Source organism: Psittacula echo (assembly GCF_963264785.1).
Source record: "Psittacula echo genome assembly, chromosome: 4".
NCBI classification, from domain to species: domain Eukaryota; kingdom Metazoa; phylum Chordata; class Aves; order Psittaciformes; family Psittacidae; genus Psittacula; species Psittacula echo.
The window spans coordinates 14,462,514-14,750,871 of record NC_137738.1 but is presented as its reverse complement, the minus strand read 5'-3'; the positions used below and the strand labels follow the sequence as shown (position 1 = coordinate 14,750,871).

General features: G+C 38.0%; 2 protein-coding genes across 4 annotated transcripts; one reads left to right on the top strand and one right to left on the bottom strand.

Annotated features, from left to right (window-relative positions):
* Positions 1 to 71,439: 71,439 nt before the first annotated feature.
* On the bottom strand, positions 71,440 to 190,964 carry GPATCH2 (G-patch domain containing 2; the record flags this gene model as incomplete). Of its 3 annotated transcripts, XM_080615357.1 has the most annotated exons (11): positions 71,440 to 71,764; positions 83,756 to 83,838; positions 100,187 to 100,257; positions 102,344 to 102,383; positions 103,054 to 103,071; positions 104,604 to 104,668; positions 162,978 to 163,057; positions 164,147 to 164,329; positions 176,289 to 176,350; positions 180,396 to 181,109; positions 190,909 to 190,964. In XM_080615357.1, 11 exons carry the CDS (start codon positions 190,962 to 190,964, stop codon positions 71,595 to 71,597), a joined length of 1,542 nt encoding a protein of 513 aa, XP_080471483.1. In that variant the 3' UTR covers positions 71,440 to 71,594. The 3 variants fall into 3 exon arrangements, with proteins under 3 accessions (XP_080471483.1, XP_080471484.1, XP_080471485.1); XM_080615358.1 differs by lacking the exon at positions 103,054 to 103,071; XM_080615359.1 differs by lacking the exon at positions 103,054 to 103,071 and having other exon boundaries at positions 100,187 to 100,251.
* A 410-nt stretch (positions 190,965 to 191,374) lies between these two features.
* SPATA17 (spermatogenesis associated 17) lies at positions 191,375 to 271,119 on the top strand (the record flags this gene model as incomplete). Its single annotated transcript, XM_080616018.1, is given in 11 exon segments — positions 191,375 to 191,401; positions 191,403 to 191,482; positions 193,433 to 193,522; positions 195,189 to 195,270; positions 201,337 to 201,387; positions 207,935 to 208,038; positions 223,947 to 224,070; positions 240,494 to 240,697; positions 245,335 to 245,486; positions 253,761 to 253,896; positions 271,039 to 271,119. Coding segments are annotated over 11 exon segments (1,131 nt in total).
* Positions 271,120 to 288,358: the final 17,239 nt, after the last annotated feature.

The window sequence follows — 288,358 nt, the reverse complement described above, 5'->3', positions numbered from 1 at the left end:
GTTATTTCCTCATAAAAGGCTATGAGGTTGGTCAAGCATGACTTCCCCTTGGTAAAGCCATGTTGACTGCCCCTCATAACCCTCTTATCCTTGACATGCCTTAAGATGGCATCAAGGATAAGGTGTTCCATCACTTTCCCAGGGATGGAGGTGAGGCTGACCGGTCTATAGTTACCCGGGTCCTCCTTCTTGCCCTTTTTGAAGACTGGAGTGACATTTGCTTTCCTCCAGTCCTCAGGCACCTCTCCCGTTTCCCAAGACTTGGTAAAGATGATGGAGAGTGGTCTAGCAATGACTTCCGCCAGTTCCCTCAGCACCCGCGGGTGCATCCCATCTGGACCCATGGATTTATGGATGTCCAGATTGGTCAACTGGTCTCTAACCCATTCCTCATCGACTAAGGCAAACTGCTCCAGTGACCTGACTTCATCTGAGGTCTCAGGAGTACAGGGCTCTTCAGGACTGCCTCCGGCAGAGTAGACTGAGACAAAGAAGGCATTCAATAACTCTGCCATCTCAGTATCTTCTGTCACCAGGGCACCCATCCCATTCACCAGTGGGCCAACCTTGCCTCTGGTGTTAGTTTTATCAGCTATGTATTTGAAAAAGCTCTTTCTGTTGTCCTTGACCCCTCTGGCCAGATTTAATTCTAAGGAGGCCTTAGCCATCCTAGCTGCCTTCCTACATCCTCTAGCAGCAGCCTGATATTCCTCCCAAGTGGCCAGCCCCTCCTTCCATGACCTATAAACTCTCCTCTTCCACTTGAGCATACCCAGCAGTTCCTTATTCAGCCACGCAGGTCTCCTGGCCCTCTTCCTTGACTTCCTACATGTCGGGATGCTCTGCTCTTGAGCTTGGAATAAGCAATTCTTGAATGTCAACCATCTTGGGCCCCTTTACCTTCAAGCAGCCTTGCCCATGGGATTTCCCCTAGCAATTGCTTGAAAAGGCCAAAGTTTGCCCTGCTAAAGTCCAGGGTTGCAATTCTACTTGCTATTGTACTGGTCCTAGCACACAAGATCCTGAATTCCACCATCTCGTGGTCGCTGCAACCAAGGCAGCCCTCAACCTTTACTGCTTCGACCAGACCCTCCTTGTTAGTGAGGATGAGATCCAGCAGCGCTCCTCTCCTGGTTGGCTGATCCACCATTTGGATGAGGAAGTTATCATCCATACACTGGAGGAACCTCCTGGACTGTGGCTGGGTTGCTGAGTATCCTTCCAGCAAATATCAGGGAAATTAAAATCCCCCACGACGACCACGTCCTGTGACTGTGAGGCCACTCTCAGCTGCCTGTAGAAGGCCTCGTCAACTTCCTCACCCTGATCTGGTGGCCTGTAAGAGACACCCACAACAGTATCACCCCTGCCAGCCTGCCCCTTAATTCTCACCCACAGACTCTCAACTCGCTCGTCCCCTGTCCCTGGACAGAGCTCAGTACATTGTAGCTGCTCTCGCACATAAAGAGCAACCCCACCACCCCGCCTGGCTGGCCTGTCTTTCCTGAAAAGGACATAGCCCTCCATGACTATATTCCAGTCATGTGAGCTGTCCCACCACGTCTCTGTAATTGCCACCAGATCATAATCTCCTGACTTAACACAGGTCTCCAACTCCTCCTGCTTATTTCCCATGCTGCAGGCATTGGTGTACAGGCATTTCAAGGAGGGAGCTGAGCTCACCAATTTCACCCTAGGATTATAGGAGGCCTCCCAGTCTTCATCAATCCTAGAGTGCTGCCCCACTGGGGCAAGCCCAGTTACAACCCCATGCCCCTTCGAATCTATTTTAAAGCTCTCCAAATGAGCCCTGCTAATTCATGCCCCAGCATCCTTTTGCCTCTGCGAGTTAAACCTTTCCCACGTGCCATCATCCGGACTGGAGCCTTATAAAACCAGCTGTTATCAAAGAACCCAAAGCCCTGCCTAAAGCACCAGTCTCGTAGCCAATTGTTTATGGACTGAATTTTCCCATTCCATCCCACATCATCACCGGCAGTAGAAACTGCATGGCTGACTTGCCGACTGGCTTAAACCACGACAAGAAGAAACATGAATTCCTGGCAGCTGGCAATGTGGGGTGTTTTTATGGAGGAATAACAAATCAAATAAACTCCCCTTTTAAGCCCCAGTTCAGACTAGAAGATATTCACAAGCTTTGCATGAAACGTAAGGGTCCATAGTCTATCAAATCTACAGATGAATCAGAGGCTTGGCAAGCTGCTGCCATTTAGTTATTTCACTTGTATATGTGTTTATAGACAGGTTAGATCATCACAGCTGATAGTTTGATGGACCCTTGACTGACTCATCTCAATAGGAGACTTCTTTGCACATACAATCCCACCCCAACACACACACACTTTCTTTTAAATAATATTCCTGACATTTGAACATCTACTTTTTCAAAGATTGTTTGTATCTTTTTCCACTGAAAGACAAATGTTCTTGACCGTAAGAACTTGTACCAGAGGAAAGTTTCTGATCTTCCTTAAAAATACATTTTCTCCCGTAAATTTCTCCCATTACACCCATTTCTAACAGTTATAGTAATTTTAAAATATATGATTGCCATTTCTTGATATGGTCACCCATTTTAATGGGGTTTTTCCTCCCTTTTCCCCATAAGATAAAGGTTTTCTGCGTTCCCAGAATCTTTGAGTGTTTTTTCAACTTGTATTATTTCTGTTTTATGCTGTTCCTACTGAAGCATACAAATACCCAGCAGAACAAAACAGAATAATTATTCACAAATGGGTATCAAAGTATTACAGGACCTGATTCCCAATTTGAATGGAATTAGATGCAGTTGCTGAACAGGCTGTTGTGCTCAGAAATCTCTTTAGCCACTCCTTTCAAGTCTGACAGAGATTGTGAATCAGAGCCCTCAGCAGCAGCAGTTCACAGACAGGGATGTTTGTGTAAACTGAAATCAATAATGATTTAAACTGAGGTACCAGGCCCTCAACTCTGGGCATGCCACCCAGTCAGTTGCCATGACAGAGGAGGTAGGAATCAGTGGAAGAGGAACATCTGACCCCATCTCTCTATGAATCATCAGACCTCTTGAGCACCCTTGGACATCTGTCTCTTCCTGAGCTGCTCCAATGTAAACATTGTAAAATTAAACCTGAAAGGACCTGCAGCATATTTAAATCAGTTCTACATCTTGAAAATAACCCCAAACAATAAACAAGGCTCCCAAACCCCCAAAACCCAACAAACCCCCTACCCAGCAAATTTCAACCTATGAAATTGTACTTTTGTTCTAAGGAGACTGCTTCTTGTGCACATGACATCTCCAATAGTTTGTGACTGTTCATAGAAAATTAGGATTAGGAAGTGTGACTCAAAGTTCTGAAAATATTATCCTGGAAGTACATTATATTAAAGATTTATGTGTTCAATTTTGATGTCTGAGAGGCTGCTTTAAACAGCTTTAAATAGGCTAACTTGAAATAAAATGCCTTTTAATGCTTTAATTGCTACAAATACAAAGTTTAATAATAATACAAGGATTGTTAGTAGGGTGGAAAACTGGTGAATTTATACTTGAGATGTGTTACCACTCTTTTCCATGCTGGAAGTATACTTTACACACAAATATGCTTAAAACCTACTGTAATCTGCTGAACTTGTCACTTCAGCAATTGTCTTTCTCATCTTGTAGTTGTGGAGACAGATGAAAGAGAATCCAATTGTTCTAGGAACTTTTTCCTCACAATTGTAGACCCTCTCCCCAACACAAATGTCCAAAACCATAGGATTTGGTGAAAGCAACCATCAGAACAGCCGCTGGCCTAAAGGAAACCTGGAGTTTTGAGATAAGGGTGAAGGAGTTACTTCTTTCTACAGCATTGGAAAATAAAATGCAGAATCTTAAACAAAAGGTCAAATTAATCTTTTTTTCATATGCCTGTCAAAAACATAATTCAGTATCAACAAAGTCAGATTCAAATTTTCCATGAAGTCTTATTACACATCTGTGGGTGTGACTTTCAACACAATTCTGCACAGTGCAAAGCACATTGTAACTATTGCAGACCTGATTCTGAGGTCACATGGAGGCAATCCATCATTTATTCCACTGGACTTGTTAGAATTACAGCGAGACAAATGGGCTTATCGGAATTACAGCCTTTTAGCTTCAATAAATAAAAGATATCTTCAAATCGGTAAGCGCTTTCCTATTACTTAATCTTTCATTTTTATTTCCCCCAAAATTTTACCCAAACTGAAATTAAAGCACTGTGGCTGAAACAGAGAGGTTCATGAGTCCATAAAAGGCACAAGACTAATGTTCTCTACGTGATGGCAAATTACACTTCTTTGTGAGCATTACAATACTTTTACAAGAGTTGCTATGTAGAAAGAAAATACTGATGATCATTTAACACAGTAAGAATTCACTTAAATGAACTGCCAGAAGAACAGAACTCTTAAAATAATTGATTTTTTCCCCCACATCAGATGAAAAATGCGTAACACTGTACAATGAAAGTCAGCTTGAGCAAAAGTCATTTTCTGTCCATTAAAAGAAACATAAAAGACATCAGGGTACTTAATTAAAAGTCTTAGGACTGATTTGCACACCATAAATTTAGAAAACACACACAAATTTCAGTAAAATATCTTAATTAATGCTTTGCCAAATATATTGGGCCTCCCAAATATTTTATAAGTGTAGAAAATTTACATCCCCTATGCTTAGAATACCACCATCTCTAAAACTTAAATTCATAACAGTTGCTGCCTCAGTGTTTCTGCCAGCATGCTGATGCCTTACATTTGCTGAATGCACAGAGTGATTTGGAAATGACAGATATCTCATGACAGGCAATACCAGCAGACAGCCTTTCAAAAAAATCTATAGTGACCTCACCTCCATCCAACACCTATTGACAGTTGTCACTCAAACTGTGATATCACATAAACACTTTCCGATCTGCAGCTTAAGTTTCCACAGTAGGGCAAAATCCTGTTAACTTCTGACCCACCTCTCAGACATCCTTTCAGTTGTGTTTGTGTTTGCAAACTGCTGACAGGTTTTTCGAGGCAGACCATGTACGGCTTGTGCAACACCCACACTTCCTGCCCTCCAAGCTTCTCTTCTGAAAAACTTCTTGCTAATTAAAGGTAAAGAAATTTGCATCTCAAAAAGGTGCAGAGTAACCTAGAGAGAAAAAAAAAACAACAACCCACCAAACTAGAATATGATTTGAATGTGTTCTACCCAGGACATTTTTCCCTGTCACCCATGTCATTTCATTTCAATACCATGGGTTGCTCCAAAATGCTCTGATGAAATAATGATGAACCACTAAGGCACACTGTAGATATCACCCACATTAGAGAGAGGAGGAAGCATAAGCTCATCTATGATAGGAAACTTAGGACCTCCATAGGCAGCTGGGAATGAAGAATTCTCAGCATCATGAAAAGAATGATTTATAGCTGCAGCAAAGAAAAAAATGTCCAGATATCATAGCTGTTGATATAAATGTGTAATGAGGGCTTTTAGAAACATGGAGTGTAGATGCATGTTTATAACCACATCTACCTGCTTCTATGCAAAACTTCTGGCCATTTATAACAAACTAAGGAAAGGTGTACTTCAATCTCTGTCAACCATTTAAAGTATTTAAAGAAATAGTATCAGTTTCTCTCTCCAACACTTCAACAGCAACTGCTTAAATTGTTGCTTAAGGCTCAATATTTCATAAAATCTACTGATAACAGAGACAGGGTTATACTCTAAGACTATAAATGCCTTAATCTAGCCTTCCTTATATATCTTCTCCACCCTGAAAGAGTACATCTTACTTCACTGAGATGGGTCTCTTGGACTGCATACAAAGTATACATCTGGATGAGTAATTTCTTTGCCTTTTGCTCCCCAACCTAAATTGTGGATGCATTTCCTAGCTACATTTGGATTCTGAGACTAAATACCAGTACAGAGGCACAACAAGAAACTTCAGCCAGGTTTCTCAAATAAACAGAAACTTAGTTTTGTAACTGAACTTTTATAATGCTTCTAATTCACAAGCACTGAGAAATAAGATCTGGTCTTTATGAAACTGCAGTAGATATGGATCTAGAATGAAAGGCTGTCCTATGAAATTAGAAAGAGTTTGGGGATATGGATTTATTCTTAAGGATATATTCCTTCCTGGAAGGTGCCATTTGTCACACCCTGGATTTTGCTGTCCATCAGGATATAGGTGAAAAAAATAAAAACAAAACAAAACCAACTGCTTCATAGCTCAAGGAATTTACTTGAGAGGCATTTTTATACAATACAGAAAGAAGTCACTATCCATTAACAGAGAATAAAAGGGCCAGTAAAATCCATATTAGTGTACAGTGGCAGGCTGCACACCACCACATTTCTTGAAGAAGCACTGTTGCAGGGTGTGCTGTGTCACCACTAAAAATATCACACACTTTTGGCCTGCCTATTTTGATGCAAGGATGCAAAATGTTTTTTGATGGTCGCAGGGCTAGAGAAAGACATAACAGCAACTTCTGAACATTTATGTGTGTTTAGTTCATGCATTCATTTACTTTGGTTTACTGTCAGGTTTGAAATTGCATTATAAAGATGTCAAACAATTTCTTTCAAGGCTCTGGCCTTGAAATTGATACCACATGGCCAGACTGCTGTGTTCACACTGAGACTTGTGGACTTCATCATGGCTCTGGGCAGAGCGTCATCAGTTTCATAGAATCATAGAATAGTTAGGGTTGGAAAGGACCTTAAGATCTGCCAGTTCCAACCCCCCTGCCATAGGCAGGGACACCTCACACTAAACCATGCCACCCAAGGCCTCATCCAACCTGGCCTTGAACACCGCCAAGGATGGAGCACTCACAGCCTCCCTGGACAACCCATTCCAGTGCCTCACCACCCTCTCAGTAAAGAATTTCTTCCTTATATCCAATCTAAATTTCCACTCTTTAAGTTTTAACCCGTTACCCCTTGTCCTGTCACTACAGTCCCTGATGAAGAGTCCATCCCCAGCATCCTTGTAGGCCCCCTTCAGATACTGGAAGGCTGCTATGAGGTCTTCATGCAGCCTTCTCTTCTCCAGGCTGAACAGCCCCAACTTTCTCAGCCTATCTTCATACGGGAGGTGCTCCAGTCCCCTGATCATCTTTGTGGCCCTCCTCTGGACTTGTTCCAACAGTTCCATGTCCTTTTTATGTTGAGGACACCAGAACTGCACACAATACTCCAAGTGAGGTCTCACGAGAGCAGAGTAGAGGGGCCGGATCACCTCCTTTGACCTGCTGGTCACGCTCCTCTTGATGCAGCCCAGGATACAGTTGGCTTTCTGGGGTTACGAGCGAACACTGAAGCCGGCTCATGTTCATTTTCTCATAGACCAACACCCCCAAGTCCTTCTCTGCAGGGCTGCTCTGAATCTCTTCTCTGCCCAACCTGTAGCTGTGCCTGGGATTGCTCTGACCCAGGTGTAGGACCTTGCACTTGGCATGGTTAAACTTCATAAGGTTGGCATCAGCCCACCTCACAAGCGTGTCAAGGTCCCTCTGGATGGCATCCCTTCCCTCCGGCATATCAACCGAACCACACAGCTTGGTGTCATCGGCAAACTTGCTGAGGGCGCACTCAATCCCACTGTCCATGTCACCGACAAAGATGTTGAACAAGACCGGTCCCAACACCGATCCCTGAGGGACACCACTCGTTACCGGTCTCCAGCCCGACATCGAGCCATTGACCACAACTCTTTGCGTGCGGCCATCCAGCCAGCTCTTTATCCACCGAGTGGTCCACCTATCAAATTGATGTCTCTTCAATTTAGAGACACGGATGAAGTGCAGGACAGTGTCAAACGCTTTGCACAAGTCCAGGTAGATGACGTCAACTGCTCTGCCCCGTCCATCAGTTCCGTAGCCCCATCATAGAAGGCCACCAAATTGGTCAGGCAGGATTTCCCCTCAGTGAAGCCATGCTGGCTGTCACCAAGCACCTTGACATTTTTCATGTGCCTTAGCATGCCTTCCAGGAGAATCTGCTTCAAGATTTTGCCAGGCATGAAGGTGAGACTGACTGGTCTGTAGTTCCCTGGGTCATCCATTTTCCCCTTCTGGAAAATGGGGGTTATATTTCCCTTTTTCCAATCATCGGGAACTTCACCTGACTGCCATGATTTTTCAAATATGATGGCCAGTGACTTAGCAACTTCATTCACCAGCTCCTTCAGGACCCACAGATGGATTTCGTCAGGTCCCATGGACTTGCGTATGTTTTGGTTGTTAAGATGGTCTCAAACCAGATCCTCTCCTACAGTGGGCCTAGGGTCTTCATTCTTACAGTCCCTGCGTTCGCCTTCCAAGACTTGGGTGGTGTGATCAGAGCCTTTGCCAGTGAAGACCGAGGCAAAGGAGTCATTAAGAACCTCAGCCTTCTCCAAATCCTGGGTAGCCAGTTCTCCTAATATCTTACGGAGGGGGCCTACATTGTCCCTAGTCTGTCTTTTATTCACTACGTACCTATAGAATCCCTTCCTGCTATCCCTCACATCCCTAGCCAAGTTTAATTCTAACTGGGCCTTAGCTTTCCTAACCTGGTCCCTAGCTTCCTGGACAACATCCCTGTATTCTTCCCAGGCCACCTGTCCCTGCTTCCACCTTCTGTAAGCTTCTTTTTTCCTTTGAATTTTCCTGAGCAGCTCCTTATCCATCCAAGGAGGTCTCCTGGCCCTCCTGCTGCACTTCCTTCTAGTTGGGATGCAACACTCTTGAGCTTGTAGCAGGTGATCCTTGAATAACAATCAACAGTCTTGGGCCCCCCTGCCCTCTAGGGCTATATCCCATGGAACCTTACTAAGCAGGTTCCTGAAGAGGTCAAAGTGTGCTCTCTTGAAGTCCAGGGCAGTGAGCTTGCTGCACGCTCTTCTCACTGTCCTGAGGATCTTGAATTCGACCATCTCATGATCGCTGCATCCAAAGCTGCCCTGGAGTGTCACATTTTCAACCAGCCCTTCCCTGTTGGTGAGCACGAGGTCAAGCATGGCACCTCTCCTTTTCAGCTCCTCTATTACTTGCAGAAGGAAGTTTTCTTCCACACAATCGAGGAACCGCCTGGATTGCTTGTGCCGGGCCGTACCTTCACTCCAACAGATGTCAGGGTGGTTGAAGTCTCCCATGAGAACAAGGGCCTGTGAGCGTGAGGCTGTTCCTGTCTGTCTATAGAGCACTTCATCCACAGATTCCTCTTGATCAGGTGGTCTGTAACAGATCCCCACAGTAATGTCTCCCATCGCTGTCCTCCCTTTAACCCTGACCCCCAAACTCTCTGTCGACTGCTCACCTGTCCCCAGACAGAGTTCCATACTCTCCAGCCTATCCCTAACATAAATAGCAACTCCCCCTCCCCACCTGCCAGGCCTGTCTTTTCTAAAGAGCCTGTAACCTTCCATTCCAACACTCCAGTCGTAGGAGCCATCCCACCATGTTTCTGTGATGCCTACTATATCATATCCCCGTAGATGTGCACACATCTCTAATTCCTCTTGTTTGTTCCCCATGCTACAGGTGTTTGTATAGAGGTATCTGAGCTGAGTTCTAAATGAAGCCGGCTCATTGGCTGGAGCAGCTGGAATATCTCTACATTGCTCCGAGCATTTATTATAGGTGCTGGCAACTGACTGGGTGTGTTGGGATGGAACGATGCCCCCCTCCCCCAACACATCCAGTTTAAAGCAACCTTGACCAGCCTGGCAAGCCTCCGACCAAAACCACCCTTCCCCTTCTTTGTCAGATCAGCTCTACCAGCCCCCAGTAGACCTGGCCTACAAACTTGGGTCCCGTGTTCAAGACACCCAAACCCCTGACTATGGCACCACCCTTCTAACCATTTATTAACCTGGCCAATCCTCCTAGCTTTTTTAGGGTCCTCCCCTGTATCCTGGAGAATTGACGAAAAGACAATCTGAGCTCCAGAGCCCCTAACCACCTCTCCCAGGGATCTGTAGTCCTTCTTTATGTTCTCCAGGCTACTGCTATCAACATCACTAGCACCCACATGGACCACTAGAAGTGGGTAATAATCTGTGGGCCTTACTAGAGCAGGCAGCCTCTCTGCAACATCCCTGATCCGTGCCCCTGGAAGGCAACACACATCCCTTGAGACTGGGTCAGGCCGACAGATGAGTGCTTCTGTCCCTTTCAAAGTAGAGTCCATTACCACTGTGACCCACCTCTTTTTCCTGGCAGCACCAGTAGTGATCTTCTTTACCAGTGCACCAGCCGGTTGTTTCTGGAGCGAGTGCGCTTCCTCCTTAGCCCCCTGCAGGACAGCAAAGCGGTTCTGGGTGGGTACAACAGGTTTAGGAGGAAGCCCCTTGCTTTTAATTGTCCTCTTCCTCCTTTTTTTTGCTGTGGTTTTTTTTTTTTGTTGTTGTTACTATTTCCCAGCTTCCTGGGTTGACAGCCTCCTCCTCTCCTCCATGAGCTACAGTGGATGCTTGAGGACCCTGCACAGTTTGGGCCTGGAGCAAGCAGTCCTGCTTCCTCTCAGCTTCCCTGACATCTTGCAGTCTATTGACAGCATCCCGCAGCTCAGCCACCTGCTGCAGGAGGACCTGCACCAGGGAGCACCGAGTGCAGCCCTGCCCATTGGGCACCGTTCCCTCACGAGACCAGTGCAGGCACTCTCTACACTCCGAGCATTGCACTGCAGCCTCCCCTCTCATCAGCTCTGTCTGGGTGCCTACGCTGGCCACCGCCGGGGCAGCCAGAGCAGAGCTCCCAGAGCGGGCCCTGGTCGATGAGTGCTCACCAACCCTCTCATCCTCCCCCGCAGACTGCCTCGAGGCGCTCCCAGGGGCAGGTTTTTAACCAATCAGGGCTGGTGCCGTCCCTCCTGGCTCCGCCCCCTGTGAGTCAGCTGCTCGCGTCAGCTGAGCTGCCGGCTCCTGAGCAAGTCCTGTCGAGGACTGGAGGCTCCTTCGGTGGCTCTGGCTGCTCTGAGTTGAGGCTCCTGGACGCTGATCTCCCCCCCGCTCCGGTGCTGAAGGCGTCCTCTCTCGAGCTACTCACCTCAGCAATTCCTGATACACTGCAAGATCTGAGCTGAAGTTCACTGACATCATGAAGAGGTTCCATTAAATAAAATGCATGCAAGATTAAGAATACCTTAGAAAGAGGGAGAACAGCTGCACAATGAGATTGTCACAATATTCACTGACCCATTACTGAGGATCACACCTGACCTTGGGCCACCACCCGCTGCTGTCCCCAGACCTACGCAGTTCTTTCTTCTCCTTCCACCCACTGGGACTCCTGCAGCTAGAAGTGAGTAATTTGTGCCAGTGCATTGCTGTTTTATTGCATATATTCATGTGTGGTGGGGGACCAAGATCATCTGAACTCCTTTCACTTGTGAACTTTTACATCCATTGCGCCAGGCTGGTTTGCACTCCCCTAAATTTGCTGATCTGAGATGCAAGTACTTGTGTGACTGGAAACACCAGCCCATCGAATTGCAATGGTCCTTAAAGGTTTAACAAGAAAAATAAGCTTGGCATTTATCTATTTTAAGGGTACTCTGGAGATCTGTGCTGGTTGATCCTGAGATGTTGATGCTGAGCCATTAAAGAAATAAAATATATGGCTCTAATGACAAACCTGCTTCATACACTGGCTGTTGGCCCAACATGGCCAATCTATCTCTGGATTCTCTGGGGCATCTTCCCAAAATACGCAGAGAAAGCAAGGATAGAACCAAGGTTGTCTAGTGCTGTTTTGTGTAAAGGAGGGTCTCTCTTACCAGTGTGCGCATAGTGTCTTTCTGGCACAAAATTATATTTGTTTCATTCATTTATTAAGAGAACTACAGGCAGTAATGGACGGATGCAGAAAAGATAATTTCTAATTTCCCTTATACATACACACCCTTTTATTTTTATATATATATATAAAAAGGAAACCACACACATCTCTAAATATATATAAAACCAATATAAAATATGGGACATTTTCCAGGGGAATCACCACATCCTGAGCTATTAATCACAAGGAAGTAGAAGCCAACTGAAGAGAGACATGGAACATATCCTATTCCTATTTTCCCTTCCCACACAGTCTGGTGTTGTTAATGGAACTTTCTTAATTTAGTGATGATTACAGATGCAAAGCTGACAATGTATAAAAATAAAAATTAGGAAGCAAACAGTAATGTTTCAGTTGGTACCAACATCAAATGGTGCCTTTAGCATCTGATTTGTGATCTGAGAGGACTACCTCTGCTGGGAGAGGCATTCACAGTTGTCTTTGAAAGTAGGATTAAGATTCCCACTATCAGGGAACTTATCTGCTAAAAGTAAATTAAGAACAGATGTAGCTCCTTCCTCAGTATTGCAGGGAGCCAGACAGGAAATTAGGGGGATACGGTGACGTTAGGCCAGATGCTGCGTGACTTCACAATCCTCTTACTCAGTTTTATATGGCAGGGACACGTTTGTGGGAATTAAAGACCTAACATCTTGGTATGTCTAGCAGAAAGAAAGTGAGGGTGTAAATGACTGATGTTTTCTAATGTATTATTGTTAGTATACACCAGGGAGACAAAAGAGTTACTTATGCTGGAGGACTGTGTTCATGCATTAAGAAACGAGTGTTGGGCCAAAAATAAATTCAGCCTAGAAACTGGAACTAAGTTTCTGAGACTCAGAGATCCAGGAGTTCCAAACTGTCTTCCAGTGACAGGGCAAGTGTCTCATTTTTTTTCACCTCAGGTTTATTATATTTTTAAACAGAACAATACAAAATAAGTGCCTACAACAGTACAGGCACTGCTTCAGAAGCCAAGAGCTTTCTTCTAGCTCTATATCCCTTTAAAGGGAGAAGAAGGAAGAGTGTAAAATAGTGCATGGGTATAACTTGCCACAAGGAAACATGATTCTTGTTAAATGGCTTGACAAGAATATTGTGGTTTGGGAGACAGAAGGGCAGCAAAGGGAAGGGCTGTCGAGGGTCACATTGCTTTGCAGTCCAGGGCATGTGGTGGCCTCAAGCTTTATGAACACTTACTACCATGGGGTCTATTATCTGCCAGGCACCACTGAAGCCTGAATTATTGTATTTCAATAAAACCTGCAGCTTTGGTACTTAACCTGATAACTAGATTGTTGCGTCCCCTTCCCACATTGAATTGGCATCAGCAAAGAAATGGAAAGCAAGATAGCTACCCCTATCCTCCCCCCTCAGTAGAGACACACATATATAGCAGCACTATGCTCAGACAGGCCAGGGACAGAATAAGTTCAACTGGTGATGAATGCTGCCTAAAAATGCATGGCCACAAACCACAGCAATCCCTAGGCTAGATGCAAAGCATAAAATGCAGCCTGAGTGTAGTTACAGTGGAAACGTAATATTAGCAGCAAGGGAGAGGTGAATTAACGGACAACCAAGAAATTAAAAGACCCCCAAACAAACTAAAAAATAATTTAACCCCCCCCAACTTTCCTTACAAACTAACAACGTGTTCTAAAAACCTAGAGAAAAAGGAGAAAAAACCGACCCCAAACCACGCCACTTACAAATGCCTCTGTGGCTGTAAACTCATTACTCATTTATATACAGAGTGAAAAATATTAAGATAAATGATGCTATTTACTGGCATGATGCACCTAACATCAAAACAGATGTGTATTTTTAATGTTGGCTGCATTAAACACATTATCCAACTTTCAAAATACAGTAAGTGATTTATGTTAGAGGTTGAATATGCCCAAGCAGCGACTAGAAACATAATAGGAAAAAAAAACCTCAACAAAACCAACAACAGAGCAGATCAGCGCAGCTAAGAGACAAAGTCAGTAATAAAGCTCAGATTTAAGCACAAAACTGGAAGCCAAAGAGTAAATAAATCCTTGCTTTTGGGTATCTTATGCAAAATAAGTTTGTGTTTGTAACTATTAGCAATGTTTTCCAGGATTTAATTGTAGTCCTGCTACTCAGAGATACAAACATCTTTGTCATCCAAGGAAAAGAACATGTTTACAGTGTTTGTCAGAGGATCCAACACAAGAGCATATTTTCTGAACAATGCATCAGCCAAGATTTCTGGAACTGAGCAGAGGGTTTTTCAACCTTAGATTTTTCCATATTAAAACCAAAGCAAAATAACCATTCTCTCATAACATGTCCGAAAGGAGACACGTTTCTCCCAGGACCAGGGCAAGCAAAGAAGACAGCAAGGCTTTTTTAAAAAGGCTTCCTTAAATCTGACTACTAGATAAAGAGAAAAAAAATCTCCATTCTGCTTACCTTAATAACCCTGTCAAAATAAAGGCTTGTCACAGCTCAATTAAGATGTTCTAGTCATAAGAGGTTATCTGTGGTGTGATGGCTCACTCTGAAGAGACTACAGGACCGCTTTGATTAGAAAGCTTACCTGCTTGCAGCAGGGCAGCTCCACCCTGGATGTCTCAATTTGATCAAAGGGCTTTTCCTTCCTGAAACTAGAGTTGGACTGGTGAAAGACAGCTCAATAAGGCTGAGTACTACTTTTGTACAACTTAGAAGAAGAGTCCTGATTGCTTCCTCATGAGCGTGTTTATGTAGGCTCCCCATTGTCCCTTTCAGCCCATTTCTCACACTAAAGCATGAGGGGAAAAGCAAACAAACAAAATTATTCTAGCTACCCTCCCTTCAGATTTTGAAAGGTGATTTTATGACTGTCCCTTCTAACTGTAAACAGCTGGAGGGCAATCAGATGTGAGACTGTTGGAGATCACATGAAACCTTTGGTGGTTATACAGGATCAAGGAAGTCTGAGATAAACTTACAGGGCACAAGGCTGGCTAAAGACAAGACTAGCTCATGCTATTTGTGGATGCTACAGCTCAGTGTCTGTTGAACGGAATCATTTAGGTTGGAAAAGAGCTTTCACAGAGCATCATGTCCAACTGTAAATCTAGCATTGCCAAGTCCACCACTAAACCATGTTCCTAAGTGCCACATCTACATAGCTTCTAAATACTTCAAGGTATGGTGACTCAACCACTTCCCTGGGCAGCCTGTTCCAATGCTTGATAATCCTTTCAGTAGGGGAAATTTTTCTATAGGTGTAGAAGAACATATTCCATTTCTACAGCCAGATTAAATAGCTGCCATTCACTCCACTGGGGTCAGCAGAGACAATGTGTTGTTAAAATGTATTAACATCCAGCTTAATCCTTAAAATCCAAATATATATAAACCCCTTTTGTCTTGTAACATTTAAAACTCATTCTTTTGTCTTAAACATCAGGCTGGGAGTTACATTGCTACAGACAGACCTTGAGGTCACCAGAGGCATTCTTTGCAGGGTATTCTGAAATTTTGTTGATGAGGGGGAGAAAATCCCAGCAAGTCCCTAAAATTAGCTGACAGCAATCAGAAAACACTGTAAGAAGCACCCTTTAAGAAGGCCTTCGAAAACCTGTCTATTATTCCTTAATATTTGGGCCAGGTCTTGTAGAGCAGATGAAGCCCTGAAGAATTTACTTTCCATGCAGGAAGATTTGTCAGACTTCTAATTCAAATCCTTTACGTTGCCAAGCAGAGTGAGCCAGGTCATGCAGAAATCTGTAACAGATGATCTAGATGTAACATGCTGCTTAGAGAATTTTGTGTACAACTGGCTTTTTACTTGTTCTGTGCTAAGTTTCATTCTTTTGCAATTTAGAAACTGACAATAAGCTTTTAAAACTGATTCATTCTTCCATCCTTCCCCATAATATTAACGAACAAGTTTTCCTCATTTCAGATTCCACCTCCTATATGTCAGTGAAGAGAATGAGACTACGTATGTCCCTGCATAAATCTGTTTAAGTTCACAAAATATTCACTAAAAACATAAAATGTGAAGGACAAATCAGTGCTAACACTGAATGAATGTCTTACTGCATTTGAGATGTTGACTATTGTAAACTTTTGATGGTCTTATTCAGAATATTTACTTCTACTAAAATATTTCTGTGTGTGTTATGGAAGAAAACCCAACATTTAAGCAGTCACACCTCAGAGAGGAATACGGTGAAGCATGGAAAACTTCCATCTTTGCAGCTGCTACTAGCTGACATAGCAGTAAGGCAGATTGCTGTGAGGACAGTGGTACATCTGCTTCCCTGTTTATGGCAATGAACCAGACTTTGTCTATAGTTCCAATTCCTTGTGCTGCTCATGTAGTGCAAAGGGATGCTAATATGGCCACAAATACCTCATAAGGAATTAATACTTTAGAGGGGAAAAAAAATAAATCAGCACTCACCTAAGCACAACAGACTTGAGTTCCCTTCAAGTGGCTCCTTCCCCTGTTCCTATTATGTGATGAAGGGTGAATTTTGGAAATAGTGGTGCACTGCAACAACCATCCACAATGGTCTATTCCAAAATTACAGTTTAGCACAATTTCGTTATTACTGTTATCCACAGAAGGGAGTGAAATACCTTTAAAATGGCTCTCAAGGATATATCTTGCACGCGGAAACATTTTAACCCCAAAGCTTTGAAAAGGAAAAAGACAAAACCTTTGATCTTCATAATTTGCTATGGCCTGAGCTTACAGCTCAGGGTAGAAACATTGGCCTCTGATATCTTCAGAGCCTGAGATGGCTGCATGCCAAGCAAGACCTCTGCAGTCCAAGCATAAGGACAGCTCTAAATAACACTGGCTACCAACAGCCCAAAGGGCAGCAGTGCAAGAACTAAAAATGAAGTCGGGCAAGCAGTAACATTGCCACACATCCTATTTTGGCAGCAAAGAGAGGTGTTGATTTTGAGAGTGCCATCTCCAAGTTGTCTCTTGAAATAATATAATCCTCTTTTTTCCTGCTGCACCAGTTTTAAGGTCGCTTCGGTCTTCTGAGGCAGCATAAAGCTGCTGTAGCTCCATAGGGAGCTCCTCTTAGAGCAAAGTCTGACTGTCTGAGATGTTGTAGAAAGGAACATGCATCTCAGTAACCCTCTGAAAGTGCAGTATACACAAATAATCTTTGTGCCTGCAATTCTCTTCTGACCTGGATGCTAAGGCAATTTTTAATGAGGATCTGGCTCTGAGGGCATGTTTCCATGAAACGCTTACAATCTTCCTTTCCAGTGCCCACAATAATACCTACGTGCACACAAATAATAAAGTCCCGTGTACAAATATGCAGAGCCACATGCCAGTTCTTCAGCTTTCAAGTCCTTCATAGGGCTCCAACAGAGAAGCATTGAAGAGAGGCAGGAGGGGAGCTAAGATGCTTTCATCCAGTGCAAGAAGCACAGAAGAGCATATTGCAACACTTTGTCAGGCTGGATCTTTACTCTGGCACTGAAGAGAGAGCTATAGACTGACAGAAAGTGTTTATTACCCAGGCAGCAAGAAGGCAACAGTGAAAGGATCAAGGCCTGTTAAAGCAGGATACAGCTGTCCCCAGAGAACTTGATCCTGGCCAACAGGCTTTGGCAAAGAACAGTTCACATGCTATAGCTGTGCTTTTCTGTGGATGATTGCCTAAATCCCAGCTTAAAGTAGTTAATTGCTCTGCTCCCCCTCACATGATATCTCAGGCTGACAAGTGTAGGAGAGAGCAATGGAAAAGTAACTAAAAGTTAGGTTTTATCTATGTTTTGAAACTCCTATTCTGCTTTCACTATGAAAAGGAATATATAGGGGAATGGATGGACATCACCTCTTTGTTTCCTTAAGGTTCAAGTAAGATTTTGGGAGATGATGGGAGGAGAAAAGAGCATGCTGGCATGAGGAAGAGAGAACTGCAAAGCATTCTTACATCCTAAAATAAAGGTGTCTAATGAGAATAAGAAGAGTACCAAGAAATCATGCAACATTTAAACAAATAAATGTCATTCACTGCCTTCTCAAAAACTGGCATTATTCTTGAGAAGAAATGAGTAATAACAAATAATTAAGGTAATGCTACAAGGTTTTTATTACAAGAAAAACAGAAAGATAGAATGTTTCTATGCAGGAAAATACAACATTGAGAAAAATGAATGTTTGTCTCTTGGGGGAATGCAAAACATGAATAAAGAGAATCAAGAAATGGAAGTGTCCACGTCGACAAAATGGACCATTATAGGGATAAAGCTAACTGGAAGGGTCCAAAAGGCAACTGACTCTGTGCAGCTCAGTCACTTATTGGTGCAAAGTCTTTGTGACCAGAAAGCCCTTTGGCATTGATGATTCTACTGGGCAGTGATAGTGACATCAAGTGGATACATTAGTGAATTAAACAACTGGGTTACTCTGATAAAGGAGGTACTGTATTTTAGTATGATTTATCTGGAAAGTGCTTTATGCCATAAGACAGATTGAAAAGTGACCTGCCCTTTAAGGGGCTTTTTGTGTTCATGTGTACTGCATCCCTTCCCTGCTTCTTCATATGGACAGTAGCTCCCACTTTATTCATTTGAAAAGGGGAATGAAGGAATTTTCCAAAGAGACTGAGAGTGAAAAAATTAGGAGCTTCATCCTTCCTGATACAAATAGCAACAGTTCATGAATGCAGAATTAGTTCAGGAAAACTCAGATGCATAAAGTATGGCTGCCCCAGGCTGTTTTAACTTCTTCACAACAATGCTGTAGTAGCTATTTAGTTACCCAGTAATGCCAAGCAACTGCTGATGACTTCATTATCCACAGAGTATGCATGCATGCACACCAAACAAGTCCACTGCAAGTGTACTCACATCATTAAATTTAAAGTAAGGGTCCAACGCATTTTTAAACCACATTGGAACCCTTTAGTGACAAGACTTTTTCTTCCCTATGTGGGTGAAAATATTCAAACGCAAAACATTTGGCATAGCTTTAGTCTAAGAAAAAAAAACACGTCATTTTCACTCCCAAAGTGGTGGCAGGGGCTTTTTTATCTTCATCTGCCAACACCCCTCTTTCAACTATATACTCCCATGTGACCAATACTCCTGCTTCAGCGTAAGTGCCTGCCACTCACTGGGACTTCTCTTTATTAGGATATTTTATTAGAGGGTTTGTACTGCTTACTCAGCACTGCTGGAGTAATGCTTTGCAAGTGAAATCAACAACAATGGTCAAGAGTGTAGTGGACTTTGTGGAATACTCACACTCTCTTTTAGGAGTTAAAACCAGGCTTGTGTTTTGTCTTCACTTTTCATCACTGCAAGGAAGAACTAGGTGTTTTAAACTGAGATTAGCTGGTGACACAACCTTTGATGATATGTCCAAATAAAAGGTAGCCCAGAAGTCAGTAAAACTTCTCTTTGGACAGTCTCCATCACCTATAGCTTACCACCACACAGACCGTGTGTAAGGATCACTTTGAGCTAAGTGAATGCAAGTCTTGCATTAGAGGAAGGTTTCCTTATGTTGCCCCCATGGGAGGTGTGGCAGTGTGGAGCGGCACTGCTGAGCATCAGATTCCTCCAGGTATTAAACAAACCTCTCTAGGGATTCTTGCCATGCTCAGGTTTTATAGGGGATTGTGGGTGATGTCCACTATCTCTATCTAATACCTACTAGAGTCATCATTAGGACAAGGTTAGTTCTTTTGCACATACTAAAGGGGTTTAGGACTTTCTTCTTATGCTGAATCTTTTCTCCCTAGTGTCTCCAAGGTACAAAGCAAGCTCCCCTTGGAAACTCACTGGAAAAAAGGTTTTCCTCACTTGCCCCATGCAATGAGGGTGGTTCCCAGCTTTGCTGCCTTTTCGGATGAGAGCACATAAAAAAGGAGATGAAAGCATCAAAGAAGGTAGGCTCTTCCCTCTTGTTTTGTTCAGGGCCATGACAGCTCTTTCCCTCAGCTTTTATCCTCAGAAACAGCATTCCCTTAGACTGTACATCTGCTGTAAAAGAATAAATGGCTTTGCCTGTCTCTATTGAGCGCCTCACTTTACATCCTGTCTTCTCAGGTGCCTGGGTTGATCATCACAGAGGTGCCCAGCCTTTGCTGAAGCAAAGTGACTATGCTGAAAATCAAGAGCTAAGCATAGTAATACCCTCTGTGTGCTTCAGCTTCCAAGAGCAATCATCTTTCATTCTTCAATAAATGCCAAGAGGAAATGAAAACCATATTTTCTTAAATAAATCCTTTATAGCTTATTGTGACTGTAACTTTGCTGCAGATGCAGGGGTGAAAATGGGAGTTAATTTACTTCATCACTTCAGCAAAATTTTAGGAGAAGCTTATAGTACCTTATATCTTACTGTAACCAGTACATTGTAAAGCGATTATTTTTGAAAGGATATGGAGAAGAATAGCATGCCAATACTGCGGTAAGTAAACCTGAGATTACCTTCTGAGCATTTAAGGTTTCTGAAAAAGAAAAAATGAAAAAAAAAAGAGAAATTCTCTATTTCCTTTTGTAGAACTGTAAACCATTTGCTTGAATCCTTTAAAGACTGCTGCTAACTTTACCCAATTCAAATCTAGATGGACCAGCTTTCTTTCATTCTAATATACTCAGGCAAGGAAAATGTTGAAAAGCCAAAACACTTATATAGCTTTAGTATAACTGAAGAATAATTAGTATGTAGGTAAATACTAATTCTAAAAGTGTGCTAATGCAATGTAAACTTGCATGAGATCTGCATTTTGTAGTACAGATTTCATGTCAATGTCAAAGAAAGAATAATACCTAACATTTAGAGTTTGTGATGTTGTCACTAGGGGGAAAGGATTTCATTGCATGTCTACAGGGATTGTCTTATCAGGCCATTTGGATGCAAGATTGTGATGGCAAAACTGTTCCACTGTATGTCTAGACCCTATGACTATTGCATTACAATGCTGTTAGGGTGCTGGGGCAGAAAGATTTTACTACAATCATTCTGAAGCTAATATGTCCACACAGGATGATCTTAGTGCAGCTTGTTTTCCCAATATTAAAAAATTCCAAACAAACAGATAAAAAGAACCAAAAATCCAAAAGCAATATTGAAGGCTGTTAATTTAAACCATATTGAAGGCTTAGGAAGAGTACTCCACTTTAGTAAGGCACGCATAAGCTCAGACTCTTCCATATTATTATAGCACCAGTTGGTTAGGGAGACAATGGGATGGAATACGATGCATACAGTTTGAATGGAGAATCCTAATTTGCAAGATATTCTAAATCTTCTGGTTTTGAGATATTTTGACATTTGAACTTAGGTAGCTCTACTATTTCTAGAGCTCCTGGAGGGAATATCATACAGAGTCTCGAAATCTTTCTCAGATGTCAAATGTTAAATCGTTTCTATTAGCTGCTTTAAGGCTCTATTGATATAAGAGTTAAAGTTGACTGGTAGGGTCACAAACCCTTTCAGAATATCTAATACAATTGTATTTACATTTTTAAAGATAAAAAATATGAAGTCAAAGTATGTATCATCCCTGCCTTAAAGCCTTAACTCTGCCCCCAAACTTAAGAGCAGTACAGCTAATGGGAATGTGTATGTATGCTGCAGCCACGGCACGTGTTTGACATGCCATCCCCTTGGCAACCCCTTGTCTCATTTATCTTCTTGAATGCTCAGCTAACCTTCTCTATGTTATAGGCAGCTGCTCTGATTGGCACAGATGTTAATTAAACTAGGTAGTAACAGTACACACACTGAAAAAAAAGATGGCCCTTGGAGCTAAACAAGATCCTAGTCCCCGCCATCCCACTGCTGTGCTCATTTATGTGCACTGTGCAAGGAGTGAAGCAAAATAATCTTATTCATGTTCCCGAGATACGTAACAGCCTGTAACATACCTGATGATGGCAGAAGCAGCAACAGGGCAAGCATCAACTGGTAGCAATAGGTAGGAAACGGAGGGTACAGGATAGTGGGAGGCATGGATGAAACACTGCTGATCACTCATCCTGACCTAAATTCAGTCTCTGTTTTCTCTGCATATGGTTAGCAATTTTCTTTTTCCTCATTTGAGCACTGCATCCTCTGATGTTCCATGTTGCCAAGTTGAGTATTTTTCAGGGTGAAATATGGCATGAGGATGAAGACGGAATTAAAACTACAAGAGATAGATTAATATGTACTTCAAATCTATTGTTTCTTCTTAAACTTTGCAACTGATATTCTGGAAGGGTTTAAAGTATTTCTCTCCTAGAACTTTTCCCAGTAACTTTCCCTGTTGATAAAGAAAATCACAGCTATAAAGCCGTCAAAACTGTGAGAAAGGCAAACAGGAAGTTTCCTCTGTTAATCCCATTGCCATTCTATTGTAACCTCCATTCATAGAATGCTGCAAAGGGCAGTGCTGATACACAAAGCTAGTTAGACATAGTACTATTTAAAGCCATATGCTTCAACACCAGTAAATTCCTGTCCCTTGCTCTAACTTGTAGTCACTGGTCTTCCTGCACCTATTTAAATGGGTCTCTTCACTGGACCACCTTGCATCCAGCTGTGTTGCAGATACAACCTGAACCTTGAACTTTGAAAAATCACAGGAAGTCAATGAAGATTGGATATTAAATAACAGTGATCAAAACCATGTTATATCAATTTTGGATCCATCACTAAACTTCAAACATTCATGGCAAAGAGAAAAGAAAAAAATTATTCTTGGATGTCACCTATTGCTTTGAGGATGCCATGAGAATTCCTCCCTAAAACAGTTCATTGGACCATTTTTACTTCAGATCTGAATAAGCACAAAGATTTTTTGGAACTGAGAAAATCTGTGGATTGTGCATTTCAATAAAAATGGTTTGCTGTGAGAGAGGGAATATATTTGATATCATTTTCACAAACTGTTTTAGAATCACTGCATTCCAGATAAGATTAAAAGTAAGACCAGAAATTGGTGTATTGTTGATGCTTAAACAGGTACTCCAAGTCTGAGAGTGTCTGGAGCAGACCTGTCTGCAATCAAAGCTGTATACTGCTTTGTGACAAATGAACAGAGATTCTCTGTACTCATAGGTAAGAAATTACCAGCTGACAATTCTGCAGCTGCCAGTCAGCCTTCCTTCTCATCAGTCCTCGCACTCAGTTCTGCAGGGCACCATAGCTCCAAAAATGCTGTTCCCATGATGTGCAACCTGAATATTTAAGGCTGTTAAAGGTCTCAGAGGATGTTGCCAGGCTCAAGTTATTACTACTCCCCACAGCCAACATGCTGCTTAAGAACTTTATGCTCTGTTTGTCTTAATCCTGCTTGCTGGTGCAGTTAGATGTGGTGTGCTTCCCCTTTCCTTCTCCTACCAGTTGTAATCTCAAATGCATCAGAATATGACCCAGTTTTATTGAAATGGTGCACTGTTTGCTGCACACATTGGAGGTAGGAAGCTCCTCTAAGCTCCCTGTCTTTTTGAATCCTAGGAATCATGTGGTTAGTTTCAGACATCCTGTGCCAAGCTCTTACGAACTGAACTTCTGTCAAAGTAGAGATACACTACTGCCATCACAGTAGTCAAAGTTAATTTTTGGTTCTGTATGCCACTGGAGTCTGCTCTTGAAGTACAAACATTATATAGGTAGAAATGAATATCATATTCTTCTATTTTGAAACATTAATTAAAAAAGAAGCGTTCTACCCACCTGAAACACCATTTTGCCAAGACATTTCTGATCAATAACCTTGCTCCTGTTCTATTACTGTTTAGTGTATTATTGTACACTTTCTGTAGCTGGTGAAACTGTTCAGTTTAATTTCATGGTTTCATATTATGCAAACAGAATGCAGAAGAAAAAGTAAAGACACTATGTAAGAGGTGAAGAAAACACCAAAGCGCAGTCTGTACATATCAGAACTTCATAATAAATAAATTTCAGCTCCACTGGTAAAGAGCTTAAATCACTTATCTCTATTTAGTTGCCAGAAAAATCTCAATATTCTTCTATTAAGTATTATATACACATATATTTTATGTTATTTTCCTGAGTGGGTTCCAAAACCAGACCATCAGCTCTAAGAAATACTTGTTAATACCTCCATCATATGACAGCATTTGGTTGAAATATTTGCCTGCTATATAGTTCAGAGTACCTTTTTTCCAGGCAACAGCTAAAAATTTTACTACAGTATTAAGGAATTTTAATCATTGTTAAAAGGTTCCCTAATGACTATAATAAAGGACAATATTTTATTGATGTCAGGAACTAGCAGTTGACTTATGCGGTAGTACTTTTGAATCTTTAGGATTGCTGTGTTCTTCTACATCTTTGCTTCAATCCTTAGAGAAAAACCTCTTGATGAATCTCAGCTGTGACTTCATAGGTTTACTAACAGTGCTGAAGTAGTTGGTGCTGAAGTTAGTCAATGAAGTGCTCTCTTTCCAGTGCATGTTCAATTTTTAATGTTCATCTTCATTTACATTTGAACAGCTCTCTATGAAGCTATTCAGTGGTTCTCCTAGGCTGGCAATCCAAAGTCTCATTGTTCATTCTGCAGTTATTTTTCCAAATCATCAGCAGAAGGTCCAAAATACGATTCGCAGGTAAAGAAGACATTCCAGGCTTGAATGCCCAGTCCATTTGATTGACTTCTACTTTGGCAACAAATTCAAGAATCACTTTGTTGCCATCTGATGCTCTTTCCTTAGTATCTGCAGAAGTGCCTAAGATGATCTACCAGGACATCCTGGAAGACTACAAGGAGAAAGGTAGAAAGTCTTTGAAAAACTGCAAAAAGATAGAATCAAATAAGCTATTTATTCCTGAATACACCCGCACCATACAGAAGTGAGGTGTGGCTGGGTTCTTCTATATTTACATTTCTGATTTACTTTATGACCTTGGCCAAGTTGTTCATCCTTTTTGTGCCTTTGCTTCTGTATCTGCATTGTGGAAATAATACATTTTCTGTTTTACATGGTTCTTCTGAGGCTTATTTAGTGTTACTAAGACACTATGCTTCACAAAATAGTCAAATTATTATAACAAATATGGCAATCCAGAATGACCATTGAAAATAACAAATTCAGAACTTGTTCTTATATCAGTTCTTATTTCTGCCCCCACAGTCGTAGCCATCTATCTGGTAGAAAAAGATCTTGAAGAGTTGTATTATCAGTGAAAGGCAGAACTATCAAAGCCCCAGGGCTTCTCTGGCCTCTAAATGCTATTGCAAGAACATAAAGGTGAAACAGATGCACGGCTGTAGCAACCCTCATTAACTGCACAAGAGGGAATTAACAGTTAGGGAGAACGTCTAATGCATTCACTGGCTTCCTTTGCTGGGCTGGTTGTAGCACAGCAGAGCACAGCCCACTTAAAATCACACTACCCTCTCATGATACTCCTTGCAGAATGCTGAAATCCCCTTAGTTTTGATTACTTCACTGCTTCCCCTGGTCGAAACCATGTTTGGAGCACATGGAAGGCAAAAGATGGAAAGGATGGTAGGCATGAAGGTTTCCTACACAGACATCCAGCGGTTCCTTGTGGTTTATTAGTGGACCTCCCAAGTCCTTGCAGAGATTAGGAGACTGCAAATTAACAGGAGCAATTAATTAATCACATGTAAGCTGCTGGACTCAGTCTGGGGAAATGAAGAGGACAACAACCCACAAGGTCAGAATCTTGCCTTAATGAGCCTTTCTGGCCTCAGATCCTGTGGCTATTCAATTAGGCATAAGACCTCATTGTGCGCCAATAGTCCTTTTGCTGCGGCCTCCTGTGCCATAGCTTGGCCTTGCCAAGCCACAGACCTTGCCCTGGAAGTCCTTCGTTAAACGTCAGGCAGTTGGGCTGCTCTGGATCTCAGCCCTGAAATGAGGGCAAGCGACAGCCCAGCACAACTGCAGCCACTCTTCACTTTCGTCTTGCCTTTGAGGGTATTTTGTTTTGTCATCTTAAATTACAATAAAATTGCAGGCAGATGGGTAAACCCAAAGGCCCGTGTTGTTCTTTGCTGGCTTCTGCCATTCGTAGAGTTTTCTCTGATTGAATCTCGTATACACATTAAAAAAATGCTTAAACACTGTAACGGTCAACTGAAGAGGGGGAACTTTTTGTTTAAATAAACCCAACTATTTTCTTTTATATCGATTTGCTTTTTAACCCGCCTCACAAACCTCATTTCTTTTTAAGTGATTAATTTTCCATGCAAAGATGCTAACACCAGGACAGTGTGAAAAACAAGTATCAGAAAAGAGCAAGCAAAAGGGAATGTGTCACATACTGACTACAGGGAAACAGTGCAAAACATCTAATCACAGCAGTGCCAGGAAACTTGAACCTGTCCAAAATGATCCAGTGCTCTCAATGTTTAATTGCTGTTGATGGCTGCTGGTCAGTCATGCATGACAATGTGTGTGTCACGCTGTTTCCTGCCTATGTTCATTCCTGTCAGCCTTCACTCCAGGTGACGAGTTCTGCTTCTCTGACCAGGGGATAGAAAGAGAGGAAAAAACACATAAGAAACGAGCCCTCACAGACACAAAGCAACACGTACCCAAATAACCCAAGTCACAGGAACAGAGCACCAAAAAGGGACAGGAAAGGTCCAGCTTTTATCACAACCTCTCTACCCTTCCTTATTTATGCTTTAAAAAAAAGACAGAAAGTGTAGCATCTGCGACCGACAGTATTCCAACTGGCAAGACTCAAGTCTCCTGTTTGGTTGATTATATGTTTGAACACATGCTCGGGGCTGCATGGAGCAATTTGAATTACAATCGGGTAGCAATGAACATTATCGTTTTGGGTGAACTGGAGCTTTAAAAACCTCTTCCTTGAGCTAATAAGAAAGAGATAGTGGGAAATGTAGGAGACATGACTTAAAAGGTTTAGAAATTATGTAACAGCTTTCCAGCTTTTCATAAAGTGACTGTTTAATGGTTTATGTATCTGGGCCCAGATTCAGCAAAGCACTTAAACATGCATTTCACTTTAAGTATGTGAATGATCTCATCCTTATTCAGCAAAATACTTAAAGAAATGCTTAATTTTAAGCCTGTGCTTAGCTGCTTTGTTGTTTTGGGTCCTCATCACACTTTTCAGCATCCTGGTATACGTCTGTAATATAATTAGAAGGAGTACTCCTCTTTTACCTCCCCCACCACCGTCATCTTTTCAAAACAAAGATTGTAATTCCACCATTGTTTAATTTCACTCTGCTTTGGGCAAAACTGATGCCTGAGAGTCAATACATTGCTGAAGCATCCAGGATGTATCTGTCCATTCACGTTCCACTTCAGATCCATCTGTGGCCTAAGTCAAGGGGAGTCCTGCCACTGTCTTCAGCAAGACCCAGCTTGGGTGCTCAGTCAGTACAGTGGTCTGAATCTGTTGCAGCAATACATAAACCGAGCTGTGCAAGAATGGAAAAGCCAGGGCAAGGGAGAGATTTTTCTGCAACAAAAGCACAGTAACAAGGCTTTAGCTGCTTCAAAACTGGTCTGAGTTTAGCTGCAGTCAGGATGCTTTGAGGAAGGAACTACAGCATCCTTTCTGGACCACCACATTTTAAGCAAATAGCATATGATATTAGTTTGTTTTGATGATGTAATTGTTTATGGTAATTTTGTTATTCTGTCTGTGTACTGCTTTCATTCATCTAAGTTGGAAGTGAAGGTAGAATACAAAGCAGGGAAAAGAGGTTGTTCCACACGATGTTTCTGGCTCATTTGAAGATGTTCCTGTTGCAATTGCCACCCTTTCCCCTCTCCATATCCATACACACCAGTGAGAATCAGGAAGGCAGTTCAGTTTCATTGATGATAAAGATTATGAAAAGAATAATGTTTGAGCAGTAATATGTAGGTACACATTGAGATATATTGCCTGGGAGGGTCACTTTATCTTTCCTGAATTGGCTTCTGTTAGCTTTAATGTTTGGAGCAACCTGACGTCTTAACAACACTGCAAAGAGTCTGCGGGTTTTAAAATTATTATTGCTACTACTACTGAAGAGATGATGTAGACTAAAAGAGTAATAGGTGCACGAGAAAGAATAACTCTACTCAATTTATGTTATTCAACATGTGCTCATTTTTTTTTTTGCCACAGATTGAAAAGTAGTAGCAAAATAACTCTATAAAGAAGTCCTGTGGTACAGTCAAGTATCACATTATCTATGCTTGGAAGTCAAGGGAAAAAACTACTATTTAATACCTTGCTCTTTTTAGGCATATACTGTTATAAAAAAGAAGTCACCAAAACTCATGAGAACTGCAATATGAGTAAGACAAATGTGCTCACAAGGGCTGACAAGCTCATTGCTAGCATGGAAACATATCATGGAAGTTTAGTCCATGAAGTTCAGGTTTTGAATGCATTATGGATTCTGAAGAATAGTTCAGACCAAAATGCTATACAAGCTGGCACTGAAGAACTTTGTCACACATACATCCTTTTCTTTCTCTTCCACCAGGATATTGATGATTTTAAGCATTATAACAGCATTGTTCCTAGTTATGGTGATTTTTAGAAAACAGGGACTTTGAAAAGAAGAATTTGGCCCTGAATAAGATAGCCAAAAAAGCTCATGCAAAATTAATAAGCAGTCTTTCTTTCATTTTAAATGTAAACAAAGCCCAAATGCTGGAATAAATACATTTGGTATACAGACAGAACTGTCATAAACCAGCCATGCGTATCCATATCTTTTGCAACCATTAGCCATACACTGTATTGAATATAATGTTTCCTAAGATCACCGGTGGCCTCAGTATTAATCTGAATTCTGTGATTCTACTGTCAAGTTTAAATTACAGATCTGCTCACAAACTGATTAGAAAAGGCACCGCCCTATTCTGTGCTTTGCCCTTCTTGATTTCCTATTTTTTTACCCCCAAAAATGCTGTTTGCTCTTGCAAAAGACTGATCTTTATGATGTGGCAATGTGCCAGATTTATTTTTGGGAAGTGTTGGGGAAAAAACCAAGGAAATATCTTCATCTACTCCATAATTCTAACGTAAAGTGGATGTTTGATGTTATATATTTATAACAACTACATTCCACATTTATTTATTTATATATATATTATGTGAAGGATGAAAGCTTAATTCTCTTAATACCAGGGGGCAAGTATAATCTGTCCAGAGGAAAGCACAGTACGGCCAGATGAAATGATAGCTCTCCCACACTGCTCTGTCATTGCAACTAAGACCTGACATGAAAGCCTTAAGGGTGTGGTAAAAAGGTCTGCCCTCCAGCGTCCTGAACGGAAACTTCAGCATCCTTGCTTATTCATTTTTGGTATAAAAACTGACAGATGTGTCAAAGGTGTGGGAGTTTTGTGAATAAGTAATAAGTCCTGACAAGCTGGACCTTATCATTCCCTTCAGCCTAAGGTGAGGAAGGAGCCTGGGGTAATAGTGGAGGCAACTGAAAAGCCCTAGATGGGACTTGTGGGATGGCTCGCCTCATTCATCTGTGCTCTTGCTGGTACAAAATGGATCTGATGACAAATTTGATCAAGTTCATGCCTGGTGTAATTTCAGAGAGGTCAGTGGTGTTACACGAGGGAAAGCATCGGTCCCTGGTGTTTATTTAGGGAAGACGACAGAGGCTTTGGAATAAGAGCAGTGCACTGAGCCATAAACTTCCTTACCCTCAGCAGAGAGCTACAGATGCTTCACAAGAAGGACAGTGTTTATCAGAATAATGTGCGAGTACTTTGTCAAAACCCATGCTTCAGCATGGCACACAGAGGCAGGAAGGTGCAATCAGTGCACTCAGCCACTTTGACCCTTAGATGCCTTGCTTAACACTGCCAGATCCACCTGAAATCTCTTTCAAAAAAACCCCCAAAACCAAGATTCTTGTCTTTGCAAATAGATATCTGGGTCATATAACAGGAGATTTACATTCAAGTGGAAGAAAAGAAGATTGTAATATATTTATATGTGAAGCAAAGGGTTTGCCTTTCTGCCGGGATAGCAAAGCTTATATCTGAAATACACATACTTGCAAAGATCACCAGCGCAATGGGAAACATGCTTGCAATATTTTGTAAAGCAGGAATTCCACATGGAAGGAGGCATAGCTGAATGAGAACACAGAAATAGTTTATTTTTACCAGTAAATACTCATGCCATCAGTAGATGATTTTCATAAGAAGCTTTCATCAGAAGGAAATAAACCAATATGGAAATGGCAACAGCTGAGACACTTAAGAACATGATTAGCTCTCAAACTTGAAAAAAATAAAACCCAATCCTGTTTGGGAAATGATAATGCTATTTAATAGATTCACTTATCTATATATTTTTCCTACTCAGATATGCAATCAGCCAGGGAAATCTGAAATAACATTCCAGATAATGGGGAAAAGATAAAAAGATCAGGTTAAAATAATGTTATTACATGCAACCTATGTAGGCCAAAGAGACAAAGGAGGAGAGAAAAGTGTATGGTGTAAGCTGTGTGCTGTGCAACGGTGTTGACTCTGCAGGTGATGGATAGAAGGAAGACACACCTCAGGGACAGAGGAAAACTGGGCTGTGTGGAAAGCAAATATTGCAGAAGAGTGAGGGGTGTCTGCAGGAATGGCATGGCAATGAAGCACATCTGTGGAAGAAGTCAGGTGAAGGTCAGAGGCACAAGCCAGGCATCATAGGGAAAATTACAAAGCTTATTTTCCTGAATGCAGGAAAGCTGGAAATGGGGCCTGGCAAGGGTATGGAGATGCAGACTAGATGTGATGGGGCACAGAGATCTGACATACCCCTCGATTTGGCCAGACAAGTGCTGGCACACAGGTTTGGGCTGGGAGTCACAGTTTTTTCCACATTTTCCAGACTAGTTCTAACTACTGCCCCCTTCTTTACTTGTTAAAATGCTTCAGTGCTGTCTTCCCTCAGTTTTCTTTTTCCTCCTAAGGCCTGAAATGCAATGCCTGCTATGAACACTGTCTTCTTTTGACATTTTCACTCCCTGATAATGCTGCTAGCTAGCCTTGAATTTTAAAGAGTGGCAATGCATGCACATACTCAAGCACTCTGAGGCTGTCATTCTCATCAAACATCTGGAAGTCTGTTTGCAGAGTGCTGCCACCAAATGCTACTGCTCATCCAGGCAGAATTGTGCTTCCCCTACAGGGTAAGCTAGAGGAGCTCAAGAGCAGATTTACAGCTGTTGATGTGGCAGCACTGAAGTCTCACACTGCAGCTCAGAGCTCCTTATTTACGGCTTTAGCCCTCAGAGGAGTTTGCGTAGAGTTTTGTGGACATCCAAAACCTTCTTGCAGCCTGAAGAGTCCTTCCTGTTCCTTTTATTTCTAACTTCTTTACTATGCAGCCCCTCATAACTCGGGCCAAACACAGATGGTCATAATTCCCTCATTAGACTCTGAAGACAGCACCAGCCTTGGTACTGAGACCTTGCTTTGTGAAGCACCACAAGATTTCATCTTTTCAGGCCAGGGGAAGAAGAGATGGAGGATCAGACTTCAAAGCACTTAAGTACCTAAATTCCATGCTCTCTCTTTAGAACCCCCTGGCCTGAAGTAAATTCTGTCTACTTCAGGCAGAACACATGAAACTGGTAATAAAGATTGTCTTATCTTAGCTCAGACCATAAGAATAAGTCCTGTTCCCCCGTCCTTCTTCCCCCACCTAAAAAAATCACCAGGGAAATGGTTGAATAGTGAGTAAGAGGCATTAAGGCTGTGACATAAACGAATAAGGAAAGATATGAGTAGAGAAGAGAAAGAAATGGACTTTATTCAGTCCAAAAAGATGTTTCTATTAGCTTCTGGATAGTAAATGGAAAAGCAGAGAAAGAGCAATGGGAAATTAACTGCATCAAGGCAAGGTAACAGCAAGCCACCTGCAGAGGCAGAGAAGAACAGTAAATGAAAAGGAAAAAGCCATTCCTGAACTTCCCACATGCAAACCCCAGACATGGCTGTTACCTTCTTAGCCAAAATTGTTGAACCTAAAATGTACATCCTGACTAAGACGTTTGCATGAGAGTGTGCAGATCAGAAACACCTGACTTCCAAAAGATTTTCCCCAAAGGGAGTAGAGCTTGCACACCAGGACACAGGGAGGCATTTGATAGCACAGCATGGAAGAGGGAACTGACTATTCTGTCCCTATTAGGACAGCTGGAAGTTACAGTAAATGGGCTATTGAGAACAATGGGTTGGAGCCAATGGAAAGGAAACTTCCAAACATTTCAATTTAAAGGTCTCTCAGCTATAGAAAATTATTGCCGTGGGGCTTTGTTTCAGGTCAGAGCACTGGAGAAAGTGTGTTTAGAAAGTATGACAGTCCATTTAACAAGCATTCCTCAGCCATAGGCACAGATTCCTTCATCAAATGCTTGGTTGTGTGTGCGTGTAAACTTCATCCAACTTGTAGGAAAAACACTACTAAAAGGTGAAGACTTTTTAGTGACGTTTGAATGGAAAAGCTCCACACAAGCATCTTCTCATAGGAAAAAATGTTCGAAATGAGGAGTGTCTAATAACTGCTGTGCAGTTACTAAATGGCAGCAGTTACTGCCATGTTTCAGGGCAGTTTTTCTGACACCCTATTGAGAAATACACTGCTTTCAGTCTTGATGATGGAATAAATGAAACACAGTACATTAACAGGATTATCTTAACTGCTGAACAGCTAGAATACAATGAGGAATTTAGACTTTTTTTTTCCCCTAAAAATATTTATAAACTGCTTTAGTACTCCAGTTACACTTTTCAAGAAAAACCACGAACAAAACCAGCCACCCAAATAATCCTAAACAAGTTGAAAAAGCACAGAATACATCAATATCTTGTTTGAATTTGGACAGTCCCACGGTCTGCCTTAGGAATCAGCATATAAACAAAAGAAGGCTAAAGCTGTAATTTTTGTGAGGCTCAAGAAAAAATGCAGCCCTGAAAACTGTTTGCTATGGTTCCCTTGAACAGAGGCATCATTTCATAGGAAGGCTGGATAACTCATTGCAGAAGCAGAGAACCATTGGCTTAGAGAAAGGGTCCCCCTGTATTTGTGATGTACTTAATCTATCTGAAAGGGTCCAAAGTAAAACTCAAGAAAAAGAGGCAAAGGGCAATGTTGTTACATTTTGCTTTTCCAACTTTTCTATCACTGCTTGTTTGCACCCTTACAAAGAGGAGGAGTAAGGTCTAAGAATAGTGAGCTAAGAGTTCATTGGCAGATTTAGCACTTGTTAAGTTTACATCCGTTGTACTGCATCATCCTGCATTTTATGCCTTGCTTTTTAATCTTTTGTGTCCCTGCCCATAGCAGGGGGTTGGAACTGGATAATCTTAAGGTCCTTTCCAACCCAAACCATTCTACGGTTCTATGATTCTAATATCACGTACATCCTGTCATGTATGTCCTGCCTCAGGTTTCACACGTGTGTCATTGTACCTGGAGATTCAAGGTAGAGGCCTAGGTGTCAAAGCTCCTTCTCCTTTTAAGCTCAAGAATGAATCACTTTGGATACTTGATTACCCAAGAGCAGAGAGACTTATACGGGAATTAGCTGCCGTCAGCAGATGATCGGCTTATTCTACAAGTCTTATAATTTTATCTTGCTCGGAAAGAATAGGATTTAGGGGGAGCCTAATCATTCCTGGTTTATAATTGTGAGAGTAGGCTATCTCAGCTGACAGGAGCACTGTTCATAAAGAGGTTTGAAGACTACCTGCAGCAGCTTAGGCTTTTGAACACAGAAGAACAGCAGTTTTGAGATACTAAAGAATCAATGGTTTATTTCAATATTTCATATATCAAATATGTCCTATTGTAATGTGTGACTGTAGCATGTATGAAGTATAACACTACTGGGAAAATAGGTAATGAAGACTTATCAGCACACTGGTTTGGAGGTACAGCAGCCAGCGGTGATGAAGAAAGTTTGGTTAGGAATAATAGATCAAATCTGCAAATATAGGAAATAGTCAACAGAAATTTTGAGCAAGAAAAAACTCATTTATATCTCTAAATAAGTCTTTGCAGAGTAAACAAAATAGGGTGGTGAATGGCTTCATTCCCAAAGTGAAACAGATACGCACTAACCCACCTTTTAGACATTCCTTAGAGGCAGAGGTCTAGTGGGTACTAGGGCATGAATAGTAGATTAGAAACATCTTTATTTGCATCTTTCAGCAGTCTTATTGCAAATTATTCAGTTGTTTCTCTGTTACCTGGAGAACATAAAAAGTCTCATTCATTCCTTATGAAAAGGATTTCACACAGCCTACAGACAGTGGTGATTTGGGTCTATTACATCCTGCATGGTCAGCTATCTGCTACCTTCTGTTTCGGGATCCTCCCATGTAATCACAAAATGATTCATGTGCCAAAACCTCATCTTCATCAGGACCAGGTGCAGATTCACCACTTGCAGGTTAGAATTCTCTGCTCCTCTTCTCTTTTTGATTTTTTTCTCCCTAGAATGACATTTTATGAGGATTCCACCATTTGTAATCTCTGCTTTTTTCCCAGCTTAACCATCCTCATTATTTTCACGTGTTTACGTGCTAAGGTGGTCACAGCTGATCCAGTTTTTATTATATTTGCATTTCTTTTATCGCACACTCTTCATCTACTTTGAACGAAGACATCAAGTTAAAAAAAATCAAAGAAGTGACAAAAAGGAGGAAAAGATTGAATGCAACAAGATTTTACTTTTAAACAGTTTTGTTCTAATTTCAGCTTGCCCAACAGTTTTATTTTTTGGTACGTAAAAGAAGTGTCCTTCATACTGATTTAATGAAAACAGTCATTTTGCTGAGGGTGTGAGTATGTATCATCCAGTCAGAATCTGAATATGCCCAGCTGAGGGTTTTTTTGAGCTCAATATGCCCTCTGGTTTGTTTCCTATGGTTTTAAAAATTACAACAACTAAATCTGTTGCTTTTTGCAATTCAAACTTTTTTTTTTTTTTTTCATAGCCAAGTCGTTTGTTTCGGCTTTAAGTTACCTCTCTTAAGGCATTTCTCTGAAGGTATTCTTTTTCTCCCTTTTCAGCCTGTACCCATACCTATTCACCCAATATATCATACAAACTGGTTTGCTTTGAACCTCCTCTTTTGTCAGCCACAATACTGTGGAAGGCACTGATTTGTAGACTTGGAACAGTGGAGACAATGCATGCCTGGGTCACTAGTAATTAAGGAATGTCAATGGTCAAGAAGGAGAAAATTCAGCTCAAGCCAAACTGAAGCACTTAGATATTTTACTGCTGCATCCTTTTAGGCCTCTCTCAGCTTATAAATATTAATTTAAAGAATACCAACAAGGACAGTAAACGGATTTAGGCATAAAACTTCCTGTCAGCAGTGATTTGTGCCCAGGAAAAGGAGAGCTGGATAGAGAAAGCCTGCTTCACTATGGTTATGATAAACAGTGAAAGACCACCATCAAAATGAAAAGTAGTAGTCTTTTGTATTGTGATCTTCTATCCTAATGGGCATCATACTGGTACTGTGTTGTTCTCTTTCATAAGCACGATTAACTCACTAACGGAAAGGTCTGGGGAGGATCAACACTGGCAGTGGGCTCTGCACAGTCAGCATCATGGGAAGGGAACTTTCACATCAGTGGCGCTTTGTAGTGGACTCTGTAATGGAAGAAGAAGACAAGAGGTCATCCCTTTGCCTCCTAATGCCCAACCTGAAATCCGAAAAGAAGTCAGAAGGACCTGTGGGAGTGCCTTTAAACTGTGGCTACATTAATAACCTTCTCCTGGCCTCCTTTTGGTAACAGTGCTGGATACATTCACTCCAAACTATAATCTATTTCATTCTTTGACAGTAGAATAAATTTTGTTTCTTCATTTCTCTAAATGACCGGTAAGTGATGCATACTAAACATAACATTTTAAATTAATTCAACTTAAAACTTTATGCATACGTAAGTAATCAAGCCCAGATATAGACATTCATGTTTTCTACAAGTTTAGTCATGGTCTCTGTAATAGACACTTGGCTCATTCTCTGTCTCTGTATCTAGATCCACAAGCAAACATGCACCCCGTAACTGACAGCTATATATAATGTTTGACCAATTTATTTAACGCCACACTCCATTTACTGCTAGAACCACAGTGGATGTTGTAACATGGTACCATATCCTTTTAGTTTGCCTTGTTTATCTCAGGCTGCAGCTTTAATATTTTAAGATGGTCAATTTAAAGATATCATCTTCTCTGTGAATGTCTACATTTCTAATGGTCTCAGTAAGCCATGATGATTATTTAGACCTTGGGCAGAAGTTGTGCACAAAATGTCTGTCCCTCTTTTGGATAAAAGATCTTTCTATGAAGCGCCTTCCTCCTACAAAAGCTGGTATCTACCACTCTTCGGTTTGTTATCAAGGCTGGACTCATGGAAGATCACTGGGGAGAAAGTACTGCTTGTGAAAACCTTTCAAGTGAAGGGTAGGAGGCAGAGGGAAAGGGAACATATATGTGGGGAAATACCCTTATGAAAAAATGCTGAAAGAGCTATGCTTTGTCGGTGGAATTAACATGAAGCAGAGGCCCTTAGAGAGGATTATTCTGAAAAGAAATGAAAAATACATAAAACTTTGTTTAATTTATGGAATTTATAGGCTTCTGACCAGTAAGTATAAAGTTATGTTCCCCTGGTCCTCACTATCACTCATGTATTACTTGTCAGTAGATGTGGTGCACTCAGAACATAACAGCTATGGTAATATTTCTGTTCCCACTGCAGCTTTACTACACCCATGAAACTCTGTAATCTTTAAATTCCCTCACTGTTAACATCTGCTGAAACATTATTGGTCCCAGCATAGCCAAGCTGCTCTGAAATGACATTTAGCAGAGTAGTTAATGTTAACAGTATAATTCTAGAAGCAACCATGTTTTAAAAAGCCTTTATAAGTGATGCGGTGGCTTGTGCTTCCCTTTGCTTTCACTCCTTCCCTGCTTCTCTGCTGTCTTGTCATCATCTCACGTGCAGGCCAGAATTCATGTTTGAGCAGCATTTTGTCTTCTGTTTTGAATAAAACATTGTAATTTTTCCTTCTGAAACATTTTTTTGTCCTAATTACAACATCAAATTTTAAAAGTTCAAGGGGTTGAAGTTGGGAATTGATAAAGCTTTAATAAAATTAATATCTTCTATCACCCATGTAGGCTGTTTTTCATGACATAACATATAAGCATGATAAATTGGTTGCAATTATTAATGACGATACCTCAGTATATTCATTTGCAGTTCATGAGTTCAGAGCTTTGCTTTTATAAGGAGATGTTGGGAATTTAACTTAATCCCTGAATGTTGTAAACATGTAAATATTACACCAAAAATTAAAATGCAAACACAGGATGGTATCTACAATTGTGCTATGGATTTTTTAGTGCTTTATAATGTTATACACTTTAAAATATGTATGTATGGCTACATAATGCCATAATAAAGCTTTACTCACAGATACTCAGCAAAATAACCACGCTTCTTAGAAAAAACACCCCTACATGTGTTTTTCTAAGAAAATTAAGCTGAAAACTTCCTCTTTTATTCCAGTGAATGAAAAAAACCCCACCATTTGGCACTTACCCCTTCAGCTAGCAGTGCTCTCTTGAAAAGCAGCCTTGAAACACATACATTCTAGTACTGAAAGATTACTATTGCTTTGTTGCTATTAGTTTCTGTAAGTTGTGTATTTAAAATATTACCCTAAACTGAAAAACTATGTTAATTAAAAAAATTATTGAGAATTTCTGTTCATAAAATAATGAAAGATGTGTTTTGCAACTTTGAGGAATTATTGTTGTATTACCTCACTTTGCACAAGGATAGATAGACTGCTAAATCTGTTAAATTTAACTGGTTTCTGATTCATGAACAGCAGTAAATGACATCTGTGCCAGGCTGCCAGATGGTAGTCAGCATTTGTGCATCGATACTCTGATTTTCTCTTCTCACGTCCCATCTAGCCTCCGTTAGTATTTGCCGCTTAAGTGGTGGTGTCCATCCTGAGATCGTTTAATGTAGGGTAAAGCTATGCCAGTGAAAGAATTTCCCAGGAACACCTTGCAGGTTTTTAATGCTATTCCAGGAAAACAGTGCTATATTAAAGACAATTTATTAAATATTCCCCAGTCTGGTTTTATACTTCTATCTCTGCTAGATACACATTTTTTAAGAGTAATAATTTTTGTTACTGTTTTATTGTTCAAAATGTAATAGGATGTCTTTTCAGCAAAAGAAAAAAACTATGATTTCTGTTGTGGTTTAAGCCCAGGCTGTAAATTAGAACCACGCAGTCTACTTCCCCCCTTACACCTTTCTTCCCCCTGCTCCTGGAGGGATGGGGAGGAGAACCGAAAGAATGCAACTCCCACGGGTTGAGATAAGAACAGTTTAATAACTAAGGTATAACACAAATCACTACTGCTACCACCAATAATAATAATAAAGGAAATAACAAGGGAAGAGAATGCAACATCTCACCACCTGCCGACCGATAACTCCCCCACCCAGCAGTGATCCAGCCCTTCCAGGGACTCTCAGTTTACATCCTGGGCATGACGTGCTATGGTATGGAATACCTCTTTGGCTAGTTTGGGTCAGGTGTCCTGTCCCTGCTTCCTCCTGGCTTCCCCTCCTCCCTGGCAGAGCATGAGACTCACAAAGTCCTTGGTCAGAGTAAACATTACTTAACAACAACTAAAAACATCGGTGTTATCAGTATTATCCCCAGGCCGAAAGTCAAAACCACAGCGCTGCACCAGCTACTAAGAAGGAGAAAAACTGACTGCTACTGCTGAACCCAGGACATTTCTTCACAACTACTAAAGCAGGCATAGAATCATAGAAAGGTTTAGGTTAGAACCTTAAAGCTAGGACCTTAAAGCTCATCCAGTTCCACCCTGACACGGGCAAGGACACCTCACACTAGAGCAGGTTGCCCAAACCTGGCCTTGAACACTGCCAGGGATGGTGCAGCCACAGCTTCTCTGGGCACCCTCTGTCAGTGCCTCACCACCCTCACAGGGAAGAACTTCCTAGTGTCTAATCTAAATCTCTCCTTTTACAGTTATAAGCCATTACCCTTTGTCCTGTCACTACTTGTTCTCCTATTTCAGCATGACGCTATTTGAAGCAATGTGAAATAATTTCTTTTGAAACTTTCATTACAGAAGCTGACACAAAACCGGGTAGAAAAAGCCATTTCAATGCAACCATTTGGAAATTTCCTCTTCCCTCATCTGGAAACCTGTAAAAGCCACGGAATTTTTGAAGAAGGACCAGTGCTGGCTAATTAACTTCTCACATTCTTGTTTTAATTAAAACAGAACCTGGGGACCAGGCCATTTTGGCTGGAAAGTTGCTTTTGGAAAACTAAAATTCAGTGGAAAATCAGTTGTGTTTAGTTCACGCCAGCTCTGGGTACGAATCAGGATTCCACTGTTGCTGAATTGCACTCAAATAACAAAGCATGATATAAAAAATACCATATTTTAAATCTTACTACTTTTGTCACAAATACACCATTGGAATACTTGTCTCAGACTCAACACTGAGGTATAACTAGTCTGGGACCTTTTTAGAGGAATCCATATGGCTTGTAGGTCAAATACCAGCTGAATTGGTTGCACGGTATCAGTAAGGGTGGTGACATTTTCTGTATTGTACTGCATAATAGTTCTCTCTTTCCCGATGTGTTTAAAAAGCCCTACAGAAGTAACTCTGAGCCAGCTCTGGAGATAATTGGCACTTGCTGAGGTACATCCTACTTGCGTCATTTCCAACCCTAACTATTCTATGACTCTATGATTCTATAGTACTAAACCAGGTACTTAGCGTACAGAGCATGTTCGTGCTTCGTGCTTGTTTTCAAAGTGCTATACAAACATTTGTTGATTCCATTACTTAGGGATTATAATAATTATGACTTTATTTTTATATTATTATGACCTTATTTTTATATAATTATGACCTTTATAATAATTAATGATCAATACACGTAAAATATTCTTTTATTTATTTTACATATAAACTTGAATATTTTAAGAACCAGTACTCACATGAGCTGCCTTTCCAAAAGGGAACAGCAGTCTTCTTAAGTCCTGAAAGTCATTCCCCACCAGATAGACCACTTCAGATGTGTCATCTCTCCTGTTGCATTGCTCCATCACAGCATGGCCTGAATGAGGGACAGACAGCTCCCCGGCTCATTATTATGATTGTCCATACTGCATAGTGCCAGAGCTAAATCTAACTAGTTTATATATTGGAAGCAGCATAACAGTGCTAGTAAACTATGGTAAAACTATGTTATATCTACATTTCAGACTGTAAGGATTGAATTAAGGTTGTATAAACTATAAATCACAGATGGATCTTGGAGTCCTGAATCTAAATAACAATGGCCCTCTTTTAAGTAATGCATAAGACTAAAATAATAATAGAATATAAAATTATACAATAAATATACAATCCAATATACAATAAATATTTCATAACCTATAAAACATATACAAATATAAAATGAAAGGTAAAAATCCAGGCCTTTGTGGGCAGAGGAGGAAAGCAAGCAGTAATTGAGCTGTACATCTGTATGGTTTCCCCAAGCTTGACTGTCTCATCCTCTTCCCATACAGACTGTCCTTTTCGCTATCCTTCCCTTCTCTGCTTCTGATTCCTTCTCTCAGTCCCATTGTCCTCACATAACCAGGTCCAGCACTATGTCCTCTTCCTTCCCACCCCTAAAGAGCCTTGAAGCAAATGTGTCATAAATTCAGAGATAGCTCTTTGCTTACTGATTAGATCTACTGGATTTCCTACTCCATGCTCTTTCTGGATAACAGGTTTGGAGCAGATGACTTTTTTACCTAAAATACAGAGGAAGATGAGGTGTTTAATGCTGAATTAGATTATATTCTGGCAGCCACAAACTTAGAAGTTATACACTGCACTGCCTAACTAGCACTGTCTCTAGTTCCTGGTCCAAACCATATATTTTCCTCTAATTGGATTAAATTACTGTTAATTATTTGGAGATTATATGTATATATAATTTCAACCTCAAAGAAAATATGTAAATATGTGACATGGTGCATTTCAGAACACCTGTAATTTTGAGGGACTTCTTACACCTGGAGAATCTAATTACGAGGAAGGCAACAAGCGCATTCTGAAAGGCAATAGTCAACAACACTGCCATATCTACTGGAGAGCACTACAACACTGAACTGACACTATCCGCCTTGATAAGACCTAAATCATCATCACTGAGGTTTGAATTCACAGGCTATGTTCACGTGTAGGCATTTTAGTAAGAGTTTCATTTCTCTGCATTTGGAGACATAGGAACTTAGCACTGCCTCCGGTCAAATCCCTCTACCCCCTAAAAACCCCAAACCAAGTGCTCCCTCATCCCTTTTCTTCCTCCTTTCAAAACAGCTTCTTAAACCTCTCCACAGTTTAAATCAGTGTAGGGAAGGAAGAACAGAAAAAAACCTCTCAAATCCAACCAGTTGCATTTGCTCTAATTACCCTACTATTCCCATCAGTCAGATCTTACCACTCCGTGACTGACAAGCACTATACCTCTCATACAAACATGGCAGGAATAGAAGAGTCCCAGATCTATACCATGTCCAGCAGCAATTCAGCCACGTATCCTTCCAAACGTTCTGCCCTTGTGCTGATCAGCAGCGAGGATTTAAGGCTGAGGAGCTGATGCTCTGGGGTGGTGATGCTGCAGTTAAACCTGGTGTTATCCTGATGCTCCTCCTGCAGCTCTGTGAATGAAAAGTGCAGCTGGAGGAGCGCTGGTATTTACAAATTACAGCTCACTGTACTTATACACTTCAGAGAAGGAGTAATATGTAATACCAGTGTAATGCCATTATTATGATAATGATGATTAACACACAGCCCTAAGCAACGCTAGTCGAAATGTTGAGCTCCACTGCAACTTTTGCTGTCACAAAACTGATTCACAAAGAAGCGTAGGATTTCCTTACATGGATTTTAGAATGAAACATGGAAAACCAATGCTTTGACACCTAATTAAAGTCTTTTTGAACATGGTGTTGCAATGCAACAAAATGAAAGCCAGCTTCAGCTACATGTAATGGCACGCAGTAATAAATAGATAAATAAAGGTAAAATTGAAATGCAGTTTTTAAATTAACCTGAGACAGCATTTTATTTAGGGATGGATGATACTTTTCTTGAAAGGTGTCCTGTGTCCTTCTTTCAAAGCACTATCATTAAAGAAATCTCTAGCCAGGCTCAAGTACTTCCAAGCTCTTCATACTGCTCCTGACTTTTACACAAAAGGGTGACATGGGAGGTTAAGGTTTGTTCCACAACTTGCAGTATGTGTTCACATAGGATTTAGTATCAAATCATGTGTGATGGTTTGCTGTACTAGCAAAATAAAAATAGCATTTTCTGTATTATTGGTATGCAACAGTAGTAAAATAAGAGTACCGAATGATAACTTGATTTTAAAGAGTCAATTAAATTGAGATTTAGCTGTGAAACTGATGTGCTCAATGACAAGATTTTACAGAGGGCATGGACCACCTGTGACAGACCCAGTTTTTCCTTCCTTAGTTTTAGCTTCCTAGTGCAGAATTTATTTGGCAAACTGCTTGGATTTCTAGCTTTGCTTCTTCAACACAAGTCCAAAGCTGCTTGAAAGTCTTACCTAGAAACCTAGAAATGTCTTTCAAAATTAGCAACAAAGCTAAGTAGTCTGGGGTGGTGATTTACCTTTATGGCACTTGAAGATTCCTTTACCCTTCCTGAGCGGTGGAAAGGTAGGTCAGCAAAAATGAGAATCAGGCTTTAGGACAATGTTATTTATAAAACAATGTAAATGCAAAAAAAGATATATAAAAATGGTAGAAAAACAGTATTTATGTCCATATCCAGCTGTCATTGTCTTCTTATGTCACAAAAGCTGTTTCTTTTCTGAATAGGTTTCACAGTATAGTAAAAACTGTATTTTTTAAAAGAACTGTTTTACACAAAAGTTGAATTAAAACTTGTAATAGGATTAAGACATTCCTGGGTATGTTTTAGTGGTCCATTATTACATGCCTCTGGTGACTGAATGCGTGAGGCTACGCATCTATGGGATGTATTAATGAACCTCTGAACCATGCCCTGTCCTGTGTTAATGTTGTATTACAATGGTACACTACCTGGGAAGCCTCAGAAGTAGCTTCCAAAACAACCAAAAGAATGCTTTTAATCTTTGGAAAATATTATGATTAATTGCCTGTGTCTGTTGCGTTGTTCAGATATTCAATAAATACCAAAAAAGTACTAAAACTAGTGAACTCTGTAACACCCATAGAAAATGATCTGGTTTTAAATATAATGCACCCTGAATCACATCAGGCCCCACATATATACACAGAATGATGAATCCTTGCCTTGAAGAGCTTATAGGTAAATATGGTACAGCTTAACAAAAGTTATAAATGAAGACATTCAATGAGAGATGCCTACATCTACTATCTTCCTTCTCCATTTTTATCTTTCATTCTAACCTGTGTTTATTTTATCTAATGTGACCTTTTTTTATTATTTCATAATGAGGATTTTGGAATACGAGACGTCATGAGCCTTGATTATCTTCAGCAGAATGCTCTAGATCCTCATTAGCAAGAACTTCAGGTATTTTTAACTCACAAGGGCCTTTCAAGAAGTCTTATGCACGGATAAGCCACTTAAGAAAAATACTTGAGTGTATACTAAAATGTATTCGCATTCTTCAAAGCATTAAAGTTCCTCCCTGAGCTTAAATTCCATTGAGCTCCAGTAGAAGTTACACATTCCTAAAGATAAGCACACGCGTAAGCTTCATGCTGGAAGGAGATGCACTGACAGTGAGGAGCCAGAGCTGTCTGTAAAGTTGCCTTTTCCATGGTGCCATGTGATGCTACGAGTTAAAGTTGTGGGAAAAACAATTTGGTCACAAGCATGGAAGGAAGATGTTTTTAAATGACACCTTAATAGGAGCAAAAAAATATGAGTATTTCACATGCTTAAAAGTTGTTACTTCATGTGGCATCTCTTCTTTTGACAACTAAAAATATAATTGAGGAGAAAATTAACAATTACTGCACAGATTTATGTTCCTCCTCTCCTGCCTTTTGTGACTATGGTATTTTATTTCAATGAAAAGCCTCTTAATAAGACATATTAAACATCTGAATAAAATTAATTGCTTGTTTAAAATACATAAAATACACCTTGCAAGGCAGATGAGTAAATACTTACGAAGGCAGACTTCTTTTTTAGTCCTTTACTGGCAGATTATACAACTTCAGTGAACTGTAACAAAGTGGAGGTCCTTACATTTCTTCTAGAGTTGTCCTACTCTGATTCTGTGTTTTACCTGTAAGGTTTCAGTATTAAAGACAATGAGACAAATCAAGATGGGGTAACTTTGAGAAGTTGCGCTTTACTCGAACTGAGTTCGTCCCAAGTGATGAAAGGGAAACGTAAAGTTGCCTGATACACACAGAATCATAGAATAGTTAGCGTTGGAAAGGACCTTAAGATACAGAAGGTCTAATGAAGCCTCTTGGTAATGAATTGACTTCCTGATTAGTAAACAGTATCCTTTTCTTCCAATTCGGCAAACGCACGAGCTGTGGTGCTTTGGTACTATGCTCACTCTATTCAATAGATGTCTGCCTGCTGCCTCCACTAGCGTTTGAATTGCCCAGCAGATGAGGAGAAGCCTGGTCTGTCTTTAGATACTCAGCAGGCTGCACCCTGAAACATCCTCTGTCAAACCTACACAGTAAACATGTCTCTTCTCTGTGTTACTTGGAAAACCACTGTGTCTGTTGGGATGCTCTGGGACAGATGATTTTCCAAGCACAATTAGTAGCCTGAAAAACAAACATTTCACCCAGACTCCAAATGTTAACGAAAACCAGACAGACAAAATTCCCAGGATCCATGTTCTGGCATTTCTCACACAGTGAATTAGACATACTGCAACCCAGACAGAGTTTTAACTTTTCAAGCACTCCGATATGTCACAATCTGGACTGCATTTGCCCTTTCACATGCTGGGTGGACGCGGGTCCGTATTCACAAGGACCAAGACAGAAAGTCTCTACCTTTCCTGGCAGCAGTTTCATGGAAAGGGTGCAACTATTCAGAAAACTCCTCAGACCCATGGAACAGCCCCTTAGCTCTTGATTGTGATCCCAGTTTGTAAGCGGACGGATGTACACCTGAACACCCATTAGCTGAACAGCAGGAGTGCTAGTAGCCTCAGGTAAATTATTCATTTATCTGAAGATTGGTCAGGGTCTTGTGATCTGGCTAACCATTAAAATAAAGGAGCAGTGATGTTGAATCTAGCGATGTGATAAGCTTTCTTGCTGTAAATAGAATCCAAACATTAAGGAAACTTTACCTATAAATTAAACTGTAAGCCAAGAATGAAAACAAAATGTGTAGTTGGAGTCTTTGCTGCAGAGTTATGAAATGGTGATACAGAATCATGATAAACTTACCTCCAAACCAGTACTGATGAGATAATTCAAAGGAACATAAGTAATTACAGGGATATCCCAAGACCAATAGGAAGAAATACAGATAGAGAAAATGAAAGATGCCAAGAAAAACTTCCTGCCGTTGAAAATGCACTAAGCTTTCAGTCTGTCTCTCAGGGGAACAGCAAGGCCCATCACTTGAAATGTTTAACACTAGACTGGAGAAATCACTGGAAGAATATACTACAGGGAACAACTTGTTATTGGCAGAAAGATGGACTGAATGCTGTAAAAGGGATTTTCTCTCTCTAATGTTTACTTTTTATGGTAGTCATTTATGTTTTTCCTTCATTACATGTAAAGGAAAATCTATAAAAGTTATTTGCTTTAGCACAGCATATTTAATTTCTTGAGTGCAATGTATTTGGTGCACTCTAGCAAGCTTTAACTGTACTTCTAGATTTCCTCATGCACTTTTCCACATACATTGGTTCTTTTCAGTAAAAAAGGTAAAATCTTCACAGCACTAGTGAATATTACCTCTTCTGAAGCCTTCTTAGCATGTTTCCTTGCAAAACACAAAGGAAAAATCATCTAAACACCCCAGATTTGGATTTGGTTTAGGAGAGGGAGAAAATGATGTCAGAGGTTTAAAGGGAGAAGTAAACCAGCAGAGCACAAATGAAACATTCGGAACATGAGAAAAGGAAGGAGGAAGACACTTAGATTTGGGAAGGTGGGAATTGCACACATATACTATGGGAGATGGCTTGCAGCTCCTTGGAAATCACCTAGAGCCAAGCAGAGTGGCAGGCATTGCTGAACAGCACCAGGTAATGTGAATCTCTGCTTTGGCAATTCCAGTTTCCCATATCCCTTAGTGATGAACTGCATCAGAGAACATCATTGCTATAAGTACAGGAAAAATCAAAGAGGAAAAAAGTAAAACTATACCTGGTGATGGCTCCTTATTTCCCTAGTGTAGAGTAGCCAGTGGAGTTAAAATGTTGAGTGTTACCAAATGAAAGCAAACAAATAAAACCCCTTCTTATTTTTGTGTGTAAAACCCAGGTACATTCATTGCTCCCAAACTCTTTTCCTCAGAGCAGCAAAATCAAAATACCAACTCCAAATGTTAAATAAAAGCATGACACTGAATATGCTAAAGGTTATTTCTCCCCATCACCCTCTTCCACCTATCTCTCTTAATTGCAGGAGCCCAGGCTGGCTTTACAGCAGCAGTGCTACCAGGGGGATGAGTGGAGAACAGTGGTGCTGGGTTACCCCTCTGGGGACATGGCCACAACACAGCCAAAAGGCATCTATTTGACCATGGAGAGAAGCGGAACGAGGAATGGTTTCCAAAGACACAGGCCTCTCATCTTTGGCAAGCAGCTTGAGTCTCCCTGCCTGGCTGCTGAGCAAAGGGTATGATTAATGAAAAGATGTCAGAACGATAATCCTCACTATCAGAAAACAGGGGACAGGATTTTCTTTTATTGCCTTGGCAAACTGGGGGGTGGTGCGAAGAGTGAGAAGAGAACAAGAGAGCAAAAAGGAAACAAGGAAAAGGTTTTGAAGGGAGAAAATGGTAATTATATCCATATATCTATACATATATATATAAAAAAGACAACCTCCCCTTTGCCCACCCTCTTTAATGTTTCTCTGGTGGAGTAATAAGATACCTTCAGCGTTATAAATAGCAGCACAGATGTTGACAGAAAAATGCTCCCTTAATTACCATACAAACTGCTTTACTTGAGTGAACCGTTTAAAGCGGCCTCCAAAGGAAGTTCACTCAAGCAATTCCACAGATTACAGCTAATGAACAATATTTCCTCGCTCCTATTTAGTGCTCATTAAAATGTAAAAGCCTTTCATTTTCAACAGGCATACAATAAATAATTCCTCCCTCTCCTGCCTGGGAGCAGCCAGGATGGGAGCAGGGAAGGAAGAGACTGGTGGAGGGAGGGGGCTGCTGCAGGAGGCAAGTAAGTGGGTTGGAGAACAGTGGCAAATTCATTCTAGTCCCTGGGAGCTGCTGCTGGCTCTTGTGAAAGGTGGTCTGTGTCTGGAGCTGGGCAGGTAGGTCTGGAGTTGAGCAGAGAGCTCATCCTGCCCCAACTGAACAGCAATGGGAATCAGCCCCAGCAGATCCACTGCAGGCTGAGAGGAGGCATGGATTGCACCCATGCTCCCATAAAAGCAACGCAGATAACTGGGAGAGGACAACAGATGAAAATGTTGTGACAAAACCCCAGCTCAGGCTGGGGTTTGCTTGGACCCTGTTTAAAATCTATCACCAGCTTCAACCTTGCGACTACCTGTTGCACAGCATCCTTTTTGTTCTTGTTTATAGTCTTACCAAGTTGAACAGGATATTTGGAGTGCTGAGATTTGCTTTGCTCTTTAGCTACTGAGATGGAGCATCTTACAGTGCCAGCCACACAAACTGTACATTGCTGAACGAGCAAAGTACTGGGAGGCTGAAGACTAGAGGGGTCTGTGTATATAAGAGTTGCCACAAGATGAAAGAGCCCATGAGTAACTATTCCCCCATTACCAACTTAATTTACACAATAAAATTTTACAGATGAGGTAAATCATGAACCAAAACCACAGCGAGGAAAAAACCCCCAAAAGAATCAAAGTCTGCAAATGTGAAATTATTATTTTAAGTAGAATTCTAGTAGAGTGGATGACACACAGAGGTACCCACTGGATTCAAGTTAGTCACTGCGCCTGCCTGCTCACAGATACAGGGCACACAGAAACAATCTCCCCCAGTTTACCTCTTTAAGTTCTCTTCTAAGCCAAACCATTAGGTGATTCTATGATTGCATAGGTGTCTTGGTTTAACTCCAGCTGGTGACTCAGTGTCAGCAGCTGCTCGCTCACCCCTCACTTCCCATACCCCTGAGCGGGATGGGGAGGAAAATCAATGTAAAACCTGTGGGTTGAGATAAGAATAGTGTCATAACTGAAGTACAATGTAATAGTAATAATAGTAATAATGATAAGAGAAATAACAAGGGGAGAGAATATAAAACTAAAGGGGAAAGGGAAAACAATAGCCAACAGTGATACACAATACAATTGCTCATCACTCACTGACCAATACCTAGCTCACTGCTGAGCAGCAATCAGTCCCTCAAGGCCAACTCCCCCCAGTTTCTATACTGAGCATGATGTGCTGTGGTATGGAATACCCTTTTGGATAGTTTGGGTCAGGTATCCTGTCTCTGCTTCCCGTGACCCTCCTCACTGCAGAGCATGAGACACTGAAAAGTATTTGATCAGAGTAAGCACTACTGCGCAACAACTAAAACATTGGTGTGTTATCAGCATTGTTCTCAAACTAAAGCCAAAACCCAGTTCTGAACCAGCTACTAGGAAGAAAATTAACTGTGTCCCAGCCAAAAACAGGACAATAGGAATTGGTAAAGAAGCAAAAGATCTAAAGTATACAGGTACCTGTTAGAAAACTGCAGGAAAGAAAACCTATTTCACCCTCGCTAAAGATGAATGGGTAAACCAGCACATTAATGAAACACAACACTGATGTTAAACTGGGGTTTGCAGTAGAATATAGCTGGAAGGATACAGAAACAGACTTTAACAAGCTGGAATTATAGATGGAAGCATGACTCTTGCTTCCTTCTGTGGCTGAAGTGAGGGTCTTCACCACCCCTTCCTGTCTTCTTCCTAGTCCACTGCAGAAGCCATGGTCCTCTCTGCCCCTGTAGCCAAGCCACGAGCTAGTTGTTCTATCCAAGCTGATGTATTCCTGGGGGAGGGGTTCTGTATCTCAACTTTGGCAGGGACTGCCTGGGCAAAATCCCTGATATTAGACTCCCTGAATGGAGGGAACAACCCGAGGAGGATAAAACCCTTCAGAGCTTCCTCCTGTCTTTAATTTCAAGGCTTAAAAAATTGACAAGTGTATTTCCTGCAGTGATGCTGGTGTACCCTATACCTGAGCCATAAATAAGACCGTAGTTGTATTCAGTAATCAAAAAGAAAGTGGGGAACTAAGATCTTATATTGACCTAAGTCTCAGACTTAGATAAACTTGTCAGGAATATCACTTTGTGGTGATTTTATCTTTGTTAAACTTGTGTATGGGGAAAGGGCTATTCTCACAGCTCACCGGAGCCACTGTGTCCAGACGAAACCCACTTGCTGCACTGCCACAATGCCACCCTCTTGCAGTAAAATAAAACCTTGGCTCATGGATGCAATGACATTTCTACATCAGGATAATAAGCATGACAATGTGTAGTTATTTGTAATTAATAACTGCAAAAGGAGCACAAAGGAACTATAAACCAGATCCTAGTCCTACCCATGTCCCATTTGCTTTCAGAAGAGGTGATGCCCCACTCTTACTGTGGTCCCACTGACCAGAATGTGCTAGGGTTTGTGAAGCCCTCACAGCTCTAATAAAGAAGGAAGTTTACAGCTCTGCAGTATTATTGATGCTTTCAACACTCTCTGCTTGGCTTTTAACTAAGGTAATTTGAAAACGGTCTTCAACACCCATCTCATTTGCTTTTTTATACTTGCCAATTTAGTGTTGTATTCACAGTGATTAATTAGTTTGTGGTGAAGGTTTATTAGGTAATCTTTGTGTCAAGCAAAAATCACAGAGTTTTCTGAGCAAAGAACTCCCAGAGATTTTATGAAGATAAGGAACTGATGTTCTTACCTTTGTGTATAAGAAGTAGGAGCTTAGCCTCAACATGTGACCATGCGCAGAAGACTTTAAAGCATGCTTTTTAATTTACCTTGGAATTACTTGGTCAGCCACAAAAGCAGTTTGATTCTCTCAGATATTATTTCTGTTTTAATAAGAATATAGAAATCCCTTTAACTGCTCTGCCTACAGCCCATGTTTACTGTCTGATGAACCTGTAGGGCTATTCTAAAAGATCAAGCAGTACACTTCAACAAAGATAAGATTTCTGGTTTTACCCCTTTCTTTATGCATGGATTGGTAACATCCCTTTAAGGGAGAGATGAAAGATTACATCAAATTTACTATTTCTAATCATGGAGAAACAGCAGCATTTTGTGTAAGAAGTAAAGACAGATTATCATCTGCCTGCTCTCTTTACACATGTTTTTACTGGCCTTTTATATTGTTCCCAGCATTGTGTGAGAATTTCCTGCAATCTGCACTGCACTGTTCTATTCATGAGCTTTCCTGTTGATGGACATACCTCAAAAAAGGCAGAAAATAGCAAGATTCTTCTTTTCCTTTTCAGATAGGTCACTTACCTAATCTACATGAACTTGGTGTTTTCCAGAAGATCTTGAACCTCACTGTGAAAAATATAGTGAAGGTAAATGGCTTTCTTGACCAGAAAAGGTATTATATTGAAGAGGCTGGGATGAGGGCTTGAAGATATTAGCTGATTAAATTACACACTACGTAAATGTACGTCATATTATGATTTTTATGGTATTAAGGTAACATGTAAAAAGATATAGATTAATACTAAAAATGTGACCAGCTTGCCACTTTTCAGAGCCATTACTGTTTAAATTACATAATGTAAAATCGTATATACCACTGTGAGAGTAAGTAGTAAGTTAACTGGACTCCTTCCTCCATCACCTCCTTAAGAAAGCTGTGGGTTATTTCTGTCACTCAGAAGTGATGAACAGGCAGCAGCAAAACCAAGCGATAAATTCAGACGAAATTATGCAGATGTACCATTCTTTCCCCTAGTTCAATTCAGGAGTTCTTTTCCTGGGCTTTGGGATTACAGATCTGGAGCTGGAACAGAAGATAAAGGACACACAGGGCCACAAATTGGGTAACTTTGACATAAGGACAGATAATATGGAACTATAATCTGTTGAATATATAATCAGAGTGTTTAAAAGCAGCTTTTCTAAATTAAAAAAGAAATGGGCAAGTATATGTCTGTGATAAAACAATTACAGCACATGTTGTACAGCCCTGATAAACACCCCCTCCCCACAGCCACTCTTACACACAAACCCAATATAGATTGACTCCGACTGATTAACATGAATAGAGACAGACAGGTTTTAGCCGAGAGTTCACCCGCAGACTGAGCTTGGCTATGCAAGTGAACTAGCTCTGGAGTGTGTTATTTTAGTGTCATGGATACAGCAGCTGTATGAAAATATGTTAAAAATTAGTCTGGAAGCCAGAACAATGTAATTTCAGTATAACTTTATTAATCACCATTTTAACGGTGCTATTTCTGTTTTAGTTAGAGTGCATTTTATTGAATTGGCTTTTGAGCAAGCTTTCATGGCTTTATCGAGAGAGGTAAGGCTCCATTCAGAGGTTTCCTTTCATGCCTGAGACATGAAATCGGAGTAACCAACAATTTGCACGCATAATTCCGGCGTACCCGATGAGGGAAACAAAGAGAGAGGCAAAAATTCCATCTGTTGCCATCCTGGTCTTATTGCAGGGGATGAAATGAGCTGTTTTCTGGAGGTTCCCCCACAAAGCTGTATCACCAGCATTTTGTCTATGGGTATGCAGGAGACACGGGGCCGCCTCACATGCCTGTGGTAGATGGATGATACTGATGGCAATCTAACTGGAACATCCTGCCTGAATATGAACAACAGATTTGTCAGTCTGTGACAGGCTGACAGCCCAGCTCCCAGCTGCTTGTCCACTGTTGTTAAATCAGTACCTTGTCTAAGTGTTCAGCAAAGAGGCAATCTGCTTCCTCCATTCGTACAGGCAGGTTGCCAGTTAAAAAACAAGTATTGGCTTTAGGCTGCAGTGCCATAATGCATTGGAAAGATGCAATCTAAACCTTTGTGTACTCCTTAGGCAACAAAGAGCAGGACTTGGAAGTACAGGCTTAGACTTGAGACTATCCTTTTCAAAACAATATGGAGAACTCCATGGGGGAACCATGAAAGAAATGTATGAGGATTTGAAAGCTGCGGATGACTTAATAGAACTTATTTAAGCAGGGAAATATGGTTTATTTTGGTACGAGGGATGCAAGCTTATGCTACTGTACTCAAGAATGCACCAGAATCTCTATTCTAATCCTATTTTTAAGCGGTTTATAATTCAACAACAGTAACAGTTAGCTCTAGGCTGACATTTCATATGCAAAGATGCAATCCAGAAGCACTTCAGGGGAAACAATTAGAGAAAATACAAAAAGATAAAATCCTCCCAAAACAATAAAAAACCCCAAGAAAAACAGGGAAGGAAAACCCCCACTAATATACACAGCAGCACTAAGTTACAGAACACAAATAAACAGCTTATTGGTTTCAGGAGGTTTTTTTCCCCTGTGACAAAGTCTGCAGCTGGTTTCAGTTCTTTAATTTGGTTGGTATTGGTTGAGCATACGAAAGAGAGGTTTAAAAACTGTGGCAATAATGAAATGAACTAAAGAAATTATAAATCTTAGTATTAATACTAATGTTTTCAACTTTGGGCTGTGGTGTGCATGTAACAGCAGCCTCCGAGGTGATGCTCAGTTACCCAAAAATGAAGAAGGATTGACATCACCAACTGCAACATCTTTTTTGAAGCAGATTCACAAGGTGTATTAAAGAGTCTTTAAATACAGATCTACACATCAGACCTCTATGGCACAAAAAGAGCTATTATAATCTATTGGATCAACAGCCATCATATTCTCAATTCATGCCCCCAATGTGAGCAAGTGGTGTCACAGGCACCCTTGTCTCTAGGTCAATGTGCAGTCAAGGTCTTATCAAGCCTCACATTTTGCACCCATTCTTGGCTGGGAGCCTTGCCCGGATCTTACAACAACTGCTCCTCCCTCAGGCAGAAATGCCAGGGGTTGTTTCCTACACCATGGGGAGCCAGCTGCACCTTCCCACCATCTATATACTTCTTACCTTGGGCCAATAAATCATAATCAGGTCTGAAGCATGCAGCCACAGCAACATAGAAGGTTCTTTATGTGCATGTAACTTCTTAAGCATCTTTTCCACCAGGCCCTAGGTCAGGGAAGTATTCCTGTTCAGGACAATGTTTATAAGCATCCATTTCATCTAAAGTTACTGAGATTTAATATGCACTTGTTACCAATGATTGCCCATCTCCATTAAAAAATTTCTCTAAAACAAGGTTAATAATAATTATATGCATAATGTATTTCAAGACTATATGTACACATTTACATATATTCTTGAAAATTACCCATTCCAAAGTAATCTCTAAAATACATTAGTTATCAATTTACCTTCTTCACAACCCATAGAAACCCTTTAGAAAATAAGGCAAACCTGAGGATGAAGGGACATGTAAAAAGAGCCACTGCAACCTAATAATCTGCTTGCAGAATAATATTTTGCAACCTGTGTGGCCTATGTGGAATATATAATGATTCAGAAAAAAAGACAGAGTTGGCAGGTTTAAGTCTGAATTCTCCTCTTAGTATGAAAACCATGTCTAATGAATGCTGAAAGAAACTTGAGGTCACGTCACACCATCAAGCACGCCAACAGCTAATAAAACAACTACATCTTATGAATAAAATGAGAAAAAATTAAGCCAATATTCTATTATCATACCCTTCTTCAATTCCCTTATAATTACCAAGTATCAAATCAGTTTGTGTCATGATGTTTCCCCTTTCTCAAGCAGATGCATAAGATTTAGCAGCAAGGTAAGGCACTCCAACCAGCAGGTTTAAAGAGAGAGCGCAATCTGTGGTTTCCAATGTAGCTGGAGACATTTTTACTGTTTGCCACAATCTAAAGAGAAAGGGGGCAAAATATTTATGTAAGAAATGCCTGCTCTGCATCTCATGTCACTGCTCTTCGGATGTGTCATAGAATTTAAATGTAATTCTGTGACAATTAGCTCCATAATAATATATTCAGAAATACAATGCTGCATCCTATGCCAGAAACTATTTTCTGCTTCAGTGTTTTACTGTGGCTGGACTCCTTAAAGGAGCCAACTATTTTAAACCAAAGCTGCTTTGTTTTCCTTTTCCATATGGAAAAGTAGGACATCAATCTATTCAATTGCTCCCCACTGGTTATTTTCCCATTTGTGGAAAGAAAGTTGTATTACCAAAAAAAATCACTAAAGCACTGCTAAGAAGTTCAGTCACCTCATATCTTTCATGTTAGGACATTAATAAAATAATGTACTTGTTTGTTTTACCAGCTTTCTTGATGATTATCTTTAATTAAATCTGTAATGTAATATTCTTCTTGTTCTCATTTTGTCCATCTTTCTAACCTGGCTGGTGGCGGTGATGTAAATTGCACCTTTATTTACAGCTAGTTTCATGTTTGTTTCTCAAGGATGATGAAATGAAGCGCCTTCAGCACAAAAGTTTTGAAGCAGCTGTGTAAAAAGGGTAATTCACATGATAATTAATATGAAGACACCATCTTATTTCTTTATCATGATGCTGATGCTAATGGAAAGTTACTGAGATATTGGCCAAAAACATAGTAATGGCAAAACATTTCTGACAATGTTAACCTGATCCAACAGTTACGCAAATCGATGAAAAATTTCTCTTGAATCCAATGGGCTTTGAATGTATTTTTAGGTAGCAGTTAAGAATACAAAAAATACTTGCATTATTTAAAGGATTTTTCTCTCCCAATTGCTAATCACACACTAAAGTATTACCTTCAACAGCCTGAGACCTGAGGAAAGGGAAAGGAAGTCAATGGGTCAGATCTGTGTCTCCAGTAAACCTGGGGCTCTGTCCCTGGCATTTCCTCTCTCTTCACTATATATAATCAGTAACAGCAAGGTACACCCAGAGAAAATATTCTCCCCTTCTCTCTTGTTTAAATTCAGAGGGAAGAGGGCTTTTGTATGTGGGTAACCATTTTTACCTTCATATTCCCCCATTTCAAGATGATTTTCAGTCAGCATGATATTATGAAACCTATTTAACTATCCTTAAGATCTCTCATTTAGAGTTAAGTGGAAACAGAAAAGGCAAAATTGTCTTTGTAGATCTTGAGAAGAAATTCATTGCAAGCAATCATCATTTAATATCCAGGGCTGACTTTCTGAACAAGTGCTTTCTCCAAATAATAAATCAAATGAGTTGGCACTAACAATAATACCCTCGAATATGAATGAGGAAAACAAGAATATTAAACCAATAGAAACATTATAATACAAACCCCCGCTATACACAGGAGGGATTGGCTGGGTAAAGCAGCCTGCAACAGATCCATGAGTGCATATGGACCCCAGGACTGTTGTATGCCAATGAGATCAGCTGCTAAGTATTGGGACCTCTTAAGGGTTATTTTACCTTTGCCTTTTGTTGCTGAATGTGTATTGGATCTCATACAGTAGGTTATTCTGTTAACCACAAGGTGCCACACAAGTGTAGCATATTGGTTAAGCAAACTAATCCAGGTTATGGATATGAAGTCTCTGTTCAAAGCTGATGTCAGTGTTTTTCAAGGTCTGCATGTTGGTACAAGGTCCACAGGACTTTGGGAACTAAGCAGCACTATGATTTCATAGGTTGCCCATGGAAGTTGTGGCTGCCCCATCCCTGGCATTGTTCAAGGCCAGGCTGGATGGGGCTTGGAGCAACCTCACCTAGTGTGAGATATCGCTGCCCATGGTAGGGTGTTGGAACTGGATGATCTTTAAGGTCCCTTCCAACCAAAACCATTCTATGATTCTATGACCTAGGTACACTTTAACAGCACTGCTATTTCTTTACATGTGTATGTTATATGTTACATTCTGGATTAACCACATAACTGATGAAAATTACTTTGCCTTATGAACTCTGCCACACTGACTAGCTGCATAAATAAAGTATCAGAGGAAATGACGAGTGAATTGGCAGGTTGAAGACACAAGTTCCAAACAAAACGAGCAGCAACTTCAAGATTAGTCATTAAGCACTTTGCTGGTTGAACTGTCTGTTATGATCAGTGTAGCCAATTACTTTGGACTATCATGTTCATGTATGGCTTGACTTTCACAAAGATATGTGTTATATCTTCTCCTAAATATCTGGATGCCGACAAATATAAAGGAAAATATTAAGGGGAGAATATCAATCAGGACTGACCTAAACCCACTGCCTGCTCTCGTATTTGGGTTGGATTAATGTTACACCTTGAAGCTGTCACAGAAAATGAGACACAAAGGGATGTGCAGATAACTAATGCATAGGAATAATCTGGGTTTTCTCTGGGAGAACAGCATCACAGAGAGACTAAATGACTTCACTGAGGTCCCTGTGAAAGCCTGGTGTCACCTCTAATTAAATCTCCAAAAGAGTCCTTTAAACAAGATGCTACCCATGCAAAAATGTGGTGGCTTTGAGAATAGGAATGCAAACCCTTATATGCTGCGAACTTGGCTACTCCTTGAGTGTTAAGAAGTGGGAAACTACTCTGCAGATAAGTGCCTTTTTCCTATACACACCAATGTACCCCGATCTGCTCCAAACACGGTGCTGCAGGAAAAGGGCTGGTAGGCATGCGCGCAGCCTAGTACCAGCCTTGTATTTCTATCTGACTGCCCCAGATCTCTCTTTGTTGGATCTAGCACAGGTGGGGAAGCTGAATCCTACCTACTCGATTGCTAACATAAAGATGGTGTAGTTTAAATTCTGTGTTTTAGTGACCGTATGCCAGTTCACAGTACAAGAGTGGTTTTTTTTCTTTAATAAACAAGTGATTCTAAGGACCCTTGAGATAACTGCACTTCATCTTAATTATGTATGAAGTACATCCTCATCCTTGCTATTATTTCAGCTCTATTGGAATTTGCTATGGCGCTCTCCTTGCCTTCTTGGGGTATTTCCTACACAGTCACACTTATCGTGGGTATGTCCAAAATAGGAAAAAAAATAGGGATTTTGAGGAAACTGCAACATTCTACGTCTGTTCAGCATCAGACTGTAAAGGAAGATGCTTTAGCAGCACATTCCTACAAGCTGATGTTCCAGACCCTACAATCAAACGTGAGGCTGTATTTGGAAGCAATTGTACCAGATGGCTGCATATTATGGAAGGTTCAGTGCCGCTAAGAAATTCAGGATGATAATAACAATAAAGAATGACTTCTTCATGATTTGCTCATGGCAAAACTATGGTTCTTTTTAAAGGTGATGACCAAGTATTATTTAGATTTCAACAGCCATTTTGGATGCTTGCTTAAAGCCAGGCGACAGCAGCATGTGGCTGCATCTCATGCTGCTTAGTGTGTGTAAAGCAATAGGAAATCTTCAGTCTGAATGGGAGTGGGGGAAAACAAAGCAGTGATTCACCAAAGCTGAAATCTTTGCTTTGTTGTATACTGTTCTTCTTCTGAATGTGCATGTATCATCACACAGAGTAACTGCTGAAGACTGGAATGAAACACTTCTAGATGGCATTCAAGCTAAAAAGCTGCTTTGTCATTATGTGCACATGTATGCACACAGAGAGAAAATAACGCAAGTCCATTTTTGGAACATCCCCCACATCATTTCAAGATGATTGAGACAACAATGTCTTTTTGTTGGAGAGTCACATTAGAAAGTCTGCTAAGGAGGGACACCGCAGCCCTGCCACAAAGAACAGGAAGAGAAGGCAATTCTCCTGGGTCAGATGCTGCTGTAGTCACAGATGAGTATTACTAGTCTCTGCTGTTCATAAGCACTGAATCACAATATTCAGAAGGGATTTAGGAGGTAAATTAACAAAAAATTGCACTTACTTAATGCTCTGAGTTTGAACTGGGCATTCAAAACTGTAGCAAATTCACTTGCTGCTCAGCCAACTGCAGCAATTTATCTTACAGATACACCTCCCAAGATATGCTTCTTGCAGCCACTCCACATATTTGCACTACTTTACCCAAAAACACATGATAAAACTCTTCTAGCAGAACAGTCAGTCAAAGCTAAAGTGGTAACAAAACTCAGGGGCAGAGAACAATGAAAGTGACTTCATGACAGTAACATAGAAAGGGTATTTCAGACTCTTCCAAAACACCTGCTGTAAAACCGTAGAATGCAATTCAGTTCATGTCATCCAGTTCCCTCTGACATTTTGACCAAAAGCTCTTCCACCATCGCCCCACTTGAAGTCATCACACAACCCACTGGCCACCTCCAAACAGAGGTAACAAATGGAAGCTCAGCTTTGAATATCCAAAGAGAGCATCTACTGCTGTCTCTCAGAGATAAGCCTTTTTATGTATTCCCTCTCCCACTACCAGAAACCTTGACCCACAGTGAAGTTGCCTCTTGAAATCTGTCAGCCTGTGCCATGTCTGGCAGGACTCCATGAGTTTAGTTCCCTTCAGGGACAGAGATGTCTGCTTATGGGACGAGGCTCCCTTCTCTGCCATCCTACTCTTGAAGCAACGGCAAACCCTCCCTGAAGTTGAGAATACAACACCTTGTGAAGATAATCTGGACACCAAGTGTTTATGAAGCAGACAGCTTTATAACGCAGTTTCTTTTCAGCTCTGTAACAATCAGGAATCAATTGCACAGATTTCTGCTACTTTAGGCAAATATTTTCACATCATTCCTTTCTTCATGCCTTCCTGTTGAGGAAAATCATAGAATGGTTTGGGTTGGAAAGGACCTTAAGATCATCTAGTTCAAGCCCCCGGTGGAGCTTCCCATATATGAGACAATGATTCATGCATGAAAGCTATTGCCAAAACAGCAGCTATCTGGTGTTTTGTCAGAACTTGCTTAAATTCATCATTTGCCCTGAAACTTTCTCTGTAACTGGTAAGGTGTTAACAGTTGCAATTCACAGTATATGCTCAACACCAACCATCTTTTGCTTTGTTGCACTGGATATCCAATAAGCAAAGCTGCTTCTATTTGTCTTAAATGTATAGTCTGCAGTAGGGTACAGCTGTGACATATCTTTCTCAGCAATATGGATAGCTTGATGCCTTTTTATAAATGAGTATATCAGAAAAGACTTAGCTCAATAGTCCTAAATGATTATAGTTAAAATACAGAAATTATTGAACTATTTATTTCATATATTTTTATGGAAACTCTGCTTATTTAAATTCCCTGCACATACTGAATTCCCTGGTCATGAAAAAAATGGGAAGAAAAATACTATTTGCTTTTAGGTAATCAGATTCTGTGGGATCTAATCCTATATCCTATTTATGGCTGTGCTAGCTATTCAAAATTAAAATGAACCTTTCATCCGTGTGTATCATAAATGGGCATTTATCAGGATTATATGATTTTGCAATCCATCTGAATATGTAACCAGAATTTGTTTTCTTTCCGTTTCACTATGTAATTACCATGCAACAATAACAAAAGTGACACGTTTGAAGAACAGATAAAATGCTGTAAATTGGCCAGTAATGGTGATATTTCCTCATCTTCTGAAAAACCCATTTATTCTCTCTCTCAACAAATCAAAGCATTGTCAGCCCATACTCATCTTGTGGCCAGAGGGGCCCTACCAATTTCCAGATGTAAGTGAATACTGGAATGCAGATGAGGGCTACTAACTAAGGCTTTCAACCCAGGCAGCTGGTCTTAGCTTGCCTCAATTTCTAAATCATCCATAATGGGGCCAAGACCTCCAAGGCACTAAAAAGAGCGAGCTGACATGCTGGACAAACTGTTAATTTTTTCCTGAAGAAGCTGCTATATTGCACATCTGTCACTGCTGTGCAGACAATTACTCACAGAGTGGGGAAAAAAACCATTTGCTGCTTGTTTCTGGTGTAGTTGTTAACAGGGGTAATGGAGAAACACAAGAGCATGAGAGCCACGGCAGGAAGGCTTCTCAGCCTTCTCCCTCCCTTTGTACAAGTTGGATTTAGGAATTAAAGCAGCTGAAAGCATCCATGCTCTGCAGCATGCAAGGGTCTGAATTGCTATGATTAAACCCATACCTTAAATCATCTGATACGGCAGTTGGAACTAGATGATCCTAAGGCCCTTTCCAACCTTAACTATTCTATGATTCTATGATTCTGCATCTGTATCAAGGGTGCAAGTTGCAAACATTTTTGTATTTCAACTACTAACTGCCCTGAAAATGTGCCTAAATTGTTATGTTGCTCTGCAACACACATCGCATCAAACACCATCACTGTGAGATGATAAACCCAACATGCAAGACAGATGAGAACAAACCTGCTGAAAGTGTTATTCTTCATGCTACATTTCTTAAATATCTATTTAAATTAACAAGAAAAGATCCAGTTGTTAATTGTAAAACATCCACAAATTTTAGCCAATAGGTACTCAAACAATCATTAATCACTGTTCTGAGCCAAGAGGGGAAAATGATTGCCAAGGGTCGAAAGCAGGAGCAGCAGCCAGCCTGAAGTCAGTCCTGGAGATACAGGGAGTAGGGCATGGCACCGCTCAGTGGACAGGAAAACTACACAGGTAGGTCCTGAGAACAATATCCATTGAAGCTAAAAGGATCCTTAAAAATTCCAACCTTCAACCATGATAGCCAAGCTGGCTATTAAATATTTAGTGTAAATTTGTTGTCCTGGGTTCAGCAGTAGCAGTCATTTTTTCTCCTTCTTAGTAGCTGTTGCAGGACTGTGTTTTTGACTTTCGGCCTGGGAACAGAGCTGATAACACCGATGTTTACCCTGACCAAGGACTTTGTGAGTCTCATGCTCTGCCAGGGAGGAGGGGAAGCCGGGAGGAAGCAGGGACAGGACACCTGACCCAAACTAGTCAAAGAGGTATTCCATACCACAGCACGTCATGCCTGGGGATGTAACTGGGAGTTCCCTGGAAGGGCACGCGCTGCTCAGTCGGACTCATTTTTGGCGGGTGGTACCGTATTCTCTTCCCTTGTTATTTCCCTTATCATTATTATTATTGGTGGTAGCAGTAGTGATTTGTGTTATACCTTAGTTATTAAACTGTTCTTATCTCAACCCATGGGAGTTTCATTCTTCCGATTCTCCTCCCTGACCCTCCAGGAGCGGGGGGAAGAAAGGGTGGGGGGAGGGAAGTAGACTGCGTGGTTCTAATTTACGGCCTGGGCTTAAACCACGACATTTGTATAAAGTACTCACCAAAGACATGCCTGTCTTATGGAGTGGGTTTAATATCTTAATTATTAAATCAGCATACAGAATGATGAAAACATCAGCAAGCACTGTTGCAAACCTTCCTGATGGCAGGAAAACCTTGGCACAGTAACCTGTTCTTGGTCTACAAAGCTTCTTCAGCTGGTTTAAGAAGTTGACCAACTGAAGCAAATGTCGGGTTTCAGGCTCAGGTCTGCCAAACTTTTGGAAGTCTTGACTTAGAACTCCTCTTCCATTAGTTAATTACTTCAGTTTAAAATCATTAAATGCATTAAGAAAATAAAGTATTGCCTTCACAGGTCTTTTTCCTCTCCTCTGGCACAGGAACATTGTTATGATCACAAGCACCTATCTGAGGTTGAATCCAACAAATATCTTCAAATCCATTTTGAAAGAAGATGGGTTGATACCAGTTTGCAGACCACCAACAGTACAAAAGCAGCGGTGGACAGTCCTGGAGGAAAGATCCTTACTGGGGGAGAATGGGCAGCCAGGACAACAAAATACACCCCATGTTCTGCAGGATAATTTAAGAACCATCACTAAAAGCTATTGTGTGGCAGAGTGAACTACGAACTGGAGGATGCTTTATGCTGTCTGACAGCTCAAAGGCAGAAGACAACTCTAATGTACAGATAAAACCAAAAGTGGCAAGACTGGATCATACCCTTGGCAGCAAGTGGAACTGACTGGAAAGAAACTGGGATCTTAAAATGTCAGGTGTCTGCTTAGTAGGAGACCAGCAGGAACCTCGGCAATTCACTTGCCACTGATTAAATATTATCATATTGATTACATATTATCATATTATCATAGCTGCTAAATGAAATGGTATTTATTACCAGGTGATTGAAAAAACCACCCAGCTAAACCTGACCACTTTGAGGATAACTTTTGATGAAAATCTTTCTCACATTAAACTGACATCTTAAAATACAATAAAGATGATGAACTTGGGTTAAAAATCAAAAGAAAGAGCATATTCATTTACAAAAGTCCACAGCAATGAGAAAGTGGCTGCTTCCGTTACTGCAAAACAGATCTTAGTATTTACTAGGGCAAGGTGTGAAAAGTGGGTGAAAAATGCTTCAGAATGGAACCAAACTTACACTTGCCCCCGTGGTGAATCCTGCTTGATCAGCAGGTGATGCCCATAGCATCAGGCTTAATAGGACACTAACTCTCTAACACTTCTGAAAACTCCTGCCTCAATAACATCCAAAGTGACAAAACCTGGTGAGAAAACCCAACATCTTGATTTCTGGGGGAGTGGGACCTCACATGCCTCACAAATCATACTTGGTTTTGCTTTTAGTTTCTGCGGTTTAATTGCATTCCTTTATATGAACAAAAAATGCATTTTGTGAATTGTGTTCAGTTGCTGTTAACAACTTCTCTTGTGAGGGATCCAAATGATCTCAGCCCACTGAGGCTGCATTTGTAATACCTACAGTAGCCAAAGAAAAGAATGGCTGAATTGGAGCAGCCAGGAAATTTTGGCCATGATCCCACGTAAGTTCCCTTCCCACCTACCTTCCTGACCCTTACTTTTTCCTTCTTTTCATCAGTATTTACCATGAGAAATAGCTGCTGAATGCGGCCCCACACAAACAAAAGGAGAGCTCTCATTCATTGTGCGCTTCAGAAAATGCTTTTTTATCCAGGGAAATTTCTTCAGACTATTTCTCTCTCAAGGTATTTTTCAGAAACAATTAGGATTGCAAGGGTAGTATATAAAGTGTCACAGAATTTTTCTATGGCTTGAAAAATAATTATCAGCTTATTTGCATTGTGAAATGTTAATTAGCTATGAATGGTAATTCTTTCTTCTAACACTGCAATACTTCAATTTCTCATTACAAAATAATTTCAGCTCTATTAATTAGTTCTAACAGTAACTCATAGTAATGGATGACACCTTAAGTGAGCCATTAAATGCACTTTACCACTGATTAGGAAGACGACAACTAAAAAAACCTGGCTAGGTTTACATAAAGACAGAATATGAAACAATACATTGCAGATTTATTGACTTCCATAGAAGCAACTGATCCCTTTTCAAGTAACGCAGGCTCAGCAGAACATAGAGGTTTTTGTCATGCTCCTGTGAGGTACGTGGGGTGACTGTTTAACAAACGGCCTAGCATTTAACTACAGTTCTCAAAATGTTATGTGTTATTACACCATTCTCTGTAGATATAGAATCATAGAATAGGTAGGGTTGGAAATGAGCTTAAGATCATCCAGTTCCAACCACCTGCCATGGGCAGGGACACCTCACACTAGACCATGTCATCCAATGCTCTGTCCAACCTGGCCTTGAACACTGCCAGGGGTGGAGCATTCACCACTTCTCTGGGCACCCTGTGCCAGCGCCTCACCGCCCTCACAGTAAAGAACTTCTTCCTTATATCTAACCCAAACTTCCCCTGTTTTAAGTGTGAAACCATCACCCCTTGTCCTATCTACATCTATATGCATGTATGTGTGTTTGTGCAGACACATACAGGCAAATAACTTTCTCAACTACAAAGTAAAACCCCCATTAGTTAAAATCATCATTTTCTAGTTTTGCCTTTTTGATTCACCATGCCCAAAGACAGTGCAGGGATGTGGTTCAGGCCAAAATGATTCAAACAGCCACTACTCTGGATGGTGACAGATATCACTACAGGATATTTCCCTTCCCCTTTAACCTTTTTGTCATGGTTTGGTACAATTCAGTCTTGTAGTGGTTCATTTGGAATGATGTCTGTCGCAAACCACTACAGAAACATCTTCATCTGTAACTGATCCTGCATGTCAAATGTATTAATCTTGAAGAGGAACCACATGCTCTGTTCCATAGCGACATGGAACAAAACCCCATACTTGTATCTACCAGACTCCATGATCAGCATATTTGACCCTTTTAGGAAGTCCAAGCTTGCACTTACCAAGATGCTACTGTCAACATGTCTCAGAAACTGGTTCTGACCCTTCTTTAAACCTGAAGCAATTAACCCATCGTAGTCAATGTGGGGTCAAAAAAGTGTCTGCTGGGGCTGTGGTGATCAAGAACAATGACAGCTTAAACTCAACTTGAAACCAAAAGTACAACATTGAAAATTTGCATATTTGCAAATACAACCAGAGGGATTCTTGTGCCCTCCACCACAATAATCTCTAAGAAAAAAATGCCAAATTTTTGCATGAGATAAACCAATGGGAGTATGGTGAACAGCAGTATGGGGCTTTTAAGAAATCCAGGATCTAAATGCAGAACCATCTTACGAAAGGAAACCCCATTTGTCCTGATTCTTCAAAGAATCACCTTGTACCACTTAAACTTGCCTGACAAGATACGTTAAATCCACATTACAGGCGATTTCCAAGGAAGTTGAACGAAAAACAACCACAGCTCATTAAAGCAGAAAATGAAACCCACAGAAATGGACCAACAGGGAGAAATCTGAGGTCCAGCATAAACAATGTGAGATGTTCAAGAAGATGAGGAAGTTTGAGAGTGGACAAGTATAGACTAAACTGACTCAGCTGACTCACTAAGGAAGTTTGAAGGATTCTAAGTGGTAGATGCATGAGAAGTTTAACTTAACTCAGGTATTAAAAGTGTCAGCATCCTTCAAAGGTGGGTCAAAACACCGAGTCTGTTTTGCCAAACACCTTTTTTGTAGATTAGAGAAAATACTGCTTGGGACATCTACATTTTCCTTCTGATGCATGTTTTCCCTTACTTATCTGCACACAAATTTAATAGAGATTTCACGTTTCTCATTGTATCACAGCCTCAGAGGTGACCTTGATCCCTTCCATTATCTGGGATTCTTACTTTGCTGCTATAAGATTTCTGAATTGATGAAGTTTTATATTCTTTCCCTTTTACTTGTTACTTTGCTGGAATGACAGCCTACATAACACATATAGAATCAACAACCCAGAACTAGACTGACTGTCTGATGGTGTTGACTGTAGTCCAGACAAGGCTGGTATGAAAAATGGCGATACTCTAGGTTGAAACAGCACCCCAAGTCCCACACTGCTAGGATTTACAGCATTTGAGACTGAAAGGATAAAGGGACTGACATGAACCTGTAAGTTACAGCAGCCAAACAGGCACTCTAAAGAATCTCAGTGCTGAAAATGGGCTGGCACCATCCAGCAAGACTCCAGGGGTCTGTGGGAACTCTGATGCCATGGAAAATTTAGGATCCATATCTTTTACAGGGAAGGACGTTAAGGCCCCAATCTGCAAACACTTGCATCCATGCTTATTTTTAGACCTATGTAGTACTTCACATCTTGAAGTCAATGGAGATATTTGTGTGCAGAAAGTACTACATATCTTCCAGTCTTCATTTGCCTGGGGCCACAGGAAACAGAGAGGCCAACATAGATCTGAAGAGGCTAAAGAAATGTCAAGTTTTCAGTGTCAAAATCTCTTGCAACAACTGATGAAGGCAACAGTAGGCCATTCAGAAAACTGGCCTAGGAACATACTGAAAGCCACTAGACTACTAGAAATGATAGAGAACCTTGAGAGGCATCACTTGGCACAGATATGAGATTACACTTTAAGACAGGAAACACTGGGTATTATCACAAAATATATACAGGGTTACACTTTTTCAAAAAATGGACAAATATTAAGGAAGAAAGACAACAGGAAGGACAAGGCACAATTAAACTGAGGACATCTATGATCAAATATTTTGAAAGACAATATTTTAATAAACTTGCCCATTCAATCAGTGTAAATATATTACAATAAAACATCCATCATAGACTAATAACTTATATTCACAGTTTCAGAAGTCAGACTCTCCAATACTTCCATTATCTGTTCCAAGAAGTCAGGCCAAAATCAGAACTTTCTATAGATGGAATACCTGTTACTAATTTGAACCACTTTTCACAGCTGTTACTAAAAACTTGGTTTAGTGTGAGGTGTCCCTGCCCATGGCAGGGGGGTTGGAACTAGATGATCTTAAGGTCCTTTCCAACCCTAACTATTCTATGATTCTATGAAACAGTTCTCATAGCTGCAGGGGACCAAGCTTACATAATCTCAGTGATTTTTAGCCTTTTACTTAAAGATTGAATATTCAAATACAAACAATACATGATCATACTCAACATATCTGTTGTTGAGTCAACCTCCAATATCTGTTTTGTTGTAATGACAGGAGAAGAGAATCGTAGAAAGCCCAAACAAGGGTCTGGAGCATCTTATGAGGAGAGACTGCTAGACCTGAGCCTGTTTAGTCTAGAGAAGAACAGACTGAGAAGATTTCATCAATGCAGGTCAATATCTCAAAGGTGGTGCCAGGAAGTTGGTGCCAGACTCTTCTCAGTGGTGCCCAGTGACAGGATGAGGAGCAACGGTCATAAGCTAAAACGCAAGTTTCACCTCAACGTGAGGAAGAACTTCTTTACATTGAGGGTGGCAGTGCACTGGGACAGGCTACCTGGGGCGTTGTGGAGTTTCCCTCTCTGGAGACATTCCAAACCCAGCATGGAAATGTTCCTATGTAACCTGCTCTAGGTGGGTCTGCCTTGGCAGGGGGTTGGACTGGATGACCTACAGAGGTCCCTTCCAACCCTAATGATTCTGTGCTTTCCATTAGATTTACCTACTACCAGTCAATCATGAAGCTTTTGTAGTTTTTCGCAATAACTTAAAGCACACTTACATTAAAAAGATTGTTGACAGAATTACTGAACAAACTCTCATATAGCTTAGCAGATAGTAGATATAGCTTGTATCAATCTATGTTGGTAACGATTTTACATAGTTCTTTTTAGCGAAACCTCTCACTTGAGGCAAGCAGAACATCCATGCTGAAACTGCTGCAACTCAAGACTTTCTCCAGTATAGAGGTCATTAAAAAAACCCAGGAAAATCCTTATCTTAAATCTGTACCTGTAAAATGAACCTGCTTGACCACAATGAAACCTTTTCCAGGGAGAATTCAAAGCAAAACCATGTAATAATCTTTAAAAATGCCATTTTCTCTTTTAACATTTTACATGAGCTTTACAGCTGGACTAGAGGTCAATAAAGAGATAATCTGGACTATGTTCTTTCAGACTGAACATACACACTGTTCTTAGGTACGGGACTCTAATGTGAGCAACTTGGTTATGCCGTTTCTGTGTGCTAACTATGCCACTGCTCCTGGAAAAAAAATCTGCTACATGTGAAAGTCTGATTAAAATGTCCCTTGATTTTAGAGTAAGAGGGAAGGGATCCCCACTTCTGATAGGCCTTTACTGAAACTGCCCTGGGAGCATGACGAGAAGTAAAGTAAAACAAAGGTTGTGCAAGTTATCCTTGGAGGAACGATTTTGGAGAACTGCTTGACGAAAAAGCACAAGGTCCTGTCACAGTTGTCTGAGTATGCCTATTCTTAAAGAGTCATGAAAATTTGTATTTAAACATGTTAGACAAATATGGTGACAAAAGTACTGCAAACATCTTAAATGAGGCATTTCGTCATGGTGTGGTGTAACCTTTTCAGCTGGACAATAATCACACAGAAAGAAGTACTAGTAAAAAGGTACATATGAGTATAGTAGCTTTAGCATAATATGCATCTGCTTGGTACAAGATACCTCCAACCTTAATTATATTTCACAAACAGCATGTTTTTGTACTTGGTTGTGCAATAACAATGCTATTGAAGAGGGCAGTTTAAAGAAAAGAACATACAAACCCCAAGAACAGAGTCTATTTGTTTTATTTCATCTTGCATTTGTGTTGTTAAAGCAAAGCATTCTATACATATTATTTAGCTATTTACTGCCATTCTACACCCATTATTGACCTAATTGCAGAAAGACAAATGCAGGGACAAACTTGTTCAAATGAGCATAGAGATAATGCTTCTCTGACTTGGACAAATACTTATTTAAAAATAAGACAGTGCTCATGGGTTTCTTTTATTAACAGTTAATGGCTCAATTCACAAAACTTTGAGTCACCATGGAACACGTAGCAAAATGCAATGCTGATAATACATAATGTCTCTTCACTAAATATTCTGCAGAAGAAGAATACTATGGTAACAGCTGAACTACTGATTAATCAAACACCTAAATGGAAAGAATCTGGCAAGATGGATGGTACCTTTCAGATACAAGATGATCCCATACTTCTTTATGTAGGTAAAACCCCCCTCAGTGTCACAGCCATTACGAATGATTATCTGAAAATACTTCTATATGTATTTTAAAATAATGTGAGCCAACATCATAGCAGGTATCATAGTTTGATTGTAGGTTAGGTATGGGAAAGACCTAAAGAATCCCTCCAATAAGTCCAAGTACTTCGACACGTTTCAAAGCCGACTAACAATGTAATGGCTTAACAAAGAAAAAAGTACAATTAATTTTTGTTTTGTTTCTTAACACTATTTTTAACTGTGAAAAATCACACTACCAGAATATCCTTAAAACCTCTACTATGAGATATGGAGAAAACAGAAACGAAATGAGAGTATGAGTCAGAATGGGAAATTTACTGAAACAAAAAAAAAATTTAAAGCACTACATTAAAGTATTTTAATAAATCACTTTGTTCTGCAGCTTAAAATGAATGAAGTTGACAGTCAGCTGTGGCATCTATGAGACTCCTAATCGTTTCTCACTAATAGACTGATCTAAAAAAAAAATGTTGTAAGATATCCAGTCAGAGTAAATACTTCTTCCATTACAGCTGTTTCCTAGGTTGGCCACTTCACTGTATGCATATGAATGGATGAATAAAATGCTGAATAGGCTAAAGAGGTTTTCTCTCAACATGTATCCATTATTTCCCTCTTATCTTTTTAAAACAGGAAAAATCTTTTCACGTACTTTCTGAGCCACAGACCCATTTCTTGAGGAACTACTGCTACAGTAAATTGCACAGAAATACTTCAAACAAGTGTTATATATGCCACACTTAGAATTTCCAGCCCAAGACATGCAGATGTTGCAACCAAAGCAAAACAATAGAATCCTAACAGAGAATGAATATTCATTTACAGTTTTGCAAATAGAGCAAAACCAACCAGAACATAAAGATTTACTTTCACAATTCACGTGTTGAAAGTTGCTTTAAGGAATTTTTGATTGTGGTGTACAATACAAAGAGGTCTTTAGAACTAACTTGCTCTCAGTAGCACATTGCACTGAAAGTACAGGAGCACGCAATATTAATTCATTACTGGAAATAACACTTATACAAGTGGGTACCTCTGCTAGCTGCAGAATTCCAGGCTCTTAGCCCTCTGCAATATGTGGCCCTGAAATTCTTTGGATGTGCAATGTATTTAACTTCGTTTAAGTGGCAAACTCGCATGATGCTATGCCTTAAAACCTTCCAATAAAAAGTATACGTGTTGATTATAAATCCCAAGTGTGTTTAAAATGTCTTATCATTTCCAAAAGCAAAACCACACAATCATATCAAGTATTTAAACAGCAATAAATAAATAGGTCTTCTGAAACTCAGAGAAGAGGTGCATTCAGCTACCACTAAGTCTACATTATTTTATGTCTATGGTGAAACAATGTACCCGTCCCAACAGTACGCACACTGGAAAGCATCAACATTTCTTTTAAGCAAATTCAAAGCTATAACACTGCTATTTCTTTTCCTAGTATTATTTTTCTGGGAAAATGGGTGAAGTTGAGAGAAAACAAAAAGTAGTAAAAGCTCTTCTTAAAATTCATCAACATATTTCACAGTCACATGAAGGAAGCTGTGCTCTGTTTATTCTAAGGGAATATCTTTGCAAGCATCTGGAAGTAGGCATTTTTCTCTTCTGTTTGGAAGCAGAGGGAGGGAGAAACCCCTCTCTTGAAGAAAAAAAGAAGACTGGACACTCAAATCCTGTTCCCTCTGCAGCCAGGATAAATATTGCCAGCTGCTACAGGGGTGGGCAGGGACAGGGGCAGGATTTTCTCCTTAGACCATCTGAACAACAGTTTCCTTCAGCCCTATCATTTAATTTTAAAGTGGAATTTGTTTTATACGTCAGACCAATAAGTACCTTAGGATCTTGATTGGTTGGTGCTTAATGAAATTGCTTCTGCTGACATTAGACACATTAGGATACTGATTAAAACACTTAATGATCCTTTCTGATTTTAAATTGCTAGCTTATATTTGTGAGATGCCATGAAAATATCCTTTTCCTTCATTTCCTCCACCCTAATCCTGCTTCTCCTTGCCCTTTTTCTGTTCATGATCCTTAGAGTGGTGCTCATTTGCACCAGCCTGATCACAAACCAAGTGATAACATGATGTTGAACACTGCATTGTTTAAAATATGCAACCCCCCAAAATATAAACACTAAAAGACAGTCATCAATAAAATACAATTTCCTGGTTCAAAGTTCAAACTGTTCCTAAATGTGGGAACACTGAGGATACTAATATAAAGTGAAATCCAAAGTCAGAACAAACTTCAACTTTCTACAATATTTGATGAAAAAAGATAATCCTGTGAATGTAAAAACAAGTATAAAAGCTTTACTTTTGAGCTTCAATGTGGAAGACAGTGGTATGTTGCCAGATAATAGTGTTGGAATGGCATTCCTATGACAACAAAGCCATTTTTCATGCTCTTATACAAAAACTGTATACCATATCACCTTCCAGTGGGAAACGTGTATAAAATGACAGCTTATCCTCAAATACTGTTAAACACTAGAAATACCAGGTTTGGAAACTATGCCTGAAAAGGGTGGGAAACACAAGAGCTGTAAAAAGTTCTATTTTCCCCGATGAATCTGATCAAGATTCTTGAGCTGAAATTATACTTACAGAAAGAAGAAGTAAATTTGCTTATATACTAAAACCTGCTGTGCCACAAGCTGTTAGGAAAAGAAGTGAATATATGGAATTTTATGCTGAATACAAACTTCAAGACAACAGAAACTAAAAAAGTAGAAATTTTTGTACATTTTAGCACCATTATAAAGTTAAGACTTGAATGCCGGGTCTGTCACTGTGGCTGTACCTTGCAGCTGGTGTAGCTAATGTGAAGCAGATTGACTTCATTGATCTTTGAGAGAAGAATAACAGGATTTGCTGATCACAACAAATGATGTAAGTTTACTTTTTCTTTTTTATTTTGTTTGTCTTTTAAAATTAATTTTTAGCCTTATTTTTACCAGGCAGCCAGAGTGCATTTCTGTCAGCTAAATCCAAGTCCGAGTCCTTTTGGTCTCTGGATAGCTCGTACTGGTTCTGCGATCCCTTTGCCGTCCGGTCCAAGGCCCGTACCAGGGGTCCAGCCCATGCTCTGAAGCATTCTGTTCCCAATGTTGTTTTCTGGGATTGGTTGGGTGTTTTCACCTACAAACCCTGAGATTAAAGAAACACACAGCATTAATCAGCACTGCCTGCCATGTGGAGAAGAGCAGGATAATCTCCCTTAAAGCTTTAAACCTGCTTTATTCTCCTAATTCATCTAACAGGTTGCTAGAACAGGCTGTCTTTGCACATGTTGACCTCCTAGTTGCATATGATTCTAAATAATACAGTCTTACGCTTTGCTTTATTTTTAATGTTTTTAAAGACTCAGTTTTCAAGAATGACAGATAGTGTCACAGATCTTTTATATTCCAACACAGTGGATTTTACATCTAAGAACATGCATCACCTGCACAAGTCTACCAATACATCTGCAAGATTACCTCTATTTCTTGTCCTATACAGTTACTCAGCTGAGGCACATCATAGCAACACGACCATCTTTCCATTATTAGCAATAAGTGGTCTACTATTCTGAAACTCAGCTATATTTTTACTCAGTTTCTCTTTTATTGAACGTTGTAAGAGAGATCTGACAAATGGAAGTTTGCTTTTGGTATTTTCAATGCCACCAAGTGTTGTTTATAATTTTCCCCCCATACTATTGAGATCTCTGAGAGAAGCTGCACATGTACAGCAGAAAACATCATCATGATTGCAGGTATTGATAGAAAAGATTAATTTTTTAATAACAGATTTTAATTTTTTCCATGAATGCATCATAAAAATTAAGCAACAAAGCAGGTTTTTTTTTCTCTTCATCAACCAAATTCCTCGAGCTAGAATTTGGAGATGATGCATGAATAAGCCTTCCCATATACAACTGTCTTACATGAGAGATACAGATGACATTTATTTCCAGAATCTGCATGAAAACTTAATCAAATGAGACCATATAAACTCTTTTAAAAAGGGCTGCAGCTTTTGAACTAACATAAGCAGTTGCACATGGGTAGCTGGATTTTGTTTTCAGCTTTGCTAAACATCTTCCTCCTCCCAATAACAGAACAAAATCCCACCATGTGCCCTGCTTCAAATTATATCTGTTCAACTTTCTACCTATTTATTCTGGCCTGCTACTTTCTGAAAAATATGGTAGGAGGAGACTATGGTTTTGGGGACTATAATGTCTTCAATCAAGACTTTGCCACTGACAAGCAGCTGGGTTATAATTGTATTAACTCACTAAAGAACACAAGAAAAGTTGAATGTGCACTTCTGAAAAGCCTCAGAACACACACAGAAGATACCACATTGAGACAGAAGTTCAAATTGAGAGGCGCATGTTAAAAACCTTGCAATGATTGTGATGATGAATTTACAGTATTATCAGTAAGCACAGTCCAGAATTATCCACTATAGATCTGTTCATATTCAGTACTGGCTACATAAAAGGCAGATAGCTTTCTAGTGTCTTAGTTCCTGAGTCAAAGTAAAAGGGAAAAGGACTGAGGGGAGGCATTCTTTAATACTGGTTTGAAGCTATGCGTACAATAAAGGCTTTTAAGTCAGCAGCTTCCAGTCCCCAAGAGGGTTCCTCTTGAACTGACCAGCACAAAATTCAATGTCCAAACTTCCTTTCTTTTCAGGCCGCCACAGGCAGATGCGATTTTCATACACACGAGTCCCTGACGCTGACTGGCATACACAACACAGACTTTGCAACCTTCTTAGTTATACTTTCTAGGTCAAAGAAGGGAAAGAAAAAAGGTCACTGTTCAACTAAGGTTCTGGTAAACCTCTCAGGTAAAATCCTGGAAGTGTGTTTTGGTCCACTTTTTACAACACATGATGGTAAGAAATGAAGCATTGTTCCAATATACCTTCTTAGAATAATTAAGGGATAAACTTGGAAAAATGATCCAACAGCTGCCAAGCAGGAAAGAGCAAGGTTATATTTCATGGCATCTAAGAATTGAAAAAATTAAGCCATTTGTAATGCTGCTTAGGCACAGACAGCCACGCTGCTGGAATGATATGCAAGGCATAGCCTGAGAAAACTTTAGCAGCTTTTTTGTTAGTCTATTTAGAGGAAAGATCCTCAGACCTTTTCTTGTAACAGATGTACCTTTCTATATGGATTTGAATTCCCAAGACAGCCAGAGCAACCTCACAAAAAAGATAAATGAAAGATTAATCTGTGTCATTTAATAAACTGATGTTTCTAGTTTTGATATTTTTTGAAGTAGCTCAGCAGGTTTTTTCTGAGACTGACAGGATAATTGGAATACTTTTTGGTTTTAAAGACATTTAATTATTTCCAGAATGTATACTGTTTCCCCCTCCACTGTACATACTTTTCTATCTCCTGTTAGAAGACTGAAAGCTCCCCTGAAGAGTTCTGTTCTTATTCATCACCAGATTAAAAAACAAGAAAAGGAGCAGAAACCACCATAAACTTGCTTCACAACCCACTTTTGAGCAAACAGTCAGAAAACATACAGTGTCCAAAGGCTGATGTGTTTGGAGGCTTTGTATTTCAGCAAGAATAAGGCAAAATCAAAAAGCCACCCAACTTGCCTATGTTACTTATTGACTCTTACTCCTTCTCTTACTCCTTCATTTGCAAATGAATACGGATAGCTTTTCATTTCGAAAAATATTTAATATATGCAGACCACTCCTTTTCAATACAGTCAGGTTCCATATAAATATCTACATCTGCCTTTAATATCCCTGCAATTTTCAATCATCATTTGAAAGATTTATCTGTAATGCAACATATTTCACTTGAATCAGAAGAATACGGACAATGGTATTGCCCTCTTCCTCCATTCCACCACCAATCGGCAATTGTAAGACAAAATTTGCATTGCTGGTTGACTGCCTGACAGGAGAGAACTGCTAAAAATCACGCTACACTGTGTGCTATTGCCCTGACCCCAATTCCTGTGCTTTGGGCTTTTATTTTCTAATTAAAAGCAGTAATTGTCCTTTCAATATTCATCTTCAAGTTCAGTTTTTAATTCATGCCTATGGCACTTCTTGGACTAGCCAGTAGGGCCTGTTAGAGAGAATGGTCCAAGAACACTGGCCTTGAAAGTGGCTGTTACCTCTGGGATGTGATCAGTCTTGACCCACCCAGGAGCAAGAACAAAATAACCCATTGCACTGTCCCACAAAACATAACCATGCAAAACCCACGCAAGAAAAACATGCTTCTAAGTTTACTGCCGTATGAGGCTCTGTGGGGTTCCAGGAGTTATGTGGAGCTCACAGACAAAATATTTTTAGCAACCGTAACAACTTGATGCTGCAGATGAGTAGTCTGCATGGAAAGTGCCTGCCGTTACACAAGTGAGGAGCAAACACTGAGGAACAGCAACTTGCTTGAAAAGGCAGCACTGTAAAATGTCCTCACTTATGTTCCTTCTCTTTGCAATACTGGTAAACGAAAGTAAGAAAAAAAAAAGACAATCCTTAAAACCTTTGTGTATACAAACAGACACACTTCAAGGTCTACACGTATGACCTTACATACACGGAAGAGGGAAGCTCTGAGTAGAGAGGCAAAACTGCGAAGGGAGAAAACAAAAAACCTCATTACATTTGTTTAATTTTGGTATGATATTTATGACGGCATTAAAGGCATGTTTCAATGAAAAATGAAGGTATGTCATTTTTTCTTAACAGCTGTTGAGACAGGTATGTCCTGGTTAAACAGTACACTAGCATTCAGTGCCATACCCTTGATTTTACAGTGATTGCCATGAATTAATTTAATTCCATCTGTAAGCTAAAATCAGATCAGAGGTCTAATGCTGCTGCAGGCTCCACATCTGTTTAATCATTTTTGGAAACAACAGCTTGCGAAAGTTCAGGTTTTAAATTTGCTTCATATTTAAGGAACAATGTTACACCAGTGTGCAACATCTCCAGCAGGAAACAAATGAGCCTATGCACAGTTTGGATCTGACAGATAAATTTTATTAGCAAAATGCTTCTAAAAAAAAATAAGTATCACTATTTAGGTTATCATTTATTACAGAATAATAAAGGAAATGTGACCCTATAAGCCATTATTGTGACAATATTTGAATGGCCCAATTGCTGGATAGGAATAAAACACATTTAGTTTATACTGGGGTGACTAAAATCAGAGTACGGCTAGGTTCAATCTCTTAACCCTTATCTAAGAAAATGTGGGATTTTTTTGTTTGGTGGTTTTGTTTTTTTTTTTTTTTAAACAGTTCTGAGAAAATGAGACTGTACATAAATACAGTCTTGGCCTTTCATCTTTCTTTTATACGATTAAGACTTGTGAGCAGAACAGCAATGACTTTGCAGAGCATACCACAACTATTATTTCCTCTTCTATCACTCCCAGCAGCGTTAAATCCTTTAAATCCTTTCCTAGAAGGATCTCTTTTTGCCTGGGTAATTTTTGCAATACAAGGCCTGCTAACCCTTACCCCCTACCCTGGATCTCACTTATGTCTATCACAGCAGAGTCAGTCTTTCTACCTCAAATCTTCCAAGGAGCATTGTGGATGGTAATTCACTTGCGTAATTGGCTCAAGAGATGAAAATCTTGTATCTGCCTCTCTTAGCCACTAATCTATCCAGCTGACTGCAAGCCTAATTGGCAGCTTGTTTAGTAATTTGGCTCCTAAAGTGTTGTATTGATGTTGGATAAACAGCCAATGGAAGGAGAAACGATACATGCTGCTTCATTTTAAAAGGTAGTGCACATTCCCCTTCATTTTCTGAACGCATTTAATATTCCATCTCTCCTTCTGCTTTTCTGACTCCTCACTAGACAGATGAGCTCAGAACAGTAGGGACTGATTCTGAGACACAAGACAATTTTACAAGGAATGTAATCAGAATAACACATTGCTGCATCTTCTTATGCCAGCTCTAACTAGCAAAATGGGAATCACACTGCCTGGATGTTTGTACTGTTAAAAGTGGTTTGGATAATTGTGCAGTCAGCATCATGAGCACAGCGGACAGCCATACCGTGATTTCTAAAATCAGTTCTTTTTAAAATTCAGTATACTATGGCTGCATAGCTAAAAAAACATGTTATGAAAATGCCATATTATTTAGCTAAATATTTGAGATTGCATTTTTATACCAGACTTTAAGGTATCCCTCACACTAGGCTATCTAAGACTGTGCCTGAAGAATAACCCCAGAATGACTATAGCTCAGGTGCGTCTGCTTGCATTGGATTTTATTCTAGCTAGCAGAGAGATAAAAATTGCAGAGGACAGAGCTATAACTGAAGTAGGTGTTACGGAACTTCCATATCTACCCAGCAGCCACAGCAGGGTTTTGTTATTGTCTGCATCGCCATGGTTTCATTCCCCAGTACTGCCCCATTGGAGAAGGCTCAGGGGGGATCTTATCACTCTACAACTACCTGAAAGGAGGATGGAGTGAGGAAGTGGCTGATCTCTTCTCCCAAGTAACAAATGATAGGACAAGAGGAAATGGCCTCAAACTCCACCAGGGTAGGTTTGGACTGGATATTTTGGGGAATTCCTTCCCCAGAGGAATGCTCAGGCACTGGAACAGGCTGCCCAGGGCAGTGGTGGAGTCACTGTCCCTGCAAGTGTTCACACACCGTACAGACAAGGCCCTCAGTGACACGGGTTAGTGATGGCCTTGGCAGTGCTGGACTAAAGGTTGGATTTGATGATCTTAAAGGTCTTTTCCAACCTGGTTGATTCTATGATTGCAAGGACTTGTTGCATAATTGCAGCATGGGTAAATGCATTATTTCTTGCAGCATAGATTTAAATCAATTTTCAACTCTCCTGAATATATAAACATAAATCCACACACTGATGAAAAATTGAGACTCTGAACTTTAGCTTCAACTGTTCATCCAGAATCACAGATTACTTGGAAATGGGATTGCTGGTGCTCTTCTCCTTCCATGCTCTATTGGACTACGTTGTGTGTAAAGTTAACTTCTATGCCCATTCAGCCTTTACTACTACTAAAATTGGTTGGGAAGATTTGGAATGATTAGATTCACATTTATCCCTCAGGGGAATCTCTTTAATAACCAAGAAATGATTTTCACTTGGGTCCAGGGGTGGTCAGGTTTGATGGCTTGGCTTCGCGAGCGAAGATTTGGGAAAGGCATTACCCACACTTAACTGCAAGTATGATGACTAAGGGCAAGTGGAATAGGCAAAACTGACTGGAGAAAAGCTGCATAGGCAATCAGGAAGATTTGGCATGAGACCATCATCTCGTGGATCAAGCTCAAGAGACCAAAGGCCTGAACTGCCCGCAAGCAAGGTTGGACCTGCAGCTTCCAGTGCACCTTGTCACCTGCTGTTTCGACCCTCGCCTGTCGCTACAGGGCTTTGCAAGTGTGAGTAAACCCTTCCAGCCTGCGCAATGGATTTTTTAGGTGAGGTGCAGCGTGTGCAGAACTGGCCCCACCCTTTACACCTGAGGTTTATCTGCCACAGCCTAGATAGCTGCGACGGTGACAGCAAAGTCCTCAGGTCGTAGGTTTTGTAAGAGTGTCCTTCTCTTAGATGGAAGAACTTACAAGGCTAGACGAGCTCCATCAGCCCCAGTTTGAAGATACAGCTTTCCTTCTCCTACGAGGATGGCATGCCTTCTCCTACGAGGATGGCATGTCTTCGCTAGCAAAGATTTGGAAAGGGTTTTACCCTTGCATTCTGAACAAGACTGTCATCTCCTGGGCCAATCTCAAGCGACCAATGACGCAATAGCACAACATCAAGCGTCTAGGCGGGATTCTGACTTAGAAGCGTTCAGTCATAAGCCTGCAGATGGTAGCCTCGTGCCAGTGGGCTCCTCAGCTAGGTTTATGCCTTGGTGGTCAGGTTTATGCCTTGTCTATGCTGACAGACCACCACTGGATGGCATTTTGGGAGTAGTTTTCTTACTGGGAACCCTTCCAAACCCCTCAAAACTTGTCAAAATTGCTCCCTTCTGATAAGCATTCCCTGACTTTTAAATTAAGACTTGTAACCTTACACTGAAAGCCACAGGGAAAGGATTTAAATCACAGTAATACTCTCAAAACGAACAACGCGTTTATTGTTAATTTCAGCAGAAAGATTGAGGATTAAACTGATATTGGAACTATGTACATTATAGCAGCTCTATCTGACCCTAACTCAATTTGGGATGGATTGTAGGGATACTGGAGATGAAGTTCCACTTCTGTTATTATATAATAGAAGTTCCACTTCTATTCTGTGTCTTTGTGGTTGGAGTATTATCTGATATCAAATTATCTTCATTTAAAAATGAAGATTAATCCATTACAGCTCAGCAAATACATCTGCATATTTTTTAATATGGGCTAAATAACCTCTTGCCTATTTATTTATGCAAACAATGCTCACTGTAATCCCTCTATCACTAAAGAAGGCATCAGAATATAAAAGTTATTACATTAACATTGGCAGTGTCAATACATAGGCTGAAATCCATCAGCAAATTCTCAGTATAAGCTTGGTTCTTGTTGCACTGTGGCTCTTCTGAAGTTCCTCATTACTCTGCTATTTATATGTAAGGGGCCTTGTTTGAACGAGTGATCTCAAGCTCAACATGAAAAGTCTATTGCTTGGAAGGGACAGCGGTTTCCAGTACCAGATGGCACTCTGCAACCTTTTAAGTTTTGAACTGATTTAGTAAGACGATATGGTAGTAGAAACAAAAAAATGGAACAAATTTAATCTGCTGCATAAACCAACCCAAGGAAGAAGAGTATCCATAGGCCAGACTGTCAAGGAGATATGTATGCCAGAAAGGACTTCGGTAGACTAAGGATAAGAAATACCACAAGGCAATAAGGGAAAGCGTTCATAACACATGCCAACGTTATATTACCCTCTGAAAAGAGATTTCTGCCTAAGGAGTTGTATATTTAGTATAAAAAAACCCCCAGCGAATCAAGCTAAAAAGAAAGTAGGCATATGTTTGTCTAGAGTTTTGGTAATAAACTGCCAGTTCATCCAAGTACACAAAAGTCTACCCTTCTTCTCCAAATACCTCACTAAGTTGACCTTCACCACAAACTTAGCCTCAGCCACCTCTGTCACCACAGTGCAATCACCATTTTTTTCAAATCATCATTTTGGTACTGCAGATATTCAGGTCTGATTTTTAATCATTGACATATTAAGCATCAGCAAAATAGTTTGCTTAGCTGTTCCGTTGGCAATTTTTAAAAAGGAATGAAAACATGTACCCTTTTGATTACCTTGTTAAAGTGAGTCATGATAGCATTATTGCAGTGCTCAGTATTTCTGCTGTAATTAAGAATCTGTCATATTTTTCATTAAAACACATTCTTTAAAATGAGACTTTTAACTTGGTCATTTCAATCAGCACCAGCCTGAAGTGTAGCATGCCAACGAGATAAAGCAAATGACAGCTGAAATTTGCTTTTGCAAAACGTAAGTATTAAAGTCCCCATAACATGCAATAATTTATATTTTACATGCACAGTCCCTGTATCTTAAACATTAGAGCAAAAAGAGTGTTTTCCAATAAAAATAAATGGCTATTTACAAGGCACACCAAGGAAACTTAACTCTTTTCTTGTTCTGAATCAAAATTTCTACATTTGGTAAATTACGTTATTAACATCCCACAGATGTGAAACAGAATTGGATGATTTTTCCCAACGTTTAAGATCTAGAGGTTTCTTACTAAAAACCAAACAAAAAGAAATTCAGAGGTCTTTGGGATTTAACAGGAGCTGACTGAGAAAAAAAGCTTGTACAGAAAAAGAATTAGTAGGAAAGGAACTGGGCTAAATGCATATTCAATGTATGAACATAGCATCGAAAATTTTGTAGGATCTACTGGTTTGCTATGAGTCTAAGTAATGTAAGACTGAGATTACTGTAAAACTTTCTCAAAGCATGCATTCCAGGTAGTAATAACACTTTGCAGAGAATGTCCTTTCTCTTCCATAGAAGTTCTTTGTTGTTTTGTTATTATTTTCATTAATAGAGAACCCCGTTTTGGTAGGACTATTTCCATGATAATGTATTAGCTTGTCTAAGAGGTTTTTATACAAACTTCAGGGCAGTGTATTGCTGCAATGAAATATGTCAGGGTGTCATATGACACAGCTCTGCCACTCAGGTAGTCAGAGAGGGCACAAAGTCATTGAGAGTGACCTGGTGACAGATCTGACTAGAATCACTGAAATTATATTGGTTTCATGGAAGAAGCTGTGCAAAAAGTACATTTTTTATAATGCACAACACCTAATTCTTGAAAGAAATCATAGGGAGTAAATGATTTTTACTAGTATCTTTTTTAGTTGATGTACTAATGAGCTATGTCCAGTAATGCACAGATGGGACTGTATCAAGTATCCACAAAACAGAAAATGTATCCTAGTAAAAAAGGCAGAATAGGACACCCTTGCCTCAGTACTGTCAGCTCCTAACAATCCACACTTGAATTATCTCCCATTTTCTACACTGATTCGAACACAGAGTTTCCTCACCTTTACAAATGACATTTTTGAAACTATAAAATGCTCTGTGCTGCTGAAATTTTCTTGCTTCAGTACTTTCTCATTGCTGTACAAGTAAATCTACATCCTTTGTTACTAATATACACAAACCTATTGGTATATGACTTTGACTCTGGACTGAGAACAGGCTATAAATTTAGAAATCAATATCTACCTCTATCAATATTCATTTTACTTTTTCAATACAAAATACTAAGGTGAAAGAGCAGTAAATAAGCTGGAGTACTGAAATAAATTGGGTGTTCTTGTCACAATTAATAAATGTTTAACCAATCACACTGCTTGCTACAGAAGTCTATGGCTTTGTAAGGTGTCTGAAAGTAGCAGTGGCTACCCTTGTGAGATTCTAAACCGGAGAACAGGTTTTGATACTTTATCAGAACCCCCAGTCATTCTTTTCAGTAGTGCTGAAGCTAAACATATAAATTACTATTTTCAACACCACACAGTGTTATAAGGACTAGTTTAACAATGGAAATTATTCAAAAAATGCAGGAAATAATTTTAAAAATACTATTTTCAACAGATTGGCTCATATTGGGTGAAACTTTGCTAATCTGTAGCACACACAGCTCAAGAAAACATTCACAGTTCATGACTCATTGACAGACAGCCTGTCAGGATTTGCTATGATGTTAAATAGGGACAATTATTAGCAGAAGGTTTCTTTCCACTTCCAACTTTTGTTCATGCAAATAATTTTGCCTTTTTTCAAGAAAAAAGGTTTACAAATTCTTCTCCATAAAATCTAGTCCTTCAGTTCCTTTATGTTAGCTAACTATAACTACTGAAAGAAGAATAATCAAATAGTGATCTTTCATTTTAATCCAAATGGATTTCCATTCTAAAACAACACCCTGTTTCTTTCATTAAATGGCAAGAAATACTGACAATGACAAATAAACAAGGACTGTGATGGCTAGACACTAATTCACCTGTAGGAAGGTTAGCTTTTGAGAAAGCTGTAGTAATTTATACACTGTAATTTATAAACATTATTTAATTTATATAAGTAATTTATATAAGTAATTTATAAACATTACCTAAACGTATGTAGAAGTTTACTCAAAATTTACCAGAGTTTCTTTTTGCTTAAAAATATACAATGATGCAATGTAGAAAAAACCTTACATAATGACCATAGGAAGAAAAGAAATCACAGTCCTCCTGCCCAGAACAAAACTGAAAATATCACCTTGAACTTGAAAAAGAAAAACTCACACATTAGTTACAAGGTACCTCATATGACACCGTTATCCACCACCATTACCTGTCACTCTCCACATAAAGGCACATTTGGGGTGCAAAAAAATCTCTAAAATTGCGAATAGATAGATATAACATTGAATGACCACATAATATATTTGCCTTAGTATCAAAATATTGGCTTTGCAAAGTTACGCAGAGGAGCCAGCTCATAAAATAAAATACCTAACTTTGAAAGCCCAAGGTAAAATGAATAACAAAATTAATTTCATGATACTTCATACCCTTTCAGTACAAAGTGACATCCTCTAGTACTTGAAAGTTGTGAAGTGAAAATCACCTTGTAGAAATAATGATATTATTCTCTCTTCAGCCATTAAGTATTTTTCTTTCTCACTTCACATATGTTCAGAGTCTTAGACACTGACCCACACATTCTCTTTTTCCACACTGCTGCCACTGAGGTGCTTTTATAACATTTTTAATGTTATTCTTGGTCTGTTGCTGCCACTGAGGTTTGAAACAAAGAAGTTTCAGGAGGGTGAATTCAGATAGAATACAAATATTAGGCTTCTGTAAAGACACCTATTTAGAATATACTTAAAAAACTGTATGTATTGTCTATGTTGCTATAGTAATTAATATGACGAGGAGATGCAATCCACAGTTCCATATTAGCAATACACAAAAAGCCTCACAGAGGCACACACACATCTAATCTGTCCAGTATGAACATATATAATTAATACAACAAACTGATGAGAGTCCTACAAATCACTCCTAAGTATTGAAAAAGTCATTTCACAGCTGTGACATCAGCAAAATGCATCCAGTGGTGGTGACCTCCCATCTGTAAAAATCTTCCAGGAATGTGCTTGCAAGTGCTCCCTATCTAATCCAAAGCACTCATTTTATCTCCTTAACATTTCTATTGTTTGCCCAAGAATTCACATACTATCTTTATTGTGAAGGGTATTTATATAGTATTCATATGCATTCCTCACAGAAAAAAGATACCTCATGTCTTCTACCTTGTAATGCTTCAACAGACATAAGCAGTAATCTTTACTGTCTGTGATTCTCAGTATATGAAAAAAAAGATGTATTCTCTTTAAAGGCTTGAGTACAAAGGACTAGAAAACAGAAATGTCTGAAGGAGAATTAAGAGACCCTATTTATTTCTTAATCTCTATTAACAAATAAAGATAGAACATACCTGAAGTTATATGGGAAGTTACTGAATTTATCAAGCATTTCTCTGGGTCACTGACCTACTGCTTTGTATTTAGAGATTTAACATCTTGTGTTTTGTGTTCTGTCTCAGGGAAATTGGTTACCTGTAGGTCCTGGCAGGGGAGCAGCTTTCCGTCTCCGTTTGACGTCTCCCATGCACAATGATCCTAAATGTACACTGGTTTGCCTGCAAGTAATTACAGGAGAAAACTATTAACAAAGGAAGAAAACCACCACGTAAATGCACAGCTTGTATAATCTGAACCTGTATCAAAACATTCTCAACTGAGATGAAGCTGAACAGTCATGCCACCAATCTTGTTTATATCGAAGTATAATTATGTTTGTTGACAAGCACTCAGTATCTAAATGCAGCATCGTAAATTGTCGCTGGAATGAATAATACAAAGGGAATGCTTTTTAATTTTCAAAACTGGCAATCTTTCTAGCTCAACATAAAACAAAAACACTGCTGCTCCTAACAGGAAAATAGCTAAGATTAATTATCTACAGAGATCACAATACTGTTGGTAGGTTATCAGTTGGCTAGTAACACCTCACTGCCAGAACATCATTTATTACATGAAGAACATTCTCACTTTAAGATAAGTTGAAGAATGAATGATAAAACATGAAAGAGTAAACTCCTTGAAGGTGCATGGAATAAACCTGTAGCACAGCAATTTGTCCTTTTCTAATTCACTGGCAAGTTGTGAGAATGATAACATAGAAGCACAGTATCTGTTATACACATTAAAAAATTATGAGCTTACACTTGGAGACTGGAAAATTGGTGGAGCTGCAGAGGATGACAAACAAGCAAATCTTATTGCCTTAAAACCAGCAATTAGAAGGCAGGTACCACAGAAAAGGGTACATTTCGAATTTCCAAATATTGAATTTTGGAATATAACCTTAAAGGACAGTTAGAGTTATCTATCTTCAAGTAATACACAGTGCTTAAAGAATGGAATATATGTAGCTGGCATTTTTTTGGAAAGAACTAGAACAGAAGGGAGGAAAAGGCAGTAATTTCTATACTCCACAATCTTAATATGTCTCCATAAATGTTAAAGAGAACTATGATTCTTACCACAGAGGTGCAGTGAATGTTGATAAAATTACAAGCTGAGAATTGCATCTGACAGTCTAGTGTAGCACAGTAACACTCTGTCACTCATGGGATCTGGTTTCAGTGAGGATATATGGCTTATCCTTCACTGCATTTATAAACTTTTTAAAGCTGTACTGCTTCTAAATGAATAACAAATGGTCATATAATGTTGAGAGACCTCAGATCTACTCAATAATGTAAGAGTGACAACAATTCCTTGATGAAAAAGATGACAATGTACAATCCTCGACATGCTTTGTCTAAAATGTTACACTACATTAACAAGTACCAGAGTGCTTTTATTTAAATAATAAAATATTCCAAGAAACTTAAGTTTCACACAGGAGTGCATCTCGCTTCACTTAATGAACCCTTATTTCAACACTTACTCAATTCTCTTTGTTCTAAACCACATATTTTCCTTACAATTCTTCTACACTGAAATTGCATTCTATTTTAACATCCAGATACTGAACACAGTTGAACTAGTTTTAACACAGTGATAAATTTCAGTTCTAAATATAGAAAGAAACCCGTTCATAATTGACTGTACAATATTCATATTTAAATATAATATGGGGAAACAATTCTTAGAGAAAGAAACATTTGAGATGTTTAATTATCAATAGATCGATATTTAATACCAATATTAAACATGCAGAATAAGTTGTGTGGTAAATTCTATGTTAAACAGTGTGCAACTCTTCATTTTCTCTTCCAAATGAAAAAGGGAGAAAGTCTCCAGAAATACAAGTAGGATGAAAGATAAAAATTAATAAAGTCAGGCAATTGAACCTGAAGACCTGAGCTACAGCAGTAACAGCACCAGAGTTTGAGTTATTTACCCAGAATTGATTATCTGTTACACTACATTGAGATATCTAGATTATTGATCTGTAAGATTATGGTACTAGGGTCTCCCCACTTTTCCTCCAGGCACACCAAATGGAGTTGCAACAAATAACACTAAGTAAGGACTACTTTGTTATTGTTGTCACCCTTCATGTAGAACATAGCAGTTACTTTTTAATTTAAAATCAATGAACGTCTGAAAGGCAGCCTTGTTCCTTCAGCATAAATGAATCATTCGCCTTTGCTGAGCACAACAACCCCGTCACCAGCCAAGGTGAGAGTGGGTATTTCTTTGTTGTCAACAAAATCTCCGTACACCACAAATAAATAACAATATACTAGAGCATAAATTAAGCTTTGTCAAACCTGGTTTTATGGTCACTAACATCAAACATTAAGCTAGCTCGGGATTCTAAAGCGGCATTTGCTTTTGACAGGTCTCAACATTCGATATGCGCTGCCAATGTAGATCACAGTAAAACAAAAAGCTTTTTTAAAATGATTTTTAAGAGGAACAGACAAGAAATATGACTGCTCTGGAACTGGCAGCTTAGACAAAATGAAGTAGTGTTCTGATGCTGAACACTACATTTTGAAATGCTTGCAATGGGAGTATTATAAAGCAGGGAGAACTTCTGACTCTCAATCAGACTAAGTTCAGCATTATGTTTCTTAGCATTAAATCAGAACAGCACAGATTACAGACAGGAAGAAAGCTATTTGCCTGACTTTTCCCTACTTACCCCTAGCTTGCTTCCAGCTATTGTTTATAAATAGTGCTCCGGAGGGAAGCTAGGCATTTTATTAGGGAAAAAATAAAACTTGTTAAGACCACCTTGCCTGAAAACTTGGCTTTTGACGTGCTGGTGACAGGGACTGGAGCAAGCCGTGTCAAATGGAATAATTTCTAAGGAAAGACAACAGGAACTTGTCGCCTCATTGTATGCATTTACAAATAGAGGATTTTCAGAGTATTAGTCCTAGTTAAAGCTGCCCTCTGGATAAAAAGTGTTCCCAAGCAGCCTCAGACAAGCTTGGGAGACAAACAGATGTGACTATGGTCCCTGGCGTTTGGCAAGAACACTCACTGTCAATAAGAAAAATATGAGCATGGACAGGGCATCAGCTGCACCGCGGCCGAGCAGGCCTGCAAGTGTCATAGCAGTGGCAAAGTTGTGGCAGAGGGAAACGAGAGGGTTGCAAAAGCCAGGCTGGTGTGAACTTGCACTGGCGTGCCAAGAATTCTGTTGTTGTTGTAGTGTCGTGCCTCCCTGTATTGAGCAAAAAGACTGGAAAAGCCACTGCCAATTTGTGTTAATTTTCCATCATGTGCAGTGTTGAGATTCTCCTTTCTAGATGGTAAATAAGAACCTCCAAAAATGAAGAGAGGCTGGGAAGGCAATAACAACAGAATAGCAGTTGGAATAAAAAAAATAGTAAACACTCTAGAAAGGGTTTTGATATAGTGAGTGTTTTTATAGAAGCAATGAGATGTAAAACAATTCACAAGCATCTATGCATTCCTGTGACAAACATTCACTGAAAGAAATTGTTACCTCCTTCTTAAATAGTTGCACTCTCCCTATAATTTCTTTTTTCAAGGTAATTGCCCTTAATATGGTAACATGCCTAGAACTGCCTCTTTAAGCTCCCCCAGCATTTCTATCCACGCTTACATGACAGGATCTCTTTGTCTGTAATTTCCATAGCTCAATAAACAAGTATTTTTGATGAGTGCCTTTTCTGCAGTTACACACATTCACCTCCCCAAGCCATTTTTAGTAAGCTATGCCAGACTTTTATCTACCCTGACCTATGCAGTCAACGGACCATTTGGTTACATCCCAAAAAAAGCATCTTGTTCTGTAGGTGAACCTACAGCTACACTGCTCCAATTGTAATCCACCTTCTGAGCAACTAAGAACAGAAAGTGGTTCTTAACTCTTTCACGAGTAGTTATAACTTTTGCTGCTGTCAGAGGTCTAAGTTCACTGGTCCAGTCATTGAGAAAAGTAATACAATAAAATGGGTGTAGAACAGCAGATACTCCTGAAATTGAGTTCTAGCCCTCTGGGTTATCACATGGGCTGGAAGGGACCTTAAAGCTCCTCTGCCATGAGCAGGGACACCTTCCAACTAGAACAGGTTGCTCCAAGCCCCGTCCAACCTGGCCTCGAACACTGCCAGGGATAAGGCAGCCACAGCTTCTCCGGGCAACTTGTGCCAGCGCCTCACGACCCTCATAGTGAAGAATTTCTTCCTAATGCCTAATCTACATATACCCTCTTCTAGCTTAAGGCCATTCTGCCTTGTCCTATCCCTACATGCTGTAATGCAGCAATTGTTCCTCAGTCTCTTCAGAAAGGTGCACTGACTGCAGTGTTACACAGCATGTAGTTTCACATGCATTGACACAATGGCCTGAACTACCAAGGCCACCACTGCACATAGGGGAACTGGCTACTAACATATTAAAACCAAAACATTTGTGATTTTATTTTATATGTCTCACTGTAACATGTCTGTGGTTCACTTTGTCTATCTGCTGTCACTTTCTTTGCAAGCTGCAATCCTTTATTTAGTATCAGTGCAGTTGCTTCTGCTGATGCACTGTAATTGTGCCAACGTTTACATCACTGAAGACAAACTTAATTTTGTCCCTTAGTATATTTAGTGTCAAGCCACTTACCAGATGACACTACAGCATGGCTAAGATAACTTGTAAGTAATGGAGGTGATGGTTTTATGTTCTGTTTGTGTCAAAAATGCATAGAAGTACTGATTACTAACAGGCAGAGGGTGTGTTTAGACTGATTTCTATTTCATAGTTAGGTAAATTAGTAATGATCAATACTTCCCTATCATTACATTCCAATTAACATCTCTCTCACCTGAAGAACAAACGCACAGTAAACAGTGACACACTGTTCAGCCACAGTATCAAGGGCATTCCTGCAGATGGCTGTACAACTCAGCAAGTTTATCACTGCTGAATGCTTCAGCTAATGGAGAGGTTTGATAAAAGCCTTTAAGTGAGCTTCTTTCACAAGACATCACAATAAGGCAAGAGTTGGCTGTTGTACATTTTAGAAGGGACCTGAGAGAATTATTTTGAAGGCAAAATCTAACTGTCAGTTCTCAGTCTTAAAATATAGATATGAATATGGATATGACTAAAGAGAGAATGCAGTGAGGACCACGAGTCACGTAAAGCTTGAAATGATGAAAAATTTCCTATAAACTGAAACTGAGTAGGGTGTGTGTGAAGCAACATTCACAAACAGCAGACAAAAATGAAAAACCAGAAGAACTCAACAACTCACAATTGCATAAGAGAAGCAAGCAATAAAATGATCAAAAAAATGGCATGTGTGGAACACTATAAAATCAAAGAATAATCTGAGTAAACACCCCATTATTTAAGTTTTGTTTACACAAAAATGTCACAGAAATGGTTCTCATATCATTAAACAGAATGGACCTGTAGTACATATTATCTCATGTCTTAAATGGCTTAAAATGCAGACACTGCTGTGTCTGGTGGCCAATGACATCCATTAGCACTGCTTAAATAAGAGAGCTTGGGTGAACTTCAGCTTTCACTGTACCTTCCGAAACCTCCACAAGTGGCAAACAATGGCTTCAAGAGCATCTGAGCCCATGGAATAGTTTATGATCAGTTTAGAGGTAAACACCATAAAACCTATTATTTCTACATGTAAACATAAATTCCAAATACATGTAGTAGGTAACGTGTTGTAAATTTGGAAAGACTATTCTGTATTAGCAAGGTATAGCAAACACTTCTAATCTTTGCCTCTGGAATGTATCTCAATATAACCACAGAAAAGATGCATGATGACTTCTTAATATTACACTGAAATATGCAATACAGGTTTGGTTTTGAGGAAAAACAGATGAAAAACAATGACTAAGAATTTCATAAGGAAAGATTTCCTCTATTCTTTTGTAGCATACAGCTTGCCCAAAACATGGACACAGCCTCTGGTCTCCATTTGAATGCTCAGAGAAGAGTAACATATACAGAAATGCTGTGCCCTGTGGACAATTAGAGAGGAATGGCTCCTTATCCATTCTGAAGAAGGAACATATATTCTTTTGCTCTCTAAAATATGCACAGCACGTGCACTTCCCGTAGATGCACAGGACACTACTTTGAGGTCAACATTCTTGGGGAGTAGATGAAGATAGATGGGTGTGAACATAACAGTTGCTTTAACAAGGAAGATTTGGACTTCACATCTTAATATCAGGAGCAATTCTGAAAAACAATCCAGCAATGTTTTATTAAAAACATTTGAGCTAAACCTCACTCAATACAAATTTACCTGACTCTAGGTCATATCAATGTCTGAAAGCACTTCTGTTATTAGTATATTTGTGACAGACAAAAAACGTGTCAAATGCACATGTATGTGCCTGGTGGCAATCTAGGCACTCAGTATATTAAATGCCAGAACCTTCACCATAGTCTACATCAAAGCTGCTGCAACAGCTGCATTCTTGGTGAACAATTCTTCTCTTGTGCCTTTCTTCCAGAAAAAAATACATACTTTTGATATTAGGACACTGAAATATGCTCACACTGCACACAAGATCTACCTCTACTTCCACCAGACCCTCTCAGTGGATGAGAAGAATGTCACAAGCTTTTATGAAACCTGTGAAAGCAGCACTGGTGATACACAGTATTAGGAGACAGATTCTTAGAAATCAGAGACTTAGAAATCACTTCCTCTAGTTTGCTTGGGTTCAGTTTTAATGTGTGAAATAATTCACAAATACATGCATATTCCTCCACGATCATCCCTGATGTTCACAGTATTAAAAGTATTTCTCTCTTGGCTAGGAGTTGTAGACCAGTACTGCTGTAAATTAGTCTTGTCTACAAATTACATGAAAAGTCCTTACAGAAACTTTTCATTCAGTGCTAAAGAGCTAGCAATAGAATAATGAAATACGATGCATGTTCAACATACCCATCAATTTTTAATGCTTATGAAGATGAACATATATTTCTTCTTGGTATCAATTTTCTCAGACATCATTCAGGTGGAATGGTGAAATCAGTTCCACACCTGATTCCTCCACATCTTTTACAAATAGTAAAGCTTTCCTTCAGACTTGACTGAATGACATCATCTACACAACAGATTGCTTCACCTGCCTCCACAAGTATGAAAACCATTCTATTAACCAGAAGAGCTATGCCCTTTATTTTCCTTTTATTACATCTTAAACAGATGTGATAAAACCATGCAACTCCATCAGACTCCTTTCATACTATGCCAATCTGTTCACAACATAACTTTAAACATAAGGATGACAGACCTGTGTTACTGAAAGTCCTAGTGCAATGTTATTATGAAAAGAATACAATCTTCCCCTGGCCCTATCAGATTACCTCATCACCTACCACTATATCCTAATATGTTCTTTTTTGTTATCTCTTTCAGCACTTTCAAGTGTCATTCAGACACAGCAGCCACTCAAAATTTACCTGAACTCTACGAATATACACATTCAACTCCGTCCTGTATAACTTTACCAGACACACTGGAAAATGAAAACTTACATCACTACGTATGTTTTGACACTCAATCTCAAGTCATGTTTGTACTTCATTTGTGAATTCACCCTCTAAAAAATGTTTCCCCTCCTAGATGCCTACTGCCCTCAGAAAGGATAATGCATTGTGTTTTTTCTTGTTTCTAATTAGTAATTTAAACATATGTTCAGCATTTAACTCTAAATGTTTGCCTTTTCCCCAAGCTCTAAGACAGCTGTCCAAGATGTGAATGCCAGAAAACATTTAAATATCAACATCTGCTGAATTATGTTAATTTAGTGTAATATAATTGGGCATGAGTTGGAATTGATCAAAAGTATATGGATTACACAAAGGCAAATCCAAACCAGTATCTTGGTGTACAAACAAGTCATGAAGGAACTCTGAGGGAATAAATCCCCAAAATCCACTTTTGTTAAAAATTAAATAACTAAAACTTACAGTTTTCTTCACAAATGACATGATTTCATATTTTCGAGACAGGAAATGGGTATTTATACTCATTCAGAATATAGATTTTATATTCATTCAGAATATTTCTAAATGGTTTTTAACAGCAAGTTCCATTAGTGCTCTGTGTCAAGCAACACCTGATAAAAATAATGCTCATATCCATGTAATAGTGAAACATAGCTAGAAAATCAATTGTAGTAATAGAATACCACCCTGTTACATGACAATATAGTTTTATAAATTCTAACGCAAATATTCTTTGGTTTCTTCTTCATCTCATGACAACATTGTTGATATCCAAGATACATGGGCCCTGATCCAGCTCTGAAGTGATTTGGAAAGTATCTTTATGACTTGAGCAGTCACCATGGGCTTGAACAGATCAACAGAAGGACTTGACAGGTCAGCTACACTATTTCTTCCAGGTATTTCTGGATACATATTTGTTTACTAAGTATGACATTCACTAAATAAACTCAATGCAGGACAAATGTATTTCATTGAAAAGAATAAAAAACCCACATCTTAAAGTTGTGGATTACATTTGTATAGAATTAGGATAAATTATTGCAAGCATTATTATCATATTAAAAATCCTTTATTTTTAAATCAGGTATGGAACAAAAAGCAACGCTAAAAATCCAAGTATCTATTATAGAAGCTCCAAAATGGAAGAAAGAAAATGTCTTATCAGGTTGAAAGCACTTAACACTCAGCCTGTATAGTAATTTTTTTACCTCTGTGCTGAGAAGGTGAGCAAGCATGGCCCACTGGAATGCATTTGGTGCACCATAAGAGACCAATAATTCAATTACCATATGAAAACAGGCAGCACAATGTAATGATTTTTAACCAGTCATTCAGATCTAGATCTGGACCCGTGATTCATATGCTTTTTGTCATATTACAACTACTGTGATAAGTCCTTATCCTACTGCCTTCCAATTAGTTCCAACAAAATAACAGCTCTGCAGCTGGACCCCAACATCACTCTCCTCCTTAGTCCCTTTCACTTTCCTGTTTTTAATACTAGAGAATCAACACTTCAAACAATATCATTGGGCAAGATAGTACGGTTAAAATTCAGTCAATCTGATAAAGAAACAATTCTATGCAAGTAGTGATGTGAGGGAGTAAAAAAGTCCCTAAAGCTGAAACTGAACATTAAGCTAATTATACTTCTTAACACTTTGCACCCATTCCCCTCAGCAATCGTCACAGAGCTCCACTGAGTACAAGGGGTCTGTCTGTGTAGGAGTGAATGCAAAATTTGACTTCCTAATAACAAAAGACAGCAGGTGAGTTAAAGAAACATTGACTTTTTGGTCTTTTTTAGTTTCAAAATTCTTTAATAGCAAAAGATTCACTTATGTCTATATGCTCTATATTTATTATTAATTAGCAATATAAATACTTCTAAAATATGCATATACAAAATCCAGAAATCAGCAGGCTGAACTGTGCCCTTTGCTTCCCTTTGGCTAGGACAATCACTGAGTGTTAGCTTCCAGACATCCTGAAATGTATTGTTATAATAAATGACCAAAATCTCAAAAGAGCAACAAAGAAAATACACATGAAAATTACGTAATTTGAAACAAACTACTAAAATTTTCTCCAAAACTCTTTCTCTCGTTACACAAAACCAGTCTGAATAGAAGACAGTGTGTCTATGGCTTTAAATTTTAGTGAACATGCACCAGTGGATGCTGCTTTACGTATATCACATTCAGAGCTCCCTTCAAAGATTAGTAGGAACTCAATGTAAAAACTGCACTAGCAGTTTAATTTACAGTAAGAACAGAAACAGGCAAACCCACACTTCCTTCATGCATGGCTATTCATCCTTATGTCTGTGATATGCAGCCTTCATGTGCTTGTGTGGTGAATCGCTACTGAAGCTTGAAGTTTTCCATAAAATTAAAGCATCACATACTGGCTCCATTCCGAAATAACAATCAAACTGTTATCACCCTGTCCCCCTCTCCTAAGTGAAAATCTTGCTGGTACCTTAAAAATAAGGCTACAGTATAGCAAACTCAACCAGGAATTGCCCTCTTCCAAAATGGCACCACCTTGTATTCTTTCCAGAGAAGAGAAATACCAAACTGGAATAATGTTGTCCCTGAGGGTGACAGCAGGGGAGGAAAACAATGCGTCCTCAAACATTCATATAATTTAATCTGGAACTGCAAATATTATTAAGCACCAATAATAACAGTACAGTTACTGCTTCATGGCACTCCATAGAAGAGATAAAACTGCTTAGTAGTTAATTTCTAATGATGTAAACACATTTGGATTTTAATGCTATATCTGAATCTCCTTCATTATTAGCTCTGGGGTTACAAGATATTAACTTACTACCATTAATAATTTTACACTTGAATTAAAAAGCATGTTTAAATATTACTTCATTTTAAAGTATTTTTCTTGAGAATACGTGTTTCATGTGATGGCAGAAGAGAATCACCCAGTAAACTGGCTCAGCATTCCTCAGCTTCACTGCAGTGTGAGTATGTGCACTTTTTCACGTATCATTTTCAAAACCTGGCTGAATTTACCTCCTCTGGTATTGCAATTTCATTCTGCAAAAGCCACATTAAACAATTACAGTTCTTGTAATTAACCAGTAGTCTAATGTACAGTTTTCTTATCCCAATCCATTAACAGCTGCTCAAAAAATGTAGTAATTAATGGTTTCATTTATTTTTGGCAAACCTGCAACTCGACAAATAGTTTCGCATCAGCGGCAAATTAGGATTCTTTCCCAAACAACAGATGACACGGTGGGAAAGAGGGAGCAGATAGAATCCTTGCACATCTTTGTTTCTTTAGAAGATCAAATAAAGAGCAGCTGTAACGCTGTCACATCTCTGTAAAGAAATATCATGATCTGTATCATCAGATGAAAAGTAACCAAATGTACAAACAGGGGTTCCCCCTCCAAACTGGGACAGACAGAAGGTTGTATTTCTAACCAAAGCAATAACACGCTTTTGAAAAGCTCTCATCATCTCCTCACCATTTAGTAGCAATCTGCACTATTCTCTTTATGTAACCCCCATCATACTGCTTCTAGAGTCTGCTTTCTTGAATGTCTCCTCCAGATGTGCAAAGATCCGCACTGCAGTCTGTGCTGTTCACCACGACAGGGAAGACTTCAAAGTCTTCTTGCCACCTCAAAATAGAGAAGCAATAGGCGACCACTGTATAACTGACACACAGTCCTCCTATCGCTTTATAGTAATGGCTGAGGAGGTGGCTCTTGATGTTTTTTAAAGACATATCAAGGTACCACACCTCTTCTTCAAGCCATAGTCTTCTTTGCAGCCACAAGAAGTGTCTGACTTGTTCATAGTAAACTGCTGATCAGATTGTTAACACAGCATCAGTTAGCTAGTAGAAACCCAACTTCTGTAATTCTAACTCCAACTTGTAATCACTTTTATGAGTATAACTTAGCCTTCTTTCAAGACAGAACTTAACTATGTAAGAATTACAAATATCTGCTTTTTGTTTTAAAGACTTATGGGGGAGCATTTGTGTTTGGAATTATCAATTATCAAGAATTACCAGAATTATCAAGATATGATCCCCCAAAAATTATAAGTGGTGAAAATTTGGGCACTGTTTTTTTTTCAGTTTCTCAATTCATGCATGTGCCATAAATTCTACTTACAGTACAGTAAGAAAAAATAAGTATGTAGATAAAATAATTAATGATACTTAACAGGAACACACTGTAAAAGCAATATGATACAAGGCCATTATGCACAGTAAAAGAAATAATTACACAAGGTTAACTTATTCGTAGTCTGCTGTTATCCCAATCTGCAAATCTCTTGCTTTTAGATTACAGCATAAATTAACCAGTTATGGCAACAAGTGTATGACCAAGGGCAAAATACGAAGTTGCTTAAGTATTCTGGTTATTCTGCCAAATGAGAATAAAAGTACTTCCTAACTTCATAAGGGTATTGTGAGGAAAAATACATTAAATATTGAGACAGGCAGACAGTTGTATGATGGATGTGGCCCATATACTTACTAATAAAATCACATGTTCAAAATCATGTTACAGCAGCTCAGCTAAATACCATTCAGTGCTGTCTCCATTGCTGACCAAAGGAATCTCGTAGCCTTGGGGAATCTTCTATAGGTAGGACTCGTTTTCATAACATTTTACAAAGGTGACTTCAGAAACTGTGTTTTACCTCATGACAGGAGCAGGCAAACAGTGAGCGCATGATCAGCTATGGCAGTTCAGCTGCCAAGCAGCAACTTGTTAACTCACCATAACTCAATCATAGTCAATTGTTTGCCCACAGCCTCGGGCTGCAGACAGACATTTGGTCTGCTAACAACTGTGCCAGATGAAGACATTACTATTCCAAGCTATTTTTTATCACACATCTGCTGGAGATTATCATCTCCACAGCTCTGCTGGAGGAAGAAATCATGTGAGCTCTCACTAATATGGTTTGTACAAAACCAGCCAATTTAATTTAAATAGGTGAGTTGAGCTAACCAGGCTGGTTTTGTCTGAAGCATATTAAAACATGCAGACAAGAAAACTTCTTTAGTGGTGAAAGAGTACAGTGAAAACAAGGAAGAATTAACACCTTTAAGCAGTGTAGCTGGAATGGGGAGGGGAGTGCTCCTGTCCTAATGCAGAGATAATGTAAATAGAGAATTTTTTCAAGGCTATAAGGGAGAAATCAATGCAGCTTCTAAACCAGTATTATTTAGTACTGGTTATATAATTTAAATAATGGGAAAATACATATTTTTAGATTAAGCCTTATCTCTAAAGGTATCATAAATAGATGTATATTTTTAAATATGTCAGATACAGAAGAACACATGTGCTGACATGCATCAGCATAACATAATCCATCTAGGTTCTAAGTTTTGTGGTGCAGGACTGTCCCCCTCCTTGGTTCATGAGTAGCCATATCAACAGTTCTCAACAATCCTATTATCGTGCCACTGGTAAAAGTTCATGTTAGTTTATAGAGGACTTGCTCATTATTATTAATTTTGACAGAACAAACCTAAGACAAGCAACCCAGTATAGTAAAGCTCACCCGGAAAGTATCAGTATTATTTTACCAGACAGCTGCAGACCACTACCATGCTTAGAGCTCCACACCTTTCCGATGCTTTTGCAGAGCAAATTATTCCACAAGTGACTGATCTAATGTAATATGGGTATTTACATGTTGTCTACATGCTGAGACAAGAACTGGGCTCAGCCGTCCAAAATGGGTAAGAAAAGTCAAGGAAAGCATAGAAAAACATGTGTGTACATATGTATCTCTTACACACACAAAAACTGGATAAAAGGTCTTCCAGAACAGAAAACTAATAAAGTTGTGTGAAAACTATACAAAGAAAGACCCAGAGAAACTCAGTCTTGCAATAAAAGCAGATTAAACTGTATTGTGGAAAAGTACAATAATTTTATAGAATGTCCAATACTTACCTGCTGCTGCCATTTCTATCACTTCATTTAGCAGGAAACAGTGAGACAATATAGGGTCACAGCTATTACTTATTTATGCATCTTTTTAAGGGGTTGTTCACCTGAATTACTTTGACATGTAAACTGTAATAGTTCAACATACGCAAGAACTAATTTAGAGTCAGTTTTAGAAAGGTTCAGACTTTCAGGTGTGAGTAAATACTTGCTTTTAAAAGAAGATTTAACTGCATATGCATGTACTACACTAAAATAATGAAGGATTTTCTACAAAGTTACTTAATTCCGTAACTTCACCTTGTGACATTTGACTGTTATCATTGTTTACCAAATTAAACCCAGTTTACTGGGTTTTAAACTATTTGGGCCCATGCAAAAATCTAAATGACGGATTTCCATTTTAAGATTTCATACAAAGTAATGAAGATGCACATTTGCAAATGAGCTGATATTCACCATTTTATTAACTCTGTGAACATAATTTGCTATCAAACCAGTAATTTCTATGGGTACCTTGTTAAGCAGAAACATTTTCCTTCTCTGTAATGTCTGCTGAAACTAAGGTTAACCCTTTTGGTAGAAGTGATGATTTAAAATTAAGTCATATGAAAATCAGCTTTCAGTATTAACCACAGATAAATGTGACATATGTCACTACGCGCTATGAATTTCTTTTGTAAGGAAGAGCTTCACAGAGTGGTTAGGGTTGGAAAAGACCTTAAAGATCATCTGGCTCCAACCACCCTGCCAGAGGAATTGTCTTGAATCAAATGAGGATAGGTACTATGAACATACGTAATTGTCCTGTGTTGTTCTTATATGTCTGAAATTACCTATTTTGAATGTAACAGCTTTTGATAAAAAGCAAAATATTAGATTATAGCACACAAATTATAGGGAGAAAGTAGTCACGAGGCATGCGACTGACCTGAGAGAAGGAATGTTTGCACATTGGGCAAATTAAATTCTTATTTTCAACAGCTAAACTGTAGAAAGGATTTTCTCAGTATACGCCTTGTAAATAAGATGCATATGACTCGATATTCTAAGACAGTAGATGGCCTGGTAAAAATATCATTATCATATAAGTCTGAGAATTTTTCTTTGAGCCACTTTAAAGAACTATTAGTGAAGTTTCTGTGGTAGGCAGAGAAAACAGTGGTTTCTGATATACAGAAAGCACAAATAATTATTTTGAAATAACCTGAATCCATCCAGAGGAAAAAGCCTTTGAAAACAGAGATGATGGTACCAGGAAACATTAGCAAGTGACCTTGCTATTTTTAAGGGTATTGCATTATTATAAGATACTGTGGCTTTATGTACATTGTAACAATGGTTTATGTAAGTCTTACTTTAATATTACAGCTATTTTATGGAAAAGGCCAGTCTTCAGTCTTGCATTTGCCACCTATTGCTTTTACACCACCTTGCCAGGTGTTTATTGGGATAACAGTCTACTAACGTATTGCTGATTGGGCATGAAGAAAGGCTGAAGATCACTTCAGGTATTTAATGCCACTTTAGAAAACTCAACTGTTTGTATAGGTAGCAATAACTTCCCAAGAGCTTCACTGATCAGAATAACAAACACCGAAGTTATGATTTCAAATTCTTCAGGCACCATTTTACATTGCTACAGCATAGAAAAGATCCTAAACTGACTTTAAATATGATCTGTTTCTAACTGCTCTCTTTTTATCTATTTTATACTCTCAGTTTCTTGTAAGCAGACCAATAGTAAGAGTGTATTTACGGTGAAGGTTTATACCTGAAGTGAACTCATTCTAAAATTCTGAGCAAAAATATGATTTAATTTTTTGGCTTAATATAAAAGGTTTAATAAATGAAGATAACCACAGTTTCTGAAGATGAATGACCAACACTTGCACAACCAACATTTTAGAGTATGTAACCAAAATCTATACACAATAAACTAGATTAATATTTAATATACATATTTTGGAAGATGTATTGGTCTCCCTTTCCAGGTATTCATCAAAGCAACATTTAACAGTATAAAAACCTTAGTATATACGTGATCATCCTGAGAAAAAAGAGAAGTGCCTGAAAGACAAGTGTCTGTCTCAAAACTGCCATATTACATGATGATAAAGAATCATAGAACGGTTTGGGTTGGAAAGAAGATCATCTAGTTCCAACCCCCTGCCGTAGGCATGGACGCCACACACTAAACCATGGTGCTCAACACTGTCCAACCTGGCCTTGAACAGTACCATGGATGGAGCATTCACAAATTCCTGGGGCAACCTGCTCCAGTGCCTCACTACCCTCACAGTAAAAAACTTCCTTAGGTCTAACCTGAATATATAAACCTATTGTAAGTTTGTTCAAAAAGTAATTTGATAGCACATTGCCATCTTTACAGAACAATAAAAATTATGTCAGGTGTGTGCATAGCCAAGGAAACACTTCTGTGGTTTCCCGTTTAAACCAAACAAACCTAGAATTAAATAATTATTTGGCAGAATAGATTCAGTGGATAACAAAATATTCCTCCAGAAACAGACTCCTAGACCAGTGTCCATCAGTTCAGCGCTGAATATTTTGACTTCTGAAGGGGTGGAAAGAAGCTGGAGGATAGAACTAGAATTGTTTTTAATAAGTCTTCACAATGACATTTTTATTGTCAAACTGTGATATAAGAACAATTTAAGTGTTACAGCATTTGAGTTATGTTCTTGATTTTAAAACCATGTATGCATAATGGTGTTTTTATACATTTTCAGCGCTTAACTTACATGCCAGAAGCACAAACCTTACTTTGGCATCCATTTAATTCTGATGTTTACTAAAGTGATTAAGTTTAGTCAGTGTAGTTGGGTATAGTCACCAATAAAGTCTAACACCCATGTTAGGCAAAGATTATGTCATATAAAAGAAATCCTTTCAATAAAATCACACAAAAAAGACCTCTGAAAATACCTCAAAAGAATGGTGTAATTTCTTATATAAAATGTTGAGTAACAAAGTCAACAAGTTAATGCACAGTATTAATGACTGCTGCAGTATTAACTTACCTGCTTGCTGTTTTTCCAGAGCTGTTTTTTTTGTGTCCTCTCTCTGAGCGGTTGTCTCGCAAGAGCTGAAGCTATTAAAAAGAAAGTTCAGAGGAGTCTCACAAGCAAAGCCTTTATTTCTTTCTAGAAATTTTATCCTGACAATGCCATTCTTTCCACTCTTAAGTAATCTATCAATAGTTTTGCCCCAAGACTCTAAAACGGATGGATATGAATAGGATTTTACAGTAACAGAGAATATTTCAGGATACATCCACCAAGTAATTGAATATGTAAAAATTAAATCATTCTCAAAGCATATTAATATGCAACTCACAATTTCACAATCAACACATCTGCAAAATTTTATGATTTTCACAATTTCAATTTTCAAAATTTTATAATCAAATATGTTGAAGAACACTTAAATTATGAAAAACTATTCAGGCTGGCACTTGTACCTAAGCAGTTATGAAACAGTTATAAACTCTTCTAAGCCCCAGGAGCTTTTGTAATTTGAAAGCTGCAGAATTAACAAAACCAGGGTATTAAAGCTTCCCAGAATAGTGGGGGAGTAGGAATAATGAAGGATTCATTTAACTGAAATGGTGACTCAGCTTCTGAAACAAGCTCCTATTTATTCTTTTATTTATTTTTAGACAAGGATGGCTTTTCATTCAAACTATCTCCAATACTGAGAAATCTATTTCCAGCTTTATATTTGTCAGCATGAGTAAAGCAGCAGTAACAGTAAAGAACAACTTTACTGTTGTTGTGTTGTAGTGTCAAATTTACACCAAAGAAATTAAAACTAGACAGTATAAAAACTACAAATATTTCTTGAATCTATATTGAAGAAAGTATAGACTGAAAGACTGTTTTAGAAGCAGATTACAGGTAAATGGATCTAATATTCACTGCAAACACATTTAAAAGTCCACTGATAATTAGGAAATTATGAACTTTATGACTTGGCCAATGTGTTGTACGTGAGTATGGACTCCAAAAAATTTACACCTAACTATAAAATTACATTTGATTAATTTGTACCTAGCTCGCTATAGCTAGCTTGCTTGTATAAGGAATGCTCCTCATCATTTCAACTATCTAGTTCTCAGATGCAGTAAAATTGTCCAGTCTGGTTTTCAAAGGCAATCTGAAGGGTATATAAAGGTAAGGCACCTTATTCTGATATATTTTTGTAAAATAACATTTCTATTTTCTTAACATCAATGAATGAGAGCACTTAAAATTGATATTTAAATGTAGTCATGATTTTTTACCCATACAAAGATTGGCTAAGAAAATCAGGGCTGTTCAGTCTGGAGAAGAGAAGCTGCATGGAGACCTCATAGTAGCATTTCAGTATCTATAGACCTTTAGTCTTAAATTTCAATGCACTGATGATATATTCAGCTACTTTTACTGAATAGTTAAAGTTAACTATACATCTATGAAATAAAGCCAGACTTATTTTCACATTTTATAGTTCCTGGACCGTATGTTCTGTTTAGACCAAACTACCATCCATAAAGTAAGGTATGTCTCCATGCCTGAAGACAAACTAAAGAAATAAGTGCCATGTTGCTAAGCAAATATTAAATATGCCTTCACATTCCCTCAACCACATTTCTAGGCTTGGACCTTCTAGGGACTACACTGTAGGGACTCAGCAGACAAACTGGTGACTTGGTTTCACCACCATCTTCACCATGATGGAGACTTTACAGTTCTTTTTTATTGCTGTGGTCATTTTAACCAATGAAACACAGAAAAACGGAATTGAAGATCTTCCTGTAGAGGCCTGCCTGCTCTTGTCACTGCTCTGCATTTCTTGATTTTATGAGTCAAATGTTTTGCTTTCCAGCATTTTGAGAAACACAACATTTGGAGACCTTACAATTAACAAACTCATTAAAAAAAATAAATCAGACTTTTCACTTAACTTGATAAAACTCAAAAGATACTTAACTGGAATTAAGTGACTAATTAAAGATTTTTAATTAAGGTACTTTCTGAAAGGCACTGCTGTTAAAATGCTTCCTTACAAGAAAATATGAAATCATATCTGGTTTGTTTATAGTAACTTGAAGCATTAGCCCACTACCTCTGGAGTAGAGGTAGTTAAATTCCTTTATGCATCTCAAGTAAAATGTTCTCAATCAAAGCAGTTCTTACCTGGCTATGTTCCTTCCTAGCCCCAGGGCTAAACCAGTGGCTGTGGAAGAAAAAGAAAAGACAGGTTTAACAATATAACTAACAAAGCACATGCTGTCATATGACCAGTCTGTGCGTGCTTTTGGGTATTTTATTGTCTGCCAGGAAAATACAGCCTTTGGCTATGCTTTATTTTTATGGGATATTTTTATTGAACTCTCTAAGTCCGTAACAGTTTTGACAGAATGCACCACAAATTTCATTTCTGAGCAGCTATTGGCTTTACAGGTAATTATACTTTGTCGAATAAGCCAAAGTTTTATATAAATGATAGTATTTTAAGACACTGTAATGAATGTGCTATAAATAAAAGCAATTACATATTTAGTGCTGAAGTGCTACTTATTAATGATTACAGCTGAAGAGATCTTTAAGAATTGTGGACTACCTGGTAGTTACATTGCATTACTTCAAAAACTGAGGTTTGAGTTTGAATCTGAAGTGAATTCAAAGTCTGCAAGTTCCGTGGATTAATATCTCTATGTAATTGCACAATTTTGACTATTGGCAGCCTTATTTCATAGACACACTGGTGTGCAGGGACAAGAACTCACAATGTGACTCTTCTCTCAACAGCAGTAAAAGCATATTAATACTGGTTCACACACACACTGTGATCACATAAAACCGAATTAACATCTGAATGTAGCTGTACTAAGCGTTATACAAACCTGGGGCAAATCTTGACACTTGCAAAATGAAAAGGAGAAAGAAAAAACAATTAAAACAAGGGGGATCTGAAATTACATATTGCACCTATATATTACTCATGTGAGCAATAAGTTTTGGGCAATGGATAAAAGAATTCCAGCCATTAAAATATTGCACAAAAAGACCATCACATTATCTGCTAAGCTTTTATTGTGAGTGACCCAACAAATAAAGTCACAAACATCCAGAAGCTGAAGAAGATAAGAAATGTAATAGGCTAGATCTAAATTCCACATAGACAAGTATCCTGTCTCTGAGCAATGTCAACAGCAAATGCTCAAGGAAGCACAGCAACTGGGATATCCTCTGTAAAAGCTCTGCTGGTTTGTGGCAAATTAATGGATCACAGACTAAATTAGTAAAGCATATTTCTATTGAAAAAAATATATTGAAATAATTTAAATGCCTCTCATATTTATACATTAAAAACCCTTCACAAAGAATAAGACCTCTTGTAATGAGAAAGTGATATTCACATCACGCTGATTTTATGATTTTGTCCATTAACTTACTTACAGTATTATTTGCTTGTTTGTTATAATAAAATCAACAAAAGTAAACCCCATAAAATAGCAACTGAATTACCTATGGTACAAATAGCTTATGAAATCACAACTGCTTTAGTTAACACACACATTAGCAAGTTAAGTGGATTAGTAGCATAAAACAGTTTTTACTGATGATTTGCTTGTTTGTAGTATCTGCGCTTTGGCAAGTTTTGTTTTAAACAGTGGATGCTTTTAACAGAAGTTAGAACATAAAGATGTTTCCCCAAATATATTATTTTCTAATCACATGTGTCTGTGTTTTAGATTTCGGATGTGGAAAATATAGGAAAATTTAATCTTATTGTAATTATTCAAAAGACACAACCAAGAAATAATGTTACTAAATGTTGTCAGCTGAACAGAATAAGAGTTTACAATAATGGCACACTGGAGTAACTAAACAAACTGAATGACATTGCCTGTTTACATGTGTCTAAACAATTAATTCAATGTCATTTTGAGAATTTATCATAACCTTGTTCCTCTCATGATACATCATGTTTAAGACTCAAATATGTGATGCTTGTTCATTTTCATATATGCAGGCTTGGTATTTCTGAATTTCCCTTCGGAGAAAAATAAAGCAGGTCTTTTTAAAGAAACTGTATTTGTTATCTAGCCTTAAGAAGGCTGCATTTTAGGAAAGTATACACCTACTAAGTTAAAAAAACACATTTGCAAAGCACTGAAGTTCATGCTTCCTTAAGAAACACAAAATGAATTGCAAACTATTATAAATACTGTTATTAAATAAAAATAAAGATTGTAACTGAGTTCAGGCTCTTTTATCATGTTCGTACAGTTGTAAAATGTGGCTTCAGGACAGAGGTAATACTGTAAATCAAACAATAACAATAATAATAGTAATAATAGTAGTAACACTAATACTGCTGCTGCTACTACTACTACTACTACTACTACTACTAAAAAAACCCATTATAACTCCCGTCACTGATACTCACTCATGGTGAAGACAATCCTGGGACATGTGAACTGTTTTCCTGCTACCGCCTGGTCCTGGAGTTATCTAACGACAAAAAGAAAACAAAACTTTGAATCATGAGGCAGCACATGCACACAGTGATTGTTTATTAAGAAAACATCAGAAATACTGAATATAAGCCAGACACAGTACACTAAATACAGTAAATGCAATTAGAAATAGCTGCAATTTTTAAGTAAAGTCTGAATGCAGGAAGTGCTATGCAAGATTTCCCAAAATCCTTTACGTGCAATCCGGATTGGATGTCAGACATCAGACACTGACAGATGTCAGGGGCCTAAGTTCCTTTTGAAAAGTTCACAAAGGATTTTATCTTCAAAAAATGAAAGTTAGATGTTTTGAAATTCATTACTTACGGATAATACAGCAATAAGTTTATTAAAAACCTTCCAACCTTTGTATTCCAGCACAAAGCTTCTGAAATTCAAGTTGATGTAGGATAGAAAGCAAAGATAAAATACTGTTTACCACACTGTACTGTAGTCCTTGTCTAGTGCTTTATATATACTGAATCCAAAAAACTGTAATATGTTCAAATGAAGAATGATTTTAAGAATGCATGATAGCACATGCAGACTTTTGCAGATGATTATACTTCAGTATTGCTCAAGAATGCATAAAAAGAGCTTTATTTTTATTTTTACAATCTGCTTAAATTGTCTGCACATACAGGTAGGTAAAAGCAGCAGAATGAGGCTACCTGATGAAACTCATGCTTGAAGAAACAACTATTCCTGTTGGAAACAACGCAGGAAGAAATTTTCAATTCCTGGGAGATATTTTTGTCAGTTGATGACCAGAGGTGGGAATGAAGTCAGATGTTTCGCCAGTTTTGAAAGGAGACCACAAAACCTCAGTAGTACATTTGGATGGCTCAGACTTACCAAAAGTACATAGGCAGAAGATTCACAGATCACAGAATCACAGAACATTAGGCATTGGAAGGGACCTCAAAAGATCATCTAGTCCAATCCCCCTGCCAGAGCAGGAACACCTAGATAAGGTTACACAGGAATGTGTCCAGGCGGGTTTTGAATGTCTCCAGAGAAGGAGACTCCACAACCCCCCTGGGCAGCCTGTTCCAGTGTTCCGTCACCCTCACTGAGAAGAAGTTTCTTCTCAAGTTTAAGTGGAACCTCTTGCGTTCCAGTTTGAGCCCATTACCCCTTGTCTTACCATTGGCTGCCACCGAGAAGAGCCTGGCTCCATCCTCGTGACACCCTTTATATATTTATAAACATCAATGAGGTCACCCCTCAGTCTCCTCTTCTCCAAACTAGAGACCCAGCTCCCTCAGCCTTTCCTCATAAGGAAGATGCTCCACTCCCTTAATCATCTTTGTCGCCCTGTATTGGACTCTCTCCAGCAGGTCCCTGTCCTTCTTGAACTGAGGGGCCCAGAACTGGACACAATATTCCAGATGTGGTCTCACCAGGGCAGAGTAGAGAGGAAGGAGAACTTCTCTTGACCTACTGACCACCCCCCTTCTAATACACCCCAGGATGCCATTGGCCTTCCTGGCCACAAGGGCACAATGCTGGCTCATGGTCATCCTCCTATCAACCAGGACCCCCAGGTCCCTTTCCCCTTCACTGCTCTCTAAAAGGTTATTCCCCAACCTGTACTGGAACCTGGGGTTGTTCCTACCCAGATGTAACACTCTACACTTTCCCTTGTTATATTTCATCCTATTTTTCACAGCCCAACTCTCCAGCCAGTCCAGGTCTTGCTGGATGGCAGCACAGCCTTCTGGCATGTCAACCACTCCTCCCAGCTTAGTGTCATCAGCAAACTTGCTGATAGTACACTCAATTCCCTCATCCAGGTCATTGATGAAAATATTGAATAATACCGGCCCCAGCACTGACCCCTGAGGCACCCCACTAGATACTGGCCTCCAACTAGACTCCACCCCATTGACCACATTTTCTCTAAAAGCAACCTACTCTTCATGAGAAGAACAATCTGATCAACTTTTAAAGGAAAAAGTCCCTATTCATCTGGTGTCATAACGGATAAAAGCCAGGGCAGTCGAAGCGCCAAGTCTTGAAAACTGAGGACACTCACTGGATAATTTGAAAGCTCCACATGGTCAAAGTATTTGACCAAAATCAGCTCCTTTGACCTGAAGAATGATGTCACTTGGGGCTGAACTGAGAAACCCTAAAGTGGTGTCACTTTTCTGGCTGATGGTGATTGAAAGGAATTTGTAATACCTTACTGCAAAAAAATCTATGCAAACATACAAATCTCCAGTAGAGGAAATCATGGCAGATACATAGGAGAAGAGCATGTACAGCTTTACCTGCCTTTGGAATTTACTGTTTGATTAGACTTACTGAGACCTTACAGAGACACATAATATAATAATAAAGTCATAAAGAAATAATAAAACAGTAATCAAATATTACTATCTCAGTGTCATAGTTCTCTAATAATGAGAATGAGAAATGTCATTCATAAAGAGATGTAGAAAAATGAACAAGTATTTTAATATGAATTTTCCAAATTTTAAGATTAATAACTAAACTGTTACTTTAACGCTATAGGTAAACATGTAGCTCAGCCCTTGCGAGTTACATCCTGCATTAATCTCAAAATGAGGTTTTCATGCTATTCCAGTGGGTATCCCTGGAATATAGTAATCCATTTTCTACACTGTGGCTATAAGAAAAGCCAACTGTGCCTATGTCATGCTTTGTTAGAGGTTCATGATCACATTATCTCATGGTGGACCTGACACTTTTATTCAGTTTACAGTATGTTCTATGTAGAGGCAACTTATTTCCTTTGCCAGGGCTGCTGACAACCTTTTCCACACTATATTAATCTTGTTTACAGACTTTATCTTGGTACAAATATCAGAAAACTAAACTTTTTATCTCAGGGAGAAAATAAACAACATGTTGACAGAAGCAAAAGCTATTTTCTAGGCTAAAATTGGTTGTTTACCTGCAGCCATACTTATGGAAACAAGTTTAAGTTTCCAGCTTACTCAAAATACATAATCTGAAATTTAATAAGCATGGAAATTTCAAGAAAAATCACTTGATAAATTGCCAGTTTTAAACTAATATCTAACCCACAGAAATATGTTTTTCCACTGAATTATAAGAGAATATGAACTTGCTTGGAATACAGTTATGACTGATCAAAGTATACTGCTCAGGTTTCTCTTGCACACCGCAGATCTCTTCAGTTAACCAAACAGCCACAGTATATCTATAAAACTAAAGTTAATAATGCATAAATAGACATCTTTGCATAAAACTGAATGCTGATTATTGTACATTAATGCTAATGAATTTCTGTTTATAAAACTTATCTAGGGTATAAAAAGCCAAAGCAAAACCTAATATCCATCTTCATCTCCTAGCTATCTCACTGCCAGAAAAATCTACTCCAAAGATCTGCTGAATCTCCACAGCAGAGAGAAGCAATTGATTTGGAGCAACATAGAAAACTAAGAAAATAAAACCAGCTTTCACAGTATACATTACTGAATCGCTGCCATAGCTTGACATTACCATTACATTTTTATTCCCTCTACAAGCACACTCTTGCTGAAGGGCCCAAACTGATCATTCCAGAGAAGCACATCTTGAATGCAGAGGTTACCTTTAAGTGATGCTCAAACTCCACAAAGTCTTCATGTAGCCATGCTTCGCTGGCTGAATAGTTCACACATGGTTAAGAGTTTTCTCTACATTTCTTTTCACAAAACTGATCAAAATATCTCTCCTCATGTACAGTTTCCTACTGAATGATTAACACATGGAAAAGAAAAACTATGGTATCAGAGATTAAAAGAAAAGTCTGCTATTGAGCACTGCTCTTTCAGAGAAACAGAGAAGATTTAAATCTCATGTTTTAAAGCAAAACAGGGAATTACTTTTTAAATCTTTACTATAACACAGTTTTTCTCAGCTGCTTTTAAGATAGCTATAAACGTAAAACAAAAAGGACTATTGAAAAGAGACTGGCCTGGATGTAAGCTTGGTTGCTTGTTTTAAATGGCAACACTAGCAGAAAATATCCATGTTTTGCCCTAAATCTTTTTCATACACTAGCTTTTATATACTATAGAATAGGCAACAGAATAAGTTTAATGATGCATTGTAATGATATACATTAGTGCATACATACTACCCTTAGGTATGTAATACAGTAACAATGGAGGAGTTATTAAAACAGAGAAAATAAATACTAGTGGATAATGGAAAAAAATTACTTGGCCTGTGGAGAAAGCAGCAGGTAAGGCAAAAAGTGCATGTGTTCTACCTGCAAGGAAGTCAGTAGGAGAGTTTCTTTTGAGATTCCTAATATTTAATATGAAATAATACTATGTGGCAGCACTGCTCCAACAGCAGCTCACAGCTCCTTGATAAAAGGTGAAGTTCCTCAGGACTGGATAAGCACACGCACACAGCACCACTACTTCGATGTTCTATATTAGGTAAAATGGGGAGAGCACCTCTCTGAATTGTATTAGACAACTGTCTTATGGCAACAAAACAATGGCCAAAATTTTGCTACTTCATTACTCTGTAATTAGCTAACATTAACAAATTTTATTGAAATGAAACCGATTTTCCTTCAGTACAAAGAGCTACTAATTAAATCCTGCAGCAATATGCTGCATATAAAAGGCATTTATATTATCTATTATATTTCAGCTGTCCGTTTGGATATAAAATTTATTCTTAGGGTGACATCGTAGTTTCCCCTAAGTGAACAGGATTTTGATTTCAGTAGTGCTGTGACTGTATCCTTATTAGTAAAGAATGATCTAAAATACTGAAATAATGTTTTTACTTGTAAAATTGTCATCAAGTTACCCACCCAGTGATACAGACAGAAGGAAACAGCAGAGCACTGATTAGGAGCACTGATTAGGATACTAGCCTTGACCTGAGATACAGGTTCAATTCTTTGCTCTGCTGCAGGCTTGCAGTTTTGACCTTGGGAAGTTGTTTTCTACAGCTCAGCTCCTCATTTGGGAAACACAAAAAAAACCCATACAAACAAGACACCTCTCTGTAATCTGTAATAGTTTTTCCTTACTTCATTAATGTAATATAACATCAGTAAAGACTGTACCAACAACAAAGGATGTCATCAAAGCATTTCCTTTCAACTGATTAAGGTATGATACTGAAGGTGATTTTTATTCCTACTGCCACAGGACTTATTACAGGAAACAGAAAAAATGTCAATACTAAATGCATTTACATATATAAGCAGAATAACTCAGAACTCTTTGCAGGTACAAGTTATACCCTGACAGTTCAGAGCAGCATAAGCTTGCTCAGAGTGGATTAAAAAAGCTATGCAGCAACAAACCCCCCATTTTCAAATCACCGCCCAGCTTCAGCAGCAAGCTATGAGTGGCCTCTACTGGCTGACCAAAGGCTACAGAAGTCACTAAGCTTGTGCTATGAGTTACAACTGTGGCTATCAAACGTGTGAAGAAATGTTAACAGAAAGAATCTTCTTGTCAGTGCTAAATAATTCACGCTATGGCTAAAAATTAAAAGCAAACATCAAATGAATGAGCCAACAGACAATGCCTTTAATACTGGCGCTTCTACAATTTGTCAAAATATATTCTTGTGAATATATACATGCAGAAGTCCATTTCCTAAAAGCTGATTATGGAATTCAGCAGGATATATTGTGCTACCTGTAAAGGTGAAACAAACCTTAAACTCAAGTATTTTATAATTTGCTTATATAGCATATACTTTGATTAATACTGAATTATTTCAATTATGTTATCAATGGTTTGATTTCAATGCACAGTTAGAAAGACTGTTGCATCATCTGAGATGGTATGAAAACAGAGACTATGTAACTATAACATTCATAAATGTGCCTTTTCCTTATTTATAAAGTTGAAACCACTAAAATACAGAATACTAAAAACCTGAACTATGGAAGTCTACAATTTCCTCAAAGTACATAAAAATCACATTTTAGTAAGGAAAAAAAAAGGAGAATAAACCATAATTTTTTTTTTAAATACAATAATTGTGGACAGCACAACTTGGAGAGTAGAAGCTGCGCAAAACATGGAAAAATAAACTTATTATTGTGCAGTATCTGTATTCAAATAGAAAAAAATAGATAAAAAAAGGATAGCACCAGTAGCAAGGAATTGTTTTACTTCCCCTTTCTTTTCTATAGGAATATGTACCTGATTTGCCATTCTCCCACATTTTAATTGCACTCTATCAAGTAGGATTATTGTCAAAAATAAGTGACTACTGATGCCAAAAGGTGACTGCCTTCACAAGGAGTCGCACAGTGCTCACGTATGACACTATACTCTGATATTACTAGCTCCCATTCTGAGTTCTGCCCCATTTCAGAATTCTACCTCATTTCAGAATTCAGTCCCATTATCTCCACTGCTCAAAATTGTCCACAAGGTTATCTAGCTGACATAGAAGATAACCCTCCATCTCACTAGACACCACTGGGATATGACATGCTGACCCAGAGTAAACCCTGATTATTAGCTTGAAACATCCACCATATAAATGGAGCTTCGAGCTAAATAGTTTGTTTTAAAGTCTTTTCATTTTACTTATACATCAAACCTCATTTTAAACATGCTGACACCAGTTCCATTAATCTATATAGCCATGAATATAGACGTGTTAATGTTTGACTTGACTATTATCAGAAACCAGAAGAAAAATACTATGACTAGAATGCAGACTGCAGTGATGCCTTTTTTCATTTCAAAAGAGAAAGGGATTTCAGTTTAATAAAGTCTAACTAAATGACAAACAAATGGCCAGCCACACTGCACTGAAGCCCACAGTCTTATCTCCCTGAAAACACACAACAGACAGAAGTACAAAGAGGTCTCATTCTTTCTGCCCCATCTTTTCCATACTACTACACTTCCAGCGACTGGAGAAGCAGTTAGGATCAGCAACCCCAGACTGAGGTGGGCAGAACTCATCTCCTCTCCTAGCTGCAGAAAGGTCTCCTACTGTAGCACCTATAGTTCTGCATGGTCTTAAAGTCATGAATCAGTCACGTGTCATTTGCATGAGAACCTCATTACCTTTTGTTTTTCAAAGGGGCACCCACATCACAGCCTGGACAAGAAAACCCAGATGGTACTTAAACTATTTTCAGGAGAATGATTCAATAGGAAGGGAATACTGATAGCACTGTACCTAAGAATTACCCACATGATGCAAATAATTCAGGTATCAGAAAATTTTGCTTTTAAAGGTTACACTTGGGTAAGATTTGGAATAAAATACCTTTCAAAATTTATAAAGTTTGGCTAATGGAGGCTTTGGTTCAGACCTTATGAAATTTACACATTTATGAAGATAAAATACAAATAAATGTAAAAGCATCACCTTTTGCCCTTTAGGTTAGATAACATTTAAATAATTAGTACCCACAATGAAATTTTTTCTTCATTTCAAGTGAAATTCCAAACAGAAGGACTCACACCAGTGGGCGACACTGCAGGAAAAAGGCTTTAGGGGAGTTTCAGGTACAAAGGTGGCCCTTTTCACTGTTGACAGTATTTGCATACAGATGACACTTTTATTTTGAGCTTGCCTTTTACCCTGCATCTTAGGTAGATTTTAGAAATCCTTTTTTGTTTGCCACTTTCTCTGCCATCTGAACTGCTAATGTGTAACTATAACCATTGTTTCAATATGCCAGTAAAGAAACAAGCAGGAAGGTCAGAAATCAACTTTTCGTTGGGCATTTTTAAGGACAAGCTAAATTCAGGCTTAAGGTATCTTTTTCATTTTTTTTCTCCCAAAGCTAAATGACCTAGAAATAAAATAGATGTTAAAATATTTTACAATAAATATGATTTTTCTTAACAAGACATTCTCCAGCTTTTCCATCATCTTGCCTTCAAATATAAATAATTCATGACTTCTATTACAGAGGAAATGGAAACAAGTAGGTTCTAATGGGGGAAAAGAAAAAATCAAAAGTGGGAATTCCACTCATACATTTTAAAAGCAAATGTCGGGATTGTTAGGCTTTAATAGCAGTCCCACATCCCACAGTGGGATATTAACACTTGGATAAGGTAGCATTGCATTGCAAAATTTCTAACATAACACAGATACCCAAGATGTATCCTACCAAAAGCTCAGGAATGGATTGTGTAAAGGCACCATTAACTTTGATTTCAAACTGTATTATCTTATTCTCAAATCCCTCTTTATCAGTAAGAGTGCTCCCAGGTTCTCTTTGTACAATATCAAGCCCTAAATAATGGAAAACATCACAGTGCGCTCTTGAGAGAGAGCCTGGAGTTCCTTACAGTAATTTAAACTTGCAATGCGTTAAAATGATGGCTATCCCAAAACACTAATTCATAAAGGAAGGTGAAGCCTATGTTCTAGCAGCAGAATGCTGCTTCTATCTGCTATTGACTCCCCCAGCAAGATAAAATATCATCTATATATCTAAAGCTATGTTTTGTTCCATGTTTTTCACAGCACACAACATATATTTCCCTGGTTGTTTTATGCTGTTTTGTAAAACTAGTGGATGTTTCTGGAATTGTGCTGCCAACTTAAACTTACTTGTACAAACAATGTTTCTGTCAGAAAGTTGTACTTTTGCCCCTAGAAAATTTAAAGCTATGTACAGTTTAACCATTCGCTAAAGAAGTATGTGTGACTGAGGGCAGGGAAATGTGTCTGACTTGGTGGCTGTCGCTGTTGCAAGACAGAAATCAGGGCACTGTTCTCATTCACAGCTCTTCTGTCCCTGGGATCAACACGGGGGAAAGACAATTCATCTTCCCCCAGTGTCTCTGGTCGCATCAATTTTATGTTTCCAGCCTCTTCCATGAGACTAAGTTTTGGTCCCTAAGCAACATATTCTGCAAGTCCTGATAAAACCATGTACAGGCAACTTTCAGCTACCAAAAGCATATCCTCTACTTATGAAGCATCACTGTAAATATAAGGACAAGAGGAATAACTGGTTTGTTGGGTCCTAGTCAGGGGATCAAGTAAAGAACATTCTATTCTCAGTTGCAAGTGTTCGATGTGTTGCAGGGCACAGAGAACAACATTAGTTTTCAGACATGAAGCTGTAAAGCCCATTTTGTCAGGTCCTGGAGAAGGCTGACTTTCCACTCAGCTTCATACATCGCAGAATTATGGCCTGTGGCTATCAGCAAAATCCCAAGGGAATTTTAAGTTGCCTTTGGGGAGTGAGAAAGTTATTTTCCCTGTTATTACAGGAGGGGAAAAAAATCAGAAGACAAAAAGAGGATCTTTGTCACAGAGAACATCTTGAATCAAATACCAACATTTTGCATTTATATGGGTTCGTTATTCTAGAGCTAACGTAGTCCCTAATAAAGACGAATTGCCCTAAAAGCTCACAAGTTGTGTAACGGTACGACATGACTTACCAAGACAATGTCCAAGACAAGCAGATGGAAGAACATTGACATTGAAGTACATTGTGCCCAGCTAATTATGAGTGATGCTTTGCTGCTAAAAATTTCTGTATGTCCAGAAGCTTTCAGAGGCTATTTGTGGTACAATCTGATAGTCTCTAAACAGCAAACTTCACTTCCAGTCAAGGGAAGTATTTTCACTGCCAACATAAAAGTAGGCATTCGCCTATGGGATGCTGGAATATCTATCTGATTTTAGTTTGGGAAGGAAGGGAGGAAAATGAACCATAATGAAAGCAGAAGGTACTGTGTGTAATGATTATCCTTAAAAATATGGAGTATTTGGAAAAGCACACCTTCAATGAAATCTACAGCGAGATCAAAATTAAGAGACTGTTGACCGATAATACTAACTATCCCCTTAAATCATGGTGCTTGGGGAATTCTTTGAATCTCTGCTTTGCTCAATACTAAAGACATCAGGTTAATATGACCTGATTCATCTCTCCCATCCTCATGGCGGTTGAACAAATACCACCAACACAAAGCCGTGTTGAATCCACTACAACATTCAGGTTGGTTGTGGTACAATCCTGGGCACAGTTTATCGTGTTATCAAGTTTGCATTTCATTTGCTGCCAAATGCATATCTGTGGTGTTTGCTTACTAAATGCAAGTTTCAAGATCAGTACCTTTTATTTAGCTACTGAAGCAATACCATTCTGATGGCTATTCCATATCCTATCAAATATCCCAAAGACTTTACACAGTAGCAGAATGGAAGCTGAACTGACGGCACTCATTATACTATTAGGCCTGGTTTGGTTTGCAGGCAGGTTTAAACACTAGAAAGCGTGGTAGGCTCCCGACTGTTGGTAAGGTACTCAGATTGCTCCTACAAAAGTGAAAATTTCTGGTCAAAGGAAAGCTCATCTAGTTAGTTATTAACTGGACACCAGCTGGATATTAACTGGATAAGTACTGCATTCACAGAGTTATCTGGAAACTGTGAGTTTAAGAAAAGTTATAGGAAAATAAATAGCTCAAGTTATTGGGAAAAACCCCCAAAACAAACCAGGTACACCTATAACTCTGTCTGAATGTCTTAAGAAATTGCATTTGATGGCAGTGTTCAAGAAATTGTAACATTGGCAGAAAGTGCTGTTGTATATATATATCATACCCTTGACAGCGTTAAATTGTTTAGGTGGTTAGCAAGGAGAATATAAGGAAACAGCCACTGGAACTTGGCATTACAACCCACAGATATTTAAATAGCACAAAAAAAAAAAAATTCATTCTGAGCTTTTAAAAATGATTTTAAAAATCATATAGTGATCTATTACTTAGGAGGAATGCTGTTGTCAAGAAATAGATGTTCACTGAAAAGGTGCCGTAAGTGCCATAAAATATATGGGAACTTTTTCCAGTTCTTCCTGCATATAGTCATGTGCTGAGGAAAATGATCAACTGGACAAAGAAAAGTTACAGAAAACTCTGAAAAGTTATCAAAGCAGTTCATACTCAAAAGGAATGATTCCCTTATTATTAAATTGGGTCATCTGTCCAATACGGGATCAAAAGATGGCACCTACTGAGGGAATGCCCATTCCTCGGGGTTGGAGGGGAAATGTAGTAAGAGTTATATGGTCCAATATACCTTCTTGGAAAAGCAACAGACACATCAAGTCTTTGCAGCTCTTAAACTGAGTGACACAGGCATATCTGCCCTACTCCAGTTTTGTTTAGCTTACTCTTAATGTCAACTAAATCAGGTTCAAATGATACCAAGTGTCCTCAACCTTGGAAATTTCATATTCACCTAACTTGATACACAAAAAAATGTTCTGGGTTTTTTTCTTAAGACACTGTTATTTACCTTAACTCCTTCCACAGCTAAATAGTTTATCTGACTCTTTGGTGGTGGAGTAGAAGTGGGTAAATACTGCCTCTGAAAAGGTTCCCATGGAACCTTTTCAGAAATATCCTGGACTTCTGTCCACTACAGGAATTCATTTTTATTTCCTACTTTTACTTGCAGGACTGTGAGATCAGCTTTGGAAGCTTCTGCTTCCAACAAAAGCCCTACTTACTTCTATCATAAGATATGGGGAAAGAACTATGGTTTTCATTCATACAAAGTGAAAGCCTATGAGCTCCCAAACTTTTCATCTCCAACACTTAAAACAGATTTTGTGGCTAGAATTAACAAAAGTATATTTTCCATTTGTACCTTAGCTTAAAGTTTCTTATTTCCCATAATTCTGTTTGCTCCACAATTGTAGCACCACTTCACCCTGAAAAGTGATTCCTCTTTCTTATTCTGGGACTTTTCCATGCCCCCTGAATTCTTTGAATGCGTTCGTCTTCAGGTGAGATCTTAGTTTACCATGTGCAATTCCAGTTCCAATGAAATGCAACATAAGCAAACAACAAAATACAGTGCTCTGGATTCAAGAATTAGGGTTCTGTTCTACACAGAATTGCCCCTTTTTTTGCATCCTCACAAAAAGCTCCTTGTGCGTTTGGTTTTGATTAAAGATACTTACTTTTTAAACCAGGTACAATATTGTGAGAGATCTATGGCAGGGTTTCAAAATTACTACTGATGAAAGTAAGCAAAATATTACAAATCTGGGACCTCAGTAAAGCAACTGGACACTTAAGGTTGGTGTTAGCTTCCCATCATCCCTCAGTTCAATACAATTCTGGAAAAGCAGTTCCTAAAAGGTTAAGTTTTCACAGTTCCTCAAGAGTCCTCACTAAGTAAACTGATTAACAACCTTTGAGCTGAAATATCTTACCTCTAAATACAGTGGAGCTCTTTCAACTTCGGAAAGCAATTTTTCACATAGCAAAAACATAATGGTGCAGGTAACAAAATGTGTGGTAGACTAAAAAGACCAAACAAAAACCAAACCGACCCCCCACTAATTCTTCCAAAGCTGCAGCTATTCATTTTAATGGAGCACTTGGGTTCTTACTAGATGCCTAAAAATGGAATAGACACTGGAGAGCAGGGAATATCCCTCACAATTGTTTTGAGAGTTTGCCGACAGAATGTATTTACCACACTTTACATGCACTAAACCAGTCCTCCTCTCTTACTGAATCATCACTTGAATTCCGCTTATAGAAATGAAGATCTAGAGTTCAAAACATGAAGTTTTAAAGATGCCACACAGCAGCAGAACAATAGGATGAGTAATCTTTAAGATATTTGACAATGGAAAGCATTAGAACCTTAAACAGCAAGGTCATTTTTACTTAATGTATGAAGTACACATCTTAAAAGCTGGAATTTTCTTAATAAACAAAACATGCATTCCCACTAAGAGCATTTAATTTCTCAGCCATATACTCAGATACATAAATAAAACTGTCTCCAGTTTTATTAAAATTTATTAATTTATTAAATTTATTAAAATTTATTTAAAACTGTAAGCTCTCAAATCAAACTTTGTTAGGTGTCTTAAATTTATCTTGATGTACTTCTTTAGGGGTGGAGCAAATATTAACTCTATTTTCTGAATCCTGCCCTTCCTGCTGACTGTCTGGAGTGACTTTAGTTCAAAATGTTGCAATCCATGTGTCAAGACAAGCCTCTTTTCATAGCAGAACTGGTATTTCATCTCCACCTGCCTCTTATTTGAATCACATGTGATGATTGATTTGAATCATATTTGAATCAGCTGTGATATCAAAACATTCCCAACATACCGAAGTTTCAACCAAAGCATTTTCTCATGATGCAATTCAGCATAATACATATTTTTCTTAACAGGAAACTGAAAATCAAATAAAGCATTAACAAATGTACTGGGTGCACCATCACTGGAGTGTTTCTGTGTTTACCAACCTGAGAGTAAGAATGTGTGTAAATGACAAAGATGCTGTTCTCCACACAGCACTGTGCATCATAGCACACTGTAGACTGCTATCACTACCTGACCAACAGGTAAGGACGTGCATTCTATCTGAATTTAATTACCTTAAGTTCACATTAAATACAACATGTTTATTCCAAATTACGGTGCAAATATCCTTAAGTAGTAAATTATGGGTCTTGTACATTAACACCTCAGACTAAGCCTGCAAACCTGCCAATTCTGACATTTTAAAGTGTAAATAGCATGTATTTGACAAACCCCCTACCTTTAGTATTGCACAAGAAAGTGAACGCTGCTACAAAGACTCGGTACAAATACATTACTCCCAGTTCTATTAGTTCTAATTTTTTTTACTCTTATTTACTTTTCTGAAGGGACTAGCCCTTCAGCTGGTATAAATATGCCCATTAAATGAGCTACAATTAATTAACTGATAAAGCTACTATCCTTCTACTAGCCGATGAGCCAGTTCTAAAATGTATATTCATAAATATTTATGTTTCCAGGACAGTAAACTTCAAATAGACTTAAAAAAAGGAAATGTTCAGATCCAGAATACCACGTCTTCTACCATATTGCTAGACTGTAATATTTGTATGTAACAGTTAATTACCTCATTGAGAAAAGGTTCATTGGCTTCTATGTTCAAAGGAGTTATATATACATTTAAACAATGACTATCACTTGGCTCTTCAGCAAGAACAGAATGCTAGGCATTTGAAAAGGGCGGCTGCCACATTGTTCCCTGGGTGCAACACAATGGCAGGTCAAACTTTTGTTCCTCTTGTCCTACAAACAATTTTCAAGCCCATGCTCAATAAATAAATTTGGTCTCAGCACTCCCAATCAGGGCTGCACAATCCCCTCAGTAGCAGACCTATGATAAATGGACTTATTTTCCCAAATCAAACACTTGAATTTAAATTCAGATGAGTTAATGCAAAGGTCAACATTGTAATCAGTTCTTTTGATCTTTATAGAATTTCTAGAGTAATACATAATAAATCTGAAACAAGGCAATTTGCAGCTCTGTATGTGTGGCTGGCAATAAAAATCTTAACGATTAGAGCCTTTATGTACTTAGGGAACGTTTTATAGTAATAGCTATAGTGAGAGCCTCAATGCATGGGAAATGATGGCAATAGATAACACTGAAAGACATGATTGCTTGATTCTTTATATAGTTTATACAGTATGTATAGATTATACATTATAAATTAAAGCACAATGTAGCTGGAAGAGTCTCTCAATGTTTTTCTAATATTCTAGTTTGGATTTGTATTCTCCACAAAACATGGTCTTGATAAAAACTTGTGAATTTAACCATGATCTCATATATTGGGAATTTTATTGTTTCCCACACAAGTACGTTACACTTCAGCTAACTGTAAAGAAAAGAAGAAATGAAAGACTTTGTGCACAAAGTGTGCACACATGTCTTGGTGTCTTTTAAAAACAGATTTCCTTTCTGAAAGCGTGTATCTAAAAGCATAGTATGTCACATCTTTTATGGAAAAAAAATACTATTAGACAACATATATTCCAGCTGAAAGCTGTAACATACAATCCTAGAAGTAGACCAAAACCTTAGCAATCATATGAGGAAATTCTTAAAATCAAAAGGGTAAAAGCTTTATTTTTGTAACATAAAAGCTTTATTTTTGTAACAATCCCTTAATTTTTATCCCTTAATTTTAATTTTAATCCCTTTACCTGATAATAATCAGGTAACTACCCAGACACTAAAAGCTGTAAAAACATTTTCCTTTCCAATGTTCACAAAATAAATGAAACATTAAGAACTGGTGTTCTCTGACACTATCATTTATTTTGTCATATTAGGGGTACCTGAAGAAAAAAAAGGCAGCAAGATGAAATTGTCATCTTAGTACCTTGTATGCAGAGACATATGGCACAAGGAAAAAGAAAGAAAACCCAAAGCAACAACCAACCTCCCCCACATCTGCATTCCTCAAAAGCAAGGTGTGAATCTTAAACCACATTTAAACTGTACTGGACATTTGGCTACAAAAACAAATATGGAAGGATGCTAAGAGAAAGAAAAACACCTTAAGTTTGAAAACAATTGGGAAAGGGAATGCAGGGGAAGGATGATACTGCAAAGACATTCAGCTAAGTAAACAAGCTTTGTAACCACATTTTAAATGGATATGAACAGGCAAGAACGGTTTTGTCAAGGCTAGACAAGAAAATGTAACTGAAAACACAGAAAGGTGGGAGCCTGAGAGAAAGATTAAAACTGTGTGGAAAGACAGAAAAAGAAAGGCTGTTTCTTAGCAAGACACCCAAATAACACTATTTAGAAAGAAAGCGAAGTTAAAGCTGACACCCACTACTGACTGATACGACAAAGGCTAGGAGCATTCTCCAGTGATTAAACAAGGGAGTGCCATATATATTTTAAAATAAAGATAGCTCAGATGGGAAATTGAATATTAGAGTGAATGTAAAGAGGAGTTATGGATAACATCTTGTTATAAAACTGTTTTTGTGTTTTGCTATAACAATTAAAACCCAATACTGCAAATTCTTTCTACTATTCCATCTGCTGGTATATCCCTATCCCATCTTCAGCTACGTTGTGATGAATATTTCTCTTGGACAACCATGCAGTTATTTATGTTCAAAGTAAGACCACCACAACACTATACCATCACTTTTATGTTAAATATATTTAGTTTAAACATAACTATGTTTGTAGAATGCTAGCTACAAACTTGCTCTCACCTGGCAGATTAAAGCACCCGCCCAATAAGCAACTATAATTTAGTAATTAAACATTTTGGTAGTATAATTAGTGCAAATATATATAACTTGCTAGGGAAGAAATATAATGATTAAGATGTGCAATTATACAATTATCATGTGTAATTAGACAGGCTTTCTAAAAACTTTGCTTGAAATGAAGAGAGACCATTTTAAGAGATTCCAGAGGCTTTCACAATTTATCTCGTGGATTACACCCAAATAACCAGTTCATGTCACATATTCAAATGATAGAATGTTTTTCTTCTAGTATAAACTGTCTGCAAATGGAACAGTAGAAATGACAGAGCAGCCATGTAATTAAAAATATCATATATTAATTAAAAGTCTGAGCTTTATAATGAAACTACATTTTCAAGACAGCTCCTGGTGTAGAGATGCTCATATTATAAAAGGTGGTTTTGCAATATGTCTGTGCAAAATGGGACAAACAAGGTACTACCAAAACTATTTCGATCTATTCTTTGGTTAGAATTATTTGCTTTTTAAATGTAACAACTACTGGAACAAAACAAACAAATAAAGCAGAAGTACACGGAATTCTTGGATTGGCATGATACCATGTAAAATTGATTCCACTATATTAACAAAGAAACTTCACCACAAACTAAATGCATTTACTGATGCAATTAAACAGTACTATAGTTCAGATTTCTGATGCCAAAGTAACTGTAGAGTATTGGTGGAGCTCTTTCTGTTTGTGGAGGTTTTTTGGTGGTGGAGGGTTATCAGAGCTATAGGAAAGTTTGAAGCTCCTTTAAAGGCATCAATCCAGACTACTTTTCTTTCTTAAATTAGATATGACTTGCACTCAAAGTTTAATTGGAAAAGAACTTGGGAATTTCTTCCTGTCACAAAGTGTCACACATCCATGACTTTAAGCCAGCTAATTTGCAGCTACACAGGCACTAACTCTTGAATTACTGTGCAAAAAGGAAAGTAACTTGCTTACAAGCCTGCTTCAAACACCTAAGCTCCGCAAGGAAAATCAGGTTTCAGTCATATCTCTACATTTGCTAATTCTGTGCATTTCTGTATGTGACTTCTTTTTGGCCTAACCTTGAAATGCCCAGTGACCTACATATGCACTGAACATGACAATAAGGAAAAGAACAAATTATTTAAAAAATATTTCTCTCTTTTTGTCTTGTTTCTATTATTTTTATATTATTTCTAAATCAAAAAAGTATTTATCGAGGTGTAGTTTGTAGGTGTTTACATCTTTTGAGACTTGCTGTCCTCTTAGTAGTAAATGAGTTGGACATTAGTCAAAAGAAAAAATAAAGCCACCTTTTGGAAACTTACTGCTGCTAAAGCAATCCCAATACTTGATCCTCTAAATAGTGCTTACTTCATAGATTTAGTAGGTATAGAAAATGAAGACACATAGAAAAAAGAAGGAAAAAAAGGTAGGGAATAAAGAGAACTACCCTTCAAATACAAGTTATCCTTCTTCAAATGTAAGTTACTCTTCAATTTGGCCAGATACAGATTTTAAGAAGCACAGGTATACAGAGAAACGTTTTTGTAATAGTTTTTAAGGTATTAGACTACACTAATAAATATTAGGTAACTATAAGTAGTTATATCACTTCACATTCCCAGTTACTGTCACAGAATTCTTAGTATCACCTGCATGCCGTTTGCTAAATCACTTCCTTTAGGGAAGAAAAACAGAAGTGTTTTTAAAAGAATTCCTCTTTTTTACCTCAATGTAGTTAAATTCAGTGACTTGTCTTCACATTCTTCTTCTCTTCACATTCTATTTTTCTATCCTTTGTTTCTCACACACTTGCCCCTTGCTGTCTTCCCTCCTCCTTCAATTCATGCTATCATTTTCAAAACCCAACCCAATCTTACCCAAAAGCAACAGAAATAAAACCAACCCATTGCAAACACAAGGTATCGCTACTTGTGAGAGAACCCCTTTTTGCTCCCTTCTCCTACTGCTCTAGGTATTTAAAATTGTAAACTTCCCTGAGTCTGGGATTACTTTTATTTTCTATTTCTGTATTACCAATGAGAAACTGAAGCTCTGGGGTCTCACGATGCTCATGCTCATCTGTGATTAGTTTATTTGCTAAAAAATCCCAAATTTATTTGTCATTTTTCAGATAGAATACACACAAGAAATATCTTACTGCTTTTAGAAAGAAAAAGCACAGAACTAGGCTGACACCATGCTAGACACACTGCTGAATTCAGCATACACAAAACTAAATAGTACTCTAAAATACCTGTCTTGGGAGCTTGTGTATGGGGGTAGCATCCACGTCCAACAGAGGATTTCAGCGGGACAATGATGAAAAGTCCATATGTTACAGTGCCACCATAAATTATGTTGGAACGTATGGTCAGGCCACAGAGGGCCTCCAAAAATAGGTTAGAAACAGCTCTCTGACTGAAAACAAATTGCCTAAATTCCAATATGAGAAACCAGTGTTCTTGACATATATTTTCATGTGGCTACTGCTGTTTCAAGTGAATTCTATAGAGATAGAATACAATATGCTGCTACTTTAAATTTTTAAGTTGTTATTCCATTAAGACACTGAAGTGCAGTGAAATCTGCATGAGTCCGATGCCTTCAGGCTTAAAGATTCATTATGAAATAAAGAAAAACATGAATGATGGTATGTCATTTGGCCTGGTCATCAGCTATTGAACCTGCGTTATGGCCTAATCATCATCATCAACATTAAAAAGTTGTAAAATAACTATTATCACACAGCTGAAGCATGCATAAAATCTCACAGTTTTGAAATAGAAATAGAAGAACATAAAAGCTAGAATAATATTCTCCCATTGCACTTAATAATCTTAAAATTAAAAGAACACCTGACTCTTCATATCTATAAAGCATCACTTCACAACTTTGAATCTTTTAAAGCCAGGATTAGGCTTTGTAAGAACGTCCCCTGAATGCAAAATAAGACATCTCAAAAGAAGAGACTGCTGTTAAGCAGCTTGCAATCCTAGGTGCTATAGAATTCTAACCTCTAATAAAATCACCTTTCTTTTAAATGCTGACAATCAATGGGATATTTTTGCTTGCAACTAAGTATCTTAAAACAGAAACACAAAACAAATTTACAAACTGCAATTATATTGCCTTCATAAATTAATATTCAATAAACAATTGTCTTCTGTTGAAGAAGCGCTATACCTCTAAGGCAGGGTGAATCAATCTGGGATTTGATGATTAACATGTTATGTTGATTAATCCTATGATCTCACTGAAAAGTCTAAAGATCAAACGAATATTAGATAAGCTGCCATGTTAAACTAAGCACTATTCAGTTTTCACAGTTTATTCCTGGTGTATAACATTTTTTTGAATAATCCTTCATGCTTGTCTGATAAATACATTTGAAAGCTAAACATGTGATGTAAACCTAGCAGAGATGTACTTAGCAGAGAAAAGTAGCAAGTTAAGATGCATTAAGACAATTAGGATTTATAGTAATTACAAGTAACTTGCCACGGGCTAGGCAAGTTACCGCTCTTTCTGTAGTAGCTTTTATGATGTTTTTGCATTATCACCAATTTCTGTGTTCTATCTTGATATTTTCAGGTATTCTAAAGTGTGCTACTGTGAAAATACAGACAAAAACCTCCATTGTGCATGTATTTCTAATCCATTTTCACCACCTTAAAGTTTTTCTGTAACTTGGTGTTCACTGGTCTAACTTGACTTCCTGACTCAAAGAAATACAATGCTCTGCAATGTAAAGACAATTTCTTAGGATCACGTTTGGATAAGGCAAAATATAAGCTAGAAATAAATGAAAAATTTAGTTATTTTAATTGCCATTGCTGTACCAAACAGCACAAAGCCATATTGTCCCACAGCATGAAGTGATCAGATATCTGCCCAAAATGATGGACAGCTCTGGCCCAGTGAACAGGCAAAAAAATCCCATTTACTCTCTGCCAGATGGGACCTACTGGACGCTTCAGCGCAAACAACTCATCCTTCTTCAGACCTTCTTGTCCGACTTTAGAGCTAGCTCCAGCTGATAATGATGGATATCAAGGCTGCAGTAAAGTGGGTGACAACAGCAGCCTTGTTATAACTGCCAGTCTTTCAGTCTTGTCATTATTACACATTGAAGATTTATTTGAGTTTATTGTTGTGCACTGGGTCTAGCCATTTACAATTCATCACCTACTACAGAAGGTTCAAGATAGTGGCCATAGCTATAATTGCCACCTCCACCTGCTTCTGGAAATTATGAGGTCACCAGCTAGGGCAGCCCAACATCCACAGAGCTCTGCAGTGAACACCACCAATGCTACTCCTGGCATATTTGGAACCATTATCCTGTACATTTTGGAATGAGATTTTGCTTGTAGTTATGGTGTACGCATGCTTCAGGGCATCCCTGAGTTCTAATTCTTTAACAACATAACAGAACTTTACACCTGCTTCACAATCCAGTGAGTCAGCGTCATAAGCATTCTGTATTTGTAAACTAAAACTTATTTTATGTATTTATAAAGACTTAATGTTAAGTACAATAGGAATGTACTTTTCAGACAGCTTTCTTAAGGCTACAAAACAACACTGTGTAAGGTACTAATGTTAAAAAAATCAAAAAATAAGTAGCTTAAGACAATAATTTCATGCAAACAATCATGCATTTTTACCATGGGTTTCTTACTGCATAAATATCTTAAAAGTGGAAATTGGCTACTCACTGTTGAAGTTTTCCTAAGTACTGGTATTCAAGTGGACAAATGCTGTACTGAGAGAACACCAGTGGTTCCTGCATCAGCTCCTCCATTCCCACTACTTATTGAAATATTTTCTGGTTTGTTACAATTCTCCCAATATTCACTTTTTTCATTATTATAACAATTACCTTTATCTAAAGTGTAAATCTTGTGACGCATGGATATATGTTTTATTAGCAACTGAAGATATTTTATTGAGAAAACCTGCCAATTTCTATAGTGTCCACAATATTCTAAACCCCCTAAAACTCAATACATGGAAACCAAAAGTAGTGCTTCTGCTGTTCAATACAGGCAGTCTTTTAAGGCAAGAGGGAAGAAGTCAAGGTTTTAGTCAAGCGCTTGATGAAGGAAAGATATTAAAATTCTGTTCAGGCTTAAGCTGGGCTGAAGGTCATCAGTAAAGAGGGTTAACCAGGACCTCAGAGTAAGCAGTGAGTAAACACAGCAGAAATGCTTCTACCTATAAGTCATTAAAAAGGTGTGGCTTTCAGAAAACAAAATACAAGTCTGACCTAGTTAATGGGTATATATGCTGCTTAAACCCAAGTAAAAAGTTGTCTGATACTGGTATATCAGAATATCTCTTCATTTCCTATGTCAGCTCTATTGCATGAGGGAGAACTGTGCTCTATTTATGAAGAATTTAATAAGTACAAACTTACTATGCACTTTCAGATCTATAGAACTATCACCTGAACATTGAGATTATTAAAAAAATAGTTGAGGATTCAAGTCAGTCATTAAAAAGGTATTTTCCAACAAAATCTCCTACAGAAGTGCAAACATACACCAAATGATTAAATTATAAAGAACTCAACATGACCCAACATTATTAAAATATCACGGATGGTTTTGCGCATTTCACTTTCAAGTAACTCCTTTCATCCAGGAGAAGCTCTCTGATTTTCTGTTTCTCTGATGTCAGACAAGCAAGAGAGAATTGTCTTGGAGTAGTTTCTTCTTTTAAGCAGCATCATTTAATTTCCAAATGCAGAACTACCTAATAAAGTAAAATGATTTAAGGTCTCAGTCATGAGGTTTCCAATAAAGAGGAGTGTCTTTCCTACACTACAACATACAGTCTGCAAAAGCATGTCAGTATAAGAGAACACTGAAGCACCTTTCAGGTTTTTCATCTCAAAGCAAGGCTTTATTCTGTTATTGCCTAGTATAAAGCAAAATAGGAGACTGTTTATTTAGCCAGTCTTGAATCATTATTTCACTTATTTAAAAGCTAAGTCAGGGCTGAACTTCATGTCCAATGATACTTCAAAATATAAAAATAGATATTTAAGTTTAATAAAAGATCCAAGAACAGAAGTGTATATTTTCTTTGAATCCTGATTAAGTACAGGGGTTTAGCAAACAAGAAGGTCTCAAGTTATTAATCTTCAATCAGTTACAAGTTAGAAGTATACATCTGAAATTTATTTAATGCAACACTCAGTTTGGTTTTTCATTTTACAATTTGTAATCTTTTACTATATTGAATTTCTTATAAAATACTGATTAGACTACAATTAATCTCCTGGTAAGAGTCTGACTGCTCTGAAACACCAGACAGTCATTACAACAGTACCAAGCTTTCCAAATTTCACTTAAGTACAAGTTGTAGCTGAGAGGGTAAAGTGTAGTCAATATACTAAGATGACTTCAGACTAGATTCTTTGTTAAACACATAGCATACATTTTACAAACAGTATTCCCAAGTAATGGGCAGGAACATGGAAGTCCAGGCTGCTCCTTTACATTAGTGGAATGCAAAATGAGCTGTTTATAAATAAACCGGTTTTGAGAATGTAGCTGGAGTCAAAAACCCAGAGATCTTGGAAAGAGACTCTACTGCACCTATAGGTAAAGCAGAGACTGAGCAGACCAAGAAGCGTCAGGCTAAATGGCATTACCCTTCTCTTCTGCATTGACAAAGTAAAGTGGCCGGTTGCTATTCATGAAGCCAAGAGGTAATGGTGTTTTTACTTGCCACAGCACCCTTGGGCTTCTTTGACCATAAGGAAAAGCTCTAAATTTAGGTATTTGTTAACTCAGACATTTATTAACAAAAATTATTGAGTGGCATTTCTAAAAAACAAGAAGCCCAACAGAAAAGTTAAGCAAACTTACTATATTTGGGATTAAAAATGGCTCTTTTATAACGATCAAGAAGAATGTAAAAGTGACTAGTACATGCGCTCTGTGCTTTAAATAAAGGAAGGCAAGTAAATGGATGTCAGGAGTCTTAGAGGAAGAATAAATTAAAGCTGAAAAATATAAATAAAATAGTGTCAGAAATGCAATGCTACAAATTGCTAAAATAGCTTTAAAAAGTTTTTTAATGCCTTAATTTGACATGTGATAAAAAACATCACTTAAAAGAGATAACATCATTTGCAAATTGAGCAAGAGGACCTGATGATAGCTATATATAATCAGTTGTCACCTTCCAGCTCAATTAGCCCTCATGTAAAAATGAGGCATGTAAGGAGAAATGAGGTTTTGACATTATCTCTGCCAGCAAGATAATTACACAGCCTTCATTTAACAGTAGGGCAACACTACTGTAGCAACAAATTAACTCAGCTCCATTTGCAATTCATGGTGTGTTTTCTCATTTAATACCATTTGTCTTACCCCAAGTGAATGTTTCCATTAGTTTTCTCCAGCATAGCAAAATACTCTTTGACTTCATACATTACATCACCAACTACTTCAGTTCCAGTAACTTTCGGAAAGCTGTATAAATTTGATTTAAGTGGTTTCCCCCCTCCCCCAGTTTTAAGTAAACCATTCTTCTTTTGGTTTACAGCCAAATAATAATACAGCAGGTGCCTTTGGATTTAATGAGCATGGAATCAATTCCATTCCACATTCATTTCATTCCTGTACTTGACACCAAAAGCCTGTTTCCTTTGTTTTATCAAAAATGTATGAATACACATGGATCTGTTGTAAGTCCAAATGAAACTTTACCAGCATTGTTAAATAAAATGATACATGTTGCTTAATGTATGTATTATTAAATACAGCAAGTTTGTGCAGGAGACCCAAAGACTTAAACCCAGATTGATTGTCATATCTGTCATGTTAATGTTCAGAAAATGTGCACACAGAGGATTTTTGGGTTTTTTTTTAATGCATGTAGCTTCTTAAATGATACTAAGCAAGGGACTGTGGGCCAGAACTAACTTCTCGCAAACTTCTAGTTTACCTTAATATTTGCCAGCTCATGGCAATAGTTAATGTTTGAGTAAAGCTCTGAAGAGATCCTTAGAGCATGTACTAAACATTAATGTACAAAAGCTAAGAACACCCTTCCTGGCAGCTATCAGCGAGCTCTACATGTAGCTTCTGTAAGTCTGAAGAATTCTCAACAGTCACCTGCCTGCGGCTTCACTGCCAACTAAGCAGAAGGTAGCATAAATGTCTGAAAATTACCATGCTTTGTAGCCTAGGAAAGTGTTTACATCCTATTACATGCTGGTTTGGAAAGATTTTAATTGCTCATCACCTTTATAATATACACAATTGCTAAACTCTTTTCTGAATGCAAGATCAACAGTTTAGTCTTTTCTGTATCTTTAAAAATCCGAACCTTCTAAAGGAAGGTCCAATCTGCATTGGAATGCCAAGTATACTGGAACTAGGAAATGCATGAGGACTATCTCTCCTATTTAGCAAGATAGAAAGAAACTCTTTATTTCCAAAGCCGATTTCTCAGCGTCTTCATTTTTTCCTCATAACCATCCCTTCATTGCAATAAAAGCAGCTTTTTCTCATGCAAAACTCCAAAATGATTTATAATTCCTTGATCTTCCCAAGAATTCTTACTATAGAAGCCTAAAAAACTACTACGACTACCATTGTACTGACAAATACATAGAGGAGGTAGTAGGGGATCGTCCATCACAGTGACAATCCATCACAAAAATAACCCACCCAGAACATGTAGGCCTGAAACCTTGAAATGGTCACTGCAGCTAGCACAAATTGTAGGAGCTTTGAACAGCCAGCTTTCTCTAAAGTAAGTTCCCTCTTTGCCTACTTGGGAAGTATAGGGCTATTCCCCTCTGCATCAATAAACGTATCCTGAAAAGAAGATATGCATTGGTTTTAATCACCTACTGTACAAGATTAGCCAGGTTTTGCACCAGTCGTAGGTCTGTTATCATTCCCATCATATTGAAAGCTTATCCAACAGATGTCCTCCTCTTACCCTCCAGTGGTCCTTTGTGCACGCAAGATTAACACGCTAACACAATTTTTTTCTGTATTAACCAATGCAAGATATTTGGAGGAGTCTTTGTTGCCATAAAATAAGGGAAGTTGCATTAAAAGCATCCAAATTGTGTTCACTTGCAAGGAACAAGAGCAAAGTATGATGCCAGCACTTTGTGTAAGGTATTCCATGCAAAAACTAATTAAAGGGTTTGAAAACTGGTATTATAGATTCTCTTTTGAAACTTTACTTCATTTAAAATTGGCCAGCAATTATATGCTGAATGTCACCTTTTTCTAGTAAGAACGAACAACCTCTCTGATAATAATCTAAACCACTTCAAAAAGCATAACCAGGGTTTTCAAAGTGCTTAACAAACATGAACTCTGTGCTTGTCAAAGCAAAGCAACAACTATTTTCCAAATTAAATAGAGTAACAGCTAGAACTGACAAACTATGATTCTATGGCACACAGATGATTTATCTAAATGAAGTTCCCATGATATATTTAGCCTATAGTAAAAAAAAAGGGTGTCACTTTTTGTTACATGATTCCAAGGTGACTGCTTGCATTTTGAACTGCTAGGCTAATGCTAGCCTGAGCACAAATCTGTCTTTTATTTCGTAATTAATTCTCAGTGTCAAAACCAGTAGATGTCTTTTTCTTGTATCAATGTGCTTTGTCCATGAAAATCAGGCTTGAAAACAGAATAATGCTGTGACAGTATTAAAGCACAGAAAGAGATTTCTGAAGGAAATACAGAATTCAGGCTCAAGCAAGTAAACAGGCAAAGACAGCTCCTAGACTCACTTGATGAAAGACTCAACTTCAGAGAAACACAGGTTTCTTGTAATACAATAACTGAAAAAAAGAACATTCTAAATGAAACTGGCTTATGCATGCTTAATATGTAAAAGAAATGGTATTTTTACATATGCAATGGTTGTATTTTATATCATTACTCAAAATATTTGTACACAGAACATGGAACCTCTACCAAGAGAGAGAAGTCTGTTAGGGGTAGAACAGTGACAAGAGAAGGGAAGGAAAATTGCTGGAGCATACAGCTCACATCAGTGCTCTGGATCACTCTTTAAAATCCTGCTGTCTACACATGTTCTTAAGAGTTGAGGCTCTAAAATTAACTTCTTAAAGGTTAGACCCTATGAAACAACTTCCCCAGTACCAGCTTCTTTACTACTGTTGGTCACAATCTCCAATGCAATGAATAAAGCATAGCTGTGCACATCATACAGGAATTTGGACTTCACTACAACAGTGAGCTCTAAATGTTTATTCTCTTTGAACTTTCTCCAATGTACAAACTCTTTAAGTATCCCTGTGTGTTCAGCAGACTGCTCCTAGGTTCTGCCTAACTGAAATGGGAAGTAATTTCAATGACACACTGAGAATTCTCCCTAAACAGTGTTTCAACTTATTTCTGTTGTGGCAGGATCAAATGGAGGGGGTCTTGCTTTCCCAACTACCCAAAGCACCTGCTGGTTTTACATCAAGCTAGGTTGGCACTCCAGGGGATGTTTAGCTCTGCAACCTGAAAAATTTAGAGGTAGCTGAGGATCTGCAGCACAGAACATCTGTGTTGATGGCTCCCAACGTGCCTATCTTCCATTTGTTAGCTTTCATCTAAACCAGATCCCAACACCTTTCCTGAAACCTCAGCCAGGTATCTCAGGGTGAGTTTAATACTAATATAGTCCTAAAAGAACAAATGAAACACCAAACCACTTGTTCCTTATTCCTATTTCCAAGACCTTTTAATAACCCAACAGAACTACGACCAACAGTGATACTGATGTCCCAACTCTTCCTCCTTGCCTGCTATTTTCGTGTTAGGCTAAAGTTCAGGTTTCAGACTCAAAGATTACACTATTAATTGAATTCCACTAACAATATAACAAAATCTAAATCAACCTTTCAATCATTTTTCATGTCCCACACATTTTCCCATTTTCTTTCCATCTCTTTCCCTCTTATCACAGACATCAGATCCTGCAGTACTTTTTAATATTCTGTTTGTTTAATGCTCCTAGCATCAGAGGTTATTTGACTTCTTCCTGCCTCTTGTGCACAGAACATTTTTCATGAACTAATCTGTGCAGGTTTCACCCTTCCACCACTTAATTCCCTTTGGAAGACCCTCATCTGCCATGCTGCACAAGAGAAATCCAGCCGATGTATACTTACAAGCTAATTGCAAAAAACCCCAAACCGCCTCATTCTTGTTTAGCAGCCAACAGTCCAATACCCATCTATACTATTTCCCCTAATCTCCTTTGCATGTATGTTTTTATCTCCTTGGAGCAGGGACATGTTCTATTGTGAGACATCCCTGACCATGACAGGGGGTTGGAACTAGATGATCTTAAGTTACTTTCCAACGCAAACCACTCTACGACTCTATGTCAGTGTATCTAACATTGGGGAAGTATGTATTACTTTGTGAGAACAATAAAAAACAAGCACAAGTATGTCACACACAAGTCGACAAGGAACAAAAATCCCAAGTTGTAAATGTGTTAGAAGTGACTGATGAACTCCTCCAATTCAAATAATAAAATTTAGATCTCCATTGTTTCTGCTTTCTTTCACTAGTTACCTTTTCTTGATTAGGCTAGGTCTAGCCTTGCTCTGGAATTCTATTTTCTTCTTAGCGGAACTGCTTAAGTTAACAGGACACCGGAGAGGGGGAATGGTTTTATTAATCCATCCTTTCCTACATTCCTCTAACATTGCTTGGCACCTTCCACCAGCTGTGACACCTACTGAATTCAGTGAGCTGATTCAACCCACTGAAATGCTGAGGAGTGGGATTGTGCAAGCTAGCGGATAAGTTCAAGTTGAACTATTCTACTAGGTGAAAAGGAGCAGGATCAACAGAGATTGTGCATTCTCTTATCCTCTCTTCCTTTAGGGACTGCAAGCTGTAAGCCAGTTCAGCTGTTCCATTTAACTTCTCCTTAACACACTGAATAACTTGTTAACCTTCAGGGAAAGCTTACAATTGTTTTAAGTTCTTAACTGAAACAAAGGCCATACTGCTGACTTCACCTATTCTACCTTGAACAAGCCAGATGGAAACAGAATCCCAAAGCCAACAAGCTCAACCACAAGAAAGTCTAATACATATTAGGAAAAAAAACCCCACAATAAAACTTTTCACTAACGAATGGCATTAGTAAATTCATTTCACTATGAATCATCATAGTAGAAGTTTTTTATTTTTTTACACTGTTGACATTAAGTCAAAAAGCCTTTTAATTTTATAGTTTAAAACAATGTTTCATATTAATTTCTTCAAGAGCCTCATGCATATTAAAGAATTCATAGAATTTATTGACAGAAAGATGTTCATTTTATAATAAAATACAGGCTAACCTTTAAAACCATTTATTAATTTACTGACTCACTTTTAATGAGGAAATACACACACGTGTATTAAAACCAGCTTTGTTCACTTTCTAGGAGACCCAGTTACATTCTATTGTCCATCTGACCACTAACTGGATAAAAGTAATTTAACAAGGGAGTTGAATGTGTATTTAAAAGAAAACGTAATTTGAGAGATATGATGTGGTACTTCCTAACATAATAGGATCAAAAAATGGAATCATTGGCTGGAATAAATTAGTAATTCCAGTGGGTAGAGACATCAGGAGGTCTCTAGTCCAATGCCCTGCCCCTCAGATCTGAGGTTAAACCAGATTATTCAAGGCTTCTCATTCCTGCCCCCTTCTGCTTTCTGCCTTTCATGGAGAAACATTAGGAGGACAAGCTAATCCACTAGACAGAGAAATGTTAATGGCTGACTTGACTATAGTTGGTCAACAACTTCACAAAGGGAGGGATTTGGACAGAGTATAAAAAGAGAGAGCTTTGATAAGGCAGTCAGCCAGGTTGGAGACTCTGGCTGGTTAACATTCCTTGCTGATTTAACAGTGGTAATTCCCAAGATAGGCATTGCTTCTGATGTAGGACTACCAAAGCACTTGAATTTAAATATTTCCCTGTAAAATTTAAGCACTTGGTCAAGTGCATAAATCTCTATCAAGAGACTGCCTGCACCCTTTCAATATTGAGTACTATTCACTTAGCCAAAAGACTAAGTGAGATTAAGTCTCTGCCAAAACTGGTTCTTAACCACTCAATTAAATCTGACATGCTTTAAGAGACAAAAGGTGTTTAATCAGTTGCTACGGGTTTTTCTGACAGCTTGAGCATATGCAGTCTATTCTGGTTTTGCTCAAGTCAATACCAAAAACTTCTGCAATGTTGCTTCAAGTCCATGAAAGGCAACAAGATATACTTCCCATTTCCAGACTGGATACACACTGGTGCCCAAAATAAATACGAAGCTTCGGGTAGTAGAATGATAAACTAAGTTGTAGGGGGTAAGACAGACTGTTAAGACTGATGAGTCTTAGCTCATCAAACCTACACAGGTTTCCAAACAGCTTCACAGAGCTTTATTTTTCAATTTTAACTTATAGAATCAAAACCTAAATATAAAATCCCACCAGGAAACTGTCCTAAATGACTTATTACTGCTAAAAGGGGCTGTTCTGCAAGCCCCTTTCCATCCTCCTATCAGCTTCACATTCCTGTCAATTGATGTTTCTGACCTTCTCCACATCACTTCCAGTTCACTAAAGATCAGAAAGTTAACCTCAAAAGAAAAGTCAGGGGGTTTTATTCCCCATTTTGGTGAATTGAAGCAACTTAGAAATGGGTCTTAGAATTTACAACTGTGGCAAGATGTAGGGGAGAAGCAGCATGGCCCAGAGCAGGTGGGAGAGGGGGTTAATTGCTAGGATAGAGTTAAAGAAAAGCAAGCAAGAAACGAGGAGGCAAGCCCTTTCCTTCCAGTGGAAGGAAACCACTGGATAAACTCAGCCAGGCCAGAGACCTTGTATTTCAATTTTTCAGATATGTTTTCCTTAAACATTGGAAACCTAAAATATCCATTTCAATTCCCATTAACTGAAAGACTGAAATAACTTGGAAAATCTCAGCAAACAAGCAATATTTTGTTTCCTTCAAGCTCCCAACATAATTTAGGTAACACATCATGCCTGCAAAGCGGCTTACTGAATTTGTGTGTGATGAACTACAATTCAGTAAACAATTCACATGCAGAACTGCCTCCCTTTGCATCAAATGAATTGTGTTATAATAGAATGAGTGTGGAGTGTGATACTTGAAAGAATTGCTTACAATTGCACATACAAGAGAAAAAGATAGCTAAGTCTAAATTAAGATGTTGGCTATGAAGTTTCCAATAGGACCTTGACATGACTGTTGACCTGCTCATGACATGATCACACCAGTAAGGATTTGGAATTCCATTAGTATTACCAGAGGAAAAAAGTCAAGGAGTCATCAGGAAAACAAATCTATATCTGCTACTCCATCAGCCAATTACTGTTGTTAAAGTGGAATTAGATGAGTATTGACAATGCGAAGGGGATAAGGATTAAGCAGATGACAGAGTATACAGCTAGCATTGCTGTTCTGGTTTTTTTTTCTTACAGAAAGCCTGAAAAACACTCAGATGGGAAAGGAATATACTAGACAGAACACAGCATTGTAACTCTGATCATGTCCTGAAGTAGCAGTTATATACAGTGGCCTTCCAGCCAATCACAAAAACAGGCCAAAAATCTAAATACTGTATGGAAGTGGGGTCCACTACGAGCATGATGTGACATTAACTTGACAACTCACTTCAACCTCGATTATCTGAATGCCATGAAGTAATGCAATTAAAGTATGTTAGAAGTATTTTTCCCAGTTCTTGAGAACTACTTTAATGTAATAAATGAATCCATAAAGATTTCTCAGTTAAATGCAGCCGTCTTCATGAAGTCAGTGGACTTCTGACATTTGAGAAGTTAACAGCCTATTTGTAAATCTTTTTTAATACTCCAGGTAATGGTAAAAGGGCAGCCCTGGAACTCTCTATGATTATTTTGACTGATTTAGCTGTCAGGTTGGAACCTGGCTTTACCACCACCTGCAATCATTAATTCCTTTTTAAATACAGACTCAACGTGCAAAAAGAGTGTATTTCCACATGGAACAGTAACAAAAAATTAGCGAACGATTTCCTGCTATGGTCTACAACTTCCTTAGTATGAGATAAGGGACATAAGTCAATCAGTGTAAATGAAGCTGCTAATGAACTTGTGATGAAGTAAAATAAATTCTAATTGCTTGTATTTCTCACTGAGGATGCTAATACTACTGACAAATATGGCAAATCCCCTGGACAGGCTGTGTCAAATTCTCTTTCGAAACAAATGCAGTATCTCCTAAATACCACTATTTTTAAATTACAAACATTTGTTCCAAGCAAAACTAGGAAATTCCTGCAGAATTACACAGCTGTAACATGGGGGTTTCCTCCAAGATCAGCAGTATTGAACCATGAAGTCTGTCTCTATGCAAATCAAAGGAAGAAACTTACAATATTCAAGAAACTTTGGAGCACTGTATATTCAGTTTGCTTATTTGGTCCAAATAAACACAAAGGATTGCCAGTCATCTAATACAGTGTAAGAGGAAACTGGCAGGAATAAAACCACCGAAAGTGGGGGACAAAAAAAATATAGTATGAAGATGCATGCACAATGTTCCAGCCTATTTGTTGCTTATTAGTGCTGATAGATGTAAATGTGCTTCATACACAATCCAATTACAGAGAATACTATCTTTTCTGATCTGTGCTTCACTTGACTACATCTAGCAGAAACCCAGCTCTTATTCAGGGCTACCAGAAAACAATTCTGCTTCCTCCTTGACCCATCATGCTTTGAACTCAAGAGACCTGCCCTTCTTGAAAATTTGCCAGGAATTGTCTTGGCAGTATCTTTTATCAGTACATATGAGGAAGATAACCTTAGACACTACCGAAATAGGAAAACACAAGGTTTTTAGAATATTCAGATGAAAGTTAAATTACAACTTAGAGGTCACGACGGCCACAGATCTAGCCACATAAAAACCCAACACTGGTATGGCTTCTCTTGGTAAAAAAGCTTCAACTGTAATGAACTGAAATATGAACAACATTGCCTGAAATAATTAAGGATAACAGAGGATACTTATTACTAAAACATAACTGAACTGGCGAGCAAATCAATAAAATCAGTGCTTCTGAAGCATTCTATTCTATTTCTACCTATTCATAATGTATTCAGGATAAAGGAAACTGGAAACAAATCAAGCAACTCAACCTGGATTCTTATGGCTTTACACCTGACATTTAACTGACTTTGAGGTCTAATGAAGGCACAAACACTGATCAAATGTTAAAGCATTAATAAGGTTACTCCCACATGGGCTTCCCTCATGCTAATAACTGAGCTTATACTGCAAGCCTTTCCGCAAGGGAGTTAATAAATTCAGATTTGTTACCTCAGCCTAGCAACTTCTTTTTGAGAAACTAAAGGTATTAAATAATCATTTATATCTGAATGACTGTCAAATTTAAGAGGATCACAGCCCTGGTTTCAGCTGGGATGGAGTTAATTTTCTGCATAGTAGCTGGTGCAGAGCTATGTTTTGACTTTAGTCTGAGAACAATGCTGATAACACACCAATGTTTTAGTTGTTGCTCAGTAGTGCTTACTCTGATCAAGGACTTTTCAGTCTCTCATGCTCTGCCAGTGAGGAGGGGCACAAGAAGCCAGGAGGAAGCAGAGACAGGACACCTGACCCAAACTAGCCAAAGTTTGGGTATTCCATACTACAGCATGTCATGCCCAGTATAGAAACTGGGGGGAGTTACCCAGAAGGGGCCATTTGCTGCAGGTGGTGAGCAATTGTATTGGGCATCACTGCTGGCTGTTGTTTTCCCTTTCCCCTTTTAGTTACATGTTGTGTCTCCTTGTTATTTGTCTTATCATTACTATTATTAGTATTATATTGTGCTTTAGTTATTAAACTGTTCTTACCTCAACCTGTGGAGTTTTTATTCTTTCGACTCTCCTCCCTATCCCACACAGTGAGCGAGTGGCTGTGTGGTGCTGAGTTACCAGCTGGGTTTAAACCATGATAGTTGTCAAATTAACTAGAAATTTCCAGAAAATAGTGGAATGAAGCAGGAAGGGGAAAAGAAAACTGATGATAGCTCACTTCAATTCCACAGAAAACCCAATGAAAAACGGCTTTCCACTGGAGAATAATACTGGATAACACACTCTTCTCCTGACAAAATATATTATACTGAAGAAAAGAGAGGTACCAATACCATAGAATATACCTTCACAAAAAGAGGTCATGCAATTCTACTTATTAATTTCAATTCATTATCATTCAAAAGTCTAAGATAAGATACCGAGAAACTGAAATGAACCAGAAGTGCGCGCTCACAGCTCAGAAAGCCAACCATATCCTGGGCTGCATCAAAAGGAACGTGATCTGATGAAGGAGGTGATCCTGCCCCTCTACTCTGCTCTGGTGAGACCTCACTTGGAGTATTGTGTGCAGTTTTGGTGTCCTCAACATAAAAAGGACATGGAACTGTTGGAACAAGTCCAGAGGAGGGCCACGAGGATGATCAGGGGACTGGAGCACCTCCCATATGAAGACAGGCTGAGAAAGTTGGGGCTGTTCAGCCTGGAGAAGAGAAGGCTGCGTGGAGACCTCATAGCAGCCTTCCAGTATCTGAAGGGGGCCTATAAGGATGCTGGGGAGGGACTCTTCACTAGGGACTGTAGTGATAGGAAAAGGGGTAACGGGTTAAAACTTGAAGAGGGGAAGTTTAGGTTGGATATAACGAGAAAGTTCTTTACTGTTAGGGTGGTGAGGCACTGGAATGGGTTGCCCAAAGAAGTGATAAATGCTCCATCCCTGGCGGTGTTCAAGGCTGGGTTGGACAGAGCCTTGTGTGACATGGTTTAGTGTGAGGTGTTCCTGCCCATGGCAAGGGGGTTGGAAGTAGATGATCTTAAGGTCCTTTCCAACCTTAACTATTCTATGATTCTATACCCAGAAGTTCAAATTAATGTGATTTGGAGAGGCAGAGAAAGCAGTCAAATTTTTTCCTAGGTGATATTGTCTCTATAGATATGAAGCAGCTTTGCTATACATAATTATTCTTGCCTGTGTCCAGCCCTCATAGCTTGCTTAGATGTTCCACGGCTAACAAGCTCTTGCAATCACTATCAATTTCTCCCTGACCAAAGAAACTACATACCCCATTTCCAGAAGCTTTTCTACAACTTCGCTGACAGATATCACAAAAATGAAGGTTTTCAATGGATCATGAAGATGTTTACACAATTTTCGTTTTCTTCTTTCTTTAATAGACTGTTTCCATTATGACAAAGTAGCTATTATAATCTGTTCTTCCAAGTTGTTGCAAGTATTCAGATCAAAAGTAAGTACAGTATTAAAACACATATTTGCTTTTAAAACTTAAATAACATGCATGTTTGATACCAATAGACACACCCTAGCCAGACCACACAAAGAGAGAACTTTTACCTTTTAAAAGTGAAAAAAAAATTACTGCCAGTTTCTTTTTCAGCAGGGAAAAATCCCTTACCTGTATCCATCACTACCAAAGAGAATCTCTTAGTGACTTTCTAGAGTTTAAACATCTGGAATGACAGTATTTAAAGAGAAAAAAACCCCCTGCAACAGTTTTTAGGAACTGGTCAGTCCCCAGGTGGTTCTACCAGGCACTTGGAAAGATTAAAATGAACTTACTAAGCGTGATCTAAGTCTACAGACAAAAAAGGGCTTGAATCCACAATATTTTCTGATCTGTACCAGACTGATGTTCCAGTAGCAACTGTTATGCCAACCTTGACATGTCAACTGCTGTTCAGATCTGTAATCAGAATAGGCTGAGCAGATATAAAGAGACATGGAAAAAGAAGTTTTACAAGAGTACTGTTTGACTAATTTAGGGGATGCCCCTGTAGTCCATCAGCTACAACACACTTTGTCCCAAGTAAACAAATGAACAAGAAGTAGTTTAACATTCAGGTGCAAGAGAACAGCAGAGAGAGAAGCAGTAAGATTATTTGCATTGGTAACTCTTGTACACATAGTCTAAAACCAAATGACTATTGCACAAGCAGCTGGCCAATGACAAAGTGGACAAAAGAAATAATTGCATTGCCATCAAAAAATAAAGGGATAGAACTCAAACGTTTTACTCAAGAGCACTTACGGTAAAAGCAGTCGTTTTGCGAATTCATTACTATCACACATCATTAAGCTTAAAAGTTCTGAAGCCTAATTTAAGATTTTAAGGTACTAAAAGAAGCCTCTAACCTTAGGCAGGATTTTCATATTGAAGCACTTCTTAGGTGTTGAAAACTCAAATTCAGGGAAGCCCAAGAAGGGTCACACTTGAATGATTGCAACTTTGTATGAATTCACAGCGCAACTGGCTGCACCTTTTCTCAGTTAGGGGACATTACAAATATCTGTAACAGTGATTGAGAATAAAGGGCAAAAGAGCAAGAACACATAAACAAGTAAATGCAGAAATATAAACTCAAACCAATCCACTAAATGTAACCTGACTCGCCATATCTTTTTTAACTTATTGGAAAAGTTGCTCTACTTAATATTGACACAGAGATGTGTAAATCAATACATTTGGAACCAGCAATATATTTTAATTTAAAATTGTTCAAACTGCAACAGTAAATCCATGCACTTAGCATGTACAAATCAGAGGGGTTTGCTCGCTGGGTGCTTTTGACAAGATAAGACAAGATGGTATGCAAAGGGGCTCAGATGCAAGGAATACAGTACAAGAAATAAATACATTTTCAAGAAAGTTTATTTTATATATACATATATATATTTGTTAAAAAGAGGAACACATGTTGGAATTAACTCTATTACAATTGGTTTATCTAAGAAGTCCACAAAAGGACAGCATGGAAAAACTATCAAAACTCTCAGGGTTGGTCTGTTTTGCAATCTGCTCCACTTACTTGCTACTATCATAAAGTTCAGACCCAGGCAGTTTTCAGTAAAGTGAATATAAGGAGAAAAGAAAAAGCGGGAGAAAGCGGCTCTGAAAGTCTCAAGTGTAAATAAAGACTCATCACGTCTTTCTTACAGTCTAATACTGCCCCCACGCATTCTCCCCATGGTATTTCAGAACTACCTTGCTACTTTCCCAAGCATAGTTTTAGATGTACTTCGTTAAATAAACTTTTAGCAAAATACACAAATCTAAAATCCGTTATGTCAGTTTCACATTTTAACATGGACTAAAATATGCTATACAGAAATAAACAGTGGTAAATGCTCCATTCCTAGAAGTGTTCAAGGCCAGGCTGGACAGAGCCTTTGGTGACATTATCTAGGGTGAGGTGTCCCTGCCCGTGGCAAGGGTTGGAACTGGATGGTCTTAAGGTCCTTTTCAACCCTAACTATTCTGTGATTCTAATATGGTAAAATTACTGTGTCTTTTTAAGTCAGCAAGATATACTTCTACCAAATTACAAAATAAAAACTTGTAGGAAATCATTAATAAAAGGAGATGAAGGAGGAATCTATTAACTGTGTATCAAAAGACTAATTATTTGAGGAGAAGGAGCAGGCAAGCTGTGACAGTCTTAGAAGGATCTCCAGTTAAAGAAGTGTTAATTAATATATTCCATAATAGCTATTTGTGGTTCTCATTCTGTGTTATCAGTGTATTTGTGATAAAAGGAGATAAGCCATTCTTAAAAAATAAAAACACTACGTAGAGATTATTCCAGCAATGAAACTATTAGTCTTAAATTTATGAAATTAGAATTGCCTATTTTAAAAACAATGATGTCACCTTAAATACACACCACCTCCACAGACTAAGTTTGCTTGTAAGTACAGTAAGAAAACATTAGAACCAAAAGCCCGTATTAAAACATTCAAACTGGATTCCAGCAATTGGGACCATGTAAAGACGGAGAAAACATTCCTCACTTCTCCTCCTCTCCATCTCCTGTAAACACTGAGCAAGAACATGTTCATTTCTAATAGCTAACCCCTATCTGAAGCTAAAAATCTAGATATATAAACTCAGAAACAGCTCTTGGAAAATGGTTGTAAATAAAAGATATTTTAAGAATCATCTCTAAACTCCACTGGAATGTGCAAACACAAATATACTATTGTAGTTATCAAGTCTCAGTATTTCAGATTGCTGTAACTGCCTAGCAAGCTGAGCTGGTATCTTTTAACATGACAATGAGAAGTGTATTTAAGGTACCAGGATTGTTCTTTTAAAAGGTTTCTTGTAACATTTTATGTTGAGTAGAGGATTTAATAATTAAGAAAGAACATTTATCATATTCTTGCCACTAAAGGCAAAAAATGCAATAAAATGTATGTTGAAAGGAATTGCACAGTCTCCTTGATTATCTGGGTTCTGTCCTCAATCCCAGCTTTCTCTCTCAGGCTACACACCCAACCCACAACAAAGTTTTTGCTGCACTTTGTGTAGTGGAAAATATCTCACCTTTCTTGGTGAGCTGCCAAGGATTTCCTACTTTGAATGGAAGAGGATTGCTGGTTACATTACTCCACCCTTGTAGATTCCTTCTGCTGGGATGACTATCTGGAATTTGTTTCTGGAAACCCAGAGCTCCCAATGTTCCTAAGTGGCTATGGTGCTGTATCTGGCACTGATGCACCATTGTCAAGCAAGGTCTGTTGTTGGTATTCAGTCTCTGCTGTTACTTTTATACATTGCTTTAACGTCACTTATACATTTACTTTGTTACTTATACATTGCTTTAATGGCAATGTATAAGTAAGCATTAGGCTTACTGTGATAGATTCATTGAAATTACTACAAAAACCAGTACACACAATGCTGATAAGGAAGGAAATGATTGCAAAGAATACTGACAAAAAGACCCAAAGAGAAAATGCCATGAAAATGTCAAAGACAAGACATGAAGAGAAAGTGCCATGAAACATTTATGGGAATGAGAGTCCAAGAAACAATACACGTGACAATACAGCGGGTGGCTTTCCTTCTGTTTCCTCTCCCAGATCTGCCTCTGAAGTGATACTAACTAGTAGTCTGTGGCAGAAATGATGCAGGAGAGAAGGGGGGTCCTGGTTTATTTTTTTGGCTTAAACAAGCAAGATGTTTTAAGCTCGTATGTGGGCACCACAGAACTCTTAACACTCTTATCAAATATATGAAGCTTAATGGTCTGGGGTCATGTAATGTGTGTCTCCATGTAATGGATTACATGATAGGAAACAGAGCGTGTTGGAGGCTGCTGCCAGCAAGCTGGTACTTCATGCAGTGCCTCTTCAAACACTCACCTCTGCTAAGATGCATATGACACAGATTTTCTGTTGTTTCTGGAACTCTTACATCTAAACCAGGTAGAGAGAAGCACAACTGGCCAAGCCTGACAATTCAGACAGAATGCCAGGGATGGGAAAAAATCACAGCCAACACAGGTGATACTGACACCACAGCACAAAGAATCAGACTCCCAGAAATGAAAGCCTCAAGCACTAAGATGTGACAAGACTGTTGTTCATCATTTCACAAGATAAATATTTCATTATTTTAACTGGGTTTAGTAAATCTAAATAATATTTAGATTATATTTAGAGAAACACTTTGCATTTGTTTGTGTCAACCAAGAATATCATCTGAATAATACATCAGCAAGAACAACCTTTTCTTTTACCATACCCCCCATTTTAAAATTCCTTTATTTAATAAATATGCATCTTTCTGCTACATGCTCTACATCAAAGATCTTCCCTTGCTCTTCTTAAAGCCCATGCACTATAAACCCTATTCTGCGCCACCGATTTTAAATTTCATCTATAAAAGTCGTTTTACGTATACTACAAATAACAATACATGCCCCAGTTTGAATATTAAAGCTGTAATTCAATTTCAAGGTTCTTCTGACAGTATTCCAGTATCCCCTCTTTGTTTTCCAAGATGCTACTTTAATCCTTTGCAGTCAATTCACAAACTACCACCAACAGATAGCTTAAAAGCAGATGTATTTCACCAAGTAAGTCACTAGGGCTTATTGCATTCAAACAGTACCAAGAAGCTGGTCCTATAGTATAATAGAAATTAACAAAAACAAATCATTAAAATAATAAAGTTACATGATACCATGTTCATAATCCATACCCTGCACACATTCTTCACAACTTACTACCAATTTTCTTCTTGCATTACTATCAAATAGATAGGTGGGTATTATTAGCTATTGGACAGAGAGATATGAAAAGCCATAGATGTGTAAATCCAGATTTACAGAATGTAAAATCCACCCATGTCTCTGTTCCTTAGATTTTATTAGCTTTAATTAGCTCAGAGACACCTAAATTAACAGACAATACTGGGCTCAGACTGGATGAAACTGATTCAATTTAGCCTCTGTGAATCTGGATCACAGTCTTAAAAGAGAGTTTTTCCACTGTAAAGCATAAGATTGCATCAATATAATCACTGCTGGAAAATTAAATAACATACAATCACATGAAGTACAGTAAGCATATTTACTAAAACTAGAGAGTTTTCTGAATTGAAGAGAAATTATAGATTTTTTAAAAGCTAGCCAAAGTACCTGGAAAATTATTTACTTTTTTAGGAAGGAAACTGGTGCCATAGAAGTAATGGGCACAGCTTTCTTAAGGTATAATTAATACGTAATGTACATAGCTTACTAATACAGTGTTACCCAGGCACAAAAGAGGTTTTTTAACAGTGATGCACTGCGCTTTCAGTTCTAGTTTTAACTTCCCCAAGGCATTTTTTTTAAGCAAAATAGTTTGTGTAAGTAACCTTAGCAATAGACAAATAAAAAACCTGAAAAACCCAGCACATCCTAAGCAGAAAAGCCACTAACCCTAAAAACAGACAGGCAAGTTTATCCTGGGACTGTAATACTTAGTAAATATACACACATATATACTACTATATGCTTTGTGCTAACCCAAAGCTTGTGCAACTTTTGACCTCCTAGCACTCCCTCACTAGCTTTTAAGGCCATTTGCAAATTTCAGCTGGCTCTAAAAGGAGAGATGTCTTAAAAATAAGTTTGCATTTGTGCACCTAATGGACAGAGACACCCAAACCTCAGTAGAGTGAAACATCAGCACAAGCTCAGTTGGCTCACATGTGAAGCCTGGAACAACGCGTATCATACGCTGCCCCGTTTCAAATTGGCAGTTAGGAATTATGAGGATTCTATGCATGTATGCAAGTCTAAAGAGATATGAAAAGGGAACTGTGGGTATCATTGGGAACAGAGGAAAAAAAACCCTGAAGTCAGGGAAAAAAGGGAACTAATGTTTGTGTAGCTAAAAGATTTTGTAAAGTGGCAGCAGAAAGTCTTTCAGAAACTAGAGTTTTGTGATGGTCAAGAAGAACTTTATTTGCTAACTGCATTTTATACATGGTCAGCATGTAAGCAGGCATTTTGCTAATCCTTCAACCTGTTGAAAATTGGTGTTCAGAATCTGCTATGTGAAGTCTAACACAGTAAACACATGCACTTCACTTTCTGAAAGTCCTAAAAGCAGCACCCATTCTTCCAGCCCACAAAACAAAGCCAGTGCTTTGCAATATAAGCAGAAGTACACATGGAATTCAGAGACATCCACAGCCAGAAGAGCAAACCAATGGATTAATACCTGGGAAGAACATCTCTTAGCAAGACAAAGACGCAGAAAGATCAGAAGCAAAGGACAGATATAATTCATAGTTTAGTCAACTTGCTTCACTTCAGAGAGGCTGCACACACTAAAAAAAATCACACAGCAAAACACTGCTACTATCTCAAAGGGGTTCTCCCCAATCTCAACCTTCCACAAGCTACCACCCTACCGCACATAACAAAAACCTATGGTAATTCCTGCTGATAGAAAGCTGCCTATCTAACCTCATTTGTTTGACAGCTTTCAAATCACCCACTGCAACACAGCAGGTGAGGCCCTGCCAAACTCTCAGGTGTAATTGGCACTGAGAGAATTAACGAGGATTCCAGTTCTGGATTATCACTTTTGAGAGAGAAGACTTCAAGCGCCTGGGGTTTGCCAGCCTTCTTCAAATTGTTCTTCAGAGACAAGTACAGTTCTGGTGTCCTCAACATAAGAAGGACATGGAACTGTTGGAACAAGTCCAGAGGAGGGCCACGAGGATGCTCAGGGGACTGGAGCACCTCCTGTATGAAGACAGGCTGAGAAAGTTGGGGCTGTTCAGCCTGGAGAAGAGAAGGCTGCGTGGAGACCTCATAGCAGCCTTCCAGTATCTGAAGGGGGCCTATAAGGATGCTGGGGATGGACTATTCATTAGGGACTGTAGTGATAGGACAAGGGGCAACGGGTTCAAATTGAAGCAGGAGAACGTCAGGTTAGATAAGAGGAAGAAGTTCTTTACTGTGAGGGTGGTGAGGCACTGGAATGGGTTGCCCAGAGAAGTCGTGAATGCTCCACCCCTGGCAGTGCTCAAGGCCAGGTTGGACAGAGCATTGGGTGACCTGGTCCAGTGTGAGGAATCTTGCCGATGACTGGGGGTTGGAACTAGATGATCTTAAGGTCCCTCCCAGCCCAAACCATTCTATGATTCTAAGTTCTGCACAGGTGCCACAGTGATGATTCTAAACAAAAAAGGATTTACACGAAGCATACGGCTATATAAACTGTAAGAATGATGTGCAAAACATAGACAAGAACCAGCAGCTTCTTTAAAACAGAGTCAGATGTGTGTTAAGGAAAGCACACAAAGCTTTAAAAAGTGTGCTCTGAGAGAATATGTGCCAGGCATTTTGCCAGAGGATAGATCGTTAATGGTTTCAATGATCTCTCCTTGGAGAGGGGGGCTGCCAAGACAAATCCTCTTATTACTTATACTAGAAAGGTTAAGTGAGGTCAAAAAGTCCCATCTCTCCCCAGCTGTGGGCAATTCACCAGTCTGATAATTTTGATAAAGAAATAAATGAATGCTTTAGGTGTTTACATTTAATTAATCTGATGCCAGCAGAGTTTCTAATAGCTGGTATTATACTTGGGTTTGTGTCTGCTTTGATTAGCTCTTGTAACAGCCAACCAGCTCTGTCACCCTACTGGAATAATCTATTTTGCACAAGTCAAGGCCATTTGAGACCTCTGGGCTATGTATATGCTGACAGCACGGGTGGCCACTTTCAGCTCCTCCAGCAAGGCAGTAAAAATCAAGGAGACACCACGAGTACCTGCATCTCCAGGCAGTTTTCTGTCTCCCTTTAGGTCAAGGTAGACACAAGAGCCCATTTATATTCTTCTGAAGGTGTAAGAAATAGTTGTGTAACACCACTTTGAGAGCCACAAACATCAGAGTGGACAATATCTCAAGTATATTATTTCGCCTCCAAAGCAAAGTGACTAAACATCCATCGGTTCCCTAAATGTTTCTTTGCACAGGAGGCAAGAATTAATCTCCTTTCAAGAGTAATACCTCTACAGTTGATCTTCATGGCAACAAAGGCACAACTGAGAACTGCATGGTATAGCAACATTGGGGATCCTATCAAAACAGTTATCCACAGTGAGTACCAAGAGCTATTCATTCGAACACATTCTTTACAGTGCAATGTTCCCATTTCAATTATTTTGAGATTAAGTTTCTCTGCCTTACTGACTTCATGAAAGAACTGGAGAAGAAAAACATCCAAAAGGAGACTTAGAGGTAAAACAGATGCAACCTAACACAATACAGTAGTTTCATATCTATTAATCCAGTGTTAAAAGAACACTGAATAATTTAAGGACCCACTTCTTCAAGATCCCACCAATACATCACCACGACTAAAAGCAGGTAACCACATTAAAGCTTTCCCATATTCATGAGGAATTTTGCATCTGCTGCACTCTAAGACTGCTCAGCCACTTTCACCACAATACTCATAGTAGTAACTCCCCTGAAATAAGCAAATCAGGTACAAACCTTCCTCCACAGAAAAAGCAGCAAAATAATCCCCCTGACCAAAACCTTGAGAAAACACCCAAGCAGAGAACCTTTTAGAAAGCAGCATTCCCCACCTCAAAACTTTTAAAAGAGAAAGACTGTAACAGAACATCTGGACAACCACTGGAGTTTGTTACTAATGGGTTATATTGAGTCTGCTTATCTTTTGTCATCTTGTGTTGCTTTACTGTACAAACTTTTCAACTCTTTTTTTGGTAGAAATTGTGCTCACTGTAGGACAAGTCTTCTGATTTTGATGAAAAGTCATTTGCACTGAAAAGATAGGGAATTGTCTTCCATGCCACATTGACACTTTCTGAAATATAGAAAGAAACTTTGCAAACAGTAAAGTCTGAGAAAGGATAGTATTTAGAAAAGTATATTTTGGAGTTAGAAAGATTTTACACAAAGCCAAAATGATCAAACTTTTCCAATATGACAATTACTACTTTGAGTTAACTTACAGCATGCATCAATTTAGTTCATTAAATACTCATTGTAGCACTATACTTACTGATGCTTTCCTAGCTTCTTTCCTCGCATGTGCTTCTTCCAAGCACAGAAGAACATGGCAAAAATAGAGTTACTTTTCCTACAGATCATGCATCCCAAGGCTGCTGGTTGCAAATGCTGCTTGCAAAGGTAATGTCTTCCTGGATCTTGCCAATTACTGGTACTACTTACATGATCTCTACTACCCAAAGGCAGAGACAAATACATATTTAAAGCAATTAAGACAGCGCATTTGTAACAATTTGCTAAAGGCCAAACTTCCTTTAATTCTGTGGTCGCTTACTCTGCCTTCCTCACATAGGTTGTAGTACTATAGAGTACACACCTTAGAATAAGAGTCCCAAGAGAACTCCAGACAGATTTACATAGCTGCTGGAAACTCTACTTTGTTCAAGTGTTTTTGTCTATTTTTGTAACAGACACTATTGCAAATGGAAATGGAGTAGTACTGGGTAGTACTGATTTTGACATTTTGAAGAGCAAATCTTTACACCAAACTTACTCTTGAGAATTTTCTAAATCCATGCATTACAATACATGTACCCCTTCAGTACTCTGAGTATTAGATTTGTGTTTGTATGCAATTAAAGTCAGGCTTAACAAATGTGTAACATAATCATACTTCCATATAAAAATAAGAACTTAACTTTGAGAGACATGAACATATTGACACTATTTTTAGATGAGCAGGTTAGACCTGTAATTAAAGCCTGATCTTTGTCTAAGAAAACATCTGTTTTCTTCACTGTGTAATTAGTAAAATTAATGAATTCCAATCCATCCACACAAACAATTCCTTTAACTATGAAATCAATCACTTTAAAACCCAAGATGCTTTCAGCTGCACAGATTTGCCAATAAGTGATACTGTAGATCAAGTTCAAATTACGAATGTAATTTTCTGCAGAGGTCTATTTAAAGAATTTTCTAGCCCTATTTCACTGACGTTGGCATTTATATTACAAACAAAACAGATTTGTGCATTAAGAAAGCTGCGATTTTTACATACAAGATTAAGCTGCTCACACAGAATTCGTGTCAAAAAACTGACTAAAAGATCACATTGTTTAACTTGATCGGAACAGAAATTATGCATATTGGGAAACTATCCCTCTCTGACACTTTATATACAGAGCAGGAAACTGCTGAACAGTGAACACAATTTCCCAACGCAGATTAAAAGATCAAACAAAATTTCTCTTAAAATATTTTCTTCTTATAAAAATGTTACTTCTAAATATGTGAAGTGGCAGATGATCACACTTCAAGAGGTCAGCACTGAATAATCACAGCCACAACAAATAATGGGAAACATACTGTATGCTTTAGTGATCTCAGGCACTATCCTTATCTTGCTGCTATAAAGAGGCAATAAAAGGAGGTTTCTATCATACCCTGTATGGCCACGGCTGGATTCTAATCCAAAAGGGCAATTCTGATTGTCTGTACTAAAAATCTTTGGACAAAACCTCTGTAAATGTTCATTTGTTTAAATCTTCCTCTTTGAATTGGGGAGATGTGCATGAGAAAACTAGCTAAAAATCTCCTAAGTACTTGTTTTATGAATCTGGCCCTCAGTCAAGAAGTTGCAGTGAAAAGTCTTTTAATCACCCTCTGATCAGAATTTACTGGATTGTATCTAAGTTCAAGGGTATTAAAATGTGCAAAGGAGACTATGAAAAAATGGCTGGGTTATAGATTTTAACTTCCTAACTAGAAAATTGACTGAAAATAGATTTTCTAATTTACAATGAATCAAAAGAGAAAACATTAGACCATAGCAAAAGTGGCACAAATGTATCAAAAAGCAAATGAATAAACATTTGAAAAGATTTATTAGTAGAAATTGTAATAAATTTTGGAAAGATGAATCGATTTTAGTTAAAAGGTATAACTGACAATTTATTGGGCGGGAAGATGCATTATTTTCCAATTGTTATCCACCTACAGTAAAACTGATTTGTGTCCTATTGTATTTTATGGAAAAGGAGAGAGCAACTTTCAGTGATCTAGATTAAATGTATTAATCATAACCAGGCACTGTGAACTATATATCTACTATTAAAGAAGATTTTTGACATTTAATTCTGTAGTAATATTTTGGCTCTGTACCACTCTTCCTAAATCCAATTCCTGCTACAGTTGGCAGATTTCTTCCTTTTAATTTTATGGGGCTTAAAGTAGCATTTAACCACCCATGCGGTAAATAATGCAGGATTAGAAATATTTAGTGTTTTGTTTCCCTTTGAAGAGTATTAATCCATCAACCCCCAAATATTTTTAAAACATTTTCCACATTCTAGCAATATTTAATGTAATATTCAGTAAAACATCCTATGTAAATGATGTTGTTTTCCTGAAACAAAAAAAATCACATTAAACCCTAAGCAAAATGTGCATATACCTCACTGATAGAAGGGAATTCATTTTATAAAGAGATCAGCTGTGTACAAAGAAAACTTGAATAAATCCTTCAGAGTTTTTAAAATTTATGTATATGTGACAATTACATAGTTTATTCCCAATAATCTGAGACAAGCTTCTGTTCTCCTGAACAACAGCTAACCATATATTTTTCAGTATTTATCATAGAACCATAGAACAGTTTGGATTGGAAGGGACCTTAAAACTCGTCCAGCTCCAACCCCCTCTCATGGGCAGGGACACCTTCCACCAGACCAGGTTGCTTCAAGCCCTGTCCAACCTGGCCTTGAACACTGCCAGGGATGGGGCAGACACAGCTTTTCTGGGCACCCTGTGCCAACACCTCACCACCCTCACAGGGAAGAACGGCTTCCTAATGTCTAATCTAACTCTTCCTTTTTCAGTTTAAAACCATTTCTCCTTGTCCATTCACTACACACCCTCGTACAAAAACCCTCTCCAGATTTCTTACAGTACCCATTTAGGTATTGAAAGGTTGTTATAAGGTCTCCCCAGCACCTTCTCTTCTCCAGGCTGAACAAGCCCAACTCTCTCAGCCTGTTTCCATAGCAGAGGTGCTCCAGCCTCCTGATCATTTCCATGTCTTCCCTTGCACTCACTCAAGCAGGTCCCTCTTGTTTTATTGCCCCTAAGCTGCACGCAAAACTGGGCAGTGTCTCATGAGAACAGAGTAGAGGGTTCTCATGAGAACAGAGTTGCCCCCCTTGACCTGCTGCTCACACTCTTTTTGATGCAGCCCAGTATACAGTTGGTTTTCTTGGCTGCAACCACACACAGAAGCTGGCTCATGTTGAGTTTCTCATCAATCAAGAGCCCCAAGTCCTCCTCAGGTCTGCTCTCATCCATTTTCCACCTAGCTTGTATTTCTGCCTGTGATTGCCCCGACCCAGGTGTAAAACCTTTTACTTGGCCTTACCAAACTTCATGAAGTTGGCACTGGCCACCACTCAAGCCTGTCCAGGTCCCTCTGTATGGCATCCCTTCCCTCCAGCATGGGAACCATACCACACAGCTTGGTGAAACCAGCAAACTTGCTGAGGGTGCATCACGTCCACTGTTCAAATCATCACCAATGTGCTGTGACGGGCTGTGAACATGCCCAACTTAACACTGAAATGCTAGCTGTTATTTACACACAAAAAACCCCCAACCCTGCGTCTTATGCAGTCATTTTCTGTCTTTCATTTAAAGTGCTATATTTTACTGCATCTGAAAGGTGCCTTATGGTATCTTCCAACAGTTAATGTTCTTAAAATTATTCTAGGTACTTAGAAGTTGCCTTAGACCTACATCAGTGATTAGATGGTGCTTAAAAACACCAACAAAAGAATGAAATGCTAATCACCATAAGCATGTTTTCCTTTTCAAAGCCTAACAACATGACATAAACCAGGAAAAAAACATTTTCTCCAGTTTGACTATGTTCTATAAAGAATAAAAATGCAATCCTGTAAACCTACTGTATCTATCTGTTTAGGTCTTTCTAAAATAAGTCTTTTAGAACTAATGAAAGAGGTCAGAGAGAAAGCGGAAATGGTACATATTTCATGCGATGCTTTTTAAAGTGAATTTCACAAGTGTTTAATGAAAATAACACATGTATAGCAGGACAGTTTGATCATCAGCCAGCAGTGGGAAACTGACTGCCTAAATAGAAAACTTTCAGTCCTCTGAATTGAGGATAAGTTTCTTCCTTGACCTTTAAAACCATAATCTGATGGAGTGCTAAGTCAAGACTGGGAAACAAGAAAGTTATTCTCATACTTTTCGAATGGAGGTTTCAAAAGTCCCCTGTCAAATGAGGGACTACCTAAAGTTCACAGTGAGAAAAGTTAAACCACAACAAAATCATCTCATCAGAAGCAAGGAAGAGTTTGCTGAAGCAAGCTGCAAGGGGCTGAATGGAACAGGTTCTGAGCAGTTATCACAAGTGTTACACTGAAAGTGTTCACGTGATCAGTTCTAGTGGTTTGTGCTTCATTTGGAAAAGAAATTAAAAAAGCAGGTGCTGCGGCCTAACTGAAAGGACAGTGATTAAAAGGCAAGGATCAACAGTCTCTTGAACCACTCCAGTTTGAAGCACTGATGTTAATAAAACCTATTCTTGTTGTCCTCTTTATTCCAATATATACAAAGCAATGGTAACTGTACTTTTGAAAAGATCAAACCAACATTGTATGTATGGCTTTCCACAACATCAAGAGACCACTAAACAGAGGAGCTTTGAGTTTTCTGTGACTTGCCTCACAACTCACAGCATTATTAACTTACTGATTGGCTTCAGGAAATAGCCTTTCCATTGTAGGCATGCTTATTACCTAATAACAATATAGATAACATTATTTTATATATATGATATATATTATTATTATGCTGAAGAGGGACTCTTTATCAGGGACTGTAGTGATAGGACAAGGGGTGATGGGTTCAAACTTAAACACAGGAAATTCAGGTTAGATATAAGGAAGAAGCTCTTTACTGTGAGGGTGGTGAGGCACTGGAACAGGGTGCCCAGAGAAGTGGCGAATGCTCCACCCCTGGCAGTGTTCAAGGCCAGGTTGGAGAGAGCCCTGGGTGACATGATCTAGGGTGAAATGTCCCTGCCCGTGTGAGGGGGTTGGAAATGGATGATCGTAAGGTCTTTTCCAACCCAAACCATTCTATGAGTCTATTATTAATATTAGCATTGCAGCCTCTTGCTATTGGATAAACATGTTTAAGAAAGCATTCACTTCTCCAACTCATTCAACTTGGAAGATCTCTCAGAAACACATTAAACAAAGCCTATGGTTCTCTAAGGAAAAAGGTCTCTTCTGCATTCTGTTATTTGTTTCTTTGCTGTAAATTCCACGTGATAACTATCAGAAGAGGCAGCCTCTGACAAGTTGTGAGTACTTCCTTCCCTCCTTAAAACTAGGCTCTTGTCCTGGGTTCAGCAGTAGCAGTCATTTTTCTCCTTCTTAGTAGCTGGTGCAGTGCTGCGGTTTTGACTTTCAGCCTGGGAACAGCACTGATAACACCGATGTTTTTAGTTGTTGCTAAGTAATGTTTACTCTGACCAAGGACTTTCTGAGTCTCATGCTCTGCCAGGGAGGAGGGGAAGCCGGGAGGAAGCAGGGACAGGACACCTGACCCAAACTAGCCAAAGAGGTATTCCATAACACAGCATGTCATGCCCACTATATAAGCTGGTGGCAATTACCCGGAAGGGCTAGATCACTGCTTGGGTCAGGCTGAGTATCAGTTGGCAGGTGGTGAGCGGTTGTATTCTCTCCCCTTGTTATTTCCCTTATCATTATTACTACTGGTGGTAGCAGTAGTAGTTTGTGTTATACCTTAGTTACTGGGCTGTTCTTATCTCAACCTGTGGGAGTTATGTTCTTTCAATTCTCCTCCCCATCCCTCTGGGAGTTGGGGGAGGAACGGGGGGAGTGAGTAAAAGGCTGCGTGGTTCTGGGTTGCCGGCTGGGGTTAAACCACGACAGTTCTTTTTAAACCAGGAGGTTTACACCACCAGTCAACCGATACCCAGCCCGACCCGAGCAGCGGTCTAGCCCTTGCGGGTAATTGCCACCAGCTTATATAGTGGGCATGACATGCTGTGTTATGGAATACCCCTTTGGCTAGTTTGGGTCAGGTGTCCTGTCCCTGCTTCCTCCCGGCTTCCCCTCCTCCCTGGCAGAGCATGAGACTCAGAAAGTCCTTGGTCAGAGTAAACATTACTTAGCAACAACTAAAAACATCGGTGTTATCAGTGCTGTTCCCAGGCTGAAAGTCAAAACCACAGCACTGCACCAGCTACTAAGAAGGAGAAAAATGACTGCTACTGCTGAACCCAGGACAGCTCTCAATATGACGTCATCAAATCAAATCAACATTTGATTTTCTTATTTAAAGAAACAAAATGGTAGCAAACAACTCATTTTACAGCTAAGTCACAGGAAAGTTAGGCTACAGCTGCACCATGGTCTACTCCACTTCTCTATGGTTGTTTTCAACAGGTTGTAGAAGGATGTCTTTACATTTGACTAACTAAAGTCACAGGAATCAAACAGAATGGCAGAGAAACACCTCTTCATTCCCATATGAAAACATCAGAATAATTTTCTCGGGCAGTTCAATTTCAACACAATTGCATCCTGTGTGTTTGCTACTTTATTTTGTGTGCTGTATTTTGAAGTTAATTGATATATGCATCTCCATGACAAATTCCTGGAGAGAAGACTAAAGATCCTTTTTAATTCGCTGTTTTTACAGCTGCTCCTTACTCTGGGTACAAGCCATATGAACTCAAACTCTATATATTAAAAAAGCCAACATTTTAAGTTGCAGTTTGTATTTTGCTTTTGTTATAAATCAAAGGTGATTAAAACATTTTAATTACATGTCTTTGCCTTATAGCAATGATTTGAAAGATAAATTGCTAAATGATACAGATCCCTTTTCAGACAAGAATTTTTTACAGTATGTATTACATAAAGTAAAGCTAGAACAAAGCTAGCACGCAAAAATGAATGCATCCAAATATAAATTGCATATTTCAGAACAAACCTAGGTTACTTAGGCTTAAACTAAATGTTTAGATAGGCAGAGTACTTCTATTAGATATCTAAAAGTGCCACTGCTTTCCCTATACATGGCTACCATATGAAAAGCAACTGAAAACCCCCAGGGGGACTGTTTTCAAGTTGTTGTGTCTATCAGTAGCCCTCATTCTCCCATGACCCCTATGTTAGGCAAAAAGATATCTTCCTACAGAGTGGAAAATCTACCCATGTGAATGAGTTGTTATAGTTTGAATTTGCAACTTTTAACAGGATAGGAAATAAATAAGAAACTTTTAACAGTTGTATCTGATCTTGTGCTTGCTTTCAGTTCAAAAATGCTAAACAAAGTGTTAGCTGAAACCACTGTCATGATTTACTTGACATTTATGATGTTACTACAGCATAAATGAGATGCTGCTCATCAGCTAAGGCACAATATCCATGCATGTGTTCCTTGCCTATTACACATAAGATTTCCTGTCTATTCTAAGCATTAAGTGATCAACTCCCCCTCAAAGTCAATACAAGGAAATACAACTCCTAACTTGACTCTGGATACAAGATGCTGCTGGTTTACCATTAATTCTTCAAAATGCTGCTACTGAGGCAGTAAGGAAGAAATGCAACCAAGTGAAATTTTTGCAGAAGAGATACTAAACCCATTGAATTTAAAGACAAATTCTTTCCATTAGAATTGCACTAAACCATAAAACATAGAATCATAGAATCATAGAATAGTTAGGGTTGGAAAGGACCTTAAGATCATCTAGTTCCAACCCCCCTGCCATGGGCAGGGACACCTCCCACTAACCCATGCCACACAAGGCTCTGCCCAACGTGGCCTTGAACACCGTCAGGGATAAAACATCAAAAAACCCAGTCTGGACTTAGGAAGTTAAAACAAGCAAATTCCAAATGTCTGCAGAAGAAATATTTAATGCAGCCAGACACCAAGAATGGGGATTTCTTTGTGATAAGGAGCAGAAAACAAGAGGAATAATTATACTGCCTCTTATTTTGAAGTCAGAGGTTTTTAAAATCATTATTATCTGTAAGAAGCGCTGTAAAACTTTATTAAATGTGTTTCCAAGACAGAAACAAACTGAAGAATAAAATGCATATTCTGCCATTCAGCCTAATTTAAAAGTAAAGTTAAATGAAATTGTAGATGACTATCACTTGAGTGGCTGGGTTAAGGTGAATTACAAGGAATACTGCTCAGACTAAGAGTTCACAGCACTTGTCACCATGAATAATGCACAAGATGCATTTTAAAAATAAGCAGCACATTTGGGATTTCCGAGAATAGTGCTGGAGGGCACCTATATCGCTGAAATGCAATGCTGGTTTTGACATTATACTTGAAGGGAGAGTCCAAGAAAAGAGGCTAAGTCTCCATATTCGCTTCGGCCAGACAGAAATTAATCATTGATATTTTAAACCGATGCTTTGATCCCTCTCAGCAAGCAAAATAAACCAAGAAAAACCATTGTGAACTCTGGCATAGAGCAGCTGTTTCTGTTAAGTTACACCTACTAGGTATCTTCATTTCATTGCTAAAGTACAACTGTTACCTCTATAAGCTATTAACTGCCTGATGCATTGAAAATATTGTTTTCTTTGATCAGCATACACTTAGTAAGAATGAAACTAGGACAGAATTCAAGACTATACACTCTAATTTACAAGGTAAAGGATTTCTCTAGCTATTTTAATTACAGCAGAGGTGTTTTACACTCAGATAACAACTAATAACAAAACTGACTAACCTTAGATTTGTTGAAATCTAAATATTTGGTATTTAAGTTACTGGTAAGTCCTTTTTTGCTAACGGATTGCAGGTTCAAATCAGACAGAAATGCTGTGGTATTATTTGTGACTATTTACAGGTTTGATAACACTAAAATGATCATAGATCTTCATTAGACAATTATAAGTGACACACAAATCATTGTCAGTTAAAGCAAACACAGGTTATAAGGCACTTTATTAAACCATTCAGATCTCACAAAAGACAGCTAGAACCCAAAATACTTTGTAACAATGACAACTATACTGACAAAACCAATCTACTAATCCTAGCGCTCTGCTTTGAACAATCACAGTATTTAACTGCCTTATGTATGGGTACTGCCATTGGTACAACCAGTAATAGAAACCACTTTGACAAATCCTGACCTACTGTGAAAGATGGTATGGGTCTAATTATGATTCTTTTGAAGACCAAGTATACTAAGTTATTACTCAAGTCCCTAAGAAGCTTCTACTCTTCCATCAGGTGCCTACCACAGCAGGTGGAACAAATTCTACTCAGCTTGCATCAGTATAAGTGAAAGCTTTAGCAAAAATGCACTCGAAAAGTAATTTGTGGAAAAAAAGGAACCTCTTCCTATGCAAAATACACAGCAGCAGTAAGAACAGTAAGCACTTCCCCCCAAGATATTAGATACGTGAAGTTAAGAACATCACAGATTACTCATCATCATCCCCAATATTTACATCCCATTTCTGAAACCTACATTGTTTATAATGGGGTTTTGACATCTGACAGAAGCTTCTTTCCCTCCCTTTTCTTTTCTCATAAAATAAAGCTATTTCAACATGACCAAGATCTGAAGCCCAGAAGAGTACCCTCTGACTCACTCCTTAAGAACTGTAGCATTTTTGTCAATGACTAAACACAGGAAGAATCGACGGTGGAGCCTAACCTGCCACCACAGCAGCTTCTCCTCTGCCAACAACCTGATTTTTTCTTTCTGAAAAACTGTTATCTACAGGAAGCACGTGACTGCAGGAAACTACTAATTCCTCAAGGAAGATTTTCCCTCTATGTTGTAAAAATCAGGTACTGAGTTAACTAATGTGAGGATTAAAAAAGCATGACTTTATCACTACATTTTGCATAAGCAGATATAAATTTAAGACTTACAAACAAGGAAAAGTTTTAAAAAATAAAAGGAAAAACACATCAAGAAATGCTTTCAATAGGTGAAAATATTTGGAATGACAGGAAATCTTAATAACTCCCCATCACAAAAACCATAAGTCCCTACTCTCCTACCCACTTAAAGGGAAATTAATTGGTGGCATTAGCAGCGTAAGGTTTCAAAACACCCTCCTCAGACACAGGCCTAATATTCCTGACCTTGAATGACTGAAAGCCTGGAATCCAACAAGAGTTTAGTTTTCTTATCAGACATCATCTAATACCACTCACATTTCCACAGATTTTGAGGTAAAGACTATGCTTCAAATGACAATAGTTATTAACTATAGAAACTAATTAAAACCCCAGACATTTCATGCACCTCACAAACTGAACTGTGTTTTATCTGACTGTATGCCACACATCCAGTCTATAAGAATTCTCCAAAACACCAAATCAACTTTAACTTGAGAAATGGTGTTCTTCCATAAGTTGAAGAACATCCATAAGAAGGCGTCTGACCAATATTGTCTTGCTCTTACTTACTCTAAGGAACACTGCCTGTAACAAGGGTTATCATCTAATACCTTTTCACTCCATTTCCAAAATATTTTGACAAGAAAAAAAGAAATCCTGAACACACCCATTTCTTCAGTTAGAAAGAATTTAGATGCAGAAAGATTTGATTTTACATTTTGAAAGCAGTAAACAAAAAGCAGAAGTGCTCAATACATCCTTTCTCCTGATGTCGATATAGTAGTTATCCAACAACACATTTTATTTTTGAGAAAAGCTCTTTTATCTTTGAACTTTGGAGAAAGAGTCACAAAATTTAACAGAAATACACAGATACCTTCAGATAACAGGTCTCACAAATGTAGCTTTCATTATTTACTTTTTGAGTAATTACAACTATGTATAGTCAAGCTCAATAGTACAACTGTGCAAAAAGAAACAAATCAATCCTAGGAGTGCAAGACTTAAAATAGGCTGTCTTTAATACCATGAAATCAAAACCCATGACATAAAGGTGATGGATGGAAAACTTGGCAGAATCAAAAGAAAGCATCCTTTTTATTGCTCATGTTTTTTGCACTTCGCCTCAGTGAAATCACTTCCCAGCTTCCAGCCTGGACAGGGAATACAGGCAGGAAGATGACAAGCAAGAGCCCTCAAACAAAACCCTACACTGTCTCTCCTTGTTTCAGGGAAGGAACTGTAAACAGAAAAACACAAGGAATAGCTAAGACAGCAGGATTCATTTTTAGCCCTTTCACTTATTTGTATGGAGTTCCGGTGAACAAAAGTGGAACTTTTCAGCCAAGTACTAAGTTGGCCAAAACATTTTGAAAAAAATGAAAAGTAGTCACATTCTATTTTCACTAATTAGAATTATGAACTCTTTATTTTCTTTCATTAGTACTGTTGTGATGTTCCCAGGAATCCATCTGAAAAAAGTATGGCAGCCTTCATCACCGAAGGTAATTTATCTAGTGTCCTACATCACAGAAATGAGTTTTCACATTTCCAGTGCACCTAAAATGTTAGATTTCCAGTTTGATTCTTCTAAATACTGAAGTTTCACATGTAATTTGTTGGAAAGGATAGATATAGTACTAGATGACATGCAAGTCTATAAACACATACAGAAAAAAAGATTAAGAAAAAAGCATTCTCTCTAAGAAATCTGCATTTCATTCACAGAATACTACCTTTAAAATGTAGGATTTTTACCTAAAAAAAGGATTCAGGGGTTAGGAATAGTTGAGCAGGTCCTATGTAAACACAGAATTCAATCAGTCAAGCAAGATTTCATGCAATATACCTTATTAAAAGAGTACATTGGTACTTACTGGTATGGTATGAAAGTACATGTATCATGCTTCTGATTGCTACTAGCAACTTGACACAGGTGGGATCAAAAGCATAGTATATTAGAAAATATGTTTTTGTATTTCTTTTCAAATAAAGTTCTGCTCCAAATGATGCTGCCACAAAACAAAGAAATCAAGACATGAAAAGCCAGCATTGTAACTGTATGCCAAAATACACACCTGACAAACCACTTAATGACAGATTCCATAAGAAACATGCCTATCTTTAGTAAACTGGATAATCCAAAGGGTATAAACCAGTTGCAACGAATTTTTTTACATTTCATTTTCAGTTGTCATCTGCTATATGACAACACTGCACATTAGATTTTCATAGCATTTGCATGCCAGGTTTTTACTTCTCTCTTGCTTGTCCAGTGTATGATCATTAAAAGAACGTTTTGACTCAAAGGTAGCATGCCTGATGACAGAAAGACCCATGAGTTTGTTCAAATTAAGCAATTCATCAGTGGAATTCAGGAAAAGCATCTGGACAGAATCTGAGTGCCAGCTGTGGATACTACAAATAAGTTCACTAACTGGTCTATAAAGAGCAGCATCCTTCCTCCTATTCTCAGCTCCCATTGCTTCTGGTGTGAAAACAATGTAAGCTGGCAGTTCCCTTAGTATATAGCAAGCAATAATCACACTCTTGGCTTGATGTTTCTCACAAGAAATCAACCAAACAGTTTGGCATTAAATATTTTTTGATAGAGGATGACAACATATCAAGGTATTATCTACCCTAGCTATTCATTTTGCCTTCCCTAAACCAGTAATTGCTTCAAGGCTCCACTAGCTGCTGTAGTTGTGAACTTTCAATTAAACTCCCCAAAGAAGTTTAAACACGCATTGCCTGTATGCAAAGAGGTAACTATATGCTCACATTTCCTAGATACAAACTACACATCCTTAGGCCAAATGCAGGATGTAATGTGTGTCTTTTAGGTAGGGTATCTCAGTAGGAAACTCCATTTTTTACTTTGTCTCCCTTTCAAGTCTGTGTAAAAGCAGTGATACAGACATCAGACTCCTCACTGCTAAAAAAGAATTAAGTCATAGCACAACCCTGTTCAATGAGTTGAGTCTGCAGTGTTCTTTCCTCAGGATATTAATCTTTCTAAAAGCATCCTTGCTTTTCTTCACTGTTACAATCTAATAGCAGTAATTACTTCTTGTTCTGTGTTATCAGATGTCACAGGTATAAAACGACTTTATTTTTTGTCATTGAATTAAAGGACCTAAAAGAAGATTTTCTTTAAGAAGCGACCACTAACAAAAGGAAGCACATGAACTCTGGCTTATATAGCTATGTTTGCAATGACGGATGCAGCAAATGTGCCCACAAACATAAATACACATTAACAAGGTCAGAAAACTGCATGCGAAGAGCCAGATGCACATCCATTCTATATATACACTCGTGCCTAAACATAGTGGCTTAGAAACTATGTTTGCAGGACAACATTGTTTCACTACACTATGTAAATGATACATTTTGTAACTTGAGGTAACTGAATTAGCAGTCTTCAGTAGATTGGCTTGCACTTTTCTTATAAATGGAAATAGAATGCCATCTTTACTCATCTTAGTATGAGATATCATGACTAAAAGACAAAATAGGCTCCTAAGGACAACTCAGAAAGAGTAGCAGAAAATAAACATTGGGATTTTTTATTATATAAATGCATTCACAGTATATCTTCATCAATTGAAATTTAATCACCCTTTTACAATTTAGAAAGGCCGTTTTTAGGGTAGTTAAGCTATGTATCATCAACACCATGAAGCTAACCTATCAGTTATAATAGCTCCTATAAAATACCAGAGTGAAATTGCAATAAGCCTAGAAAATGGGCTACAAATCCCAGATATGCTCAAGCAAGCACTGAACCAAAAATAAAAATAGGTAGATAGGAAACCAAGAACTAGATAGCATTCATCTAATTCATGACCACTAACAGCAAAGATCACAGGCCAAGGTTTTAAAGCATCTTATTCAGCTCCAAATGGCAATTATTGGACAGGGACTTCAATTATAAAACCCTTCCCTCTTCAAAACAAGTTACATTTCTAACAGTTCATTTCTATTCTCTCCACATATTTTTCTTACATTCCTCAGAAGCATCTTACTTTAAGGCAAATTAGAACTGGAAACCATTTAATTTTCTCAAATACAAAGAACATTGATGTTGCAGTATTTATCAGGTTGAAGCAGGTTTACCATACATTGACATAGAGTTTCCTACAACCTACTTCCTTCTGTTCCAAACACTATCCCAATAAGAAAGGAATAGACTGCATGGATAAACGAATATTTGTTAATATTTATTTTATATTTTAATATATAATTTTATATATTTAATATATTATATAGAATAAAATTTATTAACATTTATATAATAATTAAATTAATAAATTTAAGTCCTTTGATTTGAGAAGTCTCCTCTGAAGAACAAATTCTTATAAATTCATTATAATCTTATTTTAGAAAACAGCTATGGGAAAATCACATTATTAGACTGTATAGACCTTTTCCCTGACCACACAGAAGTCACCCAGACAAGAGAGTAAGGACAGATTTTTCAAAGCAGACTTTTGGGAGAAAAAGAAATCAAAATAATTCCATCCTAAAATGCTTTCAGTGTGAGAAAAACTTAACATTTAACTTTGGTTTGTTTTTCATTTTAAACATGTTTTCATATAGACATAAGATCCATGCTGAAAACTTTTAATAATGCTCCCCCAAAGCTTTCCCTTCACTCAGTTCAAAATAAGTACTGAGAGACAATATCCAACTCTTTCTGCCATTCAAGTACACACAAAGTATTCTGTTACAAAAGACGCAATAATCAGCAGCAGTGGCACTGTGGTCTCACAGTTCCATTACCTATCTACAACATTAGGGAACAAGGATGGGAGAAATATGCTTTTTTAAAACAAAAAGCAAACCCGAACACCTCTAAGAACTGTGCACATTAGCCAACAATAATAAAAGCACCTACCAAGGCATTCTGGTTTCCTGAAGCCTTTTTTATGTTTCTTGCTGGCACGCCATGAAGATGACTAAATCTACTCTGGAAACCTAAAAAAAAGAAGTACAAACTGATTTAAGAACATTGTCTATACCAGAAAACCAGTAACATTCATGATTACATGCCAATCTATTAATCTGACCAGTTCAATAAAAACATCTTAATAGAGTCAATTGTACTGGTAGTAACAAAGCACAACGGGGAAAGTGAGAGAAAGGCTGTTATAAAAATTAATATTTCTGTAGATATTCTTACTGCCATCCTGGTTCTATGCACAGTTGGCTCCATAAGCAGAGCACACTGACCAGTAGGAAAGGTTTTTTGCATCACTTAGAACTTTATTAGAACTAGAAAACATTAAATCTGGTGAATTCACAGAGACGAAGTCCTCAGAAACAATTTCAAGCATTTCATAAATAAGCTTCACAAAATAATTCACTACATTGTGCAGAGCAGTTTAAAAGTGATTTGACCACTGCTCACATAAAAGATCTGTATTTGAATGTGAAAAGAGATCCTTGTGTCAGAGGGAAGGTGCAACAAAACTCTCTGGCAGCAAGCTGAGGTCTGCCAACTTCAGTCTTTAGATAAGAGTGGGTTCCCAGCTGTAAATGCAATCTAACTCTGGTGCAACTTATCATTGGATACACTGCATCCACAGCTGTCTAAAATATTTTAAAGAGAAAAAAACCCAAGATGTTTTCTAAATTACAATCTCAATCCTTGCTCTAAAGGAACCCTTCCACCTTCTCTACAAACAACACTGCCTGACCATAAAGCAGAGCAGATGGTCACACTACTCTCCAGCTTTTGAATTAACGAACTTCTATGGAACGCTAAACACTATCACAGGAGCCAGGAACAAAACAGGATACAAAGATTCACTTTAAATAAAGCTGTTCTCAATGGAAACATCAATACAAATAAGAGCAGGCTATAAAAATGAGCCAAGTTTTAAAATTTGACTTTTCTAACAACTGAGTTTAAAAAACTATTTCTGTCTAATGATACTTACAAATGAAATTGTTCAGGGGAACAAACAGGTAACTCCAAGATCTTGTCAGCATGTTATATGTATAGATATCCTTCTACTGTACTCAAACGACTCTACAGTTTGCATTTGCTTGATTGCTTCTTACCTCTCCTCCCTGAATGGGACATGAGAGGAAAAGTCCCAGTTAAGATACTTTCGAAGACTGGATCAGGCAATTCTCTTTCAAGTTCTGTAGAGTCTTCTTGTTCCCACCATGGAATGACTCCAGTAATTCCACATGCTCCACCAGATTCATTTTCATGAAACCAATCACTCTGCTCGTCATCACCTGTGTGAGGGCAGTGTTCCCCCCAAACCCCCCAAAAGAGAGGAAGGAGCAGACAAGACAAAAATCAGATGTCACCATCAATAAACACTCTGACAGCACAATTATTTCTTTTGCTTTATAGCTGTATAACAATTACTCATATATAGCAGTTTCTATTTAGAAAATGTTTCTCAATAGCATGACAAGCATTGCCATCAATGAAACCACATCAAATGTAATGTTTTAAAACCAATTTACAATAGAGAAAAACAATAATAAACTAGTTAATCCTTTGGCAATAACTGCAGGGAAATCCATTTAAGTTACTGCACTTTACATATTAACAAAAAACAAGCCTTAATCTCCTACAGGGAATTAAAAGGTATAAAACTGTGAAACTAGTTCTTTGCAGCTGATAATGGTATATAATTAGCTTAATTTCATAATTTGTATGGCTAGTAAAAGGGGAAAAAATCATGAGCAGATGTGACTAAATGAAGTTAATCTGATTAAGTTCATTTAGAAATAAGTTTTGAAAAAGTTGAGTTTAAATGAAAACTGACAGTATCATGGGATTGAGAATAATACTGCATTATACCACGAAGCTGGTAATTTTTACTGACATTTATAGATGCAGTATTTAAATACCTGGATTTGAAGTCAAAAGTAAAATAAGACTGAAAATCTGATCTTAAACTGAGCTCATAAACACGCTGGCAACCAAAAAAATGGTTATGTTTGGTTTAAAACATGTTCATTTATACAAAGTAGTTTACAGAAGACAGGAAAAATCATAGAATCATAGAATGGTTTGGGCTGGAAAGGACCTTAAGATTATCCAGTTCCAAACTAACTGCAATGGGCAGGGATGCCTCACACTAGACCATGTCACCCAAGGCTCTGTTCAACCCAGCCTTGAACTCTGCCAGAGACGGAGCATTCACAACTTCCTTGGGCAACCCATTCCAGCACCTCACCACCCTCACAGTAAAGAATTTCTTCCTTACGTCTAACCTGAACTTCCCTTGTTTTAGCTTGAACCCATCACCCCTTTCTTATTGCTAAAGCCCCTGAGGAAGAATCCCTCTCCAGCATCCTATCTTTGTAAGACAAATTTCCTTTCTTACACCTAAATAGCAGATTTCAAACTATGTGCTGTATATTTTAATTCTACTTCAAAGTATCCAAAACATAGCTGACTATTTCTGCATATAAATTATTTGCTTGGCATTTTAATTTTTCATTAGGCAGAACTGAGCAAGACCCAAACGCAACATATCTATGACATGATTTTCAGGAACAAAAAGTATTTGTGTAAAACTTCATTGCCACAATGGGAAAATACAAATAACGAAACTCAAAGCCAATATCTGAGGAAAAATAAAGTTCAAAACACCTTCTCTAAAGAAGTTGTTGCAATGAGACCTTCAAGACCAAGCACAAGTGAAAATGGCTGTAAACATTCCTTAGGACAAGTACTTTGTGAAAACATAGAATAATTAGGGCCCCTCACTGGTCACTTGCAGGTGAAATGTAATCTTTACATCTCTAGTGGTTGCTACTAAAAGCAAAATTAGCAGAGGCTAGAGAACAGGAACTTTTAGATGGAATAAAGGGAAAACAGAGATGGAAAGTGATATATAGGACCAATAAGATTCCGTTTCTTTGTGTTCCTGAAGCATTTTGCATCATTGTCCACATTTATTCATATCCCCATTTATAGCTATGACATGTCACAAAGGCATTCCCCATTAATTCTATCCTTTTTTCATTACAGCCAGGTAAGGTTTTGTATAAGTGAATAGAGACAGTGGTGGCAGGGGAGGGAGAATCATGCCTCTTTGCCGTTTGTCCTGCGGTTCAGAATTGAGTTTCAACTCCTTTTTTTTGATTTGTCAAACCTTATGGAGATAAACTTTGTCTGAATATTTTGTCATAAAATGAGAGCTCTAGACACGTAGACTAATAAGAAATACTATCAGAAACTCAAAAAAAACAAAGTCTTGCTGTACATAATTAGCTATGGAAGTAAGTATAGAATTCCAAAACTCGGTTAAACAATCAGGTCAAGGACAGAAGCCTGTAAGAGGTATGCAATGCAGGCTTGAAAGAAAGAGCTAGAATTGAAGACTCTGTTGGTGGACTGCAGAACAAGGCAAATAGAAGCTAGGAAATTAGTATATTTACTAAAAGTCCAACAATGGTCCTTTTGAAAAAAATACAGAATTACACTTCCTTTTTGTCTAACAGGAATATTAGTATCTTAGGCAGCTACCATGTGAAGCTATCTGAACCTCTTGGGCTTTTCCCATTTGACAGCATAATTCTGTATATCTGGTTTTTAGCTTCCTTGTCTGCAGCTCTGAACTCTTTATGACTATTTTCAGTATTCCCTTGAGAAGAGCATGAACCTAGTAACTCCTTATCCAGGTGAGATCACCCACAGGAGTTTTGCTTACCTGTTGCTCCACCTTGAAGGGATACCATTTTCAAAAGGAATCAGGGAAGACCACTGCACTGAATTAATTTCCAACCTCATACATATAGGCAATATAACACAGGGGCTACTCCACACTCAAGAGTTAGGTAACCAAATACTTGGATTTTATCCTACTTAATTTGCAGCTTTCAAAAGGCAACACAGTATCCATAGCAAACACATACTTAGGAGAATTAAGAATTCAAAGCAACATTTTGAACTTCAAAATACTTCAAAAGATTCACTACACTGTCCTTTCTGCATAAGGATGCTGATTCAGCACAAGGCTACAGCAAATTATCATAGTTTTCCAAGCTACAGGAAAGGTAAAAAAAACATCAGATGTCCAGAAACTGATCTCTGAGTGCATGCATTCTGCCAGCCACATATTTAAAAAACCACAGATTTGTTTACGGGTAATACTAATGACTCCAGGCATAGTTTAAAGCAATTTACATTCAATTCTAACTTTCCTAATCAGTTAAATCAACTTAAGAAATCTCAATGAAATGCTAAAATTTCAAGGTACCTCAGTTGCTGGCTTTGTTTATTTTTAACCTGCCTCCTCCCAGCACGACTGTTTGCCTAATTTTCCCTCTATATTATAGAGTCTACATGTTTATCTAATTATTACTCCATGTTAAATCATTTGCCTCCCTCTTTAAGATGTTTAGAAAATTATTTATGTGGTTTTCTCATGGTTTCTGTAAGTACACATACACCCCATTTGCATCACCCTTATTTCTGTGTTCAGAATCATAGAAACATAGAAGAGTTAGGGTTGGAAAGGACCTTAAGATCATCTAGTTCTAACGCCCCCGCCGTGAGCAGGGACACCTCACGCTAAAGCATGTCACCCAAGGCTCTGTCCAACTCACAACTTCCCAGTGCCTCACCACCCTCACAGTAAAGAAACTTCAACTTATATCTAATCTAAACTTGCCCTCTTTAAGTTTTAACCCGTTACCCGTTATCCTATCACTACAGTCTCTAATGAAGAGTCCCTCCCAGCATCCTTATAAGCCCCCTTCAGCTACTGGAAGGCTGCTATGAGGTCTCCACGCAGCCTTCTCTTCTCCAGGCTGAACAGCCCCAACTTTCTCAGCCTGTCTCCATACGGGAGGTGCTCCACTCCCTTGATCATCCTCGTGGCCCTCCTCTGGACTTGTTCCAACAGTTCCATGTCCTTTTTATGTTGAGGACACAAGAACTGCACACAATACTCCAAGTGAGGTCTCATGAAAGCAGAGTAGAGGGGCAGGATCACCTCCTTCAACCTGCTGGTCACGCTCCTTTTGATGCAGCCCAGGATATGGTTGGCTTTCTGGGCTGCGAGCGCACACTGAAGCCGGCTCATGTTAAGTTTCTCATTGACCAACAGCCCCAAGTCCTTCTCCGCAGGGCTGATCTGAATCTCTTCTCTGACCAACCTGTAGCTGTGCCTGGGATTGCTCCAACCCAGGTGTAGGACCTTGCACTTGGCATGGTTAAACTTCATAAGGCTGGCATCAAACCACCTCACAAGAGTGTTAAGGTCCCTCTGGATGGCATCCCTTCCCTCCGGTGTATCAAACGAACCACACAGCTTGGTGTCATCGGCAAACTTGCTGAGAGTGCACTCAATCCCACTGTCCATGTCACCAACAAAGATGTTGAACAAGTCCGGTCCCAACACTGATCCCTGAGGGACACCACTGATTACCAGTCTCCAGATGGACATTGAGCCATTGACCAAAACTCTTTGCTTATGGCCATCCAGCCAGCTCTTTATCCACCGAGTGGTCCACCCATCAAATTGATGTCTCTCCAACTTAGACACAAGGATGTCATAGAATCATAGAATAGTTAGGGTTGGAAAGGACCTTAAGATCTGCCAGTTCCAACCCCCCTGCCACGGCCAGGGACACCTCACACTAAACCATGTCACCCAAGGCCTCATCCAACCTGGCCTTGAACACTGCAAGGGATGGAGCATTCACAACCTCCCTGGGCAAACCATTCCAGTGCCTCACGACCATCACAGTAAAGAATTTCTTCCTTATAGCCAATCTAAACTTCCTCTGTTCAAGTTTTAACCCATTACCCCTTATCCTGTCACTACAGTCCCTGATGAATAGTCCATCCCCAGCATCCTTGTAGGCCCCCTTCAGACACTGGAAGGCTGCTATGAGGTCTCCACGCAGCCTTCTCTTCTCCAGGCTGAACAGCCCCAACTTTCTCAGCCTGTCTTCATACGGGAGGTGCTCCAGTCCCGATCATCCTCGTGGCCCTCCTCTGGACTTGCTCCAACAGTTCCATGTCCTTTTTATGTTGAGGACACCAGAACTGCACACAATACTCCAAGTGAGGTCTCACGAGAGCAGAGTAGAGGGGCAGGATCACCTCCTTCGACCTGTTGGTCACGCTCCTTTTGATGCAGCCCAGGATACAGTTGGCTTTCTGGGCTGTGAGCACACACTGAAGCCGGCTCATGTTAATTTTCTCATTGACCAACACCCCCAAGTTCTTCTCCACAGGGATGCTCTGAATCTCTTCTCTGCCCAACCTGTAGCTGTGCTTGGAATTGCTCCGATCCAGGTGTAGGACCTTGCACTTGGCATGGTTAAACTTCATAAGGTTGGCATCAGCCCACCTCACAAGAGTGTCAAGGTCCCTCTGGATGGCATTCCTTCCCTCCAGCGTTATCAACCGAACCACACAGCTTGGTGTCATCAGCAAACTTGCTGAGGGCGCACTCAATCCCACTGTCCGTGTCACCGACAAAGATGTTGAACAAGACCATTCCCAACACCGATCCCTGAGGGACACCACTCGTTACTGGTCTCCAGCCGGACACTGAGCCATTGACCACAACCCTTTGTTTGTGGCCATTCAGCCAGTTCTTTATCCACCGAGTGGTCCACCCATCAAATTGATGTCTCTCTAACTTAGAGACAAGGATGTCATGTGGGACAGTGTCGAACGCTTTGCACAAATCCAGGTAGATGATGTCAACTGCTCTGCCCCTGTCCATCAGTTTTGCAGACCCATCACAGAAGGCCACTAACTTGGTCAGGCAGGATTTCCCCTTAGTGAAGCCATGCTGGTGGGACAGTGTCAAACGCTTTGCACAAGTCCAGGTATATGACATCAACTGCTCTTCTCCTATCCATCAGTTCCATAGCCCCACCACAGAAGGCCACCAAATTGGTCTAGGCAAGATTTCCCCTCAGTGAAGCCATGCTGGCTGTCACCAAGCACCTCCTTGTTTTTCATGTGCCTTAGCATGCCTTCCAGGAGAATCTGCTCCAAGATTTTGCCAGGCACAGAGGTGAGACTGACTGGTCTGTAGTTCCCTGGGTCATCCATTTTCCCCTTCTGGAAAATGGGGGTTATATTTTCCTTTTTCCAATCATCGGGAACTTCACCTGACTGCCATGATTTTTCAAATATGATGGACAGTGGCTTAGCAACGTCATTCACCAGCTCCTTCAGGACCCACAGATGGATTTCATCAGGTCCCATGGACTTGTGCACGTTCAGGTTCTTAAGATGGTCTCAAACCAGATCCTCTCCTATAGTGGGCCTAAGGTCTTCATTTTCACAGTTCCTGTGTCTGCCTTTCAAGACTTGGGTGGTGTGGTCAGAGCATTTGCCAGTGAACACTGAGGCAAAGAAGTCATTAAGAACCTCAGCCTTCTCCAAATCCAGGGTAGCCAGTTCTTCTGATAGCTTTCGGACAGGGCCCACATTGTCCCTAGTCTGTCTTTTATTTGCAATGTAACTATAGAACCCCTTCCTGTTATCTTTCACATCCCTAGCCATGTTCAATTCTAACTGGGCCTTAGCTTTCCTAACCTGGTCCCTAGCTTCCTGGACAGCCTTCTTCCCAGGCCACCTGTCCTTGCTTCCACCTTTTATAAACCTCTTTTTTCACCTCAAAGTTTCCTGAGCAGCTCCTTATCCATCCAAGGAGGTCTCCTGGCCCTCCTGCTGCACTTCCTTCTAGTCGGTACACAACACTCCTGAGCTTGTAGCAGATGGTCCTTGAATATCAACCAACAGTCTTGGGCCCCCTTGCCCTCCAGGGCTATATCCTATGGAACCTTACTAAGCAGGTTCTTGAAGAGACTAAAGTCTGCTCTCTTGAAGTCCAGGGCAGTGAGCTTGCTGCACACTCTTCTCACTGTCCTGAGGATCTGGAACTTGACCATCTCATGATGTACTAACATAAGAAAAAGCACAGTCACATCAACAAGCCCTCTCGTTTGTCAGAATTGTAAATATTATAAATCTTCATTCTCAAGAATAGCTTCACGTGAATCTTATTTCAGCTAAAGTACTCCAGGATTATAGGAAAAAGGCTTTCCACTGCATACAGTGTTCCCTTTCTTTGTAGGTTTATTTAAAAATGGCTAGACTGCCCTCCATAGCAGTCACATACAGTGTACGTGAGCTTTCTTGTAACAACGCAACCTACTTTGAGAGTCTACTGTGAAAAGACTGAGGCACCAGGGTCATATAAACACCACTTGATACTGTGCTGGTCCTTTATCCATCAACTTGCACACAGAGAGTGATAGCACATGTCCTGTAAACACCCTAGGATGCTAATCTCATTTCCAGTGTTCCTCTTTCCAGGTAAAAACCCTCACTGTTAGTGGCTGTAATAATAATTTGGAGACATGGGAAGACTTACTAATACAAAGAGTTTCAGGAAAGCAGAAGATTAAGTTTCTCATCAGAAGAGGCACACTGCATCTTGCTCTCTGCGCTCTGCAGAGCTACCTTGGCAAAAGGGCTAGCAGGACACTTTTGCCACCGTTCAGTTTAAGCAGCTACTTCTGACTCAAGCTTGAAAACCGCTCATGAAGGCCTGCTCCTGAGTAGGACAGCTGTACAAGTGTACTCTGACACCTGCAGCTACCAAGTTACTATACAAGGTCCAAATCACTTCCTCTGCAGAGAAAATAAAAGAATGGCATTCTCATATACAGAATCAGTAGTGGATCATCTTCATTAAAGACACAGTAATGAATATATGTTTAATCATAAAATAATGAAGAGCTACCTTTAAAAGCTTAGCCACATCCACAGCAGAACCCTGACTTCTCCAATTTTAACTGTTTAACACTTGATTAATATAATTTTCCTTCCTACTTGTTTAGATATTAAATGACATTTCAAGTGCTATGCATCATGATTTAGGAGGTCTTAATTCAACTTTGAATTTCCCCAAGTGTACTTGTAAGTGTAGATGGAATAGGAATGCAGAGTATGTTTTCGAATATATTTGCAATTTGGTTTCTTTTCCCCAAAAACCAGCAATATTAACTAGTGTTTGGATAATGTTACCGTTCTGTTAACATTGTATTGAAGGCTTAACTTACACAGTGCTTTTAACTTAAAATGCCTTTGTAAAGTGGACCTGCAAAATGCCTTGAAATCACAGGCAATGCTACTAGCTAAGCCTATGTAAGACTTGTATTTTATGTTGCAATGTAAGATTAGACCTTTTGTTTCGAAACTCTTATAGAATTTTCTACACTAACATAACACTGCTTATCATTAAAGTTTTTATAATTGCAAACCAGCCATTTATGAAAATGCTATTGGGAGCAAAGGAAAAAGTAGGAAGGAAAAGTAAAGTCATGAGGACTTGCAATACATAAGCTTCAGCCACTGTTCAGTTCTTTCAATTACTTTGTGTTCTGGTTTCAGCTGGAATAGAGTTAATTTTTTTTGTAGCAGCTGCTGCAGAGCTGTGTTTTGGCTTTAGTCTGAGAATAATGCTCATAACACATCAATGTTTTAGTTGTTCTTAAGTAGCTCTTACCCTAGTCAAGGAGTTCTTAGTCTCTTCTGCTCTGCCAGTGAGGAGGTGCCAAAGGGTTATTACATACCACAGCACATCATGCCCAATATATAAACTGGGGGGAGTAACCCAAAAGGGAAGGATCACTGCTCAGGCTGGGTATTGGTCAGTGGGTGGTGAACAACTGTGTTGTGCATCACTTGAATTTTATTCCTGTTTCCTATTATTGTAATATTTTACTTTATTTTAATTATTGAACTGTTCTTTCCTCAAGCAGTGTGTTTTACCTTTTTCTCACTCTCCTCCCATCCCCCTGGGGGTAAGCAAGCAGCTGCGTAGTACTGACTTGCCAACTGGGGTTAAACCACCACCTCCACAAACAAGGGCTCAAAGCATAGGATTTGGGGGTTTTGCTACCTATATTAAATCTTTCCCCAAAGTTGATCAATGTACAAAACTCAAAAAAAAAAAACCCAAAAAACAACAAACCAAAAAACCCAATGTATAAGAGGTCCCTTGAGGTTTATTAATAGTTCAGCAGATCTCTTTTTCACTGACTGTACCTGCACTGAGCATTTACTATGATCTTGAAGCTTTTGCTGCCTTACTGTGCAGAGTATGCAATGTTTCACAGACAAAAAGCATTTGCCACTTTGGGACTGCAAGACATTGAGTACCAATTACTTCTGCCAGAAGGTAACAGGACAGTGGAATAGAGCACAGCAAGAGAGCTGCTTTCATCCTCTCACATGACCTAATGTAAGCATCTGGAAAACTGAGAAAGGAGGACAAGCATGGCTAGCCTTGGATGAGGACTTCATAGGAACAAACAAAATCAAATAAAAAAACTATGAGACAAGAGACAGAGGCAGGCTGGAAAAGGCTTTTAAAAATTGTTAGATGGCACAACACGTATTAAAAGTTGAACACAGGATTTTCAAGTCTCAGCCGTTTTCTTCTATAATAGCAATTGATGGTAATTAAAATCCATCCAGCAGTTAACCCACTACTACTCCCAATTGCAACAACACCTACTTTTCTTGAATCAAACTAGAGAAGTTGAAACTTTTCTGAGAGTTTGTACACAGAAGAGCACAGTTACTGTGGTGGGATTTATTTCCATTTGGTTTCTGAAAGAATTTTGGGAAATATTAGAAGTTACAAGGTCAGGAACTCCAAAGTTCAGTGTTAAATAGTCAACTATTTAACTGACTGCTCAAAGAAATTGCTGCTTTAGGTCACTTTCCTTTTACTAAGTCTGTCCCATACGATGAATATGCTTTGGGAATTAATTAGGGTTTTATAAAGAGCATTTGTCTGCAGTAAATAAGGTCAGCTTCTTAATCTCAGAGGCACCAAATGAACAAATGTTGCCCTGGAGAACAGGATCCTCTTGTCCTCTGCTATCCAAACTTGCGAATGATGACAGGCACATCATTTAAACCAAGTATTTCACCAGGCAGCATCAATCAATCTCTGGTTCTCCACTTGACTTAGCAGAAACCTGAAGTCAGAAGTGCAGAAAATTTGAACTACAAATGAGGTCGAGATGCTGATGTTCTGAATATATATCCTGGAGGAAGAACACTGGGAAGACAGGAATCAGACCTTAGCTTTAAAAAACTGACAACAAAATCAGACAGTTCGTTCCTTAATACATTTCCATCCTGCCCTCTTCGAGTTTCATTTCTCTTCCTTAGGCTTTCCCGCAGCTTTCATAAGATTTATTTTCTCCTTCCTTCATTCTGTCCAATTTTGTATGTGTCTCAGTTCAGCTATAAATTAATTTACAGAAATAAATTATCTTCATCTTCATAAGGGAAGTACAGAGATAATTACTAGCATTTTATGGGGTGGTGGTGGGGAATAATTATTATTAGAAAATAAATAATTTTGGTCCTGCAGTAGGATCTCCAATAGTACTTTTAAGGAAAAGCCTTCACAAAACCAAAGCTAATACGCAAATCTAAATGTCTGAGATCCAGTGTGAAGCTAATGGTCTTCTGATCATACCCACAAAATAATTCGTTCACAGTAAAGATTTAAAACATGTTTTGTCATGACATTATCCTTCTTGAGTTTACTTATTGTTGTTCTTTTCATTCGCATGTCAGAGTATTATTTCAAGTCTAATGCTTTCTGCTTGCAAATGACAATCAAACTGAACCAAGATTCAAAAATCAAACAGGTAAAGAATTACAGCTCTGTAGTAAAGAACCAACACCAAAAAAGGTAACACCACACTACTGTTCATTGATCCTTCCCCTTTTCCCCTCTCATCAAATGTATAAGAAAAACAGTAAGTAGCTGAGACATTTTCAACCATATTATTTAAAGATTTAAGTAATGTAGGGACAAAAATATTGAAACAAATATATTGGAAGGGTACCTCAAAACATGTATGGAATTATGAAATGTGGTAGGTAACATTATACAAGTATACAGGACAAATGTTTTAAAACACTGCAAGTCAAAAGATAAATTCATATAGGGAAGTAAAACCAAACCTTTTAAAAATGTCTGATATTGATATACTTAAAGTATTGCAATACTGAAGCTAAAACATTGACTTAAACTTTCAGAGAAAGCCTAAATTCTAAAATTTAGCTATGTTAGCACAGCTCAAAGCAGACTGGGAGCTACAGTTTATGTAGCACAAGTTACTGTTGAGCAAAGAAGGCAACATCTGTGTTCTAAGTCTGAAAAAAACATTTCCCAACTGTAACATTAAAAGAGAAAATTTTTAAAAAAACCAACAACAAAAAATTGACAAAAAAAACCCCACCCAAACAACTGAATTACACATTAGAGAAAGAAAAGGCAAAAATAAAAGAAGATTCCCTTAACCTAGATCTGTGGAATGGGCCAGTATTTGTTTTCTTGCACACACCATAGTCTGTGGCAAACAGCATTAGAAAATGATCTCCATTACCATTAATTTAATGCCAACAGAAAAAAGCAAGTCTTAATCACCCAAGAGACTATTTTTTTCCTCATTTTTGTATACTGTCAAAGACTGAGCTCCTAGTCCATGAGCTGGCCACTAAGATGCTAGTGTAATACAGGTAAATGTATTGCACTTAAAGATCGCAATAACCATTAAAGAGGAAAAAACCCCAAACACCAAAATCTCATACTTCCATCCTCAATGGTTTTAAACCATTTGTGAACATTATGCACACTAATGGGAAATGTTGAATCTTCTCTGCATTTTACATCAAAGAAAATTGTTTTCAGAAAGGAGAGACTTCACACAGCATGCATTTTCTATTTCAGTCTTAGACTGCTGAAAAAGTAGTGTGAAAAGTACTTTCAAACAAACTACTGAATGAAAAAAACCTATAAAATCCTGCCATACCAATTTGGAAGAAAAGAGACACCTCAGTAACAGTTTGAGATCGGGACTATTATCACTAAGTCCTGTGTGAAAATCAGAATTAAAACATAGTATAGATGATCTTCTGGAGATGCTCAAGTTATAAATAAGTTTATTATAAAGAGACTGTTTCTCACGACACCTTTTAACCAAGTCATGGATCCAGGATACCCTCTGGTAACATTCATAGCAGAAAGCAAGCTATACTTCAACCCGTTAAAATAGTAATAGCAACAGAAATTGAGTAATTAACCTACAAAATAACTTGTAACGCTTACAGAATTTCAACAGATGTGGTTTGAGGGGTGTTAGGGAAAGATTGTTTCAATACCTTGTCTTCCCTCATCATTGGTAAACAAACCAGCATCACTGCTGCTCAGGCTGCTGGATTCACTGTAATAAGAAAAAGAGAGAACACAGATCAAAAGAACAATTGATCTTTCAGTCGTAAAATTTTAAGGAGACAAGGCTGTGCTCAGATTGAACTTAAGCCCAACAGAGATTGGAAAGAAAATAGGTTTTTTTCTTTTTTTCTTTTTTTTTTTTTTTTTAATCAAACTGCAAGTATCTCAGTTCCATTAACTACAAAGCATATTATTTTTGGCACATAAAACCATGGGAATCAAATGGTACCCTGACAGGAAGCCAGATGTGTCAGTACCTTGTTGCAGTCACAATTGATGCATTTTATTATCTGCTTCCATCAAATGCTCACCGCTCCCTTCTTATGCTGTGCAATTCAGCTTGATCCTGGAACACCACTGCTCAATAAACTAGGAAAAGTCTCAATCAAAAGCAGCCTAAGCCTTCCTTCAGCACACGAAATATAAGAGTCTGAAAATCAGATTACCTTTCCGAACACCATTTGCAAATATTCTGGAAAAGACATCGCTTAAGGTTTAACAACATACTGCTTGGGGAGAAAGACAAAAGTTGTTAACAAAGGTGGCCAATTACATCAAAATAAAGGTCACCCTGAAGAAAAGGGTCAACGACCAATGATCATTTGCTGTAGACACATTGTTACAAACAATATCTCACGTTTCTTTAAATAACATTTTAATTGTGCAATAATTTTTACTGAAGGAGTAGCCAGTTCATGAAAACAGAACCAAGTGAAATTGCCAAAGTTACACATAACAGTATTTCGGGTTTTGGTTGTTTGGGATTTGTTGGGTTTTTTTGGGTGGGGGGGAGGGGGTTGTGGGGGGTGGGTGATGTTGGTTTGGTTTTGTGTTTTGTTTGTTTTTAAAAAAATCAGACCATAACAGTGGCATATCTATGGCAGCCACAGTGTTCATTCTGCTCAGACCAGAGTCAAACATGGCAGGGATTACAGCAGAGCGAATTTCTATATGGCAGTCATTTCACTGAAAACATTCAAAACCTCTGGAATATACTAATACTCAAGTACATGAATGCTGTTATGATGGAATTTATTTCCAGTTTTAATATACTTTTGCACTGTATGTAGCTAATTACTTTGCTTTGTAATGAGAATTCCACTCCTAGAAAAAGACTTCCAGGAAAAAGCAAGAAAGCCACAGATTCCTTTTAGTCCCATAAACCAGTATATGCAAGCAAAAATTTGGAAGGGACAGCTCTGCTTTCCAAAAAGCTTTCACAGCTTTATTTATACATTTGTGGAAGCAAAGAAGAAATATTTTTCATTATTAATTATTAACAGCACACTGTCTCATACCTTAGTGTCATATTGTGACCTTTGTTTACTAACCAAGCCTGTCCCCAAGAGCTGACAGTCACTCTGCTCACACTGACTAGTGAGTGTCACTTGAGTTTCACTGCTGCTCTTTCAAAATGGGCAATTGAGATTTTTCCTCCTTTAGTCACTTAAACACAAACAATTGCCACAGCCTGAAGAATTAAGTATCACTCAGAACTCCATGAATTGCCAAATCTGTCTGAAAGTGGCCAAGGAACTAAGCATTGAGGATAAAAAGAATGAGCAAAGGACAGGCTCTGAACATGAAAATCTCATTTCCAGTGCTCAAAACCAGCCTCATGGTAATTCATCTTTGGGATCATTTAGATGCTGACATTTTAAGAGCCTGAAGACTCCTGTTCCTGAATGATGCACTTAAAAACAGTTATTGTGGTGTTTGAACACACACACACAAAGACTGCAGAAGAAGTGCCATTTAGCATTTTTAATGTGCACTTCAAATGTCTGTTAAGTTACTTTAAAGTAATTTCAGGCATACACTGAAAACTTGCCCTCAGCAGTTTTAGAACCTAATTTAACTCCCACCAACAGCTGATTTTGGTTTGTTTTTAAAAACTTCTAAAAAATTAATCCTTTATTTTTTATAAAAATTACTAAACTGTATACACACAAATGTACAAAATTCAGGCAGATTTGTATACTTCATATTTTTCCTTTTCCATGAAGTGTTGAAGTGAAGCATGAGTCTTATCCAAGATGCTCTGTTAGCTCTCCGTATCTCATGCAATCTCACAAAACCCATGTTCCCTTTTAAAACCTCAACTTTTACTTTTAGAATGTACTTTTAGCAGCAAAGTTTGCTAGTTGTTTCCAATTCTGGCTAAATGATCACAAACAATAGGGGAAAGGTTGCATTTAAGTGAAGTTAGCTAAAATGGAGTTAAACTTATTCACACACAAAATATTCTTATCCAGTAGGCACACAAGAGGCTTGGATACGGTGGATTTCTAAGCACATTAAAAAAATGTAAATTTTCTAATTCAATGGTTTCCAAACCTTTTGGCACCAATGACCACTGCAAGAAATTCAGTAGAATGACAGACCATCACTCAACCACATGCCTGAGCAGAAAACATTGTGAAGATGAGAATGGTTTTAAAGGCCATTTATTGGGGCCAGAGACAAACATTTGAAGCATGATTTGAAAATGAGCAGCTTTTGGGGTAACAAAACATTAAACATTTTGAAGAGGAATTTTTAAATCAATAACTTTGTTTTGTTGAAAAATAAAGAAATATTCAGACTGAGCTGGAAGTAACACGGTTTGGAGAATCTATAAGAGGACTTTTGATTGAGCACTCTCTGTTCACCCAAAAATTAGCTATAAAAGTCGAGTTAGAGAACTGATACTCTTGTAGCATAACAGAAAATCTTATAAATTGTGACAGTGCTATGGATATATTATAAACTATGCAATGGTTCCTAGCACTAAGGAAATGTTTAGCCGTCTGTCTTTAGGGGAACTTTTTGGGGGAAACAGACTCCCAGTGTCATCAAAGAAGAGGGAAGTTTTCTAAAAGCTTCCTGACACCACACAGTCCTATCTTGCACGTCCAAGGGAGATGTCTGAAGTTACATTAGCTGCCCTGAAGGACTGCTTCTGCTCTAATAATTAAAGCACCAGAAACAATCTTTACGACTCATGATTTATTCAGCTTTCAGCTTATTGTCTGCAGGTGAGTGGCAACACTAGGATGTAATAGTAAGGCTTAGAACTTCTTTGACAACAACTGGAGTTAGCCACTTACCAGCACTGCTCTTATGACAATAACTAATCTGCTTGCACTGGTCAAAACCCCAGGATATTCTCTGCATCTCAATCTACCTCTCCAGTAAGGAAAAGACTTAACAGTTTATAGGTAAAATGCTTACAAACAGCCAGGAACACTACTGTATCAAGCAACTGACCAAAATTATCTGTTTTCATATGAGCCTTTCTTGTTGACAGTTCTGCATTCAGAACAAGCACATGGAATAAACATAATCAAGCTTAGCAGGCCCTGCAGGTATGGTGGAAAAATGACTTACACCTTTCTGTGTTGTCAAAACAGTACTTTGGAAACAATTACCATTGTAGTATGACTGCTGTCTGGAATGGATGGATGAGATGTACTGCCAAAGGGTCATCATTCCCCCATTTTTCTACTGGTAAGCTCAGGTGTTCCTGAACTGTAAATTGGTTTTTGCATTTCGTAAATGATATATACCCTTGGCAACCTGCAGCCTTTTTATGCCCATGACACATAAGAACATACTGCCTAAATGGTGACTAAACACTGACAGCCTTTCTGATGAATAGAGATAACAATCAAAGCACCAAAGTCTAGAAATTGGAAAAACAATTTTTGTCGAGAACTGTCACCAGTTAAAATACTCAGAGAAAACATATTAATCATTTGTATATTCTGTCATTCTTAATCTTGAAACAATTAGAATGTATTATTTAAAGAACCTGCTTTCTTGGTTATTCCTCTGCTATGTGACATACTATTTTACGCTGAATTCCTTAACCAGAGTAACTCGTATGTATGAAATATAGTACACTTAAAGAGTATTTTGTTAAAACAGATAGTACTGATGTTAGCATTTTACCTTGGGAATCCAAGAAAAATACAAAGATTACCAATAGCAGAAATAAATAATAAAAGCAAATATTATCCAAAGTTTCTGGAAAAAGGAAGAGAAAAAATAACCTGTCACTCATGTTCTCATCTGAGCCTTTCTGCTCCTCATACTCCATTTTGTCCTTATTTGCTTGGGTCACTTCTTCACTTTCTATAACTACTCCTTCATCCAAGACTTCTGGTCCTTGTCGAGCTGCTGCTACTTTTCTTTTTTTCACTTTGCTCTTGGAGAACTCTTGGTGTTGGTATGATTTATTGTTATTGTCCATTTCTTGATCTCTGCTGTTATCCTGCTGTTGAGTTATTGTCAGTGCATTAGAGACTTCTGATGGCAGATCTATTGCCATCCGTTTTACCTTTCTTCTTCTGCGCAAAATTCTGTTTCCTAAACTGTCGACAGCTAAATCTGGTTCGTGCCACAGAGGCCTTTTGCCTCTAATATTATTTAAGTTTGAGGAAGGCCTGCGCTTAGCAACCAACAACTGATCGTCAGAGTCACTGTGGTCTTTCTTATTAGCATGATTCTCCCTGTAGTCTTTGTTTGATTCCTCTAAACTGGAATCAGAACCTTCGCTTAAGCAGTGACCAGTCTCCCAGGGATGATGGGTGGTAAATGAACGCCTTTTGCGCCCCCTCCTTTTCCTTGCCTGACGCTTGAGAAGACAAGACACACTTCGAGAATGATCTCCAGTATCAGCAAAACCTCCTCTTGCTTGCTCTGAACTTTCTTCCAGTGCTGAGACTAGATCGTGAACCAGCTCCTCCATAGTCCTACTGAAATGCCTACACATTTCAAGGGAAAAAGCACACAAGAAAACATCAAATTAACCTGAAGTGTTAAGCATAAACTCTATAACAATTTTACCTGCCAAAATAATTTTAGTCACCTTCAGTAAAATAGTCTTAAATATCCATCCTATAAAGATTAGTTTTTCTGCTGAGAGACAAAACTTCGCTGACCAATCCTATGCAATTTGCAACACAACAGCATACATCCTTTTTAAGATAGCATTCCACACACATTTCTGGCTTGAAAGAAGGGGAGATAGTGGGAAGGTATCCCCAGCTTGTGTTTGACCTCACTATTATTGTTTGGTTTAAATTCACCTCATCACATTTGTATGGTCTTTAGGGATTCTGTACGGCAACAGCATCAACAAAGACTATTCACTCTAACTGCAGGTAGGGAGCACATTTCAAATGTGTGAATGGAAAATGGGATACATAATATTCTTCCTTGACAGCAGATTTGGGAGTTCTCTTTAAAATTTGTAATTATGATAAACTATTTTAAAGAATTATTATGTCTTGATGCTGCCTAAATGCCAAAATGCAGTTAAGACAGTAATTCTTTGATAATATATGACTTTTTTTAATAGTGACTAATTCTGATATCTGTTTCTTTTAAAATAGAGGGATATTAAGTTGAAACAACACCCTGCTTGAGGGAATTCCAGAGTATTACATACAAAGTTTCCCATCATATATAGGCACCCATGTGACAGAATTACCTGACTGTGCAAGGAAAAGTACCATCAAACACACAGTGTCTGATTTAAGGCCTTATCCTTTTTCGCTCCTTACTCCTCAAATTTCACTAGCATTTAGCATGACTTTGACCCTGCTTCAGCAAGTTTACCCATGCATTACATGAACATAATTACAAAAAGAAAACATTAAGCAATCACTGCTGAACTCTAGTCATTCTGTGAACCTTCTCTGTGAAGACAGCAACCAGATTCTCACACCAAAGCATCAGAAGACCCCTTTCACTGAGGTAAAGCAAGGAGTAACATTCACCCTCTTTACTACATTACACCAACTGATGAAAGTGGAAGACATTCACTAAGTTACGTAGAGGATGCTTAAAAGCAAGACTGTTCACTTTGTTTTACAACAGAAATCGATGGATGAAGAGGAACTGGAGATGTGGAGAAAATCTGAATACGTAGCACACAGGTTCACCTCTCTCACTTATCACAAATGCTAAAGGTTAATGGTGAATGGACACTCATTACCTTAAATTACACAAGTTTTGAATATCAGTGGGGAAAATGAAGAGCATGTTTAAGATGAAGTCCAAGCTGGTCGTTAAATATCTTACCTGAAGATATTCAGAAAAACTTACTGTAAACCTTCCAATTGCAAGATCACCAAAAGCACAGAGAGTGGTAGAAATACAAGCTCATTCTGAATTCCTGAAACTACTGTGTCATTTGCATTTATTTCTCATACCTCTTTCTCCATCCTGCTGTAATCTCTAGTCCTATTACTCCCTATTAACCTAACATTCCCTTTGGCTCTTAGTATAGCAGAATCATCATATCCAGTAACAGCTGAGACAGCTCTGGAAAAATGCTACATTTTATCCTTAATCATTTGGTTCACAAGATCAAAACCTCCATAATCACACAGAAGTACATCTCAGAGGCAAGAGAAGCAACACAGGAGGAAAAGCATTCCAAATGAAGCAATGATTTTCTGAAGAGTCAGGAAAAAAAGTGGAAGGCAATTAAGGTAGAAATTACTTTGAGACATAGAATCACAAAATTGTTTGGGTTGGAAAGGACTTTAAGATCATCTACTTCCAGCCCCCTGCCATGGACAGGGACACCTCACACCAGACCATGTCACCCAAGGCTCTGTCTAACCTGGCCTTGAACACTGCCAGGGATGGGGCATTTACCACATGTGGCATAACAATGATTTCAAACTAATTCTTCCTTCAAGTTTTCAAAGTTTCAATTACTGCAGAGAGGTCTGGGGAGTGTGGGGGGTTGGTCTGGGTTTTCCTTGAGTTTTTTGACTGTGTAGTAGGAATTTCAACCACCAGGAGATATAACAGCAGGTATATTTGTATAGGGTTTCTACACATGATGCTTAGATATATTAACCCATGTTTCTCAGTAGCTGTAACTGCACAACTAGTCCCTTTAGCCTTATTGTTAAACATCTATGAAGACAACTATCCTCACAAGTGCTCTTAGCAGAAATGAGATGCTCTTGAGATTTAAGGGGCTTTCCAATACTGCTGCACTAACGTCATAGGAGCTGTAAGGCTTGACCAGACAAACTCCAGTACATTTATTCGGGTTAACAAGACATCAAGTCTCCCAGCTGCCTGCCCAGCCCTTCTGGCACAGACTTTTGCATTGATAGTGAAGTGACAGAAGTGGAGGTGCACCAAAAACTCAACTAGTAGGCTTAAACATACATTTAGGTTTTGAAACAAACAGGTTTCTGCTCACTTGACTGTGAAAGCGGGGCCTCACTATCCTTCTGGCTTTTTGGGTTTTGAGCAGGAGGTGTCAGAAAAGTTACCACAGGGATAACTGGCTTGTGGCAGCCAAGCGTTCATAGCGAAGTCGCTTTTTGATCCTTCAATGTCGGCTCTTCCTATCATTGTGAAGCAGAATATGAACTAGCATATATAATCTCCTGCAGCCCATTCTGCTAGTGCCCCTGCAGCACAAAGTAAAAGGGAGGGGAAGACAGGAACACTAATCTATTACACCACAGTTTATGGTTAATTCATTCAATTTAATATCCTTAATCCATATGGATAACTATCACTAAAATCAATGTAGCTCCTAGAGTAGACACACCAGCTTACTCCAGGTAACAGTTTAAGTATGGGGCTGAAGTTGCCTTAGTTCTATGAAATACTTCAAGATCAAACACAATCTATCCAGCTTGGATTTACATATCTGATCCAAACTTGCCTTGAATTCCTCCCAAAATGTTGTCAATACAGATAGTGCAGATCAAAGATGAAACTCAAGGAGAGTAAATACCCTGAAGTATTTAAATAATGAAATAATATGATTCTTAAAAGGCCCTAAGCAGTAAAGGCACTTAATTTCCATCAGACTAGAACTTCGAATTTTATGCACTCCTGCAATTAATCTGTCCTATTGAATATCAGGTCTCTTCATTGCAGCTCCTGAGCTAAGATCTCTACAGGGCAGCAACCTTGTTCACACTAAAAATTACAGCCACAGTCCCATATATAATATAGAATCATAGAATAGTGAGGGTTGGAAAGGACCTTAAGATCATCTAGTTCCAACCCCCCTGCCATGGGCCGGGACACCTCACACTAAACCATGCCACCCAAGGCTCTGTCCAGCCTGGCCTTGAACACTGCCAAGGATGGAGCATTCACAACTTCCCTGGACAACCCATTCCAGTGCCTCACCACCCTCTCAGTAAAGAATTTCTTCCTTATAGCCAATCTAAACTTCCCCTGTTTAAGTTTTAACGCATTACCCCTTGTCCTATCACTACAGTCTCTAATGAAATTAAGAGTCCCTCCCCAGCATCCTTATAGCTCCCCTTCAGATACTGGAAGGCTGCTATGAGTTCTCCACGTAGCCTTCTCTTCTCCAGGCTGAACAGCCCCAACTTTCTCAGCCTGTCTCCATACGGGAGGTGCTCCAGTCCCCTGAGCATCCCCGTGGCCCTCCTCTGGACTTGTTCCGACAGTTTCATGTCCTTTTTATGTTGAGGACACCAGAACTGCACACAATACTCCAAGTGAGGTCTCATGAAAGCAGAGTAGAGGGGCAGGATCACCTCCTTCGACCTGCTGGTCACGCTCCTTTTGATGCAGCCCAGGATATGGCTGGCTTTCTGAGCTGCGAGCACACACTGAAACTGACTCATGTTAAGTTTCTCACTGACCAACACCCCCAAGTTCTTCTCCACAGGGCTGCTCTGAATCTCTTCTCTGACCAACCTGTAGCTGTGCCTGGGATTGCTCCGACCCAAGTGTAGGGCCTTGCACTTGGCATGGTTAAACTTCATAAGGTTGGCATCAGCCTACCTCACAGGCGTGTCAAGGTCCCTTTTCATGGCATTCCTTCCCTCTGGCGTATCAACTGAACCACACAGCTTGGTGTCATCAGCAAACTTGCTGAGGGCGCACTCAATCCCACTGTCCGTGTCACCAACAAAGATGTTGAACAAGACCATTCCCAACACCGATCCCTGAAGGACACCACTCGTTACCGGTCTCCAGCTGGACATCGAGCCATTGACCACAACTCTTTGCGTGCGGCCATCCAGCCAGTTCTTTATCCACCGAGTGGTCCACCCATCAAATTGATGTCTCTCTAACTTAGAGACAAGGATGTCATGTGGGACAGTGTCAAACGCTTTGCACAAGTCCAGGTAGATGACATCAACTGCTCTACTCCTGTCCATCAGTTTTGCAGCCCCATCATAGAAGGCCACCAAATTGGTCAGGCAGGATTTCCGCCTAGTGAAACCATGCTGGCTGTCACCAAGCACCTTGACGTTTTTCATGTGCCTTAGCATGCCTTCCAGGAGAATCTGCTCCAAGATTTTGCCAGGCACAGAGGTGAGACTGACTGATCTGTAGTTCCCTGGGTCATCCATTTTCTCCTTCTGGAAAATGCGGGTTGTATTACCCTTTTCCCAGTTGTCGGGAACTTCACCTGACTGCCATGATTAAACTGTATGATATACATGATATAACTGTATCCTAATTGCATTACCTCTTAAAACAGATAAATCCGTATTATAATTACTTCAACATATGTTTCCTTAGGATGATTATGAAAATTACTTGATCAGCTGGGACAGTGGAAACTCCTTTGTAATAGATTTTGAAAACAATACACATACTACTTCAGCTTTTGATTTACATTGCATTTTCAACATGCCAGGGGTCCACACTAAATCTCCTCCTGAATAGCCAAGAAATCTCTTCCAATTAATTTAATTGGATCAATCATTTCTCTTGCTATAATTGAAGAAGAAAAAAAATGGCAACAGCAACCAGCTAGAACAGTTAATCTGAAACCTGTTTCGAAAATCAGGAGTGTATTTCTATTTCAGCATTATTTATCAAACTCACTTTTGCATCTTTCTCCGTTGTTTACAACCAGCTTGTATTCCAAACCTATGAAGTCATTTAAATCACTGCTGCAGATGTTTCTGTAACAAAAATATTTTCTTTTGAAAAATAACCACAAGAAGCGTTAAAGGTACTACTGGCGAGTATCAATTGCATTCAGTAAGATGAGCAACTTCAAAGGTTGTAATAAGGAACGCAGAACAACATATTGAGGTACATAAACTATTGAGCTGTAGTTTAGCATGACTCACGTAAGGCTATAAAAGTGCTTTTACAGCAACAGCCCACAGCTAGCAATAAACTCTAATGTCTTCACTAGGAGAAGATTCTACTTTACTATAAGAAAATCTAGTTTGCCTACACTGACCTTTACATTTATCTAAAGTGATTTTCATGCAGTTTAAAGGCTGATCCATTTCCCCTCTAACCCTTTCCAGAACCAGATCCTAACAGTATTGTTGCAGGCAGCAGTGTAACTGTCTTCACCTACTACAAAACCGTTCACGCAGTTTGTGTTCAGTATTATTAGTACTGAAACTCCTAATGGAAATAATGGGCAGTTGCTTTTCTAGGGACAGTCAAGTACCATTTTTGTTCACTTTCCACCTAAAGCATGGAAAAATGCAGAGCTCTGAGTACACATGAAACGTTTAACAAACACACACTGACAGGAAAGCTAATTTAGTCACACAACTCATATAGAGGCAGTATCTTTCATTAAACCAAGAGCTGCATTTATATTTACATTTACTTTCTAGTTCTAAACCTTTCCCTGTTAAATACATACGGGTTTTACTGCAGCTAAAGTTCTGCTGCATCTGCATCTCATCACTTCTGAGAAGAGCCATGATCTTTGCTGCCTTCACAACCCACATTGCTCACAACTGAAGAGGACAAGAAAAAACCCAAGTAGTTCCTTGCACATTGGGATTATAAACCCAACTTTCCCTAGTCTTTTCCCATACAGATTCTCTGATGCCTTGTAACCCGTCTGTATTCAGTGTATCTTTATCTTCTGACAGGCACTAATTTGAATCCCATTTCTCCACCTCAGAAGTTATTTTCACAAAGCCTTAGAATCATTACTTTTGAGACCTCTGCTTTATTGATGACTGTGACTGAAATTTGGATGGAACAGATCCAAGCATTTGGGTTGGGAGCACTGCCTTGCCTGAAGGATTTATAGATTCAAAACCAGAGAATTATCATGGTTCTTAGGATACACAAAGGGGAAACTAAAGTGGAACAACACAATTAAAAGTATTAAAAAGCTAGCAAGAGACAATGGTAGATTAGGAAATAACTGATAAACCAATGCTATGTAGAAGCTTACGGTATACATCAGGAACAGAAGTTGTGCCCAGATTCTTTAAACAAACCTGTCATCAAACAGCCATCACCAAGAGCAGGACACAAAGCATCCATTTTCACATCCACACATACTTATGTCCTTAGGCACTGTCCACTGGACAACCAGGTACAGAGAGCTACACAGTGCCCAAAAAGCCTTTGACTCATTGCTGAGGGGCATAACAGCAAGCTATCAAAAAAACCCTTATTCTTCCACTTCTGAGGAACCTGTCCAGTGCTTCCTGTAAAGGCTGAGAGGAATTTGAGGAATGGTGGAGTTTAATTAACTGATTATGGCACTGATCCCCCTAAAAATCAGGGACAGACAAACCTGCAATAAGTACACTTGATTTTTCTACAACTGCTGCTTATCTAAGAAGGCACAACAATAAATACTGTCAGGTCTACTCATACTTAATAGTGAAAGCGTGTTCAGTACAGAACAATGGTATACAGTCAGGAAGATGCTGCCATGAACTGCATTTAATAAAGGTCTAACACAAATGAATTGGTCAGCTAGAAATGAGATTTGCAGCAATTTCTCATAGAGGTAGCAATTCTTGCTATCCCATTGCTGCTATTTCTTGATATGCTTGCCCTTTGCAGAAGTATGACTTCATTAAACATCAAGGTGGTAAAAACCACGAACTATTAAAGTGCCAATGTCACTATCAAAAGAATCAAAGTGCCCACTAAGAACCCAAATGCAAACTATTCCTAAATTGTCACTTGAATTCACAATATATAAATTCAAAACATTCAGCTTCAGAGGAGTTTTATCACCCAAAGTGAACACTTACTCTGGAGCTGTCCTGAATCTACACACTTCTTCAGGGTATTCATGTTTTTAGAAAGCACAAGTTCTTAACTGTCTACATCAAGCATTAGACATCAAATAAAATATTTTCCTGTATCTCACTCAAATGGGTTTCCTTTAACAGACAGCTTCTGAAACAGCTGATGTATAAGAGAGGGCCCCAAGGAGCAGTCAGATTTTTAATAGATCTTCCTGGGTCGGAGCAATCCCAGGCACAGCTATGGGTTGGGCAGAGAAGAGATTCAGAGCAGCCCTGCAGAGAAGGACTTGGGGGTGTTGGTCAATGAGAAAATGAACATGAGCCGGCAGTGTGCGCTCACAGCCCAGAAAGCCAACCATATCCTGGGCTGCATCAAAAGGAGCGTGACCAGCAGGTCGAAGGAGGTGATCCTGCCCCTCTACTCTGCTTTCATGAGACCTCACTTGGAGTATTGTGTACAGTTCTGGTGTCCTCAACATAATAAGGACATAGAACTGTTGGAACAAATCCAGAGGAGGGCCACAAAGATGATCAGGGGACTGGAGCACCTCCCGTATGGAGACAGGCTGAGAAAGTTGGGGCTGTTCAGCCTGGAGAAGAGGTTACGTGGAGATCTCGTAGCAGCCTTCCAGTATCTGAAGGGAGGCTACAAGGATGCTGGGGATGGACTATTCATCAGGGACTGTAGTGACAGGACAAGGGGTAACGGGTTCAAACTTAAACAGGGGAAGTTTAGATTGGCTATAAGGAAGAAATTCTTTACTGAGAGGGTGGTGAGGCACTGGAATGGGTTGCCCAGGGAGATTGTGAATGCTCCATCCTTGGCAGTGTTCAAGGCCAGGTTGGATGAGGTTTAGTGTGAGGTGTCCCGGCCCATGGCAGGGGGGTTGGAAGTAGATGATCTTAAAGTCCTTTCCAACCCTAACTATTCTATGATTCCTTCAGAACTTCTAAACTAACAGTCCTATAGATAAGACTTCAATAATTCTCTCTGCACTGAATTGCTCCAGGCAGCCTAATTGCAGAAGCAAAATTACTACTGTCTGATAACAATGACAGAAAAATAGGCCAAATTCCCACATCTTGTGTTGGTGAACACTATTTTTAAAGCCTCTGAATGAAATTATTTTATGTGAAAACAAACCAGTAAAATTTAAAGACAAATGACAGGTTGAGTATGCAATGAAAACTTCCTCTGAGTACAGATACAAGTTTGGAATGTCTTCTGCAATGTGCCTACTGTATGCAGCATTAGTACTCAAATAAAAATACTTCCACCACTACAGAATACCATGTTCTCTGAAGGGTTCTGAACTACATCCACAAAAGCAAAGTTACACTTATGCTGGGCAAATTTTCATGCCAAGCAATACTGGCATATTTCTAGCAAATATACAGCAGCTGGGCAAACAAAATCCCTCTCTGAAAGCTTTCCTATTTAGCAAAAGATAAAGCAGCACAGCACAAAAATACCCACAGTACAAAAGTGGCAGTAGCAGCAGAAGTGGAGAAAAAAATGGAGTTTCCTATGTAAGAAAATGAAGCACTAAGCCTTTCTTTTTCTCTTCTTGCCCATCCCCATAAAATAAACAAATAAACCCCCCTATATTAAAAAACAAATAAATCTATTGCAGATGTGGGAACTCTACCAGCAGGTATCTGTATGATAATACAGGCTCTAAACAAAGCCTCAGGTCCTCAAATTATCAACACTCAAGAAATAAACACAAACAAAACCCTACAATGCTCCTCCCCACTTCCATTAAGGAAAGTGAAATTGACCGACACATCGGTCCATACTACATAAGCACAAGATGGCAACATTTCATGAAGGAAATTGAAGGCTTCCCAGCTGGCTGTTTGGGACACTTGGCTTCCATCAAGTCTCTCCACTATTAGTCTTTATAGCTCCGTGGCCTGTTAACAAAACTCACTTCTCTCTTTTTCTGTTCTGTTAATCAGTATCTCCTCAGTTCCACAACAAAACCAGTATGGCCTCTGGGGTCATTATGTTATGAATTACATAAACCAGTCAACATGTTAACTCCACCGCAGGAGCATCACCCCATCTTTTCCTTGCTCACTGTCTAGAGCTACACTTGTTGATTCTTGGTTTGCAACAACATTGCCTCAGAGCAGCAACACCACCTGACTGGGTGTTTCTGCAGCATACACTGCAAAGGGTTTAGTCCTCAGAGGGTCTACATCGATCGGAGCAACCCAAACACACAGACAAAACAGGCCAAGTTTCGATCCATCCTTTACCTGCTGTTCCTTTCTTAGCAAAGAGGTGGAAGTTCCTCCCTCCAGCACATTGCTCGCTTATAACCACGGCGAACCACCCCTGCCCGGCCTGCAACGCTTCTGCCCCCGGTGAGGAAAACACCAACGTCTCCACCTCCGCGTTAACGAAGAGCGGCGGGGGCGCAGCGACGGTGCTTCCGATCCCTTCCCTCAAACACCAGCCCTGCGGCCCCACACACGGGCAGGGGGCGGCGGAGAAGCGTCCCCTTCCTTCCCCCGCCCAACGGGCGCCCCCCGGGCCCGAGCTTACCAGCTCTTTCTCGCCGCCTGAGCTCGGGTCGAGGCAGGTTCAGCGACCCGGAACATGAACCCGGCACCTCCCCTGGCCGCTCCCCGGGGAGGCTGGCGCCGCTTCGCAGAGACTGGGCCGAGGGGGGCCGGGGCGGGGGCCGGCGGTGAGGCTTGGGGCTGGCGGGCGAGGGCCGGGAGGGGAGGGTGCAGACGACCAGCGCTGCTCCTCAGGCCCCCATGATGAGAGCCCGGAAGCAGCTGCTGCACCGGGAGGAAGCCGGGCGCTACCATCTCTCCTCTCCGTCCCCCGACTGCTGCCCACACAGCCGCGTCTCTTGCCGCGCACCTTGCTTTGGCTCTGCTTCCGCTCCAGTCCGGCTACGCGGAGCAATCGCTGCCGCCAGTGCCTCTCTTTTCTCTGCCGTTAGGGCTACGATGGGGAGCGACACCCCGTCCCCCTCGCGGAGAGGTACGGTCCCGTTGCCATGGTAGCGGCGTCGGGTGGGCGGGAAGGAGGGGGAGAGCATGGAGGCTGTAGCTAGGCTTGAGGCGAGGTTGCTACTTCTGCGGGAAGAGTGGTTCCATAGGAACAGGTAACCGCGTCCTGCCGGCGGTGAGTGCTTGTGGGGCTGGGGATGGAGAGGGGGGCAAGGCGCAGGCTCCCCCAGCAACGAGATCGCGGCCCTCCCGCTGAAAACGGTTTGATTTAACAACCTCTCCGGAGAGCACCCACGCTCTGGACCCCAAATCTCGCTGCAGTGATTTGAGGAGAGAGACGTGATGTCAGCAGCACATCTGCTTCAAGGCGTCTGATAGCAGTGTCCCGCTCTTCCCTCGCCCCCTGCTAATTCTATGGGGAAAGTTCTGGAAGGTCTCAAGAGGCTCTGAGCCTCCCGAGGTCCATGCAGTGGTCCAAATCTATAACTTATTCTGATCCTCTTGGAAGGCACCAGTTGCTTTGTTCTTTGTCATTACTTGGCACAGACTTACCCCTCCCCCCCCCCCAAGTAAGTTACTGTTTGTTATCCACACTGCTTACAATTCCTTTCTAAATCAGGTTATGCTGCTTGAGTTTCTAATACCTGGGACGTACTTTGTCTTTTACTACTAAGTTTATTCTGCTAAAGATGCAAAATGTCCCATGTAGAGTAACGGGCTGATGACCATCTCTTACCTTTCCCTTAACAAGCAGGACAGTCTCTGTTTTCTCTGTGTTTTCTGCATTTATCTCTGAGTTTTCTGAGTGCTAAGATAGTGGTGGCTAACTTTTCGCAGATCAGATTTTAGGAAATAAAATGTTTTAAGACTTATTTTAATATTGCATCCTTTATTCTGTAGCAACTGCATTGCTGCTGCTGCTGTATGGGTAACAGTAACGCTGAAACAGAAAAAAGCAATATTAACATACATGTAGTGTTATGTTTTTCTTCACTAATTAATGAATAATTTGGTTTAGAATCTAATTACAACTTCATTATCATGAATAACAAAGCTCCTGAACATCACTAAAAGTTACACAGAGTTCAGTCCCTGCCTGCATGTAATGTGTTGTGTTTTCTTGCTCTTTCTCAGAACTTTAGCTTGTACTCTTGTGGCTGTGCATGCATCAGTTCACTAAATAAGCATCAGTTATGGGAGACTATGCTTGTATTTCACATATTTCAAGTTAAAAAGAACAAGCTGAGCCAGACATGGTAATCCATTGGAGGGCAGCATGCTTGAGGTTTGGGGATTTGGGGTTTTTTTTTGGCAGAGCTTTCAAAAAAATCGTTTGTTATTTAGGTGTTTTTGTTCCCCTTTATGAGTAGGCTATAATCCATCAGTTTCTTGAAATTCAGATTTTCAGCTGAGAATTTAAATGAGAGGCTTCAAAATGTCCAGCTCAGCAGCTGAAAGGCTGATCTGTAATCTGATCTTTGTTTGTTAGGGTGAGAATCTCAGACTACTTCAACACAGCTGCCAGGAAAGTCCTGAAACAAATCAGAATAACTTGTTTAGAGATCTTGGTAGATCCTTATTTAATTTCTAGACTGAACAAACAATTTTGGGTCATTAATGCATGTCAAATTTGCTGGGGTCTTTCTCTGAAGTATTTTTGGAGCATGTGTGTTTTGAGTCATAGAATGGTTTGGGTTGGAAGGGACCTTAAAGTTCATCCAGTTCCAACCCCCTGCCATAGGCAGGGACACCTTCCACTAGACCATGTTGCTCCAAGCCGCATCCAACTTGGCCTTGAACACTGCCAGGGACGGGGCAGACACAGCTTCTCTGGGCACCCTGTGCCAGCACCTAACCACCCTCATAGGGAAGAATTTCTTCCTAATGTCTAACCTAAATCTACCCTCTTTCAGTTTAAAACCACTCTTTCTTGTCCTGTCACTGCATGTCCTTGTAACAAATCCCTCTCTAGATTTCTTGTAGGCCCCCTTTATGTATTGGAAGACTTCCTGAGCCTTCTCTTCTCCAGGTTGAACACCCCAGTTCTCTCAGCCTGCATGTACTAAATTACTATGCTGGCAAATATTACTATTCTCTGTTTTCAGATCTCTAGCTGAAGAAAGAAAAATAGAGTACAAGGCTGCTGTCAAAATCCAGAGCTGGTTTCAAGGATGCAGAGTCCGATCCTATCTGAGGTAGTATATTAAGTCTGTCTTAATCTATATTTCAATCTTGATTTTTTTGTTTTTTGCCAGAATTCCTCATGATATTACTATTGACATCGATATAATTTTTTTGGAAACACTATGGTTAGTCTCTTTTCCCAGAAGGCCATTCTCCATTTTTTTTTTGATCATAAGCGCAACTAGTCTAACTCATGTGCTCAAATTTCTATCTCTGCATAAAAGTTAGGGCTGTGAGGGAGAGGGTTTGCTGCGTCTTCTAGTTTGACCTCTTGCCTGTTGCAAGTCATTATGTGTCATCCAAGTATACTGTATGAAGCCTAACGAATTATTAGGTTGAGTAACATTAACCACTTCATGGCAGATATTCCCTCACAAAAAGAAATGCTACAGCCATTATGTGCAGTTGTTTAAAAAAGCACTAATAATGTGTTTTCCAGTGCTGGTTCAAGTGTGGTATCACAGGATGCAACCATCACAAGCAAGCGCTCAGCAGGCAAACAAGCATGGTATTTCAGCCCTCCAAGGAATATCAGTTATGCTATCAGTGTCAAAAGCCCTTGCAAAGACAGAGGATTGGTTAGTGCCCCTCTGTTTCCAGCACATGAGTAACAACAGCATGAGTAACATGTGCCCCTCTGTTTCCAGCACGAGTAACAACAACAGTAACAGCTGCAGAAGAAAGTGAAACCCCAAGTGTCTTTGCCAGCCTATTCTGTAGGAAAATGCTCTTCCACATGCACATTTGTAGTTAGTAATGACCATTGTAAGAACAACATAATTGTAATGAACACATAAGAACTAGATCAGCTAAGTGTAGAAGAGGACTTTCCCTGCAACTGAGTACAGTAATCCTGCTCAATGTCCTCTTTCCAAACATGGATGTGGTGTCTGATTTAGGAGCACAGGCTCGATATAGCCAGTTGTGAGTGTTCTGAATTAGCCTCTCATTTGAGTTACCTGCTGGAAAACACTTCCTCCACCGAGTGACTCCATCTGTATTGCAAGGGTTCTAAATTTGGCCCCGGTTAGGTGGTACAAATAGCTTTTTCTAGCCAGTCCCAAAGTAATGATTGTATTGGTTTCTGTGAAATTGATGTCAGACATCAATTGCAGAATTTTTAGTCACATAATTCTATGATTCTATAATAAAGCATATATATATATAAGGACAGAGTAAGGATTTACTTAGGATTAAGCTAGATATAATTTTCTAAAAGAAAAAAAAGTATTTGAGAAATTCCAGATATATGTGGGGTTTGTCAAATCTTTGAAAATTGGAAAGCTGTGAAAATATTGCATGTGATTGATAAAAATTCTGAACCGGTCAGATGTGCTGGTTAAAACCAACAATAAAAGTACCATCATCTACCATGCAAATTACGTTTCTAAGGCTATTTCATTCAATTTTTGTAATGATAACTGAAACAGTACATAGATAAAAGTTTTCAGTAACCCATTTTTTCCAAAAGCACACATATTTATACATGTGTACATGAGTAAATATATGTATAAATTAGTTTATAAGTGTGTGTGTGTGCACGTATGTGTATATGTATGGAGTATGTTTGCAGTGGCCATTTGTTTGAAATAAGTATGGATAATACTGTAGGAAAAAATAAAGTTGTTTTGTAAAGTCTCAAAGTAATAATTATTTTGGTAATATATTTCATTTTAGATATCTGAACCAAATGGCGATTATTATACAGAGGTGGTGGAGAGGATATCTAAGCAGAAAACACTTCAGAAAAATGGTGAAGGTAGGAAACTAGTTTTAAACATTTTGTTTGGTTATTTATAGAGTACATCTGAAGTCATTCACTTGTCTTGAAATTCAAAAGCTGAAACGTGATCCTTTATACACATCAATATGTACTTTATTGTCATGGAAATCACCACTAGTGTCAGTAAGCCTACTCATAAGTTAAGTTAATGTTTAAGTGTTTGCAGGTCTGGAGTGTCAGTCTCCAGCAATGAGATCTGTTCATGCAGAAGCCTGCCTGCATGATGCTAATTGAAGGACTGGAACTTTTCAAGATGCTTTTTTTCCTGGCAGAACTTTTAATTCTGAAAAGAAAATAAGCCAAATTGTCTACATATTGCTGTTCTATGTTTTAATGGTTGAAATTTCCTGCTTAATGAACCTTGAAGTATTTGAGGTTTTGCCTTAAGGCACACAGGAGATCACAGTAAATCTAATTCCCTTGACAGACTTGAAGATAGCAAAAGTGTATGATAGCACACAAGCTAGAACTCCTGTTAGCAGGTTTAGGAGTTTAAGAAGAAACTTTTTTGCTTTTAAAAACTTGTTAAAAACTAATTTATTGCTTGTTAAAAACTAGTTTGCTTTTAACCTAAAACAATGAGTTTAAGGTATTTAGTTTACTTCAGTAATTTATCAATTTATGTTAATATTTTACACTAGTTTTAAACTTGTTAGCCATTTATTCTTGATTAATTTTGCTAAGGTTAAATTACTGTCTTTCAGCAAATACAGACAAGCTAAGAAAAAAAAAAAAAGAGCCATAATAACTCATATATTACAGGCTAAAATCCATACCTCCTACTAAAATGTGTTTTCAAGTAGCAGGACTTGTGTGCCTGAAAGCTTGTCTTTTTTTCCCCCAGGTCTATCAGTAGTCTAATGAAGGATTTTACCTTTTCCAATTTACCTGCCTTATCTAATAAATTATTAGGATATGGATCCTTTCAGGCTGTGGCTTTCAGTCTGTCTTCTAAATCACTCATTTTTTTAATACAGGGCAGGTAGCTGCATGCTGAGATTGGGTTCTGCTTTAAAAAAACGTTGGAATTCAGTTGAATATTGTCCTGGAGCTTAGGGAAGGTTTGTTTAATCTAGAAAAGCTTCTGTAGAAGAGGAACATAATATTAATGTATATTAAAATTTATTAATGGAAAGAAATGATCCATGCAGTCACTGGGAAGAGGGAAGGAAGAAATCAACTTCATGTGAAACGTTGACACATACTGCCAAAACATGGTGGGAACTCCCTTTACTGCAGGTTTTCAAGAGAAGGATAGACGAATTCATGTGTAGGGCTTAGATATGCTTCAGGCAATGTTTTAGTTCTACATTTAGTTCTACATTAGTTCAAGTTCTACATTTTTTTCACAGTTAAAACATTATAGAGTGATGCATTTCAGAAACAAGGCAATTTATGTGTTTCTGTGTTTCAGGATATCAGGTTTTGTCATCTGATCTCTAGGTCTTTAAGAGGACTTAAGCAGGACAAAGGCCTGATGGTGATAATTTTACATGGTTTTCAATCCCCCCAGATTGTAAAGAATTATCTTTTGACCACTCCATATTCAAATACTAATTGTTCTGTTAATAGTAATCAGTCTCCTATTTTAAACAGAACGGTGTCACTTTAGAGGCTTATTTTCCTATATAAAGGTTGTAAAAACAGTGGTGCCCAGTTAAGATACATCACCACAGTACCTACTCTTCTTAGTGGTGCCCTGTAGATGAGATGGCATGATAACTCTTCCCAGGGAGCCAGCCTGCAACATTGTTTGGAGTTGGTGCCCAGTGACAGGATGAGAGGGCACAAACTGGAATATAGGAAATTCCACCTCAAAGATCTTTTCTTGTTTTTTAACTGAGAGGGTGATCAGATACTGGAATGGGTTGCTCGGAGAGTGCAAGCTGGTTTTGTAGAGTCCCCATCCTTGGAGATACTACAAACCCAGCTGAAGTGCACAACTTGCTCTGACTGATTCTGCTTTGAGCAATGGTTTGGAGCTCCAGAGGTCTCTGCCAACCTCAATTGTTCTATGCATCTCTGAAATGGGAGTTTTTTTACCTCATCTCTTTGTTACTTCTCTCTTCTTTTGCCCCCTCTTCTTAAAAAACCCATTCTAATAGTTGCATTTTAAGATAGTCTTTCAAATTAGCACGTTTGCTGTAATAACCAGCCTGAGATAGCTACCATCATAAACCCCCCTCAGCTTCCCATTCTTGAAATATGTTTCTGGAGATAAAAATAAATACTTGAACCAATAAAGCCTGGTTCATGTGTAGTTCTTCAAATAACCGTAATTGACAAGCCCTTGCCGAATCTGAAGTTTGTGGAATAATGTTGGGAAAGAAATTGTGCAAGCCCACGCTTAATACATTCTAAATCATACCATGAATTCATTAACTTTCTGGATTCCAGTACTTAGTATTAGAGTGCTAGAGGAGGAGAATCTCATCAGCAAACTTACAGATTGTATAGTAATCAGCGTGGAAAACCACCATTTCCCCTCAAATGCTTTATTTTGTGTTTGCCATCTCTTTGATTGGAGAGGACTAAATAGGACACCTTGATTGAAAAATAACCTGGAAGCCATACAAGTAGCAGATAAAGAGGTAGCTTTCTCTCCCTTTTGACAGCTATATTCAGTGTTGTATGTTTTGGGATGGACTTAAATGTAAAGTTTGAGTTTATTATGTATATTCATTGTTATACTATCTTTACTCCATCAATGGCTGAATTTGGGATTAGTTAATGTTTGCATTGGACTCTTGCTAATAACTGTTGTAATGAGTCCTAAGTATGAAACACAATGATACCTTTGACATGATAATTCCTTAAATAGACTGGTCACTTTAAAATTTGCCCACTGGTAATGATTGGATTGGTATCTGCTGCCAGCAAACAAGGCAAAGCATATGCACAAAATACCCAGGATTGCTTGATAATAAATCATTTTAATGATTATATTCAAAATGGTGAAATGTGAGTGGTACTGATGCGGAAAATAACAAAAGCTGAGGCTCATCAGATTGGCTGTCCATATGTGCATCACTGCTAATATTTCATTTGTTACTCTTCTGCTGCCTCTTGTTTTGATTGTTAAAATACATTGTTAAAAAAAAAAATAAAAAGATGTTTTTTATATCACTAAAGTTATGTGCCTTTCTATATTCTAAATAGAGATTATTTGGTATAAAGCTTTGTTTCCTAATATTAATCTCAAGTTGTGGTGTTTTAAGTCCAGACAGCAACTAAGTACAATGCAGCCACACATTCACCCCCCCCAACTTCCCTGTGGGATGGGAGGAGAGTCAGAAAAAAAGTAAAATCCCATGGGTTGAGGTAAAAATAGTTTAATAATTGAAATAGAAGTAAAATATAATACAACAACATCAATAACAATAGGATATAGAAAGAAAGAGAAAAAAAGAAAAACAGAATACCAATCAGGATCATATCACATCTGTAGGTGATCCCCAGACATGTTTTTAAACAGAAAAGAGAAAGTAGTACAGCACTTCATACACAAAAAGCTTCAAATGTATTTTGGAACCATAGACCTAATGTAAAGTAGTAGAGAGACTTGTTTATTAAAACCAGAGACAGATACAGACTTCATGGTTCAAAAATGGAGGTGGTGCATGTGAGTGAGATGGCAAGATAATTCTTCTCAGAGAGTCAACCTTGCAGTGTTACCTTGGAGTTGGCATCCAGAGCCAGTGGACTAGAGGCAATGCTATGGGCACAGCTGAAATGCGGGAAATTCCACTTACACATAAGAAAGGAGTCTTCTGTGCAAGAAAGCACCAGTTCAGGAAAGAATCTTTTCTTTACTAAGAAACAATATAAATAGAGACTGGGGTTGAAGCACTAAATTATGGCTCTAATTCTCCATCACTTGTAATAGCAGAAGTAATACGCATTATTCTAATGAGGACTAGAAAACAGTGCAGAAGAACCTAGATGGTAACACAGGCTTTGGCTTTAAGCACAAGGATAAGGTTGTAAAGCAGTTAATTCTTCATTTGGCTGACTTGTGATTTAGAGTAGTGTTGAGTAAAAGCAGGAATATGTAATTTCCTATTTATCGTGCCTGATCTTGTTAAGTTGTGGTATGGTAAGGCTTAGATTTCTCACACCTAAGTGAAGTAAGCAAGTTAAAACTCTAGTTGTCATTGACTATCTCTGTAAATGGTAGACAGAGATGCAACTGCACAGCTCTTCAGTACTTTGCCAAGCTTAGAAGGAAAGTGGTCCCACTGTCTTCCAGTATTGAAGATATAAAGAGCATTGTGATGTTAGGTCTCTGACTGAGGTTCTTCAGAGAAATGGAGTGTATTCAGACCTAACAGCCTTAAAATATGAGAATAAACAAAGATGTGACTTTAGTTTAATCAGTAATGGACAGAAATTAGAATTTTTAAGCTTAGAAATTCCCATTAAAAAAGTACTTTATCTATTTGATGGAAGGGCAAGAAAGAAGGTGGTACAAAAGAAGAAGGGATGAAACGCAAAGCAAAGTTGTATCAATTTAATCAAGCAGTTTAGGAATATATTTAGCCCTGACAATCATTATTTCATTCCAGTATTGGCTGTCTACAGTTAGTATCACTCAGGAAACATTTATGGAGACAAAAGGGGAGACAGAGTCTGCTATTCTAATTCATATCGTTGAGGTGGAGATTCCCTTAAATATATATGTGTATGTGTGTATGTATACACACATATATGCAGAACTTGTTTCTCATTTAACAGTTCTGCATTTTTCTTTTACATCAGAAATATCTTTTCGACTGTTTCCATTATTAGTAGATCGGTATGATATGAAAGTGGGCATTTAAAATGCACCTAATTAAACTGCAGGAATTATGCCTTGCTTAATGTAATGAAGAAAGAGAATTTAAAATGAAGTAGCATCATTGTGTTCATTTGTAAATAACATATTGCAGCCAACTGTTTCTTAATTGCCCAGACTGTTGATAAATAATCCAGTCCTGCTGCTCTCCACAGACAATTTGCTTTGGATCAGACTAGGCAATTCAAATAACACTAATTACAGTGAAACCCTTTTATAGTGAATCCCTGTTTGCCATGGGGGAGAAAATCACTATATCGGGGGAAAGCACTTTTGCCTTTGATTTGTGTCTAAAACATGAGAAACACATAAAAGCTACATGTTGTGCTAAATAAAGGACATACTCTTGCATTCAAAGTACTTATATTTTACTTTTTATGATACAATTGTGAATTATGTTCATTTTGCATTTGTAATTAGAGGGTGGAACAGATGTGAAAGCTTAGTTTAAAGTGATGTATCCATTAAAATAACCTATGCTGCCAAGTGATTGCTTAGTATAATATGGGATTCGTTCACTATGAGAGGAATTCTACTTTATTGGAAAGAAACCAGGACTTCAGGAAATGTTTTCTATGTCAGGGGATTCACTGTAACATGGTATCATTGTATTTATGATTTTATGATGTTAAAATGAATATTAAATGAAATAAAATTCCCAAGGATTACTCAGGAGGCAGCTAAGTACATAACATTTAGTACAGATGGTTGGAAGGCACAATTTTGCTCCATCACTGCATATGTATCCTTGAACGATTTCGACTGAAGACAGCATTTCTTTGAAATTTTCATTAAACCAGACGTCTTGAAATATGAATTCCTTTTATGTTTCTGTGAGTTTTGGCTAAAAGAACCCCAGTGAATAAATCATACATGATACTACGTGTCACCAGCACTTGTGAATATTTCTGCTTTGTTATTCTACTCTCAGTAGAGCACCATTGATTATCAAACTCAGCGGAGAGCATTTTATGATCATATATCTCCATTAGCTCCTAGTTTGACTACCATAGATTTTTCTGGTTAAACCTGCATTATGTATTAGGAAGCCTATCTCTTCAATACAAAGTTTGATTTTATTCTCTCTTAGCCTAGAATTCTTATTATGTATTATGTATAAAGATTCTTATCTTTTATATGTAAAAATAGGAGCACTGTCTTTGTGCAACTGAAATATATGCCTTCTTTTCTTCCCCCTTCATTCACAGACAGCATATTTTATGATGAAGATGAATTTCTACATTGAAATGGCTGTCAGGGTAAATATTTCTTCACTTGTTAAACAAATGAAAAAGTCAATTGTGCTCCGAATTTGCTTTTAATAAAATGAGCAAACCAGAATAATATGCACTTGATTGATATGCTGATGGCAACAGCGGGAAATGGTACATAGTTAAAAATTAAAGTTACACTCAGTAGTCTGGGTTGTATTTGAAAGCTGTAGCTGAATTTAAGGCATCTGCATGTGTCTTGCTCTATTGAAATGTTCATTCTACCTTAACTGATATGATACTGATAAAACCCTGAAACATTCTAGCTGTATTCTTACAAATGTAGACATATATTTACAATTCTGACAAACGAGAGGGCTTTTGGGTTTGTTGATATGGCTGTGCTTTTTCTTATGTTAGTACATCGTGAGATGGTCAAGTTTGAGATCCTCAGGACAGTGAGAAGAACGTGCAGCAGGCTCACTCCCTGGACTTCAAGAGAGCAGACTTTAGTCTCTTCAGGAACCTGCTTAGTAAGGTTCCATGGAATATAGCCCTAGAGGGCAAGGGGGCCCAAGACTGTTGGTTGATATTCAAGGACCATCTGCTACAAGCTCAGGAGTGTTGTGTACCGACTAGAAGGAAGTGCAGCAGGAGGGCCAGGAGACCTCCTTGGATGGATAAGGAGCTGCTCAGGAAACTTTGAGATGAAAAAAGAGGTTTATAAAAGGTGGAAGCAAGGACAGGTGGCCTGGGAAGAAGGCTGTCCAGGAAGCTAGGGACCAGGTTAGGAAAGCTAAGGCCCAGTTAGAATTGAACATGGCTAGGGATGTGAAAGATAACAGGAAGGGATTCTATAGTTACATTGCAAATAAAAGACAGACTAGGGACAATGTGGGCCCTGTCCGAAAGCTATCAGAAGAACTGGCTACCCTGGATTTGGAGAAGGCTGAGGTTCTTAATGACTTCTTTGCCTCAGTGTTCACTGGCAAATGCTCTGACCACACCACCCAAGTCTTGAAAGGCAGACACAGGAACTGTGAAAATGAAGACCTTAGGCCCACTATAGGAGAGGATCTGGTTTGAGACCATCTTAAGAACCTGAACGTGCACAAGTCCATGGGACCTGATGAAATCCATCTGTGGGTCCTGAAGGAGCTGGTGAATGACGTTGCTAAGCCACTGTCCATCATATTTGAAAAATCATGGCAGTCAGGTGAAGTTCCCGACGACTGGAAAAAGGGAAATATAACCCCCATTTTCCAGAAGGGGAAAATGGATGACCTGGGGAATTACAGACCTGTCAGTCTCACCTCCATGCCTGGCAAAATCTTGGAGCAGATTCTCCTGGAAGGCATGCTAAGGCACATGAAAAACAAGGAGGTGCTTGGTGACAGCCAGCATGGCTTCACTGAGGGGAAATCCTACCTGACCAATTTGGTGGCCTTCTATGATGGGGCTACAGAACTGATGGATAGGGGCAGAGCATTTGGCATCATCTACCTGGACTTGTGCAAAGCGTTCGACACTGTCCCGCATGACATCCTTGTCTCTAAATTAGAGAGACATCAATTTCATAGGTGGACCACTCAGTGGATACAGAACTGGCTGAATGTCCACAAACAAAGAGTTGTGGTCAATGGCTGGAGACCAGTAACGAGTGGTGTCCCTCAGGGATCGGTGTTGGGACCGGTCTTGTTCGATGTCTTTGTTGGTGACACGGACAGTGGGATTGAGTGACCCTCAGGAGGTTTGCCAATGACACCAAGCTGTGTGGTTCGGTTGATAACGCTGGAGGGAAGGAATGCCATCCAGAGGGACCTCGACACGCTTGAGAGGTGGGCTGATGCCAACCTTATGAAGTTTAACCATGCCAAGTGCAAGGTCCTACACCTGGGTCGGAGCAATCCCAGGCACAGCTACAGGTTGGGCAGAGAAGAGATTCAGAGCAGCCCTGTGGAGAAGGACTTGAGGGTGTTGGTCGATAAGAAACTTAACATGAGCCGGCTTCAGGGTGTGCTCGCAGCTCAGAAAGCCAACCGTATCCTGGGCTGCGTCAAAAGGAGCATGACCAGCAGGTCGAAGGAGGTGATGCTGCCCCTCTGCTCTGCTTTCATGAGACCTCACTTGGAGCATTGTGTACAGTTCTGGTGGGTGTCCTCAACATAAAATGAACATGAAACTGTTGGAACAAGTCCAGAGGAGGGCCACGAGGATGCTCAGGGGACTGGAGCACCTCCCGTACGAAGATTGGCTGAGAAAGTTGGGGCTGTTCTGCCTGGAGAAGAGAAGCCTTCCTCATAGCAGCCTTCCAGTATCTGAAGTGGGCCTATAAGAATGCTGGGGAGGGACTCTTCATTAGAGACTGTAGTGATAGGACAAGGGGTAACGGGTTCAAACTTAAACAGGGGAAGTTTAAATTGGATATAAGGAAGAAATTCTTTACTGAGAGGGTGGTGAGGCACTGGAATGGGTTGCCCAAGGAAGTTGTGAATGCTCCATCGCTGGCAGTGTTCAAGGCCAGGTTGGACAGAGCCTTGGGTGACATGGTTTAGTGTGAGGTGTCCCTGCCCATGGCAGGGGGGTTGGAACTAGATGATCTTAAGGTCCATTCCAACCCTAATTCTTCTGTGATTCTATGATTCTGCATGACATTTGATGCATGGAATCTCATAAGAGTTACTCAGAGAGCAGAGGACAATTTCATTGCCTAAACATAAAGGTGGACCGGCACTGAGGTTGCTGATGTTTGAGTGAATTTTGCTAGATGAAGAGGATTATAAACAGTCCTTGAACTTTTGTAAATATACAGAAATTAAGATTGTTATGGGGAAAGCTGCAAAATAATCTAGAATATGTATAATTCCTAAAAATATCTAGAAATCAGCAATTTTTACTGTACTTTGGAACCACAGTTAAACAAATATATAAAACAAACATGGGAAGGACATAAGATTTTTTTGGTGTGAAATATTTTTATCTTACTTAATTCTTCTATTTTGTGGAATAAACCCACTTTAGAAGCCTATAACTTTTTAGGCAAGGTATCCTACCTTTAAAATACTACCAAAACTTTGAATGTGGTAGGAATGGAGAGTAACCCAAGGAAACTCCTGTAAAGTAGGAAGATTCTGAGGACAGTTTTTAATTTTGTGGCCTTTTAAGTTCCAAAAGAACTCAGACTCGAGAGATGTGTTCTCATCAGGTTTTTGACTTGGTGCGGGTTCTTTCAAAGGCACAAACCAGAATCTTACATTTGGTGCGTGTTAGAGAGCTGAACAGCAATCTAATGCCTCAGAAATTATTTTTTTTGCGGGGAGAGTTTAGTTTATTTAGTTATTTTATTTGGTTATTAGCTAGGTTGAAAGTATTCCACATCGAGGAGAAAACAGAAGATGCAAGCTAGCTCTTAAAAGTTGGCTGTGTACTTTTAGAAGGCATTTGAAGACCAAATTCCAGAGGTAATTATATATTCTAATCAAATGGAGTTTTGCATTTGGTCTTTCATTTTTAAAAGACATGGAATGTGTTCCCATTCATTTGTAATGGAAATATAATGTTGAATCATTAGGTGATATAAATCTTCAAAGTACCGTTTTTTTCAGTCATGTCCTTTAATGGAAATTTAAATCAGTAGAAAACAATACAACAGATCTTTATTTAGTTGCAGATGTCAGAATACTGTTCTCTTCTATCTAAATCTTGCGCAGCCATGTCTGCAGAGCAGATTGAAAACACTATCATTCTGAAATACTGAATGTTTTGACGTTGGGTTGTTTGCTGTCATCTGTTTTTTGAAGAACGAACCAAAGCCCAGGAAAATAGGCAATGAGGCCTGTTGAGTTTCTGCACAGATGCGTGGCCAGGCTTTAGGTTTCCTAAGCCAACAGTGCCTCATATTCACACATTGTGTGCTTCATTCATGATTAATATACTTCAGTATTCTGAAAATATAACAATAACTGTGTGGCTTTTTTCTGTTTAACCACTTAGTTTTGCCTCATAGTATTATTAAACTATTTATTTCAGTTTATAGTCATTGACTAGAAAGGCATATTCAATTCTCACAATTGAAGTATCATTGAGGGCGCACACACGCTCAGTTTCTAAGTCAGCCTAAATCTCTGTCTCTCTGCATTTAGTTGTAACCAGAACTATCAGTTTCACCCTTTCAAATTAAATCAGAGAACTTGTTTAAATCACTTTCAGTTTTGACTAACAAGTCAGAACGTGATTCTCTCCCTGAAAAGATTTAAGGTTGCTATAAATTTCCAGCAACAAAAGTAATCCTGTGGAAAAAAACCCCAAAACTATTTCCATGAGCAGATGGCTTTTGATATATCAAGGTTTTGCCATTTGTTTTAGTGCTTAAAATAAACATTATTTATAAGACCACTTACATTTTGATGTTACTTAATGAGGAATATGCATCATTGATTTGACTAGCTTAAGAGGTCATTTAGAACTTGCCCGTTAACAAGCTGTAATCTGCTGAGCACACAATGACTTTGGTTAAAATGATCTGTTCAGTGCTGATCAATGACAATAATTGTTTTGTACCAATCACTGTTGAAACTTGCTAATTACTTTGAAGGGCATAAACACTTCTATTTTTTTCCCCAAGAATTTTTAAACATTCACCTTGGAATTAAAAAGAAATATAGTTATAGCATGTTCTAGTTCCATATAAAAGCAAACATTTACAACTTGCACATGGAAAATGCGAACATTATCAGAAGCTTTGTGTAAAACATTCAAAAAGATTAGTAGTGAAAACTGACATACAGTATTTGGGAAACAGAAACCTAGCATAAAATAATTTGAGGCATAATGCAGTTTTTCTTACTTATGTTTCATTCAGTTGGAATCAGTGAGGTCATTCTGAACAGCAAGTGGTGTAAATAAAGGTAGAATGCAGCATTTAATTGGTACACTGAGCCCATTGGAGATAATTATAGCTTTATGCAATGTAAGTCTTTTGTCTTTCAGTTTGAGTTTTGATCCTTTAACCCAGAACTATCCACTTCTGCATTTATAACTGTGAGGTGAAGACTGTCAGAAAGAGTTCCAAAGGGACCATAATCCTGCATTAATGAGCACACAGCTAGATGGGAGCCAAGTTGCTCTTGTTGAGAAATTTTGAAGCCAAACAGAAAAACAAAGCTAAGATCCTTATTCACATACAAAGGATTTTGCTTAATCCCATATCTCTGAAGGCATACTCATTCTTTGCTCTTTCACTATCCCTTTTTAACCCAGTAAGCTTGTATATGAGAAAGTGGAGTTGCAAAGAGTATGAAATTTACTATCACTTAGTGCAAAGAAGCATGTCTAGCGCTTAAACTTTCTTGTTCCCATGTTCAGCTACTCACTTAACTGTTACGTATACATATTTATAACAATGTCTAGAGGTCCAAACCCTTTTTAGTCAAAAAACTCCAAACAAACAACAACACATGGGTAAAAGAAAATGCCAACTTTTAAAGTTAGTCATGAGTCTTACTTGTGAAGAGAGGAAAATACATGATGATGCACAAAGGGGAAATAGAAGAGTGTATTAACACTAGAAGTTATTAGCCTCTTATTCCTAATAGCTTTAGTGCATCATTTGATTTTCTTGGTGACTCATCGCTCAAAGACTCACTGAAGGTTTTATTTATTCTCTTGTTAAATCTTACATAAAACATATGTAACACTTACCAACTCCACTTACCAACTCATACCTTGGTTCTGGAAAGAGAAGGGTAGGTGTAAAGGGAAAAAAAAAAAGTAAAACATTCCCTGTAGATACACTGAAGAGTTTAAGTTCTTGAAAAGTCTAGTAGCCAGAGGCTCACAGGAAAAGGAGAACTCTCTGCAGTTTGCAACATTCTCTTCAGTGCACTTAGTGAAGGGGCGTAGCTTCTCACGATGGAATTGTTTTGGATTATAAGACCTCAATCTTTTTGTCTTTTTAATCTAGATTCTGCCTTTCAGCTGTTATGTCTCTTAAAATGTCAAAGCTGTAAAGGTCCAAGAGATGAAAGTCGGAGGAGAAGTGAAGGTAGTACAGACTAGAAGTTAGAAGTAATTGGGAGATGCATCATCTTACACTGGAGATGAAAGAAGTGCAGTTTGTAAATGATATTTACAGAAAGCCTGATTCATTGAGTTACCAGAAAGGCTTCTATTCAGTTTAGATTATATACAGAATACAAAGGTGAGAGTGTAGTGGAAGATACAGGCAAGGTGGTGAATCAGTAGTTAATGCATGTTGTACCTGACAAAAGACACCACTCCTGTGCTGCTGTTTTACTGTTCTTAGATAGAGCAATGCCACTGGCAGTAGCAGATGCTTCTTTTCACTGTCACACCCCAAAAGAAATAGTGTTTTTTTAAACTTGATATTATGTTTTTGACGTTGGCATTTAATAGTAAATTCGTATCACCATTTAACTGCAATATATTACGTCCTACTCTTGTTTTCTTCATTGAAACATATTGGTGTTTCTACTTGATATCACTTTTAAGGAAACCGTATTATTTGCAAAATACAACAGGTATTTGATATGCATACAAACTTTTGATGTACTAAGCAGATATTTATTTCCTCTAGATTCAGAAAAGATGGCGAGGCTATTATATTCGGAAATATGTCCATAATTATTACGCACTGAAGAAATACCTGGAAGCCATTTCTGTGAATAACGATATTGTCAGGTAAAGATAAACCTCCATGGGGTAATGCATTCATTTCCTCTTCTTTTATTTGTCAAAAGTGCATGGCACTATTTAAACTGTTTCTTTGAGTGTAGGTTCCCTTCCATTATCAAATATGTGTATATATATCAGTCATCATTCACTTTTACCTAAGCCTGTGCATGTTGCACCAAATTCTGTTCTCATTTACACTGTTAGGAATTCAAAATAATTTCTTTGAATTCGTTAGGCAGACTCTGGGTTTGTACCAGTTTCATAAATTTGAATTGGGCTTTTCATCTCTGCTCAGAACTCATAGATCATTGTGCCAAATATATGGTTTGTTGAACTAGTTTAGTTAGTTTCCCAGTATACACAAGCTAAAAAAAAAAGTAATGGTTTCATAGTTTATTTTGCAAATCAATTAGTGACACTGAATGAAAGTGCAGATATAGATCTGAGTTACATGCATTAGCCATGCTATGAATGTTAATTGTGGAAAATACTGGTGTGGATATAGTGAAGCAGGTTCTTTTCATAGTTACGGAAGAGATACACTTGCCTATTAGATTTCTTGCTAGAACTGTTGTCACTGTATGTTCCTACTCTATTTCTCCTATCCAGCCCCTGTCTTTCCCTGTGCTAATGTTGAAAGCTGTATAAAACAGAGGCAATTATTTCCCTTTAGCACATTTGATGTCCTGATCCGTGACTATTTCTTAAGAGAACAGTGGAAACAGAAAAAATAGTGGCTGACCATGATCATTACTTTATCCTTGTAAGCGAAAGTGTTGAACAAAATCCATTGATTTTTTGCTGTTCAGAATGCCTGAGACAAATCTTTGCTTTCTGAAGCATAGAAATACAAGGCAGTCTAGTGAAAAAGTATTTCTGGAAATCTCATCTAGATCACATGGCAGACAATTCAGCCAAAAATTACAGAAAAAAACATATGTAAGTTATAGATGAAAGAAAAGAATTATCCCGCTTCTTTGGACACTGCTTATTGATTTATAATGTTTTTCCACAATTATAGCTCATGATGCATCCTTTTTGTCATAGCATTATAACTCGTGCATTACACTGTTACATATAATGAAACACAATGATAACCACTTCCTTTAATCTCTCATTGCTATTCATTTAAATGTATTCTATGCAGAAAGTTAAATCATAGCTAAACAAAACCGGACTTAAAAAACCCATCATCTCTTCAATTGTACCTTCTTGTTCTGAAATCTTTGAAGTATATTGTCTTCTTGAAAAGGTAGAATTCTAGGAAGACTAGACCAAATTGTGGAAAGTAAATGAAGCCATAATTTTTCTGGTTTAAAATTAATATAACTGAAATGAACTGCAGAGACACAACCTGCTTCTTTTAATGGTTCAAATACTCTTCTCTATTCCCAGCCTAAACCTGCAAAAAGGCTCATAACTTATCAACCTTTGATGTGTGTGAATAAAACAAGGTAGCCAGTAGTATTCCTGCTGTACTGAACACAGGTTGATCGGAGCATTGTATTTTATTTCCCCAAATCCATAACAGATTTCTGCTGGGTACATCTAACTTCACAGGACTACAAAAATACTTTTCTTTAGTTACTTTGACATGTTTATTAAATTCCCTAGTTTTTGTCCAGGTGTTTAAAAACCATAAAGCCTATACATTGGGTAGGTATTTTAATCAGGAAATACTTTTTTGCTGCTTTTCTTTAGTAAGTAAAGCGAGCAGTGTAACTTCGGGTACGTGAAATTGTCTCAGATGGTCCATGTAAACTCTTACCCAGCAACTGATATATTCATACTCTGCTAATTTGAGTTCTGTCTTCGAGAATTTACATAATTTTATATCTTTCAGATGAAACGAAAAATCCATCTTTGGAATTAAAAGTTAATAATAAATTTTTGAGTGAATTTGGTCACCTATATCAAACGATACAAGTTTCAGTTTTAAAAATGCATCAGTTTTCAAGTGCAGTCAAATCACTCCAGTAATCTCTTTACTGGGGAATATTTGTAATCTAATGCATATATTCTCATGAAGCCTAGCGAGTGTTTAATGAAGATGAGGTGTAGACCCTCAGCAAAACAGATTTTTCCTGTCATTGGGCTAAGATGCTGTCAATTACTTTGGCCCCAAGGCAGGGAGTGTTTCTTATGAGGAATACTGAGCAAGGTGGAGAGATTCTCTGCATATTTTCGTCAGTCATCACATATGGAAGAATATAACCTCATTGATTGTAAACATTTTTGCATATAAACAAAAGAGCACAACCTAACAAATGAATAATGCATTTTTCTCAATTGTCTTATTGCTGTATTCACCAGAATATATGCATTATGCAGTGTTAGTGCTAGTAAAGAACCAAGTTTCTTCACAAATAGCAAAAGAATCACAGTAAAACAGAGACTGACTTTAAGAACTCCAGTGATATAACACCCCCCCCCAAAAAACAACCAACCAAACAATGAAAACCCAACAAAATACACATGAGAAGTTTATAATTCCGAAATCTGTTTAAACAGTGTTCTTTCTGGAATTATGATGTGAATGTAAACTGAATTACAAAGTATCGTTCTCAGTCTTACACTCTAGAATAATGCTGACAGAATTCTTATCAACAACTACCTGAAATCACATTTCAAGTCCTTCCCTCTTGGTCTCCAGAACCAGGAGTTGTGCTTATTTTTCTCCCCTTTCATTGAGGAGGGGCTTGTATCAACTTACCGTTCAGTACTTTCTACAAGAAACTTCAGAGGAGATTGCCATGGAACTGCACATCCTGTTAGTTTCTTAGAAGAGTATCTTATAAGACTTAGTGAACAATGTTTGTTTCCTTCACTCTTCTCCTTTGTCCTATTTTTTTAAATCTAATACACATCCCCTACTAAAGGGTTTTCTCAACCAGTAGTCACATTTTTACCATTCAGCTTTAATGCAAGCTGTCCTTATTTAATAGCTACCCTCATTTAGTAGCCAGACCTTTATCATTTGTCTTTACTGTGAAAACCCCAGGAGAAAGTAAACTTAATAGAAGCTGCCTAAGTTTAAAGCCATAGAGGGATGTAATTAAGTTTAACAGAAATTGATTCTAACAGAAATTGACCTAAAATATAATTAAATAATAATAGTCATATTATGTGTGAGGTTCCACTCACTTAACAGACTGCTTATCCTAACTTAAGGCACTGTTTTTTTATGAATTGAAGGTAGCTGTCGGCTTTAGCTCCCAGACTGGCTGAAGAGTGTGTGGGTTTTCCTCCAGCATTCCCATTACTTCTCACTGCTGCATAACCAATAGGTGTGATGGCTGATGGTGTCCCCAGTACAGTCCCTAGTAGTTAAGTTGAGAAGTGATACGAAGAATCCCTTGACAGATGGCAAAAGAATGAATTTGAACCCTGAACTCTGCCTACTTAAGGGCAGACTAAGACTTTTCTTGGTATTTGTACAGTTTAGCCTCAGTGTGATGGTGAAATGGGTTCATCAGTCCTGAATTCTGTTTTGCCTAGAAGATTTAAGAAGTTCTAAACTGAGCAAGTAGGAAACCTGTTCTTAAATATTTATTTTACCATAAATATTTTAGTAATGTCTTCCTCTATAGCATCTGTTTGTATTTAAATAAGTACCAACTCATACTGTATTCTATCTAGATATGGATTAGTTGGGTGATTGCATATATATGTACCTGCATGCATTAAAATTAATTCCATTACTTCTCAGTAAAGTTCATGTATTTAATTTTAAGGAAAAATACCTTGTTTTGAAATATTCTTCTAGCTACATTTAACATCTCTAAGACCTAGCAAAATGGTTACCAGGGGAAATATGCCAAATGCAATTAGCATAGGCTATAACTCTATATGATGCATTAGAATTTTGTTTTATGTGAAACAGTTCCCAATCCATGATAAGCAAATGGACATCACTTCACATAAATTAGCATGCTGGTACCATTATATCAGAAGAATTTATGGATGATGTCAGTTGCCCAACTATGTGATTAACTTGCAGTTCTTTGGCTAAGGTTATCTACACACTGGCCTTTAAACTACAGTAAAGCAACTTTGCTATATGTCAGGTGTGCAACTAGAGATAAGATTTGGGGATGTAGTGCTCCATTTACTGATGAATGGCACCATTTAAATTTTTTCCCTAGACACAGGGCTCAGTAAGATAGCAGTATCAGAAAACTGACAAAGCAGCGGCCAAGTCCTGACATTGGGTTTCTCGTGTAATCAAGGTGGTTAGTTTAACTTTCTTGGCTATTGAATAAATAGTGACTTAAAAGTAGCAAACTAAGACCTGATCTAGCTTTAGCAAGCATAGTACTGTACGTAAATGCTGTCATGTTTGTAAATCATGAATTCACACACTTACAGGGTTGACACCAAATTCTTTCTATCATTGCAGGCTATAGTAGTAAAAAAGCCTTGAGAGTGGCCCTGAAGAGTGTGACTTTCATCCAAGTTTGAGTAGCTGTTCTATGAGCAGATTTCATATCACAGTCATCATTAAAGCTTTTTGGTCCTCAAGAAATGTCAGGGAAATAAATAATGCAAAGTGATACAAATTGCTTCCTTGGCAATATGTATATTCACAAATCCTTTGTGCAGTCTGATTTTTTATTAACTTAATGAACAGTGAAATACAGTGCTGTTACATGTTGCTGGTGGTCTAATCCAAGGTTTAGCCTTTCTTCAAATATGCCTGAGCATGTAGGACTGAGAGAGGTAAGAGTATCTAGCGTATTCTTGACTAGTAGAGCACTACTGAGGTCTATTTGCTTTTAACATGGCAAGTACTTTGCTGCTTAAAACTTTTGAGGTAGTGCTGTTTTCCACAAAGTGGGCTTGAATTAAATCATCTGCCATCATAGTAATACGAGGAGAATTTGCTCAGCATCCACCTCTCTGTTCCTTTATGATAAGTCCAAGTGCTGGCCATTCTCTCAAGTGTCAAAGCATTTTGAAGAATGTATATATTGTCTTATAATTCAATTAAAATGTTCCTGCTCATTGACTGCAGAAGCAATTGATTCTGTAGTCTATTTTCAATTAGTGCCAAAGCCTTTCAAACAGCTCCTTGGAATTCTTGCAACAATAAAAACCTCATTTTTGTAATGCTGTCTTTCACTTGATGTTTAATTAACTAATTTGTCTTCAACCGCTCTTTTTTTTCCTTGTCTTCAAAGATATCAAGAGGAAATGCATGATGCTGTTTAACTTATGTACCTGTAATTAGAGTTTTCAGAATGTAGTTATCCTGTCAGCTTTCTTTGGGAGCTGTAGAAAGAGAAATAAGTGCCAAATGTGCTTTTGTTTAATTAAATATCAATTTTGAATGGTAAGGCACATAATTTGAGACATCTATGTCTTTTCCAGAGGATTTTAGGTATAACTGATAGATCTTGTAGGAAACTCAGTACTGTATTGACTGAGGATCCTGAAGTACTTCCATAGCTACAAACCTGATGTTAGGATGACTAAGATATAAAAATGAGTTATTTGATTCTTCTCTGTGATTTGACCTAGTTTCCATTGAACAATATTAAGATGCTAATATTAAATTAAGTGTGAGTTAGACCGGAGAAAAGCTTTAAAATGATAAATTGTAAAGAGTCTCATATCTGGTTAGAATAGTTTCCATAGTTGTGTATTTTGTGATGGCTGTTCCCTCTTAAACATGTTGCCCACAAATCCAGCTTTCTTCACGCATTCTTAGTATAAATACTCTCTTTGACAAGTCAGTCCATTTTTAGGTCTTCTCTTTGCCTACCTTTATACATTCCAATACAGTTTCATTTACATATATGCTTTTAAACAGCATATAAGGCTTTTAATAACACATTTGGCAAAACAGGTGTTTTAGATGGACTTTCTGTCTTTTTAGTTTGATCATGAAATTGAAATGAACTGGCTAAAGCTATAGAGGATGCAGTGACTATTTTAACTCCAAAGAAAGCACTTTCTGAATACAGTGAGGTTAAGATAGAAACAACTATGATTACACAATAAGCTGAATTTTCAATGCAGGTTCAGCTAGATGTACCTCATGTGCCTTATTCTGTTCATGTCTCTCCTGAGCAAGTGGTGGAAGCAGTCTTACCCTGCTTTTTGTTAGTTCTGTGTAATACAGATCAAGTTTTGCAGATAGACATGGATATTGTAAGTAAGCATAAGTAACTGCTCAGATTCTAGTCTTTAAAAATCTGAAGGCTGTATTTTCTCATGTGTTTTTGTATAGCACTGAAAACACCATTAGGAGTAACAGATTTAACATTAAGCCTTATTTCACTTGTATCCAAAGGAAAATTTTTAATCTGAATGTGTAGAAAGAAATTTGAGATCCTTTCATTGACTCATTGGACCAAATGGAGTGCAGTGCAGCTGACTGCTTTTGGTGAAGGTAGAATAAAACAGTATTGTAGAATAACAATAGTTTTATACCTGTGAGCTTTGAAGGCACTGTAGTGTCTGGATAGATTTCTATTTTGAATTACAAACAGCCCATAAAGCATTTTCTGCAGACAGACTGACAGCATTTTATATTGTCTTCCATAGTCAGACTTCACAGTTTTATATTTGTCTGAGGCAGGACCTTCACTGCAAAATAAGTAGAAAAGGGGAAGAGGTACAGTTTCATTAAGCTCTAACATATCATTGACTGTCAGGTAGGTCTTGTTACACTGTCCATCCTCATTTAACTATCCCACAAGATCTCTTAATGAAGTTAAGCCCCAAGTTCACTCCAGTAATTCTGTGGCAAGAGTTTGTGCAATGTAACAATTCATCACTTGTCAGGAAGGCACTTTTAGTTTATACGTTTAATAAGGGCATCCTCTAGCTTGGTTAATTAGAAGTGAACAGTTTGCATATTTACTAAATGCGGAGTGTCATTGCCACCACGGCCTATTGCCTACATGAATTATTTCTCTATCTGCAATAAACAGCTGGGTAATTATTACTGCCATAATCAGATAAATTCCCTCTGTAAGGCTTTTCTTACATGGCAATTCTTTGAACTCATCCAAAGCTGAACAAAATTTATGAACTTCAGCAGCTAGGCCACTTTTTCATAGCATAGTGTCCCTGTTCCCTATTTCAAGGACATGTAGAGTATCATAAATATTGTGTAAATTAGGAGGATAAATATGATTACCTAAAGATTACATATTAATAAACTTGATTTTCAAAATATAATTTTCAGGTTGTAACTGATTACATTATAGCAGTTCTGTTTTATCTAATTGTAGAGACATGACAGGCCATCGATATACAGGGTATACTAGGTTATCAGGGAAGAGCTCTAGCATTTGAGGAGTAAAGACTCATGAAAAAGTATATAAATATATTTTCATGTGCCTTTTGGAGTAATTTGAGCTGTTTAGGCCATTAGAAGTATGACAAATTTTATGTGCTATTTATTCAAATCACAGCAGTTCTTTTGTCATTAAAAAAAGGGATGGTTCTTTTTGGTGGGCAGTTTTCAGCTTAATAATGAAGCATAGAATTTAACTGCATGAATGTATGTGTTGCATTAAAAAATGAGATATTCCTTTTATTTGCGTACACACAATTTTGTAACTAAGCTTGCTTTATGCTATCCAAATATTCCAACTCATATGTGAGTGTAGATATAGATACAATGGTGATTACTTAATTTACACATGCAGCTTTTCCAGAATGTGCTGGAACGTAGCTTATTTTTGAGTTCTCCAAAGAAACAAAAGAAAATCAAAAGACTTAAGTGTCAATTTACCTTTAGTGTTCAAAATATGTCCTGTATCTCTCTACTGAAACATTTTTATTTCATTGTTAACTTCTTGTTATGTCTTCCTCTACTAGACTGAAAACTCCTTTCATATTTAGCATTAGTACATTAATCTACCCACCTTTTAGTATTCTTTGTGCTAAAGAGTGGAGGTCACTTGAAGGTATTGTCTCTATGCTTAAAATAGTTTTTGTGATAATTTTCAACAGACTTTAAAATGCTATCAGCATGAGAACTCAGTTATGGTGGCTTTTTTTTTTTCCTTCTCCTGTATTGTCAGCTTATGCATTGATTTATATTTTATAATTTTATATTGATTTATATATGGTAGAGCTTCTTCACCTCTATGAATCCTACTCAGAATACCCCCTTTAAAAGCTATAGTTCCTCATACTGTAAGCATGTGCAAAGCTTTCACTCATTATTATCCCCCTTTCAAATCCTTCAGATTCTTCACCTTCTAGGGATAATTGCATAAATCCATTAAGTTGTTTATCCTTGCCAGTGGAGCTAAATTCCAATGTTCTATCTTGAACTTCATAGTTCCTACAGCTTTAAACCAAGTCAACATGATGAAGTATTTCGATACAGCAATGTTTTCGACCTCTTTTCTGCAAGTGGGTTATTCTTTTCTTATCCAATAACTAACTGATCGCAGAATGCTTACAGCCTCATCTAACGAACTAATTTGATCTTTCAGCTTTCATGGCACCCAAAATCATGCAGCACTCATTAGCCTCTTGTACTTGGTGGTGGGAGGCCTCACCACCACCTGGCATTGTTTGGCTGCTCAAGAAAGGATATAGAACTCACATCAGGAAATTACGTGGTTAGGTATAGACAATAGAATGTAAATGTTGGGTGTACCCTTTAGGCATGAATAATGGTATGCCTACATATATAATTATATGTAGCCTAATTAATGTAGCGTGGTTTATATGATGGAGCCCAAATTTCAGACAACAGACTTTAATTCTGAGTGTAATTTTTGCATGCTATGCTAAAAAATGCCTGATTTTGGGGGAGTGTTGATTACTTCAGGCTTTTCAAGACAGTAAGAGATAAGATTTCCTACCACTTCTGCTGTACGTAATAGGTCAATATATAAAAGCTCTCCCTGCCTTGCCATTGTGAAACCTATTTAATGTGAACAAAGTTTACCATTTTATTTGCAAACATATGCAGACTTTTATATGAAAGTAAGTGAAAAATGTGAGCTGGGGAGTTGACCTCAGTCAAATTGTTTCATAATACCCTGAGAAGGTAAATCAACTTAGCTGATGACCTTTAGAAGTTGTAATGTCATGTTTGCTTTCTAAATCACATAATGTTGAGTATTGTAAATGTTGCCATATATTAAAGTAAAAGGAATACAGATATGTCTACATTGTCCTGCACTGCAGCAGAGAGATAACAGCCTAAATGAGTTCATTCTAGTACTGGGAACAGCTTAACTGTAGCAAAACATATCAGTGTGCTTTCCTCTGGTTATTACAGCGCAGATGGTAGCATATAAAGTCTTCTGGGAATTGCAGTGCTAGAAGGAAACAGATACTTTCACATGACATTCACTAGAAAACTTTCAATGGTATTTAGCTGTGGTAGACATCCTCTCTTATATGTTGCTGGAAAAACGAAGAACATGACTGCTCTCTTAGCAGCTTAGCACTGACACTGTGCTGGAAATGACCGCTGCTGCTAAACTGCTGTCAGGATAATTTGTGTAAAGATTTTGTTACTCATTCTGGACCAGATCAGCTTTGTTATCCCCAGATACCAATTTCACTGTTTAAGCTAATCAATCAGGCTGATTTTTCTGTTTGTCAATAGCAAACAGAAATGGAACAAAAGCATTTTTCCTGTTATGGTTAGCTTTCGTAGTATAGACTTGAGCATAAAAAAGTTGAACCAGGATACTTGGATCCAGTTCCTCAGACAACAGAAGCTTCCGTGTTATATTTACTCTTATGCTACATCCATAATGGGCCAGATTTACAGTTTAATTAGATCAAAATAGTTAAGCTAACAAAACAGCTTTGTTTAAATCAGACCTTTAACAAATTATTTTTAACTTCACAACGTTTTGTGCTGCCAATGAATCTGAGGTAAACTCAGCTGAAGGATTTTTACACACAAGGGAATAAAAGCCTTTGAACCAATAAGCTTGCATGTTTCCAGAAAATTGAATTGTTTGAAAAGATTATATATTACCAAAAAGTAGGTTTTAAATAGGTGTGAGGAAAACTTCTGTATGAATTGTTGTTTAAAACTTGATTAGAAGATTCTGTGTAATGGATTAGTGAAAATACTTCCGTTTTAGTTATAAACTGGCTCTGCAGTCAGTATTTTGAAAAGCTGTTGCCTTCTCTTCAGTAACGGTGTAGCTGTGGAAATTGGAAGGGTAAGAAGGATACATCAGTCTGTTCTTTCCTATCATCTGGTACATGCTGTGTCCTGATCTCCTGATCTGCACAAAGTATTCATTCACTGTATGCCCTTCACCACTCTGTTCACTGCATTTCCTGTGTAGTATATTGATCACATTGTGGACCTTGACAGCTGAACTGGTATGTCACTTAATTCCATTGTCAGTATACACTATGTGATTAAGAATAGATGGACAGAGTATGTTCTACTATGTGCAAATTATAATGGGATTTTAAGGTGCTATGAATTTCTTTCTGAGCAGAAAAAAGAATAGAAACTATAGGGTGTTTTTCATGCCCACACATTAGCTTTATATATTTTAATTTTCTTCATCCTAAGGATTCGTATTAGTTTCCTGTTCACTGCAATGACGGAGCACTACCATTCCTCCAGATTTGAAGAGAGTGTCACAATTAAGTTGTTGAATGGGTTGATGTAAACATAATTCATATTTAAAATAATAATAAAATAAGAATGTTGGACACCCCTTTGTGGTATGTCCACTAGGCAGTAAGTTACCTTGTACCACTAATAACTGCCTCTTTGAGCATCTGTTTCACTGCAACTTCAGATCAAACATTTTGGTCAAGTGATGATAGCAGGATACACAGGAGTATATATAATGGTAGAGAGCAGTAAGTGGGTTGCAGAGCCCCTTTATTCTGCTCAGTAGATCAGAGCGGGAGTGCTCAAAATATCAGAAAAAGGTTAAGGATAATCAAGCTGTCTGATGGTACATAGCTAACATAAGTATGTATATGTGTGCTCTGTTCATACTTAAAGTGTGGGGCTCTCTAAAGTATTTTTACATCCTTGCCTAGTCTGTACATTTATTTATTTTTTCCCCAGATAGAATAGATGAAGTCAAATGATATTATCATGGCAGGGCATATTCCATTCTCACTTCCACCAATGTAATGTGAAATCAGGTGACATAAAGAGGTGTACCAAAAGGATTGTCCCACTAATTTCATATTTACTTTCATGTTCTGCATTTGAGCAGGGAGGATGATATCTAGTCAGGAAGGTAAAATCAATTTAGGTTATCTCCATTTATGCTAAAGTTGCCTACTGCCTAAACTGCAGGAATTCGATGATTTGTGGTCTGAACTGTTTAAAATCACTATAACTTTATACTCGTTGGGTTACTCAAGGCAACTACACTAATTATTGATGTTTAGTGGGAGGTGTCCCTGCCCATGGCAGTGGGGTTGGAACTAGATGGTCCTTTCCAACCCTAACTATTCTATGATTCTATGATTATGTGTTCTCAGATGCCCTTTAGTTAATATTATAATTTTATGGTTATCTTGTTAAAGGACCACAGAATGCCAGTGAAAATGCAAACAGAATGCAATAGTTTCATAAAATTCAATAAATGTATGTCAGTGAGAATTTATAAAATGATGCAGTTCTATGTAGAATTATTAAAATCTGTATATTACTGAAATCACCACTTGAAGACCTTTCCAAAAGTGCCAGGAGCAATATTATATCTGTATTTTTAACCTTTATACAGACAGCAGGAGCACTGTCAACCGAATTTGCATCTCGTAGCTGGAACCAGCACTACTGCCTACTGCATAATGAAGTATCAGAATAACAATAAGTTACCTTGACATATGAAAATGTTTTCTTTTCAAACTATATAAAGCAAATAATTTTATCATTAACAAATCAATAGCTTCTTTAGGTTTTGTTACTCAGGATCATTTTGAATTTTGGGCTTTGAGCACATTGATAATATTATGTTTATTTTCAATTTCCCAAAACATTCCCTATGACAACGAAAACACACTTTGTATTAGCCACTTCTTTAATAAAAGAAAGCACCCTAAACTTGCACCAATAAACACTGATATTCTTCTGTGTTGTTGAACTCAGTTTCAGGTCATGATAAGATACTCCAGTGATCAAAACTTACAAAGATATTCCATAAAAATCTGTGTGGGAGAAACTCTGATTGGACTAAGCTTATATGGGAAGCCAGGTTTGTAGGAAGGTGCAGTAGATGCTGTTAATATACTGAGATAAGACTTAAGGTACTGAAAATACTATGTGCTAAAAACATTACCCTCTTTTTCAGTCATAGCAGTTTAGTAAGCAGTACTGTACCAAGCAATAACAAGAAAAGAATGCTTGCCATTGCTCAATGAACCAAAGATACATGCGAACAAAGAGAAGGCTGACAGTGAGTGTTAAGGGTTTAATCCAAAAATCATTTAATTTCAACAAATTTTTCAATTGACTTTAATGGGATTTGGATTTATTTTCTCTGGAAAGGCATATATGTCGAAGGTCACAAGCATGAAACTTCTCCGTAAACACATTTACATGTAAGCTATCTGGAATTCTAACTCTATTTGGAAGTTTATGTCCTTAGTACCACTTATGCTGATGCACAGTTTTCTGTATGGTAACAGTGAAACCCTCTTCACAGTGCATAATGTGTTAGTATTAATCTGCTAATGTGTGAAATAGTATATTCATATCCAAATACTTTTAGATTCTCTGCTTTTTGCTCCTATTCAAATTCTTGAAAGAATGATAAAGGAGATAAAACTTTCAGGTTCCAATAGCTTTAGAATAAATCTGTATTTATGCTAAAACGTCTGTGCTTTCCAGTCAAGCAATGTTTGTACTACTACATACCCCTTATTTTGTACTGCCTCTCAGAAGAGAATCATCTTGGGAAGTATTATCCCCAAGACAGAATTGTCTGCATGTTCTGTACAACTGTACAGAGCAGTATAAGTCATGACAGAAATATTTTAGCACAACTGACAAAATGTGTAGGCTGCAAAAGTGTGTTGAAAATCATTTGTAGCTGCTTAAAAAACCTCAAACTTTTAGTCAATTATGGTACAGCATTAGTGAGGACATTATGACAACAAAGGATCATGGTGATTTGAATGCTAGTACTGTCTGAAAAGATCAGGAATTCCACTGGACTTCAATAAGTATTTTAGGCCATATAATTTCAGCAAATAATGATTAGTAATCATTCATTCAAAGTAATCTGGTAAATTCAGTTTAATGACAATGGGAAATATTTTGCATCCCGTATTCATTATATCTCTGATGCCAATTTATATTTTTATCATTTCTAAATAACAATGAAATCCATATCCACGGCTGGGAAGAAGTGCATGAGTATGTAAAGAACATGAATTAACTGTACTAATATGTTGCTAAACATTTCATCAGTTATAAATAGTGAGACTGAAGCTGAATAGGGGACTCTTTAATCAAAAAGGAACAAGAAATAGTATTAAATATGTAATATGGATCATACACTGATACTGAAAGTAAAGTGAAAAAATAAAAGAACAAAGTTGATACTGTATGCATTGTCTATTTATTCATTTGTTTATGATTGATCTATATAGAACAAAGACTTTCTAAGTAAAAATGCTTATGTACCTCCAAGCAGTGACTGAAATCTGCACCTTAAGGACAAAGAAAGGTCGCCAATCTCTCCAGCTCCTAGTTCTTTGTCAAAAATGGACACGGTTAATGAGGTTTGTTTGGTACAGCACAAATTCTCAGACACAGATAGAGATCCTTTCAATGGAAACAAATTTGTTTGGCTTTACCAGGTTACTTAGCGATTAATAATAGCCTTGAGATGCAGGTCAGAAAGGTCATCCTCCCCGCTTGCCAACACAATCTAAAATGTGCAGCTAGTCCGGCTCAGCAGGCTTTGAGGCCCCAAAACGCTATGCATAAAGTAAAACAGGCTATTTTCCAACTTCTTTTTTCATATTAATAAGCAATTTTCAAGAGAAGAGTGGCAAAATGGGGGCCATGCCACTCTTAAGTAATTCATTTATTTTGCAATTTAATCTTATGTTGGAAAAAAATTACACTGCTGCAAAAGCATAGCATGGTGATTTTTAAACGTCAGTGTGCTTCATAAGTAACCTTGTGTGAAATATTGTATTAGCAGCCTTTAACAGTAAACTGCAACAAAAAGTGTTTCTGGAGAGTGAAACAGACCTGTACGTCTTTTCTGATTCTTTTTTTTTTTTTTTTATTCTGGTTTTTAATTTTACATCTGAAATAAAACATGTTCAACTGCGTAATATTTTACTTATTTTAGTTGATGAAAAAGATTGAAAGATAGCTTGAAACAAAAATTCTACATTGCAACTTGTATTTAGGGATGTGATTTCATGGGGTTCATATTTATAGAACAGTTATTGGTCTTTCACACATTTTGATGAACTAATATAGCATTCTGATAATTAAAATATTAAGAATAAGTCTGAATCACAATTTTAAAACCACTTTCAGGAGCAATATGACTTTCCCATGGGATTATTCATATCAGCAAGCTTATCCATGTGCATATTTTGACAGGATTTGACCCTTGTCCTTGAGTGTCTTATTTGGTACTCGCTGAAAAAACTGACACTACAAATGTGGACCTCTCTAAATAATCTGTTTTGTGGGAATACTGGAATTACCTAGATATATGAATAGTGTCTTTTTCTTTGCTTTTTATTTTCTCATAAACACGCATGCTTAAACAAACAAACAAAAACCCCAAAAAAAGCCCTAGAATTTACTCACTTAATTAACTTTTAAACAATCTAAATGCTTGACTGAATATGCTTGGTGGCTTTGGCATACAGGTTAATTTGAACTAGCTATTTCATAATAACCAAAATAACAGATGTTAATCAAACTAACCTTTTTTAACTGGGTCAAAAAAATTCCATAACACCTGCACTGTGCACAATAGCATGGAATTTTGTTTCCTACAGAACATTCATTCACTCAACTCTTTGCATAATTGATGGCAAGCCTGGCTCTATGAAAAAAAGCCATTGAAGAGGAAATCTACATCCATTTGCTGTAAAAATTTTTCTCCAAACATTCAGTTAACATCATGAGTTTTCTCTATTCTTTGCGAGCTGGTATTCAGTACAGTTCCTTCTTTCTTTTACAGTGATAGAATTTTCTATAACTGAATATTTCTGAATACACAGACCCATCCCTTTAGACGACACTATGCGTTTGCAAGCCTCTGTCATGCCGTGGCTCATAAGGAATTTCATTCATGTTTCTAGTGGTGGCCTGTACTGTTGCTATCAGATCTGTGTAAGAAGCCTAATGCCATGGAAACTCCTCTTAAGGACATTGCACATCAAATTCTTCTGTATGCCTGCACTCTCAGCATTGCAGATGGCTCAAGGATCTAGGAGTGTATGTCAACTCTTGTCCTGTGTCTACTGTCCTCTCTCATTCTAGAAGATCTTCTCTCTGCAGATCAGGAGGCTTTGCAAGGTGTTAGCTGAAACATAAGTGAACAACTTTTATTTTTAAACCATTTGAAGGAAAATCACTAAATTATAATAATTTGTGCTTAGAGAAATTCAAACTGAGATGATGCTGAAAGATAAAAAAAGGACATAAATGAATGCTGTTTTATCAGGCTATAAAAATACGCACATTAGCATATTCTTCGAAAGAGTAAGCAATATGAACTAAATATACTGTTCATAGTTTTTATCATTTTAATCCTGTTTCTTCGCAGTTATATCCATGTAGAATCCTGCCGTTGTGCAACTGAATGAACTGTAATTTTGCATTCCAGTGGTGTCAGTATACTGTTAATACATAACAACAGAACACTGTGAAGCTATAAAAGTGTTAAAGTAAAATAAAACATGAGCACCTCTTTTATTGCTGTAGTATAATTAGCAGACTTATCTTATTACAGGAATGAACTCCAAAAGTACACAGAAATGATGGAAAATGAAGAGAAAAGGAAAGACCTGGAAAAGAAAGAAAAGAAAAAGAAATACCAAGCCCGAAAGATGCATTACCTCCTTAGCACCGAGCAGGTTGGTGTACCTGTCCCTGACAGCTCATGCAAACCACTTGGGCCCCCAGCCTGACAGAGATAAACTAGCAGGCTGAATGGGACATGACTTGTTGAAAAGATAACACAAAGACACTACTTCGAGTTCAATTTAGCGCTTTTCTATAGGCAAGAGCAGGTACCATGACTATTCTGTGACAGTAGCTTCATAGAGGCAGCATCAGCACTGCTGGCAGAAAGAGTCCACGTCAGCAGTTTGATCTGCCACTGTGATAACACAACATGAAGGGCATAACCTCGCTTTAAAAACTCATTTTGACTGGCTTATTGTTGTGTTGTTGCACTTGTCAAGAGGTAACAAGTTATTAAGCTGCAAAGGGATTTAATTTTTTCCTTTTTCTTTTTCTTTTAATTGAGCAAATGCTGGGATTGGTGCTGTGTTCTGCTTGGGTTTAGGATAGATTGGAAGTTCAGGTTTTCAGCTGAAGCTTTTTCTAGGGCTGTCTGAATCAACTTATTTAGCATGATTGTTTTAATATAGAAATGCCGCATAAATTTCAAGTATTTCTGGAGTAATTTGCTTTGTATTGATTAAAGTGATATATTTCTATATATCACTTTATTTTTCTAAGCTTTCTTCCGTAGGCTGCTTTACAGACAGGTAAATATGGCAGTAGATGTATCTTAGACAAAATGGATATGGCTGGTAAAGCTTGTGAGTTTGCCTTTTTTTAGTCCCCTTTTGTGAACTTATGAAAGATTTTGTGTCTGTAAGTGTTCAGTGACTGGTTGTTCTTCAGATGAATAAGGAATTTACATGCAATCAGGGAATGCTGGTATGAACTAAGCGTCTGCTTTTCTTAGGTTGTTAATTGAAATCTCTGTGTAAGAACTGTTAATCCTAAACAACGCAGGAAAAATACCATGGCACTTAGTGACAAAATACTTAATCTTTCTGTTTGGGAATCAATTGTGGCCTAGCCAATAAATAAAAATATAGTATAATTAACTGGATATCAGTTATGAAAACTCAATTTATAAATCAAATGTAAGTTATTGTATTAGATAAAAAAAAATAGTAAAATATTATTAGAGCATAGCATAACAAGTTTTCTGAGCGGCTTTTAGATACGGGAGCTAGTTAATAACTGAAAGTAGTTCACAATAATTTATTTGTCCAAATACAGGTCTAGAATATTAAGAATAATCTGTGCAGTATTTTCATAGTGTGATTACTGCAATTCCCTCCTCTTCCTGCCATGCATAACAAGGTGCAGTGATGGAACTGAGCCACCTCATGTATCAAGTATGCAGATGTTCAGGCAGGTTATATGGGCAGCATTGCAAAATACATATTTGCAATAATTGTTTCAAATGTATCTGATAGTTTTGAATCTTTTTGTTTTCTTACAAGCAAAAAGAGTGAGAAAAGGGTGTTTACTTGTTGGCAGAAAGGAATTAAGGAGTTGTTGCTTCTCAGTTCTAGTCAAGAAGTACATGTCAAGTCCCATTCTCCACTCCCCATAAGCTGAAGCCGAGAAACCCTTCTCAGAAGTGTTGCAATTTAAACAGGGAGATGATCAAACATCACAGTATTGCACAATGTAGCAGATGATACAGTGATCCTTTCTGGCCTTATAGTCTGGAATCCTTTATTGATTTCAGAATTTGCAATTCTTATTCCACAGGTTATATATGTATATATCATATTACATATATATGTGTGTGTGTGTGTATAGATTGTGCCCATTCCTGATTGCTAGCATTGTTTTACATGTCAAAAAGTAAAACCCATAAATGCTAGTGTCATGAATGTACAGGGATGTCTAGTATGTATGTAATAACATGGACTATGATGAAGTCAATGTGTTTTGTCTTTTTCATTAATTAACTTGCTATTCAAGCATTTAGTTACTGCATAAACTGTTACCTTTATAAAGAAAAAAATGAGAAAGAAATGGATATCACACTCTAAATTAGTATGCATTAGTTGTTGTTAGTGGTAGTAGGTATATACACATAGTCATACATAGCCAGATTTGAGCTTGCTTTGATTACTTTCCAAGGCCATCTGGAGCTATAACGTGGGGCTCAACACAAACCAATCATCCCTGTTGAGAGGTATGGTATATTAGCTCAAGAATTGATGCAGTTACACAGCTCCTGCTCAGCTCAAAATAGCGGCAGAATAAGTGTGTGTATGCTTTGAACTCAGGAGCAAGGAGTTTGATCTGCCTACGAAGTATTATATAGGCACACCTACATTTAAGTTGTTTTGCCTGCAGTCCCCCACATTTTTGAGGGGGAGGTGTGTGAAAATTGAGTACCATTGCTGTGAGACTGACATTCAGGGAAATCATAGAATCATAGAGTGGTTTAGGTTGGAAAGCACCTTAATATCATCTCGTTCCAATGCCCCTGTCATGGGCAGGGCAGGGATGCCTCACACTGGAGCGTGCTGCCCAAGGCTCTGTCCAGCCTGGCCTTGAACACTGCCAGGGATGGAGCATTTACCACTTCTCTGGGCAACCTGTTCCAGTGCCTCACCACCCTTACAGTAAAGAACTTCTTTCTTATATCTGACCTGATCTAAAATCATTTTATTCAAATTTTAATTTTTAGCAAAGAAGTTTAAGGAAAAGAAAGTTAAAACAAGGTATTCGCATAATCAATGATTACTAATAGTAGTAATGCTAATTGGCAGTTACTAATGATACATACTTGTGATTTATATTAATAATAAAATTACCAGTTGTCCTTCTGTGAAAGAACAATGTTATGCATCCTGCCAACTTGAAAACACAATTTTTTGCTTTGCTAAAAGCAAGCTACAAATTTTTTCCTGTAGTACCAATTGTATCCATGCAACACAAATGTAACCCAATTTGTAGGCATAAAAGTAGGCTTAAAAAAAGAAAGGATATTTTTTATTTCAATTTATTTAGTTGCCAAATAATGTCTGCAGAAATAAAGCATGAGCTATAAACATCATGGTTATGAAATACTGAGGTTTTAATCAAGTTGTTATATATGCCAGTAGTGTCAAAACCAACTCCAGTAGCATCTTACACACATGAGATTCTTTTGTTTGATTCCTATAATTATGAAAAAAACAAAACCCAAACCCAACTGTCAAGTCTGTGCCCTTCTTATCAGGTGGTGAGTTATATTGTCCTTTCACTCACTGGTTGCTTGTTGCAAGAAATTCCAGTGTAAAATACAGCAGGAAGTAAATCTGGAGGTGGCAACTGCCCAGCTAAATCCCATTTTCAAAGTAAGATTCTCTCTATTTCAGATTCCAAAATGTCTATATATAAAGCAATATTTCCCTTGTCTGTTTTTACCTTAACAGCATGATAAATTCCAGCAATTTAACAAACCTTTGCCTGTGTAAAGAATATTTCTTGTCATTCCTTATTGGTCATCACACAGTAAAAATAGTAGTGCAGGTGTATTTTTTTTGTTGATTTTACCTGGTTTATCACGAACTGCATCGCAATTTCTTATTGCAGCACAAAACATATAAAGCTTTTCTTATTAGTCCCTAATAACAATATGCTATTGCTACTACAGTGGTAATGATCCTTTTTTTAGTTGTCATTAATAAATGAGCTACTTATTAAATGTGGTTTTCTATTATAAACATGTTTACTTATGAAGATTATTCTTCTATATCCCTGTAGATCCCCTTTCTGTATTAACAAAATAATTAAATAGGTTCTTACTTCTGCTCTTTGTCATATTCTCAAGGCTGACATTTGTAGGAAGGGCCATCCTTTGCAAAGTGCTAACAAATGACCTTTAAAGTCAATGGAAAATAGAATTGCTGAATAAATTGATGGCACTTGGTGGAAGTTGGCATGAAAATCTCACATGTGGTGGATCATGTGTTTGCATGATTCTTGTCATTGATATTTCCAACCTTCAAAAAAACATAACAGATGTAAACGTCTAAGACAGTAAAAAGTTCTAATTTCAACAATGAGAACTGAGTTTTTCAATTCTTTCTCTGTGTAACACCCATACTCCATAAGCAATTCTACTTTAGGGTAATAGGAGTCATTTACCAAATTTATGTGGACTCTGGATTAGGGCTCTTGAGTATAAAGGCAGCAAAACCATGCCCCAAGATTACTTTTCAGCTTTTGTTTCTCAAATCAATTTTGTTTTGATTTTCTTTAGTTATTGTTGAACTTAAAATTATAACACCTGTATCAGTTGTATCAGTCATTATCTTGTCTGTCAGTTCATAGAGTTAAATATTTAAAATTCAAATTCTATTCAATGCTAAGGTATTTTTTAATTACATTATTCCTATCAACAGAAATGGCAATTCATAAGCATTGCACTGATTGTGTATGTCCTGTTTGTATGCTATTGGAAATCAGGAGTTAATTCTGTTGAAGTTACTGCACTTATATTGGGTGTAAATGTTCTAAGTGAGGAAGAAAAAACCTCCACAAAATCCTTCCTGGAGCAGGTTAATGAATATTCAGAAACCACAACTGATTAATATGCTTCTAACCTAATGTGCTGTCCTGTAAGAACTTGAAAACAATTGGTCTGAAATGACACTGTTTGACATCCACTCTGTGTTTGGACACCTGGCAGTTTTATTCTTACAAAGGTTAGGACTCAGTGGATAAAGCTCTGGCCTTTGATCTTCAGATCCACAGTTTAAGAGACAAGGCTGCAAGTTTGGTCATTGAGCTCAGTCCCGAATGAACAGTCCACATCACAAAATGATTATACGTAATTTGTTACTGCTGGCAGCGTCTGTTCAGGAAAGACCAAGGACTGAGCTAGCATGAAGAATGAATTAGCTATTACCTTTTACATTTTATTTCCTCCCTCTTTACTGTTGTAATTTTGTTATCCTGTCTCTAAAACATTCCAGGGATGAAATTATCGTTCGTTATAACTACTGATACTTCCTGAAGATGAATTAAAATGGTTGATTTTTGATTTTTTTTTAATGTAGGTGTCCCAGTCACTGAACGTCCCCACCTATCCATGGGTGTTTAATATCCACTCATCACTTCTCTGCCAAGAAGTCTGATATTTCTGAGGTCTTTTCAAAGCTTGTACCATAAAAAATCCCATTTAAATTAAAGAGTAGAGAGTGAGCTTTCCTAGCTCTAAGGCAGGCTTGCAGCTACATTTAAATAGCATTAGTATATAAAGCACTTCATGCCGCAGTGTTCTGTTTTTATAAAACATGATTTCCAAAGGATTCTCAATTTACATTAAATCCTTGTGACAGTACTCGTGACATGTATGTTTGATCAGCTAGCCTTCTTCATGTATTCACTTCCAGCTTGGAAGCCAGATGTATCAGTCCATTCACAGGTATTCACTGCGGGAAAATCGTTCAACTCTTGTGCCTCATGGGGCACTATACACACCATCTCAGTTCACTTGAAAGGAATCTGAGTTCACGTTGCTTAATGTTTCTGTCATAAAGAAGGACAAAGTAAGGTAAGCTGCAAGCAGCCAGTAACTGTTTGTGATTCTGGAAGACATTGTACTTGAACAAAGAAAAATGTTTATGCCTAGAACTAATATTCCAGTTGGTCTGAATACCAAAACTGACCTTTAAGCGATTTACATGCACAATCAAGAATTGTCATTTCTCTTGGAATTTGAATCTAGTTCTTGTCCTTCAGGATTACGCATCCTGGGAACACTCAGGACTGCAATTCTGCTATTCAGCACAGTATCATGTTGCTGTAAAAAGAAGTGCTGGAAGCCACCATATACCTGGTGTGCATTCTGCCAAAACCATTAAGGCAAAGTGTACAACTTCTGTTTTGCTCATATCCTTTTCAATCAGCCTTTCTTTTTCTCTAAGAAGGGTGGTTGTCTCCCTAGAGAGGGCAAGTACAATCAAAGCCAAAACCAGGCTGGCAAGTATGGTAATCTTCATGCCCAGAAATGGGTAACTCTGTAGATTAGGGAGTAACGGGAAAAGGCTGGGGAAGTGCTATTTGCTGATATCATAATCTATCTCCTATAAGAAGTAGATGGCTATGCACAATTTCAGATGTATTTCTTCCTGGTGTCAGAGAGCAGTTCTTCTTTCCCATTCACTCTTGCCCTAAGTCTCCTTCTGGCTCAAGTAGTGAATGAAAGTGCTTCCAACAGAAATCAGTAATTTCTTTCTTTGCCATACTTCACAGAAAACAAGATACTTGCATCCTATTTTTAAAGGTAGTGAGTGAATGAACTTAAAAATTGAATAATTTTCAGCATGTTCTGTGACAGTATTGCAAACTCTATTTTTCCTAAAGGCTGCTTATTATAAAATAATTTCAGTTCATTTGATAACTGGGTAACTGTGCAAAGAAACGAGAGTTTACACTTTAAAAAACAACCGGCATTAGACAGATCTTAACAGCAATAGGGTGTAAAGTTTGAGTGCTGTTTTGTGATTGATCCTATGCAAGCTCAGGTTTCAAAGGCATATCCATGTAGACATGGAAATATTTCTCAGAGCTGCTTCTAAATAGCTTGTTACTAGCCATGTCACTCATACTAAGCCTATGTTATTATAGCACAGTGGCATCTCTGCATCTACCATGTATTGCAGCATTTAGCATCTCTGCATCTAGCGTTAGTCGTTTAAAAATCCACTAGCTAGAAAGTCCCTGTACTTAAACTGTCTTTTTCAGCACCTGAATTGCATAATCTCTATTTGTGTGGATTTTTTTCTAGACAACAAACTTCTTGCTCAACTCCTGTGGGCAGGATTAATGGCAGAGTTTAAAGGACAAGCTGTGTGATCTATCAAAAGCGTACATGCTGAGATCTTAGAAAAACATGACCACATATTGTGTATTACTGTCAATTGGGGTGGCAAAAGGGTTGGATTGCTGCAGAGTCAGAAAACTGGGAAGACTGAGTTTCATACTGAATGCTGGCTTTGTGTATGATGTGGCACACACATTTAAGAAAGAATCTATATTGCAAGGAAATTACAATGTAGTGCAAATATCAGCTAGATACCTCACACACAGAGCCACATGCACACACATTTGCACAGAGTAGAACTCCACTGGCATTCCTGAAATTGTTACTGGGATGTATGGGGTTGATGTGTAGTAGTCTATCTGGTGTTTTTGTAAGTGTGCTGTGATGTAAGGTCTTTCTCGGGTAATTTTGAAACTATTATATCAGAAGTACATGCTAAATAAGAAATAAGTGCATAAGAAGAGAGAGGTTAGGAATGGCTTGGGACAAGTCATGAAGATAAAATACAATATTTCTCAACAGCAAACCATCCTGTTGATTAAGAAGTGGTGCTGATGGTATCCTCGCTTTAATGAGACTTCAAGATGAGTGATGTACACACCAGTTCTTTTATTTTTCAGCTGTTAGGCAAGTGAAGAGCATGATGGTAAAGTTCTTTCATTAACTTGCACAGTTTATTCAATATTCAATGCTTTTGTTTGGTATCTAATAGGTACTGTTAATTTGGGAATTGTGTCTGTCCTGCAGTGGACATGATAAAACCAGTATATCTTCCCCCATCTATTGTTTTCTTTGCTTCCAGTTTTTCTTTTTCAAGAATCTTTCAATAACATCTTAATCTTTTTTTTTTCTTAGTACGTCACTGTTTTCTACTAATTTCTGATACCTGTACAAATCTGACTAACATGGTTCTGCTCCCTCTTCTTTATTCTTTCCTGTATACAATACTATGACCGTTCATTAAACCTTCACCTCATTGTATATTGGTCTCATTGAAGACTGCTTTGTTAAATACACTGCCGCTTTTTGATTATTTAGTGATTGTCTAATCCTACAGGTTTACTACAGCAAATTGTTTAATAAATCTATCAGAATGTATGTCTGTGAGAGAAGATTCACAGATAAGCACAATGCAACAGATGTGAGAAACAATAAAAAACGATGAAATATTACATTGCTTAGGTGCATGTATATATTTTTGAAGAAGTGAATGAATTCTGTATTTAGCAATTATTTAATTAAAAAAGGAAATTTCTGTATGATTTCCATCGCTATCTCTTAAGAAAGGCTTCTCCTGTCTTCTGATATATTGTTGTCAGTAACTTCTGGTGTACTAAATGGTATAATTACAAAGATTTTTCTCAATCCACTGAGAAAAGGAGTGAATTTCGAGTTGCCTTTTTTTTTACAAAGCTAATCTTTTCCATTATGAAAACAACAGTAGATGGGAGTTTTAATTTTAAATATGTAAATGATATCACACATTTAAAGGCTCTAAAACCTTCTGACAGGCACAAGTAACTTTTAGCCTCAAAATAATCCTGTGAAGTAAAGAAATTCTGTGTATTCATATGTGGTTATTGATACATAGAAGAATACAATCACCTTCAGAGATTATTCTTCATACTAAGATCTTTTATTCCCATTTATACAGGGTGGTTGTAGAAACAGGTTGGTTTTCTGAGATTCCTAGAATTTGTATATAATCCCATGAACAATCTCAGCACTTCTTGAAGAAAAAATGGTAACAGTAATGGAATTTCTCATTCCTATTTTTAAGATAAAGTAATTCAGCAAGTTGAACTGTATTTTTGTGCTTGTTTTGAAATCACTTAGAAGTCAAATGAGAAGTCAGCAAAAGAACTTGGAATGGTTTATCTCTGTTTTGTATCTTCATCATAATATTGTTTCCCGTGCCATCACTCCCTCATTCAAGTTATTATCCCTGATCTAGTCAAGTCATCAAGAGCCTGCATAAGAATTAGATTTGACAGAGTAAGCCTTAGAGAAAGAATCAATGAAAAGTGGATACATTTGGGAGGTGCCTCTGCATATGCTGGGCTGCTGTGTTTTGGGTGTTGTGCCACAGCAATCCATGCATTAAACCAAGAGTTTGTTTCTGTTTTGTCTCTTTGCCAAAATACCAAAGCAGTTGCTACCTGTTTGGAGACTCAATTACAGTTTGGTTTCCTGCAATTGAACTTAGTGCTGTGCAGGTTTAGAGGTTGATTTTATGGTCTGTGGCCAGGGTACTGGACTGCAGTGTTTCCTTAACACCTCATTGTATAGTCCATAAAATTGCAGCTAGGTTTACTTATAAAAGTGCATTTAAAATGTGATTACACTATTATTTTGATATCAAGCAAACATTTCATAGATGAAAAGGACTGAACCAAGCTTTACAGTCTGAAGGCAAAATAACAATAATTAATGCTCCTGTTACTTTGTTGAAACCGAATATATACTAAGCAGAAGACAGGTGATTAATCCCACTTGAAAGAATATGCGCTACTCATCACTCATTTATGAATTCCTCACTCTCTGCATAAAAGCAATATCTCAAACAAAGCTAAAATATCTTAGGTACAATGATAGGCTAGGCCATCCAATTCTTTTTTAGATGAAATTCCTGAGAGTATATTTTTATAAGGATTACAGGATCAGGCCTAAGCTCAGTGAGAACTGAACCTACATTTATAAAGCTTGGTGACATTTTTCCTGTTGTCAGCCACGGTAAGGAAATTTTACCTCGAACTGGAATGTTAAACCACATTATTGTATTTTCCCCAATATTTGAATAAAATTTACGCTATTTTTCTTAATCATTAATATAAAAATGTGTTTATATTGGTTTAAAAATTGGAGATTATTCCTAGTAGAATATATTGTAATGTGGTTGAAACATTTTGGTGTTTCAAATTTGAGTTCATGGACATAGTTTTATTATACTTGTTGCTAGAACAGTATTTGCAAAATTTTTATAGATGGCTCTTTCCCCAGTAAATTTTATGTTAAAGATATTATCCTTTTATTTTCACTACAAATGGAATAGTCTGAGAGCCTGTAGTAAACTAAGTATTTTGAAGTTTTAAATTCATTTTGTTTTACAGACATGGTTGCAGCATCACATAAACAGGTGGGTTTTTTTTTTTCTTGTGATTCATTAATGTTTTAAGGTATTTCTTTTACCTCCTAGAGAAACTGTGTCTGAGGATTAACAAGATTGTTCACTGGAATTCATGTGGAAGCATAACAGCAGAAGCTGAGAAATGATCATGTTTCCTTTTAGCTCTCAGCAAGAGTAATTGAATGTTGAATATCTTACTAAACACTGGACTGTGACAGTGTGTTAACACTCTGACTATCTCCTAACAGCAGGGCAATTATTTGCTGAGTGGGATTTTTATAAATCCCCTGGCAGTAGTATGTCCTGATAATTATGATGAAGTGCACTGGTCAGTGTTGATTCAGCAATCCCATCTCTAGCAAATATTTCATTCACAGCTCTCCTTCATGCTTTTACTTTTATGGCTTTTAAAGATCTCTTACCTAACCTCTCAGCTTGCTTAGTTTTTTTTGCAAATTACACTGGAGCAAAAAAGGATTTTCCAGTTAAGTACCTATTTTGCTCAAGTATTTCCTTTCTCATTTAACTACTCATTGAAAGACCAGAGTGAGAAAAGAGGACTTTATTTAGGTTCTTACTATGAGAATCACTTGCAAAAGGCTTCCTACCTCAGAGCTATGTTTTCGAAATTAAATGACTATTGAATGAAACATTTATAGTCATGATATAAGTTGATTATTTCAGTCTTTCAGAGTTGATATGGAAAAGTAATTAAAATAGAGCATACCTTTATTATTGTTTAGATAAAGATATTTTAAAGATATAAGGATACACTTTGCATTAACTTAGTGTTTGTGTTTTATCTTCAGCTTAAGTTCTAATTTTGCATGTGTGTAATTATTTGCAGTGCAGTAGCTACACTGTATCTATTAGGGACTATTTTGTTTGTAATTTATGTAGACTTTAAAAGCTTAGTCAAGAAGTAAGAAAGAAGAATAAGAAATAATACCTTCATTGCAGCATCTAAAACTGTTCACATTTTATTATACTACTTGGGGTCACTGACCTTTCCTGAAGAACTAACCAGCATGAACAACACAGCCCTGTCTTTCACTTTTTACCTCCCCCTTTTTCTTTCCTTTCTTCCTTCCCTTCTTTCCATTTCTTTTGCTGCTGCATTCCTTCATAGTTTAGCTTTCAAGGCAAACTCCTTAATAATTTCTTTGTTGTATTCTGGGTAAAAAACAGTTAAGTCTTTCTCTCCACATAGAGATAATAAATAGGAAAAGACAAAAATGGATACTCTGCAGCATAGAGTAAATATAGGATTAGAGCTAGAAGCAATAGAGAATGTAAAAATAAAATCTTTTCTTTGCTAATGTTCATTGAATTAATATTTGTTTGCTTGTGATTTTTTCTTTCTTTATATGCAACCAATAATTATAAAGATAAGAAAATGATTGGCAGGAAACTAAATGATAGAGTGTTAGAAATGCAGAATGATTCAAAATATTAATGTAATTCTAAGGATGGCTGGGTAACAAATGGTACATTTGCCAGTATGCTTGACCTGACACAATTAATATTGCAGGTCATGCTTGGGTTTCCATGATGGAAGGTCTGAGGCAGGGAATTCTAGGAGAAAAATACATCTATGGTATAACTCATTTCTCTCTCTTTTTAATATTTTTTTATTTTATTTTCCCTGATGAGTCAGAACCATAGTTTAAAAAAAAAATATCTCTGCTTACACACCTCATTTGCCCTATTCACCACTGGGCTACCATTCACCAGAAGGGCCTGATGCAAGGAGGTCAGTAAGAAGCTATTAACAGAGTGGCCTCCTGAGATTTCTTTGGTCTTATTGAGGTGGAAGTTAGCATGACAGTACTGCAAATAACTCAGTTGTAGGGTTTTTAACAGCACGGATTTCCCCATAGTATTTGTCACTTTAGGAAATTGTTCCTGGATGTCATGGTTTAACCCCAGCTGGCAACTAAGCACCACCCAGCTGCTTGCTCATTCCCCCCACAGTGGGATGGGGAAGAGAAATGGAAGAGTACAAGTGAGAAAACCCATGGGTTGAGATGAAGGCAGTTTAATTGGTAAAGCAAAAGCTGCACATGCTAACAAACTAAAAAACAAGGAATTCATTCACCGTTTCCCATGGTCAGGCAGGTGTTTGGCCATATCCAAGAAATCAGGGCTCCACCATGTGTAGCGGTTACATGGGAAGACAAACACCATCACGGTGAATGTCCCCCCTTCCTTTTTGTTCCCCCAGCTTTATATGCTGAACATACCATATGTATGTGATATCCCTTGGGTCAGTTGGGGTCAGCTGTCCTGTGCATCCTCAGCCAACTTGCTGGTGGGGTGGTGTGAGAGGTAGGAAAGGCCTTGACTCTGTGTAAGCACCACTCAGCAATAACAAAAACATCCCTGTGTTGTCACCACTGTTTCCAGCACAAATCTATTACACAGCTACTATAAAGAAAATTAACTCTAGCCCAGCCAAATCCAGCACGCTGGAAGCTGGCTTTGACGAAGTCCCTTCTTAGTTGTAAAGAACATGGGTACAGAAAAATGTGTCATTCTCCCTGCAGACAAGTTGCTTTTTGTAATCTATTATAGTATTTTGGAGGGTAACATATTTTCTTACAGATGGAATTGGAGAAAACAGTGGGATTTGTATTTGAAAATAGTGGGAATAGTATGATAGTAATATCTCAAGACAGATACTTTGCTACCATTGAAAAAGCAGCATTAACTACAATGGTTTTGTAGTTCAGAGAATATCGTGTTAAAGTAGGGAAAAGATGAAGTAACGCTTTTAAGACATTGTACTGGTCTCAAGAAGATAAGCAAATTTATTAAGTACCAAAAGCTTTGATCCTCCAGATTCTCAGATATCTGCAGACTGCCAGGTCTCTGCAGAGGATAGAGTGAATAGGGCATTCATCAGCACACAGCACATGTGCAAGATATTACAAAAATAAGACTCTGATTTGACAAGATATTTAAAAATGAATGGAAGCAGTTTGCCAGAGATTGATCTGAACTGGGAAGTAAAAGCAAGCTCATCCCCTTGTCTTTCCTACCACACTTTGCCAATTTTAAATCTAGGCCTAAAACCTTACCACTAACCTTGGGGAATTTAGAGTAAATTAGTATTAATTTTATCTGTCTGGATACTAACTCTGCTGATTGCTCTGCTATCTGTCTGATTGAATACTTCAACATATATAATTAAAATGTAAAGTAATTAACAAGGGTTGCTTGAAAATTATTATTTAAAAATGCACTTCATAATCAATATTGACCCAGATCTTACAAAGACTTTCAGCTGTAGCAGAAGCAACAACTTTCAAAGTGTCCAACTGGCCTCACTAAAACTCCAAATCCATTTTCATAATCGGTACACTATCTGTACGTGTTTAACCTGAGAGTATGTAAAAAAAAAAGAACAATAAAAGGTGGTTCTTTGTTAAGACACCTTTTCAGCAATAATTCAAAAGACACTGCTTCAGTGGATTCCACAGCTATTATGGCTAATTTTGGTTTCATTGAAAGTGCTAAAAACCAATTGTATTTGCATGCCTTGAGATATTCAGTAGCATTTCAGTGTCTGAATCCTGTATGAGCTGTATTTTTTTCTACTGCCAAACATTTAAACAAAAGAAACATTAAGTAAAATATACATAGTGTCTCAATATAGATTGCAAAATACAGTTTCAGAAAGCCATTATACTCCTGGAGCCATTTATACTTGCTGTAAATATGACTAACAGAGGTAATGCTGTTTCCTAGAACTCAGCCAGCACACGGCTTTAAAGTTATCCTTGCCTGTAATTCTTCAGAGGAAAATCAATTAAATTTTTTAAGATATTGTACTTTTCTATCCTGGAGAAACAAAAACCAAAACCCAAATTTGCGCTGTGTAGGGTGAAATAATCTTATGGTCTTGGGGGTTCAAAATTTCCTTCCCAGTTTGCTCTTTGGATTGTACTGTGGGAGAACAGTAGCTCTCCCACTAGCTGGGGACCTTTGAAGACTCATGGCATGGCTAGAACACAGTCTGTACATTAGGTAGGGTACAAAAGCTGAATATTGATGGTGTAAGAATGGGTAGAAAGATGAAGTAAAATACTATGAGCAGTTCAGTGAGATGCGAAAAAAGGTAGTCATGAGCAATCACTTTTCTATTTTACTGTCCTTACCAGAGTGAAGGCAAAATTTAATTGATCTGAAAGTAGGCAGATCTGATGACCATGGTAGGACTAATGAGTGAAGAGCCGTAATGACCATGGCATGGAGATGGTTTGTATATCTGTAGCATGGAATCTAATTTGTATGGGAGAGCTTTACTGTGGCATTTTATATTTGAGAGAACATGTGTAACAAGTATATAGTGTAAATGCATTCAGTAATCGTGGAACAGTGCAATAAAGCCCAAGACAACACATGGAACTTGTGTTTATGTAGCACTTAGAGGTCAGCGAGAATTCATGAGCAAAAATGTAGTGGGCTGATAAGAAAATTGCAATAGGGCAATGTATGAAATAGTGCAAAATAATAACATTATGAGAATCTGTAACTTTAGGAGATGTTTATGTGAATAAGAGCCAGACTTGTAGAACCAAACTTTAAGGATGCAGCTGGATTTAACAAATCATACCGATGGAGCTGTAATTTCGTATTTACTCCAGGGATCCTGCTTGCTAGCTATTTGGAGCGTGGATCCCTGCCATTTTAGTGTGGCATCCTGAAGAGCTAAAGGAACAACCAGTGGTTGTTTGGCATACACGTTTCTACCATTTCCCTCTATTCATGTCCTCTTTCCCATTGGACATTTAGACTGTTAGGGTAGAGGAATAGGTTATGGGGTTTGCACTAAGAGGGGAACATATAACAGAGGGCCAAAATAAAATGTCGTTAGGGCCAGATCACTTAGAGAGTTCAAGAATATAGCCCATAAAATTTTGAATAGCCCAACAATATTTTGAATAAGCTACCATCTCAGAATATTTTTGTCCCCATTAAACAATTTTTTTTATATCAACCATATTTAACTGTTTGGGCAGAAGAAACTGGAACGTCCCAGTAGGATATGTTAATGAAAAATGCATTAGAGCTAACTGGGGAGTGTTCAGTCCTCCCAGCCCCAAGAGATTAATACTTTATGAAAAGGCTGAAACTCTGTTTAGTTTTCTCATGTGTCCTCAGTAATTTTTCAAAGGAGAAATGCAAGATTTTTGACATTTAGTCTTTTCCTTACCTTTCCCCACATCACAAAACTGATTTCTTTTCCTACTACTTCTATTCAATACATCTTAGCAATTAAAGCTATGATAAAAGCAAAGGAGTATACATTTTGACTGAGCAAATCTACTTTGAAAGTCTTAAGAATATTCTGAGTATACTGTTATAGAAAATATTCTTAAATCAACTCAGTATCTTTAAATTAATTTTTGCCAGGTGTATTTTAAATATATATCATCTGTTTTATAGATGATTTAGTGGCTTTGGGCAATATGGTGTAAGAATTCTCACATTTAACAGTTCATAATTAATTCTGTACACTCACATATGTCTATTTGAGACTTGTTTATATACAAATAGAAAATCCCTACATTTATAGGAATGATTTGAGAACAGTCGAATGATTTGGGAACAGTCTGTCGCATAACTTTGACTTGCTAGATAGTCACAGACTGTTAATGACACAGATTACTAGTTCAGTATTTGAAATGTATGCTTTGTGTTAGTAACTGTTATATTAGATCACACTGGTGATGCAATTAATAATGTATCCTGAAAAAATAAAATATCAAATTCAATGAAGAAATCTTTTAGCTTAATTCACAATTCAGAAATTTTTATTCCACATTCTTGTTTTTCACAAGCTGTATACCATTAAAACTGAATACATTTGAACAGTGAAAGGAATTTTATGTGAACATTTTGTTGGAAAAAAGCAATTATTTGCTGTTGATATGCCATAAATTTTCTTGTATTTTCCCTTAACTAATGACTCATTTTTACTTTTTAAAAAGTAAAGTCTTGGTCCCCCTTGTGAGTCAGCCATCACAGAGTTTAAAAGGACAAGAGTTATGTTCCCCTGCTTAGGTATTTATTTTACTCTTTTAAGTATGTATTTGGAAATAATAAATATATTTTTGTTCCTATTGTGTATAGGAACTTTAAAGTTCACAACAACGATAATGGTTTTCCTTTAAAACTAGATGCAAATTTGTACATTTTGTTTTTCTTTTATAATGGAAAACTGGCATGTTTGTTTGACTATTGCTGTGGAAGGTTGAAGATTGATTGTGACAGAAAGAAAGCATGAGTTTGAGATAGAGGAAGCTCTTCCTTGCAGAAAATGAAAGTTACCTGCATTTGAAGGACTGAAACCCAGATTACGTTACATTATCCTATTTAACCTCTTTTGTAATGCAGAAATGTATTTACACTATAAATCTATCCCAAATCAGTAGTTGTCAAAAAGACTGTTTAGAACTGTTTATTATATAGGGGTTTTTTTAATTGGTTTTATTTGTAGAATAAATGCAAGAGTGAGTTCTAAGTTAGTTGAAGTCAAAGATAATCCCCATTTTCTGCTCAGATTCCAGGAATCTACAATTCACCTTTCAGAAAATCCCCAGATCCAATGGAGCTGCTGCTACGGAAGTCGAAGCCATTGAGCCACAGACAGCAGCAAACAAAGAGTCCTTGTACCTCTGAGCTCTACAACTGGCCAACTTGTAAAAGGCCTCCGACTTTCTCCACAGGACAGCCCTTGCCAGCTATCGGCAGACAGAAACCTCAGGTAATATTTTTCAATTTTTCAAAAGCTGTCTCTGAGGCAGCTTTTGTTGATATCTTTTATCATAGATAATCATAGAATATCTCAGATCATCGAGTCCAGCAACCACTTTTCTGTATTTGGTTTTTTTTTTACATAGATCTAGTGCTTACATTCGGGATATAAAGTCTTTGAAACAGATTTGTCTTAAAGAAAAAGAAATCTAGGTGATTCGTAAAAACAGGGATACGTGATTCAATATACTTTTGTCCTTTGGGGAAAAAAAGTTGTTTCCAATATTTCAAAGGGAAGACCTGATATAATTGCATATCAGTATTATGATTTATTAGAGGTAGGAGTCTAAATTTCCAATTTTAAATCAATAAAAATAGGATTAATGAAAAATAATAGGATAAATTAACCAGTTATGATAACTTTTTCCTCATTTTGCAATTGTATTCCATATGAAAGCCAAGAGACATCCTCCCCATCTCTTTTCATTCCTGCTCTTTTGTGTCCACTAGTTGTGTGTCAGCTTTAATTACATACATTTCTACATTTTAGTCTGCAACAGAGCAAAGTTGCCCCGCTCCTACTCTTAGCTGTCATGGTCTCAATTTTTATTTCAGCTCCTGTCAACACATGCTGCAGATAGCTTTGTTTCTCTTCTATGAAGTAATGGAGATCTCTGAGATAATGCATCAGCATGAATATCCCACAAGATGCCAAAACAGCTTTTGCCACCTGATTATCAAAACCTGCTGGGAATATGCCAAATATTCTCAGCAGACAGACTTTTGAAACCTTTATGTTTCTCACTTGATGATAATACAATGACATGTAGCTTTTTCCAGTAAATGCCTGATGGAGTTACTTTTGGGATAGAAGTATTCTCTTTCCCTCTATTCTGAAGAATTTCTCAGTTTGTCCAATCTACTGAACTTTCTGCTTACCACACACTTACACTTTTAGTGCCTGTTTGACTTTGAATGACAACATCTTCGGGACCTCTATTTTGCTTAGAAAGACAACACTTCTAAATGTGTCCTTCTCAGTAACTTTGACTGAAGATCCACGCTGCTTATGACATTAAAGATCAACTTCAGAGCAGTTCTCTTTGTTCTTTCCTCCTTATGTTCTCCTTACCTCGACTGCATGAGCTTCCTCATCGAATGAACTCAGCTCACAGTAGAATTGAGACAAAGTGTGAGCCCACAGACAGTTTGGGTGATCAGGGAGTTTGGGGTTGAGATAAATACGATGCTACAACTTTACCTTTTGGGACCAAAGGGGCTATGACAGTCCTTCAGCAGGATGTGACTGAATGCCCTGTCTCTCCGGATAGAGGGCAAGATTTTGCCTAGTGGACATGGTAAAGGAATCATGTTTTTAAATAAAAAGGGAACTCAAGGTTTTCCATTGTAAAACTGTATATAAAGTATCTTACAAGCTTCTGCCTGGGTTTGGAATATTTTACAGACCTTTCTAAGTTCAGACACATGCACAGCAGTTGTGCACAGATAGCCTTTTAGAACAAACCAGAAGAGTTCTGTTGATTTTCTGCACCTCAAAGAGGGAATTTACTATATAATACTTTAATCCTTTCCGCACCCTGGGATGTACACTGTGGGGTAAATTTTCAAAGCACAGAGCGTGGATTTAGCTGCGCGACTCTTATTGATGTTAATGGGAGTCACACGGCTAAATCCCTACACAATACTTGGACAATTTAGGGTTATGTGTCTAAGAAAGGACACTGGTTTGAGCTGATGAAACAGCTGGAAATGAAAACCCATCAGAACACATCATCCTAAAAGTTGTCTGGTGTGACAATAAGAAATTTAATTACTAGATATACTTGTGTCCTAGTTCTCTGTGGTAATACTTCTGCACACCAAGCTTCTTTTTCTATCATCTATCCAGCCCTCTGTGACTCACTTGTTATTTTACTGCAGGTATATAAAATTTGTATTACCTATAGGGTTCAATATTTTCTATGAGAATGTCAATTGTATATCTTTAAAAGAATAAAAAGTATTTTTCACCTTTCTCTTTGGGAAATAAGTATTTAGCATTTTATACATAAGCTCTGTGTGTGTAAGATAGTGTATTTGAAATAAAAGTTTAAATATACATCAGTTAAATCTATCATTTTTATTACTGAGTTATGAGTTAACTAGAATTAGTTTGATGGAAACACAGATAATGATGAAATTAGTCATTTGCTCAACAAAAGGCATTAATAACAGAAAGCACATTGCCATTTTGAGGGGATTTTTTGAGGGCATGCTGGGATGGGTCAGTGAAAAATATGTAATTTCTGTTTCTATGCTTCTGTTCTGTTTCTAAATGAATATATAGTTTCTGTTTCTATGATAAAGTACTAAAAAAAATGCTGATCTGCTAAACTTTATTTGGCAAACCAGTCAGTAGTGAGATTTATGCTACTCAGTACAAATCCCAAACATAGAACACAGAGTTGTGCAAGTTGTTTCCAGGTTGAAAACTTGGTTGAGTCCATCCCTTCTTCTCCTAGCCTGACCTCCCCAGGAGGATTTCCATTTCTGAAGCAGGATGCCTGAAATATTTGCATGTGCATAGACACCATTCTACCACAGATTCCACAAATCTTGTAAAATGGAAATAGATAAGTGGATTTTTTAGAGGTCTTGTCATCTTAGATATATTCCTTATGTGCCTATTGCTAGGTGAGTTTCCTCAAATACATGATTCAGAGCAATGGAAAAATCCATGGGGCAATATTTAGTATTATCTTAGTATTCTAACATATATATCCCACTTTCATTAGTGATGACACAGGCTTGCTTGAGAGACCTTTGCTTAACTGCACTCTTCCTCCTTCTGTCTAATAATGTCTTTCGAACTATGGATTGAGAAAGAGTTAGAAGGTCTTAGAAATTAAGGGTGGAATAACTCCTTTGCTTAGATATCTGATTTGGCCCTACGGTGGTGGAATGTGAGATAATATTTTACAATGAAGAAAAATACAATAATATGAAAGACTATTTTCTAAAAGCAAACATATTTATTATGACATTTGATAATAGTACATTTCATTCTTATTTCCTTTACATATCCACTTGGCACAAATATCTTGCAATAAAGAGTATTCATTTTTTATGTTGAATTTTACACTATTTTTACAACTTGATGATCAGATTATGTATTACTAGAACATTGCTTACTAGTGTTAATGGTTCTAGTATTGATTATTCTTTCACAGGAGATAACACTTTTCATTCAGTTTTTAAAGAGTTCTTGTGGTCATATTAAATTAGCATGTATTTTTACTCAGAAAATAGAAGTGAGAAAATCTCTGCAAGAAGCGTAAATATTATGGTTATGTGCTTACTAGGGCCTTTAAAGCGATTTCCAGACCATGGTGCTGTGCCTTTAAAAAGTAAAGTTCCAATAGAAATCCATTAACTACTTTCAAATATAGCAACCCTCCTGTCCAGCTGTGAAAAGTACTAGATGATACTTATTTGCCATTTGTGTTATTTACGGTCCATGACTTTTATGGTAACTGGTTCCTATTATTGGTTTCTATTAATGTAAAACATAAGTGAACATAAATGAGGCGTGAATCATTTCTTTTTATTAGCCCCACAGTCTTCACTCAGTGCTTGCAGAACTCCAGCTGTGGCTTGTTAGTGATAACCTATTTAAAGAAGGATATCTTTAAAGAGTGTGATTAGGAGTCTTTGTCTGTTCATAGTTTCAGAAGGTTTCACTAGTTCATTGCAGGATCATCAATGATGAAAATAAAGTAAAAATTCATTAGCAACACTTCTAAATCCAAAATTGCCACTAAACTGTCCTGAGCATGATATAGCACTAATTATACTCCAGGTAAGTTCTTACTGGTTAGTACTAAAAGCAAGACATAGTATATGTCACTTTGACAGCACAGGAAAGGGCTTCTTGCTGCTATTTAAGTGTGTTGTTAAATGGTAAACACTGATATGATCAGTTATTAAACAATATACTCTGTAAAAAAGGAATTAGTATATATATAGATTTGTGAAAGAATTACAAGCTTGCTTTTTGTTTTTAAAGAATAGTGAAATTGATGTGGAATTAGGCATTTCAAAAATAGGCTGTATGCCTATATTATTTAAGTCAGTAGTTTGAATTGTATTAGAAGAATTATATCTTAAGTCATGTATCAAGTTACCTTCCAGATAGCTTTATAGTTCAATTGAAAAGAGTGTGTTCTTTAAGGTAAAACATTATTTATCCTATCAAAAGGAAAAGACTTCAGCTTTCTACTTAAACAGAATCTAGATGCAGTTAGTACTTGTGTATCAGATTTCATTTCACCAATATTTTTTTTCCTAAGGAAAAGCTAAGTTTTCGTAATCAGTTCTAACAATTTATTAGTTTAAAATAATAAATATTAGTAGTAGCTAAATAAAACTGGAGGACATATTTCTCTTTGGAGCTTTAGAGCATGTTATCAACCTTAATGTTATCTGTAACTCTCTATCAAAATGAGCTGCTTTAATTATTTTGGAGGAAAAGTCTTGCTACATTTCTGTGTCCTCTTTCTTTCATCATTGATATGTCATGAATAAAAGAAGCAAAGAAAAGAACTGTAACCCCACAATAAACCACTTACATTATACTGTACATTTCAGGGGCCTTTCCGTGATACTGCTGAAGTATTTTGGCAGCGCCACAAGCCTTTGGAGCCAACCTTGCACATGGCAGCATTCATTGATTCACCACTGGATAAGGCCAGAGAGGAAATGAAAAGGGAGGATTGGGGAAACTGTATACATGACAAAGAGTAAGTTCTTTGCTTTTTCTTATATTGTTATGAGAATGTTTTCTTTCTTCTGTTGCTTTCAGAAACCTTTCATGCCTGACAAAATGAAATGTCAAACCTGACAGCTTACTAGCAAACAATCTATGAACATCCTTCTAAATTCTGTGTCCTTAGCTTATAAACTGCTCAGGGCAGAGACCCTATCTTGTAATTGTGTGCCATGTGCCATCCATATCTATGAATCTATAGAAGAACTTGTAATAGTAATAATAATATGGGATGCAACAGATGAGTTTCATGGGAAATAAGAAAACAAATGCAAATTCTGTTTTACCACATGCTCCTTGCCAAGGAAAAAATGCTGGTTGATCTTCATATTCAGTGAGTTAACAGATTACATGAGGGAACAATGGTGTTGCATGCCAAAGAGACTTGCTTTCTCTCCCAGGAGGTTAACAAAGCTCACTTGGAAGGGGCAAGAGCATATGTTGCACATGTTAGAACATGTAATCATTTGTAAAACTGTATTTATCTTTGAAGCAGTTTGGTTTCCTAAGCCATAGCATCTGTGATAGTGTCAGGCAGACCAGTTCTGTTCCATATGATCCCAAATACAAACATAATTCATGGCAAAAGATTTAAGGCTTCTGACCCAAAAGATTTAAGGCTATTGACAAAATATTTTCAGTTCTTTTCTCGTCATGATGGAACTCTCTTGTCCACTCATAATAAAGGCCTGCTAAGTCACTTGCACTGGGTTTGTCATTAACTAGAAAAAATTGATGTTTTGTCAATTTTTCCCTTGAATTTTGCTGCTCTTGGCAATCCTCTGACACTTTAATACCAGAATTCAGGACAGAAAGGAATCACTTTTCCTCATGAGCAGCTTATGATCCACTGATTCACTGGAAGACAATGCTTTACTAGCTTTGATCTGTTTCAAACTTTTCCATCAGCTCCATGTTGCTGTGTGTTGGGACTAGAACTTAAGAATGCCAGAATCAATTTCATTTGCATGGTTTGGCTTTTCTAGTTTTATTGTTGGATCATTTTCCTGATTTAATGTTAACTTTAAATAGAATAAAAAAATCTTAGTTTGGCTTCTTTTCCACGTTTAGGCAATGTTATTCTTTATATTTGGTGCAAAAAATGAGATCTAGTACCTGTGGTAACAAAACCACAAGTTACAAGTAAAAACCACAAGTTACAAGTAAAAATGTACTTCTGGTTTCTACTCCTCTTTGTGTTCTTTTATTTATTGACTGATGCATTCAAAGTGAAGATGGATGATGTTCTTAATTTAAAGGCATAAATATAATGCCCAGTCTTTATTTGATGAGGTTTACCCCAAACACTACTGTGCCAGCAGACTCAGGAGGTCAGATCTTGAAATAAATATTTTGCTGGCTCTCTTCAGTGAGTGAATTGTGAAGCTTTGGTCTTGTACAGTTAAAATTTGAAGCCTCCAACTTAAATATTAATTGACATGAGGTCTTTATTTACCTTATGGGTAAGGAAGCATTTAGAGCCATCCTTAATGCACAGAAGCAATGTCCTAACACCAGTGATGCTCAGCTTCATGCATGCTAAATGTCTAGTGTATTATACATTTTCAGGCTGTGATCATTCTGTCTGTGGTTCATTTTCAACCAACCATGCAAGGATCACATCTGTAACCTTGAAAAGGTGATGACAGAGTTGCAGGTCATCATCAAGACTTATGCTCTGTAGTAATGCTGCAGCTGCTGTGTGGGATGCTGGTCTCCAGGGGGAAGTCTGCAAAGGGTTACTCAGATTCTGCAGTAGCATTTTTTCCTCACCAGTGTCTATTATAAATCGAAAAAATTCTGTCTCTTTCTATGTAATTGTGTACTTTAGGACAGTATTTCTTCCTGGTAGTGCTTCCTATGTTGATTATTCTTCTGTTTTAGAAAATAAGGAGGGAATGAGCAGCAGAAGTATGTGGCATTTGTTGGGAAAGCTTGTGTTTGCATAAGATGAAGTCCTGAATACTGTGTGATATCTTTGAGATAAACAAATTGTCAGTGTACACCTGCAATTTCCAACAAAATTCAGAATTCCCACTTGCCTCTGATTATCAGGATTCTTTAAAGCAGAAATGTTTTCTCTAAGTGTTTCAAGCTCTGAGAAAGTTATTGCTTCTGATATAATGCAGCAATAATTGACAAAGCTATGGGAGAGTTTATGACAGGCAGAAGCAGTACAAATGAAAGCAAGAGAGAATGTTGTGTTTCCTTAAAGCAACTGCTGGAATTTCCTATAGAGCAACTGAGTAATCTACCCTAATAAGAATGATTCCTTTTTTTCATGTAATTGAAGCTGTTACTGCCTTATTGTGCTATTTTTCATACAAATGAAGTGATTTCCCCCTCCGCTTTGGTAGGAATGACAATTTGACTCCTTCGGGATAGCCACTTAATAAACTAGTGTCTAGTTTGAGACGACAACTGCTGGATCTAGCAGATTTAGATCGCTAAGCATGAAAATTTCTATATTCAGTTGCATGCAGCTGCACGCTGGACTAAAAAAAGTAAATTATTTTCATTAACTTTGCTAAAATCTGTCTCACATAATATGCCTCATGCTTCAAAGAATACTATTAAATATCTTTATAAAGTCAGCACATGTCAGAATGAGTTGCAGTATGGTGATAGAACAGGGGTAAACCTGCTGTAGTGTAAGGCTGAGGTTTCCTGATTTACTGTAGTCTTCTGGTGTGACATCAGGCAAGTCATCTCAGCTTCTGGCTATGTCCATGCTCAGTGCTGCACTGGAAATAGCCAAGCCAGTCCTGAATGCACTGGCAAGCTTGTGTGCAGCAGAGTGCAATGTTTGCCCACCCTGTCTCCCATGTGCTTTGTGAACACTGCAGGAGAATGTTTTCCTTTAGAACCAGGTTAGGGGCTTCTGTGCTATGCAGTGCTGCGCACAAAAGATGCACTTATAGAGAAGTTAGTGATCTAAATAAGCTCTACACTCAGAGAGCATCAGTGTTATGAGCTGCCTGGTATTAATGGTAATAACATTTAAAAATCAGGGGACTTCAATAAGATTTAAGAGTTTAAAAAAATCTTTAATTTCTACATTTGTAAGATCTTTTCCCGTATTTCTGATTTAGCTGTAGTGAAAATGGCTTCTACATTTAAAGGCAGACAAATATAACACATCTGAAAACTTTCTTCATATGCTTTGCAACTTCAGCAATTTGCATATTTTCCGAACTGTCATTGTATTGTGATAAACAGGGATTATCATATATTTTCAGACAATGTTTTCGTAACAATTCAACTTCTATTTGTAACTCTTCCATTTATTTTAATTACTAGCACAGTGTGCAACATTTATTAATCAGCAGAGTCTTTTTAAGTTAAAATACTAAATTAGCTAACCCCATTAACACAGAATACTCCAAACAAGCAGTAATAGGAGAGGTAGTTACTGTGCAAATTGTATTATACATGCGGGTGCTCTAGGGCACAGTTAAGCATGATTACCCTCTTTTGATCCAGTATTCCTCTGCTTCTTCCAGCTAATTTCCACTGGAAATTTACAAAGTAGTGCCTTCATTTTTCCATCTTAATTTTTCTAATGAAGTTCTGGTACTTTATAACACTGGGGATGCAGATAATAAGTCTGTGCATAATTAAGAAGTTCCAGAATTTATTGCAGAATGAGATCTTTTATTTCCTGCAGGAACTAGACTATGTTTTTCTTTGTCACTTTACATTATTGCAGACAGGAGTTAAACAAAAAAGCTGGAGGATACTTAGATTTACTGATGTTAGGATAAAAGTGATTGATAGTTGATTAAAAAGTATGCAGTTAGTATATTGCTGTGAACAATATGTTTAATAATGCACCCAAAATAAGTTTCTTAAGGCAAGATACTGCACTAAAGGTAATCTGACTAGATGTATTAAACGAAATACTCTGCCTTTATTTTTGTGAAATAACATTTTGATTTTAATATGCATTCATTATGAACTAAATAATGGCTGTGCTGCTGCAGTTGTTTTGCTATGGAAAACCATTGTATTTCTTCCTTTGTTCCCTCAGTGATAAGATAGATGTTGTTGGATTTGATGATGAAATTACTTCAGATATAACACAAATTTGAAAGCTTAAAATTAATTTCATGTTTTATTTAAAGAAAATATAAAAGAGTGACAGCTTTCTGATAGAGAAGTATAGTTTGTTTGAAGCTAATTGTTTATTGTCTTCTTCAAAGTAAGGTAAAACTGTTTTATTTGAATTAGATCAACACAACAAGGAATTGAATTGCTACTGTCTAGAACCACAATTTGACACCACTTGTTAAGATTTTGGTAGCATTTTTACTACTAAATTACAAAACTGTACAGTACATACAAATATTCTGAAAGTTTGAAAAAACACATAAGCAGAATATTCCTTCTAGTTCAGGGGTTTTAATATTTGTTATGGTGTCCTGGTAGTGCAGCAGGTATAACAGGCTATCAAGAGATCTACTGCCAGTTCTTTCTCAGAAGCCTGGGTAAAGTCTGAAGCATTTCTGGTATCAGGATTACCTGTTTTGCCCTGCTAAATGGCCGGGATTTTGCCATTAGGTCCAGAGAACATGCTGAAGAATCACTCTGGTTTTTTGCCAGTGTTTAAATTCAAGAATAGGTTAATGCCTCTGAACTGTGTCCTGTTGGTATCATACAGCATCAAGATGGTGCCACTCAGCAGTAAATGATGGACCTGACAAATCCTCCTTCCTGTTTGTGCTGCTGCTCTCTTGTTTCACATTGTCATAGGTAGAGCCCAGTACCTACTGCTGCTTCTATTATCTTGGTCAATCCAATTGAGAAGTCTTCATCCTGTAACAATAGTGAGAGATAGTACAATAAAAGAGACAGAATGGAGGAAAGAAATGGTAGGTGAGGCATCCAGGAGGAAAGATCATGAGGGCATAAAAATGTGGGGAAAAGAAGGATTAGGAAGGTGAAATTAGTCATAATGAATAGTAGCAGGGAGGTGCAGGATAGGATAAGTGAAGGGAGAGATATTTGTTAACATCAAATATCTATAGTATCTTTCCAAGTTCAAATACACGCCACTAGCAGCTGTCAGCTCCAGGATTGGCTACTTATTCAAGGCTTCTAGATCTTTTTTATGCTTATTAGGTTCAACATAGTGTGGTCTTGGCAATCATGCAGCTGGCCTTCATTACCAGTGACTCTGCCAGCTTTGGTCTGGTGCTCCCTCAGGTTATCTATGTATAATACTGCTGTTTGTAGAACCTGAGGCAGTTTCCCATTTTTAGTTCCAGCTCTTTCCCCCTGTCTTGAATGTATTCTTTGGCATATCTCTCATTCAAGCTTTTGTCATGGGTAAAATGAAATAATTTTTCAGTTCTAAATTTATTTCTTGTTCAGCTCCCGTTAAATCATCAATTTTCGGAAAGACTCAGCTTATGCTGTGTTTTATAGCATAATATAACACCAGTACGGAATTTAATTCTTCTTTGATCCTGCTACTACTATCTCTGTCATATTTACTGAAAACCTTTCAGGATTTCTGAATTTACATTTAAATCACAAGGAAAGGCTGAAACACAGAGGTAAGAATCCTGAGAGTGAGCTTTTTGAGGAAAAAATTATTGAGGTCTAAATTTGTGCGCATCATACAATTGTCTGGATTTAATTTTCTTCTTCTTCCATCACTCTCTTCTGTCACATTCAGAGCACATAATGTCATTAATTTGGGGAAAAGCTGTGTCAGGTGTATATATAGAGCTACAGAACACAATGCCATTACTGAAGTGTTTTGCAGTGCTATTGCTTTTTACTATTATTATTGGTTGTGGGGGTATAATGACTTTTGTATGCCTCCCATTAATTTGCTTACCCTACTTAACACAAAAAATTGTTTTAATGTTCTTTTTAATTACTTATTCATATAGAGTAATGAGAATTCTTAGTTGCTTTAAACAGACAGTGAATTTGCAAGCATATGATCCTTGTAGTTAGATTGTTAGCACTATGATGATCTACCCACCTGGTTCTGACAGCAGAACTATAGACAGGATTAAAGAAAGCAAGTTTCTACTTCAGGCTACTTTATACCATTATATCCTACTATATTTTAGTTATTTCAATTTTAGTATTTTTTATTGTTCAATGTTCTTCATCAGAAATTCATAACGGATTTAATTTTTCTTTTACTCAGCCATAGACATGCATTCCAGGCTGTATGGCACATGCTCCACTCAGTGATCTTAGAGGAGATAATGCAGAAGATCACATTTATGCTAAACTGCACATAGAACATGCTGTTAGTTGTGTCTTAAAGTGTTTGGAATCGTAGTAGAACATAGATTACTGTGACCATTTTTTTGCCACAAAGACAAAGATTAACTGATCCACAGTAAAATCAAAACCTCTATGTAGGAAATTGTATAGGGAAAACTATAATAATTTACTTTATCTTTTAATTTTCTCAATTTTTTTTTTGCCATTTTGTGTATCAATTTTACAGATATAGCATTCATGTTAAATTGTGAATACAATAGCTCAACTGCATTCTATGCATACATAGGCAATTCCCTAAATGGCTAGCCTTGTCTTCTTAGCTATCCAATCCCTTGAGAAAGCCAATTTTCTTTCATGTCTGAACACAAGAAAAATGTACTATTAAAATGCAATTCAGAAGTGATAAAAACTGCAAGTGGAGCAGCCACCTCACAGCACGTTCGATGTATTTTCTGGGACACTGGGGCCACATTAATTTTTGTGTGTGTGTGATGTCCATCCCATGTGCAAATTAGCATTACAAGTACCATAATCTGTCTTATGTGAGAGTGTGCTTTCCCTTGAGTATACACATGCTACTATAGCTTTGTATAATTTAAAAGTCTGCTAACTCAGTGTTTTTCTTTCACTAACTTTACATGCCATTTGTTTGCGGTACTTCATGGATTAAATTTATATAGCTGGCAAGATTCTAAACCTGTTTCTTTTTACAAAGTGGAAAGAAAGAAATGTAATTTAAGCAAACACTTAAACAGTTGCTGATGTACCAATAAATAATTTTCTGAGTCTGTATCAGCTGAGAGATGAAAGGTATTTTAATCCCTATCTTATCAAAAACTTATTTGACTGTCTAACTCTTAGAGGTATTCTGGATTCTGAAAAGCTGTTAACTAGGAAAAGGTTTTACTTAACCTGGGAAAAGGTTTTACTTTTACCTGTTGTCATGGCAGTTGAAGTGACATGTTAAACTTCTGAAGCATATACTTCTAATTTTACTGTATAATATTTTTCCTGCACTTGTAGAATAAAGAATGCATGTTGCTTTTTCAGAATACCAACAATTATAACTTAATTCACAAGGTTTTACTTTTTATTAAAATGTACTTTTTTGCTCTTGTGACTCTCTTGCAAACTGAAATAGGTGGAGCTAAGACATTTTTGTAGGGTTTTTTGCAGATCCTATACATACAAGAGATTTTTCACCTTCCTCCGTACAGTTTGCTGTGGAATCTACCCAGAAAACCTGTTGTCCTTAAGAGTTAGGGACATCCATCTGAAAAACTGTTCCATGACCAATGCAGGTAGCTGGAGCTTCATTGTTTGGTGGCACTACGTAAGCAGGGAGTCTGCCATCCGTATGACCAAAGGTGAAGGAATCAGACTCCAAAAGATTGCTAATTAGGACAGCATTATAACTTGAGAATGAAGTACAGAATTTGTGAATTCAGAAGAAATAATTGCTTTGTGGTCTGCCAATACGTGAAAGTCAACAGTACTACTTGTATAAGTTTCTATTCTGCTAAATGACAGTACTGTTCATTTAGCTTTGATTAACAGATGTCAAATCATGCATATCTAGTTTAAGGTACAAGTGAACCATGTTACATGTTTGTACAGAAAGTCTTCTTTTTATCCCAATGAAAGTCTGTATCTCTTTGCTCCAAGTTTAATTTAGAAGCAGCTATAGGAGAAATTGCAGTAATCCTCTCACAATAGTGTTCACAAACCGTGTAGCTGAGGCCCTCACTGATACGCTTTAGTGGTGTTCTTGGCGGTCTTGGAGTAATGGTAGGACTTGATGGTCTTAAAGGTCTTTTCCAACCTAGTTGATTCTATGATTCTGTGATTCTAATATCAATGGGGAACATTAAGAATGTAGTTGAAAGTAGCAGGAATGTATGTTCACGTCACCTCCTGTAGCACTGGTATCTATGATGTACATCATAGTGTTGCATCTAGAGTAGAGCATAATTGATTTTAAAATATTCTTGATTTTCAGATTTCTGCCATTTTCTTCATATAACAAAGATAAGAAGTATGAACCATTGATTCATAGGTCAGGCAAATATGGCCATGAAGCATATGGAACTAAACACTTCCGAGAAGAAAATCCTAAGAAGTGGGTTGCAGACAAGGTAAGTCACTGCAAAAATTAAAGTATAGCTTACTTTTTTAGATTGCTATCATATTAGAACTCTGTGAATTTGAGCCTCATCCAGAGATCATGGAATCCAATGGGAATATTTCTAGCATGATTCATCCATCTAGATTTTGGCTTTCCTCAACTCTTTTTCTGGTAAGTATGATTGGAGGAAGTTCAGCACCTGCATGATAAGCATTTAAAAGCCTAATTGAATACAGCATTGGTTATGTAAGTTTTGCAAAGTTTTGTTCTATCTGTGTTGCCTTTTCTGAGAGATTTTTCTCTCCCTGTAAGCAAGTTTCTGTATTTACTCTTGCATATTAGGATAAAACTTCAGAAAACTATGGCAAAACCTGATTAATAACAAAAAAGGAAAGAACTTGCATTCTTTGTAAAATTCTAAAAATTACTGAATAGCCATTTTTTATTGTAAGATGGTCTTGTAAAATTGCCTGCTTTGTCAGGAGCATCTCATATATTTCTGGGTTTGTAATGCTGTGAGAGGTAATTTCCTCAGAACGTGTTCTAACATGTGTTTGTGTAATGTTTGCATTACTTCTACTTGTACTGGGCATCATAATCTCATTAAAATTTCCCAGTACAAGAAAGATAATGGAGTTCGTTGAGTGTGAACCACAGAGCCACAAAGAAAGTTAAGTGACTGGAGCATCTTTCGTAGGAAGAAAGGCTGAGAGAGGTGGAACTCTTCAGTTTGGAGAAGTCCAGTGGGAGGTCACTAGTGTGTATAAACACCTGATAGGAGGGAATGAAGCAGAGGGAGCCAGACTCCTCTCAGACTCAGTAGTGTCCAGTGACAGGACAAGAGAGAGTGGACACAAACTGAAATGCATGAAATTTTACCTGATTTTTACCGTGAGCATGACAGAGCACTGGCACAGGTTGGCCAAGGATGTTGTGGAGTCTCCATCCTTGGAGGTATTCAAAACGCCACTGGATATGGTCCTTGAAATGTGTTCTAGCTGAGTACAGGGTTGGACTAGATCATCTCAAGAGGTCGCTTCCAACATATATAATTCTGGAATTGTGTAAGATGTGATTACTTATTCCCCTGAAAGCAACTTAACCTGTGGAAACAACAAGTTCCAATGAATCTTATTTTGAGAAGTAATATTTCTTAGAAGAATTCTTTATAAAAACTTTAAAAATTATCTCAGAGTAAAATTTTGGTATTTTAACATACATTAATTAAATCTCATTGCAAATAAAGGCTCAGAGATCAAAATTCAAACAAGAAGATGTGACTTTGTCTTTCAAAAGCAATGAGTGGAGGATATGACTGACTGGACATCCACAGACAGAAGTATGATATATAAAAATGATCTAAAAGTCTTACTGGTGGTACTGATCTTGTCCTGTAAAGACTCTTACTTTTCCAGTTCTTGATCAGGCTCAGCTGATGATATTAAACAATGTAAATATATTGAATATCATATCACATATATATATATAATATTATATAAAATATGAGCTTAGCTGAAACAGCTAAACTCACTTTGCATTAACTCAACATGACATGCAGCCTTCCAACCCAATTCTAAATCAATATGACCCTTCCATTAGGAGCTGCTTACCCAAAGAGAGAGACAGGGAGCTGGTTTTGACCTACCTGTTGCTTTAATGTTCATTATTATCAGGAAAAAAAAATCAAAACAACAAAAAACACTCCTCCAAAAGCCAAAACAAAACCAAATCTGAACCTCTTCACTACATTTTAATGGAAAAAGGTCCTATGTGCAGGTGGGAGATCACACTTCCATTACTGTTAAATTTGAAAGAAGTCTCTATCACTTTCTTATTTCTCAGCTGTGTTCAAACTTTGCATATATCAGTGCTATGAGCAAAATAATCCTGTTCTAATGAATCGAAAGGCTAAAGGGCATGTATCAAAATATTACCCCCCAAATTTTTTTGCTTAACACTTTGTCTGCTAAACACAGCCCTCCTTTGAAATCCCCGTGAGGTGATATTTTTGGGGGTGAAACTTCTATTACAACCTGAAAAGCTGACAACCCTGCTGTAACATATATTCAGCTTCTGGCAGTATTATACTAGAGAAGTTTCTCTTATCGCTGCTGGTAAGACAAACTATTGTGTAAGTTTTTCCAAGGAGTCAGTTCAGTTGTCAGTGGATCAGTGACCACTTTGAGCTGCTACGAGCTGGCTATTTTTAAACCACATATAAAAACGTTACCCTGTGTATGTTCATGAGCATGTCCTAGTTGTATTTTCCTGAAGTTTTCATGTGTTTGTAAGTATGCATTTTAATTCAAGTCACAAAAAGATTAGTATGTAAATTATATAATTACTTTAGAAACAAAATGAACAACAAAGCAAAATATTGCCTTGTTATATTTCTTCTGGAAAATGAAAGGGTATTAGCATAGACTTCCTCTAAACATTATAATTACCATAACTATGTAAGGAAAAGTTAATAGTTCTTCTTTTCATCTAGTTATAATCTGAAAAATTTTATCTCATTCACTTTACATTTCAAAGGAGTTTGAGTGAAGGGAAAAACTGTTGTATTCTAATTCTTCATTAAAAATAAACAAGAAATAGATATTTTATACTTCTGAAGGGGGCCTACAAGGGTGCTGGAGAAGGACTCTTCATCAGGGACTGTAGTGATAGGACAAGGGGCAATGCGTTTAAAACTCAAACAGGGGAGATTTAAGTTAGATAAAACAAAGAAATTCTTCCCTGTGAGGGTGCTGAGCTGCTGGCACAGGGTGCCCAGAGAAGCTGTGGCTTTCCCATCCCTGGCAGTGTTCAAGACCAGGTTGGACGGGGCTTGGAGCAGCTTGTTCTAGTAGAAGGCGTCCCTGCTTGTGGCAGGGGGCTGGAACTGGATGAACTTTGAGGTCCTTTCCAACCCAAACCTGTCTATGATTCTGGGTGAAACTGAACCTAGTTAGTTTACCCAGTTGTAAATCACTACAAAAATAAAAATTGTTGCATGTTTAAAGGTTGATATTATATGTCTAAATGCAATGGAATGCCTTTGATAGAATATATGGTAGAAGTATCAATATAAAAAAATTACCAATTACTATGAATTTAATCTACAACAATAGGTTCCAATGTATCTGGACAGTCAAGGGATCAAATAAGCTAACTATAATCTCTGAGTTGTCAAAACACTCACATATGTTTATATTTACTGAGGCAGAAATTATAGCTTACAGCCTTTAACTGGTATTGGAATTAGTTTGCATATGCATTTAAAAAAAATTACTTTAATGGCAGCATTTAATGTTTTCTTGTTTGCAAAATTCAGGAAGTGACATTTTAAGATGTTCCTTCCTGACAGATTCTTTCCTCTGATGCCTTATTATAGGTGCATTACAGTACAACCGCATCACTGTTTCATTATTTGCACAGGCATTTTGGCCCTAAACAGAATTTTATTATCTAAAAAGCATAAAAATACCCAGTACTGCAAAGAATTAATTTAGAGAACCTAAGCATTTTGCACAGAACATAAAGTTGACCTTTACCGTCTACAGCTTTTGGAATGGAGTGGGATGTGGAACACATCATAGATTTAATGTGGCACAACACTGTCTGCAGAAACTTGGGTGGGACTGTGACTGCCTTCTCATTGCACCCAATGAATCTGCTGTCACCAGCATCCTGATAATAATGAACATTCAGCTTAATGACCGTGATTATGATTATCATAATTGATGTGCAAGTGCAGTGTGTGGGAATCATTACAGCTGAACTGTACAGCAGAGAAACATGCTTTAGTTATGGATAATTTTACTTTTATGCATTGATTGGGATAAAATATGCTTTTCAAGTTCAACAGGCTGGCTTGCTGTAATTTTAGGAAGATTTCTACATGTAAGAATTGATGATTATAAGCTTCCTGCAAAATAGTCATTCTAGCTGTTTGTTTGGAATTGTTTCATTCCATTAATAATGGGAAATAATTAAATAATTAGACGTTGTGGAGAGGAAATCACTTATAGGCTACTGCCAGCATTAATCAAATATCAAGTTCAAATATTTCTGATTGTCATGGCCATGCCTATGCAAGGAAAAATAGCCCTTGTAATTCCGCACGAACACAACTCTATTTTTGGTGCAGCTGAAGAAATGGTGCTGTAGTCAACACTACTGGCCTTTTCACACTGTATTGTGTAGCCCTTAGAGCAGGCAATAGTTGATCCTTATATAAATTAAATCACTTCCATCTTTGTCACCAGAGGCAGAGAATTACTGACCAGCTTAATGAGCAAGTGGTCTCTGAAACTGGGTAACAAAATCGGCTTAAAATCACTTTTACGAATGCTACTTTTGATTTATTTATTTATTTTCAGTAATTGTCATAATGTACTGTTGAGAAGGAAGTGTATTAAAAAGGCAGGAGAATGTCAGATTCAAGAGTGGGAACACCAGACATTACCTCTCATTCAGAGGACTAGAATGAACTGTCTCTCACAATAAGATGCCCCATTCAGTCTTCCAGGAAAGCAAATCTCAATTTCAACTTTTGACAGTTGACATGATGATCTTTCCAGATTCCTTCCTGAATGACTGTGTTATATTTACAGAAATACATTTTGTTATGAAGATCACTTTCAGAGCTCCCACTGGAAAACTTCTTAAGCTGTAGATTGTTTCCAGAGAAACAATCCTTAAGGTCACCACTGCTGGGCTGCCTTTGGAAATTGCTACTCTAGATATATGTAATGCAAGTAATTATTAACTACCAGCAATATTTCAGTTTATTTTCTTAGGCGTAGAAGAAAGATGAACACTGTGAAGCAAATAAAAACATTCAAAGTGTATCCCTGGCTACTGTTTAACTAAATGCAGAAAAGAATCTGTGAATAACTGGAAGGCTGAAAGGAAAGGCTATAAGGAAAGGCTGTAAAAACCTTTTTGTGAAGGTTACTGATGAGTTACAGCGTCTTGATTTTGAAGGAATACTACAAAGTAGTGACTGAGTAGAGTCAAGCTATTCAGTTATTTGCATAAGAAAAGATACTGCCTCCACTTGTCTTATCAAATCCATTCCTAGTGGTTATTTGTAAGGGTTTGTGGGCAACTAGTTGAATGTTTTCTAAAACCTGATTTTCAGTTCTGTAATTTCTCAACGGGAAAATGCAGTCCCTTGATGATGATCCAAGGCTTTGAAGAATAAATTGATTTGAAAGAGAAAATTAGATGGTACTTATTATACTGTCTAACTAGCAATCCTGTGTCATTTGTCTGCTGGATGATAAATGTCTTGCTTTGACTACCTTCCTCATTTCATAATGTAACTTGTATGGTAGTGGCATAAAAGAAAATCTTGGTTTTTAGTAAGAGTTAACTTCAACCAATATTTCCGTGAGGAAATATTCCGTCAGGAATAGAGTATCTTAACTAATTCCTTTAACACTTGCTCAGAGTACAGTATAGTAACTTGTAACAGAGCTTTTACTGCAAAAAATAATCAGCTGAGCTGAAAATGGTAGAGTTTGAAGTTACATCTATAGTTTTTAGGTGTTCACTTTTTGGTTATTATTTTGTTTGTTAGAAATGAAAATCCTCACACTAAACTGGGAAGTGGTTGGCCTTTTGATGACAGTTTTGGATAGACTGTTCGTCATTCTTGGAATTAAGATTATATATCTGCCAAACATTATGCATTTCAATTTGATTTAATTTGCAACAATATTGAATTAAAAAGGCTATATTTTGAAGTCACTTAAAAATCTTTATGGAACATATCTGCAAAAGCAAGCTACTTATTATTTGATAGTACTCATCCAGACCTTGTTTGTTCTGGTTAACTGGAGCTGAAATGAAAGCACTTATCATTAGCAGCTGAATACCCTGCTCTTTTGAAGTATAACTTGTTAGGTATGAGAATCTCAAACTTGGGGGGAAAAAAGATAAAAGGAAAAAGAGAAACAATAAAAACATAGCATATTAACAGACTTTATACACTAATGTGAAGCTGCTTGATTGAGCAGTGTAGTGTCAACCATGTCTTTCTTCTAATGCTAAAAGAAATGCACATAGACAGAGTGACAATCAGAGTACAGCCTCCCATCAGCTGTAATTAATCTTTTAGTTAACAGAGACTAGAAAAGCTTCTCATCAGCCTCTTCTGAAGTCTGAGGCACCCTGTTTTTTGATGTTTGCATTCTGAGTAAAATTGTCCCCACCAGTTCTAACAAATTGAAACACCAGGCTAATTATGGCAGCTAATGAAGTGTGTGGAATGGTCACAGCTTGTCGTGAAAGTGTTCCTTCAGCTCAGATTAGAGTTTCATCAATCACTTTTTTAAACTGGTCCAGAATTGCTTCTGCCCAGTGCTTGGCATTTTTAATGCTGTTTCTGTAATTGTTTTTTTCCCCCAAAGCTTAGGCTGTTTTCTGAAATATTACATTCTCAGGACAGGACTTACAAACTCCAGTTTATAAAAAACCATTTCATTATTGCCTCTATCAGCTGATCAAGTGCTAGAAAGCTAATAAAAGAAGCAGAAATATAAAATTTGATATATTGCTTTTAATCCAGCTAAAGGTAGCAATAAAGCACATACACACATATGTATATGAATCATTATTACTGTGGGCTGCATGTATACTGCAATCTCATGAGACATGGTTTGTGGGCTGGATGGTTCAAATCCCACTGAAGGACCTAAATGAAATGAATGAGTTGGTCTTAGCTTATTTGCTAGTGGATTGTGGTCCTCCATATATCACTCAAAAAGTTTGACATGATTTGTAGTTTTTGCAGATGCCCAAGCCTTTGGCAGGAGGAAGACCATGCTATTTAAAGAATTTCCACACTTCAGGTCAAACCCAAAGTCCTCAGAGAAGTATGGGAAACTTTACAGTATAAGTTATATTGCTACTACCCTGTCAATGAATAAATTAGCATATAAAACATTGTAAAACCTCCTAGTTCCTGTTCATTTGTAAGATATAATAGTTCTCAGCTATAAATTGAAAGTTCTGCGTAGTTACTAAAGACGTTAAAGAAAGTCTGAGTCTAAATTCTTTCCTCAACATGGACAACAGAGTGCAAAATTTAGTTTGGAAGTTATCCAGATGAAAAAGGAAATAAACTTTTTCTTATATGCTACCATAGAATATGTTTGCACAAGTTGTTACATTTAGTATATGACACATATATTCATATCAGAAGCAAGATAGCATGATTTTAGGTTTTGAGGTGTTCAGTAACCTATCTTTTATTTTCTGAACACTGCTGAATCTGAAATAATGTTTGACTGTAAATATCAACTGTTTCTCATCCCTAGTTTCTCAGTCAGCAGCAGTTTGACAGAACTAGCTTCATGTCAATGCCACAAATCTGTGGCACCTGAGTGAATAATCAGTGTTGCTGATGCTGTTCCTGAACTATATCAAAGTACTAGTGGATCTACACAGGAGAAAAGTGCCACTGAAAAATGAAGAAAAACATGACACACAAAGAGGATATGTTATCATGTATGATAAAATAGCAATAGGGATTAGCCTAAGAGCTATTTTCTAGTTTTGTTGATTAGTGAACACTTGTGAGCACTGGATAGGAGATGAGCAGTTTTTCTAGTGTTGGCTGCTCTCCAAAGCAAGCTGCCCACAAAATGAGAAAGGCCTTTTCCTGTTTAATCATTTCTATCTTTTCTGAAGGTAGTTTATATTTACAAACAGAAAACTGATTTTCTCTGCGGGTTTCATGGCTGCTAGGGCACACTGCTGACTCATGTTTTACCTAGATGCCTGCTGGGACGCCCAGGTAGCAGAGCTGCTACCTGGAAGCTTCCAGCCTGTTTTGTACCTGGGGCTAGTGTGAGCCAGGTACACTTGTCCATACTCTATTTTGTGAGGCTCTGTCAGGCCGTTCCTTTAGCCTGTCTACATCATGTAATAGTCCTCAAGTGTATTGATGGCACCCATTATTTTGGTGTTGTCCATGAACTTAGTGAGAGTGCATTCCACCTCCCGCCTCTGGATCACTGATGAAGATGTTAAACAAGATGTGTCTCAAGATAGCACCTGATGAAATACATTTGTACCCAGGTTCTACTTAGAGTACCATTCATTGCTACCCTTTGAACCTGATATTCCAGGCACTTATTACATCTATTAGTCTGTGCATCTAGACTATAATTTACCAACTTGGTTAAAAGGTTTCTCTGGGAGATAGTATTGGAAGCCTTGCTAAAGCTGAGCTTGACAGCATCCACTGTTCTCCTTTGATCTGCATATCTAGTAATTTCATAACAGAAGGCAATCAGCTTTGAAAGCATCATCCAGAACAGTGTCAAAACAGATGAAATCTAACTGGAGCACTGATTTTGCTGCACATGCCAAATACAGCACAACCAACATGCTTTTTATCAATTCTATTTAGAATGTGATTACACCTTTTTTTTTTTCTTTTTTCTTTTTTTTTTTTCAAAGAGATACAGCTTAACCTGATAAGATAAAATGTATTTTCACTTGTGGATTTCAACTCAGAATTTTCCCTCCTCAAATCCCAGCGGCATGATTTTGGCAAGTTAGATGTAGTTGCAACTTGATCTTGGCAGGTTAAACATTTTCTGGGTTTAGTCCAAGCAGGTTAAAAGTGGTTCTGAGTTTGTCTTGGCAGTCAACACTTGGCACTGGCTTATTTTCAGCTGGAAAGAGAATTTTGTGGTTGAACAGTTTAGACAACGGAAGGGGCAACTTATAAATGGCATAAGTCAAGATACCTGTCCTTATGTGCGTTATTTTCTAATACAAGTCCTGTTGCTAGCAGAGTGTGTGGGATGGGCAGGACAAGGATTTGGTTTAAAATACAAGCACTATGATAAAAATATGTCCTTTACTTTCTCATCAGATGCTTTTAAGACTCTATTTTTCTGTACACAGGAATGTAGTATTAAACATAATTCCACCTTGGATTTAATAGAACCTTCATAAAAGGGTTATGTATTACTCATCAGTGTGTTTTCACACTTGACAACGTTATTCATACATCTTAAATAAATTAAGATTTACATCTACTCCCCTGCAAGAAGTAGATATTTGCCTGACGATAGCAAATAAACACCTCTTGAGATTCTGAATACCTACTGAACTATTTCAACTGCACATTTGCTTTTTAGCCAGGATTTAGTAAAGTTCAAGGGTATCCAAGTATGAAATAGGTTGCGGAGAATTTCACATTGGTTTCTTAATTTGATTTACTTGTAAAAAATGGCACATTAGTTGAGAAAAATAGAATATCCTCTTTGGCAATTTTGGTACAAATATAGACATTCAGAACAGAAGTTGGGTGATGTTGTTTCATAACATCTACTAAAGCATGGTACAGCATGCATTGTATCTCTCTGTGTGGCAAACCGTACTTTTAAAATTGTTACTGGCATGTAACAATATGTCTAAAAGTAACTGAAAAGTGTCTACATAAAGGTGATTTATTCTTCTTCAGTAGATTAACTTTATACACATAAGTAAATTAGTTATCTGAACAGTTATTTCTAAAGAAGAATATATATGTGTTTTTAAAGCATTGCAAAGCTTGTACATGTTTGGGAGGAGGGACCAGACATGACTGAGGTGCAGATCATCACTAAATGTAATAAATGAATTTAGAGGGTGCAGCTGGAAATTCCACCCTTCCTTCCCCTTGGGCAACCACAATGACTGTGGGATACTAAGTAAATGTAACAAATGCAAATTTGGACCACAAATCTTCATTGCTGGTTATATTGCACATCGCAAAAAACGACAGGCTAGTTTCAGATCTCAGGTTCATTTTAGAGAGGCAATACTACAAAAAAAGGGTAATTCGCTGGACTAAATCCTTCCCCTTTTTCCTTTGTACTTCCTTGGACAAAACTTCCATCAAAGCCATGAGATAATTTGCCTTTGCATGTAAGAAAGCACTGTAAGGGTTGACGTGTAATCCTTAATGAACACAGCTATTGCAAAATATCTGTTAGGTCATTTAGAAATACTTGTGTTTTCCATGTACTGTGGCTCAAATTATTGCCCTCTCAAAAAAATCATTCTTTTCTCTCACGTCATAGCTTAATTTGTGCAGATATGGAAGGGTGCAGTGGAATATGTTTTTCTTCCTGTGTCCAAACTGCTTCTAACCAAGCAGGATCAAAGATAAGCTCTTTTCAAGGCTAGAACACATCCTCTCCTACCTTGCACAGATGAGGACAAGAAGTATTAGGGCTTGGCTTGTGTTAGCCAGTGTTCTCCAATGCACAGACTATCACAGTTTTGCTGTTGAGCCACAAAAGCAAACTTCAGTGAGCACGGGTTAGTAGCAGAGCACTTCCTTCTCAGACTACTACAGAAAAGGAGGAATAGAGTTATCATTTCCATGTTAGACTGTCATAGAGGAGCACACACTGATGTGCTGCTCATACTGGACACATCATGCAGGATGTATCTAAATCTATGTGATTATCAGGTCAGTGGTTTTTCAAATTCATGAGCCATAATTAGAAATCTTTCATAATTTCCAGCAAGCACTGTTTGAGTTTCATTTCCTCATTTAGAATTCCAAAAGATGAAATGTGTCAGTGATAGTTATAAATCACCATGAAAATTTAAGTGTAATAATAATGAATTGTTTGTTACACAAATTAAATAGCAATTAATGTTTTCTCTTTCTGTTTGGAAGATAGGCTATTAAAATAGTGTTGTTAGATTTCCTACTGTGAACATAATTTCCTGCTTTTTTTTTTACAACACATTATCATAATGTCAATAAAAGACTAAAACTAAGAAGTGGAAAAAACTTGCCTGATATAAGCGTAACACAGAAGGTTATAAAGTTGCTTTTTATGATGGCTGTACAATATCATTTTATTTTAAGATCTAATAGCAAGTTGATTCAAAGGGTAAGACTTGCACTTACGAAGTCATTAAAGCAAGCAGAAAATTGCCTACTACCATAGTCACCCAGTCTTTTTAAATCAAAGAGTTTTATTGTTGCTGGTGATGTTTGCATTTACAGGAGGTAATTAGGGAATGAGTTCAACATCACACTCAGAGCCCTCAAGCTTGTCAAGAAGAACCATAAACATCACTTCCCAAATAAAGGCAGGCAATTCAGCAGCCAAAGTGCAGAGAATAGAGTGGAACAGGATCATGGCATTTTAGGGCAGTTTGACCACTACTGTTTTGATTCACAATATGGAGGAGCTCATAAAGTCTTCATAAAAGCATAGTTTTTTCATTGCACTTAAAAGAACACAATTTAGAGGTTTTAGAATTGGTAGCAGTAGTAGACAGGTAAAGGAGGAAAGAAAAAATGGGTCCTCATTCTTCTCTGCATTGTGTTGGCAAGCTGAATAGGGGAAGGTGTATTTCTAACCCCATCGTCACAGCAGTGGTCACTTGTCCACTGTAGTGCAGGGAACTCTGATTAGGCACTGTTTTCCCTGGAAGTCAATACTTCTGCACTGACACAATGAGATCCAGTCCCTAAGGCATGATCCAGGCTTTTATTATTATCTCGTATGCAAAGAGGCTAGTTGACCCAATTGGTTACACATTAGCTTTTCAATTTCATAGCCTTAAGTCACAGCAGACCTATTCCTTGGTTTTGGATATTTCTCCATGGTGGAAAGCAAAATTGGCAGTCTGTGCCCACCAGCTACAAAAACAGAGTTATGCCAAAAAACCTGTGTCCTGAACTTTATGGCTAATTAGCTGTTGAAGCTATGCCCAAGAAATAGGTTCTGTTGCCCATGGGAAGGAGTGTGTAGCCATTATTAATGTCCCAGCTCATATCTCTCAATAGGTCTCATGAGCGGTGCTGCTTAAAGAGACTAAATGTACAACAGGGAATTAAAAATTATAGTACGCCTTTCGCTAACTGAAATATTGTAAACTTATTTCACTGAGGCCAGGATTGGTGTCAATGTACTTTGTGTGAAAAGTGCAATAGAAGCATTAGTATTTGACAGCCCTGGTTGAAATAAGTGAAATTAATGGAGCTCTTTTCATATACGACAAGGCCATGGCACCCCCTTTCATGCTGCTTACAGACAGAGAAAAGTCAATACTTTTTTATTACTTGATGCTGACCTACATTCTGCACTACAAGTGCCAGGCCCACTAATTGGTTTCAGTTGTGAGAAAAGTTTGCCCCAAAGAAACACTGGAGCAGATAAATCAATCTTTTTTAGGGTAGCTTAGTGGGTTTTGAGCACTTGAAATGACATTTGTGTTGTATTGACAGAATGGGTTGTTATACTGATTTTGTCATGTCAGAAGGCCCTGTACTAGTTGGAAGTATTGTTAACCAGTATTGATAAATCTGCTGAGAATAAAAGTTAGCTGGATCAACATTTTACTCATATAACAGCTTGCCATCTCTGTTTTTGCTTCCTTGTTAGGGCCCTCCATGGCTATTAATATAGGTCAGGAGGCTTCCTATGACAGCTCAATTTAAAACTCTTATTTCACTATTACAAGCATTAGGATCACAGGAAATACTTAAATATAACCACTTGGTATTAAACAGAGGGGATTGTGGACTATGGCTGTACAGTGACACTTGGCAGTACTGCCTGGTTTTCAAATGAAATAGCATGAAGATAGAATTAGGACTATAGCAGCTGTGCCCACTTTTCAGTCATTCCTTCTGCCATTGATTCTTAACAGATGTTACCTACAGTTGTAGGTCTCTATAGGAGCAATAGCTATAATTCCAGCACTAGAAAAAAAGGGGTTTCTGAGATCCAAACTTTTCATGGATTGGTTTTACATTTTGCATAGCACATGCTGTCGTGGTTGCATCATGCAATTATACAGTGTGCTCTATATTGCTGGATTAGCTCAGAAGAGGATTTGGTAGTCTGAATCACCATTATAGCTGGAATACTTTTCATTATACAATTATCTTTGAAATATCTTCACATGCTACTTCTAACCTACACAGGAAATCTGCATTCACACCATCTAATGCAACTTTAATCTCCATTCATGCAACCAGATCTCTATTGGTGCAACAAAATCCAAGCTTGTCATGACTATGCAAAGCTGTAAATCAGGTAGCATAAGTTTATTGTAAGCTTATTAGTCAAAGTTTATCATGTGGTTATTATTTTGGACTTGACAGATTTGCTATAGGAAATTACCCAGTGTGTGTGCAGGAGCTGAGAATAAATGGTCAGAATGCTACTTTCTGGCCTTAAAATCTCTGAGTAGATGTGCTACTGCTGTTTCCCTATTCTTGCTTTGGTCCAAAGCAGCTGACTTTCTGTTTAATTATATTTCCAAGAAGATAGCTTAATTGTAATTCCTGTTTCATTCCAAAATGCATTTTTGTATTACAGGAAATTGTATGGTACTTTCAAAATCATTTGGAAACAAACACTGTTGATGCAAATTTATCACTAGAATATGAAGGAACACATTTTCAAAGGCCTTAAAGCTGATACGTAGGCCTACAGGGTGTCATTGGTTTCCCAATGTTATTGGCACGTGGTCTGTATTTATGTATGTAAAATCTCTTTCGAATTTGCTTTCATAATAACGTTCCAAAGATGTGAGCATTTGGCAAGTCTAATGTATGACATCAGAGTGTGCTGATAGAGACAAATCTTTGGTGGCTTTATGTCACCTTTTTTGACTCCACTGTTTAGAACTGATGAGCAGACATGACAGTCAAGTACTCAAATATATTGAAAGGGTTTTTTTAAGCTCTGTCAGTTGAACTTCAGTCACTTACAATTCACTAGAGTGAAAGGAGTCAAAGCCTGACAAGTTTAAAAAGGAAGTGTTCTATTAACTTCAGTTAGGAATTTAAAAATAGGTCTTGGTTCTGAGAATTACAAGTCTCTGATGCTAAGAATTATATGTCATGATTTAAGAATGGAAAAATTCCATAAAGTTGAGCTCCATGCTCTTGTGATCTCGAGACTGCAAAACTGTAGGGTCAAACTCACCAAGATGTAGGAATTCATAGTTGTAAGCTAATTCATTCCAGCTACCGACAATGAGGGACTAATGCTAAAGTAATTTTGAATAAGCTTTTCTTCAATCCACTCACCATTTTTGTTCTTGCAGCTTTAGAAGTGTTATCTACATAACTTCACAACTTCTAAGCTATGTAGCAATCAGCTTAAACTCAAATGAGCCTGGCAGCTTACCAGAATCAACCAGCAGTGCATTGCAGTGCTTCACTGCACGATTTGAACCTATATTTCACCATCAAATTAGATAGACATGACAGCTTGGCTTCCAATTCCTTTCCCTTTATGCTGCCACAATGATACATTGGGATAGACTTTCTTCAGTGCTGTGAGGTAGGTCTTGCAAGGCCAAGTGGTATTTTCAGGCCTTACTTTCTCACACTCTTGAAACCTGATTAAAATCTGTATCTTCAAACACAGAAATGGCTGGGGTTCTTTTCCTAAAGATATTTGTATTTTACTTGCATACTGTACAACATTTATCTAGCATACATTCTAAACTTCCTTAATTAGTCTAACTGTAAAGCCAGCAAGACTTTTATTTATCCATCAGCCTGTGTGATGTTTCCTGAATGTGGTCAAACATAACTGCTGTCGTCATAATCGGAGCCAGTTGTTTAAATGCTCTGTTGTGAGTTTCTAGTGAAATAGCTTTAAATAACAAGATAAACAGTACAGCTGCCAACCCAAAGCAATCTTACACTGAGGGGGCGTGTGGCACAGAAAATTTCCTCTTTGTCATTTTGATTTGAGTTTGAAGCTGGACCTGGGCTTAGTTCCAGCTCAAAAACCTGCTCACTTCAAAGGCTCCTAAATCGTCCCAAGGAGCTAATTTTGGCAGCTGATTGTTTTTGTTTGGCCAGGCATCCTAATAGCGAAAGCCGTCTGCTCCAGCAAATGAAGACTTCTTCAATGCTCAGACTTACCATTCCCATTTCTATCCTGATGTGGGGGGTGTAAACCATGACAACCTTTCACTGATTTCCCCTTCTTACCCCAAGTTCACTGCTTTATTTGTTAAACTATACCTATTCTCTTGCATGTATATGAAAGATATACTTCCTGTTTTCAAAAGAAAAGATACTGTATTCTGCTCTGAATTAATCCTAAATTATACCTGTATTATCTGTTTGCTTTCTCAGCAACTAGGATTGGGGTTTTTTTCCACTCTCAAAAGCAATATTAGCCTCGTTAATTTACTGATTTAAAGATAGCTAGCTTCACTTTAGAAGGAAACTATTTGCAGTTATGCTGGAGCTATAATAGTATCTATTATTATAATTATATGGACAACTTTTCCTACAGTAAGAAGGTGCTTGTGATGCTAAACACACAATGAAAATTGAAATTCTGTGCTATTCTTAAAGTATAATATGAAAACATGCAAATAAGCTGTTTCTGGTGGGTAACAAATTGGGTGGTACAAGGCATAGAGAAACATTAAAAAATAAATCATGTGGATGGTTAAAAAGGGCACAGTACTCACTTTCACACTACACAGGGTATTTAATTTTGATTATTTATGTCCACCTTGTGCCAGAATGTTGGAGGAAACATACTAAATAAATAATAAGTTAATTTATTAAATAAATAAATAAGTTTGAGATGTAAGAAATGGTGTGATCTCAGTTTGGCAATACACAGTGCAGACCAAACTCAGGTGGGCCATGTTGCTCTTTGCATGTCCTAGTTACTCTGTCTGTTTATGGAGATTCAAGTGAACCGTGGGCTGTGAAGTAGCTAAATCTAAATTATCCAGGCAATGATAATTCTGCTTCATGTCATTTTTCACAGAGATAACAAAAAAAAGTTTCCATTCTGTTTTTAAGAGAAAACCAGACCTTTGAAATTGTAAAATGGGTTGAAAAGGTAAAAATACTAGCTTTCGTTCACTCTTGACCTCAGTCATTTTAGGAAGACATTGCTTTGCCATGCAGTTTCACTGGCAAAACCATTTTTGGCAAACTACTTGACAGTAGAAAACAGTAGAAAGTGTCCAGACCAAGTTCTTCCTTCAAAATGAACCATCAGATCCTGGAAAGCTAATAATTCATCTGTGGCACATTAGTTGTAGAAAGGGAAACACATTTTAATGCAAAGAAAAGATTTTGTATTGATGATCCTATTCCCTGTATTTCAAGGTCAAAGAAAATAATTTTATAAAGAATGCTTTCAAACCTCAATCTTAAACACCATGGATTTGCTAATCATTTACCATGAACATTTATTAGTAAGTAGCTAAATCAAAATGCTGTTTAGAATACCTCACTTACTTTCCTTCCTTTTTTTGTTTGCTGTATTTACATTGTACTCTTAAGCTACAAGTTCACTTGCATTTCCTGTATTCAATTTAGATTTGTAAGCATTTTCATTTTAAAAACTTGAATGTAGTAACCAAGAACTTTTCCTGGAAGAAAACTCCTGCTTTCTACCAGAGCTCTCAATCAATTTGTTGCCATGAATTCTTATTTAATACATATTCATTTTTTTTCCATTTCTCATGCAGCTGTTTTAATACCTGTGTTTTAATATGATCCAAGGTCAAAAAGCTAAAATATTGCAAAGATATCTTGTTGTCCTTAACCTACTTGATTGCCACAGAGGAGAATACAATTTTGTATACCATAGAATCATAGAATGGTTTGAGTTGGAAAGGATCTTAAGATCATCTAGTTCCAACCTGCTGCCATGGGCAGAGACACCTCACACTAAACCGTGTCGCCCAGAGCTCTGTCCAGCCTGGCCTTGAACACCGCAAGGATGGAGCATTCACAACTTCTTTGGGCAACCTGTTCCAGTGCCTCACCACCCTCACAGTAAAGAGCTTCCTCCTTATATCCAACCTGAATTTTCCATTTAAGCCCATTGCCCCTTGTCCTGTTACTGCAGTCCTAGTTTTAAAGCAGGAAATTTTTGCAGTGCCTATAATTAGAGTTTGAAATGTATATTTACTTGCAATTAAATGAATCAATTCTTGTGCTCTTCTTCAGTGTATATATAATGTCAAAATGTATGTTTCATATATATTATTTTTCATAATTTGCATTATATCTCATGTAATGAAATGTAATCAGGTGACAGTATTTAGAGCTTTAAAATACCTTAAAAAAAAGGTTAAACAATGAAAACCAAACCTAACACTTTTTTTGTCTCTCTTGTTTCTGTAGGACTTTCAAAGAGTGTCACCATCAGTTGTTCTCTTTGAAAAGTATGGAAAAACTTACTCCAGTACTGGGCAGATAGTGTAATTGTCCTGTGAACTGCACAATATGACACCTAATGAGTGATCAATAAATGTATTTCAGCAAATGCATAGCAGTATGTTGATTGAGTGTCCCAAAAAAGGTCTCTTTCTGTAAACGGATGTAATCCTTTTTCCCTGTTATGTGGGTACATAGTCACTGTGCTCAGCAAAGAAGAACGCATTTGATCACACAAACTGGTATTTGTTCACTGTGTTCCCAAGTATCCAGTTCTGCAAAACATTGGATATCTTTTGAACTCATTAACTTCAAAAGACTCAAATAATTCAAGCATCACGGAAAGACTTCAGCATTTCTTAAGAGCAAGTCATAACCTAATTCTTAAAATCATGTGAGTTAATTTTTACAGGAGTTTTGTGCTGAATTCTCTAGGATTCCATGTTTGATTTTCATATCATTTGCCTATATTTGAATCAAATATGTCTCTTTATGTTACATTTTAGTACTGCTTTTTTTTATGTGATTCTTTTGTCCTCCTAAAAATGTTCTGAAAGCCTCCATGAGAAGTCTATTTCTATGAATACTTTCTGAATTAGGAGTCACAAATTTCACTTCTGCGGGTTTTCAGCTATCAGCCGATGTGGAAAAGTTTTACTGCTGTCACATACCAGAGTAGAAACTCTTTCAATTCCTTTACAGTAGGTTATGAGTGCAGGCACCTGGGTGTACTGCTGTTACTTATTGGAGTTTTTCATTTTCAAGCTTTGAAAAGTTTATTCTTCTGCATGGCAATGAGACATTAACTCTGGGAACTGAGAAACAGGCACTTCAGTGGCTGCGTCTCCCCGATAAGATTTAATCTGATCAAGTGCATCAGAGTGCTTTACTTGTTCCTAGAAGGGATTGAACATGAGAAACTCGTGAAAAACTGTTGATGAATAAAGATGCCACAGTAATTTTTATATGTGAGAGCTATCTATTTGATTGCTTCAGCTTTAAGGTAGTTCATCACAGTAATTCACTCTGTGTTGCCTCTTTAACTTCATACCACATTTTCCCATCAGTCCGATTAGAATCAGCAATGCCTTTATCAGATTAATCTTCCTTCCTTCCTTCCTTCCTTCCTTCCTTCCTTCCTTCCTTCCTTCCTTCCTTCCTTCCTTCCTTCCTTCCTTCCTTCCTTCCTTCCTTCCTTCCTTCCTTCCTTCCTTCCTTCCTTCCTTCCTTCCTTCCTTCCTTCCTTCCTTCCTTCCTTCCTTCCTTCCTTCCTTCCTTCCTTCCTTCCTTCCTTCCTTCCTTCCTTCCTTCCTTCCTTCCTTCCTTCCTTCCTTCCTTCCTTCCTTCCTTCCTTCCTTCCTTCCTTCCTTCCTTCCTTCCTTCCTTCCTTCCTTCCTTCCTTCCTTCCTTCCTTCCTTCCTTCCTTCCTTCCTTCCTTCCTTCCTTCCTTCCTTCCTTCCTTCCTTCCTTCCTTCCTTCCTTCCTTCCTTCCTTCCTTCCTTCCTTCCTTCCTTCCTTCCTTCCTTCCTTCCTTCCTTCCTCCTTTCTTTCTTTCTTTCTTTCTTTCTTTCTTTCTTTCTTTCTTTCTTTAGTATTTCTGACCCCAGGACAAAACAAAGCCGACCATGCAGCCTGTACTGTGCTGACAGTGGTGCTTGTAGCTGAGGGTCTGGAGCACAGATGGAGGTTAAAACCAACACTTCTGATTCTAGTTCTTTGATGCATATACACTTGTCTGCCTCTTAAAACAACAAAACTTTCCTGTTTCTAAGCAGATAGCTACTTGCAGAAATCTTATACTAAAGCAGGTCTGATCATTTCATTAGACAAATAATACCCACAAAATGAATAGAGTAGCACCCACAGTACCTGCCAGGTTTAGGGTTATTTTGAAAATTATATTTGAAAATTAGGGAATCCAATACTTTACTTAAACTCAAGAACACGTAGAATTTATATCATTCATTGCCATATCACATTCAACAAACTCTTTTTTGTGGCCACACTGTAATCCCAGAAATGTTTAATTTCTCATTAAGTACATTCAGCAGGACATTCATACAAACCATTTGAGAATTATTCTAGTAGGGCCTTTATCAATTCTTCCATTATGTAGAAACTTATTATTTTCATTAATCTCTTAAAGTGCATATAAACACATGCAGAGAGTTAACAGAGGTTTAGCTTGAAAATACTTTTAAATATAAAAGCATATCAATCTCTGAAAGTTTAGATGGATCTTGACTTCTTTTTTAGTTTCAAATCCCATGCAGGTGCTGCAGAGTCCAGGAACCTTTGCAAACATGGACTAGAGAATCTGCTTTTCAGTTTTTCTACATATGGGTGAGGCTGCTTGATTGATAGAGAAAACTTCCAGCATCAAGAGGAACAGCTAGTAATAATTTAAGAATCTAGTCTTTGAGCACCTTAGGCATGTCGGACTCCTTTGATTGCAAAAGCTAATAATACATAATATAGTGCAGGTGACACAAATAGGTTTTTACGATGCAGAGGAATTAGACATAATGAACGAATCAGAAATAATTCAGAAGTGAGTGCTAGCAGCTCTGCAGTATGTATGAAAGGGAGCAAAGATAAATTGTAGCCCTTGGGGTGGACCTCATTTCTGTGGCCTTGGGATGTATCACCACTTCCATTGCATAGCCCTTTGCATCAACCAAGTGAACACGTCTGTCTGGCAAGGAACATTTTGGTTTGTGCTCTTGTTTAAAGCAAAATGTTTGCCTGTAGCAAACTTACTTACAGTTTTTATCTAAAGCCAGTTAAAGCTAAGATTTTGATATTTTTATTCACTGCAACAATATAGTGAACAAGGCAGTAAGAATTTTGGTCATGTCATTATGTCACCAGTCTATCAGTATAAACGCTAAGTGATTGTGTAAGTGATTTTACTCATGTTTTTATTTCTAATGGATATAGTTTACCCTATCAATTTGAATTATAAAATTACTTTTTTGATACATTTGAGTAATGTATTTTTAATATTCCATTTACTGTAGGGTTTCCTTATTAATGAAACTGTTGGTTTACAACATTCTAGTACTGAATGGTGTTTAGTTCAGTGAAGATTTTTCTGTTTTATAGGGGATGTTATAATCTATTCTCATGCTGCAGAACCTCAACACATAGGATGTAGATAGAGGCACTGGGAAAGGAACACTGAAAATGCGGAATGGACTCATGGGTATTGATGACTCTGCAAGATCTGTAGCCTCTTAGAAATGTAGTTGACTGTGACATTCAGCAAACTACTCACAGCAGTATCTAAAAATCAAAAGGAATCACTGTGATGCCAAAGAAATGGACAAACATAAGAATCTGTGTATCAGTCTTGGGACAAAGAAGTGCAATGACTCTGATTGTCCCACTCAGTTGAACAAATGTGAATAGTAAAACATATATTGCCAAATTACACCGAAACAACCTGGTTGCTGTTTTCTGCATTAACAAAATATGGCCTCAGCATGCAGTGAGACATGCCTGATCCTTGCTTTTTAGCCACAGAAACACAAATATTTTTTTGCGATTTGGACTGATTCAGTCCATGTGTTCAAAGGAAAAAGATATGCTGTTGGACGGTTTCATACTGCATGGCTGAAGATGCTTACCAAATACCTTTAGGAAGCAGCACTTAGAGGGAAGAATGTGTCATACCAGCTCACTGAGTATTTCTGATACATATGTCTACATTTGTCTAATGTATAAAAAGCCTGGAATGTAATATTTGATGTCCATAGATATCTTAGCAATTTGTATAGATCATAGATGTTGAGTCAGATAATAATGTAATTTATTTCTAAATCAGAGACGCTCGCCTACATGCCAGGTGCTTAAGGATTCAAAGCTTCTGTGCTGATGACCAATGATCTTCTGGTTTTACCACCACTGGGGATCACAGCACTCAGAAAAAGGATGCAGGCAAAGTCATTAAAATGGAACAACAATGCGCTAAATGTTGCTCACAACATCTCACATCATGAGGAGTTTCAGGGATATTAGAAATGTCTGTTAACATCTTTTCATACCAAATCTGTTTCAGTGGATTGAGGATCTTTCAGTGTTGCTGCCCAATAGTTTTGTTTGAGTCTCACATAGCTGATGTTGTAAACGCAGAAAATCTCTTAATTTGGGTAATTTTAAGAACTGCCTTCTGGGCTGATCCAAGATGTTCTCCTCACTTGTCAGAGAAAACATTTAGCTTGTAATGCCCTCTAGAGGCAGAATTGCTATAGTAGTGTTGACCACAGATTTATGCTACGCTTTTCTGGTCCAACTGTGATGCTAAGCTTTCAAGAAATGGCTTTCTTTTTTTTTCCTTTTTGGTTTTCTTCTTTCTTTCTATTATATTCTTAATAAGCCACATTTCATGTTACTATAGGATCAGAGGCCTAGAACCACTATAGGCTCTACAACTGATTTAAGTGGCTCATTGTGGACCTTGTACTGAAGTTGTCTCCAGCTGAGATGTGACCATACCTATACAGCAAAACAAAATAGTGATACTGGTAAACAATAATGAAGTTTGACATGCCAGTACTTAACATTGGATAAGACTCTGAAAGCATCAAAATTAAAAATTATTTTTAACAGGTTACTGTTTTTCCAAAGGATGTGCTTGCAACATGCTTTTTGTCAATCTGTGGTCATCTGTTTGGTGAATTTAGATGTTCAGCATAGTTGAGTTTGTTAGAAAGATGAGTAGCTGGCTCCTGTGGGCTCCTATACTCAGAATAGCAAAGACTGAGAAGCAGAGGATGTGTATAACTCCTTAATTTTTAAATCTGGATTACCCCATATTAAAACAGAAGCTCCAACCACAAAGGAGTCATATCCACATAATCAGAAACAGAATTTGAGCCTTGAAGCTTTTATTTGTCTTAGGTGCATTTGTGAAACAGGTTTTTTTGTGTGTGTATTTTCTTTCACAAGTTTCTAGAAGTTTCTGGTAGGCCTGGAAAGATGTCAGCAAAGAAGCTCAGGCAATGCAAAGCAGGCTTGGCTTCCTATTCTTCCGTCTTTTAATAGTTCAGCTCATTAATGAGACAATCATCTGGCTGCTGGCACAATCAGATGCAGTCACTTATCAGTACATTGAGTTCAGTTTATAGTACTCCGATTCATATTCATGATCAGAGGATGCAGTGGAGCAATTCATTAGTGCACTGCTGCATTAAGCAATCACTGCCAAAATGTGCCATATTGAGAGTTTGCATTAAACTGCTTCCTTTGAAAACCTTTTGGTTAAGAAATACCATAGTGCAGAAATCTGTTGAAATAAATCACTCAGGCACTTCAAGAAAAACATTGAGACACCACGTATATAATATTTAGTTAAAAAAATCCATTCACTGGTGCTATTGTGTGTGTGACACTATTGCATCCTCAAATGCAAGTTTAGACATTAGAACAGCTGATAACATGCATAAACTAGATTAGAATTATTCCAAACTGAACCCTCTTTCTTACAGTTTGTTACTTTGTGCTGTCTAATGAGAATTAAGGTTGGTTTTGTTTTGGATGAAGATACTCAGCAATGTCAAAACCCCAACCTTCGACATTCTGTATGTCTGCTCATGGTATAAATAACACATTTGCAATTGCAGCCTATACAAGCTCGATTCACAGTAATTCTGGTTTTAAAAAAAGACAATTTTTAAATTAGAAAGACATGCTTCTTCTTGAGTACTATTATAAAAAGAAGGTGAGGCCAGGTTTAGTTACCTTCTCACCTTCACTCTTTAAGTTTGTAGCATGGTTTCAGTGACTCCTTGTCCACATGCTTCATTTGATTGCACCTCCAGTTTTTCTACTGAGAGCCATTCTTCCAGTTTATCATCTCTTCTTCAGATTTCTAAACATCTGAGTGAGCAACTCAGTGGTAAGAGGTGTGAACAAGGAAAGAAAGAAAGAAAGAAGAGAAAGGAAGAGAAAGAAAGAAAAAAAGAGCTGTAAATTTGTGATCACTCGTACATAAGCAAAATAGGTGGTAAACTTTGTTTTAATGTGGCCTTAATGTAGCTCCTTTCCCTTGACTAGGATTGTTCTTGTTTCTTCTAACTGGTATTTAGACCAAAATCTGGGCCAGTGAATCACTGCTGAAAGCAGAAACTGTGCATAGTATGTAAAAATAGAAAACAGACAGCCCATACTTTATGTTTTTGCAGCAATAATCATCTCATATATGCCTAGTAGTTTTGAGTAAGAATGCAATCACCTGTGTTTCAGGCACTGACCAGACAGCCTCTGACATGGGTCTCTCATTAGAAAGAATTCAATTCAGGAGACATTTACTGGCTTCATGTTTCCTATTTTCCAGAGCAGTGGGCCAGGTAGGTGATATTCCCATGTACCTGCTAAGGAATCTTTAACCTCTTGGTTTTGTTTCTGTGCTTGCTCTTTACTTTTTTCCTGCCACTTGTTCCATTTCTCCTACAACATAGGATACCTCTGGGTTATATAATAATGGCATAAAAAAACCTTGAGAGGAACTAGTTAAAAATCATCTGGGATTAAACAGCTTAAATCTTTAAGAACTTTGTGTCTCTAAGATTTCTTTCCCTCTCAAGCTTCTGTATCTCCTCCAGTAGAAAGAGTTGCCATCTGCAGATGGTTTGCCAGCAATCTTTTGCTCTTGACGGCAGGGCAAATGGAGTATGCTGAAGCAGGCAGTATGGCTTTTAAACGTCATCTGAACAGTTCTTTGGAACAGAAAGGTCCTTCCAGATTCTTCACAGCCCCCTGGGCACATGTATGACAGTGTCATAAACAGAAACAGTTTGGTCTGGCTGAACAGTTTATATCTTAATCTCAATCAGAACATATAGATGTATTTAATGAAAACTGCATTTGCTACAATTTAGATTCCTAAATCCTCCTTAGTCCAGATGATTGCTTCAGCTATTCATGTTGCTAGGCTCTGTTTCCAAAGTCATTTACAATCAATAAAATCAGCTACAACTCCACTGAAGTACATAATTGTTCCAATATTAAACTAGATACAGAAGAGCACTATATTTTGTGTATCTAAAAACCAGTCCAGCTCTCTGGCCATCACATTTTTGTGGGGACCTGTTGTGCTGATAAACACTATTATGGTATCACATGAAGGATCAAGTGCCCTATTTAGAACAGAGACCCTTCTGTGCTTGTACTGCTGCGCAAATCTAAAGGAAAAAGATTAATTAAAAAGGGAAAAGACAGTACAAGAAGTTTAGGAACTGGAAGAATCATAGAAGCAATCTTACCCACAAAATCTAGCCAGTGACATATATTGCAAATAGCTGGAACATTTTATCCAGGCTTCAAACAGGAAAAAAAAAGAACTATTCTAGGCAAGGGCAGGAGTCAGTCTCTGCTTTATGCAGGTCAGTAACGGTAATCACTCAACCCACAGCATGGTGACTTGAAGACACATCTCTGTGGTAAGGAGTGAAGAGGAAATTCACTGTTGCCCCTGCAAAGGCAGTTCTGACTGAGTCAGGTTTTCACAGAGATGCTTGGTACAACAGCTCCTGCAACTCGTTAGTTTGTCACTTGTAGTCTAATGACAGTTGAAGAGGATGACCGTGACAGACAGCTGTGTCTGCAAGCATCAAGAGAGAGCTTATGTTTGACCTAGTTCTGGAAATGATTAACACATGATTTAGCTCTCATTCATTTCTATTCATGGTCATATATCTCACAGCTGTTGCTGAACACCAAGAATCAGGAGGGGGTTTTGATGACTTTATACTTTACACATAGATAACCAAATGCTGAGATTGGACCATTTACAATTAAAAACAAATATGGTGCTTGTTAAAAAATAAGAATATTTGCTCTTGTTGCTCTAAGTATTTATTTCCATTTTACCACCAGCATATTCTAGTAATATGAAAATTGTGGTGGTGTATTTCATGACTTGTAAAGTATATATCCATCTGCTTATTTAATTCTTCACAACTACTACGCATTGAGATGAAATCACTTCTGTTATAAAAAGTGTAACAACAGACTTCAAGATGCTTGAAAGATTTCCAAGTGTAGGTGTCTTTTTTAGTATTATATGTTTACGGTGAAGACTGCAGGGTTCCTCCTCCAGTGTAATCATGAGTAAAAGGACAAGGTGCTTCTGCTGCATTAATATTTAACCCACTTACAACTCTTTCATGATAACAAAGAGAAAAATTATAGGCCAGCTGGGAACTTCACAGTGCTGCAACATTTCCACATGCATGTACTCAGGAATCCATAGCTTTGGGAGAGATAGCATCTGGATTTGCTGCTCAGTAGCATCCTGTTAGGTCATCTCATCTGGACTGGGAGAGGGTCTCCACTGGCTGGAAAGGTTTCTGGCAGATTTACTCATAATCAAGGCAGTTAGTCCCATTATGCAAATGTAACCCTTCCGTAGGAGGTTTTAAGAAGCTATGAATGAGGACAGGCACCTGTGAGGGTTTGTACACTACCAGTTTATTGGAGTTTACAAAGTATTGCAATCTTTGTAAATCTCTCCCACAATATTATCCTCTGGATCCCCAGCTGTGAAGTGTGTAAAACCTGGCAATTTCAGGTGTCTCTGTTGCTGTCTCCTATCGTTTTCTTCTTCAACAATGTTTGTTCCAAACATCAGCAGGTTTTGACGGGACATGCTCACCTCTCACTGGTCTTTGCTTCCACTCTTCACACCTGAGTGGTATAGACAAACTCTTAAAGGTGATCCAATGCAGACGACTTTAAAAGGCATTCTACCCTAAGGTATTCAAGCTAAGAAATGTGTTCCATAGCGTTTTTCAGGAGCAGATAAAGAACTGGCAAAAAAGGAAGGGTAGTTTATCCAAAGCTGATTGTCTTAATATGGGTAAAAGAATTGTTCTGACAATTTTAGAAATTAAGAAAATTGAAACTTGTGTTTGAGTCTTGTAAATGTTTACTGCTGTAATAGTGTTATTCACATATTTTTCACAAAGTCCAGCAGCTTGCCAGAATTAATAATTTATATTTTTTTAATGATGTTTCATGTCCATTTGGGACAAAAATAGCATCTGTGCAAATGGTTCTTGAGATTTCTTCTTTCTGAGGAATCTCAGATTCTATTACAAATATGAAAAGCTCATATAAACAGCTGAAATTTGAAAGACTCAGATTTTATCCTTACTAAGTGTACATACAGACGCATCTTTAGACATGAGAGATGATTCACCTTGAGCAAGTCACTACTAACCTTCTGCTGAGCTTGAAAACTAGTAGCTTGCCCAGTTTTTACACTGATAAAAGGAATTTGGCCATGCTGTTTTCTCAATATATGTTGATAAACTGGCTATTCACAACAAGAACAAATTTAACTGATACATCTGTTACTCAGACTGTCGCGTAGAGTTAGCAAATCTGTTAAAACATTAACTATTTTATTACTATCTAAGAGTTAGAATCAAGGACCAGGGGTCTTCCACTTTCTACACAGAACTTGTAAGTGAATAATCTTAGAAACAACTGAGTCACCTTCTCTAACAAAAGAAAGAAATTAAAGAGGTCAAAAGGATGTTAAAAGAACTCAAATTTTTATAAACAGTAAAATTTGCTTTACAAGACAGGTTTAAAATTCACATAAATGCTCTCCTGGTCATGTTCAACAGGTTCCTGAGTAGATAATGACAGTGATTTTAAAGTATTTGTCCTAATCCAAACCTGAACATGCCTGGGGTTTAAAGGCACTTACAAGTAACTAAAAAGCAGCATGAAAATGCATAGTTTGAAACACACTGACAGAATAGAACCATGGGGATCATTCACTACGTAGTTTCTTCATCTCTTTTCAGCTCTTCTCAACTTCTGTACAAGCAATTTTGTACTCTAAAATATAGATGGAAGTCAGTTTTTACTCTAAAATACATGGAACAGTGTAGATAGAGCCCCATATTTCAATAAGCATTAGAAATTTATCTGTCAGATAGCAGATGCAGCTTTGCACAATAGGCAGTGCAGTGGTTTAATTCAGCAAGAAACTTGATGCAGGTGTGTTTCCCTCTTTGGGACTGAGACTGTGAAGCTGAGGGGGAAATAAATTGCCAGCTGAGGAGAGGAGTAAGTCAGAAGAAGGATGGGGATTAACCGTGCTCAGGGTTTCATCTGGGGGTTTGACTTAGCTAGCTGCCTTGGTTTACTGGGCTATTCAGAAGCTGTTTGCTACCACTTTCTTTGAGGTGCTCCTGGAATTTCAGAGGTAGGAGGTTTATGTTTTATGGCTCTCACTTGTAAAGGTTTTGATGGGTTGCTGAAAGTGTTTATAAAGTTGGATGTTTTTATGATTTTCTTTTTTATTTTTAACAGAATTGACTTTAGAAAATACACCAAAATGGTGTTATAGAAATTGAAAAGTTATTTCTATATTTTCAACTGGAATTGGAAGCTGAAAATAATCTATTAATCCTGGTGATGCCCCTTCTGATAATGAAGCTTGTGTGTGTTTGTTAGTGATGATTTTTCTAAGACAGGCACAATCTGTACTTTAATGTGTCAAAGAGAATGATCATGTTGATTTTTTCCAAAATAGAAAATGGCACTATTGGTGCCCAAATAATCCAAATCTTCATTTAGAGACCTGAAGTGGAACTGATCAGGAAGGAGCAAAGTGTGGAGCAGGGAGTTTTTGTGTGCATCTCTCTCTGTTCCATCAAAACTGATAACAGGGAGCCTCAAGAAAGGAGCTAATCCTCCCTTGGTCACAATTTATATCTTTTCTCAAAAAAAAAAAAAAAAAAAAAAGAACAGGCAGGAAAAGTAGTGACGCATGTCTGATATTGATGGAAAGCAAGTATGTACCTCATCCATTGAAAACATTGATCAAGGCCACTTTGCTCTTTTTTTAATGATGCCTCCATAAATCTGCCAGTATCAATGAAAGTCACTGTTATCTACTCGAGGTTCTAAATGGCTACAGTAAAGAAGCTAAGTCATAGCTAATGGCTCTTTGCATTCGGGAGACAAATTGTCATGCTTATCTCTTTTGAAACTTTCCTACTGCTTTTGGTTTGTTTGTTTTTAAATACACGAAGAAAACCATGACACATGAAAAAAAAAAGGGAAAAAAATCCACATACTCATGGTAATGTTTAATGAAGCAGTTTTAATGTGCAAAAAAGCTTTGAACATCTTTAGTTTTGTAGATTTCATTCAAGGAAGATGAGAACCCAATAGGATGTGGCACTTCTATGCATGCAGTCTATTGACTATGGCAAACTAATTTGAATAAAAAAGGTCTGGGAAAGTCATATTCCTGTTAAATATCAATGTACAGTTTTCAGTTCAAGGTCAAATCAGAAGGAGGATTTAAATCCAATAGCAATAAAACCTTACAAATTGTTCTGATCAAAATGCTATGGAAAATGTTCTGTTCACCCTGAATTTCATCCAGAGATGGACATAAATCTATAACTGAGCAAAAATTTTATATGGACAGTAATTCATGGGATCTTTTTAATGTCACCCAAACCAGAACAGAAAGATGGGAATTAGCCTAAAATGATTAAACAAACATCTGTTGCCTGCTAAGTGATCGGGTGTGACTGCTCCATAACTGCTTAATGTTTCCTTTAAGGGACAGGATGAGGTCAGAGGCTAAGAGAAAGCTTGTGCTATAGCTGGAACAGAACAGAGAATCACAGGGGCTTCGACCACAGTGTTGCTCCAAATGCAGAGTAAGAGAAGATGACTGGGAAATCTAGTCCTCTGCATTTATGGTCATCCTAAAAAGTCACCTTGCATACGTACATATGTATATATGTATGTGTATCTCTATCTATCTATATATATATAAAAATAAAACCGCAGCTGGGGAAGCAACATGACTGCCAAACTCTCCATTTGCAAAACACACTGTACTTTGTTTAGTAAACCAAGGCATTTGATTTGCTTGTTTAATAAAGTCGGGGAGGTGCCAGACACCATATGTGGGGTGCTAAGGGGATATCAATGAATGAATGAACAAGCAGATCAAGCTCCTTGTCCTAGTTCACAAACTGCACCTAAGTATGTGGGCATGGTCTGCACTGCCATGCTGTCTGCCAGCAGCACAGTTCCGTAGCTTCCAGTATTATGCCTTTGTGGGGACTCCTCAGCCAGGGGAAAACTGGGGTTACCTTTTCCATATTTTATGCTAAATATGTTCAGGATTGAGGTGTATCCTCAGTGGAAGACCTCACCTCGCACAATGGGAAGCAATAAACCTTTCTCCAAATATGTATTGAGAACAGTTTGAAAAGGAAATTTGCTTAGTTTTTGCATCAAGAATATCAAGAGTTTCTCTAGACAGATCTATTTCAGCTATCTTGGCAATGAAATCCCTCCTTAGCCTTGCCCCAACCCGCATTCCTGTGTAATATGTGTATGAATCTCAGAAACAGATGGAGAATGCTTTTACCCAGAATCTAATCCTAGTGAGGTAGAGAGGCCAGATGGTCTCACTTTCCAAATGAAAACTTTCAGAGAGTCTTTAAACTAAGCAAAGATTTTATTAACATTGATGGCTGGATATGGTGTAATACACAGAGAAGATTAATTGGAAACCCTAATTAAATGTAACAGTGTAAAAAATTGGAGCACTGTTTGGCATCAAACAGCTTTTTAAGGTTCTTGCTGAAACCTGGAGTCTTCAGCATGGCTGAGCTGCAAAGCAAACAACAGGAAAGCAGAAACAATGTAATTTACTAAAAGGTGCCAAACTCAATTCTACATGCAATCATTTTGTGTATTTTTCCTTACAGAATCATAGAAGAGGGCCGAAAGGAACCTTTAGAGGTCGTCTAGTACATCCCCCTACCCCAAGGCAAGATCAACTATACCTAAATCATTCCTGACAGATGTTTGTCTAACCTGTTCTTATAAAGCTCCAATCATAGCGATTCCAAAACATCCCTAGGCAATCTATTCCTGTGTTTAACTATCCTTGTTGTTTGAAAGTTTTTTTCCTAATGTTTAACTCCGAATCACCATTGCTCCAGTTTAAACTTGCTATTTTGTGGTCTGTTGAACAAGGGCATGGAGAAAAGTTTGGGGGTTTTTTGCCAGGTGCCTTTTACAAATGGGAAGATCAATCCTGTTTCCTTGCTATTGTCTTAGACCAAGCAATCCCACTTCTTTCATTTTCTTCCCATTTAGACTTCCGATCACTTGGTTTCTTTTATTAGGACTATATCCCTCTCAAAGGTGGCATCAGAAACTGACCATTGTAGCTGCACCCTTAATTGTGCTCAGCTGAACAAGAGGACTGTGTTATGGACAACATTCATGTTATGGATCCTGCTAGGAGCTTTCCTTCTTTTCTAAGTTTTGACTTTGATTTATGCTAAATTCATGTTCCTTTCTTACGGAACTCTCACCTAGCCACACGTTTTCTGCTTGATTTTAATAGAAGTTGACTGAATATATCAAAGAAGGGATTTGTTTGCTGTTTTTCACTGCAGACAGTTGCAGAAAAAGAGTACTTGTTTGCATGAAGACATTATCATGTCCCCCAAGCAAATAAGGTGAAAGAGTCAGTTTTCTTCAGCCTGTTAAGGGAACGTACGTCTGGAAGTAATGTTTCAATTCTCAGACATATGGAGTGGGGAGCTTCAGGATACAAGCGTCACACATCGTTTCTTCCTTTAAATTCTGTGCTTGTGTCTCTGGCTCGCAGCAAGAATTCTTGTTGATCATAGGCAGTAACCAAGAAAACGTTGCCATGTTTTCACAAAACCCTGACTTCTGGGCTGTTACTTGGTTGATTACTTGGCAATACAACCCCACAAGGTTGTACCATCTTACTAAAACCAGTTTGAATCTTCAAAAGGCGGACAGCATACTTAGGTAAAGCAACTGCATCTGGCCAGTGGCACAGAGAATGACTTCCAGGAGCCTCCTCCTGATCCTGCCTCCTGAAGTGTGCTCCTTCTCCAGCTCCCACGGAAAATGCTGCATTAAGGTGTAGTAGACAAGCACAGGAAGAGGCATCTGGACCCCGACTGCTCTGAAGTTTTGCTGAGACAAACACATGTTTATAGTGCACAGAGAAGGGAACAGATGTGCAGATTCAAGGGATTTTATCACCCCAAATGCTACATTCACAGCTAAAGAAGTAAAAATAGATGCGGTTGTGGGAACAATGATGGCAAGGACTAATGCTGAGAGGGAGGAGAGGACAACTTGTCACAGGAGTAGGGCATTAATTATAGACTGCCCTGAATAGTGACAGCACCCAAACTGCCTTTTGTAACAAGTTTCCTCTTTTGTAGTTTATCAGCATCCATTGCATACCACCCTTTCCCACCACCAGTGTGCAACACGTATGGCTACCTTGCAAGAGTCACACAAATCAAGATCCTTGACTCAGTCCTTGTAAGAGTCAAATAAATAAGTTCATTTTTATTAGTTTCTTCTGCTTAAGTAAGGGATGTATCATGTTCATCAGTCAGCTTCTGTGCATGTGGATTGGTCTCAGCACTCCTCTGGTTCAAACTCCAAGCAGTTACAGTTCTTGTGCTGTAGACAAGAGGCTGGTTAGCTTGACTTTGGGTAGCTTGGGACAGAACTGTATCTCTGATCATTAAAGAGAAGTTTTATACCACAGATATGGCAGTGGCAGATCTAGAATGACTCTCTGCTGTCGTGCACTGAAAGATTGATGCAAAAAGCTAATGTGAAGAAAAAGCTTAGTGTTAAGAGGGTGAAAAGTATAGTTCCAGATTAAAAGCTTTCAATTTATGCCTATAAACCTCTTTTAGATTCCTGGTTTTTAAAGAAACCAGTTAAATTTTCTTCTGCAGTCACTACTGTTTTGCACTGGTGTGTTTCAGCCCTGTAGAAGAAATGCCTACAAAGGCAGAAATCTAACACATCAACAGTACAGTGGCAAACAAAGGTGGTATGGACAAGAGTATAACTTTGCTTCCCAGAATAGACACGTGAATCTATACAAGAGTATACCCATCTGAAAGTGCTGGATCCAGCTAGCCTGGGGTTGGCTTGGGATCACTTCATGGTGCCACACAGTGAGATGTGTATGTAATTACAGATGATCACATTGCCTGGTCTTATAGTTAGTGACCAAAAGGGGACATCTGTTATCACCAGTCCAAAATCTATCTATTTCATTTATCTCTATTGAGGTTTTGGGAGTCATCCTCTGTTTGGCTACTCTAATTCCTAAGTATTTAAAGAATTGCAATAGCTTGTATGTTCTTCAAGCTATTTCATTTTGATCCATCTGGGATATCTTTTTGGTCAAACTTTAAGCAATGAAAATTGTAAATATTCTTCATCCTAGAACTTGGATCTACTCCTTGCTGCACATACAAATCTTTTGCAATCAGCAATTAGGCAGTATTAACAAATAACAAGATGTTAGGACTCCTTTTCTAAGTTACACCATAACTAAAAAACTACCTTTAAATGTGTACTTTGTTCTCCCGTTTTTCTTGATGTTTTTCTTTTCTTAACACTCTTGTCTTAACGTGTACAGATTTTGTTATTTAAACTGTAATCAAGAAATGGTCACTATTCACTCTTTACTGTTAACATTCTAATTTGTGGAAGGAACTATACAGGTTCTATAGTCTCAGCTGAAAAAAATATAGATTATATGTTATTTTTTTAATCAATAGGCCCTTTCTAGTAACAGAAAGCACTGTAGGAAATACTGATGGTGCAGAACATGATCAGGTGCACACAGCATGATGCTGCACTGTTTCCGCAATGTAATTTTTAAAGGAACTCCAGTAAACTAAACCCTTCTGATGCGCCACTTGATAAAAATATGGAACAAACACAATGATCTAGCAGAAATGTTGCCTCTAGCACAAATGACTGGATCTCATCAGTATCCATGCAGTTATCTGCAGACCACAAAAAATGCATCTCAATGCATTAGCTAGTGCAGATACCTCTATGCGGTAGTGCATTTAGGTTGTATAGACATACACAGAGTATTTTCTGTTTAAATTAACCTGTGTTTGGTTCTTAACATTATGTTTTTCTTTCTTGTGTGTTCATATCTAATCTGAGGGTGAGTCTTATTTTCAGCATCTCTTTTAACAGCAGATTTGTGGTGATCCTCAGCAAAAGAAGTTTCTGCTTTGGATATTTTCACTATTACACCACGCTTGTAGACCAGATAGTAGCAAACTCCCAGTGCGAATTAACCTTTTTTCGTACTGGGAGAAGGCTGGCTAACATCTCAAGTGAGTAGATAAGCACAAGACAGTCAAACTTGTAGGATAGATATGTACCATGTATGTGTCAGAGACATTTGTGTGATAAATTACACAGACCATGTGGTAGAATGCAATTTGTGCTTTTGACTGCCTCATCTACCTTCTGCTTACTAATTCATCTCAACTGGAGCCACTTCTAGTGTTTAAAAGGATCTGATCAACATCAAATAGTTCCCTTAAAAAAACAAACCAAAACCAGGCTGCCACCAGGTTTATCTAACCCTAGAAGGTTGCTGGATAGCTAGCAACCTTCAGCTAACCCATTTCATGTCATTTTAAAGGGCCATAAATGGCAAAAAAGAGTGGAGCAATATATGGAAAGGCCTTACCACAGCTCTTAACAGAGATCTTGCTGCCCCTGAAAATGATCTATATGGTGGAACTGAGAGGTGAGGTCAGGAGAGTAGTACCTAGATTAGCTGGATCCTTCTGGAAGGAAAGAACAGTAACGGGCTTCCTGACACTTGAAAGTAATTCCTGCGGCTGATAATTAGGATTGTGTTTAAACACTCATTCTTGCACTGTTGCTTTCTTCAAAGGAAAGCAACAGTGCAAGAATGAATGTTTAAATAAAAATGAGTGTTTAAAAAAAGCAATGTCCTCATCTTCACTGAACATGGTATTAGCACCTCAGAATTGCACAGCTTTGGAGCCCAGACTCAATTATAACCAGGTTAGGATCAGGCACTAGATCAGGGTTATAAATTTGTGCTCTAACCTTCTGGGAGCAGAGGTTCTCAGCTTTCCAACAGAAACAGGGGTTTGTGTCTATATTTGGAAGGTCCTGAGAGAACAAACTTTAGCATCAGCATAAATGAAGTACAGAGAAGGTAATTCAGGTGCAGTTAGTCTCTTTTTCTGTTTGTGCCTTGGTTCACAACTGGACAGCCCGCGCATGCAGTGGTAGTGAGGCCACCACTCACAACAGCACCAAAAGTGAAAGAAGCTTTGGGTCAGGCTGTGTATTGCTATAGCTGGTGGCTGGTCTTTGGGGAGGAACTTCACCTGAGCTTCAGCTCAGGGTCCTTCCTGCTTCCTTC